At 38.9% G+C, this 240,460-nt stretch overlaps 6 protein-coding genes across 16 annotated transcripts; 1 reads left to right on the forward strand and 5 right to left on the reverse strand.

Annotated features, from left to right (window-relative positions):
• Positions 1 to 1,886: 1,886 nt before the first annotated feature.
• Positions 1,887 to 29,276, reverse strand: pkp1 (plakophilin 1). Its single transcript, XM_012954362.3, has 15 exons — positions 29,187 to 29,276; positions 20,276 to 20,495; positions 17,935 to 18,035; positions 15,052 to 15,527; positions 14,018 to 14,165; positions 11,074 to 11,281; positions 10,280 to 10,457; positions 8,805 to 8,919; positions 8,499 to 8,657; positions 6,322 to 6,498; positions 6,044 to 6,197; positions 5,765 to 5,951; positions 4,805 to 4,889; positions 4,294 to 4,391; positions 1,887 to 2,124 (listed from the first exon to the last, which is right to left on the reverse strand). Exons 2-14 carry the CDS (start codon positions 20,472 to 20,474, stop codon positions 4,317 to 4,319), a joined length of 2,262 nt encoding a protein of 753 aa, XP_012809816.1. The 5' UTR covers positions 20,475 to 20,495; positions 29,187 to 29,276; the 3' UTR covers positions 1,887 to 2,124; positions 4,294 to 4,316.
• A 23,472-nt stretch (positions 29,277 to 52,748) lies between these two features.
• Positions 52,749 to 136,478, forward strand: cacna1s (calcium channel, voltage-dependent, L type, alpha 1S subunit). The gene is made up of 42 exons (XM_031896822.1): positions 52,749 to 52,989; positions 59,461 to 59,654; positions 61,912 to 62,017; positions 67,409 to 67,548; positions 71,228 to 71,361; positions 71,649 to 71,801; positions 72,187 to 72,386; positions 73,872 to 73,975; positions 84,968 to 85,116; positions 85,816 to 85,897; positions 88,660 to 88,820; positions 91,166 to 91,391; positions 91,772 to 91,979; positions 92,726 to 92,846; positions 93,323 to 93,437; positions 99,505 to 99,598; positions 99,752 to 99,821; positions 100,538 to 100,670; positions 104,502 to 104,631; positions 106,482 to 106,541; positions 106,808 to 106,914; positions 108,186 to 108,273; positions 108,375 to 108,482; positions 109,908 to 109,960; positions 111,371 to 111,517; positions 111,891 to 112,092; positions 112,822 to 112,980; positions 113,645 to 113,755; positions 115,690 to 115,773; positions 121,837 to 121,989; positions 122,073 to 122,138; positions 122,706 to 122,797; positions 123,003 to 123,162; positions 123,250 to 123,377; positions 124,418 to 124,514; positions 126,203 to 126,305; positions 126,412 to 126,513; positions 126,658 to 126,782; positions 128,044 to 128,172; positions 130,121 to 130,320; positions 134,776 to 134,866; positions 136,123 to 136,478. Exons 2-42 carry the CDS (start codon positions 59,503 to 59,505, stop codon positions 136,147 to 136,149), a joined length of 5,070 nt encoding a protein of 1,689 aa, XP_031752682.1. The 5' UTR covers positions 52,749 to 52,989; positions 59,461 to 59,502; the 3' UTR covers positions 136,150 to 136,478.
• Positions 136,479 to 141,785: 5,307 nt separating this feature from the next.
• On the reverse strand, positions 141,786 to 151,017 carry rps10 (ribosomal protein S10). 3 transcript variants are annotated; one of them, XM_012962754.3, is made up of 6 exons: positions 150,909 to 151,017; positions 149,198 to 149,347; positions 146,786 to 146,957; positions 145,683 to 145,760; positions 143,635 to 143,690; positions 141,786 to 141,867 (listed from the first exon to the last, which is right to left on the reverse strand). In XM_012962754.3, the coding sequence occupies exons 2-6, from the start codon at positions 149,345 to 149,347 to the stop codon at positions 141,826 to 141,828; spliced, it is 498 nt and encodes a 165-aa protein (XP_012818208.1). In that variant the 5' UTR covers positions 150,909 to 151,017; the 3' UTR covers positions 141,786 to 141,825. The 3 variants fall into 3 exon arrangements, with proteins under 3 accessions (XP_012818208.1, XP_012818213.1, NP_001016718.1); XM_012962759.1 differs by lacking the exon at positions 150,909 to 151,017 and adding an exon at positions 150,855 to 150,904; NM_001016718.3 differs by lacking the exon at positions 150,909 to 151,017 and having other exon boundaries at positions 141,789 to 141,867; positions 149,198 to 149,349.
• Positions 151,018 to 156,416: 5,399 nt separating this feature from the next.
• On the reverse strand, positions 156,417 to 175,332 carry fance (FA complementation group E). Of its 4 annotated transcripts, none has more exons than XM_031896823.1 (11): positions 175,221 to 175,325; positions 174,754 to 174,877; positions 173,931 to 174,133; positions 172,445 to 172,931; positions 172,231 to 172,347; positions 172,004 to 172,147; positions 166,864 to 166,984; positions 164,374 to 164,449; positions 161,127 to 161,193; positions 156,725 to 156,850; positions 156,417 to 156,648 (listed from the first exon to the last, which is right to left on the reverse strand). In XM_031896823.1, exons 3-11 carry the CDS (start codon positions 174,125 to 174,127, stop codon positions 156,538 to 156,540), a joined length of 1,446 nt encoding a protein of 481 aa, XP_031752683.1. In that variant the 5' UTR covers positions 174,128 to 174,133; positions 174,754 to 174,877; positions 175,221 to 175,325; the 3' UTR covers positions 156,417 to 156,537. The 4 variants fall into 4 exon arrangements, with proteins under 4 accessions (XP_031752683.1, XP_002941449.1, XP_031752684.1 ...); XM_002941403.4 differs by having other exon boundaries at positions 174,742 to 174,877; positions 175,221 to 175,324; XM_031896824.1 differs by lacking the exon at positions 174,754 to 174,877 and having other exon boundaries at positions 175,231 to 175,332.
• A 17,068-nt stretch (positions 175,333 to 192,400) lies between these two features.
• On the reverse strand, positions 192,401 to 202,859 carry mkrn3 (makorin ring finger protein 3; the record flags this gene model as incomplete). Its single annotated transcript, NM_001142112.1, is given in 8 exon segments — positions 192,401 to 192,921; positions 194,353 to 194,491; positions 195,034 to 195,144; positions 197,666 to 197,850; positions 199,212 to 199,330; positions 199,418 to 199,641; positions 202,366 to 202,485; positions 202,813 to 202,859. Coding segments are annotated over 8 exon segments (1,113 nt in total). The 3' UTR covers positions 192,401 to 192,750.
• Positions 202,860 to 222,451: 19,592 nt separating this feature from the next.
• On the reverse strand, positions 222,452 to 239,833 carry ppard (peroxisome proliferator activated receptor delta). 6 transcript variants are annotated; one of them, XM_004910703.4, is made up of 6 exons: positions 239,393 to 239,833; positions 233,221 to 233,366; positions 230,683 to 230,821; positions 224,847 to 225,043; positions 223,338 to 223,788; positions 222,452 to 222,992 (listed from the first exon to the last, which is right to left on the reverse strand). In XM_004910703.4, the coding sequence occupies exons 1-6, from the start codon at positions 239,400 to 239,402 to the stop codon at positions 222,745 to 222,747; spliced, it is 1,191 nt and encodes a 396-aa protein (XP_004910760.1). In that variant the 5' UTR covers positions 239,403 to 239,833; the 3' UTR covers positions 222,452 to 222,744. The 6 variants fall into 6 exon arrangements, with proteins under 6 accessions (XP_004910760.1, XP_002941448.1, XP_031752686.1 ...); XM_002941402.5 differs by having other exon boundaries at positions 233,221 to 233,339; positions 239,393 to 239,832; XM_031896826.1 differs by lacking the exon at positions 239,393 to 239,833 and adding an exon at positions 237,507 to 237,791 and having other exon boundaries at positions 233,221 to 233,339.
• Between the last annotated feature and the right edge of the window lie 627 nt (positions 239,834 to 240,460).

The following is a 240,460-nucleotide window of genomic DNA, read 5'->3' on the forward strand; positions in this document are numbered from 1 at the left end:
ACGCAGTTATATAAAGACACAACATATTAAAGGGTGTTGCAACCCACTACTGATATACAGGATGTCCAGTTGCATTCACTGACGGCATGCAGCAGTTGTATACCATGAGAAAAATGAGTAATAGGTGCTGTATTAACATAAAAGCATACTCATGGGTGTCTGCTCTGAAATCCGCTGTGTGTTCTTCCTTGCCAGCACCCAGAGTTGGCCCAGGTGCAAGGAAGAAGACTGATGCCAGTGTAAGGGCTGATTCTCAGCCTGGGGAAAAATGCAGGCCAAGAATCAGCCTTTTGTGGAGATAGCTTAAAAGTAGTGTTTTAAAAGGGAGTGAAGCAAATAAAACTGCAGTTTTAAAAATGCAGGCACTGAAGATTTTTACAGCAAACCAAGCAGCAGCTAAGCTTGCAGGCATGATAGGATAAGCCTGCAATACAGTCTGCAGGGGCACCACCCTCAATATCATTCCCTCACAGACAGACTTCTCTCCACAATAGAGAACAAGGGAGCGGTTTGATTTTTTGTTATTTTTCCCTCAGTGTTTTTTTCAGGAGTCAGAGATTTGGGGAGGCTTAGCTTTCCTTAGCCTTAATGAAAATCTGCCCATGATTATGAGCCCTCTCTTATACTAAAACAAAATTTACTCCATCTGTATTCTTTGCCATTGCAAAGACCTATCATTTTGGGGTGTTAACCTTATTCTGGTGAAGTCATTTGATAAAGGGACACATCTCAAAATTGTTGACTTTGTGCTATTTAATAAACTACAGCCCCTGACTTTATATAAGCTTTCTATGGGGGAGATTTATTAAGACACGAACGCTCGGAGTGTACTTTAGCCGTTTTTTTCGCGTTTGCGTGACTATTTCGTACGCTTGCGCAAAAAATTCGGAAAAGTTCTGCCACTGTTTACAATCCTTTGGTACGAAAGTTTCGTGACTTTCGGATCGCCAATATGATATTATCGTGACTAATACGATTTTTTCTTAAGCATTTTCGTTTTTTCGATCTTCAGAAATTATCGTATCCAATCCGAATTTTTCCCATTCGAGATTCAAACTCGTGTCTTAATGAATGTGCCCCCATGTGTTGTTGTATTTACTTTATTCAGTGGCTGCTTCTTCCACTGCACAGCACTGAGGAATTCTATAAGAGAGGGATTGGGGTATGTCTGTAATGCACCCACCACAGCAAGCATGATCAGCACTATTTAATTTTAGAAATAAAACACGCATTATTATTTTGAATATATTTAGCTTTAAAAATAAAAAAGTTATTTTGCGGGTTTGTTTATTTTTAGATGATGTATTGTAAGAAAACATATGCCAGTGAGCCCATTCCCTGTGGAAGCAACTATTTTTGTTTTAAATATAAATATGAAATCAAGATTTCATTAAACGCATGCAGTATTTAGCTATAAGACACAAAGCAAACTGTGCATTTATGTAAGACTAAAGTTTGCAATGAAACATGCAGAACATATATATTTTCATAAAAACTGCCTTATACACATTGTAATATATTGCAGATATGGGATCCCTTATTCAGAAACTCTTTACCCAGAAAGCTCTGGATTTCGGGAAGGCCATCTCACATACAGTCTATTTTAAGCAACTAATTCTAATATTTAAAAATGATTGCCTTCTCTGTATATTAAAACAGTACATTGTACTTAAAGGAGAAGGAAAGGCTAATAAAGAGTTAATCTCAAGCTGCAGGCATACCTTCAGTTGTCTCAATAGTGCCCTTAAGTCTCCCCATATTTCTCCCTTTCAGATGATCAGAAGCCAAACAGGAAGAAAAAACACTGTGCTTATGGCTGTATTTACATAGACCTTTCTGATAAAGCTTAAATAGTTTTTACCTTTCTTTCTCCTTTAACCCCAACTAAGCTGCATGAATCCTTATTGGTGGCAAACCAATCCTACTGGGTTTATTTAATGTTTACATGAATTTCAGATATAAGGTATGGAGATCCAAATTATGGAAAGATCCCTTATCCAAAGAAATCCTTGGTCCCAGGCGTTCTGGATAATAGATCCTATACCTGTATCTCAATTTTATCCTCCTCTGCTAAGAATCAAATTCTTGTTGAGTATGGATGAGTTTCTCATACAGGCTTGAATTCTGTAGGAAAGAGAAATGATATTGTTTATCTTGTTCTTTTAATGATAACAAATTATAACTACAACCAAGCCAAAAGAATATGATGTTTTTTTAAGCTTTAAGGCTTGTTTCTGTTTATCAAGACAAAGACAAATTATTTTTGTAAACAAATCATGTTTTTTATTATGTAGCTGTTTATATGTAAAAGAACTAAAATCACTGCATTTTACACAGTTTGTCTGTTATCTACTATGTACTATGCAGATATGTGCCCCATAGTCCAATTTTCATTTGAATGGCTGCCCTATGGCTATACACAAATATTTTAGAAGTCTCCCTAATTTAAACCCATAGATTGGGCTGAGCAAAGGGGTAGTCAAGACATAATGGGGCATGGTGTGCACATAACAGGGCATAGGGTGGTTGTGGTCAGAACTCAAAAGAAGTAATTCACTATAACCCAGGCAGAAGTGCAAGAGCACTAAAGGGTACAAAAACAAAAATCTATTGCTTCCTTATTACTTTTATGTGATTTTAAAGGACACATTTACCAAAGGATGATAGTGACAATTCATTTCAAAGGACTGTGGCGAGATCTTGTTACGTTAACCCTAAAGTTCTGACTTTCTGATTTTCAGTGAGATATGTTGAGTGAAGAGACCGAAATTATTAAGTATTATATGCTAATATCTCGCAAAACACTAAACATAGAAAATTAATGTAATCAGCAAAGTGCTCAGAGAATCATTGTCAGTAAGTGTAGATTAATTTATTTTTTGTGCGTATAGATTCCTTTAGTTTTCTCTAAATAAGAGGTCTTGCAAGAAACCCTTTCAAAATGTGCTTTATAAATATGTGGTGCTTTACTTCTCAGGACAATACAAATATTGAATATCACTGGCTCCTAAGCACTCACTATTATCACAACAAACAGAACAGGAATACCCATACAAAATGACAGGAAGCACTCTACCTGACAATCTCACAATGCAAGTTCTTATTACTTGGTCGGGTAAATGGAAGCAGGTCTGTTCTGGGAACTTTTGTTGGTGAGTCTGGGGAAAGGGACTTGGACATTGGCCCTTGCTAAAATGATAGGTTTAGTTTCTTTTAATAAATGGCCCTATGTCTATTTTAGCCACGGATATTGTGCACGCAACAATGGAATTGCCTACATTGGAGAATGAATACTTTTGTAACAAATCTCAATAAACATTTTGCTTAGAGCTCTGTGATTATTGTACCGATATTTTATAGCAAAGAAATGTTACTTTAAAACTATGACACCATGCTACAGTAGCAGGCTCTCAATCACAGTGTATACCCCCACCACAGGTATGAATAAGTATCCAAATTATGCCAGTAGAAACCCAGACAAGGCAGAACTAGCTGCTGCAAATGTGTTTATTAGCACACACATACATGTATGCGATCTATAATCTGGAAACCCATTATCCAGAAAGCTCAGAATTACAGAAAAACCATCTCCCATAGACATTATAAGCATATAATTTTAATTTTTAAAAACGATTCTCTGTAATAATAAAACAGTACATTGTACTTTATCCCAACTAAGATATAATTAATCCTTATTTGAGGCAATACAATCCTATTGGGTTTATTTAATGTTTAAATAATTTTTTAGCAGACTTAAGTTATGGAAATCCAAGTTACGGAAAGATCCCTTATCCAGAAAACCCCAGGTCCCTAGAATTCTGTATAACAGGTCCCATACCTGTATTACATGTTTCCAGCTCAAGGCCCTTTGTCAAGTGTACACAAGTGTATCAATACTTTCAGACAATTTACATTCATGTAAAATAGAACCTTTGACAATGGCATTTTTTATCCTGCAGAAATGTGTGCCCTAATAGATTTATAAAAGCAATGCCCAAATTTGGGCAGGGAAACTCATTACCAAGAGACATACCAATGTAGGGTTAGATCTTACATTTAGGTGCTCTAGGATAATAAGAAAGGGTTGATTTGCTGAGCAACCTATAGAGCCCAGTTTTAAGACTGAGATATTTCATTATTATTATTATTTGTTATAATAGAGCTCTACAATCGCTTAGGGCAGCATATTAAACTGAAATAAAGCAATTAACCAATGTAATAAGCAAGCCAAGCTGCTGGGACTGCTACTTAAATGGGCAACAATGTTAATCAAAAAAAAAAAAAAAAACTCACCTAAAAGTTTTTGTCAGTATAAATTAAAAGACCCGTGGTATAGTATTCCTGAGGGCAGTGCTTGCTAGGGATCCCATTATACTCTTGTCAAGACCTTGCTGTGAGGAAGAAAAATATAATAAAATAACAACAAGATAACATGAATTGCCTGAGTGTGTTAGTTGGTGTTCTGTTTAAGAAGAAGTATGGAATTTCTATAATTGCTGCTGCTCTGCCTAACAAAAGTAAAGTGACACATTCTGAGGAACATGGAAGCGTGCTTCTGCCAGGCTAAGGACACTGATCTTTAATTAACAAGCAGTTACCTACAATACCTGGGAATACAGAAAATAACTGCACTATAGGGAGAAGGGCACATAAATGAGAAGGACCAATTCACCAGTATAGATATTAAATAATATTTAATTTTAATTAATAGTTTTCTAATGAGATGTAATATACATTTCACTGGAACATTTACGGACATTCCACAAATCACATTTTTATTAACTGACCTGTGTTAATAACGTACCTGTTTAAGAAATCCCTGCAGTTCCCTCTGAGCCCACATGTCTGTCAAGAAGACACGAGCTGCTTCTCCAACCTTAGGAGAGGCTCTGAATGGGAATGAAAAAACAGCTTTAACAGCTCTTCTGTCATGAATACAATTTGTGTGCAACAAATACAATGTGCAATTAATAGTGTGGACTTTTGTTTGACATGGAATCCACCCTTTTTAAATTGTTTTGCAGCAAATAAGCATTTTAGAATATCACTGGTTAGCATGCAACTGGTTAGCATGCATGCTAAATTTGCAATAAACATATGTTAGCTACTAACTCAAGGTCACTAAACACATTTTAATGTTGTATCCATACTGCCATAGGTTGAAGCTATGTATAATTCCATTTAATGGCTTTTTCCATAGTATGATATGTCCCTGTGAGTTTTCACTATCCATGTCTTTTAATTAGTGGAATATTTCAGTACGACTGCTTCTGGGAGAAATCTTAATATAATGTTAATAATGCATTGAGAATCTTTGTTTTTTGCATTTTTGCTTCAGTGCCATAAATATCACACTTGGGGCCAGTGTAGAGTAGTAAATCCAAAATATGTAGCTCTAAATTTCCTTCCAATGATGCAGGGGGTCATTGTCTTAAGGAGGTCATTTATTGCACATCTACATGCCTCTGTAGCCTTTTCTCCCACCATGGCACAATATGAGGAAAAATCTTACTGTGGCTATAGAAGATTTCCTTTATTGGTGATGTTTGCCATCCCTCACCCTTAAAAGACCTCCACACATTCTCCCATCATCCCTTGTACAGGAGTAGGTCTGTTGCCCCTAAATACTTGCCACCTTTAGCCCAGGCCTATGTAAGGTTTCTATATTCTCATCTATGTAATGTTTCAACATCTCTGCATCTTTAATATTTATGTATAATAGCTTGTGTCTCTGTACACAACAGTTTGATTAAATAGAACTTACCCACTTTTACACATGTTGACTAAGTTTCCCAGGAGGTTGCCTGAAATATTTTGTTTGGCTATCTGTGGTTCTGCCATGGCAAGGTTTCTCATTGTGTAACAAGCAGAGGACAGAATATCTTCAGAGTTCATTGTTTTTCCAGAAGACTGAGAGAGGATTCGTGAAACATCAGGAAGAGCCTGGGTAGCTAGGAGAAATATAAATAAGTGAAACATATTAAACAGCAGAATGATAAGAAAGTAAAAATGTTAAATGTTAAAGTGTTGCTATGTATTTTACCCATGGTTTTGTGAAGAGATGGATGACGGGACATGTTGCTGAGTAAAGAGCTTCCTGCCTTCACAACATCAGCATTTCCTGACTGCAAAAGGCGAGTAATTTGGGGAATACCCTTGTCTTTTAACCCAATGATTTGACTCATCCCATTGGACATCTGCAGGCGAAATGAGGACTGACAGTTCAAGCAGTTTCTTACAATTCATTTGCAGCATATTAGTATATTGTTATTATAATATTAAATAACCAACTACTACACATGATTTTCTGAATTCTCTTACCTGCCCTTTGCTGGCTGTAAGATTTTGGAGTGCTCCAGCACAAGCTTCAAGTGTTGAGTCCTTCTTACTCTGTTCCAGTAGAGAAAGGTATGTACGAATAGCACTGGAGTGAGACAGAAGTGCGGCACCCTTAGGGTTAGCATCTTCTTCTGGTAGAGGCAGCTGAAAGTTATTATTCTGCAGGAACAGAAAGTAATAAGACATTAGATCTATAGAAGAAAGAGTGCATTGCAAAAAAACCTCAGTCCTTCATACATAGTCCATTAAGAACTGTGATTCTGGAATGATAACTTTACAAGACTGACAATGTTACCATTGCCTTAAATCTCAGTGCTCTTATAATTGTATGCTAGAGTACACTGGAGCTCATTTACTAGAACAGACTTAGTACCAGAAACCAGTCAGTAGCTAGATTTGATCTGTAGTGCAATGGTGCAATTTGGGGTACATTTGGGGATTTCTGATACATTATAAGGGAATTTTATAAGTAATATTCTTTGCGGTAAACTGTGTGGGCTCCAAAATCCACTTTACTGACAGCATGTGGGATAAGTGTAACATATATAAGAGAATTAGTGAATCAATGTAAAGCACTGTGTAAGTTAGGCGCTATTATCTTAATTTCATATCTTACTGTGTGCATTATGATTCACTGGTGGCCGCTACATAAAAAAATTGATTTAGGTATTGAAAAAACTTGCTTTGCCAAATTTCAACAAAAAGGAAAAGGTAGAATCACTAACCCTGTGATTCTAATCAATTACTTCAGAATCTGGACTTGTGCTACACTTTTTCCAAAAAATAAATTTGCCTGCAGTACTTTTGATAGGCGGAGGTACTGGTGAATAAGGACCTACTGGTGAATAAAACATCCGAAAGTTTATTGCATGATCCCCTTGTATATTTATACAAAGTCATATACAAAGTCATATAATTCTCAAGCATAAACAACCCCAAATTAGCCAGACTTTCCTCTTAACTGAAATTTTCCATTGGATAGAGAACTGACTGAAAGATAGATTAGAGTAATGGTAAATTATATATTTTATAAATGGACCAGTGTTGTTAATGGATAACTGCAGAGTTTTCTCCTTGATCTTTTGCTTTTTCAATTGCTCATTAATGTCCTTGAGGCTAGTATTGAAAGTATTGTCTCAGTTTTTACGGATGACTCTACAACATAAATTATGCAAAACTGCAAGTTCCATGCAGAATGTTGTAGAAGATTTGACTAAACTGGAGAACAAGGTAGCTTATTGGCAAAGGTAGTTCAGTGTTAAATGCAAAGTTATGCACTTGGGTAGATATAACAGAAATCTTAGTTATGCACTAATTGGTAGTGTTTTAGGGGCCTTATTAATTGAGAAGGATTCGGGTTTTTTTGTGGATAACAAACTGTGTAACTATAGGCAGTGTCAGTCAGTAGGTACTTAAGCAAAGTGGAGTCCTACATAAAAAAGCATTAACTTGAGGGATGAAAGCCTAAGTTTGCCTATTTATAGATCCTTCGTAAGACCTCACTTATGCAGTTTAGTTTTGGATCCCAGATCTTAAGAAACAGACGAGATGTGCATATAAAATGCTCTTTTTACTCTGTACAAGTACCTTAAATTACATTATATACAGATGGGCGGGGGCATTTTTTTTTATATAGAAAAGAACAAATTATGTATTAAGCGGTATATTGCTTGTTTGGCTGCTTTCCCTTCCCCATGGCAAAATCATTAGGCGTGTTTAAAAACTCTATTCTCACCCACCCCACCCCAACCAGTCCACACTATGAAGTGGATAGTTAGCCAAACCAATTATAGGCTGGAAATAAAGATCTCTATGATGTTGCAGGAACATGCTAACTAAGCGTTTGAAGGTGGCAGTGCCCTTGTTGCATATGAGGTAAAATTATCACTAAAGAGGAGAGGGAGAACTTTGGAGTAGTGTTGCCAATCCCTTCTGAAAGAGCCAGCCTCAGGAAATTTTAAAGCAGTTGACTTGCCAACTTAAGGGTCAGTTTTCTCAGCAACCATTGATTTTAGATAATGGATACCATAAGTAAAATGGTTGTTTTGTGCCCAGAAATGACTTTAAGAATCATATTACTAAGAATAAACCACCACTTTAAGTTAGGTGAGTATAGGTCTGTGTATTTATATTTTTAGATATGCTAAAAAGATACACACCTGCAGCTTTTCACTCTTGTTGCTGAAGCAGCCAGTAGTGGTCTTATCATTTTGCTGGAGACGATACATTTGCTCATCCAGCTGAGAGTATTTATTTGGTACTTCAGAGTCCAAGTGGTAAGACAGATTGTGTAGGATACAAGCACAATTCTCTACTGACTAGAACAAAAAAAGTGTTATATTAGAAACAAGTATACAGAACGTAAACATAATATGAATATAATAATAAGGCTGGAAATCATTGTGGTACTAAAAAATGTTGATGTGTGGCTTAAGTGTAAACATATATTTGACAAAAAATATTACCTTGTCATCAGGGCATTTATTAGCCAAACATTTTTGAATGTAAAACATCAAAGAGTCCACAAGACCTGGGCAGTTGCGCATAGCTTTGCGACCAACATCGGCAGAGCTTAGGTTCCTGAAAAATTTAGACACAGTAAGGGCATATATATCACTAACTGGCTTTGCCTCCAAGCCTCTTAAGCCTAAGACAATTTATGAATGTGGTACAATATGCAAAATTTGGATACAAATTTAACCAGTGTTTTTTTGTCAGAATTAAAGTATAATAACCAGGCCCGGATATGTGGCAAGGCCACAAAGGCCCGGGCCTAGGGCAGCACAAATTAAGGGGCGGCATGCTGCCCAGCAGTACCTGAAGCTTTTTTAGCATTAGGGACTAGGCATGCAAGAGATTTTCAATATACAGTACATGAGGCCTGTCCCCTGTGCTCCAAGTGCAGGAACAAAGGATGTGCATGTGCGTGATCCTGTGGAAGGAGGCAGTGGGGGCAGGGTGACGTAGGACGCCGGCCTCTGGGCGCCCTCAGGAGAAATCTGGCCCTAATAATAGCAGCTGCCTGCTAAGTTGTGGTACATAGGTTTTTCCCTAAATTTGTGTTTAAATGGCATTACTTCTGACATGTTGCATTAATAATGGCATTAGCATGAGATTTTTTTGGTTAAGATCAGCTGCAGATATTAATACAACCTGCTTAGGGAACACTGAGACTACAATCAAGGCTTAAAGATATTTCCAGGGTTTCTGTGAATCAATGCACACACTTGCACATGATTTATCTAATTGGGCTGAACTGGGCACTTTGGCTCTCTCCACACCATGCAAAGTATGAATGGATTCAAATAGGTTTGTGAATATTGTCAATCACTCGACCCTTACTGAATGCATTTGAGCACTTAGCAACTACACTTGCCAAGGTAATTCCATGGGGTAGTTTGTCTTAAAATAACTTTGAGGATAATATCTTGTAATAATCTAGATTGCAAAAAAATCTATATTATATAGAGCTGCAGAATATGTTGGCGTTCAATCAATACTTTTTAATAAAAGTCATATTAATGTAGAGATTAATATTCTATAAAAAAAATTGTATCTTATTTTTTTTTAATCTGGCAGGCAGGCAGCAGTTTAAAAATCAGTAATTAAGATCAGTAGGAGTGGACCTGAAAAAGAAATATAAGCAAACTAAAAAGAACCATAGCATTAAACCCTTGCTGTCAAGGCATTTTTCGGTTGCTAGGGTCACTGGACCACAACAACCAAAAAGCAGAAAGTTGAAATTGGCAGAAGTAGGATGCTAATAATTCAAAAACCAAACAAATTACATAATGAAGACTAAATTAATTCTAAAGTTTATAAAGGTGAACGTGCTCTTTAAAGGGGAATGTTGAAAGGTATGTAATCTAGACATTATATAATGTATACTTTGTGTTCACAATATAATGTTATATAAAATATTGTAAAATGTAAATTTCACCTTAAACAGCCAGTGGCATTAAAAAAGACTTCGGGATCTAGCATACAATTCTGATTAGACATGGAACGTTCAGACCATCCAGAATATGGAATCACCACACGTTCATTAAGAACAGGAAGAGCTTCTTTAACCAGTTCATCTTTAAGCTGATCCGAAGAAGACAAATTCCACAGCAAGCCTGTAAAGAGTGCATGGTGTTGACATCTATCATCAAGATTTTCATTATATGCTTGGTAAAGAAACTCATCCCTAAAATATGCATCTGGTGTTGCATTTTTTTTTTTGGAGAAAACATAATCATTCCTATGTTATCTTACTTATCCATCATATCTTCCAAAAGGCAGTATTGATATTAGAAAGTTATTGAGGAAAAAGAAAAACAAATGACAACATTTTTGTAAACATGATTTGTTTTAAAATAAAAATGTAAAAAAAAAAATTGGTAAATATATATTTAATTATGGATTAACAGTATTATATGCATTGCTAGTATGATGGTCATGTATATGCTAAATTTAATCTCAGTTTAACATGAAATTTCACCATTTAATTGTCTTTTCTGTCACAGTAGAATACTGCCACATAATTTGGAGCTTAATTATAGAAAACATTTAATTAATCCTCTTTCATATCACTTTAAGAATGGTTTCTATCTTTTGTAAAGTACTATATTTGTTCACGCAGTTTAGTAATGCAAAGCTTTTTTTTCTGACTTGGGTAGAATTACTGTACAATCAAATTATAGTACATTTCAAGGAACGTTTACCCAAGTATTATGACACTTATGTTCTAACCTGTAAGTTGCTTTTGAATATCTGGGTGAGAGGTCCTCTTTAGGAGTGAGACAGCCTCTCTTGTGCCTCCCTTCTGACTTGTTTCAAGTTTATTTGCAGAATTTTTGAAAACTAGATTTCTTAGAGCTCCTGCTGTTGCTTGCTGCACATTTTCATTGGGGCTTTGGAGAAGGTTAATTAGCTTAGATATTCCATTGCTCTGGTAAACCTAAAAATAATTAGGAAGTAATACAAAAATATTATTTTTATAACATTGCCACAGGAACCAGGGCAGACAAAGGCAACATAGATAGTATAACTTTAGGGAGGCCAGCAATATTTTCTGTTATTCAGTATAATATGTGGTCGGGGGGCCATGAGAACAAAAAGACTCATGCTGGATTTAAAACAAAATGTTGTTAAGGCCAATGCCACACAGAGTGGATTCTCGGCCTGTGGATAAATGCATTGCAACAGCACCTTGATGTTTCCACATGGATTGCTCATTTTATACTGTATACAAGCAAATATCTGTTAAACATCAGAGATTTTTAACAATGATCTGATACCAGCAACAGCTGTTATTCATTGCTCAGCACTTTTGCAAGTTGCATAAAATGTTTATTCTCTTTAATTTTCATTATAGTAGCAGGTTTAGACTTATAAGGGGTCTTTATGCTTGTGCCACACATGCAAGTCAGTTTGTGAATATTGTCACAGTTTAACATACGCTCAATACTTTTGCCATGTTAATTGAGGGATAGTTTATCTTTTAGTATCTTTTAGTAATTGAGGGATAGTTTATCTTTTAGTATGATGTCTTTTTTCATTCTTTTTAATTTTCATTATAGTAAGCAGGTTTACACTTATAAATGCTCTTTAGGCTTGTGCCATACATGCATGCTTCCTTGTAAATATTATCAATCACAGACTCAATAGACACAAAGTTAGCTTTCAGTGCTCTGTGACGGTTTAGTGCTTCCTGTGTCTGCACATTCATTTTTTTTTGGCCTGTGTTTATGCTCAGGCTGACAGTCTCATGTGGCACTAGCCGTAAAAAGCAGTGTTGCACTACAGTGCTGGCTGGAAGAATGAATGGTTCATTCACTCCTCATCAGCTTGTTTAGCCTTTAAATCTGACTGATTAGAAGACTTGTACAGAAACCCACTCAGAGATGCTCCAGTGACTTATACTCTGAACTGTTATTTTTTATCTCTCTAAACAACTGAGGGACCAGCTAATCAAGGCTTTCCTTTTAAATGAGACATATTGGATAAATGGAAAACCCCTAATTTTGTAGGCAATTATGAACAATATATGGTGCTGGTTTCACTATAGGGGCTCCTTTATTGGAGCTCCCTATAAATTCTATCAGTTCTCTCAAATGAAGGGTGGGCGTGTCCTAACAGTCCCTGCCAGAAGCACAGCAGGAGGGGGATAGCCAATCACAACCTTACACTCACACAAGCAAAGACAGGCTTCCGTTCCCTATCAGGTCAGCCTAGCTGCTGATTGGTTCCTATCCTATAGTGCAGTGTACTGAGAGCCGCCGGCTCCCCTGCACATCCAGAGAATTCAGCCCGCAGGACGTGGAACAGAGGTGTGGGACTAGTGGGGTTTTGGTGGAATTTCTCAATAAATCATTTCAAAACACAACTTTTTTAAGTACAATCCTTCTATATTTAGAGGAGTATGTCTCCTTTAATAGACCCAATTCTAGTAATATAACTACTGATGCATGGGTCGCTCAGGATGAAATTCAAAAGAGACTTGAACATGTAAAGGTCGAGGACCGAATGGTAATTTTCCCAGACTATTAAATGAGCATAGCTCTGTGATTGCCAAACCTCTTCACGTAATTTTTCAGTATTCATTGAGATCTGGCAAATTATTAATGTGGTTCCGTTATTCAAAAAGGGATCCCGTTCTCAGCCTGAAAACTATAGTTCTGTTAGTCTGACATCAGTGGTAGGAATGCTTTTAAAAGGGGTAATAAGAGATAGGATACTTGAATACATTGAAAATCTCAATACTATAAGTTTGTGCCTGCATGGTTTTATGCATAAAACAGATAAACTAGATAAATTAAATTGCCTTTTATGAGGAGGTGAGTGCAGAAACCTCGACGCTGGGATGGCAGTGGATACCATCTACTTGGACTTTGCTAAAGCATTTGATACAGTACTGCACAGAATCTTATTGATAAAATTGAAGAATATTGACCTAGAAAATAATATTTGTACTTGGATAGAGAACTGGCTGAAGGATATATTACAAAGAGTGGTAAATGGAACATTTTCTAATTGGACCAGTGTTGTTAGTGGAGTACCGCAGGGGTCTGTCCTTGGTCCTTCGCTTTTTAACTTGTTTATTAATGACCTGGAGGTGGGCATAGGAAGTACTGTTTCTATTTTTGCTGACAATAACTAAACTTTACAAAAGTATAAGTTCAATGCAGGATGCTGCCAACTTGCAGAGCGATTGGACAAAATTGAAAAGATGAGCAGCAAAATGGAAAATGAGGATCAATGTTGAAAAGTGCAAAGTACTATGGTAGAAATAATTTAATTGCAAGTTACACACTAAATAGCAGTGTGTTGGGGGTTTCCTTATTTGAAAAGGATCTGAGGATTTTTGTTGATAACAAGTTCTCTAATTCCAGGCAATGCCATTAAGTGGCAAAAAAAGCAAAAAAAAAGGGAGTAAAAACATAATTTTGTCTCTTTATAGGACTCTTGTAAGGCCTCACCTTGAGTATGCAGTGCAGTTTTGGGCTCAACTCCTTATAAAGATATTAATGAGCTGGAGAGAGTGTAGAGACGTGCAACTAAACTGGTACTGACACAGGTTGCAAATTGCTTAGCACATAACCCTTACTCTCGTAAATATCTTTTTTTCACAGTTTTCTGTCATTTCTTCCTGAAATTTCAGCATTCATTACATTTTGAGGTGTGTATGATTTACCAGATTCTTGGCATTCTCATCCTGAAAACATGCATGTTGTATGTAATTAGCTCCTGACATCTGAAATTTGTCATCAGGGTATCCTAGTAGTTCCACTGCTCGATCTAAGGTCATACCCCCTGCATCAAATTCATCTCTTGTATCCATCCTGAGGGAACAAATGAAATATGTTAAATGTATTGTCTGTATGTTGAAATATAGCTTGTGAAAGAACAACAAAAGTGTTGTTAAAAACATTAAGGACAGATAAGTGATCTGTGCAAATATATGCTGAAAAGAAATGCACAATAAATTAATATAAGCAACAGGTATTATTACTGTTATTATTATTATTATAATTCTTAACAGACATTTATATCAACAGATTCAGTGGCACTGTAAAATAGAAGGCTGTATACATCAAACAATTTCTATGTTTGATTATACAGCCGTCTGTATGCATCAAACATAGTCCATGTGTTATACAATGTCCATGTGTTATACAATGCTCAGCCCTGAAACCATTAGGATGTCCTGTGAACTTTATAAAGCAAAGGGCTCTGGCACATTATGATTTTCAGCACTAAATGTATTAGTAATTGAACTCCCCACAACAACTTACTTCCTCTTAGCAAAAAAGAGAATTGTCCTGGGAAACCCCACTGTTGCTGATCAAAATGGACAGTGACCCATAGCCCTAAATGAAATTGGAATTAGACAAGCACCCTTTGCTTACTTTGTATCCTTGCCTGTCTGGTCAAAAGATTGAACTCTAAATGTCAGCTACATAAAAGTTCCATGTTTAACAGTGTCAGTTTCCAAAGCCCAAAGTGACCCACACTGTCCTAGCAGTTGAAATGCAAAGATCCACTGGCAGAAACACAAACACTTAACAGTAATAATACAATGACTAACTCTGTCTAAGGGGTAGAATTAGAATTACCGTAGTCCTTAGAACGGTACATATGTGTAGATGATTGTATAACTTATATTTTGTTTATAAAAATATATTGTTGACATATTCTCACCAGCTACCCCTACAAAAAGTTTCTTACCTGGATGGTACATTTATGGTCCCGTAATTGTCTTGTTTTGGAATATTGAAGTTTTGGAAGTTTGACTCATTTCTTTGTGCATTTGTGTAATAACAGTGCTGCTGCTGTTGCTGCTGCTGCTGCTGTTGCACAGTTGAAAGTGAAGATGGAGTTCGTGCTGGTGTCATGGGCCCTCGCTTCTTCTGCTGAGTGCTGTGGTAACTGTAAAAGCTGGAATTGTGAGCTCTTCCAGGACGTTGTTGCTGGTGGTGTTGGTTCTGCATTTGATTATACTGATTCTGGCGTCTTAGTGTAGCCCTTACATCAGGTCCTGTCAGGTCTGGCTCGCTTCGGCTACTTTTAAGGGTTTGCTTGTAGTCAAAATCACTGCCTGGACTAAGAGGTGACGCATAAGACATGTGGCGGTGCTGACCCCAATTGTCTGCTTGACTATAAGAACTAAACCGTTGCTGGTCTCTTTTCAGAGTTCCATTGTACTGAAAATGCAAAAGGGAAAACCAGATTGAATTTCCAGACATATGAATGAAAAAACAAAATTTTAATATTTCCATGAAAAACTAAAAGAAGATTTACATCCTATGTAGTAAAGAGTGTTTGTGCACAATGCCAACAATATTTCCTCTGGGAGACTATGTTTTCCGTTGTGTACAATTAATATATACTTTGCAGCCACCTTGTGACTCAACTGAGCCAAAAAATGATTGCACTATTTGATGTTTGCGACAGTGTGCAGTGAATGTAAGAAAATGCCTTCATGAAAAAGCAGTTACTTTGCATGAAAATAGTTAACTGCACAATGAACATTACTGCATTGCGGATGCAAATTTTTATCTTACGTTGTGATTTTAAATTCTGTTTACATGTTTTATTAAATAATTCCTTTAGGAGTGTAGTCATCCCTTCATAATATGACCCATCTATTAGCCCCGCAAAGAGCTAGACACTTCCTTACAGTAAAGGTTCCCTTGAGCTAGTGAAGCCCCACTAGTGATGTAACTTACACCCCCCCCAGTGATGAGGGAAGAGGAATTCTATAACCTGAAGCACAAAAATCTGAAATGAATGCCACCTCCTTAATTCATCAGAGTATTTCTGGTTGGGGGATGGAGATATATATTCACATGGCTACCCCTTCCTACCTAGGTAATCCCTCATATAATGATCTCCATCTTATTTAATTTTTGTAAAAATAAAAAATTAGTAGACACCTTTTCAAACTCTCTGGCACATAGCTTAGAATCATAGCCCAATTAGAGGATATTTTGTTTGTCTGCTTTTCTTATGTGTTACACAAAGCAGCACAAAAGGTAAAAGAGGAGCTCATTATGAAGCGTATTATGTGTCTACCATTAGGGATCAGAGTTAGTGACCATCTAGAAGGGATTCATGGGCCCAATTAGACTACTATTTTATTATTATTATAATTAGTAACATTTATTTATAAAGCGCCAACATATTCCGCAACGCTGTACAATAAGTGAGTTTCATACATTGGACATACAGTAACATATAAAGCAATCAATAACTGATACAAGAGGTGAAGAGAGCCCTGCCCAAAAGAGCTTACAATATACAAGGAGAAAGGGTTGAGACACACGGTGTGGGAATGGGCATGACCAGAGTTGTGAGAGGTGTGGCACAGGTTATTGCTTTTAGCAGCACACTGAGGTTATGTTAAACTAGATTAGGGTGAGCTTCTCTAAATAAATGCATTTTTAGAGATCTCTTGAAAGCAGAGAGATTGGGAGAAAGCACAACAGATTGTGGGAGCGAATTCCAGGGAAGGGGGGCAGCCCTTGCAAAGTCTTGAATGCGAGTGTGTGAGGAGGGAATGAGAGAGGAGTTGAGGAGCAGGTCAGTAGAGGAGCGTAACAACCGGGTTGGATGGTACCTAGAGATGAGTTCAGAGATGTAGGGTGGGGCAGAGTTATGAACTGCTTTGAATGTGAGAGTCATTAGCTTGAATTTTATCCTGGATGGTAGAGGAAGCCAGTGCAGAGATTGGCAGAGTGGCACGGCAGAGGAGGAGCGGTTGGAGAGGTGAATGAGCCTGGCAGTAGTATTCATTATGGACTGGAGAGGGGACAGTCTTTGGAAGGGAAGGCCAATTAATAGGGAGTTTACAGTAGTCCATGCAAGATATTATAAGAGAGTGAATAAGAATTTTGGCAGCATCTTGGGTGATAAATGATTGTATTTTGGAAATATTTCTTAGGTAAAAGTGACATTATTTGATAAGTGACTGGATATGAGGAGTGAAGGACAGGGCAGAATCGAGGATTACCCCAAGGCACCGGGCCTGGGGAGATGGGGTGATAGTAGAATTGTTAACCTTTATAGATACCTCAGGAACAATGTGGCCGTTGGATGGGGGAAAGAGAACCAATTCAGTCTTAGAGAGGTTTAATTTAAGGTAACATTGGGACATCCAAGTGGAGATAGTGGACAGGCAGGAAGAGACACAAGTTAGAAGCTCTGGGTTGAGATTAGGAGAGGAAAGATAGATCTGAGCATCATCAGCATAGAGGTGGTACTGAAAGCCAAAAGAATTGATTAATTTGCCAATGAGGATGTATATAGAGACAATAGTAAGGGGCCCAGGACAGAGCCTTGAGGAACCCGGACAGAAAGAGGCAAGGGAGAAGATGATGCTCCATTGTTAGAGACACTGAAGGATCCATCTGAGAGATAAAATTAAAACCAGGATAAGGCAGTGTCACGAAGGCCAAGAGAGTGGAGAGACTGGAGGAGCAGATGGTGATCCACAGTGTCAAAAGCAGCTGAGAGATCGAGAAGTATTAGTAGCGAGTAGTGATTTTTGGCTTTAGCTAAACTATTTAGTTAAATTTGTGCCTCATGTTGTGGCACCTCATTTAGGATTACCTGATATCCTATTGAGTTAGCACTCTGATATTTGGAATATTGATTAGCATTATTGTTGTAGTTCATGTTGTTATAATCTGCCACTGTTTCATACATTGAACCTGAAATGAAGAAAAATGAAGTCAAAAGTACTGCAGTTTAATTTTTACCAGTTAGTAAAAAGCAAAAAACTCAGGAAAAAAAAGGTAAGGAGAATAGTGATTATAGTATGACTAATCAATGTCAATTAACCAATCAGTCTGCATTCTGTATCTCTACAGTCATTGCCTCTTAGGTTCCTGATTGATGTTACAATACCTTTGTACGAATATAGCACTCTTTATTAATGCAACAGAGAAGAGTTAAGAAAAAGGCATGCAAACAATGATGTTTGTACCATCTTTGCAATGTTGCACTACAATGATGGTACAAACATCCCACATATAAACTACACAAATTGTTGGAATTGGACTTTCAATGTGGGCAGAGTCTGGCAATGCTGTAGCATGTTGCACTGGGAGGCTGATCAGTAGTTAGAAATCTCATCAAACTTATTTTTATTGTAATAAAGTTGCATTTGCTGCATGCTTTAAACACTTTGGTGTACACTCTACTAAGAAACTGCGAAATATGGCATCCATTTGATGATGTAAATTTGCATTCATTATAAGCTTCACTGCCACCAAGTGGCTGTAATACTGTCTGTAGGAGGGGTTTGAACTTCTGCAGTACACCATGTTGGAACAGTCCGATGGATATTTCCAAACCAAATAACCAAAATAGGAAACACAAAACCATATTTAGTTTAACTATGGAAGCTTTTTTATCCTTTGTGTTTTTTTAATTAAGATTTTGTTTTTGGAATTTCTAGAACTATCTGACTTTTGATGTGTTCATTGACTCCAGCAAACAAATAGCATATTTGAACTGAAAGAAACACAATCATAATAAAAAAAAGCAAACAATTAAAAAGCACAAAAGAATGAAGACCAGTTAAAAATCCCGGGATAGTGAACCTTTTCTATAATGAAGAAACTTTCTAGGGTACAATGTGGGAGGCTTGGCATATGTGCATTAAAAAACACACACAAAATGTAATTTTCCCTTTTTTGCCAACCCTGTGTAAAAATCAGCAGTTAAACCCAATGTGTGCATAAACAATGATTTAGTTACATGTCACCAGGAGGGGGGCAGGCCAAAAAGCAAAGCCCTTTAAGGAGAAATCATAGGGCCATTGTACAGTAGGGTTAATTTAATATTACCAGTGCATAGGTCTAGTGCATAAATAGGCCTTTTTATATGGCATTTCAATGGCTAATAATAATAATGGTAACATTATACAAAAATAGATGATTTACAAACTGTAAGGCAGGGAGCAAAGTGCAAAAAACAGGTGCAGATCACTGTGTTTTTGGGTTTTTTTTTTTTTTTTGCATTTTGCACCTTGCCTCAAAGTGAGCTACCACAGATGTGCACAATACCTGAGTTTCTGTGATGAATGCTAGCAGAGATGCAGGTGGTGTAGGCACTCAGGTGTTCCCCATGTGTACCCCTAGCTTGTGCATCATTCACATGCTCAAGTTAAGAAGAAGCAGTTGTATTCAGCAAAAAGTACAAGGAGCCAACTGGGCCCAAATTCCCTGCCACGCACTAAGGGGAGAGATTTTGTGACAGTGGTACATAATTGAACCCATTTGAATGCAAGATTATTGTTGCAAAGAAAGTTAATGTTCATAAAAAGGGATTTGCTTAACTATTCAAATTTAATTCTTTGTATTTATAAATCATTTGCTATTGTGCAGGATACTAAAGGCTGCTAAAAAGGCTTGGACTGCTGCGCTTGATGAATTGTTGTCTTGATTTTTTAACATGAAACAGGACCTTGTGAGCTTAGGGTAATAATAATAAGAGTGTATATGTGTGCAATATACATATATGAAGCAGTAAACTAGCCTTGGCTGAAAAAAACATTAAAAAGAAGGACATTACCAGGTGTACAATATAGCTCCTACATTAATAAAAATATGTATATTTTGTATATGGATGTGGAAAGAAAATGTTATCATCTTATTTTTAATAAGGTGACAGAAAACTGATATGGTACCAGTTTTTAAAAATGGATACGATCAAAACTATTGATACTGGGAAAACAATTAAAAGTCTAAAGATAATATTATTAGGTTTTAAAATGTACAGTCTAATTGTTTTCTTATTGCACCTATAATTCCCTTTTCTGTCCCTTTTACCTTCAATAAGTCTTTGTTATTATTACCTAACATGTTTAGCTGTTATTTATTGCCAACATATTTTACAGCACTTTACAGAGATTATATATGTCCACATTTGTTACTTATTAACTTACTTTTGTAACCTGGACTTGAAGTTGAACTCCTCGACTTATGCCTTTTAACAGTCATCATGACTTGTTCCTTGACGCGCTGATCCCCAGACACACCACCACGCAGACATTTGTCTGAAGGAACAGCCAGCGAGGACTCATTTGGCCACAGAAAGACTTCTGATGCGAGAGCAGTTTTCAATGGTGACGGTGAAGCCAGCATTGTGGAAGCGTTATCTTCGTGCTTATGAATAAGGAGTTATATTTTTCTAGTAAATTTACTGAAGAAATAATAACACTTAAAGACAATATGGATGTGATGCTCCTCTTTGCAATGTACGTTCCTACTCCTGTTCTAATGCTGTTCACAAGTGTGGAGATAGTACAGGTTTAGGAAGGCGTCTTCCAGACACACCTTAGTGCTGACTAAAGCCAAGCAAGACACACCTTAGCTGGAGATTAACCTTTCCATTGCCAGTGCACTAAATCCAAAAAGCGTATATGCTGTCAGTTAAAATTCTTATTAAAACTGAATGGATTCATTTTTGGAGTTTAGCCCAGATATAAATGGAGATGTTACAAAATTACAGATCCATATTCTATTCTTGTGACTTCTCCTCACAGTAATAAAGTGGAATCTCTTGCAGGCAGATAATTGTGATTATGCAACAAGTGTTAACATGTTATTATTTGAAACATATTGCTTGGCTTCTTGTAAAGATAAGATTCACGCTCACAGACACATGTATGAGTAGTGGTTTTGTCATTCAGGCAGACATAATCACACACCCATCAAACACATCATAAAACATAATCCTCCTTCTTCCAGTTTTGCAGGGTATTAAATCAGAAAGATGAGCATAGGGAAATTGATCAAGGTCTACAGGAATAAGATACATAAGAAAAAGACTGATTTATCTGTTCCGGTTTGTTATCAAAGTACTTCTAATTTATTCAGACACCTACCATATCATAGTGATTTCATTAATTTCAGTCATCTCACTGCAAGATGTAGATTTACCATGGCAATGCTGCTAACTTGCAGACTTGCTGGGAATGACAACCACATTCTTTGTATCTTTTATGTATGGTCATAGAGTGTACACAAATATATTGCATGTATACTTATTATTCAGTATTTGTCCTGTTCACACAGTTTTTAAAATATATTCTAAACATTTAAATATTTTTTCTACAAGGCCTACAATCAGGGCCGGATTTCTCTTCGGTGCGCCCCGAGGCCGCCCCTGTGGGAGTCCCCCATGCGCATGCGCGAACGCGCACCCCAGTGCGCATGCGCAAACGCGCCCCCAGTGCGCATGCGCAAAGCGCCAGCTCCCCATTGCGCAAAGCGCCAGCGCATGCGCGAACGCTCTTTTTAACTCCCATACGGAGCAGTGGGGAGAGGTCCCGACTGCTCCGTATGGGAGCAAAATTAAAAAATGTTCTTGCGGCGGGGCGGCATGCCGCCCCTAAACTTCTGCCGCCCTAGGCCCGGGCCTTTGTGGCCTCTCCACAAATCCGGGCCTGCCTACAATAAAGTAGAAGAAACACTGACTGTGATGACTGTGAATACAAAAAACATTTTTTCCTCTTTTTGCAAGCAACTTTTAATTACTGTAATCATTCTTGTGATCATATCTATTTTCTTTTTACAGCAAAAAACAAGATTTGGCAGACCCACTTGTTAACAGCAATTTACAGATATCAGTGAATGATTAGGCATACAATATAAAGAATGCATTGGTTTCCTGTTAGATCCCCTGTGTAGAGATTGAGGCCTTTGTCAAAAATTAGAACAGACAAAGATGTCATAAATAGGGTAATGTAATAAATTAACAGACTTAATAAAAACTCAAATGAAATTAAGAATTAAAATGTGTATTTTTTAAAATGTAATAAAGCTTATCTCCTAATTCAGTTCCAGGTTTCCCCATATGAGCCATGTTCAGTTGCACGAGAAAACATTTTATGGTTCACATGAAAACTTATGGGCGAGATTGAATTTAAGAAGAAAAAAAGCTAGTATAAATAAATCTAAAGCAACTGGACTTGTTAAGTAATCATTGAAGACGTTTCACTACTCATCTGAGCAGCTTCTTCAGTTCAACTGACTGGTATGGGAAGTCCTCAGCATATGTACTCTTTCACTAATCCAATCACAATGGCACTTTGTAACTCTTCAGAAAGATGACATCTGAAACTCACAGAGGTGTGAATGCTGTGGAATTACTTTGAAAGGATTACCAAAGTCTCATGCAACTCTCCAAAACAGGTGTTACTTGTTAGAGATACAGATACAGGGGTACAGATGTTAGAACAGATGTTAGAACAGCATTGTATGTAGCAGACAGATGGTGTCGAAGTCCCCCGCCTCTGTTTAGGGATGGTTTCTCCACTTTAACATGAATGGCCTCTTTTACACCTCTTTCAAACCAGCGGTCTTCTTTGTCCAAAATTTGAACGTTGCTATTTTCAAAGGAGTGTCCCTTGTCTTTTAGGTGTAGAAGTCCTGGCCTGAAGTGTTCGCCCTCCTATGCTGAGCCATTCAGAGAGCAGTTGCTTTGTCTGGTCTGTGTATTCCTCGCTACACTGGACTGTGTATACAACATAGCTTTGTTTTTCCTTTGGTGTTGGATCCTTTGGGTGTACAAGTTTTTGTCTCAGTGTGTTGCAAGGTTTGAAAAACACAGGGATGTGGTGTTTGTTGAAAATCCTCCTGAGTTTCTCTGACACTCCTGCTACATATGGGATGACTATATTGCGCCTTCTCTCTGCCTCAGGACGGTTATTCCTTTTGGTGTTCCTGTTGGGCTTAGTTGCTGTTGTTTTAACAAAGGCCCAGTCTGGGTAGCCACAAGATTTCAGTGCCCCTCTGATATGTTTGCGTTCCTTGTCCTTGGACTCTGTATCGGTTGTCATACTTTCTGCTCTGTGGTGTAGAGTTCTAATGACACCCAGTTTATGTTCCAGAGGATGGTGGGAATCGAGCAACAGATATTGATCCGTATGAGTGGGTTTCCTGTATACTTCTGTTTTCAAGTTACCCCCCTCTTGGATGGATATCAAACAGTCCAAAAATCAAGTTTGTTCTCATGGACATCCTCCCTCGTGAACTTGATGTTATTGTCCACTGAGTTAATGTGTTCTGAAAAGGCATTCATGCAACTCTAACAAGTAACACTTGTTTTGAAGAGTTGCATGATACTTTGGTAATCCTTTCAAAGTAACCCCACAGTATTCACACCTCTATGAGTTTCAGATGTCACCTTTCTGAAGAGTTACAAAGTGCCATTGTGATTGGATTAGTGGAAGAGTATATATGCTGAGGACTTCCCATACCAGTCAGTTGAACTGAAGAAGCTTCTCGGATGAGTAGTGAAACGTCTTCAATGATTACTAAACAAGTCCAGTTGCTTTAGATTTATTTATACTAGCTATACCATGACCTGGATGAATGAAAATCTTCATAGTCATAAGAAGAAAAAAAACTTTTCTCCTAATTCAGTTCCAGTTTTTCTCAAATAATTAACAGAGTTTCCTTGTGATAAACAGTAAGATAATTCATTCTCATTTATTTTCTTCTAGCTTTATGGGAAGATCTGGAATTAAATTAGGAGATAAGCATTCTAATCAAATTGAATCTGACCCTTTGCTTCATTCAAGACCTGCAGGTACGAAAGGGACTGAACTGTTTCCCCAATTCAATCAAATTTTCTTTATAGGCCTTTATTGACCAATTTCACTCCAAGAATTTGACTTCTTGTTTGCACAAATTTGTCTTTTAGTTTGTGCAGATTTTTTATTTTTACAAAGCTTTTCTTATATTTCTGCATAGATATCAAAAAGGAATATAAAAAATGTTGGAAAACGTAATCAGTTCAGCAAACTGACAAAAAAGATAAGGCTAATGTTAAAAAAGTAAAATTGCCATAAATATGCACATAAACTGTAGTCACTATTAAGCTTCCTGTTTCAAAAATAAGTTTTGAAATGTATTTCTTACTGTTTTGGAGCAAGTGCAGTGAGCAAAGTGCAATCGCCATCTTTTCCCCACAATGCACCATTTTCCCAAAGAATTCCAGCATCATCGTGGATGCCAATGGCGATTCTCTTAAAACAACACAGTGACTGCCAAAATCTATGAAACTGGCAATGCACACTAATCTTTTGGTGAACAGTGCCAATTGATGCAGGGCGCTGAGGGAATCCTGGAACATTGCTTGGTCCAGAAATAGCGGTAGCTCCAGGTTTGCTCTACATCAATAGGTGCAGCATAATCTGATTTGGAATAGAAGGCAGAAAGGACTAAGCAGCGACAAGTGAAACTATACGGAGTGCATTTTGGTACAAGTACTTTTACCTTTATTGAAAGTGGTTTTATGTGCAACTGACTGTAGGGAAAAGTGCAAGTTGCCCACTGTGCTTGCTGATGCAAATGAGCCCTAAAATATAACACATTTATCAGTCTTCTTTAACCTAATATATTTTCTGCATCAAACAGCTCAGCCATGCTGTTTGAAAATGTAAAATATCAATTTGCTTATCAATCCCAGAATTATTATTTGTCAAATGGGAAGAATCAGTTACCAACAGTCACTGATTAATTAGCTGAAAAACTGTAAAAATATAAACCAATTCAATACAGTTTATTTGATTTATTATCAAAGTGACTGTTCCCAATTGAAGAGCATCAATCATTAAAAATAAAAAGTAAAGGGGCTGTGCAAAATGCTGACATTTTAAATATAACTAGCTGTAACTCCAGCCCACGTACTCCACTGCCACTCAACATTATAAAATGGTAATAATTTCAGAAAAGCTTATATAGCATTAACATTGATATCATGCAACTGTGCTGGATGAACTAATTGCAGCAACAGACTGGCAGACCTTTTCTTCTATAGTGTACTAATGTGCAGCCTGTCTATCAAGGTGAAAACAGTGTTATGCAGTAGAGACAGGAAAAAGGGTTTATCTAAAAACACTTTGTGCATTCTAATGGGCGTGTAGTAGTAGTGATGGTAAAGGATTTTAATAATAATTAGCCTATCCCCAATACCACAGAAAAATGCAAATTGCAGAAGTGATTAGAGAATAATGTCCTTCAATGTTTTTGTGCCCACCATATACTATGTTTTCCAGAAGTCCTACATTCTGTAGCCCCTCTCTCTAGGTGTGAATGTAAGAGAAAAATTGGTAAAAGTTGTTTGAGAAAGATTTTATTTGTGCTGAAAGGAGCTCAGTCAACTAACAGATGCATTCAAGCTGACCTTCGGATTAAAGTACAACATCTCTTTGTTAACTGAAAAAGAACTTTCAAACAAAACAACACACCTATATATATACTCTGTGAATGGCACCATAAAGTCAGGAGGCTACCAAGGCATTCTAGAGAACAATATTAAACTCCTTCACAGATCAGGAATCTTAAACAGGAAAATGACACGAAGCATGAGAGGCAGATGGTAGAAGACATGTAGGTATTTTGTCAAAACTCTCAGGTAGACAGGTGTGTATACAGTATATAGCTCATTTATGTTTATAGGATGCACTTTGTCAATGTAATTTTTTACAGATCTAAAAGTGTATAGTAACATAGCAGTATAGTAGGTGATGTGAAAAAGACACACAGGGACAATCCAACTTTCTGGATAAACTTTGTACTAACAGCTAATTTTGTTTGTAAGTTTATATTTTGTTACTTTCTATGATAGATTACTCATGCCACACAAAGCTGATTTAAAGTAGCCATACACATAAAGATCTTTAAAAGATTATTTGGTATCAAATGACCAAGCTTATCGTAAAACAATTGTATAAAAGTATAATTTGTCCATCAACAAAAACAACCATTTCATGTGATATTGTCAAGCTGAAGCCCAAACTGAAAAAACATGCTCATTCCCTTCAGTGCATTTGGAGTGAGAAAAAACCTTGTGCATCGGAAAAAAAATTCTTTTGGTAGCAGCAAACAATGCCTGTCTATGTTTCACAAATTTTTGGCAAAGCAAGTGATTCTCTGATCAGTAACAATGCATGCTGTATTGTACAGTTTTATCTTTTTCCGTTTTTGGTTTGTAAAACATTTTAAAAAAAATAAAAAGTTAAAAAAATATATTTGTGGTTCCTTTTTCTATTGGGCCTCTATATAAATGTACTGCTGTAATTTCCAAATAGTAAAGAGATCAAAATCTGTCCACCCCATCAAAGGACTAATTTGATCATTTAAAGATGAAAATTTTTCAACCTGCCCAATCAGTTTTCTGATTGAAAAGATCGCCAGATGTATGATTTTTGATGCACACAGTCCTTACCATAATTCAACTTTTTTGTCACATCGTACTGAAACTGATTGTTAAATAAAGAACAAGTGTTAAGTGTATGGCCAGCTTTACTTATATGAGTAGTGAAAGCATGTTTGATAATATGTGTGGGTTCAATGCAATGGATCCGAAAAACCAGTTACAGTTCTGATTATTCTTTACTTTAATGATCTTTAAGATTTAATCCTGTGCTCAACCCACTTATGATGGATTTGTTGCTTATGCACACTGATGATGTTTGTATGAACTGTAGCTATAAGTGCATAATTATATACATGGCAAGCCTGGGTATTTTACACCTGAAATTCTAATATATATATGTAATTATATGAATATTCCTACAATTTTTTTTAGGAACTGACTATTGAGTATATATTACACAGAGGGTAGGGAACAGAGGATGAATGTAAAGGGGGTTCAACATAATTTTTTTCATCATAATTTTGCCCTTGAAAAGAGAAATAACGGCACCTTGGAATGCTAAAATACAAAAGGGAAATTTATGTAGTGCAAAAAACAAAGAAAAAATGTGTTTTTTGTGGTGCTTGCATATACTTCTAAAGAAACAGCATGTGCTTGTCAAATGATTCAAACAGTTGCTTACATGGCTACTTTGTGGCTACATTATTAGGTAATGTACAGTTTCCTTGGATTGAGCAGTTTTGGCACAATCATTCAATCTGCAGATGTTGCTGTGATTCCAGGAACAATTTCCATGCTTGTTCACAGTTCCTTGTAACATGTTTTAAGAAAAACCACAGCACACTGATGGAAAACAAACCACAGGCCTTACTGATTTTAGATGTTGTCCAAAAATATACCCTATCATTACAGCCAGACATGGTTTAACTCCAGAGGCTGGGATTGGGAGATATTTATGCAGTACTTTAAATGTTGTTTTGGGAATATTTATTGAAGAATCATAGCTTTTTATTTCTACTTAGCACAGGACTGAAAGTCTCCTGATCAGTAAATGCTGGAGTGAAATAAAAACTGAATATACGGCCAGTAGAGTAGGTTGAGTTACATATTTGTGGATGTTTATGTGTCAAATGCTCTACATAGCAGCAGAAGCTACTGTTACTAGTGATAAACAAATATTTTCCATTTAGGTTGGCCGAAAAAATCACAAACTTTAAAAAATTTGCGAAACTGTAAAAAAATTCATGAAACGCTAAAAAATGACGCACTTCAAAATATGTTTTGATGCGCTGTATTTCTTTGGCATGCAAGACAAATTTTTTGAAAATTTTTCGCCAGACATGGATTTGCAGTGAATTTGCATGTTTCACCATTGGCAGGTTTTTTTTTGCAAAACGGGCACAAAATTTTGCCACGCAACAAAACAAAGTTGTGCGCATAAAAAAAAAATTGCCACAAGTCCATGCCTGCAAAAAATTTTTGCTCATCACTAATTGTTCCTATTGAAACATATTAGGGATTCATCCTGTCCAGGCTGGATATTGATCATATTGAAAAGGTTTATGTGAGACTTGCCAACCACACACAAAAGGGGTAATGTAATAATAGGTGCAAAGTTTGCTGCAGGTTTAATCACCTATAGCAACCACTCAGCAAGTAGCATTTACTGGTCACCTTTAAAGGCAAATATTTTATTAGTTTCCATAGGGTATTGCACCTGGGCACATGTTCTTAAATTAAAAGAGGTACAATTTTAACAGATAATGGGGTTTGTTATTTAAATTGAAAATATATTTAAACCAAATATTATGATAAAATTACCAGTCAATTTCTAAGGTGAAAAAGGCCTTCATAAATGAAAGATATTTCACTTCATAAACATCAGGAGATATTTACTTAGTGGAGGGAAGTGCAAAAATATACACAGTCCACTATGTTTTCTGCATTTTGTGCCCTGCCCTGCATATGAAGCCCCCTATGCCTGCATTCAGTAGCCATGTATTCATGAGGGGCAGATGGTAGAATTCAAGATGGGCAGATGGCATTTCGACATGCAAGTTAGGGTGTTGCAGAAGAGCTGAGCTGCACTGCACCTTGTCCAGGTTTTTTAAACAGGGTATGATGCAGGCAAAATGGATGTTTAAATGAGCTTTAAGATGCTGGGGTCTCGGTAAATGACCCCAATAATTTTGTCTAAAAGGGAAACTACAACAAAAATTAAAATTTACCTCATGGAAATAAGAAACTTTCTAAAGTGATCAGTAACAAATTCTGTACCATTTCTGGAGTAAACAAATTACTCTTCACTATGCTCAACTCAGCAATCTGTATCTCTGTATGCAGGAATTGGAGTCAGATTTTCATTGACGGTTAAATCAAATACAATAAAATTTGCTCCATTTGCATAGACAGTGTACTAATGTATTAATTTGTTTTATTAGTATTAATTAATAAGTATTAATACTAACTGTCTTGCACAATAACTGATTCCAACACAAAGCTGTATGTGTAAAAACAGGTTACTGAAAGGGGGATAGTAAGTTGTTATTTCAGAAATTATACAGAATTTTTTATTGATTATATATAGAAAGTTTTTTTTATTTCTGTTAGTTTAAGCATACATTACATTTTCATAACCAGACAATGTTATTTCATTAAATGCATTTTAATGGACTAAGAATCCTCACCTTTGCCCATAGCCTTGCTTCAGCTTCGTCCTTTATTTAATCATCCCTGGATTTTCATATGCTTGAACTTTAGCTGAACATCTGGGCTGCAACACAGTCATTGTGATTACAGATGATTCTGCTGTAATAATATTAGACATTAGTGATGAGCAAATTTTTTCACCAGCCATGGATTTGCAGCGAATTTCCGCATTTCGCCATTGACAAATAGTTTTTTTGTGAAACTTCTGTGAAAATTCGCCATGGAAAAATGTGTCAGGCATCAAAAGAAAGTCGCAGTCACATCAAATTGGGCGCGGCCACTTAAAAAATGGGTGACAAAAAAATCGTGTGACAAATGTGTTTGTCGCCGTTTCACAAATTTCCTTGCCATTTCACAAATTTTAAGGCGAAGGGAAGAGGCTGTATAGGTATAGGCTGTATAGGTCTTTGTTTTCAGTAACTAATACAACCGAAATTCCAATTTGTGCACATTTTTTCAAGATTAATCTGATATATTAAGATGATATTAAGATATATATCAGTTGCTCGTACCTCCACTTTACCATATCCCTAAAAAAGAACCATAAACCTAAATGTTGTCTCCTTCTATTGAATGTTCTACCAAATCATGAAAGTTTATTAACTAATTGGAATGGATGCCCTTGTGGCTGTGGGAAGAACATACTAGTAAATAAAGCATTGAAAAAGATTATTATGCCCTTATCTATTAAATATAGTTATCATATCCCCCCTTAAAGGAGAATGCAAGTCAAAATTTAAAAAGCATACTGCCCAATAGTCCTCCTATTGTTTAGTAAAAACGCCACACTTTTGACTCACCTAATCAAATATTTACTCAGTCACACTGACTTCACATTTTCTAGAACAGGCAGCCATCTCTAAAAAGGTATTCTCCCTTCCTTTCCCTCCTTGCTTAATACTGCACATGTATTTCATACCCTCCCCCCCTCCCCTCTGCCAGATCCGCTTCGGATTGGCTGGTGGGCACGTGTAGCTCAGAACAGGAGACAGGATCAAGTTACACACATGCTCAGAGAATAGGAAGGCTGCCGCTGGCAGCCTACAGGAAGGACAGAGAGATTTCAGTGATGTCACTGTAGTCTTCACACTGCTGTAGGCTGCCAGCACCATATCTCAGAGAAGCAAGCAGGGATCTGGGAATTTAGATATGCAGTAAGTACTTAAAAAGAATGCATTTAGACTTACTTTTAATTTATATTAACCTTTCATTGTCCTTTAAGAACCTAATCTTTAGCATAATCAACCCCCAGCTTGGTCTTGCTTCATAACTTTCCATGCTCTTTACAAGCTTAGTTGCTCTTCTTTGGAGACCAGTTGGCATATTCTAAGTGGGACCTTACCAGTGCTCTGTAAATGGAAGAATGATTTTCTCCTCCCGCAAATTTATGTGCCCTTGCAGCTGCTTACTGGCATTGCTTGCTAAGAAGAAATGTATCTACAATGAAAATCCAGGATTTGGAAAGGCTTAAAAGGGAACAATTAAAATACATTTTGAGAAAAAGGCATATCACTTGTCATTTTGAACCATAATGATTATCAACGTAGGTCATTCATAAACCCAAATGCAGTGTACAAAGTGCAATTTTGGACAAAATTTGTTTCCCTATAATTCCAGTGTAATTGCAACTATGCTTCCAGTTGCATCCAATACATAAAAATGCGCTCTGTGTGCAGTTTTATCAAAAATAGATTTGAATGAATGCCCTCATGTCTGCTGCAAGGACCTACGGGTGAATGAAGCATAAATAGATAAACATATTATCATCTCTGAACCTACAAATACAGTTCCAAGGCTCAGTTGACCAAAAGGTAACAATTTAGGTCTGCCACAACTATATGGTAATTAAAACAAACAAAGTGAACTCAAATTATCTGCAGGTCTAAATTCTATTAGATCCCTGTTTGTTATGGCAATTTCGAAAAGGGCAATCTGACTTGTGACAGTGTGGTTAGGAAAAAATTTAAAAGAAAGGATACATTTGAGGTGTGTGATGTGGACAGCATCACAAACCAGATCCTCTGCGAACCTACCTACCATAGCTAATTTCCCCAAAAAACTAAGTGCACAGACAGTCAGCATGTCACAGCCTCCAAACCACCAATCTGAGAATGGCCTGAAAATGGTAGCACTGATGCTTGTAATCTCAATTTCTGGCGAGAGTTACCGGACAATGCACTGAACAGTACTTTCTCACAGAGGGAAATGGTGACAGTATTCATTTTTGATGCTACGTTTAGCAAGAAAAAATGTCTTGCTGGCAAAATGCCAGAGATTGTTTTATTTGCCATTGCCCTTAAGGAATTTTCACATTACAAAAAAAAAGACAAAGATGTAGTTCATGTCAGAGCATTTAATCATAGGTTTGAAAGCACACTCTATGCTTCTTATTAAAAAGTGGCAGCAGTTCATCCCAAACACCCCAGAAAACTGTGGGCAAAAAAGAACATTCTACCAAAAAGCAATTATACATATATATATATATATTGCAAAACTAACTCGTAGGGGCCAATTTACTATGGTACAAATCCGAATCACGAAATCCGATCATTTCAGATGATCAAAAATGTGGTGAAAATTCTGTTCAGTTGAATACGAAAATTCCATACTTACGATCCGAAAGTTCCGTATTGAAACTATCGTATCCGTATTGGCGATCTGAAAGTCACAACATTTTTGTTGCCCAACAATCATAACTGGCGCGAAATCCTTTCTGACTTCAGTGCATGATTTGGGAAGCTTTCCATAGGACTCAGTGGCACTTTGCAAAGTATGAAAAAGTTGCGGAAATTAACAAAAAAGTCGCGGAAAATACGCACAGTTCTAAAAGTTAGAAAAAATACAAATTTTTTCTATTTGTAACCAATCGTACATGATAAATGGGCCCCATAGTGTGTAAGCATTTGTTTTTTTATGGTGAAGGTAGACATGGGGGTAAAGAGGTGAAATAAATATGTGCAATGGAGACTTTGGATTAAAGTAGAAGAAAGCTTTAAAGGAGAAGGTAAGGAATTTTGGCATTTTAATGCCAATAGATTAGCCACATCAGTGCCACCTAGTATACTATATTTAATCAATAGAAAGCCTTACCATACCTGACTAAACAGCCCTAGAAGCTCCATCTGTTTGCTTAAGATAGCAGCTGCCATTTTAGCTTGGTCTCAGTAGCTTCCCTGCTGCAACTCTAGCTGCTGGTAGCTCAGATCACACATTCTGATGGGAGGGGAGTGAATTCTTAGGAATTCTTATGGAGGGGGAGCAGCAGAGAGCTGCACAGACTCCGGCCGGGGAATTAAAGATTATTCTGAGGAGGAAGTCTGATACTGAAGAACATGTTTACACAAAGGAAGACAGGAAATCCTGTGTGGACACAGTGCAGCTTTTCTGTGAGGGCTTATGGATGTATTTACATAGACCTTTCTGAAAAAGCTTACTTTGTTTTTACCTTTCCTTCTCTTTTAAAGATTAGCATCTCAGTGTATATTTATGTTACATATTGCCAAAAGGTATGATCATCAACCTGGTGTGACAAAATTATTAAATTCTACTTAAAGGAGAACTATACCCCGCGGGCTATAAAAGCCCCCTTTACTAGCACTGTGATGAGCAAATCTGTCCCGTTTTGCTTCGTCAAAACATTTGCAAATCTATGAAAAAATTAATGAAATGGTGAAAATTACATGTGTCAAAAAAAATTGCGTGTGCATAATTTCGTTGACACAAATGGTAAAAAAAATTGTCAGATTTTTTTTTTGCCGTGCACAACAATTTTTTTTTACGTGCGCGACTAAAAAAAGGACATTCTTTTGAGGACAGTAACGTGCATATTATGGACCGAGAGGACAGATGGTTTGAAAGAGATATGAAAGAGGCCATTTACGCCAGCCTGGAAAATACATCCCTGAACAGATGAGGGGGCCTGTGACACCGCTTGTCATCAACATCAACATACAATGCCGTTTTGACATCCTTACCCCGGCGGTTTCACAACAGTTCACACTTCCAGTCATGTACTTTGAAGGATTAACACCTGCATCAATGAGAATCATGGTACCATTGTGACTGGATCATTCCTTCTTACACCTGTCAGTTTCAGCCAACACATAACTGAAGAAGGCACTTGGATGAGTGGTGAAACGTTTTCAAGAAAAAAACATCAGAAAAGTCCAGTTGTTTTAGACTTAATTCTACTATATCATGAATTGCTACCTCATGTCTTCATTGTCATTGTTCTGCTCCATGACTAAGGCCTTCTTGATAAATAGTTACATAGGGTTAAAAAAAAGTCCATCATGTTTTACCCTTTCAAGTAAACCCAGCACACACAAACCTTTACTGACCTATCTATAAACTCAAATACATAATATATATACAGGTATAGGACCCATTATCCAGAATGCTCGGGACCAAGGGTATTCCGGATAAGGGGTCTTTCTGTAATTTAGATCTCCATACCTTAAGTCTACTAAAAAATCAATAAAGCATTAATTAAACCCAATAGGATTGTTTTGCATCCATTAAGGATTAATTATATCTTAGTTGGGATCAATTACAACGTGCAGTTTTATTACTATAGAGAAAAAGGAAATCAGTTTTAAAATTCTGAATTATTTGGTTAAAATGGAGTCTATGGGAGATGGCCTTTCCGTAATTCGGAGCTTTCTGGATAATGGGTTTCCGGATAAGGGATCCCATACCTGTACCAACATTAATACTAACTGTAGATTTTAGTATCACAATAGCCTTGGATACTATGCTTATTCAAGAAATCATCCAAGCCCTCTTAAAGGCATTAATAGGATCTGTCATCGCAACATCACTAGGAAGGGCATTCCACAACCTCACTGCCCTCACCGTGCAGCTAGAGCTGCAGCAGGGACGTTACTGAGACTGAGCTAAAATGGCAGCTGCTATCTTAAGCAAAGAGTGAGAGAGAAACAGAGACAGAGCTTCCACTGTTGCCTTTATAGGGAGAATATATCCATGTAACCAGCTTCCTCATCACACCCATCTAACAGCACAGGCCATAGTTGTAGTATTAAAAGCTGTTCATTTCCTTACACACACGCCCTTCTCTGCTACATCCTACAGCCTTCTATGGTCCGGCTTTAGTCTCTTGTATAAACAATAGTGATGAGTCTGTCTCGTTTCCCTTCGCCATGAAATTTGCAAAATGGCAATAAAATTTGTGAAACGGCAATAATGTTTATGAAACAGCAAAAAATTGGGGTTTTTTTGTTGCCCACGTCTTTTTTGTCGCTCGCGTCTTTTTTTTTGTCGACCACACTTTTTTTTATGCAAACGCGCCCTTTTTTACGGGACCCTGTCTGGATTTTCCCACAAGGAATTTTCACGGAAGTTTTGACAGACCATCATCTGTCATGTAAAAAGCACCCCGAACATTTCATTAATCTTCATGGTCCATAAAAGGGAAACAAAGATCATCATCTTTAAAGATACTGTAAGATACTGTAAATGCTCAATATTTTGCAAAATATTTACACCACTGAAATGGTTACATTTTAGGAAACAGAAACAGCTTATGCTTTTAATGACATCTGTTAGCCAGCTAACTTTTCTTCCACAATGATTCCCGAGACAATAAGAGGCAGATTAATCAAAATGTGAGTTTAGAGCTTAATACATAAAAACTCACCCATGTTCTATTCATTCCTATTTATCAATTGGTGAAAGTTAGGAGAAAACTATTCCAAAACTTCTTTTAGTTTTCTGTTTCAGTGTATCCCAGACATACCTCACTAACCTTAATTCATATTTATAAGTTCAGCATCTATGAAAAGATTACCTAAGCATTTTAACCCCAAAGCCACAGACTAATAGGACTACTGATTCTAAAAAAAAATCTAAATCTTGCTCATTGTACTGCGGACTTTTACCACCAAGGAAGGCCTAATTCACTGGGGTTACTAAAAGACTGACACTACTCTGGAAAATTGTCTAAAGTGCTGGGCCTTTATCAAGCTCCTCTTCGACTGTTCAGTTTTGGTCTCCAGTGCTCAAATGGGACATTATTAAGAGGGCATCTAAGATGGTAAACTGAAAGTCTCAGTTTTGAAGAAAAGACTGGGCAAGTTGGGATTGTTTACACTGAAGAAGAGGCGCTTAAGATGGGATATGATAACTATATTTAAATATATAAGAGCATCATATAATAACTTCTCTAATGCTTTATTTACCAGTAGGTCCTTCCAACTGACACAGGGGCACCCATTCCGTTTAGAAGGAAGGAGGTTCCATTTAAATACTCGGAAAGGATTTTTTACTGTGAGGTTTACTGTGAAGTTGTGGAATTTGTCCTTGAACCAGTTGTACTGGCAGATACATTAGATAATTTCAAAAAGGTTGGATGGCTTTTTAGCAAGTGAGGGAATACAGGGTTTTGGGAGATAGCTCTTAGTGAAAGTTGACCCATGGACTGGATTCAGGAAGGATTTTTTCCTCTCTGCGGCAAATAAAAGGCTTCAGGTGGGGTTTTTTGCCTTCCTCTAGATCAACAAGCAGTTAGGCAGGTTATACATAGGCATTAAGGTTGAACTTCATGGACGTATGTCTTTTACCAACCTAACTTAAATGTTACTATGGCCAATAGAGCAAAATTCTTCCAATAGAGCCTACTTTTTCTTAAAGGATGCCTGAAAGAGAAAGAATGCAGCTCATTTATAGAAAGTTTCCTAGGCTGGAACCTTTTTTTTTTCCAAAATGAGCACCTGCCTGGGAAAAAAATTCAGCAATTTACTTCACTGCGTGGGTTTCACTACATTTCCTTGTCCTTTAAGCCTATTTAAGCCTATTCGGAGCTGTCTAAGTGAGAGCAAGAACTATACAAACAAAAGATGTCCAAAAATATTTAACTCATGCAGGCCACCTACAGACCAACAATGACAAGATAATTTTATACACAAGAACCTATTATTATTTTTATACTTGAAGAGATGGGACAGTATACAATTTCCATCAAACCCAAGAAACTCATTTATTTCTCCAATCCCTAACAGCACAGGAAGTAGGGGAAGAAGGGGAATGCTACATTGAAAAAGGGATCCTTCTCACTGATTCCTTCTCACTGATTGCTCCCATTAAACCACTGCAGTGGCAGTTTCTGCACCAGCTAAAACGTGAGTGACATCCTTTTCTATTTTGCACATGTTATGTTTACAACCCGGAAGCCATGGTCTTCAGGGATGTGCACTCACAGTTAAGAAATCCATTGACTTTATTTTGGAGGACACAATTGATTCTTCTTTTTGCACAGGAAGTAGAAAATAAAGGAAAAGGTTCAGTGCAATTAGAAAATGATTATCACCACTGACCTTTATTTAGGACCAACACATTAAAACAGCACTATACACATTGGTCATCATTCGTATCAGTAATAAATATCCATTAAAGGTAAGCATTATTGTAATTATTCTCCATTAAAAAATAAAGTTAGCACTGAACCTCCAACAAGTCATAATAAAACCTGACAACATTTTTTAACAATTTTTACTTACCCTACAGGATGAAAGCAGTGAACAGGAGCCCAGCAACAGTGGCTGGAACCTAAAAGTGGTTAGAAGATCCAAGAATTTAGCAATCCACTGTATAGTAGTGGAACATATAAATACCATCTGGCTATATATATATATATATATATATATATATATATATATATATATATATATATATATATATATATCCTGTAGCCCAAGTATCCTACAGTGAAATGGACAGATCTCCCTATTTATTAGAGCCTAGCCACAGCATAATCCAAACAGTCCCAGACCAGTATTCCTCTATAATGAAAAGTACAATTTCTCTTTCTTTAATAGTTTTTTGCCACATAATAATCCAAGCAGTTCCAGACCTAGCATCATGTCTGTCAGTAAACTGTGATTATCCTCCAGTCTCTGTGAAGCAGAATAAGAAAATAAATATTTCTTCTCTTACATCTGCCCCTCTCTCAGATCCTACAGCAGTAGTAAAACTTTCTCCAGTTCCAAGCTGCAAATATATTCATTGCAGAAGGGTAAATGAATCCTTAGCCCTACACCTGCCCATGTAAACAGCATTAATTTTTATGGTTCCTCTATCATACATCCTAGCCCTGCAATTGTGTCTCAATCCCCTGTTGCAGCTTTACCCTACTCAAGGTGCATTATATAATGAAAAAGGATCTACCCTTTTATAGATCCTTAGCTTTCCTCAGCCCTTACAGTAGAAGTTTCTCCAGCAACATACTTGCATTTTGTACAAGTCCCTCAAAACCAACACTGTGCCCTTCTCAAGATAAGTCACCATGTTTTCACTTGCCTTTCTCCATGCCACACTCCCTTCATCATCATTATCATATTCATTTATTAAATAGATTAAAATCTATGTAAACATTTGGTGACATAATAGATACTACTCCTGTAGTGCTGTTTAATGCACTTTTATATTTTTTTTGCTTTTTCATGCCAATTAATAATTATGTAGGATTCTGCAGCTACCAGTTCAGCATGTTACCTCTGCTTTGATACCACAGTCACTTTGTGTAGAATGAGGGTGCCCAGGTGCAGATGAAATGTTTTACAACCACAAATGCATGTCATAAGACAGCACCATTATTAACTTGCACATTCAGTATATTAATTATGTCACATTCTTTAAACATTCTGCTGTCACATTTATTTGCAAGAGCATCTGTGCAAATTTTAACAAATCGGGCACAATTCAATCTGGTGCATCACTCCCAGCATAATTAAACTGTAATTATGGGCAAATTGCTTCATTGTTGGGAAAAACATTATGACCTCTAAAATTTGCACTTTCCACACTTCATTAGCATTCATAAATAAGCCCTAATATGTCAACGAGGGTGAGGGGTAAATCAATACATAATATGACCCAGAAGGTATAGAAGGGAGAATGTAATTTGGACGGCACAACATTGTGCCTGTATTGCATTGCCAGAGTAGCAGAGGGTGGGGTGTGGTGACTCATATGGGTGTTGCAGTTTTCTGAGTATGAGAATCTTTTAGTAACACAGGTATCTACATGTCTGCCTTTGTTAAATAATAAAAATGCTGATTCTCTGAAAACACTAGGTACAAAGCACATCTTTTATTGCAGATGTTTAAGAAAAAACAAATTGTGCCAGAGAGATATTCATAGTTGCTCCAATACTTTAAACAGTACATACCAAAGATGCTCACAAGGTGTGCATTATAAGGTTACCATCAAGAAAGTTCTGCTTCATGGCAAATGATGTAATAATCACTCCACTTCTTTCCTCTGAGTCTGTTCCCATAGGAAAGCAGGTTAATGCTGATTTTGGTAAAAACTTTTTTTTGTTTGTGAGGATAAGGAGAGATATTAATGCATGTACTGCTATTCAATTAAACTCATTACAGCACTTGGGATCCTGGACCTGCAGCAGGGCATAGAGGAAAAGAGTCATAACGGCTTGGGCATTGTGGCAGGAAGGGAAGTAATATGCAATGTACAGGGTAGAGCTAGCTCAGGATGGGGAAGTATCCAACTGTTTCTACAATGATTGTAACCAGAGACTATTGTAGCCTATTGTAGCTGCCCAGTTCAAAAGACACCCTTCTGGGGTCCTGGAACTTTCCACTGCAATACCAACAGGAAACCTAAAAACTTTAATGAACCAACTACTATGATGAGGTATAAGTAAATAATGATTACACAAAAAAAAATAACAGGATCAGACAAAGCATCTGGACAGGCAGTAAGGAGCATAGTTAATGGTGCGGAGTCAAAACAATAGAATGCCAGAGAATTAGTTTGGCAGTTACATCGGTAATCAGCGTAATCTTTGTACCGGTCTTCACCTAAGGATTTTTGGGGGGCCCCATGATTTTCTGCTATTATACCAACAAAGAACCTACTAACTTTAATGAACCAAGTACTTTGATGAGGTACAGACTAGTGTTAGGCAGGAGACAATAAACATTTACATTAAACAAAATTGAATTGAAAACATGACTATGTACTGTATGTATGTGGGGATCTATTTTGTACACATATAGTTATATAACCTAATTTCCCCAAATAGCACTCACAATGCTTAGTGATGTGTAATCATTGTGAAGTTTTTTTAGGACCTCAGCAGACTTTACAATGAGTGCATGTTGCTGAGTCTTGTGAGTCTCATTTGGAGATGTTTGGTTATATGAACAAAAAAGTCAAGCTGGAACAGTAATAACAGGAGCTAGCTTGGACAAAGAGAGAAATGAAAATGGTGAATTTAAACCCACAATAGTGCCAAAGTGTAAGGAAATTATGCACTAGCATCCAATTACAGAAAAAGCACAAATTATACAATGCATGCCCCCCTACTAAGATGGAGGCTCTGCCACAAGGAAACCTGGAATGGAGAAAGAACATCTAGAGGTACTTGCTTGCTAAATGAAAGGAGAATGTGTCTGGGGACTGGAGCGATGAAAAGTAGGAAGTTACATGGGTTTCCCTTCATGTATAACACCCACCCTCTGCTTCTCATAACATCTTGAAAATTAGTTTGCAAGGTTAAATGTTTTTGTGGTTTAGTGGTTTGTATTCTCTGTCACAGCTTGCAGGGGAATGCTTGACAGTGGTTTGATTCATACAGCTAAAAACCTACAAGTGGATAAGGGCTTCTGGTCCAAGCTGGTGTCCAGAATTGTTTCCTGTCTTCACTTGCCCACTTAATCCATGTTGGGTGGTGGGCAGGCAGGTAGTCATGATACCTTGATTGTTAAATGTTATACCTCTAAAACTGGTGTTATCAAAATGTTTAATAGGATGCACACTCTTAAAAGGCAAATAAGTGAGTGGGTGGTCTTGAAAGCAGCAATGAAAGGGTCACAAACAATTCCCAAAACAAGTTTCACATACCTGGTTTGCAGGCTTATTACAAGGTATAGTTATATCCCTTTGAGACTAGGACATTTTAGACACCATTTATTTCAGTTATTTAACTTTCTGGTACTTATAGTATATGCACAGAAAATGTGGTATAATACTTTAAAGACACATGTATTAACAAGGAATTATATGGGTTAATTAAAAAAATGACTAAAACTTTGAACCTGCTAAGCCAGTACTGCTGCAGTGAGAAACTGCTAATCACATGGGTGTGTGGAGGAACGCTGGGACTCACCCTAAAACCAGACGCTTACATAAGCGTTTTGATGTATACCTAAGCACTCATATAATCTGGTGTGTACATGGTCAGAGAAAAAGAAGATTCCTAAATTTTGTAACCAGAAATGTTCTTCTAAAAAAAGGCAAAGTATTGATTTAATGCATTGTATTATTATCATAGTATATTGGAGAGTAGGATCTATCCCCAAATGTGCGCTTGCCAGAAACAAATCCTATTAGCATTAACAAGCAGCTGGGAGTGGCGGGTGAAGCAGTATTAGGTAGGTACAGAATGCAAACAATAAGAGTGACCACACCCAACACATCTTCTCCCAAACTATCCTTGATCTCATTTATCATAGATTAGTCATTATAACATATTTTACCATAAAGGTAAATATGTGGGATATCATTAAACTGAACAGTGTGAGAATACATATTAAGAGGTCTGTAAGAAAAGTAAAGGAATATTATCATATGTCCTTTTTTAAAATGTTTACTTTTTTAGCTTGGGGGTACTTTGTGTCCAATACATAATATGCCAAACCCCCTTTGAACACCAGTCCTCTTTTGTTGATACATGGCAAGTCTATTTTGGCAGAGAACTCCCTATCACATCCATTTTACAGAGATATTTCTCTGCAAACTGGTGCAATGTACAGCATGACCTGTACATTTTAGGCAGGTAGACAGGCAAGCAAGCAGTTATAGAGACACATAGTCCCAGATTTAATAAAATTACCTGTTTTAAAGGTGACATGGTAAGGGCCCCATGGCTACTGGCAAGTGGGAGTTTGTGCCTGCCACAGCTCTCCAAGAAAAACATTTGAAATAGTTTCCCATTCACTTGAAAAGGAACTTTGCAGACAAGGAACAGTGACAGACAAAGTGTCCTATGTGACAGAGATTAATTTTCCTATTTATTTGCTAATGTTAAACAAATTATATTTATCTCCTGCATTGACCCCTCACCCTTCAGTCATTTTCTATTTACTTACTAGTCCTGAACCTGTATTACCTCTATCAGAGAGCTTGTAAGACATTGGTTTTCTTGGCTTGGTATTATGATTTGCATTATATACGTCATTTAAATATATATCATTTTATACACTGTACATGGGTGAATGTGTAACTATAGGACCACATTCCCAGGAAGTATTCTAAGGAAAACCAGTAAAATTATCAGTATGAAAGGTATTCCCCCTGAATGGTAATTACTTTTTCTCTTTGCAATGGCAGCCATAATTAAAACAAGAAGCTCACTAAACAGGGTGTGAATAACAGGCTAGTTGAGGGCTACCTATGTATCCCAGTGTGACCATATGGTTACATACTCATTTAAGGTTGACGCGAGTGGTGATATACTTATATAAAAGTTACCACTGCACAGTTAGGGGACTGCATGAGCTGAAAAGACCGGAGTGATGACTGTACAGATAACAGAACCAGGAGTTTATCTAGAGAAAAAAATACTTCCATATTCCATTCACGTTATTTCATTGGTGATAACTATGTTGTAGACTACATAATGAATAGTTACCTCTTAGCAACTTAAAGGAGTAGTTCACCTTTGAGTTAAAGGAACAGTAACACTAAAAAATGAAAGAGCTTTAAAGTAATAAAAATATAATGCACTGTTGCCCTGCACTGGTAAAACTGGTGTGTTTGCTACAGTAACACTACTATAATTTATATGATAAGCTGCTGTGTAGCCACGGGGGCAGCCATTCAAGCTGGAAAAAAGGAGAAAAGGCACAGGTTACATAGCAGATAACGGATAAGTTCTGTAGAATACAATAGTGTTTTATCTGTTATCTGCTATGTGCCTGTGCCTTTTCTCTTTTGAATGGCTGCCTCCATGGCTACACAGCATCTTATTTATATAAATTATAGTAGCCTTTCTGAAATAAACACACAACTTTTACCAGTGCAGGGCAGCAGCACATTATATTTTAGTTACTTTTATACACTTTCATTTTTTGGTGTTACTGTTCCTTTAACTTCTATTATTTTAGAACATGGTCAGTTCTTATCAACTTTTCAATTGGTTTTAATTTTTTATAGGTTTTTTTGCCTTTCTCTTCTGACTCTTAGCATGCAAATGGGGGGTCATTGACCCCCGCAGCCAACAAAAATACTGGTCTGTGAAGGTACAATTTTATTACTGTTACTTTGTATTGCTGATCTTTCTTTTGGATCCTAGTAACCAAATAGCTTCTGAAATTCACAACTGCAAAGCTGCTGAACAAAAAGATAAATAATTAAAAAACTGCAAATGATAAAAAAATTAAGACCAACTGCAAATTGTCTAAGAATATCACTCTCTGTATAATACTAAAAGTTTATTTTTTAAGCGAACAACCAACCCATTTAACTTAAGTTTAGTGGGCCATACAGCCTCATTTTGCCACTTATACTTACTGGCACGCCAGTATTCCTAGGGTCTGCTTTCTCTCTATATTTACACCTGTTATTCCTTTAGATTTTAATAATGTGTTACAATAAACAATTGGTTTATTTAATACTCATAGCGTTGTAGCTAAGACTAAGGGGCACATTTACTAATCCACAAACGTCCGAAAAGCGTCCGAATGCGTTTTTTTCGTAATGATCAGTATTTTGCGACTTTTTCGAGCGCTCAATACGCTCAATTCGCGAAAGTCGTAATGGCTATGAAAAAGTCGTGACAATTCACGAAAGTCGTAATGGCTATGAAAAAGTCGCGACAATTCACGTAAGTCATAATGGATATAAAAAAGTCATGACAATTCATGAAATTTGTAATGGCTATGAAAAAGTCGCGACAATTCGCGCAAGTCGTAACGGCTACGAAAAAGTTGCGACGGTGACGAAAAAATTGCAAAAAATGCGAAAAAGTCACAAAATGTTCGTCTCCAATCCGATTTTTTCCCATTCGGGATTCTGATTCGTGGATTAGTAAATCAGCTCCTAAATTTGTTTCATCTATATATAAATTGCCATCTAAAGGACAGCTCCAGTACTGCTTGGCACATGAATTAACATATAACCACATTTAACTAGATTTGTATGATAACTCCCAAACAGTTTACAAAACACTACCCTTTACTGTCCAAAAGCACTGTCAATTCCAATCCTCTATACAAAAAAAAAAAAAAAAAAAGCATAGTGTCACCAATATAGCATATTTCCAAATAGGCAATAATGTTCAAATGCTGTCACTTGTGTGAAGAAAGGAACATATTAGATATACAGGGCCAAAACTGTTAGCATTTTAAAACAATTAATTAGCAATTAAGGCCTAAGCAAGCAAACCATTAAAAATGTGTATATAGGATAATAAATTAAATGATATGTGAAAAACTATTTAATCTTACATACCTGTATCAGCAAATAAATATAGCACTATGACCATGTCATTATCAGTCCCCTCACTGAGGGGCTGTATCAACGTAAAAATGACTACTCATATTGCAAAGAAATGTAGTAAGGAGAATGTATAAGCATACCAAGGTAAATGGTGGGTCCAACGGCACAATCCCCCCCCACATCTTTAGCATAGGGAATAAACAGAAATAGTGTATGACAAGCTGGCACTGGCTTTGACTCTGATAAGTAGAGGACTATAAGCAGCTGGTTGTTTTATATTAAGTCCAATTAATTTTACATTTTAAGATAATCACAAAAAAAGTCTTGTTTGTGCCTCCCGGTGACACTTAATCATAGGGGTATAGATTCATAGGAGTAGAGGGTAAACTTTCTCCTGTTTAAAGCACTAGTAAGCAGGGCTGGGACTAGGAGTTGGTAGAGTAAGCAGCTGCCTAGGGTGCAACAGAATGGGGCACAAACTGGGGAGAGTCAGTAACTTAGTCGCCAAAGTGGTGGACATGATTGTGTGCGTGAACAGTGGCTGAGCTATGACTGAGCTATGAGTGATCATCAGTGGTGGCATGGGTGGGTATGTGAGGCCTTGGCTGTACTGGCGGAGGTGGAATGGCTGTGTACCAGGTCTTAGTCGCCAGCAAAACTTACCTTGACATGCTACTTGTAAAGCCTCAGTGCAATGGAGTTTCGGTCTCAAGTGTGCAAAAGGGATATTTTTGGGGAGGGGTCTAGGGGAGTAGGGGGTTCATGGGTGATCAGTGATGTTCTCAGAATCCCCAACATACCATTTCAAAAGTGTTGTGGGTCACCAAAAACATAATTGGGGGCATAGATACCAGATATTAGGCATACACATTTTTTTGGGTAAAATAGCAATATATAGTTCAAAATTCTATCATAGCTGTGTTATTGTGAAGAATGGTGCTCTAAAAATAGGTCTCTTTCTTTGTTATTCTTGCATCCCCCTTTTTCCTCTTAAGGCAACTTCCGCGATTTCAGTGAAATCGCACCGCCGTGTACAGGTCCTTTTCAAAAAATTAGCATATTGTGATAAAGTTCATTATTTTCTGTAATGTACTGATAAACATTAGACTTTCATATATTTTAGATTCATTACACACAACTGAAGTAGTTCAAGCCTTTTCTTGTTTTAATATTGATGATTGTGGCATACAGCTCATGAAAACCCAAAATTCCTATCTCAAAAAATTAGCATATCATGAAAAGGTTCTCTAAACGAGCTATTAACCTAATCATCTGAATCAACAAATTAACTCTAAAAACCTGCAAAAGATTCCTGAGGCTTTTAAAAACTCCCAGCCTGGTTCATTACTCAAAACCGCAATCATGGGTAAGACTGCCGACCTGACTGCTGTCCAGAAGGCCATCATTGACACCCTCAAGCAAGAGGGTAAGACACAAAAAGAAATTTCTGAACAAATAGGCTGTTCCCAGAGTGCTGTATCAAGGCACCTCAGTGGGAAGTCTGTGGGAAGGAAAAAGTGTGGCAGAAAACGCTGCACAACGAGAAGAGGTGACTGGGCCCTGAGGAAGATTGTGGAGAAGGACCGATTCCTGACCTTGGGGGACCTGCGGAAGCAGTGGACTGAGTCTGGAGTAGAAACATCCAGAGCCACCGTGTACAGGCGTGTGCAGGAAATGGGCTACAGGTGCTGCATTCCCCAGGTCAAGCCACTTTTGAACCAGAAACAGCGGCAGAAGCGCCTGACCTGGGCTACAGAGAAGCAGCACTGGACTGTTGCTCAGTGGTCCAAAGTATGTCATTCGGAAATCAAGGTGCCAGAGTCTGGAGGAAGACTGGGGAGAGGGAAATGCCAAAATGCCTGAAGTCCAGTGTCAAGTACCCACAGTCAGTGATGGTCTGGGGTGCCATGTCAGCTGCTGGTGTTGGTCCACTGTGTTTTATCAAGGGCAGGGTCAATGCAGCTAGCTATCAGGAGATTTTGGAGCACTTCATGCTTCCATCTGCTGAAAAGCTTTATGGAGATGAAGATTTCATTTTTCAGCATGACCTGGCACCTGCTCACAGTGCCAAAACCACTGGTAAATGGTTTACTGACCATGGTATTACTGTGCTCAATTGGCCTGCCAACTCTCCTGACCTGAACCCCATAGAGAATCTGTGGGATATTGTGAAGAGAAAGTTGAGAGACACAAGACCCAACACTCTGGATGAGCTTAAGGCCGCTATTGAAGCATCCTGGGCCTCCATAACACCTGAGCAGTGCCACAAGCTGATTGCCTCCATGCCACGCCACATTGAAGCAGTCATTTCTGCAAAAGGATTCCCGACCAAGTATTGAGTGCATAACTGAACATAATTATTTGAAGGTTGACTTTTTTTGTATTAAAAACACTTTTCTTTTATTGGGCGGATGAAATATGCTAATTTTTTGAGATAGGAATTTTGGGTTTTCATGAGCTGTATGCCACAATCATCAATATTAAAACAAGAAAAGGCTTGAACTACTTCAGTTGTGTGTAATGAATCTAAAATATATGAAAGTCTAATGTTTATCAGTACATTACAGAAAATAATGAACTTTATCACAATATGCTAATTTTTTGAAAAGGACCTGTATACCATCCCACCGGCGATTTACATTTTTGCCGGTGGGATGGCATTTCAGGGAGATTAGTTGGCACTCTCTGTGTGCCAGAGCCATAAATGTTTGTAGTACCCTGAAGGACAAAGCCACTAAATCATTCTCACTATTTTAAGGTAGTCTTAGCCTAATGTCACATGTAGGGTGTGTTGTATAACATTAGTATATCACCACCACCACATTTTAACTGCTGCACTTCTATTATTAAAGGTTCTCAAGGTCATTGTGTTGTTTTGGCTATATGTCTTGAACTCAGCACACAGAGACACAGATCTTTTTACTTCCTTGTTCCCCAGAATTACTTTCCACCTCCATGCCCATGTGCTAGGTGAAGTGATATCATGACATCTTCCTTTTTTTTTTTTAACAAGCAAACATATTAAACAAAACAGTTATGTGCATTCACTCTTCTATACTGTAAGTCTCTGTGGCTTCTTTACAATTCTCTCACTTGAGATTCCAACTGGAGATGTGTGGGTCTCTAAACTCTTTAAGGTTTCTTTCAGATGTAACACCAATCTGGTGTTGTTCTTCTCCTCTTTGTATGTTCTTGACTCAAATCATCAAACCATCTCGCCATTGGTTCACTTAAGTCCTTTTCTAGAGTTTTGCTTAAGAATCTTCTGTTATTTCTGTTTTTCTGCCCATCAAGTGTCTGTACAATGTAAAGGTGCCCATACACGGGCCGATTCTAGCTGCAGATATCGGGCCCTTAGACCAATTTGGCAGCTAATCGGCCTGTGTATGGGCACTACTGACGGGCCTGCCCGACCGATATCTGGCCTGAAATCGGGCAGATATTGGTCGGGCAGGTTAAAAAATCTAGTTGGATCGGTGACCACATCGGCTAGTTCCTGTAAAGGTATAGCCATTTGATCAAAATATTGTCATTTTCCTTTTTTCTTTTTCAGATTCTACATTTGCAGAAGTTGTTTTAGAGTAGAAGAGATGTGGGGGTGTTTACAATCTTGTTCTTATCCATCTGCCCATCAATAACTGAGCTGGGGATACTCCAATTTCATTCACTGGTGTGTTTCTCCAGTTCATAAGAGACAGAAAAGGGTCTTTTTCATTTACTTGGCTTTTTTTAGTATCGATTTAACAGTCTGTATGCCCTTTTCTGCTAATCCATTGGACTGTGGATGATGTGGGCTTGATGTTGTATGACAAAACTCCCATAATTCTGCACAAAGTTGGAATTTGTTTGAAGTAGGGTGTCAAGCTCAATCATATAAGGGGGCTGAAGTCGCGGGCCAAATGTTTTATTAATATACTTAGTAAGATACTAAGGGGTATATTTATCACAATGTGTAAAAAATGGAGTAAGACATTACCGGTGATGTTGCTCATAGCAGCCAATAGATGCTTTGCTACTGTTGAAATCTGATTACTGATCGGATGCCTTGGGCAACATTACTGGTAATGCTTCACTCCACTTTTTACACAGCATGATAAATATACCCTCTAGTCTTAGTTACTATGTGAGGAAAATGGAAATTGATCAGGCTGGATGGTCAGACACACTTACCAAGGGCCACATAAAACAGCCAGGTGGGCTGGATTTGGCCCCAGGGCCTTGTGTTTGACATATATGCTCTACAGCAGGGGTCCCCAACCTTTCTTACTCGTGAGCCACAGTCAAATGTAAAAAGACTTGGAGAGCAACACAAGCATAATAATGGAGGAGCCAAATAAGGGCTAATACTGGCTATTATGTAGCCTCTGTACAGACTATCAGCTTACAGGGGGCTTTATTTGGTAGTACATCTTGTTTCTATACAACCAAAATTTGCCCAAAAGCCAGGAATTAAAGAATAAACACCTGCTTTGAGGCCACTGGGAGCAACATCCAAGGGGTTGGTGAGCAACATGTTGCTCACGAGCCACTGGTTGGGGATCACTGCTCTACAGCATGCACTTTCATGGATCTGCACATTCTTACAAAATGATTTGGTTTCTTACAGTTATAACAAAGTTTACAATAACCTGGATAGTTCTGGGCTCAGTTCCACATCTTTTGCAAAAGAACTTGTGCTGCATTTTAGTTTCACTTTTAGTTTGCTTGTTGCTGTGCAAGTTGCCTTGTTTTGCAGTGTCCACATTCTTGCTCTCCTGCATAAGGGCCTGTGTGTTCTTATCATCCTGCATAGATTTTAACTGCATCTTTATAGTTTCTGCTGCCATACAACTGAACTGATTTATCTCTCATATGTGGTATTCTTTTTTGGATTGCAGTATTCCTCAAACTTCTTCATAATATCCTGCAAATCCAGTTTATCCTCTTCAGTGGCAAATGTGAATGTATTATATACTTCCAGTGCATCTTCCCCAGCAACATGAAAAAGGGAGAGGACTGTACCTGAACTGGTTTACTTGTTTCTCCTGTGGCAGCAAGGTATAGTTCAAAGCACTGATGAAACCTTCTCCAGTTTTCCTTGTAAAATATCAAGACCTGTAGGTGGTTTAATATTATCCATCTTCAGTTTTTGCTCTGCAGGTGCAAGTCTGACACCATGTGGCTATATGTCTTGAAATCAGCACACAAGAGACACAAATCTGTTCAATACGGTTTACTCTCTCACTTCCTTGTTCCCCGGAACTACTTTCCACCTCCATATCCATGTGCTAGGTGAAGTGATATCATGACAATCATCATCTTACCAAAGCTTTGTGTTGGCAGGACAATATGCCCAATGAACTTTAAGATCAAAAAGCACAGAATCAATATACTGTAATTAATTGTACACCCACTATAAATACAGGCACTTCAGTGTTATGAGGCACACTGCCGGGATTGTGTCCCTTGTTTCAGCAGGGCTAAGCTATAGCATATTGATGTAGGTTGTGTTAAGGCTGCACATATTTTGCAGAGGAAAGCCTTTTAAAGGGCCTAATAATGCCACACACTGTACCCAGTTGTCTCCTCTGTCATAAAAAAGTCACCACAACACCCTCTCAAACAAGGGGGATGCCAGAGACTCCGAGACTGAAGAAGGATGAACATTGTTTTATTCAGATGGTGCTAGACAGAGAGACTTTCATCCTCTCTGGATCCCTGTTGACCACAAGATGGCAGTGTCACTAAGGAGGTGGGGGGGGCACAGGCATCAGCACCAGGGGGGTGGTAAACTGTTGTTATATTCATTTACCAGAGACTGTTTAGTTTATATAAAGCCTCCTTCCTGCAAATACTTGTTTTAATACCCAGTACAGTCATACATAGATTAAATATTCTAGAGAAATAACAGCAGATAGAAAGATGCGGAAAGAAGGAGAAAATAGCTAGAGGTAATAGGGTAAATGTAAGTGATGCTAAAAAGAAGAATGGGAGAAAGGTGACAGGGTGGCCAAGGATGTGAGATAAGTGGAAATGCATACCAATAGGAGCAGATGTTCATCTTCTGGCAAACCACACAAAACGTAAGCACTGAAGTTCTTTCACACTGGGCAATTTAAGTGGTCTAGGTACTCTGGTTTTTCCTAAAGATTTCTCCAGCCAGTATCTTTTGTAACAGCTTTTTTTATCTCTTGGCATAAGGTTTGGGGAATGTTATGCATAAAAGAGAGCTAGTGTGCTGGAAACATTTATTTTGTTAATAAACAAGGCATGCAGCAGAATTCTGTACATGATGTACCTTTGAAATTCCGTTTGAATATATTTGCTATATCATTTTGATGAAAACCTGGTGAAAATGTACCAAAAGATCTATTTTATATATACTGCTGACTTGTGTATTTAGGCTGGGGAGGCAATCCCTGTAGTAATGGGGGAACAATGGGGCTGCAATCATAACTGCATTGCTATAGCAACACAGTCCTAATTGAGTCTATTGCATCACTCTTTTTGGAACTAATGGAAGAATAATTGCTGCTTCTGCTTTGAGGCGGCCACCTTAACCTGTGCCCCCACTACATTCCTCTGAACAAAGTACTTCATGTGGGGCCAGAGCAAACAACTCAACTACTATTTGGTTAGTAGGTATCATCCACACCTGCAAGCTCCAATTTTTAACCTGGAATGATTGCTTGGGGATTTAACTACAATTCTGACCAGTCTGGCAGTTAGGTAACTTAGATAATGACTATGGGGTCATCCAACCCCTGGTGAGTACCCATCCCCTTAAGTTTAAGATGTTTTTGCATGATTGGGCAAGGAAAAGAGGATATGCATTAGGCGCAGTGGTTAAAAAATTGGGCCTGAAGTTCTCAGGTACATATGACAGGCCAAGCTGCATTGATGTCTAGGCTAGCTTATCTAACTGTACAGAAATCCTAGGGCCTATCACACACTAGTGTATCTCCACTAGAGTATTTCAGACATCAAGAACTAATGATATCCCCCATGCCTTTGGTACGAATGAAAGCAGCTTGCCATCAATCATGGTAGGCACTTTTTAGCCTGAAAATGCTATAATGCTATATATAAGGCTATCCAGCATTTCACCAGCAGAGAAATGTAACATGTGCCATAAACCTAAGGGTAGGCCCTGACATTTTTCCGTATATAATATATATATATATACAGAAAAATGTCACATATATAGTGGTGAAATGTAAAATGCTGTCAGTCCCACAATTTTTAAGCCCAAACTTTGTCCCCAAACTTTGCAGAGTTAGTCACTGGGGGACTGCAGTTCAAAAAAATTCAGATTTCATTCAATGAATTTTATTGGATTAAATGTAAAATACTGTAATTCTTTAATTATTAATCCTAGGGTCCCTAAACTTTGCAGTCACTAATTTGCACAGTTTGTCACTGGGTTACTTTCACTCAAGGTTAGAAAATGTGGGCACACCCTCCAATTACTTACTGACTTTTATTGGTTTAAATTTAAACTGCTGCCATTCTTTAACTATTAAATGCTAGGGTTCATAAACTTTGCAGTCACTGATTTGAGTTAGTCACTGGGTAACTGCAGTTCCAGGTTAGAAAAAGTGAGCAGAGCCCCCAACCACCAACCCCTTTCAGTGGAGAAAATTAAATTACTGACACTATTAAACCAGGGTCCCCAAACTTTGCACAGTTGTTTTTACTATATATCTGTGGTCCAAGGTTAGAAAAAATGGGTGGAGCCAACAAAAGTTAATCAGATTTCATTCAGTGACTTCACGTTTTTTAAACCAACATGAAGTTTGTTCTCAAACTTCCCTTTGTAGTTCATCATGGCTTTTTTTTTCCAACCCAAAATCATTTGCCACTTGAATTTGTCATCGGCTTTACCTGATTTTGCAGTCTGATGTAGTGTAAAATAATATCCATACAGTTAATCAGACAGGATTAAAAAATTTTGTTGTAAAACTATGAAATAGATCAGTGGATGGGAGGAACAGATTATCATAGTAAAGCAAACATTTGCTGCACATAGTTTTATTTTTAAGGGTTGAGTTAAATGGAGAAGTAAACAAAGTAATTGTTTAATATATGTATGATCTTGCAGCCAACATGACAAAGACAAAAGTCTCCTCACATATTGTTAACCATGAAAGAATGAATTATTTGTTAAAATGATCGGTTAGCCGATAAGATTGTTTGTACGGTGGCAACAAGATCAGCCCGTGTATAGCCAGCTTTGGGTTATGATATGGTTGTATGATATGGTTTTACAGATAAGTGATCTTTCTGTAATTTGGATCACCACACCAGGACTGCTGAAATTGAATTATTATTTAATTGAACATTATATAAACCCAATAGGATTATATGGATTCATGCATCTTAGTAAGGATGAAGTACAAAATACTGTTTTCCAAAAGTATTTTTAAACATTAGAATTATTTGCTTAGAATGTGATCTATGGAAGATGGCCTTCCCATAATTTAGAGCTTTTTTTCATAAAAGGTTTCTGGATAACAGATCTCATACTATGTTGTTATGTTACTTGAAATTTTCCCATCAACTTTAATGGATTATGCAAGGTCTGAAGTGGTGTAAAATAACAGCGACAAATCCGGCATTTGGGCTGCGTAAAATAAAACACACACCTTGATAATTTCAACATTTATTTTACACCCCATTTTTCTGGCATTAATTATTTTACACCGCATGATAAATAGGCCTTAAATGTATTATTCCCAAGTCCTGACATTGTTGTCCTTTAATAGGGGGCAATATTATCTACAAAATACTTCATATATTTAAAGAAGAGAATTATTGTGCTGTACATTTAGTTAGTTTGCCTATGATCTGTATTGAGCTACAATATCATGCTTATAAATCAAAACACATTGGACTAAACAAATGCTGAGGCAAATAAAACTTGTATACGCTCACAAATTACTTTTAATTATACTGTTAAGATGTTACTTGGTTTAGTTCCCTTACCTCCCCCACAGAGAGGGAATCTGAGCTGTGCAGCTGTCGCAAAGACATTTTTTTTTTCAAAGTTCTAAATTTAATCGGAAGCCTAACTCTCATCTGATGCCACTCCACACCAGCAAGACCTAGGAACAACAATGAGCCTCCCCTTCATACAACAAATTTCCTAATAACACTGCTTATATCTGATTCTAACATATGGCTGCTTTTCTAAAGACCCACACTTAATATGCACTGTGACCGAAAAAGTGGACTTACTTTATGCTGATTTGAATTTTTGAATACAGAGGGATTATATCTTTAAGAGAATTCCAAGGGGTGAGCGCTAAGAAGTAAGACTGTAAGGTATGTATGAACATGCTAAATAAATTAATGTCTGAAGAAAGTATTTCTTATACTGATTTTATAGCTTGAATAATCATTAATTAATTATACAATAAGTTGAAACTCATGGTCAGGATGAAGGGTAGTTTTATTGTATACCCTTTCATTTTGGAAGTTTTAAATGTTTGTTAAATGTTGGGTTAACTTGGACTAGATACAGCCCTTAGTCACACAATAACTATATAGGACAAGATCTTTACTGTGGGCATTTATTTTTCTACATACCAGCACAAATAATACATTAGATAGCACACATTGAGTGTAAAGTCAGTACAATATGCAGTAAACCACCTATCATCAAGATATATACTGTATCAAAAGGCAAATGGCCCAAAAAGCAATTAGAGGGCACAATGACTGCAACATACCTTACACAAATCGTGTGTTCTAGTTACCATTCCCATAATAGCTACAGATACATGTAGCAAGCACACCAAAAAAAGCCAACTATGTGTTATTCTGGTCGCTTGCTAAAAGAATTATGCACTTTAAGTGACATTAAATACAGGATTACAGTATATGTACCACACTTATAGATAGGTAATTTGCATTGTATAAAACTCTTCAAACACTTTTCCTCAAATCCCTGGAAATTATACTGTCTACAAATTTGGTACTAAGATAAGTAGTGGGATAACTAGGATAGCTATTTATTATTTGTTTTTTAATTTGATGCGCTTCCATCAACGTTTTCGTGCACTTATCATGATGCCCCAAAACTTAATAATTACAAAAATAGTAGTTGAGGCTGGAAAAATGGCTAATTTCATCTTTGGAATGTATGTATGTATGATTAAGGCTAATAACGTAAAACAAAGTTTATTTCTGCTGGCAGAGAAATGCCTGAAAGGACTTATGCCACTCCCCACCGAGCAAAATGGAAGTTGCCCACAAAGGTGTAATCAGGACTGGATTTGTGGCAAGACCACAAAGGCCCAGGCCAAGGGCAGCACAAATTTAGGGGCGGCATGCCACCCAAGCCGCAATGAAACTTTGCTCACATACGGAGCACTGGAGACCAGAAACGCATCCTCTCCCCACTCCATATGTGAGCTAAGTGGGTGCGCATGCGCATGAGAAGGAAGGGGGGTGGGTGGGCGGAGAAAGGGGGCGGCCTTTGGGTGCCGGGTTATCAAATCTGGCCCTCGGTATAATCAGTTTTCATCCCAAATTCACATTTTCAGATCTTTAACCACCTGTACAAGCAGTGTACCTGGCAGTTTCCATCAGACTCAATGGAGAATCAGGTTAATGATTTCAGGTGTTTCCCACAAAAAAAAATACACTGGTGGTGAAACCACCTTGTCTGACATTAACCTAAATATTTGAGTAAGGCCAAAGTGTGCCTAGCTATAATAAAGAACTTGAGGAAGAGAACCCGATACCTAAGCACTCCAAGAACATGTCTCAAATAGTACAGTTTCTAATTTTACAGTGAATAAATTTTCTAATTGAAAAATTAATTTGTTTACTCTTTTTTTGTAAATAATGTGAACTTGCTGAAGATCCCATTGTTCAGTCTGGGAGACTGTACAGTGCAGAGATTTAAAAATAAACATCTGTGCTCAGTGTTAACTGAGTAGGCCTGTAGCCCGACATATGTAGCCCTTAGTATCCTATGCTAATCAGTGACTGAAGGGATGGTATGTGAACAATTTTAACCATTTTCCCTTTTTTAGATACACTCACTTGTGAGATTACCCTCTTTAAAAAAGACTTGTTTACCTTCCAACAGGGCTGGCATCAGTAACTTTAAGGGCTGTGGTACACGGGGAGAGTAGTCGCTGCGCGACAAATCTCCCTTGTCGTGGGCAACTATTCTCCCGAATGTAAATCGCTGGTGGGATGGCATACGCGGTGCGGCGATTTGCCGAAATCACCAAAGTTGCTGCGTTTACATTTCAGCCGGATGGCACTTCGGGGAGATTAGTCGCCCGCAACAAGTGAGATTTGTCGCACGGCAACTAATCTCCCTGTGTGCCACGGCCCTAAAAGTTTTTTATCTGGGCCCCCTGTCAACACAAGTAAATAATACCAAAATATTAGGCCATACTGCTAGTTACATAGGGCTGAAAAAAGACCATCAAGTTCAACCCTTCCAAGTAAACCCAGCACCCACAAACCTATACTGACCTATCTATACACTCACATACATAAACTATATATACCAACATCAATTCTAACTGTAGATTGTATATCACAATAGCCTTGGATACAATGCTTGTTCAAGAACTCATCCAAGCCCCTCTTAAAGGGACACGAAACGCTGCTTCATTTGAAAGTCCCATTCTTCTAATCTAAAAAGGTGGCCTCTGAGCGCTGATCGTTTTTATGCGAAAAAAGAAAATCCCCTATCTGTCTATAATTCCCCCTAATGTACTTGTACAGAGTAATCATGTCCCCTCCAAAGTGCTTTTTTTTCTAGAGAAAACAACCCAATTTTGACAGTCTAACCTCATAGTTTAAATCTTCCATCCCCTTTACCAGTTTAGTTGCATGTCTCTGCACTCTCTCCAGCTCATTAATATCCTTCTTACGGTCTGGAGCCCAAAACTGCACTGCATATTCAAGGTGAGGTCTTACCAGAGTACTTTGCTTTAGTAGCCACAGAATGACACTGCCTGGAAATAGGCAAGTGTGCTACACAAACAATTTAATGCAAACCCCCAAATCATTTTACTGAATAGCAGGATGTAACTATAAAGGGGCCCATGAATTTTAAGGGGATGGATAATCAGCAGCAATATACTGTATGTTTATAGAATATGTGATTTTTTGTTCCCAAATGATTTAGCTGTAGGGCCCAATAATTAATCGTTCCACTGCTGCAAATTTAATGTAGGAGATAGCTCATATCATTTAGTAAATACATATTATGATGTCACTCTATAGTGATGTAACATCTATTTGGTTATAAACTAGTTAAAACCCAGGCTAGTGTGGTTTAGAGCATGGGGTACATGCGACTCTCTTAGACAGGATGGGGCTTCGCTATATGGAAGAGACCATGCGGAGCAAGTGTGTAGTGGAACTACAACTCACTGTAGCTGTGTGCAGTGCAGTTTAGCAAAGATGGATGCCAGAAGGTTCTTGCAGTTGAACTATAGACAACAAGAGAGGATGCACACCGGTTTATCCCACCTCTTTTGGGAGTCTGGGCAGGGTAAATGCACCTGGTCAGCTTGGCACCCCTTTGGAAGCAGTCAGGATAGATACCTCAGTCCTCAGGTTGATAACCCATAGCTTGAGAGTCCTACAGCCAACTGTGGAACAGGGTTGAGATACTGCCTGTCTCCTATGTCTAAAACTGTGGCCCTATGCTGAGGCAACATTGCCTGTATGGAAGGGTACTTCCTTTCCTACTTTCCTGGTTGGAGCTAAGCTGCTCTTGCTTCCTACCCTCTCTATTTCTTACAAGAGTAACTATCTAATTGGTCTTCATTCCCGGGGTCCCTGTCCCCAACTTCTCTAGAGTATAGGATGGGTACTCTAGGGCAAATGGCTTTACTGGGGCCTATTCTGATCAAAGGCTCAGTGAAGCTGTTCCTTGAGATTCAGAAGGCAGCCAAAGAGGAAGCCACACCCTCCTGCTAAACACTATATGAGTTTGCAAGGGGTGTGATCAACCAAAATAACTAATAGGTATAAGTGCATAACTTTAAACTGATAAATGGGTCTTTGCAGAAATGAGGAAGTGGTAGGGTTTAAAGCCATAGAGGCAGATTAACCCTATGAGTCCCTAGAGTAAGCAGCTCATATTAATATTAAATAGCTAATAATTCAGTCGATTCAATGGGGGATCAGCAGAGTTTTCCCTAAATTTAAACCACGCTCCTGAATGCCCATCACACTACTCTGCCTTGTAATTGCTTGACACAGAAGTTGTAATATAGTATGTTAAGGTGGCCATACATGGGGAGATTCCAGCTGCCGATTTTAGTCTTTCAAACCGTTTCAGCAGCTTATCTGCCCATGTGTACCCCCAACAGGAATACCCGATCGTCAGAGCCTATGCCCGCTGTTGTAATTCGATCATTTGGTCCTAGGGCGAAACAATCAAATAAGCCCAATATCGCCCACCTTTAGGTGGGCATATCAGGAGATGATCTGCTCGTTTGGCCAGGTCTTCCCCTGTTTGGCCACCTTAAGCCCCTATGAAAGTTACATACGTTTCGTAGAAAAGTCACACAAGTTTTTATGGAAGTTTTTAATATATGTTAAACATATGTGGCCAAGCCTTCCTTCAGTACAGAATTTGACCAAGACAACATCCCCCCCCCCCCGGCTTTCCCCCAGGGGTGGGGGGAGGGTATACCACTGCAAATTGCTCACCTATATTATATTTTATACTGTATATCAGGACCAGCAATCAGTGAATTCTGGATCTGTGTAGGGGCTGCTGTTAAGATGCCATAGTCACTATTTAGTTGGCTGGGGGGGGCTGTGTAAATGCTAGTGCCTATTTTAAGTTCCAGTCTGGACCTGCTGCATACAGCACGTGCGAATGCGTCCATTTCAGCAGACATAATTACGGCGCCAAATTTCTGTGAAAGACAGTCAACTATAGGAAAAAAATATGATGACAGTCTAGAATGACACACTCACAGACTTAAGCAAGTCCTGTGAGTGTGGCATTTCTAAACTGTTTCTTTGCCAATACTGCACCCAGGCTGCAATATTTCTTCTAAACGAGAGTGCCTGCCTGCTCCTACTGAAGTATATATATATATGTATATATATATATATATATCTCCACAACTGTGTGCTGCATGTGTGTTAGGAAGGGTGTGGGTAGTTGATTAGTACATGAGCCAAAGTCCATGGCTTAGTACACTGGCTAAGGGTTAATTTCTTAAACTGAAAATACTGCTGAAAATGGCAAAAAAGGGAAACTGCCTCTTTAGCGCATGGTACATTTGATTATAGGACTATTCCAGGCAGGTACAGTCAGGGCCAATTTGCGAATTAGATCGTCATGAACCCCTTTCCTGACAGCTCCCCATCCACTCTTGAATTTTGAAAACAAAAGAATTCTTGAAACTTAGGACTAAATTGAGGCTAGGCTTCATTATAATGCATAGTTGCAGTCTTAACTGTTACATGATAGTATATTCATTTAGAAATATTATTGTATAGGTTATAGCTAAACTCATAATTGGGCTGGAACTTTTGTTTACACATGCTCTAGATTAACAATTGATACATGTATGTAACCAAGGCTTCCATTTGCTTTTATTTTGTTTTTATTGTTATTGTTTTAGTTAAAGTAGCAGGTGTTTGTGTGTTGTTTATGTAAGAACAAGATAAGAGAACTTGTACATGCACACACCCCACCCCCTGTTATTTACAAGACTGTGGGTGGGCCTAGACCCAAAATCTCCCTCTGTTACTATTTCTGTATATGCAAACAACTGTTTTAGCTGTGTAAACAGAAGTACAAAAGATAGATGAGGACAGGCTGAAAGTAAGAACAGTGTGCATATATATATATATATATATATATATATGTGTGTGTGTGTGTGTATATGCAGGAACCAATTATCCAATAGAGTACATAATAAGCAAAATAAATAAAATAAAAATTATTTCCTTTTTTCTGTTTTGAAGAGCAGAAATCTGTGGCATGTGCTCAGCTTAAGAGGGGTGGGGGAATGAAACGCAGATGTACCTCGCCTACCCTATACCTTGTGCATCAGTTAGAGGTGCATGGTATAGAATGGCAGGACCCAAAGCCGCACTGGAGCTGTGTCCTTACATGGCTGAGCTGTGCCTTCTGACACTGCTCTTTGCACGGAGGGGTTGAGTAAATGATCTCTGTTTGTCTTTTTTTACATAACCCCATCAATGCACATTGGTACTACATGTAAGAAAATTAATTGTTAATGCATGGTCTCACACAAGAGGCCCACAGCCCCAGAGACACACACATTTGTGAGCACATATACAGTAATTTTTTACTGTGCAGATCAAGGCTGACATGCTTAGCAGTGACACTGGCAGACTATCTGGTCTCATTTTTGCTGAAATTCCAGTGATTAATCCAAATCTTTGTGGTGAGTCCAACTGGCCTATATGATGTTTTCCATATATTGGCATCAACGCATAAAATGCCCCTGTGTTAGAGCCATAATTGACAGCTTTTTCTTCACACTAGTAATTGATGGATTATTCAAATGTTGTAACCTACTCTTATCTGCCTTTGCCAGAATAACTTCTTTTATAATTAAGCACTTATTGTCTTTATTTAAAAGTGCTGTTTGAACTCTATTATATTTTACATATTGCATTTGAAAGACTCTGACCTAAAAACACAGGTATAGACGTATAGTCTAGAGCAGTTATGATAAACCTTGTGTGCCTGTAGCAGCAAATATAGATTTGCCCCTAACATTTGGCGCTGTTTTAACTATTTCTAATTCCTGTACATTTTAGGTGGAACTTTTGGAGACAACAGGCATAAGGACTAAGAAATAAATGCTTCCAAGTGGCACCACAATGGAGGAAGGAACTCAGAAGAAAAAAAAGAAGCCGCTAGTGCCACCTTCTCCACGCCCCCCTCGTTCACTTTTCTGCCTTGGACTGCAAAACCCATTCAGGAAAAGCTGCATAAATATTGTTGAATGGAAGTATCCTTTACAGTGTTGTGGTGTGAAAATAGAATATTATACCAAACTTCAAATTGAAACCCCTGTATGGTGTCACAAAATTATGCAAATCAAGCCAAATTAAAAAGGCATTCTTTATTGCCAGCATTTAAGTGGTTAAAAAAAATACCCATAACCCAAAAAAACTTAAGCAGCACTATAGAAAGGGAGGGGCCCCTCCAAATGTGTAAATTATTCTCTATATGACACATATATCTAGCACAATCAATTTCATAACTTATATCAATAGTATAGATTTCTAATGTCAAATGGATAATAGTATATATTCAATACTGTGCTGGGATTCCCCACACCAGTGGCGTAGCGAGGGGGGTGCCAAGGGGGCCATGGCCCCGGGCGGCGTATCAGAAAGGGCGGCAATCACCATGATATTTAACGTACCCCCAACAGACCATCGGCGGCGGCTCCTTCTCTCTTACAGGCAACAGGCGCTTTTATAAGGTTGCGCCCGTGCGTATGACGTCACACGTCAGCGACGAGGCGCAACCTTATAGAAGCGCCTGTTGCCTGTAAGAGAGAAGGAGCCGCCGCCGATGGTCTGTTGGGGGTATGTACTATGGGGGAAATTGGGGGCACTGTGTGGGGGCTACTGTCTATGGGGAAATTGGGGCACTTTCCATGGGGGGGGCCAGGTCTTTGTGGGGTATTGTGTATGGGGGCACTTCCTATTGGGGGCACTGTGTATGGGGCAATTGGGGCTCTGTGTATGAGGGCACTTTCTATTGGGGGGCAAGGTCTTTGGGGGGTATTGTCTATGGGGACACTGTGTATGGGGCAATTGGGGCACTGTGTATGGGGGCACTTCCTATTGGGGGCACTTTGTATGGGGCAATTGGGGGCACTGTTTATGGGGGCACTGTGTATGGGGGCACTTTCTATTGGGGGAACTTTTTAAGAATAACTAAATAGAGGGGCGGCAAATTTCCGGTCGGCCCCAGGCGACGAAAGCCCACGCTACGCCACTGCCCCACACTTTCATAAGAACTTGTTATGCCACAAGGATTAGAATTCAATTGTAAATCCATCCATACGATCCTCTCATTTGGAGAATTCTCAGTTGCAAGTCAGTCGATCCAGCATACTTGTGAAAGCTTCATGTATGCTTAAAAAGAAGACCAACAGCAATATTCCCTTTTTTTCAACAAACAATGTAAGGGGGTTTTGATAAGGCTGATGCCACACCAGGCGTAGGGCTGATTTTTTCGGCAAGCGGAAAAACGCTTGCCGAAAATTCAGCCCTACGCCTGCTACTTGTGCCTGCACCCGAATGAATGGGATACGCTCGGGTGCAGGCACATGTAGCCGATATACGCACGAAAACGCGAGACTTTGCATTCTCTCGCGTTTTCATGCGTATATCGGCTACATGTGCCTGCACCCGAGCGTATCCCATTCATTCGGGTGCAGGCACAAGTAGCAGGCGCAGGGCTGAATTTTCGGCAAGCGTTTTTCCGCTTGCCGAAAAAAATCAGCCCTACGCCTGGTGTGGCATCAGCCTAAAAGGCACTTTGCTCCTATGCAATTTGTGTGTAGCACCTGTGGGCCCATTCAGCCTTTAATGTAGGATTTGCAAGTGCAAATTGCAGAGCACAAGAACTCAGCGGAACCCTAGAATTACACAACTGTACAGTTCTGTTTAAATTAATACCTGTTACCGTTATTACATTATTGCTAAATTACATTTAAATCTACATTATTGTCTAAAGAAGAGTGCACATGCAGTTCCATCAATCATCCTGTCACTTTTAAGCAGCAAGAGACAGCTGCCTGCTCTGACTTGCTGCAGCAGCACATACTAGTTTTGAAGTTCTCAGGATTCCTCATCAGTTTCCTAATAAACCAAAGACAGGGTCTCCTAATTGTGAACCCTTTAAGGAGAAAAGGCTGCACTGAGTTGTTGGATGCACCACACATAACATTAATTAAAGTGACACGTTCCTATAAAAATCCATTTGTCAGTATTATTGTTGGAACGTGTCAGTATTATTGTCAGAGTTTAGGCATTTACATGCTTTAAATTCTCCCATGCCACCCCCAGCCCAGTGGTACCTGCAGTTTAGGAAGGGGACAGAGAACTGCCAAAACTTCAGTGTTTCCTCTAATCAAGCTGGTCTGGGGCCATTGCAATTCTTTCATAGGCCCTGCCATTATAAAACATAGACTTGTTTAACATTATTTAAAGTTGTATCCCAGATCCTTTCTTAACTTCTGAATACAGACCATTTGAGATGATCATTCTGTTGACCATATTTGCTAACTGCATCGCACTAGCCATCTACCTGCCCATGCCAGAGGATGACACCAACTCAGTTAACACAATCCTGGTAAGAAATATTAAAGAATGCATATTTAGTTCTGTCTGTTGTTTCTAGCAATTGACATTAAAGGACACCTGGCACACTAAAATTGTTTCCACCACCCCATTAATTTAGAAGTAAACACCTCCAAACATAAAAATAGCTCTGATGCATATAGCTCATACCTCCCAACTATCCCGATATTCGTGGGACAGTCCCTCTTTTGACAGCTCAACCCGCAGTCCCAGATTCTTACTGAAAAGTCCCTCATTTTCCTTTGATCTCCTGCACTGAATGCTAAAAAAGATACAAATTTAATTAAAAAGTAGCTGTTGGCAGAGAGCCCAGAAATCTTAACAAGAGTCACCTGCACTTATTTAATTAAATAAGTGGGCTTATGGCAGAGAACCCAGAAAGGTAAAAAGCCCCACCTGCACTGAGATACAAGTGTAACTAATAAGCTAAACAGGTCTATTGGGGAAACTGAGACTTGCAGCTTAAAGGGCAATTTCAGCTTTTTTAACAAAACTGTTAGAACACATAAAATAAGACCCCAAAACCCCCAGAAATGTGTTCAAACTTTAAATAACCAGTCAAATGGTAGTGGTATTTAGGGGGTGTCGTTGCAAAAATGGGCATGGTCAAAAATTTTCGCCACGCTGCACGCACCATTTCTTTTTGTCCCTCTTTCCATTTTCAAAATGTTGGGAGGTATGTATAGCTACCAGCACTAGGCAGCCTTGCAATGCATATTTCAAATAATTATCAGGCTGGATTTACCTGCGGACACTTGCACCCTGCTCCCCCCACGCAGTCACACTCTTCCCCAACCCCTCCCCCACGTGTTTGCTCCTCAGTGCTTGTACCACCTCCTGTACCGATTGGCTGAACTGAGGCTGTCAGAAATCTCCTGTTCAGTCCCCAGTGCAGATCTGGCCAGCTGGCGACATGCTGCCCTAGGCCCAGGCTTTTGTGGCCTGCCCACGAGTCCGAGTCTGATAATTATTTAAAGGGTATTTACACACAGTTATTTTTTTAGGCATTTGAGATGAAGATTTAAATGCACTTAAATGTGTGTGCCAGTCAATGACATTTTATTCTGCCTTTTGTACCCACAAGAATTCATATTCTTTTTAGCTTTTTAGCACAGTTTAGCATTTAACATAGAATACTGCATTTATGTGTTTAAAGGAACAGTAACACCAAAAAATGAAAGCGTATAAAAGTAACTAAAATATAATGTGCTGCTGCCCTGCACTGGTAAAAATTGTGTTTTTACTTCAGAAAGTCTACTATAATTTATATAAATAAGCTGCTATGTAGCCATGGGGGCAGCCATTCAAAGGCACAGGTTACATAGCAGATAACAGATAAAACACTATTGTATTCTACAGAACTTATCTGTTATCTGTTATGTAACCTGTGCCTTTTCTCCTTTTTTCCAGCTTGAATGGCTGCCCCCGTGGCTACATAGCAGCTTATTATATAAATTATAGTAGACTTTCTGAAGTAAACACACAACTTTTACCAGTGCAGGGCAGCAGCACATTATATTTTAGTTACTTTTATACGCTTTCATTTTTTGGTGTTACTGTTCCTTTAATGTGCTTTCAGAATATATCCAAGTAGTCAAATGCACATTAAATTCCCAAAATGAAAATACTCGGGTTTAAAAAAAAGCTCATCCTCGTATATATTTATATATATTTTTATATATATATATATATATATATATATATATATATATATATATATATATATATATATATATATCAAGGGGTGTCTTCATATGCACATTTTTGTATATAGAAGATTCTAAGCACTATTAAAAGGGCTATCTAGTATTAGGTAATGCAGGAATAAAGTCACATAATAAGGGCCAGTACAGTCAGACAGTGAGCATGTCCAGGTAAGAGAGTATAATAGCAAGTTTGCGGAGCCCACTTCTGTGCCACCATTCCCTACGCTTGCTGTTACCTATGTTTAAAGGGGCACTAAGCCCAAAGCATGTGCTCCAGTGATAACAGAGGTTCAAATATAGACATATCTGTTTTTATAGGCTCAGGGGAAACAGGTTCCTTATGCTCTAGATGTTTTAGTCAGTGAAGTACTATGGTGGGATTCCCAGTAGCCTTACAATAGGAGCCCAGAATCTGATCTGAACTGGTTCGGCTGAACAGTAAAATTTCAAAAGGAATTGCAGTCTTAGTCAAATGTTCTGCTTACATTTATTTCTCTGAAACTCTGATATTTTTAAAATTTTCTTGGTACAGGCTAGTATAAAGGAAAGTAGTTTAGCCATGTAATATGTATGTATGCATATGTTTATGTAGCTTTACTCATCATACAGTAATGTACATTTTCACAGTACATTTTAAGTAGACAGACAAAAACTAAAATTTGAATAAACAATTTTGAATAAAAAGGTTATACAACTTACGTAAAAGATAAAATCCAAAAAGAAAGGGCGCTAAACCAAAGTGTGTATAATCAACAGGAGCTTTAGTACAGTTGATCAGTACAGGTATGGGACCCATTATCCAGAATGCTCGGGACCTGGGGGTTTCCGGATAAAGGGTCTTTCTGTAATTCAGATCTCCTACCTAAAGTCTGCTAAAAACATTATTTAAACAGTAATTAAACCCAGTAGGATTGTTTTGCCTCCAATAAGGATTAATTATATCTTAGATGGGATCAAGTACAAGGTACTGTTTTATTATTACAGAGAAAAAGGACATTTTTAAAAATGTGAATTATTTGATTAAATTGGAGTCTTTGGGAGATGGCCTTTCCGTAATTTGGAACTTTCTCAATAATGGGTTTTCAAATAAGGGGTCCGATACCTGTAGTTAAATCCAAAGTAGTGTTGCCACCTCCTCAATACTGCTGGTCAAGCCAGTAGATTCCGTGAACAATCAAAAGAAAAGAGAGAAACACACTTCCTTAGTGTAAAATCAATGATAAATATTTATTGAATAAAAAATATTGCCTTTACAAAAGTAGTTCAATCAGCATCTTAAATAGTACAGTCCAGATTAGTGGCCCAACACATTTCTTCTTGATTTGGACTTTATCAGGGGCATAAATGTTTAGATTTCAGAATGCATTTATATACTAAGACAAAAGATCGTATTGGCTTGATAAAAGGAAATATGCACATCTGCATAGCATTGGACGACAGATCTAGTTCAGATAAAAATGAATGTGACATCCAAGCAGCTGGTCCAATTATTACTGTCTTAATATCCTGCACAGATTGAAGAAAAAGAGGCACATACAGGAGCAAGTTATTATAAGTAAATAGGGATGCACTGAATCCATTATATTTGGGTTCGTCCGAACCCCAAATCCTTTGGGAATGATTCGCCTGAATACCAAGCCAAATCTGAATCCTAATTTGCATGGAAATTTAACTTACATTTTTTTTACTTCCGTGTTCATATAACCAAAAGTCACGTGATTTTAAGGATTCGGTTCAGCCAGACACTTAGGGGCCCATTCACCAAGTCCGAAAAAGTTGTGGAATTTTAATGAAATTATCATGAACATTATGAAATGTTCTATAAGTTGGAAAAAATACGAATTTATCTCATAAATACTTGTGAGTTTAGTAAATGGGCCCCTTAGTTTCGGCTGAATCTGAATCCTGCTGGAAAAAGGCTGCATCTTTGCCGAATACTGAAGCGAATACTGGATTCGGTGCATCCCTATAATTAAATACAACCATCTTATGGCTGGTCATTTTCCTTCAACTCTTCCAAGCATTTTACAAAATTATAATATTAATGTCAAAATAAGACACACTGTGCCTGGCTATTTGTACTGGCCTTCTTCAGATGTGTATAATTACACAGTACTGCTGCTCTCAACCCTTACTACTTAGTAGCAGCTACTTGTCATGGCAACTAAACAGCAGAAAATACCCTGCCATTGACAATACTAACAATTGCCTGTGCACATAAAGACAATTAGAAGTAGCTGCTAGTGATGGGGGAAACAATTTCCCAGGCATGGATTCAGAGCGAATTTTGCACTTCTGCTTACACAAGAGTGAAGTAAGAGCTTGCCACAGTTTAGGTGAAATTCTGCTACTCTCATTCTGTCACATGTCATTCATTTCTATAGTATTTTTTAAGGAATATTTATTAAAGGGTGAATGTTCACTTTCACTCATGGCTAAATACTCTAAATTTAACTCTAGTGGACTGGGGTGAGCTCTAATTTCACTCTTTAATAAATATAATCCATGAAGTTTACTTATCTATTATTCTACCTCTTGAAAGTAAGCAATGGGATAACTTTAATATGGTGCTGAAAAATATCTCAGCACTAACCCTATGTCATACATATTTACACTATTTCTGCTTTATATGACTCATTCTCATCTTATGCAACCCTAGTATTTATAGTGTGACCAAGTCATTTAAGTCACCTGTAACTGGCAGCCTACTCCTGGTAGTACTTTCATTCTTGTTCGACTCTCTGTTTCCTTACAGTAGAATTACCAAAAATACCATTAGCGGACATTAAATCATGTTAATAGAACTCTGCATAATTCTGCATACCTTAGTAGAAGTTATGACTATTATCCTTGAAGTCCATGTTATTCAAAAATGTATGCCCTCATTATGCTACTAATTACAAGTGCTACCTGCATTACATGTTCCACTTACCTATCCATACTTAATTTGTAGTCTGCTTTAAACACAAATAAAGCACTTTTGGTGTGCATCTACATACCTGGGTACCGAGCGCATACAATTACGCCTGTCTAATCTGCGCAGTATTTTTTTTCGCTACTTCAATTATAGGGTTTAGTGACTGTGACTTATTCCAGAGCTAGCATACTAAAATCTGGCCAAATAGATTCTACTACAATAAAGTCACTCCCACTTGCTGCATTTTAGCCTCTTGTACCCACTCACTTGATGATCTTCTGCTGCATTCCTTTTCAAGCCCTACTGAAATATCGTTTCATATTTTACTTTGGGCAGAAAGTTATTGGTACCTTTACTTTTCTTTGGTGACTGCTTGGCAAGCCAGTGCTCACAAGCAGTAAGGGCTTTGTTAGCCTACACCTGCCCTTCATGAACATTCGTTTAAAATATGTGTAAGGAGTTATCACAGAAAATTTTTTTTTTTGCATACTTGTCCAATCCTATCATTTCCTCATGCTATCATTTATTAATAATGAACTTAGTGGACCATAGCTGAGTTTACTTATAAATGTGCCAGTATTTCATTGACCCACTTTAGGTTTTAGTGACATCAGTATTACATCCTACAAAATGTATCAGTATTTATATTGATAATTTGGTTAATTTGGCCGCTAGTGCTGTTAGCCAGGACACTGTGACTAACATCAACAATATCATGTATTTTTAGTTTTAATATTATTTAATTTGTGTCTCACTTCAGGAAAAGATTGAATATATCTTCCTTTTTATATTCACCATTGAAGCAGCTCTAAAGATAGTAGCATATGGGTTTATTCTACATTCTGATGCATACCTACGCAATTGCTGGAATATCTTGGACTTCACCATTGTCTCTGTTGGGTAAGGAATTCTCAATCTTGATGTTTTCTTAGTTTTTCCACTGGTAGGCAATTGAAGGAAAAAATATACCCCTCTTTCTGACATGAGCTCATTCAGTTAGGTTTATGTAAAGAAAAGATATATAAACATCTGAACTCTTTTTACAGACATATCTAATTTCACAATTGAAAGGAAATCATGTTTGCTGGGACTAGTTACTCCATTTCCCCCATGTTCCATTGTTAAGTGATAGATTATGGGACAATTGGTGGTGCATATATTCTTTGTAAAGCAGAAGGACTTCAAATCCCAGAATCCATTGCTTCACAATGAAACATGGTGAGGGGGGTGAGGTTACTTTACACTGTATGCTCAGATAGTGTGTTTGCACCTTTTTTACATAAGCCCCAATAATTAGCTCATGCCAAAAAGAGAGGATATATTTCCCCTAATTAATTTACTATGACATGTGTACTTGATGACAATCGCTGTAATAGACAGAAAAATAAAAAAAATAAGCAAAATAAACAAGCAGCTATGACAATACATGGAAAGAAATTGGCCACAACAGTACACACCTAAATTTTAGAGGTGTATTTACCAAGAGATGCATATTTTAGCATTATTGCTCAAAATGGGGTTTAAAGTACATTAAATAATATTATAAACCTGTTAGGTAGCTGGTTTAATCTAGCATCTTGTCTAAACAATATTTTGAATGCCAAATAGCATAAGTTTTCAGCAGCTGGGTCTTTAATTCTGTTAAACTATGAACTCCCCAAAAAATTATTTATGCACTTTTAGGATTAAAGCCAAATTGGTAGATTTAGAATGAGCCTCAAATATTTATTTTACAGTAATGTAGTAATCAAAAGGTCAGGTTTCACTGCTTTCGTGCAATATTCCCTTCAATTCCTTCTCGGCTATTTGCATAAGAAAATTATTTTGTGCATACTTGTGCATTAAACTTGTGTGCCCATTTTTAAAAATGAGGTAGGGTCTTCTTTTTTTTTTATCCTTCATGTTGGCATCATTCAAACATTTATTATGCTGGTTTGAAAAATCCTGAAACATACTGTTTTTCGACTTCAGCTTGTTCTTCCACTTCTTAATCTTCTTTTTCTTATTCTTAGCACCCCCCAGTTTCTAAGTGCTTCTCATCCTACAGTTTAAGGGGTACAACAACCACACTTCTTTGTGCTATAGCGGAGCAGGTTGCTTGTGCTTTTCTGAGCGATCCCGCCCTCCATCTTTTTGTGGTGCCGCTCCAAACACCCCAATTTTTCCACTGACTTTGGGGTAAAAAAAGTAGGGAAATCCACCAAAAGCCAATCAGATTTCACCAATTGAATTTCATTGAGACTAGTCACTGAGTTAGTCACTGGTGGACTGCAGTACAAGGTTAGTAAAAGTGGGCACCAAAAGCCAATAAGATTTCATTCAGTAACGTCACATGTTTTTCAAACCAACAAGTTTCCCTTCTCAAACTTCCCTTTCTAGTTCAAAAGTGTTAGCTTACCTGACAGTAGTTAAAAGTTTAGAACAGATTCCTGAAATTTAAGGTCATATTCTAACCAAAGTAAAAATATATAAAAGTAGACATGCTGATGTATCTAATATGTTTTAAACTTTTTAAACTGTGCGCGTGACATCACTTCCTCAACTTGAGGGACGTGTTTAGGTATGGTGCCTAGGGTTGCACCGGACCTAAATACGGACTTGTTTACAATCTTTTAACCTAAATACAGCCCTGCTTACAAATCATAAAATAAATACCTTATACTTCATCATAGCTAAGCTTCATAAATCTCTATTGGATATATATATGTTTTAGCAATTTTAAGGTATGGTGATCCAAATTACAGAAAGATCCTTTAATAAGAATCCAGTATTCTGGATAATATACCTATGGCAGGAAAGTGGATGTGATTACTTGACTTTTTAAAACGTCACAGCGACTAGTTGCTGCTTGTGTCTTCATCCTCAAGTTACAATCTTTGCAGTTCCTTACAGGTAAATGTTAGGTAAGGTTAAAAAAAACAGTATCTTCATCAACAATGTTTATTTGAATATGATCATACAAATTAACACATGCTGACAAGTATGGGATACATCAGTGCTGTCCAACTTCTGTGGTGCCGTGGGCCGGAATTTCTCTAGAATACATAGTGGAGGGCTGCTAATGGAAGCCAGTTTTGACTACTCCCCTTTTTTAAACCACACCCACTTCAAACCACACCCATGTAATCACAATGGTGGTAGTGCAGCAAAAACCCAAATGCTTGGTCCTCACTGCATTCATTCATATGTGAAAGAATTAGATTATGTCATATTAAGACACACCCTTAAATCCATATGCCTCTTCCTCCCCTGTGGATACCACAGCAACCCCCAGCACGTATTTACACACCTTAGGCTATTTCCAACTGACCAAGCACCTGGAACTGCATTTGATGTTAGTTACCTAGTTAAAGTGGACCTGTCACCCAGACATAAAAAGCTGTATAATAAAAGTCCTTTTCAAATTAAACATGAAACCCACATTCATTTTTATATTAACACATCCAAACCCATTATAAAGGCAATTAAAAATCCCAGCTGTCAATTATATATTGCTTGCCCTGCCTCTATGCCTTAGGCATAGAGGCAGAGAACTCACTTAAGACTAATGCCAGACGAGGGCGGATATTTTCGACAAGCAGAAAAGCGCTTGCTGAAAATACCGCCCTACGCCTTCCTACATGTGCCTGCACCCGAATGAATGAAATATGCTCGGGTGCAGGCACATGTAGGCGAAATACGCATAAAAAGGCAAGACTCACTACATGTGCATGCACCCGAGCATATTCCATTCATTTGGTGCAGGCACAAGTAGGAGGCATAGGGCGGAATTTTCGGCAAGCGCTTTTCCGCTTACCGAAAATATCCGCCCTACGCCTCATCTGGCATTAGCCTATAGAGCAAGCACCACTGAAGTCCCAGTGGTTCTATTTAAACTGTCTGTTCAGGTGCAACTAATCAAACCCCACCCACCTCATTTTAGTTGGGATCAATTACAAGATACTGCTTTATTACAACAGAGAAAAAGGAAATCAGTTTTAAAATTCTGAATTATTTGATTAAAATGGAGTCTATGGGAGACAGGCTTTCCATAATTCTGAGCTTTCTGGATAACAGGTTTCCGGATAAGGGGTCCGATACCTGTACAGTGAACATATTTGCCCTGCCCATGTTTATAGTTATAAAGCTGGACAAGACTGTGCAAACTTTTATTTGCAGTGCAAATGTGCTAAGGTTTTTTAAATATGGCATAATCGCAATTTGCAAGTATTTACAAACACACCCTGTGTCCGTATTATGCCACAACTTTTGTGGCATAACAACTATTCGCTAAACAGATTTCGCAATTGTGAATTTATTCGCAAATTAAAAATTGTGCTATATTAGTGTAGAACAAATGCAGTGGCCATGCTCACACAAAGCTCAGTCTTATTTGCAAGCTATTTGCAAATTTTTATGCATTGTGCATTTCACAGCAATCTGCAGAAAAGGGAAAGAGGGCACAGCAGTGTAAAATGTAAATGTTTATTGGAAAACGTGTGCACAAAGCAAAGCGACCTTATGCAAGAATAATAAGCGCTGCATGGACTTTATAAATGACCCCCAGTGACTTTCTGTTTATATACTTCTCTGTTAACAGACTTTTCACAATTGTCCTGGAACAAATCAATAAGGTTCAGGGTGTAACAGCACCAGGAGGAACTGGCTTTAATGTTAAAGCCCTGAGAGCTTTCCGTGTTCTTAGGCCTCTTCGTTTGGTGTCTGGAGTGCCAAGTAAGTATTCCAAAGCACTTGGGGTGTTATGAGTAGTAATAAATAATTTATAATAGATACTTTTTAAAATAACTTGTGTTATTATTGTGTGTAACTGTCGATACTGTTTTGGTACTGTTATAATAATAGATAGTGGGTTGGCATTATGATACATCAGTCAAATGATATATAACATATTTTACATTCAGCATTTTGCTGCAATTATTTGCATATTAATGCCCAGTCCTGCTGCACTTACTTGAAGATAATTTATTTTTCATGCATTCTAATACTTGCTTCTTTTGCAGGTCTTCAAGTAGTGCTGAATTCTATAATTAAAGCAATGGTTCCATTACTCCACATTGCTTTGCTCGTCCTTTTCATGATCATAATATATGCTATTGTTGGAAAAGAACTTTTCTCTGGGAAGATGCACAAAACTTGTTATTACAAAGCAACAGGTGAGAATACTATAACTATACGGCTTACTGAAATTGACTTACTCTAAATGGCACCCTAAACTTACGCATACCTATTTTTAGGGTGCCATTTACTAACCGTCAGATTTTTTTTTCCAGTTTGGATTTTTAGTACTAAAAGTTGTGACTTTTTCGTGATTTACTATGTGTCCAAACGGCTAAAAACCCTAATCTGACATTTAGACTTATAAAAAAGCACAATATACTGTATGAAACAAAGTTTATAAAATAAATATTTCTATTAATTACAACATTGCTGAGCACAGTTTGTATTTGAGTGTGTATTTACACACTCAAATACTTTACTTTTGGGATCTAGTCATAAATATGCAGTTCTTTAAATTACTTATATGCTGTCTGTTTTTAGATGTAATTGCCACAGTTGAGAAACCCTCCCCATGCAGCACAACAGGTCAGGGTCGCCAGTGCGCAATAAATGGGAGTGAATGCAGAGGCTGGTGGCCAGGACCTAACAATGGCATTACACACTTTGACAATTTCGGTTTTGCCATGCTGACTGTATATCAGTGCATCACCATGGAGGGATGGACAGAGGTGCTCTACTGGGTGAGTGGTCATATAGATTGTGTTTTATAAAGTCTACAATATTTATACTTTGTTAAAATCATTTGGTATGTGTTAGGTTTACTGTTGTCAACTGCCTTTTTTATTTATTGTGAAAGCAATCACCCTAACCTCGTAGCGCAGAGGTGATGTAAATTAGGCTAGTTTTTCAAGTGCTAGTTCACCTTTACAAAATGTATTGGTTTTAAATAGTATACTACAAAAACTATTTCTACTACTAGGGATGCACCAAATTCAGAATTCAGTTCAGGATTCAGCCAAGATTCAGCCTTTATCGGCAGGATTTGGCCGAATCCACGCTCCTGGCCAAACTGAATCCTAAAAATCATGTCACTTTTTCTCATGTAAACCTAAAAAGGATTTGGATTCGGTTCGGTATTCAGCCAAATCAGAAAAAAGTGAATTCTGTGCATTCCTAACTACTACTATCCAATTGCTTTCTATTTGGTTTTTTGAATATTTCTCGGAACTTCGCACTAAAAAAAATTGTTTCTCTTCCCCCCTCTAATGTTTTCCAAAAGCAACCTGCCTAGCAAGCCTGGCTGCCATATCTCTAAACTATTTAAAAAACAAGAAAAAGGCTAGCCACCATTATTGAATGGAAATGAGCGTTTACTCCATGCGCATTTTTAATAGATTTAGCATATTATATACATATCCTTCTCTGATAGAACAGCATCCAACACACTTCTAACCCTCACTAAATAATTCCCTGTTGCCACCGATTCTGGCAATGATTTTTAAGTTATATGTATATGTATTCACACCAAATTTCCGCATTTCGCATTTCGGAAAAATTTGCCAAGTGAGGAACAAGTTGCGGTTGCATTAAAACAAAGTTGCATCACAGTTTTGCGGATTTTACAGCGAAGCGAACCAGGACAGATTAGCTTATCACTAATAAGGAGAATTACAGACGTTTGTTGAAGATTTCAGCATTGTTGACATCAGAATGAGTTCAGAAATCAGTTGCATTTCTAAAGGTGCTCAGATGTCCACCTAGTGGTAGACATGAAAATACATTGAGTAGGAGAAACAATAGCATATCTGAAAGCAGTTCTATTGTGTAGTGCTGGCTCCTTCTGAGATGGCTGCCTACACATCAATATTACAGCTTAAAAAATACATTTGTTGGTTCAAGAATAACATTCTATATGGTAGAGTTAATTATTTGCAATGTAAACACTGTAATTCAGAAATAAAACATACACCATTTATGTGGGATATCTAACATAATAGCCAGAACATAACCTTCTTCTTTGCATCTCTAACCTATTAGTCAGTCAGCAACTAGAAGGGCTTCCTGGGACAATAAATGTTCAGATTGTTTTTTATCTTGACATGCATGTTCAATATCAATTAAAGGAGTATTAATGTAAGATTCAATAGCTTTGTTTATATGTCAGTAGTTCTACTATGATCCCTGTGGCCTCAGAAACTTGAAACTTTTTCACATACCTTTTTTAGGTCAATGATGCTATTGGCAATGAATGGCCCTGGATTTACTTTGTAAGTCTTATCCTACTTGGATCGTTCTTCGTACTCAATCTAGTTTTGGGTGTCCTGAGCGGGTAAGAATTAACATTGCTAGTATTTGATACCTTATACACCCTTTATTAATATTTGTCTATGAGGAAGAATCTACTACGTGTCATCATCATACAAATTAAGATGATTTTGATGCATCCATTTTAAATCCATTTTAAATTAAATTTTATTTATATTAAATAAATGTTGTCATGGGTGGATTTTCATTAAGGTCTGGGGAGGCTAAGCCTCGCCCAACATGCCTGACACATAAAAAAGAATAAAAAAACAAAACTTACAGCCTGTAGCATGTCCTGGAAGATTTCATATTACTGAGCCATTGGTGTTTCCACTGGGGGGTGCTGTGGGGTTTGCTCATACCTTTCTCCTAGGAACATCAGGTCATGGCAGTAGGAGACACCCCCAACACCTGATGCTTTATGGTCAGGAAGGCCCAAACTGATTTGTGAGAAGTACCTGTACAATTACCAGCATTTTAATTTGGGAGAACAGAGGCACAGAAACTCAAGCAGTTGTTGGTGGAAATCAGCTGATACAGAAGACTAGCAGTCAGCATCCTAGTATATTCTTTAATGGTGTTACCCACAAAAGTCAGAGCCCCTGTGCAGAAATTTGTGATTTTTGCTGTCATCTTTTTACATAGATACCGGTAATCTCAACCTTGCTAAATCTCCTCTCTCCATATTCAGCTCCTTCAGTCTCGTAACAGAGTCTGAAGTTTCTCAGCTTCTGCGATCCTCTTCAATTCCTCTCTGGCTTCTGGTACTTTTCCCTCTCTCTTCAAACAAGCATGTGTCAAACCTATTCTTAAAAAGGCTACGCTGAACCCGTCCTGCCTTTCTAACTACCGTCCCGTCTCTCTCCTGCCCCTAGCCTCTAAACTCCTGGAACGTCTTGTCTTTTCTCGTGTCGCTAACTTTCTCTGCACCCATAATCTGCTGGACCCTATGCAGTCTGGTTTTTGGCCACTGAGATGGCCTTATGTAGAGTGGCTAATGATCTCCAGACTGCCAAGGCCAAAGAACGCTACTCGGTCCACATTCTCCTAGACCTTTCCTCTGCTTTTGATACTGTCAACCATTCTGTCCTTATGCAAATTCCCTATTCTCTGGGTATCCGGGATCAAGCAGCATTCTGGTTCTCTTCCTATCACTCTAACCGCTCTTTCTCTGTTGCTCTTGGTAACAAATCCTCTACCCCCGTTCCGATTAGTGTGGGGGTGCCTCAGGGCTCTGTGCTTGGTCCTTTACTGTTCTCTCTGTACACTCTCTCTTTAGGAGACCTTATTTCTTCTTTTGGTCTTAAATATCACTTATATGCAGATGACATCCAGATATATTTAGACACCCCTGCACTAACCACTGATGTTCAAACCCAGATTGGTAACTGCCTCCTGGGGAATCTCCTCCTGGATGAACCGACGCCAGCTCAAACTTAACCTAGCTAAAACAGAGCTCATGGTCTTCCTACCCAAACCTGGCCCTCCTCCTCCTTTCACCATTACTATTGATGGCATGACCATCAACCCTGTAAATTCTACATGCTGCCTTGGGGTTATCTTTGATCAGTCACTCTCCTTCTCCAACCATATCAATAATACTGCCAAAACCTGCCATTTTTCCTCCGCAATATTGCCAAGATACGCCCCTTTCTTTCACAAGTAACAGCTAAAACACTAATACATGCCCTTATCCTTTCCCACTTAGATTACTGCAATCTCCTACTAACCGGCCTCCCAGACTCCCACCTCTCTCCCCTGCAATCAATTTTAAACTCTGCTGCCAGGATCCTCCTGCTTTCTCCGAAGAGGGAACCTGTTCAGACTCACATAAGCTCTCTTGCATGGTTGCCTGTTAAGCAAAGGATAACTTACAGAATCCTTCTGCTAACATTCAAAGCCCTTCACTCCTCTGCTCCTCACTACATTTCTTCACTGGTCTCCCTGCATGTTCCTGATCGCCCCCTCCGCTCCTCTCAGAGCCTCCGTCTTTTTACACCATCCACACCCACTGCGCTCTCTCATCTTAAACCTTTCTATCTTGCTGCTCCTTACCTTACTATCACACAACTATAAAATGCATAATACATTTTCTGATTTTACATTTTTTCAGATTTTTTTCCAGATCTTTTCTGGTCACCTGAAAAAACAAAATAGGGGGTCTACTGTATTATAATTATGCTGTACAGCGAGTGTTCCAATTTTTAATTTGTTTGGCCATACAGTATATTAAAAACTACAGTACTCTGTTAACCAGTGGTGCAAATAACAAAAACCAGTACAAAAGTAACATAGTAAGTTAGGTTGAAAAAAGGACACACGTCAGCCTTAATACCTATATATAACCTGCCTAACTGCTAGTTGATCCAGAGGAAGGCAAAAAAACCCCATCTGAAGCCTTTCTAATTTGCCGCAAAAAAAAATCCTTCCTAACTCCAATCGGACCAGTCCCTGGATCAACTTGTACTTAAAGCTATCTTCTATAACCCTGTATTCCCTCAGTTGCTAAAAATCCATCCAACCCCTTCTTGAAGCTATATAATGTATCAGTACAGTTGATTCAGGGAGAGAATGCCGCAATTTCACAGCTCTCACAGTACAAAATCCTTTCTGAATACTTAGACAGAACCTCCCTTCTTCTAATCAGAATGGGTGCCCTCATATCAGTGGGAAGGATCTATTGGTAAATAAAGCATTAGAGAGGTTATTATATGATACCCTTATATATTTATACATAGTTATCATATCACCCCTTAAGCACCTCTTCTCCAGTAGGGATGTAGCGAACTGTTCGCCGGCGAACTAATTCGCGCGAATATCGGGTGTTCGCAAGTCCGCAAATTCGCGAACTTTTGGCGATGTTCGCCATTTGGGTTCGCCTTAGCTGGCGCCAAATTTTGACCTCTCACCCCAGACCAGCAGATACATGTCAGGCAATCAGGCAGCTCTCCCTCCTGGGCCACCCCACCCCCCCCTTGGACCACTCCCTTCCATATATAAACCGAAGCCCAGCAGCCATTTTACATTCTGCCTGTGTGTGCTTGAAGAGATAGTGTAGGGAGAGAAGCTGTGATTGATTTCAGGGAGAGTTTAAGTAGGATTTCTGGCTAGTAATCTACTACTGCTCTGTATTTGTGTGGGGATAGGAGCTGTGCATTCATTTCAGGGAGAGTTTAAGTAGGATTTCTGGCAAGTAATCTACTTTCTACTGCTCTGTATTTGTGTGGGGATAGGAGCTGTGCATTCATTTCAGGGAGAGTTTAAGTAGGATTTCTGGCTAGTAATCTACTTTCTACTGCTCTGTATTTGTGTGGGTATAGGAGCTGTGCATTCATTTCAGGGAGAGTTTAAGTAGGATTTCTGGCTAGTAATCTACTTTCTACTGCTCTGTATTTGTGTGGGGATAGGAGCTATGCATTCATTTCAGGGAGAGTTTAAGTAGGATTTCTGGCAAGTAATCTACTTTCTACTGCTCTGTATTTGTGTGGGGATAGGAGCTGTGCATTCATTTCAGGGAGAGTTTAAGTAGGATTTCTGGCTAGTAATCTACTTTCTACTGCTCTGTATTTGTGTGGGGATAGGAGCTGTGCATTCATTTCAGGGAGAGTTTAAGTAGGATTTCTGGCTAGTAATCTACTTTCTACTGCTCTGTATTTGTGTGGGGATAGGAGCTGTGCATTCATTTCAGGGAGAGTTTAAGTAGGATTTCTGGCAAGTAATCTACTTTCTACTGCTCTGTATTTTTTGTCTAAATAACAATTTGTCTAAATAACAATAATAATTCCGTGTCCAGAAACATCACTTGAGTGACGGTTTTCCACCAGCAATAATATATTCCGTATCCACTACTGTATACGTTGCCCTTGCAGGCCTTGTTGCCCGGTGTCTGCAACCAAGTGCCACCTAGCTGTGTGAGCTTTTTCACAATCTGTCTAAATTACAATAATAATTCCGTGTCCAGAAACATCACTTGAGTGACGGTTTTCCACCAGCAATAATATATTCCGTATCCACTACTGTATACGTTGCCCTTGCAGGCCTTGTTGCCCGGTGTCTGCAACCAAGTGCCACCTAGCTGTGTGAGCTTTTTCACAATCTGTCTAAATTACAATAATAATTCCGTGTCCAGAAACATCACTTGAGTGACGGTTTTCCACCAGCAATAATATATTCCGTATCCACTACTGTATACGTTGCCCTTGCAGGCCTTGTTGCCCGGTGTCTGCAACCAAGTGCCACCTAGCTGTGTGAGCTTTTTCACAATCTGTCTAAATTACAATAATAATTCCGTGTCCAGAAACATCACTTGAGTGACGGTTTTCCACCAGCAATAATATATTCCGTATCCACTACTGTATACGTTGCCCTTGCAGGCCTTGTTGCCCGGTGTCTGCAACCAAGTGCCACCTAGCTGTGTGAGCTTTTTCACAATCTGTCTAAATTACAATAATAATTCCGTGTCCAGAAACATCACTTGAGTGACGGTTTTCCACCAGCAATAAAATATTCCGTATCCACTACTGTATACGTTGCCCTTGCAGGCCTTGTTGCCCGGTGTCTGCAACCAAGTGCCACCTAGCTGTGTGATCTTTTTCACAATTTGTCTAAATAACAATAATAATTCCGTGTCCAGAAACATCACTTGAGTGACGGTTTTCCACCAGCAATAAAATATTCCGTATCCACTGCTGTATACGTTGCCCTTGCAGGCCTTGTTGCCCGGTGTCTGCAACCAAGTGCCACCTAGCTGTGTGAGCTTTTTCACAATTTGTCTAAATAACAATAATAATTCCGTGTCCAGAAACATCACTTGAGTGACGGTTTTCCACCAGCAATAAAATATTCCGTATCCACTACTGTATACGTTGCCCTTGCAGGCCTTGTTGCCCGGTGTCTGCAACCAAGTGCCACCTAGCTGTGTGAGCTTTTTCACAATTTGTCTAAATAACAATAATAATTCCGTGTCCAGAAACATCACTTGAGTGACGGTTTTCCACCAGCAATAAAATATTCCGTATCCACTACTGTATACGTTGCCCTTGCAGGCCTTGTTGCCCGGTGTCTGCAACCAAGTGCCACCTAGCTGTGTGATCTTTTTCACAATTTGTCTAAATAACAATAATAATTCCGTGTCCAGAAACATCACTTGAGTGACGGTTTTCCACCAGCAACAAAATATTCCGTATCCACTACTGTATACGTTGCCCTTGCAGGCCTTGTTGCCCGGTGTCTGCAACCAAGTGCCACCTAGCTGTGTGAGCTTTTTCACAATCTGTCTAAATTACAATAATAATTCCGTGTCCAGAAACATCACTTGAGTGACGGTTTTCCACCAGCAATAAAATATTCCGTATCCACTACTGTATACGTTGCCCTTGCAGGCCTTGTTGCCCGGTGTCTGCAACCAAGTGCCACCTAGCTGTGTGATCTTTTTCACAATTTGTCTAAATAACAATAATAATTCCGTGTCCAGAAACATCACCCAAGTTGTTGTTGTTTTGTAAAAATAAAAAAAATGCCAGGCAAAGGCAGGCCGCCACGCAGAGGCACTAGGGGCCGTGCTGCTATGATATCCTGTGGCCCTAGGAAATTGCCCAGTTTTCCGAAGGCACTTACCCTGAACTCCCAAAATGCTGAAGAGGTAGTTGACTGGCTTACACAGCACACCCCATCCTCTACTGTTTCTAACTTTGCCACAACATCCTCATCCTCCTTTGCTATGGGCACCCCACATACCACTTCCTCCACCACCGCCGCCCCTTCTTCACTGGAATCAGAGGAGTTATTTACTCATGAGTTTGTTGAACTGAGTGATGCGCAACCATTATTGCCAGAAGAAGATGAAGGAGATGCGGACGTTACACCAGATATCATAATTCAGGCAGGCAACACAACAGAGATGGACATAAGGTGTGATGATGATGAGGTCCCCGCTGCTGCTGTCTTCTGTGAGCTGTCAGAAGAAATTGATGCATCTGAGGAGAATGATGATGAGGAGAGTGATATTTTGTGGGTGCCCACAAGAAGAGAGCAAGAGGAGGATAGTTCAGATGGAGAGACGGAAAGTCAGAGAGGCAGGAGGAGATTAAGACTTAGAAGAAGCAGGGACAGCTCCTAGGGAACAGTAGGGCAACAACATGAATCGGCACCTGTGGTCAGCCAGCCAACGCACCCGCCAACTTCTACTGTTACTGCTAGAAAGCCCACATCAAAAGGCTCAGCAGTGTGGCATTTTTTTAATGTGTGTGCCTCTGACAAAAGCGCTGTAATTTGCAATGAGTGCAGTCAGAAACTGAGTCTTGGGAAGCCCAACACCCACTTAGGTACAACTGCTATGCGAAGGCACATGAACGCCAAACACAAAGCACTATGGGAGCAACACCTCAAAGGCAGCAGCCAAACGCTAAGCCACCCTCCTTCTGCTCCAGCATCTTACTGCTCTACCTCTGCTGTCCTTGACCCGTCTCAACCACCCTCCACTCCGCCTTCCAGTTCCTGCTCATCTGCCCCCAGCCAAGTTTCTGTGAGGGCCATGTTTGAGCGTAAGAAACCAATGCCTCCGAGTCATCCCCTTGCCCGGCGTCTGACAGCTGGATTGTCTGCACTCTTAGCCCGCCAGCTTTTACCATACCAGCTGGTGGACTCTGAGGCTTTCCACCAATTTGTAGCAATTGGGACACCGCAGTGGAAGGTACCCAGCCGCAATTTTTTTTCACAGAAGGGAATACCACACCTGTACCAGCATGTGCAGAGCCAAATCACCGCATCTCTGTCATTTAGTGTTGGGGCAAAGGTCCATATGACTACTGACACATGGTCCTCCAAGCATGGTCAGGGCAGGTATGTCACCTACACTGCCCACTGGGTGAACCTGGTGATGGCTGGGAAGCAGGGAATGCGTGGTTCAACAACAGTGGAGTTGGTGTCACCGCCACGGGTTGCATGCGGGTCTGCCACCACCTCTACTCCTCCTTTGCTCTCTAACTCGTCTTCTAACTCGTCTTCTAAGTCGTCTTCTAAGTCGTCTTCTAAGTCGTCTTCTAACTTGACTTCTTCCTCGGCTTCTTCCTCCTCTGCTGCTGTGTCCTCCTCCACACCTGTGCACCCCCAGCTCCACATAGGCTATTCGACGTGCCAGGTACGCCGTTGTCATGCTGTCTTGGGCATGACGTGCCTGGAAAGTAGAAACCATACCGGATCTGTACTCCTGTCATCTCTGCACTCACAGGCCGATCGGTGGCTGACCCCACACCAACTGAAAATTGGAAAAGTGGTGTGTGACAACGGAAGCAATCTGTTGGCAGCACTGAGACTGGGCAATTTAACACATGTGCCCTGCATGGCACATGTTTTAAATTTGATAGTCCAACGGTTTGTCTCGAAGTACCCAGGATTGCAGGACATTCTCAGGCAGTCCAGGAAGGTGTCTGGCCATTTCAGACGTTCCTACACAGCCATGGCACGCCTTGCTGACATTCAGCGGCGGCACAACTTGCCAGTCAGGCGTTTAATTTGCGACAGCCAGACTCGCTGGAATTCAACGCTCCTCATGTTTGAACGTCTGCTGCAACAACAAAGAGCCATCAATGAATACCTATTTGAACTGGGTGGTAGGACTGGATCTGCAGAGCTGGGGATTTTTTTCCCCCGTTACTGGGTGCTTATGCGCGACGCCTGCAGGCTGATGCGCCCTTTTGACGAGGTCACAAATATGGTTAGTCGCACTGAAGGCACCATCAGCGACCTAATACCCTTTGCTTTTTTTCTTGAGCGTGCCGTGCGACGAGTGACAGATGACGCTGTAGACCAGCGTGACCAAGAGCCTGATTTCTGGGCGGAATCACCAGAACGTTCCCAGGCACCTGCTGCAACGCAGGGAGAGGTGTCAGAAGCGGAGTCAGAGGAGGAAGGTGGCTTTGTGGAGGCAGAAGACCAACAGGAGCAGGCTTCCCAGGGGGCTTGTGGTCACCTTTTGTGGAGCCCTGGTCTTGTACGTGGCTGGGGGGAGGAGACGGTGGTGGATGAGGACGTAGTCCTTGATAACGAGGAAGGGGAGATGGATACCTCTGCATCCAACCTTGTGAGAATGGGGTCTTTCATTCTGTCATGCCTGTTGAAGGACCCCCGTATCAAGAGGCTTAAGGAGAAGGACCTGTACTGGGTGGCAACGCTACTAGACCCTCGTTACAAGCATAAAGTGGCAGAAATGTTACCAACGTACCACAAGTCCGAAAGGATGCTGCATTTCCAAACCAGCCTGCAAAACATGTTGTACAATTCTTTTAAGGGTGATGTCACTCCACATTCCAGGGGCAGAGGTGCCGGTAATCCTCCCACGAGCACACCTGCAAGGACAATGCACTTTGGCCACTCTGTAACGTCAGACATGCAAAGTTTTTTCAGTCCAAGGCAGCGCCAGGACCCTTCTGGATCCACCCTCAGAGAACGCCTCGACCGGCAGGTAGCGGACTACCTGGCATTAACTGCAGATATTGACACTCTGAGGAGCGATGAACCCCTGGACTACTGGGTGCGCAGGCTTGATCTGTGGCCAGAGCTGTCACAATTTGCCATAAATCTGTTGTCTTGCCCTGCCTCAAGTGTCCTCTCAGAAAGGACCTTTAGTGCAGCAGGAGGGATTGTAACTGAGAAGAGAACTCGCCTAGGTCACAAAAGTGTTGATTACCTGACCTTTATTAAAATGAATGAGGCATGGATCTCGGAGGGTTACTGCACGCCAGAAGACTTGTTCTGACTGCCCATGCAGCTGTCCTTCTCTGCACGCCGCTTGACACCACACACAGCTGTCCTTTAGCGTCCTCCTCCACCACCGTACAAACTAGGGTGCAAATCCTACTGGCTTAATTGTAAGCCAAACTTTTTGGACAGGTAAATCCTGAATTTTTCTCTCTTCTACTCTTCTGTGCTTGTCACCCTATCTGAGTTCTTTGAAAGGGTTTGGCTGGGGCATGGTTATGATACCATCTAGCTTTGATGTTTTTAATGTCTTCTGTGCTTGTCACCCTATATGAGTTCTTTGAAAGGGTTTGGCTGGGGCATGGTTATGATACCATCTAGCTTTGATGTTTTTAATGTCTTCTGTGCTTGTCACCCTATCTGAGTTCTTTGAAAGGGTTTGGCTGGGGCATGGTTATGATACCATCTAGCTTTGATGTTTTTAATGTCTTCTGTGCTTGTTGTCACCCTATCTGAGTTCTTTGAAAGGGTTTGGCTGGGGCATGGTTATTATACCATCTAGCTTTGATGTTTTTAATGTCTTCTGTGCTTGTCACCCTATATGAGTTCTTTGAAAGGGTTTGGCTGGGGCATGGTTATGATACCATCTAGCTTTAATGTTTTTAATGTCTTCTGTGCTTGTCACCCTATCTGAGTTCTTTGAAAGGGTTTGGCTGGGGCATGGTTATGATACCATCTAGCTTTGATGTTTTTAATGTCTTCTGTGCTTGTTGTCACCCTATCTGAGTTCTTTGAAAGGGTTTGGCTGGGGCATGGTTATTATACCATCTAGCTTTGATGTTTTTAATGTCTTCTGTGCTTGTCACCCTATATGAGTTCTTTGAAAGGGTTTGGCTGGGGCATGGTTATGATACCATCTAGCTTTGATGTTTTTAATGTCTTCTGTGCTTGTCACCCTATCTGAGTTCTTTGAAAGGGTTTGGCTGGGGCATGGTTATGATACCATCTAGCTTTGATGTTTTTAATGTCTTCTGTGCTTGTTGTCACCCTATCTGAGTTCTTTGAAAGGGTTTGGCTGGGGCATGGTTATTATACCATCTAGCTTTGATGTTTTTAATGTCTTCTGTGCTTGTTGTCACCCTATCTTAGTTCTTTGAAAGGGTTTGCCTGGGGCATGGTTATGATACCATCTATCTGAGATATTTTTTCTGTCCTCTGTGCTTCAGTGGCTGCAACAAAAAAACCATAATTTTTTAGGAATGTACACATTCCTGATTTTTCAGGGTTCTGCAACTGCGGCAAAATCGTATCTTTTATGGTCACCACAGGTGATCGAAAAGGTAGGACAAACCTGGGCCCACACTGCAGAATCAGTGTTTTTTGGTTCACGTTACTCTACATTGAATTACCTCTGCCTGACCATGCACGTGCGCACAAGCACGGTGACTGCTAAACACACCACTACAGAAATATTCCCACCGACGGGACGAACGTCCTGGAGGTGACAAGCAACTAGTAAAAACTAATATTCGCACACTTGACAGTATCATTAAAGCTTTTTGCGTTTTTTTTCGTTGCAGTAAATGCGGCGTTTTGTCTTTGCGTGTGAACCGGCCGTAACCTTTACACGACTTGATTGGAATGTAGATGCCGGACTTTTTAAAGCAGTTTATTACATAAGTTTAGGAATGTAGTGTGATTTCTGCCCTTTACAGCACAAAACGCAACGCTGTGTCAACAACGTATTTTTCAGAGAAATTTTTGCCATTGATGCCCCTCCTGCATGCCACTGTCCAGGTCATGGCACCCTTTAAACAACTTTAAAATCAGTTTTCTGGCCAGAGATGGCTTTTCTAGGTCTTAAAGTTCGCCTTCCCATTGAAGTCTATGGGGTTCGCAAAGTTCGCGAACGTTCGCACTTTCTGACGAAAGTTCGCGAACGGGTTCGCGAACATTTTTTTTCAGGTTCGCTACATCCCTATTCTCCAGTGCAAACAACCCCAACTTGGCCAGTCTTTACCAGCTTAGTTGCCCTTCGCTGTACCCTCTCTAACTGAATAATATCCCATTTGAGCAGTAGAGACCAAAACTGCAAGGCATATTCTTCCTTCAGAAGTGGCACCTATATTGGCAAAATACAAAGTGTTTATCCCATATTGGCTCTTGATTTCTAATTTTTATGTTACGCTACACTTATGAATACAGTTTCTATTTGTGTTTTTTATTTTCAACATTTCATTTGTGAAATTTGGTATTTGTTATTTCACATTTTGATGCTGTTTTGGCATCCTTAAAATATGCATTTTTTTAAACATCCTAGAGAGTTCACCAAGGAGCGTGAAAAAGCAAAATCACGGGGTGCTTTCCAGAAGTTGAGAGAACAACAGGCAATGGATGAGGATCTGCGGGGTTATTTGGACTGGATCACACATGCTGAAGTCATGGACCCAGACATGGAACAAGGAGATGGTAAGGAGGTACTCAGAAAGATCAAATCATTTATTTTAGTCTCTTGCTCATTTCTAAGAGTCACAGGGGAAAAGGGGCTGTAAATCTGAATAATGTGTTAATGTGTAACAATATTAATCATTATTTACATTGCATCGGAGTACTAAAAAAAGCCAATATGGAATGTTGATCTGTAAAGGTATGGAGCTGCCAAATTTCAGTTAGCCTGTAGGACAGGCTCAGCTAAGGGCATGATACCAAGTGATTGTCGACTAGCCTTTAGCCTAAGGTTCAGTTACCCTCAGTGATACTTACCTACAGAGGTAATTGGTATGTTATCGCATACATATGGACTTTTTGTGCTCATAGAGTGCATCTTTTCAACCTATTGGAAAAGGCCCAGCTGAGGGCAACCCTCTATAATATTACTGGTGCTTTCAGTTATATACTGGCCTCTTTCTTTTATAGCCAATGTAACTACCTTTAACGAGTCTTATTACTAATAAAACGTATCTTTTATCGCAGGGTTTTCCATACTTAATACCTCTGCCCTATAAACTTAACTCTTTAATTCTCTAACCTCTTACTGAGGGACTTGGTGTGGCTTATGCTTTCTGACAATCTATCTTATTTGGGATTGTTATTTGTTTTTACATCAAACTCTCCCTAAACCTGAACCAGATTTCACTTTTTTTCTTTTCCTTTTCTCTCCTCTGTTAGGATTTTCACAATTAGAAGAAGGTTGCTCAGAGACAGAAAGTCTCTATGAATTGGAGGGAATAAACAAGTTTATAAGCTTCTTGTAAGTGATTCTTAAAGAGATGTATTGAAATAGTACTGATAATGTGGGAAATCTGCCACCTTTGGCATGTGTATACAATGCTAATATATAGTGGTACAGAAAATTAAAATTGATAAAAGTCTATCTACTTTGTTATGTGAAAGGGAAATTCAATTTTCAGTAAATGTTTGATAAACTACCTCATTAATCATTAATTCAACCAATAGATGGGGCATGAGGTTTTGGCTTAAAAAATAGAACAGAAATGGTTGTCATTTAAAATGATATTTAACCGTTACCGCTATAAATGTATACTTTGGTTAGAAAATATGTACCGTTTCTTTAAAAAGTGAAAAATGTTCTGCAGCTCAGTTCACCACTCATCTGCTCTCCCTCTGGAAATGGCTTGCAGAAATCCATTGATGACCAGCCAGCCAGTGAGTAACGATCAGCGCTACTCCGCACTGCAAGGGGCAGGAAAGCAGAGCAGGGTTGCTTCTTACTGAGGTTAGCCACCATATACCAACATACAATAACTCCACTCTGCTTCCCTGCCCTTGGGAATGCAGAGCAGTGCTGACTGATTCACACTACTCCAGAGGGCTGACTCTGGCCTGCCATCCAGCCATCAAAGGATTTCTACAAGCTGCTTCCAGAGGGAGAGCAGACGAATGGTGAATTGAGCTGCAGAAGATCATTCTTCATAAAGAAACAATACATATTGTCTAACAAACGTATAATGCAAATATGCTTCTTTTTAGGTGGAGAAGCAGTGCAATTTTATTTTTGCCTTTACATCCCATTTAAGGTAAAAGGGAAACATTTACTGATATGCATATGCCAGTTTAATAAGATTCTGTAACAGGTCACTTATGATATTAATTATCTATTGGTTATTTATTTGTCTGAATTATTCAGAACTATGTGGCTTTGATATAAAAATGTAAATAGGAATGAAGAGGAAAGCATTTAAAATTATTATTATTATTAACATTTATTTATAAAGCGCCAACATATTTCGAAGCACTGTACAATAAGTGGGTTTCATACATTGGACATACAGAGTAACATATAAAGCAATCAATAACCGATACAAGAGGTGAAGAGGACCCTGCCCAAAAGAGCTTACAATCTACAAGGAGAAAGGGTTGAGACACAAGGTGTGGGAATGGGCATGACCAGAGTTGTGAGAGGTGTGGCACAGGGTATTGCTAAACTAGATTAGGGTAAGCTTCTCTGAATAAATGTGTTTTTAGAGATCTCTTGAAGGCAGAGAGATTGGGAGAAAGTCTGATAGTTTGTGGGAGCGAATTCCAGAGAAGGGAGGCAGCCCTTGCAAAGTCTTGAATGCGAGCGTGTGAGGAGGAAATGAGAGAGGAGTTGAGGAGCACGTCAGTAGAGGAGCGTAACAAGCGGGTTGGATGGTACCTAGAGATAAGTTCAGAGATGTAGGGTGGGGCAGAGTTATGAACTGCTTTAAATGTGAGAGTCATTAGTTTGAATTTTATCCTGGATGGTAGGGGAAGCCAGTGCAGGGATTGGCAGAGTGGCACGGCAGAGGAGGAGCGGTTGGAGAGGTGTATGAGCCTGGCAGCAGTATTCATTATGGACTGGAGAGGGGACAGTCTTTGGAGGGGAAGGCCAATTAATAGGGAGTTACAGTAGTCCAGGCGAGATATTAAACCAAAACAAAAGTGCTGTTGCTGCAAACTGGACATGATGAGAAGTGTGTGGTTGGGTAGGCGGGGGCAAAAAACAGGAAGAAACTTTAAATGTAAAAACTGCTTATATTGAGAAATGTGATCTGAACTTCAAACCACAGACCTGATGATGTAAGTAGGAGATTGGACTGTGGAGTTTTAGTAGGTTTAATCTACTTGGTATTTTTCCACAGCTGCATAAACCTTTTAATTTTTTTAAACTACGGCTTAGCAGGGCACTGTTACCATGAGGCGAGTTTCTCAACTGGCCTCAGGTCAGAAGCACCCCCAAAGTTACCACGGGCAGCAAAAAGCCTCTCCTGGTAACTTTAAGAGTGCAATGGTAATAAACATAGCAGTAACAAATCAGCAGCAGGATGGGCCAGAAAGATATTTTCCTGAATTAAATGTGGTATATGTTCAAAGAACATATATTCAGAGAGTCATTTACCGTGAAGTTTTGGTCTCCAGTGCATAAAAGGCATATAAATGTAATAAATAATAAAGTAAGCAGTAAAAAATAAAATAAAGTCCAAAGAAGAGCAACTACACTTGAAAAGGTTATGTAAGTTGAGATTGTTTACACTGGAGAAAAGGCACTTAAGGGGGGGGGGGCGTATCATAACTATGTAATAACATATATCTGATACGCTATGTACCAGTAAACCCTTCCAGAGGGCACAAAGGGCATCCATGCAGATTAGAAAAAGGAGGTTGCATGTTGTAAGTTCAAAATTGATCCAGGGATAGGTCCGATTGCCCTCTTGGAATCAGTAAGGATTTTTGTCTACATCTGAGGGGAACTGGAGGCGTTCAGACTTTAGGATTTTCACCTTTCTCTGGATCAGCTAGCAGGTAGACAGCTTTTAGTCTGCAAAAAAGTGGATGGACATGTGTCTTCTTTTAACCTCATCCACTATGTTTATTTGTAAGCAAATAAAAAAAAAAATTTCTGATTCTGAATTCCAACACATAATTTTATGTGTTGTATTTTTATTGAAACAAACAAACTAATTTAAAGTATCTGCTGTGTACTGTAATATATATATATATACACATCATTTAATTTTGTTATATCTGTAGGAAACAGTGGCGTCATTGGCACCGGCTCCTGCGCAGGAAGTGTCGTGATCTTGTAAAATCCAGATTTTTCTATTGGTTTGTTATCCTTATCATTCTATTTAACACCATTACCATAGCAACAGAGCATCATAACCAGCCAGAATGGCTGACTAAAGCCCAAGGTAAGCAATGTCATATACAGGTTTTATATATTATGCTCTTTCCATCTATCATTCTATGCTCTCAGCAGAGGTATATGTTGCAGGTTACATAGCCATGTTGCATAGTTTGCATAATTGCATAATTGAAGATAAGTATTTAAAAGTTACAGGCTTTCAAAACAAAAATCAATAAAAAAGGCTAGGAAACCATCTAGGGATCATTTACAAATGCACCCACAAGTACATATTTCTGAAATGGACACAATGGAGTGTGCATATTGAATCAATTGTTAATTGTGTTTAAACATGTGTCTGCACTTGTACATGGTTGTCAGTGCCCGTCTCTTCTGATAAATGTCATGCAACTGCACTTATTGAAACTGGGGAACCCTTGATCTACTGGCACACAGGGCCTAGTGGTAGCTCCAGGGTTCCAGATAAGGATTACCACATGCACATCCAGGCCTCTGCACCATATGCTTGGTGCATATCAATCAGAATTAGGGCTACTAGCACACAAAGGTGATCCCAAGTGGGACTAGCCCCTAACTTTTTATTATGCCAAAACATGCACTAGACATATGTCTAGTGAATTAAATGCAAATTATCTTTTCAATGCAAGCTCGGGAAGTAAAAATGGTAACCCTACTTGCATCTGATTTAAGTCAAAGCACAATTCAGACAAAGCACAAGGACAATGCATAGATGCCATTTATGCTAAAATTATGGAAACAACAATTACAGGTAAATAAAACATGGTAGTTTGTGTCTGAAACTGCACAACTTCTTTTGTTGCTCAAAATTGGAGAAACGATTCCAGGGAGTATTCTCTTGTGTGAAATGCAGGTAGGTTTTCCTTTTGAAATCTAAGTTGCAAAATCTTAAGGGGCAGCTTGCAACTGGTAAGAGTTCCCATTGCAAAAAACAGAAAAGTGGCTCTGCAGTTTACCATATGCTGCTTTTTTGCTGCCTCTGCTACCTTGTCCCACACCTGTGGCAAAGTTCTGACAATAGCAGCCTTGAGTGCATTTCATGATCTACTTACATATATACCAGTTAATGTAATACTGACACATTCCTATTATGATAAGAATCTCATTACAGGTATGGGGCCTATTATTCAGAAGGCTGGGGAGCTGGGGTTTTCTGGATAAGGGGTCTTTACATAATTTGGATCTCCATACCTTAAGTCTGCTTAAAGATAATTTAAACCCAATAATATTGTTTTGCCACCAGTAAGGATTAATTATATCTTAGTTGGTATTAGAGTCTATATAGAATATAGCCTTCCTGTAATTCAGAGCTTTTTGGATATCAGGTTTCCATATAACAGATCCCATACTTGTATAACAAACAATGCAGAACTATGCCCAGGGGCGTTTTGGCCTAGGGGATGCCACCCCCACTTGACCCTCTGCACTTAGTTTTTTTGCTTCGGAGGAGGGTGAAGGGGGCTGTATCGCTAGTACAGAGAGTGCTATTTAAAAGAGAGTGATTTACAAAAAAATTTTGGCTCTTGAAGATTCCAGGAGCAGCCTTTTGCCACCCCTGGTAACTTTAGAGGTGCTGCCACCTGAGGTGAGTTTCTCAGTTTGCCTCATTGCAGAAAGCAGCCTTGACTGTGCCACTACCCAAAGCCTTCCCCAGTCCAGCTGCACTTACCCCATCCCAACAGGCCTAATAAGGGAGAACCTGCTGTTAGTAAGGCTAGTGGTGCAATACTTTCATAGGCTGGAATACTGCTTACAGTGATTCTAAAAGGTGGGTCACAGTGTTCGTTACAGGGCCCACTTTTATTTACTCTGTTCATTAATGCTTCAGAAGAGGGCCTTGAAAACAATGTATAGTGCAGTGTAAGCATTGTCAAGTGCAGTAAGGACAATAAAGATATTGTCCTTTAAGAACAGATTCTTTAAACAGTGGTGTGAACAGGGTACCCCCCTTACATAAGATCATATATATTTATCTTTGGAGTCAGAATTAGGGAAATGTTGGTGTAAATTTTACATTAGCATTACACTAGACAAGCATTCAAATTATTACCCATTACTGAGATAGCAACTAAGCTATTAAATGGTATGGCAGATTTCATTTATGAAGAAAGTCTGGCCAAGGTGGAATTGTTTACACTGGAGAAGAGAGGCTTAAGGGGAATGTAATGATTATGTAAAGATATAAGGGCTTCATTTAATAACTCTCTGATATCATTAGCTAGAAATTATTTGGGCGAAATGTTTAATATAATTGGCATATGCCTGTTTTTAAACTATTGTGCATATATGTAAAATTTATCAATATCATTTAACTTGTTTAATGGAGGATTGCTTAACTTACTTCCCAAATCTGCTATTTTTATCTACTTCCAGATATCGCAAATCAAGTACTTTTGGCAATGTTCACTTTAGAAATGGTACTGAAGATATATGCATTGGGCTTCCAGTCATATTTTATGTCACTATTTAATCGGTTTGACTGCTTTGTGGTATGTACTGGTATTCTAGAGATTTTGCTGGTCTCCAGCAACATTATGTCTCCTCTTGGAATATCAGTCCTCCGTTGTATTCGATTACTGAGGATCTTCAAGATCACACGGTAAGAAGACATTAATGACAATGCAAAACACTGAAAACATTTACACATAGAGGGATATTTATTAATAAGCACAGTTGAGATTTTGCACCAAATTGTGCAAATTTGTGGCAAAAAAATCCAACTATAAATATTAATAAATCTCCCTCCTAGTGGGTAATTTTTATTAAATGCACAAGGGGGGGTGCTATTTTGTTGAGCACCAGCAGTGAATAAAATCACATACTTTTACCAGCATTTACTTTTTCTAGCACTTCTCTTCTGTAAACAACATAAACAAAAAGATTACCTCGATCACATGATGTCTAGTTATTGGCTCATATTTTACATAGAGAGGAGAAAGTTACATGAAATCTAATGTATGCTGACAACTTGTGTTCTAGGTACTGGACATCCTTAAATAATCTGGTGGCTTCTCTTCTCAACTCTGTTCGTTCTATTGCTTCTCTCCTCCTTCTGCTTTTCCTCTTCATGATCATCTTTGCTCTGCTTGGAATGCAGATGTTTGGTGGCAAGTTTGACTTTGAGGATACAGAGATTCGCAGGAGTACATTTGATAACTTTCCACAGTCGCTGATCACTGTCTTCCAGGTGACTCCAGAATAAAGGAGGAGAATACAAAAGGGACTTTTGCTTGATTTACTGTGCTCTTAGATTATCAGCTGACTTAATTTATTCATAAACAATTTAGGCATCTTTCTCTTACATCTTTCCCTTTTACTTTTCTGCTTTTTTTTTATGCTCCACATGCGCCAACAACTCCCTAGCAGTTGTTGAACTGCAATAATAAAGCAGATAAATTCCTTAAAACCCTAGCTATCAGGTGCCAGGAGGCATTAATTTAAGGAGAATTAAACTACCTTTAGGCTGCATCCAGAAGCCTTCTATTTTTTTGCAGATTTACTGTGACCTGCTTCAGGATAATTTGAAATTAAAACTTGCCTATGATCTTAACTGGACATGCTTCTGGTCAGGGATCACTGGGGATAATACAACAAGCATAACATGATTACTATTTGTTTTTAGTATTATGCAAAAAATAGGGGAAACATATAAACTGGTCTAATCATAATCATTTATATATATATATATATATATATATATATATATATATATATATATATATATAAATTTAGTTACAAAAAAAATTGGATCAGATGGCCCTGCTCATAAGTCTTATATTGAATATACAGTAAGTGTATATATTTACATTTTTAGGAGCAATGCTGTTGCTAAATTATAGTGCCAAACACCAACAACATTTCTTTTGTAACTGTGTCCCTAAAATAATGTCTGTCTTTAATGATTTTTTATGTATTTTTTTGTTGTTATTTTAGATATTGACTGGGGAGGACTGGAACTCTGTCATGTATAATGGAATAATGGCCTATGGTGGTCCTACTTTCCCTGGAATGTTTGTCTGCATCTATTTCATTATCTTGTTCGTTTGTGGGAATTGTATCCTTTCAATAAGAGTGCTAAACCTTCTCTGTATTTTGTCTCTAGCTAATCTTTCTTAAGGTGTTCTTTAAAACCCCTATCTCAAGTTATTATTTGATAAACTATGCAGTATAGTATAAAAAAATACATTTATTGCAGTGTTGTTCAGTGCTTTTATTTATGGACAAATTTACTAACCTCTATATTTTTTTTTGCAATTTGTGATTTTGTTGTCAATATTTTGCATTATAAATGTAAGGATACTAAGTGGCAGATTTATCAAAATGTGAGATCACAGCTCACCGCAGAAAAATTCACCCACTTTCTAGTCATTCCTAGGAGATTTTAAGAAGGTAATTTATAAATGGTCGAAAGTTCACTATTTGATAAATACCCTTCAAAAAATTATTTAATTACATTCTGTCTTTATTACTAAAATTTCTATGAATTGGATTCACACGGCCTTTGGGTACTACATCCTTAACTTTATATAGATATTTTGCTGAATGTGTTTCTTGCTATTGCAGTTGATAATTTAGCAGAGGCAGAGAATCTCACATCCGCTCAAAAAGCGAAGGCTGAGGAACGCAAGAGGAAAAAGTTAGCTCGGTAAGTAGACTCCTTAAAAAACTGCTACCCTATTTAAAGGAAAACTATACCCCCCAAACAACGTAGGTCTCTATAAAAATATATATCATAAACAAGCTGATATGTAAACCCCTGCGTCATCTAAATAAACCAGATTCATGAATACTGACATTTTAAGAATTAAGGCCCGCTTTCTGGGATCATAGGATTCACAGTGCACACAAACAAGCCAAGGCACACACACATGCTAGGTCACATCAGCCAATTAATGGACAGAGTTCTGCCTTTTGCTTCCACACTTCTTCCTGTTACAGTTAGAGCTGCATTATTTCTGGTCATGTGATCTCTGAGGGAGCCCACAGCCCATCACTAAATGGTGGTTCAACGGAAAGGATGTAAAAGGGCAATATTTACTGATATATATTTCAGTTTGATGAGATTCTTTAATAGGTTACTTAACATAATATGAACTATATGTTGGTTAAGTATTCATAGTATATGTGTAGTTTTTCTATAACAACATTTGGTATGGTGTAAAGGAGCACTATCATCAGTTGCTATCTGTTGCTATATCTCAGACAAACTGTGCAGCAGTGATTTTATATGCTTGCATCATAGGCAGAGGGTGACTTTTTTTGTTTGGGGAGGCTAAAGATGGGCCATACATAGACTGACCTAAAGCTAAGGTGGTGGATTCGCTGCTGGTGTAAAAAATAGACCTCCCAACTACCTCTTGCGGTTCCTTCTGACAGTAATACTGTTCAAAAGTGTGGGTGGGAGTGCTTTTTTTATCCTAAAATGCTTAGGATGCATACCTCCCAACATTTGAAAAATGAAAAGAGGGACAAAAAGATTTGGCGCACGCAGCGCCACGCCCCAATTACCACACCCCATTTAAAAAAAATACTCCTTTTATATAGATGAAATGGCGGGATCAGATGCAAATGTGCTATACCCTCATACTGTACTACCTAAGGAAAACAATATAGCAACTCCTACATATAAAATACAAATATAGAGAGAAGGCAGTCAGTTATAAGTGAGTTATAACTACGTACCAGTTTTGCCCCCCCATACACAGTGCCCCCATACACAGTGCCCCCATACAGAGTACCCCCTAGACAGTACCCCCCATAGAAAGTGTCCCAAAGACAGTACCCCCCATAGAAAGTGCCCCCATAGACAGTAACCCCCTTAGAAAGTGCCCCATAGATAGTACCCCCATAGACAGTACCCCCCATAGACAGTACACCCCATAGAAAGTGCCCCAAAGACAGTACCCCCCATAGACAGGGCCCCCCATAGAAAGTGCCCCCATAGACAGTACACTCCATAGAAAGAACTATCCAGCACAGCGGGATGCGCTGGCTGGAGCCGGACGTTCCGGCTTCTTCTGCTGCTTTGCTTGTTATGCCTCTCCTTGTGCAGCGGTGACAGGCCCTTTTATAAGGTTGTGCCCCGTGCGTAATGACGTCACACGTACGCATGGGGTGCAACCTTATAAAAGGGCCTGTCGCGCTGCGCAAGGAGAGGCATAACAAGCAAAGCAGCAGAAGAAGCCGGAACGTCCGGCTCCAGCCAGCGCATCCCGCTGTGCTGGATAGTTCAATAAATGTCCCGCAATGCGGGACATTCATGGAACTATCCGGGACAGTGGGATGCGCTATAAAAACCGTGACTGTCCTGCGAAAAGCGGGACAGTTGGGGGGTATGAGGATGTAAAAGTTTTTATACATGCACTTCTGTGAGGGGTTCTCCATTGATTAGTGTTTGTGATCAGTAAGCTTAAATATGTTTTAGTTAGTTTTATAGCTAGAAAGGCAGTGGGTACTGACATTCCAGGCACATTAAATACAGAGAAATGCATCCCATAATTACAAAATAAATATTTTGTATACATAAAAACTCACCCATAAACTCACTCACACATCTATTCATTCCTATGGGATCTATCAAATTGTGAACTCTTTCATTCATTCATAAATTAGATTCTAAAAAACCCATAGGAATGAAGTTTTTATTAAGCACTAAACTCACATTTTGATAAATCTGCCCCTTAGGACTTAGCCTTTTTTGTTCCTCTAGGGGCAGATTTACTAAAGCTCTAACTTTTAAAAAAAAAAAATTGAAAATTAAAAAAAAAAAAAAAAATATCCAAGAATGTCTGACATTTACTAAGGGGCTGATTTACTAACCCACGAATCCGACCCGAATTGGAAAAGTTCCGACTTGAAAACGAACATTTTGCGACTTTTTCGTATGTTTTGCGATTTTTTTCGGATTCTGTACGAATTTTTCGTTACCAATACGATTTTTGCGTAAAAACGCGAGTTTTTCGTATCCATTACGAAATTTGCGTAAAAAGTTGCGCATTTTTCGTAGCGTTAAAACTTACGCGAAAAATGCGCAACTTTTCGCGTAAGTTTTAACGCTACGAAAAATGCGCAACTTTTTACGCAACTTTCGTAATGGATAGGAAAACTCGCGTTTTTACTCAAAAATCGTATTGGTAACGAAAAATTCGTAAAGAATCCGAAAAAATCGCAAAACATGCGAAAAAATCGCAAAATACCGATCATTACGAAAAAAACGCAATCGGACTCCATTCGACCCGTTCGTGGGTAAGTAAATCAGCCCCTAAGAGTCTGAACTCGAAAAGTATGAAAGGTTGGGAAAGTACTGCTTTTTAGAATTTTTGCACCAAAACCTCTACTTTTTAGAACTGTCGCACAAAAAAAAAACAGCAAAAAATATAAAGACCTTTGAAGTAAAGAAGGATCCTCCAGGGACATCTGCCATTGACTTCTACATGATCTCGACAAGTTTTAGCTGGCAAATTGTCAGATTTGGATTTTTAGCAGTTGTGTCGCATAGTAAATCTGGAAAAAGTTGTGCCTTTTTTCAGCGGATCTTTCAGATCGTAAAAAAAATCCAACCGTTAATAAATGGGCCCCTAAGTGTAGCGGATGCCAGAACTAGGCAGGTGAGCGCTGAGCAAGAGACAAACGAGAGAAAGATGTGAAAGAAAATGTAAAACCCATGAACATTTTAAATGAATGTTTAATGTGTTATTTGTAAATGTTATTGCCTTTGAAAGCAATATCTTTTTGACTTTTACATGAACTGCACAACTGGTTCTGGTTTTCCAGTGTACAAGAAGTCAGCTGATTTACAGGCCTGGAAAAAAACTGGCTACAATGCAAATATTTTGCAATAACTTAAAGGGATTGTTTAGAAATTGCAACTGGTCTTAATTTTTTTTGTATTGAACTATGTAGCTGTTTTGTTCCTCGGTTTTCAAGTTTTTCAGCAGCTGTCTGGTTTCTAGGGCCCAATTTATCCTAGCAACCAGGCATTGATTTATATAAGGAACTAGAATATGAATAAGGAAGACCCTTGCTGCCAGGGTCAGTGACCCCCATTCGAAAGTTTGCAGAAGAGCAATGCAAATAGTAGAAACTATAAAAATTCACATTTAACATTTGTAATAATAATTTGTAGCAATATTATGTCCTACAAAGTATTACCATACTATTTTAATGTATTCTTTCATTCATAAAATTGTACAATAGTGATTTTTTGCAGTAAATGCATTTCTTATCGTACTGGCCTCTGTGCTGTAAATAACGCAACTGGTGGGTCATTACTTATGAGCAAAACTTGAAAATTCCCTGGACACTTTGTTGCAAGGTCTTTTCCCCCATAATGGAACGGTGATAAATCAGGGCATAGGGCCTGATTCACTAAAGGGCGATAAAACGTGCGCTATTTTTATTGTGCGCTAAAATTTTTACCGCGTCTTAATTTTGGAGATTTTTCGCACGATTCACTATAAGCATACTCGCGCTTTTTTAGCGCGAAATTGCATGCGTTATTTAACTCGCGAAAAGACTATTTCAATGCGGTATTTGCCGGTACATGCGCTAAATTACGCGAATAATATGAATGGTAGCATAGAAATAGTGTATAAAAATTGTTGCCGCATATAAATGATGTATATAAATATTAGCCACATATAAATGGTAGCATATAAATGGTATCATATAAATAGTAGATGCTTATAAATAGTAGCCACTAGTGATGAGCAAATGTGTTCTGGTTATCTTTAGTGAAAAATTAGGAAATCTTTTGAAAGATCCACGAAACGGCAAAAATATTGTGCGGGCAAAAAAATTGTTGCTGTGACTATTATTTTTTGACGCTTGTATAAATTTTTGGATGTGCGGTGAATTTTTGCGTGGCAAATTTTTTCATGCGTTTTGCTATTGGCGGAATGTTTTGAGAAACCCATGAAAAAATCCGCCGCGAAAAAAATTCAACACACGTCCAAAAATTTGCTGCAAATCCATGCCTGGCGAAACATTTCATCACTTGTAGCCAAATAGAAATAGTCGCGCAAATCAACGCACGCCATGTTAGCCATACACGCCAATACTTGCAGAAAATTACTGTATTAAAAATGAACATTTCGCTGCAAACTGGCGGCTGCGTCACTCTAGGGGAAACACATACTTGAATAAATAACACTGTAACTCCATATTTTATTGCAAAAAATCATTTACTGTACTTTTGTATAATTTTTCGCCTGCCTGTAGTAGGTGTTAATTTTCGCATAGCCGAATGCGATATTTAGCGCGCAAAAGTTATAGTGAATCATGTGATCGTATTCTTTTCAGCGCGGAAATTAACGCAAAACGGTAAAACTAGTGCGAGAAATAACCCATGCGAAAATGGCGATTTTTCGCACGCGATAATACTATGGTGAATCGCGCGCAAATTATTTTGCGTTTTTTAACGTGAAAAAGCGTGCGATAATTTTTATCGCCCTTTAGTGAATCAGGCCCATAGTGTGTTACACGTGCCATATATGACATACTTAATGTCCATGGTGAAAACAATGTATTTGTGCTATCAGCATCCATTTTTATAGAACTTGGCTGCTTTTATAGTTAGCTGCAGGCTTTTTCACAAGGACAAGCTATACTTTATTGATGATGTTGCGGCTGTTTTAGCAGGAAAGTTAGAAAACTGAAATAGATTTATAAGGTAAAATGCTCTAGACTTTACATTTTAAATAAAGGAGAGATGTGAGCAATACTGTGGAAGATATGTTATATTTAATTTAATACAAAAAAGTACCCCGCACTCACAGGACTTATAAGAAAATAAACAATTTTTATTGGTCAAAAAACTAACGTTAGTTTTTTGACCAATAAAAATTGTTTATTTTCTTATAAGTCCTGTGAGTGCGGGGTACTTTTTTGTATTATCTCTATCATAATTCTGCACCCAGGCATCCTTACTTCTGATACGTGAGTGCCTGATCCTCTTGGACTTATATTTAATTTAGATATGTTTGAATTTCCTTGGGTAGAACTTTAGGTAGATTGCAATACAGCAGGCAAGGTACCACGTGGGCTAATGGTTGATTAAATGGGTTAAGCACCTGCAAGATTATTGGTGTGTGTAGCTACTATTTTAAACTATAAATCTTCAGCATAGCAACTGACATGCAAATAGAGATTACCTACAAAAGAGACACATTTTAAGGGCTCTGGCACACGGGGGAGATTAGTCGCCCGCGATAAAACTCCCTGTTCGCGGGTGACTAATCTCCCCGAGTTGCCTACCCCTGCCATCCCACCGGCGAACATGTAAGTCGCCGGCGGGATGGCAGACGCGGCGGGGCAATTTCAGGGAATCGCCGAAAAAGACTCGCCAGTCTTTTTCGGCGATTTGCACGAAATCGCGCCGCCGCGTCTGCCATCCCGCCGGCGACTTACATGTTCGCCGGTGGGATGGCAGGGGTAGGCAACTCGGGGAGATTAGTCGCCCGCGAACAGGGAGTTTTATCGCGGGCGACTAATCTCCCCCGTGTGCCAGAGCCCTAAAAGTGTGTTGTGGAGAGTTGTCTCTTTTTACAGTAGTAGTAGTAATTTGATATATGTGAAAATTATCTATTTTGTCTAGGTAAAGTAGTAAAATAGGCGTGTCTGCTTCCACATAGAATTCCCTTTTATTTTTCATTTTCGTTCTTATGACTGTAAGAATTTCCCTATATCCTAATGAGATATTTATTTTATTTTAGTGCTCATCCTGACAAATCAGAAGAAGAAAAGTTGTTACTGGCAAAGAAACTAGAAATGAAAGCAAAAGGTGAAGGTATACCCACTACAGCCAAGGTAACTAGACTTTAAAGTGGTGTAAGATTAGAGTATTGACACAATTAGAGAACATGTAGTGGGAAATAGACCATTAGCCATGCAACTTTTTAGGACTGAAATGATCAAAATATTGCAACATATCCTAATTTATATTCTTATTCCTGTTTACAGCTAAAGATAGATGAATTTGAGTCTAATGTTAATGAAATAAAGGATCCATATCCATCTGCAGACTTCCCAGGTGAGATGTAGCAAGAATGTTGCATGTAAAACTTGGTTCCTGTGTAAAATGCATAATGAAACAAGAGAAATCTTAATAAATCAGTTGAAAGTGAGTGTAGGACTGGCCAGATCCATGGTGATGTTGACGTAGTTGGGCAGCTTAAATATATTGCAATATATGGACAAACAATCCCTGCTTTGTTTAAAGTGGAGGGCATTTCTTGGAAGTTTAATGCACAGGATTTCTTCATGTACTATATATATTGATAATGGGTGAGTGGAGAGGACCTTTTGTATTTGTTTGTATGAATTTTGCACCCCGCCTAATTATGATTTAAAATTTAAAATTCTCTTTTTTGCTACACTCGCTACTAGACTTCAATCAACACCAAATATTGAACAATTCTTGTCGACAGTAACTTTAAAAAATGCCTTTGTTTCAATATACTGTAGGGTATAAGCAACAACTTACACAGCAGCAGTCCAAATTCAGGCCCTTCATCGCTTAGCTATTTTAACTACTACATGTGCAGTTTATGCTTGTTGTTTAGTGCCATCTTGTGGTTACATCAAACAGTAACCACCATATTTACATATAAAATATATTTATAATGACATGCACTTTCACCTTACTAGATTTGTGAAGAGTACCTACTTTGTATTGTCTGTGAAAAGGAACAAAAAAATAGTAAAATAATACTCTTATTCACTGCAACCTCTCTAATGCCCTTTTAGGTGATGATGAAGAAGAGGAACCAGAAATTCCTATCAGTCCTCGACCACGGCCCTTGGCAGAGCTTCAACTGAAAGAGAAGGCAGTGCCCATGCCTGATGCTAGTTCTTTTTTTATCTTTGGCCCCACTAACAAGTAAGGAAATACACTTGAATCATTTTTAAACTATGAGACAGATTTATTATCAATAGATTAATGGCTTATACATGGGCTAGCATTGGCCAAGCTGATCAGGGTTAAAGAAAATCCTATTATTGGAAGACCCAATTATCTGATTTTAGTAGTTTTAGAGGTTTTTGAAACCTCAAAATATTTCATTTTCACTAAAACCACATGTCTAGTTATTTTTTAAAAGATTTGAATTGAAAAATCACAGAGGAATGAAATGCAGAAAGAATGATTTTTTTTTTCAAAAGAGTAATAAAAAAAACACAAATACAAGAGTATTGTAGAAATAAAACCTATATTGGCTAAGAATAAAAATACGTTGCAAGCTTTTGGAGCTCTAAGGCCCCTTCATCAGGCAAAATACAAATGAAAGCTGGAATGGCACAATATATATATACTGTTAGATCAGAGAGAAGTGTTCACAAGCAATAAATTAGGAAGTTACAGATAGAGATAACTTGTGAAGATAATAAAAGTAAAAAATGTCTATTAGGATGGGTTGTAAATAGTCCAGGGGTATGGATTCAGTCAGGTCACACAGTGTGACATGAAACCTGACCCCAAATTAAGGCCCTGTCTTAATGTGTTGAATAACTCCAAACATTTGAATTCATAGATCTTCCTTTCTCGTTCAGTTTCAGAGTTCCCCTTTAGAATTAACACCTTCATGTCCTGAAGCCTGTGGTCCTGATTGCAGAAGTGTTGTCCCATTGGTGTATCACACTCTTTGGTCTTGATCTTACGTGTATGCCTGTGATGATTCATCCTTGTGCGTAGTTTTTGCCCTGTTTCTGCAATGTAAATTCCTCCTGTAGGGCACTTAGTACAAATGATCATGTACACCACATTGGAGGAAGCACATGAATAGCAGTCCCGAATAGTGTAGACTTTTTGTGTATTCGGTATTGCAATTTGTTCTTTGCACAGGATATATTTACAAGTTTCACATCTTTTGCTGTTGCAGGGAAATGTACCTGCTTTAGTTGTTTGGGGAAGAGCACTTCTAACAATCATTTTCCTCAGACTGGGAGGTTGTCTATAGGACAGAATAGGTAGTTCACGGAATATCTCCTTTAGTCTGGTATCTGTATCTGTATGGACCCAGGTCCCTGGGTATTTTTCTTAAAATGTTCAGCAGTGGGTTGTAGGTGACTACAATAGGTACCCTGTTGATTTCTATTTTTTGTTTGTATTCCAAGAGTGTGTCTCTGGGTGTTTAAGTTGCTCTGTGGATTTGATCATCAGTCACCTGCGGATGGCAGCCCTGATTAACAAAAGTTTTCCATAAGGAATGGAGATATTTATTTCTTTTATCAGGGTTTGAGCAAATCCAGTTGTACCTCAGAGCCTGGCTAAAAACAATTGATTTTTTAATGTGATGTGGATGGAAACTGTCCCACCTAAGATACACTGGATGGCCTGTTGGTTTTTGGTATAAGGATGTTTGTATGATTCCATTTTTTATGTATATAGTATGGTGGTATCCAGAAAATTGATGTGTGAAGAGGAATGGTTAAGGATAAGGTTAATCATGGGATGAAATTGGTTGAATCTTAGGTGTAATGTCAATAGTTTTCTTTTCTTATTCTGTCCATATTATAAGTATGTCATCTATACACCGTAAATAGGTCAAAGGCCTGGTGTTGCAGGAAGCCAGGAAAGTTTCTTCTAACTGGGCCATAAACAAGTTTGCATGCTGAGGTGCCATTTTGCTTCCCATAGCACTTCCCATCAGTTGGAGGAATATGGCATTTCCCAATGAAAAGTAGTTGTGTGTTAGTATAAATCTGATTAGTTGTACAGTTGGCATTGTGGGCATATGACATTTTTCAAGGAAATATTGGCAGGCCGCAATACCATCTTCATGTGGGATGTTGGTATAAAGAGACTCCACATCCATAGTAGCTAGGATGGTGCCTTCTGGAAGTGGACCTATGGTAACCAGTTTGTTTAAAAGTTCAGTGATGTCCTGTATGAAACTGGGTGTTTTCGCAACAAAATGTTTTCTACCCACCCAGATATGCCCTTTGTTAATGTTCCAATACCAGAGATGATGGGTCGTCCTGGGTTCCCTTCCTTATGTATTTTGGGTAACATGTAAAAGGTACCAATTCTGGGGTTCACTGGCATCAAATCCATTAAGTGTGTCTGTTGGGGTGAGAGGCCACTGATGACTTGTTTAAGTTCCTTTGTATGTTTTGGATCTACTTCCAGCCTTCTATAATATGTAGTGTTAGACAATTGTCTATTGGCTTCTTTTATGTAATCGGTAGTGTCCATTATTACCACAGAACCCCCTTTATCAGCTGGTTTAATTATCAAGTCTTTGTTGTTTTTTAAAGCCCATATAGCATTTTTCTCCTGGATACTGATTTTCTACATCAACTTCCTCTGCTTGGCCAGTATATTAGATATAACTAGTTATTTCCTGGTTGTGGGGTCCAGTTGTTATTCTTTTTTGTTTTGATTCAATGATTCTCCGGGTTGTTCTCTGGTGTTATATTTGGCCTATTATAGAAGAATTCTTTGAGTCGTAATCTCTGGAAAAATTTCTCCATGTCACTACAGAGCACTGTTTTATCAAGGCTTTTTGTAGGGCAGAATGTCAGTCCTTTTGAGAGTATTTTGAGTTCCACTGTACTAGGTTTATATTTGGAGAGGTTAATCAAGGAGAAGTCACTGCATATTTTGTTCCCTTGGTGGGTCCAGAGTCAACTGCCTTTAGTTATATTGTTTCAGTGCCAGTTTGATGCTGTCTGCAATTGGTCCATATAGTTTACCATTCAATAGATTTTATTTAACACATTAAAACAGGGCCGGGCCTTAATTTGGGGTCAAGTTTCACACTAGGAGACCTAACTGAATAGACCCCTGGACTATTTACAACCCATCCTATTAGACATTACTTTTATTATCTTCACAAGTTATCTCTATCTGTAACTTCCTAATTTATTGCTTGTGAACACTTCTCTCTGATCTAACAGTATATATGTTGTGCCATTACAGCTTTCATTTGTATTTTGCCTGACGAAGGAGCCTTAGAGCTCTGAAAGCTTGCAATGTATTTTTATTGTTAGCCAATATAGGTATAATTTCTACAATACAATCTTGTATTTGTATTTTTATTATTATTTTTGATATTGGAACTACAGTTTTTGTTTTGTTATTTGTTTTGACGAAGGAGCCTTAGATCTCCGAAAGCTTGCAATGTATTTTTATTGTTAGCCAATATAGGTATAATTTCTACAATACAATCTTGTATTTGTATTTTTAGTATTATTTTTGACATTGGTACTACAGTTTTTGTTTTGTTATTTGTTTTCAAAATAATTTTTGGGTACTTGCAAATGAAAGAAAAACCTGAAAACCTCTAAAACCATAAATAAAATAAAAGATTGTTACAGTTTGCCTAGGATAGCTCCCATTTACTTTTACATGAGCAAAACAGCTTTTAGACGGAGTTGTTTTGATTTTTTTTTTCTTTTTGGTTTTTTCACTTAATAAATTACACATTTTTTGAGTTTTCATGTAATTGGTAAACCCATGATTTTTAGCACAAAAAAACACAATTTGTGAAAATGAAAAAAAATTTAAAAAAATGTTAGTAAATGGACCCCTTAGCAGCTGAGCAAATGACCGTATAATCACTGAAACAGGACACTGGACAGCCTGTTTGACATGTATTAATTATTGATTTTTAATAGAAAGACATAGTATAATGTCTGACAAATGTTGAAAAGTAACTAAGATATAGGACAGAATTCCATGTATGTATTTATACTATTTATTTATCTTCAGGTTCCGGGTTCTTTGTCACCGCATTGTTAATGCCACGACTTTTACAAATTTTATCCTGCTGTTCATTCTGCTTAGCAGCATCTCCTTGGCTGCTGAGGATCCAATTGAGCCAGAGTCATTTCGCAATCAGGTGACTACATAAGCACATGTAAAAAATGTTGTGAGTAGGATACCTGAATAAGTTTCTTACTTATTTCTTTAAATTTTATTAAATTTCTTACTTTTCTTACTAAAAATGCAGAGCAGTGCAGCCGTGTACCTCGCCGACATCTTCTTACTGACTGAAGACACTTCGGGTCTCCCCGTCAATATGAACCTGTTTGCACATGCGCAGTTGGATGTAGCAGGAAATCCACTTCAACTGCACATGTTCAAGCAGGTTAGGTGTCAGCGGTGAGACCAGAAGAGTCTTCAGTCAGTAAGAAGATGCCGACGAGGTACGCGGCTGCGCTTCTCTGCATTTTTAGCTAGCGGTTATCGATAGGGATAGAGTGTAAACTTAAAAACTATGCGATAAGAGAAAGTTTAAGGAGGGTCTAGGCAATGATAGTTAAGGGTGCTTTTTGTGACCAGTGGTATAGTTCTCCTTCATTACAATCAGGGGAGGGTGGGGAGCACCATTGCTTTATATTAGGTCTGGTTTAGGGGGGCCCACGAGGGCTGGGCCCACCATTTTTTTTTTCAGTCAGACCTGTCTAACCTACTGCCCCCTGTACTTTGTACCACTTAGTGCTCTTGCACTTGTGTGCAGGGGACTGGTAAATTATCCCTCTTTTGTCTCACATTCCTTCTCCTTTTAGATTGTAAGCTCCTCATTTGGGTAATGCATCTTTACCTATGTTTTTTTTGTATGTAATCCGTATGTTTAATTTACACACCTATTTATTGTACAGAAATAAAAAATATAGTTACATAGTTACATAGGGTTGAAAAAAGACCATTGTCCATCAAGTTCAACCCATCTGAGTAAACCCAGCACACAACCTATACTAACCAATCTATACACTCACATACATAAACTATATATATACAACCAGTAATACTAACTGTAGATATTAGTATCACAATAGCCTTGGATATTCTGCTTGTTCAAAAACTCATCCAGGCCCCTCTTAAAGGCATTAACAGAGTCTGCCATTACCACATCACTAGGAAGGGCATTCCACAGCCTCACTGCCCTCACCGTGAAAAACCACCTACGCTGCTTCAAATGGAAGCTCCGTTCCTCTAATCTATAGGGGTGACCTCTGGTGTGTTGATTGTTTTTATGGGAAAAAAGAACATCCCCCAACTGCCTATAATCCCCTCTAATGTACTTGTACAGAGTAATCATGTCCCCTCGCAAGCGCCTCTTTTCCAGAGAAAACAACCCCAACCTCGACAGTCTAACCTCATAGCTTAAATCTTCCATCCCCTTTACCAGTTTAGTTGCACGTCTCTGCACTCTCTCCAGCTCATTAATATCCTTCTTAAGGACTGGAGCCCAAAACTGCACTGCATACTCAAGGTGAGGCCTTACCAGGGACCTATAAAGCGGCAAAAATATGTTCTCATCCCTTGAGTCAATGCCCTTTTTTATACAAGACAGCACTTTATTTGCTGTAGTAGCCACAGAATGACACTGCCTGGAATTGGACAACTTGTGATCTACAAAAACCCCTAGATCCTTCTCCATTAAGGATACCCCCAACACACTACCATTCAGTAGATAGTTCGCGTTTATATTATTACTACCAAAGTGCATAACTTTGCACTTGTCAACATTGAACCTCATTTTCCAGTTTGCTGCCCAGTTTTCCAATTTTGTCATATGACATTTATATGACATTTAATAAGTATGTGTTTTATTATTGTTTTAGTTATTAGTAGTAGTAGTAATAATAATAATAACAGTATGTGTGTGAGATACTGAAACAAATTATAACTATGGATTACTCATATGAACTTGTTTGATGACTTTTTTAAATTCTGTTTTTTTAGATCCTTGCTTATTTTGATTATGTTTTCACTGCCATTTTTACAACTGAAATTGCTTTGAAGGTGAGAATTCTAACAATATATTTAATCAAAAGTGCTTGTTTTATTCTATCATTTATTTCTTTATAATTCTCTGCATTTATTTCTATTCTATGGAACAAACAGTGGGCCCTATTTATAAAGCATTAAAGTAATATCTTTTTACTACTAAGCTTTGCCGGTTGCCAATGTTACAATAAGCCTTTTATAAAGATTCAAATGTTGTTAGTTCAGCTTCAGCACTAATACATTGGCTTCTTTATCGTTCTTTCCAATGTTTCCTTTCTCAGATGACTACATATGGTGCATTTCTTCATAAAGGCTCATTCTGCAGAAATTATTTTAACATTCTTGATCTTCTGGTAGTTGCCGTTTCTCTTGTCTCTTTTGGTATCCAGTAAGTTTTCACCTAATTTTTTTACCATTGTCAATGTCCATCATGAGAACAAATAAAGTTAGTTTAAAAGTTTGCAAAAGTAGACCATAAATAAATCTGTTATCTGCATGCTTAATTTAATTTCCCATTGCAAATATGTTCTAAATATGATGCCCCTACAGAAACTTAATAGCAGTAATCACTAGAGGTCATTTACATTGCAGAAGGCGGTATGCAAAGTGCTGCAATTGCCTTTTTTGTAGAAACAAAATGAGTTGTTGCCATGGAAAATATTTAAATGTTTAATTTACAAAGTGGTTTTAAAGCCGGCACTTTGGCCCCTTTATAGCTAGTTGACAGCTTGCCTGTCTGTGTATGGCCCCTCCAGGACACATATCTAGACTAAATCTGCCAGATATCTAACGGGCAGGTTTAAAAATCCCATCAGGTGAAAACCGCATCAGCACACTTATGTGATCCTTTCACAAAAGCCTGCATTTGACCCGAATGCTGACCATACTAGGCAAATATACACTTTTTTGGCAACTTTTGCTTGAATAGCAACATATTTCAGTACTAATATAAAAAAGGAAAAAGAGTACTCCACAGACATTAAACTTTGCATAGTTTATACATAGTTTAGTGCAAATCATATATATCTTATATCTCATCTCAGGATTCTTTGTAATGCTCTAGTTTTAAAGCCCTTATAGCCCTATTTTCAAAACACAAACATGGCTGAAAAGGAGATGCCTCACTGCAAAGAACAGAAGAGGGTGACAAATTGTATAATTAGTGATGAGTAGTGATGAGCAAATCTGTCCCATTTCGCTTTACCATAAAATTCACGAGATGGCGAAAATTTAGAGAAACACATTTGTGGCGGGATTTATTTTTTTTTTGTTGCCCGCGACTTCTTTTGTCCCTCATTGTCCCTTATCATCACCACTAGCGATGAGCAAATCTACAGGAAGCATATTGAAGTCAATGGGTGGGGGGGGGGGGCCTGCAGCAACTTTTTTTGTGTGGTAACTTTTTCCATGCAAAATACAATGGTGTCTTTGGGCATTTTATGTTGCAGTTTCACAAAAATATTCACTAATGGTGAAATGCAGAATTGTGCTGAAAATCCATATCTGGCAGAAAAGTTTGCTCATCACTAATAATTTGTTCTATAAAAACCTAATGTTGCAATTTTTATTAGTTGTTAGTATACTCTTCATTTCCTAGTTAGAATTAACAGTCCACTTCCACATATTGTTTCTTAACTGTTGTTTCTATTTTATTCTTAGATCAAGTGCTATCTCTGTAGTGAAAATTCTGAGGGTTCTCAGAGTTTTGCGCCCTCTCAGAGCAATAAACCGTGCCAAGGGTCTAAAGGTTAACAAATGGGTTTTCTTTATATATTCATTACACACATATACTTTTCCATACATTAAATCAATTTTATTTGATGTGTTTTTCTCTTTCTCTTTCTGCAGCATGTGGTTCAGTGTGTTTTTGTAGCTATAAAAACCATTGGAAACATTGTTCTTGTGACCACCCTTCTACAGTTCATGTTCTCTTGTATTGGAGTGCAACTATTTAAGGTAAAAGGACGGTGGCGCGTAACTTTTCATATGGAGAAGGGTGGGAAAGACAATAGTGTGTTCCAAATCAGTTTAAATGTAAAAAGTTTCAGTTTTCGAAGGAAAGTCACTTGAATTATGTACAACTATAACACATCTGGATAGCAGGCTTTAAGGCTCACCCACCATCAATACCTGTGGGTACAGGTGCTTAAGCTCCAAAATGTTTCCCCCATGAATACAATGCTACCTGCATTCAGCACTCCTGTATACATGACAGACAGAGGTAGGTAGGGGTCCTCCCTCTCACTTAGTAGCTACCCTATAAGTGTCCCTAACTAATTAAAACACAAAAGTTAGGAAGCAGCATCTGAAACAGAGTGTAGTGTAGGGCAATGCAGTGGCCTGGTACTTTTTAGCAGCATGATTTTTTGGGCCCATACTGTTTAACATTCATTAATTGTCCACCATCCACAGTCAGGTGAGTGGCTAATGTGCTGGATGTGTACACTTACTTCATTCATGGTATTGCTATATTATGGTAGTGTCAACTTTCTAGCATAGGCATCTCTCTACCTGCTTGTACCCCTAAACCTCCATACCTCCCTCCATATACCTTTATATGCCCATACAGACCACCTCAGCATCTATTTTCTAATTATAAGAAATCTTAGTTTTCTACCAAATGTTTTACCAAAATCCAAATATATCACAGAAACCGATCTACTTTACTACTTGTAAGGTACTACTACTTTGCCCCCACCAAATAGGCTTACAGGCATATACAGTAATTCCCCATATTTTACCTTTTTACCACTCTTAAGCTTTCTTCCAGTGTTGTGGTTTCCATTTTTAAATCCATTTTTGGAGTATAATTTTAAATATTTGTTAACCTGATTTCTTTTTTGCAACATTTGTTACATTGCTTGCAGAAATTTATCATATCCCTGTGTCTAATTTTAACATACATTCAATTTCAATGTTCAATTTTTACAAAGTAATTAAATGATATATTTATTCAAACATATTGATGTATCAATTTATCAGAAGGTGTTTGTATGCTTTGACTTATCAAAGTGGTACTTCACCTTAAAATTAACTACTACAAATTAGACAATGATATTTTAAGACAATCAACAATGGTCTTTATTTTTATGTTTTTTTTATAATTTAAAGGAACACCAAAAAAATCAAAGTGTCTTAAAGTAATTAAATATGTAGTGTTGCCCTGCACTGGTAAATGTTGTGTGTATTATAGTTTATATAAACAAGCTGCTGTGTAGCCACGGAGGCAGCTGAAATAAGGCTTATAGGGTTAAATAGCAGATAACCATTGGTTTTAATGGATTTCTTTACTAAATATTAGAACTAAGAAAAAGCTGGTCATTTCCATTTAGCATAACGCTATGATCACTTTGCATACTGATTTTCGGTGTCAACTTTTAGGGCAAGTTTTACAGCTGCACAGACACCACCAAAATGACAGAGGAAGAATGCAGGTATGGTTGTTATATCCATATTTTAACATGAAATATAATTTCTTAACTTAGAGATGTCTAGAAAAAGACTTTATGTTGATTAAGTAACATTTTAGAGAAGGTTGAAAAAAGACACTTTCATCAAGATAGTCATAGATTCTATAGTTTGTATTCCATTGTATTTCAACAGTCTTGGACTTACAAAGTCTAACTTCAGTCTAAGCAAAAAAAACATTTTCCCTCATTGAGGTTAAGGTTGTAGACCATTAGCCTGTAAAACAACTAATAAAGAATTGCACCGTGTTTCCTCAGAAAGAGTGCGTGTATGAGTAGTGACGAAACTAACTATACAGCAGACCCTGTGGTCATGGGGGGGCTGGGCGACAGGGGGGCCCGGACAGCATTGTCTGCTTTATAGCAGTCCCTCATTCCCTGTCCCTCTCCTACCTTCATTCTTTAGATACCACCTTGGCACGTTGCGGCCAAGTAGGGGTAATGCAAGCAGGCCAGGAGGGGGGGTGGGAGAGTGGAGACTAGTTGTGCCGGGCCTCATTAGAAGATTTGTTTGCAGGGGGCATTGCACGACCAAGTTATGCCACTCTGTATGAGGATGTCATCCAGGTAGATTGTTACAACACAGATTCCTTAAATGTATGGCTTGCTAAGCAAGATACATTTGTAAATAACCTACAGATAGTCCAGGTTTGAGAGAAATTCTAACCCACAATATTAATTAGTCTGTATGGCTTGAGATAACCAGGTGTCCACCATTGGAACTTTGAGAATCTGAATGTGAATATGAAAAGCAGCCTAACAGAAGATATCTTTCTGTCCAGATAGTATCTGCTGTATATGCTGATAGTATCTGCATGTATCAAGTCCAGTACCATTAGATTTGTTCCAGTCTTGGTGACATAAAATGGAACATGTTATAAAATAAACCTTTTATATAGTGTACAGAAACATTGGAAATATAACATTGGCAATTATATTGTGGCAGAGTTTACATCTGCATTATGCCATCCTTCCCCACAGAATGAATATGAATATTATCAAGTACATGGGCAGACTGTTCTTAATTATGAACAATTGTCTCCAATATGGAATAATCTGGTACCATTATTCTGTATGACCCACTTCCAGTGGTTGTCTGACCTAAACAGTGCTTTGGGCAAGCACCCAGTAGGGTTTGGCTTCTCACCATAATGCTAAAACAGTAGTGTTATTGTGCTGTTAATAAAATAATAATGTTTTATATGGCAAAGTATTGAAACAGTTGCAAGAAGCATCAAAGTGGCACTGTTGTGTTTTTGGTTTTTTTTATCCTACCTTGCAAATGGCAAGTGTCTGTAAGCATATAGGTGATCCTCCTTATTGCATAATAAGCATACATGCCAAATCAACCCCTTTTTTACTCCTTGTGTTTTTTAGGGGGTATTTTATTGTGGCAAAGGATGGGGACTCAACTCAAATTCAGCTAAGAGAGAGAATTTGGACTCACAGTGACTTCCACTTTGATAATGTCCTCTCTGGCATGATGTCTCTCTTTACAATCTCTACCTTTGAGGGCTGGCCTCAGTACGTATTAAACATATCTAAAATAATAAGAATAAAACATTTACCTGTGTTATTGTAAGCTTAAAAAAAATCTTAATGTTAGATAAAGTTATTCATAACTGTGGAATTAAGAATTAAGAAGTTGTTATGTTATTTAATTAAACCTAAGTAAATTGAGGAATGGAACCTATGTATGGTTTCATTTTATGTCTTTCTAATTTGCTATTCTGTGCTTAACCATGAGTACTTTATTTTTTTTCTTTTTGCTCTGCCTAAGTTTGCCTTATTTTAGTATGAAGGAACATTTATATTATGTGACATTCACAAGTCAATAATACTAATTACTCTAAGACTATGTGCAAATACTTACTGTGTGTCTCTTGTGTATATATAGGTTGCTGTATAGAGCAATAGATTCACATTCGGAGGATATGGGGCCTATCTACAATTATCGCATTGAGATTGCCGTCTTCTTCATTATCTACATAATCCTTATAGCTTTTTTTATGATGAACATCTTTGTGGGGTTTGTTATTGTCACTTTCCAGGAACAGGGGGAGCAAGAGTACAAAAACTGTGAGCTTGACAAGAACCAGGTAAGCACCTTGTTCACTGTGGCTTTATGTGTTACCATATGTTTTTTGTTTTTTTTTTTAAAGTGATTATATATCAATAATTTATATACTGTTGATAAAGATTTATCACTAAATGTTTGTGTTGGTGATAATGAAACCATACATTTCCATAATCATAAAGTATTTAGATTTCAATAAAGGGGATTATAATCTAAACCTGGCAATTATAATTTAAGGCACTACCTTCCTGCATACATTTTTAATTTCAGCCACATATGAATCCACTTTTTGCTTGCATGATTGGTAATCAATTTGCCTGTATTGTAGCATTACCTTTTCCAATATTCTCTGATAAGTATAATAAAAAGGCTTGTTTGAGGTTAGTTGGTGGCAAAGTTATCAATATCATAATAGTTGATGTCAGGATAACAATTCCTTGCTAGCTGTAATATGCAACAACTTGACACTGGGCAATAACTTGATCAATTCTCAGTTACTGCAAACATTCAAATTTTAATACATTTTAATAAACTATAGGATTTGACAGAATCTGAACCCTGTAAAAAGTGCTGGGACTGGCCAAATCTCAAACCAAATCCTTGATTCTGTGCATCTCTACTTAGAATTAAATTTTTTTCATTATGCCAAAAATTGTTTTGGTGTGGAAAATATACATTAATTAGTTTTATATAGTAACTTTTTTTGTATTGCTATAAAAGTCATTTCAGTTTTCTATTACTGTACCCACAGAGGCAATGTGTACAGTATGCTTTAAAGGCACGTCCTCTACGACGATACATACCAAAGAATCAACACCAGTATAAGATCTGGTACCTTGTTACCTCCTCATACTTTGAATATCTGATGTTTGCACTTATCATGCTGAATACAATCAGTCTTGGAATGCAGGTAATGCAAAAGTTTTGTTTGAATGTGCAATTAAAAAAATGCGTAGATTTTTTAGTTATCTGACCTAAATTTTCTAACCTGCCCGATCAACTAAACAACAACAAAAATTATCTGGAATATTATTTGGAGCCCACACATCGTCTGAATAATAGTCCCAATATTTTTTTTGTATTCAAGAAAGTTTTTATTGATGTAGATGAGCAAAGAAAATAGTCCCAATAATTTTCGTACGATTTTCGGACCATGTGTGGGCTCCAAATTATAGTCCCGATAATTTTCGCCATCCTTTAGTCGATCGGCTTTCATACAATTTTTTTAAACCATGTGTGGACTCCGATTAATAGTCCCAATAATTTTCACTGACGTTTAGTCGAGTTAGAAAATTTTGAACGGATAACGATAAAACCTGCACATGTATTATATATCTGACAATATCCTTGGGGGACCTACAGTGTATATCCAGGAAGTCACTTTCATACAATTGGTGTCTTCTCTGTCGATTAAACATGTATTATTAGCCTTCACATATATTCAACATATCACAGGTTTATCACAAGCCAGTCAGCCTTCCATTAAGTTTTGCATGTATGTGTGTGTGTGAAAACCATTAAGAAAACTCACACAGATATGAGTAGACCAATCTTTACCTCTTCTTTTTTCCCAGCACTATGGGCAGACAGCAGAGTTCAGTCACCTGTCTGATATCCTTAACGTGGCATTCACTGGAATCTTCACTGTGGAAATGGTACTTAAATTGGCAGCATTTAAAGCCAAAGTAAGTATGTGCTCTAGTATCTAAACAAAATTGTTTAGAGAAGGGAAGTTTCTTGGCACTTTGGTTCAGAAAACAAGAACTACAAAATATAGCTACTCTTCTAAAAGAATTTCCTCATAATAGTAACATAATGCTTCTCAAGATTCCCGCAGTAGGATTATTTCATATACATTCACACAGCTGCCACACCTAGTCCCTAGGTTTAAAGCCTTAAGGTACAACAGGCACCACTATTAGCCCTTGCATTAAGCTGAGGGCACACTGGACATTTTAGCAGTCACTGTAATTAATTTGGCCGAAAACAAAAGTGGTGAAATGCTTCTATCTGCATGTCACCACTTCCCATTGTCACTGTTTCCCATTTATTGCAAATATGCTAACTAAAGCAGACTTAATAACTGACTGACTGACAACTTCACAATGGCCTGACTTTCTCTGAGAGAAAATGTTGCTTAAAGGGGACCTGTCACCCTAAGACATAACTCCAAATTATTATCTATATTGTTAGTTAAGCAAAATAAACTTTACTTACACCATAAAAAATATAAATCTTGTTTCCTTCCGTCTTGGTATTACTCAATCAAAGCAAGCAGGCAGGCACCATTTTATGGACACTGTTATGAAGACACACTTTGTATCATGCCAAAATCTTGTTTATGCCCCAGAATGGAGGACCAGATGCCCATGCCCATGTACTGGCTACACAATTAGATGATGAGGAGGGAGGGGAAAGTGAGATGTGCAGTGACATCTAGGAAGTGCTGAATGGAAAGCTAAAGTTATTGTCTGCCCCGCCTCTATGCCTAAGGCATAGAGGTGGGGCAAGCAATATATGATTGACAGCTAGGGTTTTTAAATGCCTTTATAATGGGTTTGGATGTGTTAATATAAAAATGAATTTGGGTTTCATGTTTAATTTAAAAAGGACTTTTATTATACAGCTTTTTATGTCTGGGTGACAGGTCCACTTTAAGGCAACAGCAACTACAGTAATTTATAGTAATGAAATTATAATGTAGTTTTGCCCTTCACTGGTACAATTGGTGTATTTGCTACAGAAACACTACTATAGTTTATTTAAACAAGGTGCTGTGTAGCTATGGGGGCAGCAATTTAAAGCTGAAAGGGAGAAAATGCACCACAGATAACAGATAAGTTCTGTTGTATACAATGGAATTCTACACAGCTTATTTATTAGGTATGCTCTGCTTGAATGACTGCACCCATGGCTACACAGCAGTCTTTTTAAATGAACTAAATGGTCATTTTCAGTACAGTAATTTTCCGAAAGTAATGGCATGTATGGTTACCATGGCGTGCGTTTTTTCGCATGCGGCAAATATTTGTACGCGGTGGTTGATTAGCACTTGTTCCGTCAAATACCGCACAAAAATAGTTTTTGCGACTAAAATAACGCAAGCAGCATCGCGCGTAAATTAACGCAAGTATGCTTTTAGTGAATAGTGCGTTAAGATGCGAAAAATTAGACGCAATAAAAATTTTAACGCACGCTATAAATAACGCACGTTTTATCGACCTTTAGTGAATCAACCCTATAATGTGTTACTAATATTGCACAACTTGCAATTGCACATAGTTTACAAGAACGGTGCCAAATTCTGCATCAAAAAGTGATCCAGATAACCAACAGTGGTTAGAGTTGCAGCAGATTGGGTAGTTAGGGTTGCTAAGAGCCACTTTCTATTTTTGGAATTGTTCCAAACAAAAGTCTACCAATTAATACCCTTGACCAAACCTGCACCTATTTATGTAAGAAATCCAGCATTCTGGAATATATGTTTTGTTTCTAAGATTTCCATGTATTGTAATAACAATAGCATTTCAATAAATTTTTATATATCTAACATGTATTTAATTTTAATACTTTATATGACTTTAATTTCTTAACTATGTTTTGTTTTCGTGTTTTCTAGGGGTACTTTGGAGATCCATGGAATGTTTTTGATTTTTTGATTGTTATTGGGAGTATAATTGATGTCATCCTCAGTGAGATAGATGTGAGTTGACAAACTTGTTGCATGAACCATCTTTCTCAGTAATTTTAAGGTGTATGATATGTTATAAACTGCAATTTATTTTCAAAACTTCAAAACCAAAATCTAGTACAATATTTGGTAATTATGTGTGTGGAATGGCAGCTCGGTGTGTTCAGCTGATCTGATGATAAAAGGAGGCTGAGCTACAGACAGACCCTGCCTGTGCATCTGTGCGTCTTTGTCAAAGTGAGTCCAGATACGCAGAGCACACATAAACCATCTCCCTATGCCAGGTGTAGAAGTTTTCAGTTAGCTGGCTCAAGGTAGAAAATAAAGCTGGGCTACATACAGTAGATGTATAATGCACTATTACATACTGGGGTCCTTGCCTATCTTTGCTATAACTTTACACTGTTTGGAAGTTTAATATTGGGCACATAACTGTGGCATTTTTACTTACTAAATAGCAGTGTCAGTATTAAAACCTGGAGGTTTTAATTCATGTACCCAATATGATTCTGCTCTTGATACTATATAATTAATGTTTACCCCTCTTTAATCAAAAATCATATGGCTCACGCCCTCAGAAAGTTACAATTGTCAAAACTGTATTTTTCTAAAAATGTGGAAAAACACTAGTGTAGACTTTAACACATACATGAGCACTTCTGTCATGTCCTGTGAACCTGTGATATAAATTCCCTGCAACAACATAAAGAAACACTTGCATATCATACGGGAAACAAAGATCTAAAATGCTGTCTATATGATGATTTACAGGATATGAAAACTTTAAATAATATGTTAGCCCTTAGTTGCTTTAATTAAAATAAATAGAATATCAAGAAGGTACTGATGCAATAAATGTAAAACAAAAGGGCTCCTAAACAAGGATATGGGATTGCATATATGTAACATGAAAAAAGGTATTGGTACTAGTATTTCAGCACATATTAAAAAAAAATGTGACCCAATTGTTTTAACTTAATTTGTGGGGATAAGCCATAAGAATTAGAATGAAAATTCTTATAGCTTCAGATAGAAACATCAAATAGAAAACTAGAAAGGAAAGTTTGAGGACAAACTTCATGTTGGTTTGAAAACGTGAAGTCATTGAATGAAATCTGATCTGTTATTGGCTGGCAGGTGTTGACTCCACCCACTTTTTCTACCTTTGGATTACAGTTATATAGTAAAAACCACTGTGCAAAGTTTGGGGAACCTTTAATAGTGTCTGAATGGTAGCAATTTAAATTTCCCCACTGAAAGTCAATGAGTGACATCTGCGGTTGGTGGCCCCTCCCACTTTTTCTAACCTGGAACTGCAGTTACCCAGTGACTAACCCTGCAATGTTTAGGGACCCTAGGATTAATAGTTAAAGAATGGCAGCAGTTTAAATTTAAACCAATAAAAGTCAATAGGTAAATTGTAATTGGTGTAAATTGTAATTGGTGGTTGTTGGGTGTGCCCACTTTTTCTAACCTTGAGTCGAAGTCACCCAGTGACAAACAGTGGAAACCCTGGCATAAATAGTGTGAGAATGACAGCATTTTAAATTTAAACCAATGACATTCAATGGATGAGATCTGATTGGATGTTAGTGGCCCAACCCACTTTGCCTATTTTTGAACTGCAGTCCACCAGTGACCAGCTTTGCAAAGTTTGGGGACTTTTTCTAACTTTGAACCACAAATACCCAGTGACTAACTTTGGAAAGTTTAACAACACTGTAATTAATACTTAAATTGCATCAGTTTAAATATAAACCAATGAAATTTAATTGGTAGAAACAGACTGTGTGTTGGTGGCTCCACCAACTTTTCCTAACCTTTATGCTTAGTCCCCGAGTGACAAACTATGAAAACTTTGGGGACACTGGCATTAAACGTGTGAGAATGGCAGCAGTTAAAATTTCCCCATTAAAATCAATGAAATAAATCTGATTGGCCGTCTGTTGTTCCATCCACTTTTTTATTATTGTCACCCAGTGACTAGCTTTTGGGACCCTGGTGTAAATAGTATAAGAATGGTAGCATTTTAAATTTCAACCAAAAAAATGTAATAGATGATGGCTCCGCCCATTTTTTTAAACCTAAAAATGCAGTCCCCTATAAAGAGATGGGTACCCTGGTATTAATACTGTGAGAATGGCAGTAGGTTGAATTTCCCCACTGAAAGTCAACAGGTAAAATCTGATTGGCTGTTGGTGGTACCACCCACTTTTTCTAACCTTGAACTGCAGTTACATGGTGACTAAATCTGCAAAGTTTGGGAACCTTAGTATTAATATTTAAAGAAAGTCTATAGGTGAAATCTGATTGGCTGTTGGTTGCCCCACCCACTTTTTCAAAAAGCTGTATGTGTGGCAGCAGTTTACATTTCCCCATTAAAGTCAATTGGTGAAATTTGATTGGCTGTTCTTGGCTCCACCCACTTCAAGTCATCCAACAATTGTCGCTGTTTCGTTTGGAGTGACCCCGTGATTATGATACTCAAGTTTGGGGAATGTAGCTTCAAAGCTGTAAGAGTGGCAGCAATTTGAAAATCTTCCCTGTCAAAGTCAACGGAAAAATTGGGGTCTTCCAAGCGGCGCCACAAAAAGACGGGGGTTGGGATCGCTTAGAAAAGCACAAGCAATCAGCTTCGCTATAAGACAAAGAAGTGTGGAGAGTTCGGGTGTTGTACCCCTAAACTGTAGGAGGAGAAGCATTTAGAAAATGGGGGGCGCTAAGAATAATAAGAAGAAGAAGAACAAAAAGCGGAAGAATGATTAAGCTGGAGAACAGTATGTTGGGTTTTTCAACCCAAAGACATGTTACTAAGGCTGCCAGAAGTTCAGTCACAGATACCATTAAAGAATAAGTAAACCTTTTTTTTTATCAGTAAAATGACTCCAGAATTACTTACCTTTGTTCCAGCATTCTCTCTGACCTGGTTCCTCAGTTAGAAGTTGATAATTTTTCTTTGCTTCCTTGTGCAGAGTGAAGCCTCGCCACCAGTTCCTGTTCAGGTCTCTCATAAAAAAAAAAACCTGCTAATGCACAAATTGGCTCCTGCTGCCTCCAGGCATGCCCAGAAGGCTCTCCAGGTCGACTACAGGTAGTCGAATTGAAGAGAGAACTGAACAGGAAGTGGGGGTGGGGCTTCACTCTGCACAAGGAAGCAAATAAAATCAATCAACTTCTAACTGAGGAACCAGGTCAGAGAGAATGCTGGGACAAAGGTAGGTAATTCTGAAGGCTGTTTAGAGTAATTTTACTAATAGAGAAAAAAAAAAGGTTTACTTATTCTTTAAGCATGATAATGGCAGGCTTGTGTTGTTAAGCTCAACTTACCAGTAAGTGTTTCACCTGACCATATATAAGTTTTTCAATTTCTGTAAAATTCACATTCACATTCATTAATAGTTGCACAGGACAGCTCGAGTATGGCCAAACTGAAAGAAGCTAATTTGTTGCATTGATTGCAGCCCATTTTGGTGCAAAACTGAAAAACTGAAAAACTGAATGAGGGAAAGAGTTATGTTGCAGTAGCCATTTATAATTTTTACACTGTGCATTAACACCACTGTCCCTGTTTTGTCAAAGTGTTGACACTGTGTGTTTTTGTCTACTATAATTTGGCATTTCTAGTACAGGTATGGAACCTGTTATCCATAATTCTCGGGACCTGAGGTTTTTCCACCCACACTGGATCTTCATACATTAAGTATACTAAAAAATCAATTCAACATGAATTAAACCTGGTAGCATTATTTTACTTACAATAAGCACTAATTATATCTTAGTTGGGATCAAGTGTAAGGTATTGATTTACTATTACAGAGAAAAGGAAACCATTTTTTAAATTTTGAATTATTTGGTTTAAATGGAGTCTGTGGAAGATGGCCTTTCCATAATCGGAGCTTTCTGGATAACAGGTTTTCAGATGATGGGTCCCTTACCTGTATTGCCATGATGCTGGCCTTGCATCTTAGACTATAACTGACATTACATGTGTCTTACCATGATACCTGCCCAGTGTGGTTTACAAAGTTCTATACATTTCAAATCAGCATTTAGTATAGCAACATGAAATATATGTTTAGAGCAGCGTTTTTCAACCGCTGAGATGTTGCCTGGTGTGCCGTAGGCAGGGCCGCAATTTTTACTTTCAAAGAGGGCCCAGCGATGCTACAGTTTTTCTTAGTAGCTCGGGCCCCCTTTAATAAAATCAGGGCCCTGTCATTGGTTGCGCCCCGTGTGTACGAGTGATGTCAGTACGCACGGGGCGCAACGTTATAAAAGGGCCTGTGTGCGGTCGCGTGTAGGCAGAAGTGCAGAGGCGACGCGCGTGAGGGGAAGATGCTGCTGAAGCCGCCGAAGAGCAGAAGTAAAATGCTGCTGGGCACCAATGTATTAGGGGGGGCCACGGGGCACACTGACTTATGGGGGCACTGCTGCTGGGCACCAATGTACTAGGGGGGCTGGCTCTTGGCACCAATGTACTGGGGGGCACTGCTGCTGGGCACCAATGTACTAGGGGGGCACTGCTGCTGGGCACCAGTGTACTAGGGGGGCACTGCTCTTGGCACCAATGTACTAGGGGGGCACTGCTGCTGGGCACAGAGTTAAATTTTTTAACATTTTCTAATGGTGGTGTGCCTCGTGATTTTTTTCATGAAACAAGTGTGCCTTTTCCCAAAAAAGGTTGAAAAACACTGGTTTAGAGGACTAACGGTGAGAAATTGAAAAGTCATAGCCTGGGTGCCAATGCTCCTTGACTGGCTCTACAAAATTGCCTTTTATGAGAAAAGTTAGAACTTTGAATTGAGGTGGATGTAATTTAGTACATGTAGATTTTGGCAAAACATTTGATGCAGTGCCACATAGAATGTCAACTGATTACATTAAACAATATTGGTCTTGAATATAGTATAATTATACTTGGATTGAAAACTAGTTAACAGGTTATAGAGTGGAGATAACATTTTAGATTTGGATCAGTCATGTTAGTGAAGTACCTAAGGAATTCTTGGTCCATTAGCTTTTCATTTATTCATAAATGGCTTGTGGCAAGCTGTAAGTCTCTATGTTTGTTAATGCCTCTACAGTAAGTTTCCCCTTTGCAGAGACTTTAAATAATATGGAGAACTGGTCAAATAAGGTTAAACAATGAAAAATTTCAAAGCATGCAATGAGCAAAGAAACTCATGAAGGCAAGTTATATGAAATTAAATGAAATGGTATTGCGTTGAGTGGCCTCCTTATTTAAGAATAATTTGAATAATTTGGATTATGGATAACAGGATCTAGGAACTCTAGATAATATTAGTATTTAAATCTATTTGAGTACTCTTTTGTTTAAAAACTTGAAGGATATGTTTGTCCAACCCAAATGAATTATATAAGTGACTGACCCAAACAGTATTTTGTAGCTTGAGACCATCTTAGGGGCATATGAGTATGCATTATAAAAAAAATGCTTTACAAGTGTAAGTGGAAAGGGTTTTTTGGGGGTTTTTTTTAAAGTTACTTAGTTCATTTCAAACAAAGTAACCTTTCCTTTTATAAGAAGATACATTGAAGAAAGGGGAATGATATGATAGAAGCAAGAAGAATTTAGGAGCAATGAAATGTAATGGCAGATTCTGTTAATAACTTTAAAAGGGGCCTTGATGAGTTATTGAACAATCATAATATACAAGGCTATTGTGATACTAATATCTACAGTTAGTATTAGTGGTTGTATATATAGTTTGTGTATGTGAGTGTATAGATAGGCAAGTATAGGGTTGTGTGTGCTGGGTTTACTTGGAAGGTTTGAACTTGATAGACTGGTCTTTTTTTCAATCCTATGTAACTATGTCACTATATGAAATAATGAAAGGTATATATAAAAAGATAAAAAGCAATGAAAGGATCAGAGAAGATGAACAAAAAACAATATTTTTTGGCCAGCACACATTTTCAGGTTTCCTAGTAGGCTGCAAGCACTTTCTATAAATTTTGTCATTTTGAGTTCTTTCTATAGATTATTGTCATGTTGAGTTCCGCAGGATCTCTGTATATGTCTCCTTTATTTACTTTAGTCTTCCTTTTCAGACACCAGAACCAGTAGTAACTCCAGGCTCTGAAGATACTTCTCGAATTTCCATCACATTTTTTAGGTTGTTTCGTGTAATGCGCCTTGTGAAGCTTCTAAGCCGTGGAGAGGGAGTCAGAACTCTACTCTGGACTTTTATTAAATCCTTTCAGGTAACACATTTTACTGTAAGAAACAAAATAATAATATTGACTACTTATATTCATTCTTAATGATCCCATCATTTTCTTTCCAGGCACTTCCATATGTGGCACTGCTCATAGTAATGCTATTTTTTATCTACGCTGTCATTGGAATGCAGGTTAGTATGTTACACATGGTGGGGAAGCACAGTATAGATATTCATTACACTATTGGCTGCACTATACACTATATAGTGCACTGTATACTATTGGCTACTCTTCAGTCTGTTTAACTATTTAAACACTACTGTTATTTTGTTCCTGGCTTAGCAGAGGATTTTTTTTCTTTTGTTTTTGTCTGTTCATGTTTCTAGTGAAGACTCATACCACAGCATATAAAACAGACCAATTCTGGCTGAAAATACAAGGCTATTGATATAAATATGAGTAGTCTTATTACAACAGTAATCCAGGGATTGGTCCATTTGTGGTTTTGGCAAAATAAATGAATTTTTTTTTACACTTTCTGGGGACAAAATGGAAACTTCTTTATCTGGGATATTAACCTTCCTGTGTCCTTTTTTAAATCTCCCCTCTTATTGCGTAAGGACAGCACCTCTGTCCATCTTCTTAGTCAATGTTAAAAAGCAAGTATTTTAATATATATGTCCTTTATTAATCCATGCCTATTACATAATTACATAATAAGTACATTATTTTTCATACATATCTTCTTGCTTTTTTAGGTTTTTGGTAAAATTGCCATGGTTGATGGAACGCAAATAAATCGCAACAACAACTTTCAGACTTTCCCTCAGGCTGTACTAGTGCTCTTTAGGTAATATATGTGTATAGTATGACACTGATAAAAATAGAAAAAAAGAAGATCCAAAGTTAGCAATTGGGAAAGTTGGGATTTTCACTAGAAATATCATGGAAGGCTTTGATATTGATTTGCATGTTTTGCATTTCCAAGTAGAAATGCAGTTTATTTATCTGATGAAAAAATACTGCGGATTTAAGTTTGTAACATTTCTGTTTAGGTGTGCAACTGGGGAGGCCTGGCAGGAAATTCTTCTGGCCTGTTCTTATGGAAAGCTGTGTGATCCAAAGTCTGATTTCCTGCCTGGTGAGGAATACACATGTGGGACCAGCTTTGCATACTTCTATTTCATTAGTTTCTACATGCTTTGTGCTTTCTTGGTAAGAGAGTTTCTAGAAGAACTAGTCTGCATTTTCATTTTATTGTTCTGTTCTTTAATAACTAGCTGTTATGTCATATTTCTACAGATCATCAACCTCTTTGTCGCTGTGATCATGGATAATTTTGACTACCTGACCCGTGATTGGTCTATTCTGGGGCCACACCATTTGGATGAGTTTAAAAGGATCTGGGCAGAGTATGACCCTGAAGCCAAGTAGGTGTATTGCTTTGCAAGAAAGAGATAGGATCATATTGGTGCAGAGTTCCAAATTCAGTGTTCACAGCACACTAGCTCAGTTATCCAGCAGTACACATGCAGAATGTCCCTCTTGTCCCACTCTCAGTAGCATAAATGCTGAACCCCCATTATAGAGGATGTTTACACCCAGCAGAAGGACTGCAAATTTCCTGGTATCCCCACATTAGAAATCCATCAGGACCGACAGCAAACACCATATATGTTATTAGAACAATATGCCTACTTACATGTTCTCTTTTATTTTCCACTGGTCATTATTCTGTTCTCTTGACTTTTCATCTATCTGTCTATTAAACACAACCCAGTTTTAGCTATGCCTTTTACCTCCACTCTTCACAACATATTTTTTTTCTTTTTCCTCTTTGCCTGTCTGTTCTCCTTCCCCCTTTTCTGCTTTTCAAAATTTTATACATGTAACTATTTGCAAAACTTACATTAATTAAATTAGTATTATATTTAGCATGTCTAGTCACTAGGAAAAAATTTATTTTGTAAGGTAATGCTATTAAAACAGCAGGTATAGGATGCTTGCATTTTATTCGAGTTGTAGGTTCAGCTCACTTGATCATTATGAATACTTTCTCAGAGCAAGCAAAGTGACTGATCTGGTTAAACCAGCAGATTACTCAGTCACAAAAAGCAGGACAAATCACACAGTAATTTCTGAATTCTGCACTAGCCAGTGGTGGTGTGCACCCCCTAACAGTCATAATCATTTCAACCCTGTGCAATTGGTGTTCCCAGGGCATTTAAACCCTTCCCCCAAAAAAATGTAGTTAGCGAACAGCCCCTTTGAAATATTCAAATATCTGCCAGTCCGGTTGTTAAAAGAGTCATAAGGCTGGGGCATCCCTTAAATCCCTTAAACTGGCGGCCCATGAGCAACAAAAAGACCCAAAAGAGTTTGGTCTGAAAACAATAAGGAAAGCAATATAATTTGAGAAACCAGATATGCAAATATGATATTTTAAAATTAATAAAGTTAATCTCTACAGGGGGCGAATCAAGCACCTTGATGTAGTTACACTCCTTCGACGAATTCAACCTCCTCTTGGTTTTGGAAAGTTCTGTCCTCATCGTGTAGCTTGTAAGGTAAAATATCTGTTATATTGGCTACAGAAATATATTATTATTATTACTATTATATATATACAGGTCCTTTTCAAAAAATTAGCATATTGTGATAAAGTTCATTATTTTCTGTAATGTACTGATAAACATTAGACTTTCATATATTTTAGATTCATTACACACAACTGAAGTAGTTCAAGCCTTTTCTTGTTTTAATATTGATGATTGTGGCATACAGCTCATGAAAACCCAAAATTCCTATCTCAAAAAATTAGCATATTTCATCCGCCCAATAAAAGAAAAGTGTTTTTAATACAAAAAAAGTCAACCTTCAAATAATTATGTTCAGTTATGCACTCAATACTTGGTCGGGAATCCTTTTGCAGAAATGACTGCTTCAATGTGGCGTGGCATGGAGGCAATCAGCTTGTGGCACTGCTCAGGTGTTATGGAGGCCCAGGATGCTTCAATAGCGGCCTTAAGCTCATCCAGAGTGTTGGGTCTTGTGTCTCTCAACTTTCTCTTCACAATATCCCACAGATTCTCTATGGGGTTCAGGTCAGGAGAGTTGGCAGGCCAATTGAGCACAGTAATACCATGGTCAGTAAACCATTTACCAGTGGTTTTGGCACTGTGAGCAGGTGCCAGGTCATGCTGAAAAATGAAATCTTCATCTCCATAAAGCTTTTCAGCAGATGGAAGCATGAAGTGCTCCAAAATCTCCTGATAGCTAGCTGCATTGACCCTAGCCTTGATAAAACACAGTGGACCAACACCAGCAGCTGACATGGCACCCCAGACCATCACTGACTGTGGGTACTTGACACTGGACTTCAGGCATTTTGGCATTTCCCTCTCCCCAGTCTTCCTCCAGACTCTGGCACCTTGATTTCCGAATGACATACTTTGGACCACTGAGCAACAGTCCAGTGCTGCTTCTCTGTAGCCCAGGTCAGGCGCTTCTGCCGCTGTTTCTGGTTCAAAAGTGGCTTGACCTGGGGAATGCAGCACCTGTAGCCCATTTCCTGCACACGCCTGTACACGGTGGCTCTGGATGTTTCTACTCCAGACTCAGTCCACTGCTTCCGCAGGTCCCCCAAGGTCAGGAATCGGTCCTTCTCCACAATCTTCCTCAGGGCCCAGTCACCTCTTCTCGTTGTGCAGCGTTTTCTGCCACACTTTTTCCTTCCCACAGACTTCCCACTGAGGTGCCTTGATACAGCACTCTGGGAACAGCCTATTTGTTCAGAAATTTCTTTTTGTGTCTTACCCTCTTGCTTGAGGGTGTCAATGATGGCCTTCTGGACAGCAGTCAGGTCGGCAGTCTTACCCATGATTGCGGTTTTGAGTAATGAACCAGGCTGGGAGTTTTTAAAAGCCTCAGGAATCTTTTGCAGGTTTTTAGAGTTAATTTGTTGATTCAGATGATTAGGTTAATAGCTCGTTTAGAGAACCTTTTCATGATATGCTAATTTTTTGAGATAGGAATTTTGGGTTTTCATGAGCTGTATGCCACAATCATCAATATTAAAACAAGAAAAGGCTTGAACTACTTCAGTTGTGTGTAATGAATCTAAAATATATGAAAGTCTAATGTTTATCAGTACATTACAGAAAATAATGAACTTTATCACAATATGCTAATTTTTTGAAAAGGACCTGTATATACTGTTTGATATCTTTCTCTAACGCTAATTCTTTATCTACAGAGATTGGTCAGTATGAATATGCCTTTAAACAGTGATGGGACAGTAACCTTCAATGCTACTTTGTTTTCCCTTGTGAGAACAGCTTTAAAAATCAAGACTGAAGGTTTGTGTGTGTTTCACCCCTACCCTATCTATTGTTTTCACATGTTGATCATGTAAACAAATCAAAATCTATACTTACACTCCTTATACTTTGGTTGCCATACCAGGTAATTTTGAACAAAGCAATGAAGAGTTGAGAATGATAATTAAGAAAATTTGGAAAAGGACGAGCATGAAATTGCTAGACCAGGTTATACCACCAATTGGAGGTAAGTGCAGAGATTATGTTACAGCTGGTTTCCCTAATATTGTATACGAAACAAACTTATTAGAATGTACATTATATGAAACTGTTTATTGTACTTGGTTTTATAATTACTCATTCTTTTCTCTACTGGGTTTTTTACTAACAGATGATGAGGTGACAGTGGGAAAGTTTTATGCAATTTTCCTCATCCAAGAACATTTTAGGAAGTTTAAAAAACGTCAAGAAGAGTATTATGGTTACCGGCCAAAGAAAAATAATGTGGAAATCCAGGTAATTTCATTCTAATCTCCTCCATAAAATTATCTTTTCGCTGTTATCTGATATCCCTGATCCCTGATATCCCAAGCTGGTGCTCCTATTCACCAAAAAAGTGCACTGGCCCAGAGTACTACTGCAGGAGTGTCACATTAACAACTTCTTCTTCTTTGTTGGGGTTCAGATGCTTATGCACAGTAGAGCGAAAATCCAAACTTAGTAGCAAAAAGCTGGCTTTTCACTCTACTGTATATGCACACTAGCTGAGGTACCAATAGAAGATTCAACAAGAGTTAAAAAAAAAATCTGTTCTCATTTAAGGCTAGTTTTGGCTTTGGTATTGTACTCTAGACCCACAAAGATTCCGTAATGGTTCCTGCCAGACTCGGGTGGGTTGGTGTAATGTTAATTAGACATTCTTTAGTACCCTCTCAGGTCCATCAGATGGATTGGACCAAATCACAAATTTTCTCAGCACATTACCTATATTTACTAATTTATTAACAGGAGTATAATGCATTTGAACATACTTGTTTTTAACACATGTCTCTTTAAAATATTAAGAATGATGAAGCACAGTTAAGTAATCAGAACTAATTTCTAAGTAACAACAGAAGAGAACGTATATAGATATTTATATGAGATATTTATAATGATCACTAAATATTGCCTAAATGGAATTTATATAGCAAATATTTGTATCAAAATAGCCTCAGATTTATTCAGATGGGTACAAACAGACAAGAATATTTGTTTATGCTGCTAGAAGATATAGTAATGCATGAAGATAGGTGTTAGACAAGCATTTATGCTACAGACACAAAGAGGGCCATTAACTAACCATCACATTTTTTTTTAGTTTTAGTACTAGTACTTAGATTTTAGTATTTAAGTCACAGAAAAAAAAGTTGGGACTTTTTCGAGATTTACTGTCCAAATCCAACAATCCCCCTTTCCTGGAGAATTCTTTTTTTGCTTCGAAACTTCTGAGGTTTCTCAATTTTTACACTGGATTTTTATGCGACGTTGCAGTTCAGAAATTCAGATTTTTCTAGACTTTTATGTGATTTTTCCCGTGCTGACTTTTTTGATTTTATAGTAAATGTAAGACATTAATGGAAATGTTTGTTTGAATTTTAAAATTAAAAAAACCTTAAAGGTTGGAGTTTTAATAAATCAACCCCAAAGTGAATGCTTGCCTCATACAAAGTAAAAAAGTATTTATTGCATCTTTAGAATATTAAAAATGATAATAACAGAGAAATATGTATTTCAGGCTGGGTTGCGTACTGTGGAAGAGGAGGTGGAGCCAGAAATGCAACGAGCCATCTCTGGTGACTTAACAGCTGAAGAGGAGCTGGAGAGAGCCATGGTAGAAGCGGCAATTGAGGAAGGCATATATCGGGTAAACAACAAATAATGAAAGAAAAACCAATTATGTATATATATATATATATGTGTAAATAAAGTCACCAAGGCCATGACCACATAAAAGCACAAAGCCAAAGATCATGCAACTCTTAGGATACTTCTAATATCCTGATATTTTAAAACAGGGGGTACATAACTTATTATAATACAAGTCAAAAAATATTGAAAATGGGGAGCACCTTCCATTGATCCAGAGAAAAAACATGAAAATAAAATAAAGCACAAATAAATTGTGCTGTGCCAGATTAGTAAAGTTAAAATTGACATTAAAAATCACGGTTTAGGCAAGGACCAACTGAAAGCCAACCTAGTGAATCAACAGTTAACAAGCTACCTATATACTATTAACATAGTTGCTAATATAACAAATTTCTTCTTAGGTATCAAATTATTATCCTATATTGCCAGCCCATATCACAAGTTAAGTTCAAATTACAAATGTCCCACGGGAGCACTTGGCGCTCTGATCCACGTGTGCTACTCACGAGCCAACTCCCAGATCGCCCCAAACATCAAGTAGAAAAAATATATATAGCGGAGCACCACAGAGTAAAAATCAAAAGCAGATGCTTCTGAGGAAGTGGCGGGATGCCACGAAACGCGTAAAGCGTAGGTCCTTGTTGTACACCTTTTTAGATGACCTAATAAAGACTGTTTTTGATTTTTAATCAGTAGTGCTCCGCTATATATATTTTTTCCACAAGTTAAGTTTGCCTGGGGCCACTCTGCCCATATCACAAATTAAGTTCACCTGTGGCATCAACACCCTTCCACGAAATTCCACCCAATTTCCACCCCCACTCCCAGCACCCAATCACCCCTCAATTCAGCATTGTAAAGTCCTGCCTAACTGCAACTAAAAAGAGACTAATTATAAAACATGTTTCAATTAGTCATGTAAAAGAAATTACATCACTAAGCATAAATTATAACTGATGACATCACTAACCACTGTTTCTAAAGATAAAATTGAGAGGATATTTATGACTCTTGTGTTTATAATGAGTTCCATGATCAAAATAAAGGCACAAGGCCATAGGCCGAGTGCTTTAATACCGGTCATGGAACTCAGAGGTGACTTCTACTACTTAATGCCCCTAGGTCAGCCCATATTTTGTCAAATTTAGTATATAAGGCTCAGCTGAACACAAAAAGACTGGGTGAATCTTTGTTTAGAAGATAAAGGATTGTATTTTAATTAAAATGACCTTAATAGCACAGTGTAAATGTTGTGCATGGTGATTTTCAACCCTTCCAATTGTATGGGGAAAATGCACTTTTTAATTTTCTCAGAGAAGAGAAATGTTATCAATTACTTTAGCAATAGTGTACTTATGACTTATACAATATATAAGATGCCTTGTAAAAGTACTCCTGACATATTTAGGTAAACTTTGGTGGAGTTAGACATGATATAATTATACTCCATAATTACATATCATGACCTCAAGGTGACATTAGGGGTCATTTACAAAGTAGAATGCTGTGTACAAAATGCAAAAAGGACTGCATTTGGTCATTATTTTGCACTTTGCACATTGTGTTCTGCTGTTTAGTAATTGCCCCAGGTCTGCATTAGTCAGCACTATATTGGTGAAAAGTAGCAGAGGGAAGGCATGGAAGGGCCTCCCCTAACCTTTTATAGCTTGCATGTCATTCAGTTGCACAACTTAAAAAATGGCAGGAGGTGCAGGCAACAATGGAAGGTAAACAACAGGGCTGGCCTGTGCCCCTGACTCTGCTTTCTGCAGTGAGCTCTGATTTTTTCAAACTGCAGCATTCCCCAGGGTGCAAGCATTTGTTTAGTAAGCACTAAGGGCATTCTCTTGGGCCCATTAGTATTCTATTACATGCATCCTGGTGATCAGTAAATTACCATTATTGTTCAATAAAAGTTAATAATACTTTCATTGCATTTGCAGAGGACAGGAGGACTTTTTGGCCAAGAAGAAAATTTCCCAGAACCTGTAAGCCCTGTTCACACTACTATCACAAGTCAGCGGCCATTGCGTTTTTCTGAAGCTGGAAGTGAGGATCTAGAGTCCCCCGTTTTTCTTCCAGACCCTGTGTTTTTTCCACCCCCACGGCGAAACCGCAATACCAACAACAGTACATTATCAAGGTAAGTCATTTTTATAGTTTGCAATGAACAGCTAACAAGGTGCACTGGGGGAATGGGGCAAGCAGAGTCAATTCAAATCTGCATAAGGCACTAAAAAAAGATTGGCCAGAACACACCAGGTCAATCACAGAAAGCTAAACCAGATACGTAGAGATTATAATGCAACCATCAACTATAGGAAGCAAAAAATCTCTATCTGAAGCAAGTAAAAAACCCGTATGAATCTTCTTCTTTATTTGCCTCAGAGGGATCCCTGGATTATTTTATAATATCAATTACTTTCTGTATCCCTGTATTTATTTACTCTTGGTAAAAAAACATCCATCTCTTTAAGTTATCTAATGTATATTATAGGTATATACTAGTGTTTTAAGACAGCCCTGACTGCATTCCATCACTAAATCATAAGCTCCAGTAATATCATTTTGTTGTCTCTTGTTCCGGAGGCATTGTTTAGCTATGTGTCCAAGTTAATTGCACTGCCAACACATTGGTCTAGCAGTTATGTGGCCATTCTGTCCTGTTGGTGATGGTGAAGGAACTGAAATAGTGTAAAGAAGTAAAGAGTAATTCTTCTGGTGAACCCTTAATATACCATGCCCTCAGCCACTTGAGTTTAATATCACTTAAGTTGATGGGGCATGCACTGGGGGCATTACTTATTATTTATTATTACTTATTTAGAGGAAGCAGGGAGAGTATAGAAATCATTTCTGAAAGAGCTTGTTATAAGACCAGCACATTGTTATAAGCATTAACATTAGCACTGCTGTCTGTTTTTAGAAGGGTTAGTAAGATATTTATACCAACCATAATTGCTCTGTTATCTTGTAGAAGTAAATTTAGACTGGTAAAAAACTCTCAGCTTACTTATCGGGTAAAACCTTAAAGGAGTTGGGCAGGGATATGAGAGAGTTTGAGTTCTGTTGCTTTTATGTACTAGGTATAATTGAGTGATCTCAGAATCATTCACAAACCTTGAGAACCCATAGGCTCTTTTTTGACAAACATAAGAACAAAGGAAAAGGTAAAATGTTACCCTCTCGATTACCGGAGACTGAAAATAACAGGGGCAGCAGAACAATTCACTTTTTGAATGAAAAGGATAAACTATTAAAACAAATACCATATGAACACAAACACCACTCTTTAGTTAACATCATGGGTTATCGAACAATTCTAGTTTACTGCTATGCTTAGAGGAATTATAGAGGTATTATACCGGCATAATATAAAAATACCTTTGTTCATTATTTCCTCTATGGCAAACTCTAGGGCAAACTGCAGGTAGTAAAAAAAACAGTGTATGTATTTGCAAAAATTTAAAAAATTTATATAGGGCTGCCATAATATGCATAATAACATGTATTAGAATTTGGCTTGGCTTATTTAGCATATAAATCTCTTTTCACAAATATAGCTGGAGTAATGGTGCCATGAATTGTGGGTGCTATTGATGATGCAGTTTGACTTGGTTCCTGAAAGAAATCAGAAATCAACCAGTAGGTTGATGAATATATGACAAGTCTATAGTCATTTATTTGGTCTGGGGTCTATTAGAATTCCAAGAAGACATGATGACCCCAGTAGTCTTCACCTGACAGGGACCTACTGCCTTAGCACCAGAATTTGAGGTTCCTGGCAGTGGACCAGGGAAAGGGTTTTTTTTTTTAAAAAAATGTAAAACTCATGTTAGATGAGTCTCTTCGCAGTGGGGTACTGGAATCCCATCAGGCCAACCTTTTTCCTCTCACTGCAATCTGTGGATAGGAAGACTTTATGCAGTCCTTCTCAACACAGCTGGAGGGTGCTGGCATTGTGTCATTTGACAATAACTTAATCCTGGCTGGCTACCTGCCCTAATCCCCCTTACTCAAACCTTGGACTATCTTGGGGTATCGAGTGGAGTCTCACTCCATAAACAGGCTACCTACCTTGGTGCAATTGGAAATTTTTTTTTACACCAGCACACCCTTACCTACCTTGGTGCCCCTTTCCTCAAGTCCTGGACTCTCTTGAGGTATCTATGGTACATTTGCTATTGGTTGGATGTTGAAGCAGCACTCTTGAGCCTGTCTGTCCTGTAATCAGGCCAACTGCTTGCCTAAATGATTTGACAGTCCTCTGCCCTGACTTCGACTGAGACCATTCCCATACTTATGCACATTCATATCAGCCACATGGTTAAGACAAAAAACAGATACCTGAAGTAACCCTCTGGGATCAGACTGCTGCACAATGCATCCTGTCCTTGAGGGACAAAGGGAGGGATAAAAACAGCCAAGGAAATTTACTATCAGTCTAGATGGGTGACATCTGCGATCTCAAACTGTTATGGAAATTCAGATACCGTACGCCATTTGGGGTAGAAGAAGTTTATTTGACATGTATGTGGGTTCTGAGCAAAGTCAAGAGTCAGAACAACAGAACAAAGACACCACAGGGTTTTTTATAAACTATGTGACATAGGAGCATACTACATAAGAACTTATGCGTATAGGCATTAGCAGTTTACCACGGTAAGCCCATAGAGATATACAGTGGATATAAAAAGTCTACACATAAAAAAGTCTACACAAAATGTCAGGTTCCTGTGCTGTACAAAAATGAGACGAAGATAAATCATTTCAGAACTTTTTCCACCTTTAATGTGACCTATAAACTGTACCACTCAATTGAAAAACAAACTGAAATCTTTTAGGTGGAGGGAAGAAAACCAAAAAAACTAAAATAATGTGGTTGCATAAGTGTGCACACCCTTTTCTAACTGGGGATGTAGCTGTGTTCAGAATTAAGCAATCGCATTCAAAATCATGTTAAATAGGAGTCAGCATACACCTGCCATCATTTAAAGTGCCTCTGATTAACCCCAAATAAAGTTCAGCTGCTCTAGTTGGTCTTTCCTGATATTTTTTTAGTCGCATCCCACAGCAAAAGCCATGGTCCACAGAGAGCATCCAAAGCATCAGAGGGATCTCATTGTTAAAGGATATCAGTCAGGAGAAGGGTACAAAAGAATTTCAAAGGCATTAGATATACCATGGAACACAGTGAAGACAGTCATCATCAAGTGGAGAAAATATGGCACAACAGTGACATTACCAAGAACTGGACGTCCCTCCAAAATTGATGACAAGAAGAAAACTAGTCAGGGAGGCTACCAAGAGGCCTACAGCAACATTAAAGGAGCTGCAGGAATATCTGGCAAGTACTGGCTGTGTGGTACATGTGACAACAATCTCCCGTATTCTTCATATGTCTGGGCTATGGGGTAGAGTGGCAAGACAATAGCCTTTTCTTACGGAGAAAAATATCCAAACCAGGCTACATTTTGCAAAAACACATCTGAAGTCTCCCAAAAGCATGTGGGAAAAGGTGTTATGGTCTGATGAAACCAAGGTTGAACTTTTTGGCAATAATTCCAAAAAATATGTTTGGTGCAAAAACAATACTGCACATCACCAAAAGAACACCATACCCACAGTGAAGCATGGTGGTGGGCATCATGCTTTGGGGCTGTTTTTCTACAGCTGGAACCAGTCAATATTGGCACAAAACCTTCAGGCTTCTGCTAGAAAGCTGAACATGAGGAGGAACTTCATCTTTCAGCATGACAACGACCCAAAGCATAAATCCAAATCAACAAAGGAATGGCTTCACCAGAAGAAGATTAAAGTTTTGGAATGGCCCAGCCAGAGCCCAGACGTGAATCCAATTCAAAATCTGTGGGGTGATCTGAAGAGGGCTGTGCACAGGAGATGCCCTCGCAATCTGACAGATTTGGAGTGTTTCTGCAAAGAAGAGTTAGAGTTTAGGTTTTTTGGTTTTTTTCCCTCCACCTAAAAGATTTCAGTTTGTTTTTCAACTGAGTGGTACAGTTTATAAGTCACATTAAGGGTGGAAAAAGTTCTAAAATGATTTATCTTTGTCTCATTTTTGTACAGCACAGGAACCTGACATTTTATCAGGGGTGTGTAGACTTTTTATATCCACTGTATTTTCACAGCACAGAAAAACAAAAACTGCTCTTAGAGCCAAACAGGTGGCTGTGCCCTCATGACCACGGTAATCATAACCAAGGCTAGCTTGAGAACAGAATCCATCCAATTCAGGGGGGGCTGTGGGTAAATCTGCACTCACAGAATTTATTCATTATCACCATTTGAAACTGAATTAACTTATGTGAATCTCTGTTGTAGAAGGATGTAATTATTTTTGATAATTACATCAATTGCAGCTATGGCAAAAAAAATATATTGTGCTTTAAAACACTTATTTATACTGATAGTTCCCAGGTTGTAGTGGTGGGACTAAATGAACTAGAGAAGTTTAACTCATATATTATGGTGATTTTACCATATGCAATCCAACATTTTTACACTATTTTCATAAAATAATTCAGAGTTTCAGGATTAGTGGGAATGGATAATAAAAGTACTGCTGCTCTATTTATAGGGGACTGGGAGAGAGGCTCACTACTCCAGAAGAAGACCTGAAGCAAAACATTTCAGAACAATGGGATGCCTCTACTAATGCAAGCCAAGAGGTAACAGAAAATCTCTTTTATTTTGTATTATGAAGAAGTGCTGGACTTTTCTTTCTATAAGCTCCATTTTTTAATGACATGCTCTGCAGTTTTCATGTTATCTTTTTTCAGCATGCAAAACATTTATGCATTATTAATATTCAAACTCATGAGTAAATTAAATGTTATGTACAGTATATTGCAACACCTTTTTTATAGCCATAAGGCAGCAGCTAGTTTACTAACATAGTCACAACTGTGCACCGCCTAAGAAATAAGAGTGTGTGATTGGGATGTGGCCAGGCATGCCAAAATCTCCTGAAATTCAGGAAAATTGACATCTCTGCCAGCGAGTCCTATTATGACAGGCATTTTTCATTTTTTATAGATTTGCCTTTTCTCTGTAACTAGTAGGTATGAGAGTGAAACCCAACGTGCTTCCTTTTTACTGCTGAACACACACCATCCATAGTGTGAGCCAATATAAAACTCAATGTAGAAACAAAGCAGTAGTGTCATCATCTCCCGCAGCTAGTAGACCCAAGACACAATAGTTTATATATACAGACAAACACTTATATACAGCTACTTTGTATGCTGTTAGAAGAAATGATGTAAGACTTTGCTTGGGTATAAATAGTAAAGGCCTTTTTACTTTTACTTAGAGTTGCACACAAGACAGTAATCCAGACTACTCTGGTTTCTCTGTAATTACTACAGTGATAAGTTGTTGCACTGCTATTAAGGCAGTAGCATACTACTTCTATGGTTAAATAAAATGACATTAAATATTGTCAAAACGAGTAATTTAAAAAAATAAGGCTTTAATCAAAACTGATTATAGTTGAAATGATTTATGGTAAGTCTACCTGGCAGGCCATGGGCAGACATCCTTTTTGATCCTTTCTGAGATTATCTCACTAACAGAATAGTGGGAAAAAAATTGCAATTAATTTAGCCCTGCAAACTGATTCATTTTAATGGTCAGGCCTCTTTAAGGTAAGATTCATTCATACCAGGCTGTTTCTCAAAAATATTGCTCCTATTTATGAATCCCAGAATAGAATGTCTTCCACTGATTTAAAAATGCAGATTCTAAAATGAGAAAAAAATTGTGAAGGCAGCTCTCTTGTGCTCACCAAAAGAAGCTTTAGCTGATATTTGTGTTTGCACCCTTAGTTTGCATGTAAATCCATGGGCACATGGGAACCTTTTACAAATACAAAATCTTGCTTTTGGTTGAACTTGTAAACTGAAAGTAAACTTTTCTTCCACAGGACCTAAGTGATCACTTCTCCTTGTGAGTGAGAAAGAAGATGCTTGAATATGCTAAAACACAAGATCAAATGATTATTTGGATGTCAGGCCAACTATTGATTCTCAGGTATTAGCAACTCAGGAGATTATCATGAGCACAGATGAGAATAGTGGAAGAATCATATATAAAACTAAATGAATTAGCCATAATTGATATGGATGGCTATTTAACCTTGTGATCACCTGCTTTATTCTGCTCAAGATCCAATATTGAACATTTTGCACCCATAAAACATATGGATCATTGTTGTTAGAAGGTAAAAGCAGAATTTGCCCATAAAATGAATCTCTCAATAAAGTATTTTCTGTTAAGATATTTTGATTTATTTTCTGGTTCACCTGTACATCTCATGAGAAAAAAATGTCAGACATCAATTTAACACATCGATAGTAGAGTGCCTGAAATCCCTGTAATTAGTAGATTTTAAAATATTGAAGTGCCAGCAGAATTTTGCACTGTTTTCTAAGCATTGCATGTTCTCTGCAAAGCTGTGCTTAAGATTTTTCATTGGCTGTATAATCAGTACAAATATCCCAGGTAACTGCATATTTTTGAAAAGTGCACATTCAGCATCATCTCACCACATATCCCAAACACAGGCAGCATTCTACATAGTAACATAGTAAAAATAAAAAAGACGTATGTCCATCATGTTCAACCATAATACCTGCCTAACTGCTAGTTGATCCAGAGGAAGACAAAAAACCCCATCTGAAACCTCTCTAATTTGCCGAGGAGGGGAAAACAATTCCTTCCTGACTCCAAGATGGCAATCGGACCAGTCCTTGGATCAACTTGTACTAAGAGCTATCTCCCATAACCCTGTATTCCCTCACTTGCTAAAAAGCCATCCAGTCCCTTCTTAAAGTTATATAATGTATCAGCCAGCACGACTGATTCGGGGAGGGAATTCCACAACTTCACAGCTCTCACAGTAAAAAATCCTTTCGGAATATTTAAACGGAACCTCCCTTCTTCTAAACGGAGTGGGGCCCTCGTGTCTAATAAAGCATTAGAGAGGTTATTATATGATCCCCTTATATATTTATACATAGTTATCATGTCACCTCTTAAGCACCTCTTCTCCAAGGTAAACAGACCCAACTTGGCCAGTCTTTCTTTATAAATGAGATTTTCCATACCTTTTACCAGCTTAGTTGCCCTTCTCTGGACCCTCTCTAATTCAATAATGTCCCGTTTGAGCACTGGAGACCAAAACTGAACAGCATATTCTAGATGGAGTCTTACCAGTGCTCTGTAAAGGGGAAGAATAACACCCTCCTCCCATAAATCTATGCCCCTTTTAATACAGCTCAAAACCTTGTTTGCCCTTGCAGCTGCTGCCTGGCATTGCTTGCTACAACAAAGTTTATTATCTACAAGGACTCCAAGGTCCTTCTACTTATGGATTTGCCTAGTCTAGTCCCATGAAGGGTATAAGTGGCTTGCATATTTTTACAACCTTACATTAATCCACATCAAATCTCATCTGCCACTTAGCTGCCCAGATTGCCAGTTGGTCAAGATCCTGCTGCAAGGATGCCACATCCTGGATAGAATTGATTGGGCTGCAGAGATTTGTGTCATCTGCAAACACTGATACATTGGTTATAATACCCTCCCCTAAGTAAATCATGAACAAGTTAAACAAAATTGGACCCAGTACAGAACCCCGAGGGACCCCACTGAGAACCTTACTCCAAGTAGAGAATGTATCACCAAACATCCTCTGTACCTGATCTTGTAGCCAGTTTTCTATCCATGTGCAAACGAATTCACTAAGACCAATAGACCTTAGTTTAGAAAGCCGTTTGTGGGGAAGGTATCCAAATAGATTACATCTACTGCACCCCCACTGTCCAGCTTCTTACTAACCTCATCATAAAAAGCAATTGGTCTGATATGACCTGTCCTTTATAAAGCTATGCTGATTACTGTTCATAATGCCATTCTCCAGTACATAATTTTGTATGTGATCCCTTAACAAGCCTTCAAATAACTTTCCCACCATGGATGTCAAACTTACAGTCCTATAATTGCCAGGCTGAGATCTTACTCCCTTTTTAAATATAGTAATGACACCATACTTGATGAAAGCGAGTTTGAGAATATCAGAAAGAGGCCACTGTAAATCTGACCCTAGCTCTCGCAGTACCCAAGGGTGTATTCCATCTGGCCAAGGTGCCTTATTCCCATTTATCTTGTGTAACCCTTTAAGCACCATATCCTGTGTCAACCACTGTGTAGTTGGAGCTGAGGCAACAGTGAAGCTAATGGGTGGGACTTGGCCCACTGGCTCCTCTACTGTATACACAGAAGAAAAGAACTGGTTAAGCACATCTGCCTTTTCTGTATCCGCTGTATCCATATTGTTACTATAATTCAATGGAGCCACACCCTCAACCTGCATCTTTTTACTATTAATATACTTAAAAAACTTTTTGGGGTTAGTCTTGGCCTCTGCCGCAATGCGCTGCTCATTTTCTATCTTTGCCTCCAGATTGCTGTTTTACAACACTTGTTATAGTGTTTATATTCATTAAACGCAGCTACTGTCCCCTCTGACTTATATTTCTTAAAAGCTTTCCTTTTTTTCCCTATTAACTTCTTTACCTCAGAGTTAAGCCACATAGGGTGATTCTTAACACTTCTACTTTTTCTTATTAATGGAATAAATTGAGAACAGAAATGATTTAATATCATTTTAAATGATAACCATTTCTGCTGTGTTTTTATCAGAAAACATAATTCCCCAATCTATGCCCTGAAGCACTGCCCTTAAGGAGTTAAAATTTGCCTTCCTAAAATTCAGTGTCTTTGTTGCCCTTGTGTAAATTTTTTTTCCTGCACCAAACATCAAATTAAATAACATTATGATCACTATTACCCAGGGGTTCAACCACTTGCCCATTTGCTATACGTTCTGGGTCATTAGAGAACACTAGATCCAATATAGCATGGTTCCTGGTTGGCTCCTCAACAACCTGTGACAAAGTTGTCATGCAGCAAGTTTATAAACTTGTTCCCATTTACTGTCTTGGCAGTACTATGGCTCCAGTCAATATCAGGATAATTAAGGCTGATGCCACATGTGGCGTTTTTACGCTGCATATTTTCCCAGCCTAAAAACGCTGCACAAGCCACACAAGCCCCTGACTATGGCGTTTTTCAGCCTATTACTGGTGACGTAGCAAATCCCGTTTCCATGGTGCTAATAGTGCGAAATAGTAAAACACGCAGCGTATTTCCGCTAGGTCTGGCAGCTGCCGTTGCGTATACATAGGCATAGGTTGCTGTGCAAATAACGGCGTATTTCGGCAAACGCTTGAAAAATCCGTGGTAAGGCGTTTTCTAGCGTATTTATGCATTGTGTGGTTTCCTTCGAGTCTTTTCAAGTTATTTCTATGGATGATATTGTGCGTTTTTCAGCCACCGAGAGAATTAGAAAATACGCAGCGTAAAAATGCCACATGTGGCATCAGCCTTAAATCCCCCATTATTATCACTTGCCCCAAACTAGCAGCCTTTTCTATTTGCAACAGGAGCTGAGCCTCCTCCTCCTCACTTACATTAGGGGGTCTATAGCATACCCCTACAATTAATTTGGTAGATTATCTGTGAGCTCAACCCATAAGGATTCAGCTGTTACCCGCAACAAATGTTGCCTTTTAATTTGGGTTGATCCTATCGATATGTGATTCAAGTTTAATCAATGAGTGAAATATTATTTGCTGGTGTTGGCTCCTCTCGCTTTGAGTCATCCAACAAATGTCGCTGTTTCATTTGGTGTGACCCCATGATTATATGTTATTCAACTTTGGGGAGTGCAGCTTTAAAGCTGTAAGAGGGGCAGCAGTTTGAAAATCTTCCCAGTCAATGGAAAAATTGTGTGCTTGGAGCAGTGCCACAAAAAGACTCATGCTTTGGAAAAAATGCTTAAAAAAAAAAAACTTTTAGGAAAGCATAAGCAACCTGCTATAGGATGAATAAATGTGTAGAGTTTGAGTGTTGTACCCCTAAAACCATAGGAGGACTAGCATTTAGAAAATGGGCCTGGGTGCTCCAAAAGCTTGTAATTTTTATTTACTCTAGTAAGTAAATAAAAGGTATCGCCTAACCTTACATTTCTTATAGAAACAGACAAATCTGAGCTCAATCAGAGCCACTTTAATTGATGTCAGGTGTATACAAACTACTATTCAATTCTGAATGCAGCCACATCCTTAATTTTTAAAGGTTGCACACACTAATGCAACTAGGTTTTTGTATTTCTTTTTTTTACACTAAAAAGTCCTTTTATATAGATGACAATTTTGCAATAAGGGTGATATAAGTGCTGAAATTATTTCTCTGGGTCTTTTTTTTTATAATACAAATACCTGCCATTTTGCAGGGGGTTACACACTTTTTATATCTACTGTACAGTAGGTATTAAAGAAGTTGACATTTAAAACACAAGTTTAGTATGCACAAGGTATATTTTGGCATTTGGACCTCTAATGTCAAGGGAGATAAGATGCTAATAAATACAACCTCGCCTAATAACTATTACAAATCTATTAGCCATTTTTGACAATGACAGCAAGTAGACCCTGATGTCACAGTGGTTGCGTTTACCTTGCAATAGCAAAAAATGCTTTGGCAAATTCTAAATAAAGGCATATTGACCTAAAAACACGATTTCACTGACAAATCATCATCAAAAATGTTTGAGGCCGGCATTTTAAGAATGGTCTATTGTTGGTTATTACAGTAATTTATACAATGTAATAGTTCTGAACCTCATTTTACTTTGCTACCTAATTTAAACAAATACTATTTCAACTTTAAAGAGATACTGGCACCAGAAATTAGACTTTTTTTTTTACATCTATAACTTCGTATTTGCGTGCTATTTATAATTTTGACTAAAAAGCATAATGCTGATCACCCATGTTCCTATATGAGGGGGTGGCCATATTTGTGCAGTAGGAGTACGTCAGTACGTCATTAGAAGCTATACCTTGACAGGCTGAGAGGGTACAGTCAGGTTTAGGAACTTCAAGTAACAATTACAAAAGCCGACCTATTAATGAAAAATTATCAACATGACCTATAGGTAACTTTTAATGTACATGAATATTTTGAAGAGACGTTTTTAAGTGTCAGAATCACTTTAAATAAATTAGTGCCTGTATAACTGAGGATGTGGGGGTTACTGCCAAAGATGGTATATTTTGTAGCTTTTTATTCAAAGCATGCGAGTCGAACACTGTTAAAGTATCTTCATTAATAAAAATAGTACTGACTTAAAGGCTGAACTTGCTGAAAAAGCTATAAATAAAATGCCATTATTTTTAACAAAACCAAGGGGCACATTCATGAAAGCACAATTTTTTTTTTTTTCAGAAAAAAAACTTTCTAATTTATAGAATTTCATAATGACCACGATATCATTAAAATTACACAACTTTTTCGTGCTTTCCGTTAACATTCATGAAAAAGTTGTATTTTTCGCAAAGACTATGACCATTACAGAATTCTGTTCACAAGAGGAGTCAATAGACAATTACTGTCTGCTTCAAACCTACTCACAGCATAACTCAACTTGGTAAAATAAAAAAAAATAAAAGGAAACAGTCATGATGGTGTCAAAGTTTTTATTATTAAATGATAATGCAGATCACTGGGGTGGCTGCCCGCGACCACGTCCAAATCCTCCTCTCTGCAAAAACAGAAAAAAAAGGGTATAAAACTGGTGATAAATCAATTCTAAAAGGACTACCAATGTGTAGTCTAAAACCCCTCCTGATTTTTCCTTTTTAACCTCGTCTTAACCTGCACATCATGGGCTACACTTTGTACATACTAAACAGCCTATATTGGAGCCTTACACACCTCCCTTAAACTGGGGATAAGCAGCTAGGGGAAGAAGAAAGAAGATTAAAGGACATGTAAACCCCACACAAATTTAATAATTGAACAGCCTCTTTGAAATCTTTCAATACCTGCCACTCTGGTTGTCCAGAGGTTAATAGTAAGGCTGCAGCATTCCCTTAATCACTTAAATTTCCTTCTCCTCCTGTAACCCACTTAGCCCCCTCCCTCAGGAATTTACTTTGGCTGTTGGCTCCTGGGCATGCTCAGTTCTTCTCCGCTCACATTAGAAACACACCCTCCAGTCTAGCAGCCAATGAAGAGATGGTATTGCTGGTTCCCATAGAAACTCTAGCAGTCTGCTTCAATTTTTTTCTCCTAACTTTCTCTCCTGAACTCCGCTTAATCATTACAGTGCTCAAACAAAGCAAACTTTTTATCAAAGACAGTTCTACCTGGGTGAGCCTGCATTCTTGATGAAATTTATGCTGAAAAAGGGTTTTTGTGTGTATGCTGTTTTCAGATTTAAATGTTACTGATGGTGTATCAGAAAATATGGCCACCAGGTAAGAGCTGCTATTTTTTTTTTAGGAAAATGTGATGGTTCTGGCAAACGGGGGGGGTATATGTAGTACAAATAATGCTATTTGGTTGAGGGAGACGTGCTCAATTGATATACATTGTAGGAAAATGTAGGCTTTATATGTCCTTTAAGACTAATGTCTAACAGGGAGATTAGTCGCCCATGGTTAATCCTGCTACTGCGGGTGACAAATCTCCCGAAATGCCTTTCCACCAGTAACAAAGTGAACTGCCAAAGACAAGGAATACACGTTGCTCTGTTTTGCTGAAGTCACCTGAAGTTTCCTCCTGCAGGCAACTTCACGTGACTTCGGAAAATGATGCAACACGTATGCCTTTCCATCGGCAATTCACTATTGCCAGTGCAAAGGCATTTTGGCAAGATTAGTCGTCCATGGTAGCAGAAATTAACTGTGGGCAACTAATCTACCCCTGGCCATGAGCCGTGGGCAACTAATCTACCCCTGGCCATGAGCCTAAAGCTACAACACCACACATCATAAAGCATAAGCAACATAATGGAGAGCACGAAAATCCTTTCGAACACAAATGCCTTCAAGAGCAATTACTTTTCACTACACATTAAATATTTTAATGGCTGCCCATGCAATTTCTAGCCAATATGCTTTCCTCCATTCTTAGTTTTTATCATCTTAGGTTAGTTTACTTTGTGCCTTAACTGTATGGTTCAAACTGTTCTGCCTTCAAGGTGCACCCACAGAAGTTGCTTATGCTGGAGGCAGGGTATCAAATAAGCTTTTATAATGACTAGGAGTGTGCCTAACTTTTGGCACCCCCCCCCCCCAAAGTTCATTCATTAACCTTTAAGACAGAGTAGCCAAAGAACATATCTTCTCAGCATATTGAACTAGCCCTCAGCTTTGTAAAAACAAGCAGAAGCTTAACCAGATTGCAAATGTTTTTCTTACAAACATTGCAAAACATCCACATGGGATATATATCAGGTGGTCAAGAGGATATGATTAAGCTAAAAGAGTTACATCATAAATCAGAAAATGTTTTAGTTTCTTACAAATTGGAATTCTGTTGCTGCTCCAGCTCCAGCCTCTGCCTTCTTGTCTGCACCAGCTGCAGGAGAGCATTTAGATAAAAACACAGAAAATTAGTTCTGCACCTTGAATATCAGCAAATTCATTGGTAAAGGAGATAATCACGTAAAAAAGTAAAAGAGAAATCAGTAAATAAAGGCTATTCACTGTTTATATTGTACAATTTTCACACAATTAAAACGTGTATGGCCGCTTGTGCTTCAGGTACTGCCTGGGAACATGGTTAACATGATTAGTAAGCACAAACAAACCGCACTCATGACTTGTATTAAGCAAAACAAATGGTGTTCAATGTTTCGGCTTAGACTCAAGCCGCCTTCAGGACATTTTTGCTTTATACAAGTCCTGTGAGTGCGGATGCTGGTACTCAGCCTATGGATGGTAACTGGCAGATATTTTATCAGCCTCACCAGTCAAAAAAAATTTTTTTTTTTTTTTAAAAAGTGCTATATGCCAATGTTATTATAGCGAAGAAATATTAAATTCCCACCCCAAAAAAATATTGGCAACCGTCTTAACTGAATGAACACTTACTAACACACAAATATGGCAGCCCCCTCAAGGAACATGAACATCAGAATGTAAAAGCACCAGGAAGTACTTTTATGGCAAAACTATAAAGTTTGTGCAAAGACAATGTTATGAAATATTTTAAAAAGTTTAATTTTAGGTGTCAGAATCTCTTTAAAGGAGAAGGAAAGGCTAAGACACTTGGGGGTGCCAAAATGTTAGGCACCCCCAAGTGACTTAGATCGCTTAACTTGTACCCTGGGCTGGTGCCCCTGTTAGGAGAAAAAAAGCACCAGCCCAGGGTACCTGTAGGAAGCGCTTCCTTCTTCCTTTTTCTTCTGCCGGCGCAATCCGTGGGCCGGCGCATGCGCAGTAGAGTGAAAAGCCGACTTTCTTGTTTAAGTTCGGCTTTTCACTCTACTGCGCATGCGTGCGCAAGCGAATAGGAAGTAGGAAGCACTCGCTGCTACCCCGGGCTGGTGCTGTTCTCTCTGTACAGGGGCACCAGCCCGGGGTAAAAGGTAAGCGATCTAAGTCACTTGGGGGTGCCTAACATTTCGGCACACCCAAGTGACTTAGCCTTTCCTTCTCCTTTAAGGCTTGTGGCACTCAGGGAGATTATTGCTGGTGGTAAGGGATTCAACGCAAAAGTGAATCTCAGGTGCGAAGGCATAGGTGGCGCTTTTTCCCCCCCCAGAGTATGCCTTCCCACCAGCGATTCACTTTATTGCTGGCGGGAAGACATTTAGGGGAGATTTGCTGCTTGCTAGATTTAACTGCGGGCGACAGATCTCCCCATCTGTCACGAAAACTGAAGGCCAAACACCAATAAATGGCAGCCCCATCCACATTATCATCACACCACTCTAGATCAGTGATGTCCAACTGGTTCAGTACATCATAACACTACATGCTTAAAGCCAAATTTTATTACAATGCTATGCAAAAAGCTCAGTGAAGAGCTACAGCAGTCTGGGGCCATAGAATCTAAAAAAAAAACAAAAAAACACAAACTAAAAGTGATAATTTACTGGTAATATAAAAGAAGAAATGCCATTTTTTTGTGGAGGAAAGTACAATTGTCTAAACCAATTATGCACTAACAGTAAATGTACTGCTCTTAAGTGATTCTATTCTACAGTGATCTGTGGTTATAGTAATGCTGTCACGTTTACTTACCACAAAGACATAACTTCCCTTGCAGAAACAAAACATCCAAAACTATCCCAAGCAACAAACTACACATTTTATATGCAGTCCAATAATGTGAGCATGCTAAAGCAATACACAATGTTCCATGCTGCATAGAGACCTGGGTCTCTGTATGTATACATGTAATATGTTGTGTTTTATATACACAACATTTCCATTAAAAAAATACAAATAAAAGGAAAGGATTAAGCTCTAAAGATCTTAACATGTACATTACTGCCTAATAAAATAGAAATGTGTACATTTAGCCTGTTAAGCTTTCCCAAAGAGTAATTTAGGTCATACTTACGTGGAACTGCACTACGCCTATATGTGTCTCTGTCTGTCTCACCACGAGATAGTCTAGCTGGGCGCTCTCCTTCCAGACCTTGAAGTATAAATATGGAAAAGTACTAGGTTAATGGATTCGTGTATATGGGCATTCATCATAGTCTACCAAAGTGTAGAACCTTTTTCTCATGGAACCAAAAATGTCTGGAAGTGACCCATTAATTTATTTAGAATTACGTCCACACCTTTAAAAATGACCAATATCTGTTTATGGAAGAAACTTGTTTGTATTTAAGTGTTGCCCATTCTAAACTGCATGGGAACCCAATTCTTGGTCCCAACCCATAGATTAAGGATTAATGTCCTCCCATGTTGTTCATAAACTTGATGCTAGTTAAAGGAACAGTAACACCAAAAAATGAAAGTGTATAAAAGTAACTAAAATATAATGTACTGTTGCCCTGCACTGGTAAATGTTGTGTGTTTACTTAAGAAAGTCTACTATAATTTATATAAATAAGCTGCTATGTAGCCATGGGGGCAGCCATTCAAAGGAGAAAAGGCACAGGCACATAGCAGATAACAGATAAAACACTATTGTATTCTACAGAACTTATCTGCTATCTGCTATGTAACCTGTGCCTTTTCTCCTTTTTTCCAGCTTGAATGGCTGCCCCCGTGGCTACACAGCAGCTTATTATATAAATTATAGTAGTGTTACTGTAGCAAACACTCCAGTTTTACCAGGGCAGGGCAACAGTGCATTATATTTTTATTACTTTAAAGCTCTTTCATTTTTTGGTGTTACTGTTCCTTTAAGTTGTAAGAGACATCACACATTTGGATTTAACAGTACTGGTGTAAGTTTCTTTTTCCTGTCCACTGAACTCTCTCCGACTCACACCCCCTAAGAAACGAATCCATGTAAAATACTTTGACTCTCTTTAGTTAGATTATAGCTAGTTTTTAACTTGGAATAGGTTGGCATCCTTAATTGCACAATAATCACTGTATGAGAACCAATCATCTTTATACAGCTCTAAATACTATTTTTTTCTCCCAGATGAAACCTTAAATGAGTGAATTGGATTCTGATAAAGTATTTGTTGCATTTTTTCTTACCCTTGGGCCTAGGTCTGCCAGTTTCTGGACGACTTCTGCGCAGTGTTGCAGGGACGATCTCTGGGGGAAGATGCAGGAAGTCCCGCAAGTACTGGATACCTTCATTGGTTAGATACCAGTAGAAGTGACGCCAGGCAAACTGCTCCTTTACATACCCACGTGATTTCAGGGACTGCATGTAGATAATATTACAAATAAATTAAGTACTTTATATGCATTTAAATGATATTTATATAGCGCCATCAATTTACGCAGAGCTTTACAGAATAGAGGGGTACAAACAGTTAACATGTACATATAAACAATTCACAAAAATGGTTTGCAGTTACATTTGGATGAGGATCGGAGACACAAAAAGGGGAGGGCTGAGACACAAGGTCAGGGTAACTAGCATGGCGTTAAGAGTTCATGTAGGTGTGTAAAGTGACTGTGCGGTGTGAGAGGTGAAAACCAGTGGTTAGTGAATGTTTGAGGGAAGATTAGGGGTGCTCAGTAGGTAATCCCATTTCTGAGGGTTTACGTTATAGGCTTGAGTGAAAAGGTGAGTTTTAAGAGACCGTTTAAAGGCTTGGAGAGTCTGGCAGTGCCTAATGGAACGAGGAAGAGCGTTCCAGAGGATGGTTGCAGCGCATCCTGGATGCGAGAGTGAGAGGAGGTGATGAGTGAGGAGGAGAGAAGGTCATGTGTAGAGCAAAGGTTACGTCTGGGGGTGTACTTGGGGATTAGGGTGGTTAAATAGAGTGGTGCGGCACCAGTGAGTGCTTTGAAGGTGAGTACAAGAATCTTGAACTGAATCCTGTACGTGACAGGTAGCCAGTGCAAGGATTGGCAGAGAGGGGCAGCACATGTGGAGCTGGAGGAGAGGTGTACGAGTCTGGCAGCACAATTCATGCTGGATTGGAGTGGGGTCAGTTTAGACAGGGGAAGCCCACAGAGCAGTGAGTTGCAGTAGTCTAAGTGAGATATGACAAGGGCATGGATGAGAATTTTGGCAGTCTCATGAGTGAGGAAAGGTTGTATGCGTGCAATGTTTTTGAGGTGAAACCGACAGGATTTAGAGAGTGTTTGAATGTGGGGAGTAAAAGCAGAATCAAATGTGACTCCTAGACAGCGAGCTTGTGGAACTGGGGTTATATTAATATTTTCCATGCAGACAGTGATGTCAGCCAGGGAAACAGAGTTGGAGGGTAGGAAGATGACCAGCTCAGTTTTGTTAATGTTGATTTTTAGGTGGCAAGATGACATGAATGCAGAAATTGCAGTTAGTCGGAGACATGAGCTAGGAGCGAGGGCAGGTCTGGGGAAGAGAGGTAGATTTCGGTATCGTCTGAATATAAATGATAGTGAAATAACAAAGGAGCTGATTAGTTGGCCTAGACCAGTGGTGTAGATTGAAAATAGAAGGGGTCCAAGAACAGAGCCTTGAGGTGCCCCAACTGAGAGAGGCTGAGGAGTGGAGGTGGAGGCCGAATGGGAGACACTGAAGGAACGGTTGGAAAGATAGGAGGAGATCCAAGATAGAGCCTTATCTTAAATCCCCAGTGAGGATAGAATATGGAGCAAGAGAGAATGCTTGACAGTGTCAAAAGCTGCAGAAGGGTCAAGCAGGATTAAGGGCTCTGGCACACATGGAGATTAGTTGCCTTGAGAAGAAACTTCCGCGAGCGTATGCCATCCCACCAGCGACTTACATTTTCGCTGGTGGGATGGCATTTTATCTATGAAATAGTTAGCAAAGTCCTCAGGAGTGATAGAGGAGGTGGCAAGTAGGTTGGGTTGGTGGATGTAGAAGGGAGTTGAAAGTGTTGACCAGTTGTTTGGGGTTGTAAGATTGTGTGGATAGGAGAGTGGCGAAGTACAACTGCTTTGCAGAGGACAAAGCATCCCTGTAGTTGTGTAATGCATTTTTGTAGTGGTCGAAAATAGTCCTGGAGTTGTTTTTTTCTCCAGCGGCGTTCTAGCCTGCAGGACTGCCTTTGGAGTTGTTTTGTGTGCTTAGTGTGCCAGGATTGTCTGTTGGTGCAATGTGGGTAGTGTGTGGAGAGGGGATGGTGATGTTAACATACACCAATAAAAATAGTGTATTTGCTTGTAAACACTACAGCAATTTAAATAAGCTACTGTATGAAATTTTCATACATAAGTATTTCATAAGCTGCCATTCGGGATGACACTGGGCTAGGTGGCTCAATATATAGTCTGATCTAATCAGATAAAATGTGTAGAATTCAAGGGGTCAAATGCCATTTACAACAATGACAGCCTCTTGTATAGAAAGGAGTACAGTATGTGTTTGTATATCTGTGTACAGTTATTACAAGTGGTAATAAAATAAAGTTTTTTCTGGGGAATCTCATGAAAAAGTTGATCCTGATGGACAGTTGTTTTTAGTAATAAGTAGAAATGTGTTACCTGCATTGCCTTCATTACATGAAGGTTAGGAACATTCTTGTCAGCCAGCTCTGGATGTTTGGGCATGTGAACATCCTTTTTAGCCACCATTACTCCCTCTTTGAAGAGAAGCTCATAGATAGCAATGCGGTCCTTCTTTGGCATCAACATCTATGGGATGAACAATTTTAGAGGAGAATGCAAACATGGCTATAGATTCAATATCCTTTACTGCACAAAAATAACTGAGCTGTAAACAAATGTACTATGGAGAGGTTGCTATTTAAATTTTGTGTAGATATATAGGCACATCTACCAGGAAAAAAAAAAAAAAGTTATCCGTACCACTAAAACAGCAATCAATGAACTCCTTTAGTGTACAATATACACCACCACCTACTGAATGGCTTGCCTCTCTTTTGTAATGTTATTTAAGAAGTCATTCAGATAACATTTAAAATTTGAGATTTTATTACTAATGTGCGTCAGATTTTAAATTCACATTATACAAATATACAGACAACATCTGGCTCCATTAATATTTTAAAGGGTGAGAAGCATTAATCTTATTTCCTGTCTTTTCTCTCAAACAGTGATGATCTAGATGGCTGTGTGGGTCTGGTTTAGCAAACCTCCAAACTGGCACACCAGATCACCAGGGAGTTTTTTTAATGCCCACAGCCTACCTGACTACCTCTGCTGGGTACCAAAGAATACCAATTAGGGGATCAGGGCTTTTCCACACAAAGCCTGATTGCTTTGCGGGTATTCTGAAAGTTCTTATGCTGGGGTACAACTGTACCATGTGCTTTCATAACATACAATTATGCGGAGAAGCATCATGGTAAATAATTAAAATACTAGTGCTCATAAGTCTTCACAACTAAGAACACTGGCACAAATCTGCTCAAGGCTTTTAAGTTTAGTATGGTTTTCACTTGATGATTTTTTAGTAAACTTAAAGCATGGAGATCCAAACTACAGAAAGATCACTTATCCGGAAGACCCCAGGTCCCAAGCATTCTGGATAACAGATCCCATACCTGTACTAGTTTTCCTCACTGCATGTCTTTTATAAGGATACGGTTCTCAGCAGTGCATTTACTTACACACAGACTATATAGGGCAGGTATACTACTACTACTACATACACTCTTATGATCTTTGCCACAGACCCTAAACGCAAAAAGTTTTGGTGGTGGAAATTTGAACATATATTGTAAAAAAAAAAAAAAAAAAAAATCCCATTATGAGCATCTAACTCACAGGGTAGTTTATCCAATTAGTTTTGAAAATGGAAATAAAAGACGAGCAAAACTTGGGCTACGCTTTAAACCCCCCTACTATTTTGTTAGGACCGAATGGTTAATAAGACAAACGGCACTACTTTTTCTAGGTACAGGCGGCATATCTCTGACCTTTCTAAATTCCTGATAAAACCAATGAAATGCAACTCTGAAAAGCGACCCTGCAACACCATGAAACATAAGTTATGCAAAACGCATAACACCATAAACCACCTTATTTAATATAGACAGAGCTGCGGCCCAGCGGCCCGAATTCTGTATAGACATTACTCCTTCAATATCATCATAAAAGCTCCGCCATCCGACAATATTCTGCTTATCCGTTGCTTTTACACGCAGTTCACCGATATTAAATTCGCTAGCGAATGTACCTTGACAGATATCACGGATTAATAAAAGATTACACTTCTCCTCATCCCACTCACCTCTACGGCTTGTACGGCGGCCCGAGCAGGAAAAGAAAGAGCATGCGCAGAATCGTCACGTTGTCCAGGATCAATTAGGACCCCGGTACATCTGTTCACTGCAATGCCTGTTAAGTCAGCACGATAATTGCTTTTATATCGTTCGTTATCAATAGGTAAAAAAATATGTTTGTTTTCGCATATAATTAATAAAAATAGACACAATGTTGCTGTTCGTTTAAAGGAAAGATCGAGTTTGGCTTATTTCTTTAAAAGTTTCTATTGCATGACTTCAACTGTTTAGAATACAACAATTAAAACCATCATAGCTGGTTCTTCCCAAATGCTTGTGTTGACAAGCTATTAACATTTTAAGCCATTTTTAGCAGTAAGCCCTGTTTGAAAGTTGGAAAGAAGCAGAGTAGCAAGGCGAATAAAAAAAAAGTATCAAAAAAATAATCAAAACCAATTGCTAAAAATAGGACATTCTATAATATACTAATAGTGGAGGTTCTGAAGTATCTAATAGGATAAGGGGAGGGTGTTTGAGAGGATGAGTGCAGTATAGGGTTGCTACTTGGCCAGTAAAAATAAAGCTTTTTTAAAGTTTTAATAGGAAATATAATAATAGCAAATATTTTTTTCCAGAAAAGTTGGCAACCCTAGTGCAGCATCTGAAAAGATTTGGATACATGAGAAATAATGAGTAAGGAGGAGAAAGGAAGGTTGCATGTACAGGGTTGGGCTGGGGGGTGCTGTCTGGAGCTGTAAATGGTTTATACAGTATGTCTGGTGGTGCAACATTGTTTACTTCTTTGCAAGTGCATGTTCAGATCTTGAAGTGGACCCTGTTTGACAGGTATTCAACGCAGGGACTGGCAGAGAGGGGTAGCCCTTGTGGAGTGGGAGAGAAGTCTGTGGGGCACATTTATCAAAGTACGAATTTTGGACATTAAAAAGTACGTTTACGAAAAATTTGGATTAAATTGTCGTGCTTTGATGAAAATATTGTGGTATGATCCAAAAGTTACACAATTTTCGTATCCGAACAATCATAAAAACCGCAAAAACATTTCTGACTTTGAACCCTCAGTGCATGATTTTGGAAGCCTCTCATAGGACTCAGTGGCACTCTGCAGCTCCAACCTGGCCCAAGGAAAGTCACAATACTGAAGCTTGAATGAATCCGAAACTTTCGTACTCGTTGAGACAAATACGATTTTGGCCCATGTACAGCCACCTTTACTAAGAACAGTGATTAGAGGGAGATGGGAATGACTAATGATGGCCATAAATGGGCACATTTAAGCTGCCCATTCGAGTCCTTTAGACCAGTGCTGTCCAACTGGTGGCCCGTGACCCCCCTCTGTGTGGCCCCCCACCTGTCTGGCTGCTTTGATGGCTTACCTTTGTGTAAGCTTTAAATGGTATCAGTACTGAGATTAACTGGCCCCATGCACGGTTCTCACCTCAGATTCAGGCTGTAATCCCTCTGTATTGTTTAAAAATGTAATCCCCTGTACTGTTCACACCTTCTAATCTCTGCATTGTTTACCCCCTGCAGTGTTCACACCTCAGGCTCAGGCTGTAATCACCCATATTGTTCTCCTGTTCAGACCTCAGACATTGTATGTACTGCCTGGTCTATGCTGCCTGTGTGTAGGCAGCATAGGGTAGGCAGAGTATGGCACATAGGCAGCATAGGGCAGGGATGGTATGGCACACACAGGCAGGGTAGGGCAGGCAGAGTATGGCACACACACGCACCATAGGGCAGGGAGGGTATGGCACACACAGGCAGGGTAGGGCAGGCAAAGCATGGCACACACAGGCAGCATAGGGCTGGCAGAGCATGGCACACACAGGCAGGGTAGGGCAGGCAGAGTGCTGCCTGTGTGTGCCATACTCTGCCTACCCTATGATGCCTGTGTGTGCCATACTCTGCCCTATGCTGCCTCTGTGTGCCATACTCTGCCTACCCTATGCTGCCTGTGGGAGGTGAACCTGGCAGGGGTTTGTTTTTGGGAGTTTGTTAGCAATTGGAAATAGCGATGAAATGGTCCCCAAGGTGTGTAATTATATGTTGGGGGTTGCTGTGCTATCTACAGGGGAGGAGGAGGCATATGGATTTAATGGTACGTCTTAATATGACATAATATCATTCTTTCACGTATGAATGATGGTGTGAGTGAGGAAGAAGCATTTGGGTTTTTGCTGCACTACCACCATAGTGATAAAATGGGTGTGGTTTGAAGTGGGTGTGGTTTAAAGGGGGAGTGGTCAAAACTGGCTTCCATTAGCGGCCCTCCACGATGTATGTGAGAGAAATTCCAGCACCGCAGAACTTGGACAGCACTGCTTTAGACTGATTTGGCAGCTTATCTGCCCATACATGAAAACTGGCCAGGTGTTGATTGGGCCGGTTTGATTTTCCCATGAGATTGGGGGCCACATTGGCTCATTGATGTGGTCCTCGATCATAGGATCAACTTGAACTAAGAGATTTTTTTCAATAACCCCTTCTTGAAGTGATCTAGTGTATCTGCCAGAATTACACAACTTTGAAGCTCTAATGTATTGGTACAGAGTAATCATGTCCCTTCACAAGCTCCTTTTTTCCTGAGAAAACAACCCCAACCTTGACAGTCTATCCTCATAGTTTAAATCTTCCATCCCCAGTATAGTTGCACGTCTCTGCACTCTGTCCAGCTCATTAATATCCTTCTTAAGGACTGGAGCCCAAAACCCCAAGACAGCACTTTATTTTCTTTAGTAGCCACAAAATGACACTGCCTGGAATTAGACAACTTGTTATCTAAAAAACTCCCCAGATCCTGCTCAATTAATGTTACCCCCAACACACTACCATTTAGTATATAACTCACGTTATTTTCTTTGCACTTGTTAACATTGAACCTCATTTTCCATTTTGCTGCCCAGTTTTCCAATTTTGTCAAATCCGCTCTCCCACCCTTGTTAACCCCAAAAATAATTTTTTGCCTAATAAAAGAAAACGTAATTCTAAGCAACTTTGCAATACACATTCATTACATATTTGTAATAGTTTTCTAACTGCTATTAAAAGCAGTGTTTGTCTGTCCTTTCTATTCTCTGCCCTGGCGGGTCTGGAATTTGATACAATGTAACAAACGGCAGCAGATTTTACAGACCTGTATTGCTGGAGGAGAATGGCACTTGTAACATTGTTTAAAGAAGAAGAAAGGGTTAAAAATGTGCCCCCCTCCCCCATACATAGATAGGCCTCATGCCCCTGTAGCTGACTGCTACATTTTTTTACCTTTTCTGCAAGTACTTTCAGAGCACTCACCGTTCGTTCTAATCGCTCTTTATCGTCTATTGCGGCCACCATGTTGGATATTTAAATTAGTCCAACATGGCGCCACTTAACTAAATGCGCATGCATGACTCCAGTGTCAGACTGGCCCACCAGGATACCAGGAAAACTCCCGATGGGCCCAGGATGGGCCCTCCTGCTCACCCAACCAGAAGAAATGGAGGAAAGGATAGATAACAGTATGTAAAAAGAAATAAAGGGATTAAAGAAAGTGAGTGAACAGAGAAGGGGAGAGTGGGCCTAAGGTTGAAGGTTTCCTGGTGGGCCCTTGGCACCCCAGTCCGACACTGCATGAATCTTCTCCCTCCCCTAGACGCGAGCGCAACCTACTCTACTGTGCGCGCTCATAGTGGGAGGGTCACTGGTGCGGTGGGAGGGCGAGCGCTCCTGCTTGTGAGATTGTGTCATTAGAACTCTACAACACAGGAAAGTGTGACAACCCATACAGAGTCCAAGGACAAGGAATACAAACATCTCAGAGAAACATGTCATCTGAAAGCTTGTGGCTACTCAGTGTCAGGAACTATGGGGAATTGAACGCTGGACTTTGTGCTAGACTTTGTGCTAGACTGCAAGTGCACTTGCTTACTGAGACACAGGAGGCTCTTTAAGCTACGTGGGGTCAGTTGCCCTTATCTACATCCAACATCTTTGCCTGTTTCCCTTCATACTCCACCCATTTTGTGTATCACATGCTGGGCCGCCATCATGGGGGCACAGTGGGGACAGTTGTCCCGGGCCCGGACAATCCTCGCTCTTTAAAGGGGGCCCGGCCGTGATACAGTTTTTTTTAGCTTGGTCTGCCTTTAAAGAATTACGGGCCCTGATTGGTTGCGCCCTGTGTGTGATGTCAGTACGCACGGGGCGCAAGCGTATAAAAGTGTGGGACACATCGGGGAGCCAGGGGACAGACGCAGTCGAAGGACTGAGAAAGCACAAGGTCGCTGGAGGATGGAGCTGGGGGGAGCCATGGGAAGCTGTAGGTCACTGGGGGTGGGAAATGAAAGATGCTGGTGGGAGGATGCTGGGGGGCAGCTGCAGGATGCTGGGGAGTGGAGCTGGAGGATGCTGGGTGGAATACTGAGGGGGGGAGCTGGAGGATGCTGAGGGGCAGCTGGAGGACATAGGAGGGAGCGGTGGAAGCAGTGGGGAGTCGGCCATAGCATGAGGACACTGGGGGAGGAACAGCAATGTTTTAGGGGGCTCTGGGTTGGCACCAATGCAAAATGGCGGCCTTGACAGACTGCAAATACTGTAAAGTTAAAAGGCAATTTTGGGGAGAAGTTTGCATTATTTTAAAAAATAAAGTTGGCGATTTGCTACAGGCAAGGGGGCTCTACAATATATTAGGGCCTATAGTAGAAGCCTTTCCTTGCTCTTTAATTCCGGCCCTGCCTGTTTTCCATGTTAAAAAATAAATATCAAAAACCAAAATTTTCATTACAATAGGCAAAACATATGTTTGGCAGAAGTGCTGTTCTTTGTACAAGGGAATATTTCCCTTTAACTCATGGACTGGGAAGTCATATTGTCCAAAACTCACATTCCAGCTCCCTGCCTCAGGGCAACGGCACACACAGTTAATTCTGGGTGTAATTCCTACACGAAAGCAGAGCTATAGGGTCTCCTGGAACATGCTCTAGAGCCATAATAAAGGTATTTCTAATTAGACTCTTTAAGGGTTATATAATAAACCTCACTAAGTTTGCCCAGGAACAGTAACCCATAGCAACCAATCAGCAGGTAGCAATTACTGGTCACCTGTTTAAAAGCAAAAATCTTATTAGTTGCTATGAGTTACTGCTTCTGGGGCACACTTAGGGGCCGATTTACTAATCCACGCACGGACCGAAAGCGTCAGAACGCGTTTTTTCATAATGATCGGTATTTTTGCGACATTTTCGTCGCCGTTCCGACTTTATCATATATTTTCCGCTACTTTTTCGTCGCCGTCACGAAAAATCGGATTGGTTTTTCCGCCGTTTACAATTGCTCAATACGAAAAAATCGCAATCCGATTTTTTCCCATTCGGGATTCGAATTCGTGGATTAGTAAATGTGCCCCTTAGTGTCTTTTATTACATATGGGGGATTGTTGATGCTTGCTTGTCTTCACCAAACCATCTTTCGCACTTTTGTTTATAATTGAGCAACAGAATAAACCACAAGAAATATTTGTTTTTCAAATAACTTAAAACCAGGTGACTTTATTTATTATAACATAATAAAACCAAAGTATATAATTATCACAGGTACACATGAAAGGAACAATAGGTTATCTACCATAAGAATGAGTCAGGTTCTACTTTCTTGCAATCTATTAAAAGCGCCTTGCAAGGACTTTTTCAGGAAGGTTTGGTTACAATTAATTGCATTAGTTAAGGGTCCAAGATGAGAAGGCAGAATCTGAAAAAAAAAAATTCTAAAGTTACAACAAAGGTACATTTACATTGATATAAAAGATCAGTTAAACTTTTCTTACCAGACTTTGATTTTTTCTCATGATGGTCATCAGTAATTTGGAGAACTGCACAGATTTACAGCAGTTATCAGCAGACTGACATAATGAAGTAAGGAGGAGTTCAAACTCGGAACAAGAGATGACTCCCTTTGAGTAAAAAGGAAATATAAGTTGGCAAAATTATATATTAATATGTGCACATAAGAGGCTATTGGACATTCTCCAATTCAGGTGCCTTTACTTATATAATTTTAACATGGAAAAAACATATCAATCAATATTTCTTTTTATTACTTAGTTACAAAACAAAAAGGAAGTTTTTACAGTAATAAAGGTCAGAGCGTATGCGTTTTATGTTTGCAGTCTTGTACTGGTATGGGATCCCTTATTCAGAAACCGGTAATCCAGAAAGTTCCGAATTACAGTCATCTCCCATAGACTCACTTTTAATCAAATAATTCAGATATTTAAGAATGATTTGCTTTTTTTATATATTGCTGGTTCATCTGCTCTCCCTTTTGTGTGAAAGAATCAGTAGGCGTGTTTACAAAAAATCCTCTCACCCTCCCCACCCTGAGCTTCCTAACGTCCCTCCCTAATCTGCTGCCCTAATTTCTCAGTGATTTACTGATGCCGAGTCCCTCCCTTAATGCTCTCTATTGGCTTAATAAACCAAAACAGCCAATAGGCCGATTATTAAAATCTATAAACATAAGTTGGTGCATTCTCATGAAGCTCTTGAAGCAGAAAGTGCCCTCGCTGTGTGTGATGTAATCACACTTGAAGGGGGGGGGGGGAGAAGCTTGTAGTAGTGTCGCCGATCCTGTTGCAGAGAGCTAGCCTGAGAATATTTTAATGTGCACTCAGGTATTAGAAGTCAGTTTGTTCAACAACCGTTCATTTTAAATAATGGATGTCAATTAGTAATATTGTTTGGTGCCCAGAAATAACAATGATTTTTTCCTCTGCACTCCCCATCAGTGTACATCTAATGCAAATCAAGAAAGATGAAAACTGCTGACATAATATAATTATAATAATATTGTGATCTACACAATAAAGGTGTCTGCAGGTTAAAGAACCGCATGGTGTCAGCAGTTTTCATCTTTCTTGATTTGAACAATGCAATAAAATCAGAGATGTTTAAAAATAAATATTACCACCTGCTTTGCATTTGTCATAGAGAATGGTTTCTGACCTATAAACAAAATGTAATAAAAGACAATACTAGATAAACACAAAACACATTATTATTGCATTTATATATCGGACCTTGTATGGCCACCTTAAAAGTTCCTAACCAAAGCTAGACCTCAGCAAACACGGTAGTGATTTAAGTGCTTCCACCTGCCTCAAACGTACAGCCACTTCAACGCCACATATAACCAACATAGCTTTATCAAAAAGCCGCTCTTAAAAGGACTTTGCCAACTTTAACCAGCAACAAATAGACCTTCTGAAAAGGAACACACAGCCTTTCTTTAACACTACAGAAAAGGCTTTATCTGCCAAGCACGTATCACATATGCACTTTACAGATCAAGCTTCTCTCTCTGCACCACTGACATTTGGCAACATTTTTAGAAATGACAGCAAAACTGCTAAGTTTAGGAAAGTTTGTTTTTTTGTTAGTTTGGTATAGAAAGATGTCCTTACCAATGTTTGATTTGTCCGAATGTGTACTTTCCAAAAATATATGTTTTTCTGGGGGTCTCTGTACAGTTAGGGGGTGTTACGGCACAAAAAATGCAGTCAGGGGCTCTGTTTGCAAAAGCTGAGTTGGCAGGTGAAAAAAATCATATGCACTACTTTTATTTGGGATCCATACATAACCACATACTTTGGTAAATCTATGCATATTGTACATCAGACTGTTCAGTAGACCTTTGGTGATCATATTTAGGGTGATTTGCCATTGTAAAAAATTGTGTGAGATAAATGCGGCAAATTGCAACATTTTTAGGTGATTTTCAGAAATGTCATCAAAACTGCTAAGTTTAGGAATTTTATTTTTTTTTATTGTTTGGTGTAGAAAGGTGTCTTTTCGCACGTTTGATTTGTCAGAATGTGTACTTTCCAAAAATATTAGGTTTTCTGGGGTTCTCTCTACTGTTAGAGATCTAACAGTAGAGATACTGTTAGGGTCTTAAGTCACATTATACGCAGTCTGGGGGCTCTGTTTGTGAAACTGAGTTGGCAGAATAGAAAATTCACATGCATTACTTTCATTTGGGGTATGTACATAACCACATACTTAGGTAAATCTATGCATATTGGGCATCAGACTGTTTAGTAGACCTCTGGCGTTCATATTTATGGTGATTTGCCATTGTATGTAAAATATTGTTTGAGATAAATTCGGCAAATTGCAACATTTTTAGGTGATTTTCAGAAATGACATAAAAAACGCTAACTTTAGGAAAGCTTTGCAGTTTGGTACTTTGGTGTAAAAACACATCTTTACCCATTTTTGATTTAACTGCCCATGTGTTTATGAATTAGGTAAATGTAAGCCATGAAATTAGTCTGCACCAGGTATATTTTGGGATCTGTAAGTGCCACATACTTCAGTAAACCTATGTATATTGGACATCTGTTTGGTAGACCTCTGGTGTTCATATTTAGGATGTTTTATATAGTTACCTAATAATCTGTGAGAGAAAAGATGGTGCAAAGGAATGTGTACTTACCAAAAATATATGGTTTTCTAGGGTGAATGTACTTTTTTATACCCCGCATAAAATACAGTAAATGTGTTGATTTTGCTGTAACTGAAATGACAGAAATGATACACTGTACGTATGGGGGTATTTTATAGGGTCCCTACATGTCACATACTTAGGTAAACCTATGCACATTGGGCATCAAACTGTTCAGTGGACCCCTGGGGTACATAGTTTTATCTTTGAGGTGATTTTTGTAAATCTCAAAATCACCAATTTTAGAAAAGCTTTGCGGCTTAGTACTTTGGAGTAGAATGACAAGGGTACCTATTTTAGATTTGAAGGAATGTGAACGTTCCAAAAATGTATGGTTTTCTAGGGTAAACTTCCTTTTTTGTGGCTTTACCCCCCATAAAATGCAGTAAATGTGTTGATTTTGTGGTAACTTAAATGACAGAAATGATACACCATATGTGGGCATTTTCATTTTGGGGCCCCTACATGCCACATACTTAGGTAAACCTATGCAGATTGGGTATCAAACTGTTTAGTGGACCCCTGACATTCATATTTAGGGTGTTTTATCTTGGTACCTAATGATATGTGGGAGATAAGAAGTTGTAGAGAGGAAACTTAACTAAAATAAAAGATTTAAAATACATTTAGGAAAGCATTGCAACTTGGTAATTTGGAGTAGAAAGACAGTTATGCCTATTCTGGATTCATCAGAATCAGTTCTTTCCAAAAATGTATAACCTACTCTAAGTGGAATATTTGGCCTTGAAATCTAAATTATGCAGATTTCTGGAGCAGTGCTTTGGAAAGTTAGTTGTGTACTGCTGGGACTTTTTGACCTATACAAGTGAGAATCTCTATACATATTTGGTATTGGCGCAATCAAGAGACATTGAACTTTCCAAATCAGTTGTATTTTCGTGCATAAAATAAATAATGTTTCTGATATATGTGTTTATATTATGAAAATATTACTTTTCTTAATTTTAAGACATTTAGAAGCCTATATCTTGTTACAGAAGTGGAAATACACAAAAATTCTAGCAAATTTTTTTAGCTTAGGTTGTCCCCGAAAAAAAACCATATATTGTTTTCCCAAGGAAACTAAAAGTACCCTTTAGGAAAAGCCCCTAAAGTGAAAAAGCACAAAATGTGATGGCCTTCCCCCAGCTACTCCAAAAAGTTCAAAGAATCCTTAATCCATCTGACAGATAGATGCTCTCAGGACATACATTCCCTCCCAAGATGCTCCAAGCACACTGTTCACGTATCCCCAAACAATCCACTGATACTACTACGATGAAAGTAGATTTAAAACTATTTTCCAAAATTCTGGGCATTAGCCTAAGGACCTATTTATTATGCTGTGTAAAATAAAATTTGCCGAAAAAACGCTGTAAAAAGCTGTGTACAATGGAGAAGTTCGCCATCCAAAAGCTAAATTAAGCACGGCTAAGCCTGGCGAATTTTGTTGCCATTTATATATATATTTAGTGATTTACAAGGGCACAAAACTTGCAGCACACTGATGTCACTATAGTGAATTCTGAGAAAAGTCTGAATTGTTGTACATAAATATGGTTTACAAATAAATGAGCCTCTTGTGGTCTTAGTATTTTCTGCAAATTAAAAATGCATGTACAGTAAATTTGGTGAAAAACAATATAAACAATAAAAATACATTCTGAAAACAAAACAGGAAAAAACCTTGCACCTTATAGTTAGTCTAGCATATATAGACTAACCTGTTTCTCCAGAAGTGTGTACAATACACTGAGCGATCCCTCACATAATGGCACTTTAAGAATAGGACTGCAGGAAGACAACATGTTAATCTATAATCATAAATACTTGTTAAAGACATTAACAGGGGACTGGGGAAGAGAAAAGAATTAGGCTATGGACAGATGTCCCCATGGCCACACAGCAGCTTATTTTTATTAGGGTGATGGCACATGTGGACTTATCGCATCAATAATGTAAATTGCCAGTAGGAAAACATACACATTGCTTTTGTTTTTTGAAGCAGCACAAAATTTCCTCACGAGACAACTCTCGGCTACTTCAGAAAAACAAAGTGGAACGTATGTTTTTCCCATGGCGATTTACAGCAGTAGAGCAGATTTATCATAGGCAACTTTTGTGTGCCATAGCCCTAAACTGTAATAGTGATACTGAAGCAAATGTACTGAAAGGTAATTTTTCATTATAGTAAACATTATATTTAAATTATAATAAAAGAAAACTTTATTCTAAGCAGTAGAGCAGGAATGGACTACCTGTGACATTGCAAAGCCCCGCCCACCCTTTGCATATTCACTACACTTTAAGCAGCTCTGCTGTGTTAGTGTAGTCCAGTGCTGTCCAACTGGCAGCCCGCGGGCCGCATGCGGCCCGCGACCCCCCTCTGTGTGGCCCCCCACCTGTCTGGCTGCTTTGATGGCTTACCTTTGAGTAAGCATTAAATGGTATCAGTACTGAGATTAACTGGCCCCCTGCATGGTTCTCACCTCAGATTCAGGCTGTAATCCCTCTGTATTGTTTAAATATGTAATCCCCTGTGTTTTTCACACCTTTTAGTTTCTGCATTGTTCCCCCCTGCAGTGTTCCCACCTCAGGCTCAGGCTGTATCACTCCCATTGTTCACTTCTTCACACCTCAGACATAAGTACTGTAGGCAGAGTATGGCACATACAGCCAGCATAGGGCAGGTAGAGTATGGCACACACAGGCAGCATAGGTCAGGGAGGGTATGGCACACACAGGCAGCATAGGTCAGGGAGGGTATGGCACACACAGGAAGGGTAGGGCAGGCAGAGTATGGCACACACAGGAAGGGTAGGGCAAGCAGAGTATGGCACACACAGTCAGGGTAGGGCAGGCATAGTATGGCACACACAGTCAGGGTAGGGCAGGCAGAGTATGGCACACACAGTCAGGATAGGGCAGGCAGAGTATGGCACACACAGTCAGGGTAGGGCAGGCAGAGTATGGCACACACAGTCAGGGTAGGGCAGGCAGAGTATGGCACACACAGTCAGGGTAGGGCAGGCATAGTATGGCACACACAGTCAGGATAGGGCAGGCAGAGTATGGCACACACAGTCAGGGTAGGGCAGGCAGAGTATGGCACACACAGTCAGGGTAGGGCAGGCAGAGTATGGCACACACAGTCAGGGTAGGGCAGGCAGAGTATGGCACACACAGTCAGGGTAGGGCAAGCAGAGTATGGCACACACAGTCAGGGTAGGGCAGGCAGAGTATGGCACACACAGTCAGGGTAGGGCAGCTATAGCATGGCACACACAGTCAGGGTAGGGAAGGCAGAGTTTGGCGCACACACAGTCAGGGTAGGGCAGGCAGAATATGGCACACACAGGAAGGGTAGGGAAGGCAGAGTATGGCACACACAGTCAGGGTAGGGCAGGCAGAGTATGGCACACACAGACAGCATAGGACAGGCAGAGTGCTGCCTGTGTGTGCCATACTCTGCTTGCCCTATGCTGCTTGTGGGAGGTGAACCTGGCAGGGGTTTGTTGTGGGAGTTTGTTAGCAGTTGGAAATAGCCATTAAATGGTCCCAAAGGTGTGTAATTATGTACTGGGGGTTGCTCTGCTATCCACAGGGGAGGAGGAGGCATATGGAATTTAAGGGTATATCTTAATATGACATAATTCTTTCACATATGAATGATGGTTGATATCCCCACAGTAAGAACCAAGCATTTGGGATTTTGCTGTGCTACCACCATTGTGATAAAATAGGTGTGGTTTGAAGTGGGTGTGGTTTCAAAAAGGGGAGTGGTCAAACTGGCTTCCATTACTGGCCCTCCACCATGTATGCTAGAGAAATTCCGGCCCTCGGCACCGTAGAAGTTGGACAGCACTGGTGTAGTCTATTAGGGCTGGTGGCTCACAGCCACATACTGAAGAGTCTAAACCTGGAAGTTTGCAAAAGGTCTGGGTAGAGCACAGTTTTCAAGCAGTTATGAACATATTTGAACCCAAAGGTATTAAAATAAAAGCACTTACTTCTATTTTACATTATTTTACATGGTTTAGTGCATTGTAAGAATTTATGGTATATGTCCCCTTTAAAAAGTAACAACCAGGAGTTCAGCAAATGCTGCTTTCTATAGCAATTACATTTCCAAATAACTTTTAAAGCACTAATAATTTTTAATAAATTAATATTGTAAAGTTGCTTAGAATTATGTTTTATTTTATTACGCACAAATTTATTTTTGGGGTTAACGTCCTTTAAATGCACACAAAACTAAACCAAATACTGTTGCATTTACCATACGTGGTCATAAAAAACTGGGGGGGGGAGGGTGGTGTGGCAGAAAATTGCTTGTTGAAAATAGCGCCATACACCTCCTACCTGTGCCTGCACCCGAATTAATGAAATACGTTCGGGTGCAGGCACATGTAGCCGATATCCGCCAAAAAATGCAAGACTTCATATCTTCGGCTGATATAGATTACATGTGCCTGCAACTGAGCGTATTTCATTCATTCGGGTGCAGACACAGGTAGGAGGGGTATGGCGCTATTTTCAGCAAGTGATTTTCTGCCACACCACCCTCCCCCCCCCCCCCCATGCCATGTCTGGCATGAGCCTTAGGTCTTCCTATCTGCATTCATAGTTCAGAAACATGCACAATTGAGTCCAGAGATTATGTACCCCTCTATTTTAAAATTTAAGTATATTAAAAGTCACCTCTGAGACCCAAAACCTATTTAAGAACAGCAAACAGCCTGCCTGCTGTCCTGCAACAAAGAGCTTTTATATGGTCATTAAACTCTGTTGTGCCATTTATGCTTTATCACTTATATATTAATTACATAAGGAAAAATAGTTAACCCTATAAAACAAAGTAGCGTCTCTATAAATTTTAAATAAATAATGTATATTATAAACATGTATAAAAAATATATTTTAAACAACAGTGTCAAACAAAAATTCTTAATCCATGTAACAAGTACTTACCCAAAGCAGAGAGAAAGCTGTTCAGGTTGCAGACACTCAGTTATCATTCGACAAAGAAAGTCTGTTTGTAAAGCACCTAAGACAAACATTTGCTTTAGACATTAAATAAACTCTCTAGACAAAGTAATTTTCAAACCATCATAACACCTCAATGTTCTAACTTTTTGATGCATCTGTGGCATCTCCTATCTTAAAAGGATTCTGTCATGATTTTTATGGTACAGTTTTTATTGCTAAATTAATTGATTCTACCATTTATATTTTATTCTTGAAGCAATAAATTTAATTTTTGTTAGCTTTAATATTAATGTGTAGGCAGCCATCTCAGGTCACTGTGTCTGATCCTGAGCTTTCAGAAAGAGCCAGCACTTCACAATGGAATTGCTTTTAGATAAGCTATTGTATCTCCAACTCAGTTACCAATTTAACTGAAGGAGTCATGACTTGGGTGAGCCGAATCTGGATATTTACTATTGGCAGGGTAGTATTTTTAACAATGCAGGTATCAGGGAGCTGCTGTCTTGTTACCTTACCACTGTTCTGTTGATAGGCTTCTGGGGAAGGGGGGTATGGATGGGGGGTATGGGGGGGAGCACTATTAACTGATGCATTTTGTTAAAAAAATAAAACAAGTTTTCCCGTGAAAGAATCCCTTTAAACACAAACTTAACCAAATGCTAACTCAGCATCATCCTTCAGTCTCAAGAGCTCTGCAAAAAAAGCAGTCAGTGTAAAGATGTACTGTATATACAGTTAAAGATCTGCTTGTTTGGCAACCTCTTCCCTGTGCATTCTTTTTTTAGAGAAGACTATATAAATATTATATATAGCATATTTCAAGCTTGTAAACATGATGCCTTCATAGACCAGCCTGGTCAGGTCCAACAGTGGCTCAATCATACAGTACTATATATTTACCCTTTAACTGGCAATACATACATACAAACCATACATGCTGGTAGAAATATAATCTATCTGCCAAGCACGTACCCCATATGTTTTTGGGTAGATAAAAGTTTCTCTCTGCAGAGGCGGCATGTGCCATCTCTGCAGAGTCAGGAGTGATAACTGCCCCATGGGCAACGAGCCAGGGGGGCTGTCATGTCAGTTCTGCCATGTGATTGCCGCAGGGCTGAACTCCAAGCAGACACGATCGTGTCTGCTGCTTCTCCTGCTGCCTACTCCTCTCTGCCCACTCACTTCCTGCTGTGCAGCATTCTGCAGAGATGGACCCTCCAGGACCTCCCAGGCAATCCCTGCATCCCTTCTCAAGAATAGGAAAGTGGCATTTATTTGCACAGTTACACATATACTTTTACACACACATGCTTTTAGATGTCTGCACACATGAATACACATACTTTTTTTACTTATTCATTTTTACCCTTTTTGTTGTTGTTGTTATTCCCCTAAAAACTGTTATTTTGGCAGCGAGACAAAAATATTTTGTTGATTTGCACAATTTTTGTGGTTTTATTGCATTTTTATCCCTGCATTATGGTTCCTGGTCTGCTTTTAGCATAGCTTTGCCATTTGTTACTTTGGTGTAGGAAGACATCTTTACCTATTTTGAATGTGTACTTTCCAAAAATTTGTTTTTTTTTTTTGCGGGTCCCTGTACAGTTGGGGGATCTTACAGCACATAAGATGCTGTAAGGGAGCTCTGTTTGCAAAAGCTGAGTTGGCTGGCAAGAAAATTCATATGGACTATTTTCATTTTGGGGTCTGCACATACCGCACACTTTGATATCTATGCATGCTGGGTATCAAACTGCCAGTAGGCCTCTGGCTTCATATTTGGGGTGATTTGCCTTTGTATATAAGAAATTATGTGAGATAAATGTGTCAGATTGCAGCATTTTTAAGTGATTTTTAGAAATGCCATAAAAACCGCTAACATAAGCTTTGCAGATTGGTGTAGAAAGGCATCTTTAACCATGTTGAATTCATCAGAATATGTACATTCCAAAAATATATGTTTTTATGGGTCGCTGTACAGTAAGGAGGGTCTTACAACACATAATACGCAATCCGGGGTCTTATTTACAGAAGCTGGGTTGGCAGGTGAGAAAAGTCATGTGCACTAATTTTTGCCGATTGGTAGCTTGGGGTAGAAATAAATATTTAGCCATTTTGATTTTGTCTAAATGTGTACTTTTTAGGAAAGCTTTGCAGCTTGGTACATTGGAGTAGAAAGACGTGTACCCATATTGAATTTCGGGAAATATATACTTTCTGAAAATATATGGCTTTCTGGGGTGAGCATACTTTTTTGTAGCTTTATCCCACATAAAATGATGTAAATGTGTTGATTTTCAAGGACACGGATATGACAGAAAAGTTAGTTTATAAGGGTTCTCCTTGGGGCCCATAAATGCCACATACTTAGGTAAACCTATGCTTACTGGGCATCAAACTGTTCAGTACAATACAGTGCTACATTCTATCTTTGAGCTTGATATATATCTTATCAGTTTTAACCCTATTTACCTGTGTCTGCCTGTAGCAGTGGCTCAATAAGCATGTTGCATGCTGATCGAGCGTATTTCATGCAGAACATTGACAGAGCAGCCAAGAGAGGTCGAGGTGCTGGAAATGTAAGGGACAGTACCTAGAAATAAAGAAATAAGAGATAAATGGATAAAGCATTAATGATGTTTATAGTGACTACAGTAAATAATCACTTGGATTTCTGTAACACTGCCAGTTGAACAATTATTATCCATATATAACAAATTTAAATCAACCTATTAGAAATATTTACAGAAATTAGGCATAGGAGTAGAATAATGTGAAGATAGTAGGACCTACCTGAGAGGTCATAGAGCTAGTATCTGGAACAGCTCATTGAGGTTTCTATAAGAAACCCTTGGCCTAGAAAAAAATTCCCTACTAGTTTAGCATCCCCTGGGCCGGATTGGCCCACAATACCTGTGCCTAAAAAAGCAGCTACTTGTCACAGGGGGGCTTTTTTCTGTGCATATCTGACCAGTTTTAAGCAGATTCCTTGGTCCTTCAGATCATCTTGACTTCAATATTTTCCCTTATCTTTTCATTTTATAGGACATTTATTGACATTTATTAGCAAGCAGGAAGCATTAAAGGGACAGTGACATCAAAGTTTTTAAAGTTTTTACAGTGTTTTAAAGTAATTAAAATATAATGGTCACCCAGTGCACTTTACTTCTTGGTCTGCCTGTAAAAGAAATGCGGATGCCATCACAATTGTTGATCTAGGGACTTGTCCATCTTTGAGTCAAGGAATAATTAATTTCCCCATCTGAGGCAAATTAGAGTGATTTCAGATGAGTTTTTTTACCTTGCTTTGGATAAGCCTGTTGTTAGGCAGGTTTCATTAAGACAAAATGGTTGAACCCTATGGACGTGTGTCTTGTCAACCTAAATTACTATGGGTTAAAGGACATGTAAACCCCCAACACAAAATCAAAAATCATTGAACAGCTTCTTTGAAATCTTTAAATACCAGCCACTCCAGTTGTTCAAAGGTTAAAGGCTGCAGCATCCCCATAACAACTTAGGACTCCTTCTCCTCCTCAGTTGCCCCCTCCCTCAGGAATTTACTTTGGCTGTTGGCTACTGAGCAAGCTCAGTTATTCTTAACCTTCTTAACCTTCTCTTTTGAACTCAGCTTAACCATTACAGTGCTCAATCAAAGCAGAACTTTAAATCAAAGTAAGTTCTGCCTGTGTAAGCCTGCATTCTTCATTGCTTGAACTTTACAGGGCACATATGCTGTTTGCAGTTGTAAATGTCACTGATAATGTATTAGAGGGAAAATGGCCACCAGATGAAAGCTGCTATTTGATAGCGCTGGCAAAAATGCAGTATTATGCCATCTGGGTGAGAGATATGTAGGAAAATGTAGGCTTTACATTTAAATTGCAAATATCAGAGAATTTACTTAGCTTTGGAACTGACATGGAGTAATCCTTTAATGGGGAACTGTAAGGAGTCTGTACATCTGCAGAACCCTTATAGAGAGGACAGCTGGGGATCGCAAATGGTTGTTTGTGCATGTTTTCCAAACTGTTCAGTAGACCACTAGTGTTCATATTTAGGGTGATTTGCCATTGTATGCAAAAAAATTGTGTGGGATAAATGCAGCAAATTGCAACATTTTTAGGTGTGGTACCCATTTTAGATTTGGGGAATGTGTACTTTCCAAAAATATGTGGTTTTCTGGGGTGACTGAACTTTTTTATAGCTTTCCCCCATATAAAATGCAGTAAATGTGATGATTTTGCAATAGTTTAAATGACAGAAATGATAGATTGTATGGGGTACCTTCACCTTGGGGCCCTTACATGCCACATACTTTTACATACATAAATGTATGCACATTGGGCATCAAACTTTTCACTGGACCCCTGGGGTACATAATTAGGATGTTTTATCTTGGTACCTAATAGTATGTGAGAGTTTTTTCGGAAACTTTGTTTTTGTGGCTATACTTGGAAACAGTATAAGGGTAGTCTAGCTTTCCCAGATATTAACCAGTACCAACAAGCTGTAATATTGGAATAGATTATGCAAAAGTTTCTACCGAAAGGCCAAAAATAATGGTTAGACCTGGATATCCAATTTTTGTGTGCATGGTCTGGAAGAAATTAGCAGACACCAATCCAATATTAGAAACAACCAAATCTGCATTACATCTATCATCTAAAGTAAAAGAACTTAACTCATTAGTTCCAGTTAGTTACTGCTTTACCACTTACAAGCATTTAAATGCATTACTAACTTGAATCTAACCAATTGGAGGAATATTGGACTTACTGAATTACAAGAGTTGTTAACAAATTATCAGTTAAAATCTTTCTTGGAGCTCCAAAATGAATTTTTATATTCTATCAAACAAGTGACTTTAATCGCTTACCTTGTACCCCGGGCTGGTGCCCCTGTTAGGAGAAAACAGCACCAGCCCGGGGTACCTGTAGCGAGCGCTTGCTCCTTCCTACTCGCTCTGCTGCTGTTTGTCCGGGACAGGCGCATGCGCAGTAGAGTGAAAAGCCAACTTCTCTGTTAAAGATCGGCTTTTCACAGAAAGAAGGAAGCGCTGCAGGTACCCCAGGCTGTTGCTGTTCTCTCATAACAGGGGCACCAGCCCGGGGTAAAAGGTAGGCTATTGAAGTCACTTGGAGGTGCCTAACATTTTGGCACCCCCAAGTGACTTTGACCTTTCTTCTCCTTTAAGAAAGGCAATCTACCCCTGTGTTACAAAGTGCTATTAGACAGTGATAAGACTTTATCCAAAAAATTACCAGAATGTTGGAAATGGACAGCAAAAATTCCAACAGCCACACAGCGGAAGCATTTACAGGCCTGTAAATTTATTACTTGGAACTGTCACAAACTGATCTACAGATCAGTATTATATACCAGAAGGACTACATAAAATTTTCTCTACAACATCAGAGCCGTTCTGTAGAGATTGCAAGTGCTACAGGCGCCTTATCACGTTTGGTGGCATTGTGAAATCATAAAACTCATTTAGCTACAAATCAATACTCTCATTTTTAATGTGACTGGTATCATTTTAACTTTGTCACACTTTTAAGAGAGATTTTTACTGTTGTTCCCCAGGAATTAACATCACCAGAAACTGGAATATGCACACCCAGCATGTCTTTCACAAATGCTTGCTGAACTGGACCAGAACTGCTGATGGAATTCATAACAGGAGCAATAACTCGTAGGGTGCTTCATGGAATAGATACATATATATCACAATAACCTCTATTTATTAGAGATATAGGGCCCGATTCACTAAAGTCCGAAATAAGGAGTGCTATTTATAGCATGCGTTAAAAATCTTATCACTTCTTATTTTTCACTCGATTCACTAAAAGGACACTTGTCATAATTAAGAAGCGATGTTCTTGGCGTTATTTATCTTACGATGACATATTTTCAAGCAATATATTACGCAGCGCACAAGATATTACGCAGCGCGCGATATTTTACGCAGAGCGCAATATATTACGCAGAGCGCAATATATTACGCACGTAACCATTACTTTCTGAAAACCACCATTTCCCTGAAAACTGGAGGATGCATCACTCTAGGGCCAACATATACTTGAAAAAATACGACTGCAAACTCCATGTTGTGTTGCCAATAGCTCACGAACCGCAATTTTCTTTAAGTACCGCCTGCCCCAAGTAGGGTTAATATTCACACAGATTAACACAATATTTTGCACGTTTAACGCTTCATATGTGTTTGTGAATAATGCGTTAGTACTATTTCTATTCGCTAATTAACGCAATGCATTTTTTTTGTGCATGCGATATGCGGATTAACACATGCGAAATGACTTTGATGAATCGGTACTTAATTATCGCATGCTTTTTAATGAAAAAAACTATGCGATAAGTGTTATTGACCTTTAGTGAATCGGCCCCTATAACGCTTATCGCATAGTTTTTTTCATTAAAACATGTCATCGTAAGATAAATAACGCCAAGAACATCGCTTCTTAATTATGACAAGTTTCCTTTTAGTGAATCGAGCGAAAAATAAGAAGTGATAAGATTTTTAACGCATGCTATAAATAGCACTCCTTATTTCGGACTTTAGTGAATCGGGCCCATAATGTTGTTCACACTAGCCTACCTACTGAAAAATCTTTTGGAAAGTTTATATTCTAGTGTGCACTATCAATTGTATGTCAAGCTTCCTATCTACCTCGCCTAACCTAATCTATATTTTTCTCTCCTTCTTTCTGCCCCTGCAGTTATTATGTTGGGTTGAAAAACCCAACATACTGTTCTTCGACTTCAGCTTATTCTTCTGCTTTTTCTTCTTCTTAGCGCCCCCATTTTCTATATGCTACTCCTCCTACAGTTTTAGGGGTACAACACCAAAACTCTCCACACTTCTTCCCCCCATAGCGGAGCAGGTTGCTTGTGCTTTTCTAAGCGATTATCAGAATGTAAAGTTAGAACATAGAAACTTATATTTCAGGGTTGATTTTTTTAAATTATTCTGAAGCAGAATGCACTAGTTTTTATGCTTGATTTAATGTGAGTCTGAATAGATTACTAATTGCTTGTGTATTGCAAATGTAGTAAAGTTTATATATACTGTACACTGTGTGTAAGTCAATTAGCTCACGGAACTGAGAGCAGAACATTTGCTGTAAAGCTGTCCAAACACAGGCATATTGTGTGTCCCTTGTATGCACACTAATGGCCTATCTGACTAATATCTGATTAATTCTGATGCAGAATGCACTAGTTTCTATGCTTGATTTTCCCCTGTACGGTGCCCACTAATGGCCTGCCTGACCAATTTCTCGTTAATAATCAGACATCAATAGGACAGATTTGAAAATCTAGTCAGGGAGAATCGCATCAGCATGCTGATGCAGTCCTCTCCTGACGAATCTCAACAGGTCGTCTATATGATCTGATCATTGGCCAAGAGGTCAAATAATCAGATCAGCCTGTTTTGGCCAACAGCATGGATGGCCATGTGTATCATTTCTAGCCTAATAATTTATTGAGCAGTAGTTATCCAATAAGACTTCAGTTTATAAATCCACGATGAGTAAAAAACTGTTTTTGATAACATTAAGTGCTTCTCACAAAATAACCATGTAATTACCTTTTTCCTAAAAAGGAGGTTGGCCAACACTGAAGATTGGGAAAAACTAAGATCTGGAGACAGAGAATGCAGATGACAACAGAACTGCAACAAAGACTGTGGGGATAGTTGTTCGACACCCAGAGAGCACAGAATAGACTGCAGCTGTAAATATAAAAATGGAATAGAATAGTAAATATACAAAAAGTAAAGTAAAATAATGAATTTTCATATTTCTTATTTAATACCTGCTCTGAGCTGCAAGACTCACATAACTCCTTTAGATCAACATGAAATGTATCACTCCATGACTGCAAGGATTCCCCTTCAACATGGAACAGCTCTCTAAGTCTGGTCATGTGAAGCTGAGAAAAAAAAAAAACTTTGTAACAACTGAGACCAACCTTTATTTTATACTGTAATTTAGTCTCAGAAATGAGATATTAAATGCATAACAATTACCTTAAAGGTCTCAGGTATCTCCAATGTCCTTTCTACTTTAGTTGGGGTTTGCTTGTGACATGCAGTGCTTAGTGTTTCATCCTCAGTAGTAAGCCTTTTAAAACACAGCTTTTTAATACGAGGGCCTTCCTCTTTTCTCTTAAGAGGGCTTTCATCAAAGTCTTCTGTCCACTTACGTTTTGTAGTTTTAGCATCTTGTTTCAGCCAACCTAGTTTTGAATGTTCATTCCCAAAATGGCACAGTTCACTGCAGACTGACTGTAACTGTTTCATTACTTGTGGGCTAGAAGGTGATTTCTGGATCTCAGTTTCTGCCACCAGCTCCCTACTAAGGGTAAGCAGCCAAGCATCCAAGGACCCTTCCTGTCGATTGAGAGCTTTTACCAAGAGACTGATACTTTTAGGTGGCACTAATGAAATGGAAAGATTCAAAAATCTGAAGAGGTTTCTTTGCAAATGGACAGTGAGAAAAAGGAGTGCTGGCTTTCTGCAAAGAAAAACAATAAATAATGGTCATATGATGGACGTGGAAGTAAATACACAAAATTAGTCAGCAAGCAAAAACATATAGGTTTGCCCTTTTTAGTTTGTGTAAAATCCACCCCCATACAAAATCACATGCAATCTATATCCAACTAAGGCTATTTCCATCATTACAAATTATTGTGGGGCTTTCAAAAGTCTGTTTGGTATACTGCACTGGCTATGCGCATTTCTAATTGCTTACATAGTTCAATGTGTATTCGCTGAACTCTGAAAAATGCAGGATAATCATCACACATCAAATATCTGAGTGTTCATTTTAACTGCCACAATAAACTGTGATACTATTACTGAAGTCCACAATCTAAGTTTCCTATCACACAAATATATACTATGATCAATTTTATCAGAAGCCACTTAACCTTCCTTTAATGTTTTTTGGAGTGTGGGAGGAACCCCACAAAAGCATAGAATGAACATACAAATGCAAAGTGAGTTAGAACTGCCACTATGTGCCAGGTCCTTTCTAGTGAGAGGTGCGCATCACATGAAAAAGCAGGACTACATTTTTACAAAAAAGTTTTTGGACTTGGCAAAACCCTTCCTATTGATATCACAAAAGAAAGGGCCAAAGGATTAACACAAATGCCACCAACCCCCTTTGCTACCTGTGAATTACATCTTCACTTCTCTTGGGCCCCACTCTGCTACACGGCCCCTGACTTGTGTACCCCCTGTCCACGCTGATGGCAGCCCTGCCTCTGGATATTATACCAACCCCACATCACTAAAACCCAAATATACCTACAACGAACTTTACTGGCCATTAGTTGTTTACATTTTAATCACTGCACCTGACTCTAAATAAACTGACTATATATCCATTTTTTGACAACATAGTTGACACCTTGGCTAGCCATAATGTGACCCTCAAAATTGTGCAGATGTTTCTAAATTTCTATCCCCCGGTGAACAAAACTTCACTCTAATTATATTGTCTTACAAAGTTAGTTTTCCATCTAAGCCTTCAGATGTGGGTATTTCTGAGCACAGCATCTTCGTCATTTTTTCCCAGAAGAATGGTCCATAGAAATTCTGCAAACTCCCCACAGCAGTCATAGCATCTAGAGACCCTGAATCAAGTACCCGCAAAAAATGTTGAACGTCTTCTTCACAATTTGACACTGGAGTACATTCCATTTAGTCCTGTAAAGGAAGCACACATTTCACATAGCCTTTCTAGAAAAAGATGAAACTAGCAAAGATAGTTTCTGTTGGGCAATGGTATTTTATTTCAATGAAAATATTCTATAATATACTTATATTTCCATTATAATAATAAAACAAATTTAACAACTATAAGGATTATTCCCTCCCCACACACACACACACACACACATACAGACATGTACAAAATATACAAATATTATACAGACAAGTATTTGATATCTGTTAAAAAAAACACCTGCTTATATTTTTAATCCTTCTTAATCCAAGTTTCTGACAGGTCCATTTGATCTTAGTCTTTTTACCTGCCAGGCAGCATCCAGCCCTTACTGCCCATTATTACCCAGGAGTTAGCAATTTGCAAAGATATGCAGACCAGTATGAAATAGAGGAGAGTTGAAGAACTCATTGCAATTCACACTGTTGACCAGTTCCCCAAATCCTGTTACATAAAGAATGTGATAACTTTTTCTGGTCACTGATGGGGTTTTTTACCTTTTCTCACATAAAACACAAGATTATATTCCCCTAAGCATGCTATACTAGTTTTCACAGTGATTTAGCTGAATGTGCAGTTTAAAACTCACCATAACACCTACAATTCTCTGTAAGGTATCTGAGAAAAATTTCTTGTGGGAGGCGTGTTCATCCAGTATGCAGAGTGAGTCACATGGGGCATCCTGACGTCAGAGACTTAGCTTTTCCTTACTATGCCCTCATTGGCTATCAGAATAAACATTTTTATTGGAACGTCACTCGCTGCTTCGTTTTTTTTTTTTTTTTTCCTAAATAAACTTTATTCAAACTCCAGCGTAGTTTACCTGATTTCAGTGTTCATCTGCATGAATAAAGTACTGTACCAGTGTTATATAAATAATTTATGCTCCCCTAACCCCCCTCCCCCACCAGCTTTTGTGGCAGAAGATCTTTCTCTACATGATCGTGTAGCTCACTTGAACAAATGGTGTCACTTTGCCCCCCCCTCCCTCTCTGCCCCCCAGGGCAGCAGCTCAAATATCAGCGCTCCTGCAATTTAAAAATAAGGAGAGAGCTTAATTTTATTTACCAAGGCTCACATCAGTAGGCAAAAACACAGCTGAAGCACCAGTGTTCTGATCCGTAGCAAACTGGAAGTCTCTGATCAGGAATAGCCTGTTTACGGCCTGTAAACCTAACCAACCAATAGGAGGAAAGGCATGCAAAATAGGAGCTATGTGGACACGCACAGTAGTTTTTGAATCTCCTACTACCAGTACTAAGCGTTATGCTGAGATTCAATGTGCTGATACAGTCCTGTGTAAAAAGGGGTTGGTGTACCCCTCCCCTGGTGCCTCTACTAACACCTGCCCCATAAAGAAATTTTAACTTCACAGGTAATTTCCTCAAAAATAGAAGATTTTTACAGATTTTTTTTAAAAGAGATGCCAATAAATATTTTCTTGAAATACTCTAATATGCTCTGATAACTGCAGTTATGGGAAGGTGAACAACTCCTTTAAGGGGTCTGTTTGGTGGACCAACCAGTCAACCAATATCACAAAAATCTGCGGTTAAAAGATTTTGATCAGGCGCCATTGAAGGCACCCAAACAAAATCTACGTTCAGGGCTGAATCAGCAGAAGGAGGTAGAATTCCTATTGTTTCTACCTCCATATCAGACTGTTCAGCCCTGAACGTCTGTAGAGGGTGGAAACGATCTTCGAAAGATTGAAAAGTGCTACATGTATGGCCACCTTTATTACGTTGGGTTGAAAAACCCAACATAATGTTCTTCAACTTCAGCTTATTCTTCCGCTTTTTCTTCTTCTTAGCACCCCCTGTTTTCTAAACGCTCCTTCTACAGTTTTAGGGGTACAACACCCAAACTCTCCACACTTCTTTGCCCTATAGCGGAGCAGGTTGCTTGTGGTTTTCTAAGTGATCCTGCTCCCCGTCTTTTTGTGGCACCACTCCAAACACCCCAATTTTCCCATTGATTTTGACGGAAGATTTTCAAACTGCTGCCACACTTACAGCTTTTAAGCTACACCCCCAAACTTGAATTACATAATCATGGGGTCACCCAAATGAAACAGCGACATTTGTTGGATGACCCCAAAGTGGGAGGGGCCAACAACAGCCAATTCAATTTCAACCATTGACTTTTATGGGAAAATTGAAACTGCTGCCAATCTTACTGCTTTGAGGCTACACTCCCCAAACTTGAATCACATAGTCATGGGCTCAGCCTGAATGAAAATATGATGGTTGTTGGATGCCCAAAAGTGGGAGGAACTGCGAACATACAATCAGATTTTACCTATTGACTTGGCGGACATTCAACCTGCTGCCATTCTCACAGTAATAACACCGGGGTCCCCAAACTTTGCAGGGTTAGGCACCAGGTAACTGCAGTTCAAGGTTAGAAAAAGTGGGCGGAGCCACCAACAGCCAATCAGATTTCACCTATTGAATTTTATTGGTTTGATGCCAGGGTTCCCAAACTTTGCACAGTTTGTCACTGGGTGACTATGTACTCAAGGTTAGAAAAAGTGGGTGGGGCCACCAAAAGCCATATTTCTTTTATTTTTTTCAGTGGGGAAATTTTAACTGCTGCCATTCTCACATGTTTAAAGGAGACATACCATCGTTTTTAACTTTATACTAAAATGTAGCTGGCACTATATATATATATTGTATTTAATATGACAGGCTGACAAGGGCGGGGCTATTGTGCTAATGGACAAAGCGTATTATCGCTCTGAACTCTTAGGGCAACTCTCTGAACAAACAACTTACCGTAACTTAACCAAAGACCCGACTCTCGAGTATGGACACAGACTGGGTTCTTTACTCCGCTTAGGACTTGACAGTGGTTGGCTGGACATACCCACCTATGAATTTTTGTATAATCAAAATCCCCGGGTTTTCCCTAAAATCCATAAGTCCCTTGACAATCCTCCTGGCAGACCCATCATTTCAGCCACCGATTCACTGTGCCAACCGGTGGCCACGTACCTTGACCATTTCTTACAGCCTTTGGTGAGGGCTATGGATTCGTATTTACAGGACAGCACACACCTTATCTCCCTATTGCGTGACCTGTCTGTCCCCAATGACTGTTTACTAGTCTCCATGGATGTACACCATTATCCCCCATGATGCTGGCATTGATGCTATTTGTGCCTCCCTCTGTGAGTTTGGCCATACCAGTCCTCCCATTGACTATCTTTGCAGTCTTCTTGACTTTGTTTTGACGCACAATTACTTTCTGTTTGAGAACAAGTTTTTCCTACAGATCTCTGGCACGGTGATGGGTTCCAATGTCGCACCCTCATTTGCCAACCTGTTCATGCAGCAATATGAACGGCTGAACATTTTTCCCAGACTTGGTCATTCTATATTAGTCTACAAAAGCTACATCGATGATTGCATTTAATCTGGCGTGACTCTCAAAATGATCTCTCTGACTTTGTGGGCTACCTTAATAATCTACCCAGTCCGGTTAGGTTTACAGCAGAATGGAACAGTGACCATATACATTTCCTTGATCTAGAAATTTTCAGATGTGGTGAGACTTTAGGCACCACCTTATTCCGCAAACCCACTGATCGTAACACCATTTTGCATGCACACTCACACCATCCTAGTTCTACCTCAAGGGGAAGTCCTGTATTCCCAATTCCTGCGAGTGATTAGAAACAACTCGGATCGTTTGAAGGCTGTTGCCCAGGTATGACCTTATGGCCCCTCACCAGTTTGCTTTCAATATCCTCACATTCTTTAGACACATTGGTGCACTTTTTACTTTGATGTTCATTTTTCTTTTCCTTATTAGTTATGTATTTTGTTATATGTTTGTCATTGCAGTTCTTATGCTTCCGCCTGTGTGGCTTTGCCACGCTTCCCTTGTTTTGTACTACCAATACGTCCTATGTCGCAGTCTGTTTTTCTTGGGGAGAGACATGTTTTTGATTTACCGATATTTTGATCACACAGCCCTATAACAGAAGGCGGGTACTGTTTACCCTTTACCATATGTCTAATGGAGCCGTATCCTCTCGTATGTCTCACTAGCGTCATTGACATTTTTTGTCTCCAGCGTGTTAAGTTTTTGCTCTCCATTGTTGACTTTCCCACATAGTATGATTTTGCTGCTTAATTTTAATTTGTAAGTTTTATTTTTTATTTTTGTTCATAGTAGTTTTTTGCTTTTTTCTTATTTTCCACATGGCCACCTACATTGTCACATCCTTGCCAATTGGATACCACAACTTTCTATAGACATCATCCGCAGAATACCATGAGTGCCTGAGTATGGCAGTGGTTGGAATGGTGTCCGTAGGGCTGCAAAGGGCACCAAAAATGGTGTAACCTAATACCTTGAACGGTATGGAATCTCATAAGCAGCGCCGGTGGTGACACATGGGACGACCCTGAGTGCCTGCAATGGTGCAGGCTAAGCACACACCTTTACAATTGAGCACATGCAGTGATACGAGTATTGCTGTTTTTGGTATTATACATGCCTGAAACAGTATAACTGGATACTCATTGCTGTGTAATCGTTATTACTGGTGCCACTTATGGTTCAAACCAGTACCCAGCATGGTGCTAAGCAGGCTCTTTCTTTATATGTGTATCATTTTATTGTTTCTTTATTTGGTTCCCACATGGCAAGCCTCCTGAGCTGAGCTTGGTTGTCCCATTTTTGTATTTCCCTAAACCAGCGATACACTCTTTACGATTTTTTCCCTGTATGGCCACAGCTTGTGCCAGTTGCTACTTTAACTTGATTCCCTGGCGTTTAAGCGACCTACACTGTATATTTTCAGCCAGCCACTGCTACTATTGCTAGCTATGTCACTACAATTTACAAGCCTCTTTTACTGATGTATAATTTTCGGCTACATGTTATACTTTGTGTTTTCTCCATGTTAGCACTATTGCCTTTTTCTGTATGTATCGGCACAGGTTGTTTACTTGGGTTACCATGGTTACCACTATTCCTTTTGGTGCCTTTTTGTAGTGGTGGGGTATTTTAAGGGGGTGAGTTTACACTGTCTTTTGGTTTGTCCCTGAGGAAGAGCACAGTTGGTGCTCGAAACGTTGGATTTTTTCACTAAATAAAAAGATTTTTTGTTTTCTAACAAAGTCCCTGTGTGTGCGGCTCACTGTCTTGCTTTATATATATATTGTTATATGGTTCATTTACTTGATCAGGTTCTGAAATTGAAACAGCAGCTATGAGGGGGTTTTTTTACATGCAACTCCCTGTAACTTGTACTTTTACACCTAAGCTGGGTTTTTTTGGTATTTTCTCCTGTAACAACTTCCTGCAACCAATCCTACAGTGTCTCTGCCCATCAGTATTATGTTCTGCAATCGCTATCAGAGTTTTTTACACACAACTCCCTGTAACTTGTACATTTACACATAAGAATTATGTGCCACAACCAACAACTCCAAAAGTAAAGATCAGGCAGCAGCACAGGACAGCTATGTGCAGACTGATAACATATACACAGGCAAGGGGGGTGGGAGGGGTTTCCCTGCTACAGCAGAGTAAAGCCTGTCAGTCAGTGCTGTGACCATTTCCTGTGGGAGAGTGAAGAGACACTCCCATCTCTCATTTCAGCTTAGCTTCAGAAGAGTGAAGATCTCTCTGCAGCTCTGATATAAAAATGCTTTTAGCAGGTAAAATTAAAATTCAAATTGTTTTTTTTTCTGCAAGATTCCATGTATTGAAGAAAGATGAATCATATAACTGAATATGAAGGTGATATGAAATGTCTCCTTTAATGTCAGGGTCCCCAAACTTTGCACAGTTTGCCACTGCTGCCATTCTTTAAAGGAGACATATACAATAATTTTTCACTTTATCTTAAAAAGCAGCTTACACAGTAAAATTGAATACAATAAAGTTTATTTTCTACCTACTCTTCAAGAAGGCTGTTAAATCCTTGCTGAAACGCTGAAGCCCCTCCCATCCACAGGGCTTCCGGCCAGAAGAAAGTCTCTGTCTTCAGCTAGGGCCGCCGGCCCTAGCTTCTTTCCCATAGAGACGCTGCAGCCACTGAGAGAGGAGTGGGCGTGAGATGTGGGCGGGGACTTTGGTGACATAATTTCCCCGCCCACGTCAGTCACGCTGGGGTCCTGCACTCTTGTGCTGCTCCCGGCCCGCCCAGCCCTCCTGAAAAGCTATTCACTTCCCTGGCAGCGTCTGTGACTCATCCTGCTAAGTCTGCAAGCATCTTCACTCTCTTTATTGAAAAATAATATTTTTCCAAATAAAAAAATAAAAAGTTTTTCATACTAAAGGAGTCAAATCTGTTTATTCTATAGACTGTACCTAATGAAAAGAAATGTTTTTTTTTTTTACATGCAACTCCCTGCAACTTGTACTTTGATACCTAAACTGCCTGTTTTTTGGTATTTTCTCCTGCAACAACTCCCTGCAACTTGTACTTTGATACCTAAACTGCCTGTTTTTTGGTATTTTCTCCTGCAACAACTCCCTGCAACTTGTACTTTGATACCTAAACTGGCTGTTTTTTTGTATTTTCTCCTGCAACAACTCCCTGCAACTTGTACTTTGATACCTTAACTGGGTTTTTTTGGTATTTTCTCCTGCAACAACTCCCTGCAACTTGTACTTTGATACCTAAACTGGGTTTTTTTTGCATTTTCTCCTGCAACAACTCCCTGCAACTTGTAAAGATCAGGCAATAGCACAGGACAGCTATGTGCAGACTGGTAACAGATACACAGGCAGGGGGGTGGGAGGGGTTTCCCTGCTACAGCAGAGTTCAGCCTGTCAGTCAGTGCTGTGACCATTTCCTGTGGGAGAGTGAAGAGACACTCCCATCTCTCATTTCAGTTTAGCTTCAGAGGAGTGAAGATCTCTCTGCAGCTCTGATATAAAAACGATTTTAGCAGGTAAAATGCATTCAAATCGTTTTTCTTCTGCAAGATTACATAGATTGAAGAAAGATGAATCATATAACTGAATATGAAGGTGATATGAAATGTCTCCTTTAAATATTAATACTAAGGTACCCAAACTTTGCAGAGCTAGTCACCAGGTAACTGCAGTTCAGAGTTAGACCAGGGTCACTAGGGGACTGCATTTTTAGGTTTTAAAAGATGGGTGGGAGCCACCAACAGCCAATCAGATTTCACATATTGATTTTTTCTTTTTTGGTTTAAATTTAAAATGCTGCCTTTCTCACACTATTTATGTCAGGGTTCCCAAACTTTGCACAGTCAGCCACTGGCTGACTACATATTCAGGGTTAGAACAAGTGGGCAGAGCCACCAACAGCCAATCCATTTCCACCCATTAAATTTCATTGGTTTATATTTAAACTAATGCCAATATTTAAGTATTAATTCCAGGGTTGTTGAACTTTCCAGAGTTAGTCACTGGGTATTTGCTGTTCAAAGTTAGAAAAAAGAGGGCGGAGCCACCAACAGCCAGTCGCATTTCACCTATTTACTTTCAATGGCAAAGTGTAAAATGCTGTCAGTCTCTCAGTTTGTATGCCCCAAACTTTGCAAAGTTGGTCACTGGGGGACTGCAGTTCAAAAATAGGAAAAGTGGGTTGGGTCACTAACAGCCAATTAGATTTCATCCATTGAATTTTATTGGTTTAAATTTAAAATGCTGTCATTCTCCCACTATTTATGCCAAGGTGCCCACTTTTTGTCATTGGGTGACTTCGACTCAGGGTTAGAAAAAGTGGGCACACCCACTAACCACCAATCACAATTTACCTATTGACTTTTATTGGTTTAAATTTAAACAGCTGCCGTTTTTTAACTATTAATCCTAGGGTCCCTAAACTTTGCAGAGTTAGTCACTAGGTAACTGCAGTTCCAGGTTAGAAAAAGGAGGCAGAGCCACCAACCGCCAATCAGCTGTCACTCATTGACTTTCAGTGGGGAAATTTAAATTGCTGCCATTCAGACACTATTAAAACCAGGGTCCCCAAACTTTGCACAGTGGTTTTTACTATACAACTGTGGGTCCAAGGTTAGGAAAAAGTGGGCGGAGCCAACAACAGATCAGATTTTGTTCAGTCACTTCACGGTTTTCAACCCAACATGAAGTTTGTTCTCAAACTTCCCTTTCTAGTTCTGGAATGCAATTTGCTTCACGCTGTATTGGTATATTACAGTATTAATTAAGTATTAATTTTTTTATGTTTGCTAACAGTATTAAGCACCTTATGGGCATCCGATTTTCAAGTCCTTAAAGTAGATAAAGAAAACCTATTTTAACAAATGAAACAAAAATGATTATTTTCGTGTATTTATTGAAAAAAATTATCCAATAACATATCTACATGTGGCAAAAATAAGGGAATCCTTTGGAAAATAATATAATTTATTGGTGAAATCAGAGTCTGGTGTTTTCAGTCAATAGAATGACAAACAGAGACCCTGTTTTATTTAAAGAATGGAGATCCAGCAAAGCCTGATCACACATACAACACATATGTGGTGTGTATCATGGCTCGAACAAAGGTGTCTGAGGACCTCAGAAAAAGAGATATGGATGCCCATTAAGCTGGAAAAGGTTACCAGACTACCTCTAAAGAGTTTGGACTCCACCAATCAATAGTCAGACAGATTGTGTACAAATGGAGGAAATTCAAGATCGTTGTTACCCTACCCAGAAGTGGTCAACCATCAAAGATATGTGATTGGCTGTTGGTGGCTCCACCCACTGCTTCTAACTTTGAACCGCAAAAATTCAGTGGCTAACTTTGCAAAGCTTAACAACATTAGAATTAACACTTAAATAATGGCATCAGTTTAAATATAAACCAATGAAATTTAATGGATTGGCTGTTCATATCTCCGCCCACTTTTCCTAACCTTTAAACTTTGTCCCCCAGTGACCAGCTGTGAAATGTTAGGGGACACTGACATTAAACATGTGAGAATGGCAGCAGTTAAAATTTCCCCACTGAAATCAATTAAAGAAATGTGATTGCTCCGCCCACTATTTAAAAAACTTGAATATGTAGTCACCCAGTGACTGACTGCAATGTTTGGGAACCCTGGTGAAATCTGATTGACTGTTTGCGGCTCTGCCCACTTTTTCTAACCACAATTATCTGGTGCATAACTCTGCAAAGTTTGGGGACCACGGCGTTATTACTGTGAGAATGGCAGCAGGTTGAATTTCCCCCATTGAAAGTCAATAGGTAAAATCTGATTGGCTGTTCACAGCTTCGCCCACTTTTGGGCATCCAACAATCATATTTTCATTCAGGCTGACCCCATGACTATGTGATTCAAGTTTTAGTGAGTTCAGCCTCAAAGCTGTAAGATTGGCAGCAGTTTCAATTTCCCCATTAAAGTCAATGGGTGAAATTTGATTGGCCCCTCCCACTTTGGGTCATCCAACAAATGTTGCTGCTTCATTTGGGTGACACCATGATTCTGTTAATCAAGTTTGCAGAGTGTAGTTTCAAAGCTGTAAGAGTGTCAGCAGTTTGAAAATCTTCCCTGTGAAAGTCAATGGGAAAATTGGTGTGTTCGGAGCGGTGCCACAAAAAGACGGGGGCGGGATCGCTTAGAAAAGCACAAGCAACCTGCTCCGCTATAGGACGAAGAAGTGTGGAGAGTTTGGGTGTTGTACCCCTAAAACTGTAGGAGGAGTAGCATTAAAAAGTGGGGAGCGCTAAGAATAATAATAAGAAAAAGCGGAAGAATAAGCTGAAGTTGAAGAACAGTATATTGGGGTTTTTTGAAACCACCATAATAAGTGCACTAAGATATGGTGTGGAGAAAACGAATATAGAATGAAAACGAAAATTAGAGTTGAGGTCAAGTTCAACTGCTTTTCCGATTGGTTAAGTGTAATTGCAATAACCTGCCAAATTTGTTTGTACTTACCGCCATATTTACCATGCAACAAAGATGGAATAAATGAATAAGTGCACTAAAAAGTTATTTAGGTTGGCATTTGTGTACAACTTTACACTGCAGGCATATCTACAGTATTGAAATAAAAAGGACTCGGCATACACACCTTGTTTTCTGCCTGACTAACAAACACAGCGCTGTTCTGTTCTACTTCCCTGTGTCTCTCGTAGCTCAGTTCTAGAAATAAACCTAAACAGCAACAGTGGCATGCAGGTTACAGAGCGGGTAAGGAAGGAACAGGCATTTGTTGGCTAAATAACTAAAGAGGCTATTGAGAAGGTGCTATGGATCGTCTACAATTATTTTTGATTTTTAAAGGAGAAGAAAAGGGTTAAAAGTGCGACTCCCCCCCCCATAACTAGAAAGGCCTCATGTCCCTGTAGCTGATCGCTACCTTTTTTTTACCTGGATAGCCTGTATATTGCCTGCACTCTCTGATTTTCATAAATGCTATATTTCTTCAATTGCGCATGCGCTTACTGAGGAGCTGGTCTTAGTCTTGGTGCAGGAGTGAGGCATTATGGGAATCTTCTTTTACACAGCTCAGCTTTTTTACTTCCTGTTTGGCTTCTGATCATCTGAACTGGCAAATTTGGGGAGACTTAAGTGCACAATTGAGATAACTGAAGGTGTGAGATTAACTCTTTACTAGCCTTTCCTTCTTCTCTAATTTTTTGAAAAAACACTGCATGTGAAACACCCTGTGAAAGACCAATTTTTTATGTTGTAGGCATACTCGTAAATACAACTGATACGCGCAACTATGTGCCACTTGTGTAGACAGTATTTCCAAAATGCTTTAAAGCGGCCAGAAGCAGAGGAGCAGTGCCACTCGTATATAGGTATGCAGCCTCTCCACTCTGAACTCGCACACAACACTTGTTCACTGCTTGCACTGACACAGTCTGTCTTATCCTAGATGCCAGCAGCCACTGCAGTGTGTCTAGATCAGGGGTGGCCTGACTTTTTCACTCCGCGGTAATGCGGGGAATGCAGAAGTGCGGCGTAAATGCGTACGTACGCGTCACACATTCGCGCAAGCACTTCCACATCCCCGGCTTCATCACGGTCCACCAGTGATCCACGGGGGATTGACTGGCGGACCGCGATCCACGTATTGGCCACCCCTGGTCTAGATGCATGCATAAAATGGCATGTTCCAATGATGTTGTGTGTTCCTTTTCTGTGAGTTCTAAAATTTGCAGACAATCCCTAACTTCGCACATTCTCGCCCAGCCCCTCTAGCTATTTAGCGAATATGAACAGAGAACTTGATGCTAACATTAAAGGAGATATATCCTATAAAAATTATGAATGTACCAGTGAATTATACTCTAGATATAGAAGGATTGTGCTTAAAAAAAGTTGTGTGTAAAAAAGCTGTGATTGGTACTCCCCTTCCTACTGTGCTTTTGGCTGGGACCATTAGGACACGCTCACCCTTCATTTGAAACAGGGACAGAGAACTGATAGGATCTATAGGGAGTTCCAATACAGGGGCCATTTTTACAGATAGGATTAATTTTTAGCACAAAGTGAAACCAGCACCATATATTATTCATAATTGCCTACAAAAGTAGGGGTTTTCCCATATATCCAATATCCTTTAAAGAGCAGCTAGAAATGCAGGGAAGCAAACAGAGCTGTGTGCATTAGTCTGGTGTCAGCTGATTTTATTAAATTGATTTAATATTTCAGTAGAGTACACAAACCGCAGTGCCTGGCAATTATAGGCCTGTAAGTTTGACATACGTGGTGGACAAGTTATTTGAAGGCTTGTTAAGGGATCACATACAAAATTATGTACGCTGTTGGTATTAATGTATTCTACTGTACAGCGCTGTGTACATAAGTAGCGCTTTATAAATAAAGATATACATACATACATGTACTGGAGAATGACATCATGAGCCGTAATCAGCATGGCTTTATAAAGGACAGGTCATGTCAGACCAATTTAATTGCTTTTTATGATGAGGTGAGTAAGAAGCTGGACAGTGGGGATGCAGTAGATATAATCTATTTGGATGTAAGGTCATGCACCTGGAATGTAACGGTCAAAAAAGGTAACAGTTGGATTACACTCATCAACCTCATCCCCATTACCTTGTGGGGTTCCACAGGGCTCAATCTTATGACCAACACTATTTGCCATATATACATGCTGCCTCTCGGAAATATTATCAAGCACCATGGCCTTTACTACCATTGCTCTGGAGATGATACCCAACTGTACCCCTCCTTTAAACCAGACAATAGGGATTCAGTATCCACAATCAAACAGTGCTTAGCTGATCTGCAAGTGTGGATGAACCTGAACTGGCTTAAACTAAACCCAGACAAGACAAAAGTACTTGTAATTGGAGGGCAAAAGCTGATAACAAGATAGCAGGGAGCACAGCCACAGGATTTAAAACTTTGTTTGTCAGAGCGTGTACTCCTGGGTGTGATTCTAGGTAGTGATCTCTCCCTCAAACATCAGGTGTCAGCTACCATAAGATCAGCATTCTTACATCTTATGAACATTGCAAGAATAAAACATCTGTTTCCAGCAGAGAACATGCAAATATTAATCCATGCTTTTGTATCCTCAAGACTGGATTACTGCAATGCCCTGTATTATGGTCTTCCAGAAAAAGATCTTCAGTGATTACAGTTGGTACAAAATGTACTTACCCACCAAAGCCAAATAACACCAATTCTATGCTCCCTACACTAGCTTTCAATAACACGTAAATGGAGGATTCTGTTCAAAATTGGCCTTCTTGCCTTTAAATATCTTATTTGGAAGAACTCCTGATTCCTCATGTTTCCACCCATCCCTTTGTTCTTCAGACTCAGGAATACTTGAATACAATAAGAAGCATCTCTTCAATCCGTAATGTATTAAGCGCTTTGAGTTCCACAGGAGAAAAGTGCTATAAAATATAGTGTCACATGGAACTACTTGTCGCAAATACAAAATGCCAAAAAAATACCATGCCATTGGCAATATTGAAAATTCTTTCTGCTAAAACACACAGAGACAATTATCAGTATTGTCTATTTTGTAGCTGCAATAAGAAGCTTTGTGTGTCATTGCCATGAGTCTGTGGTGACCTAATTCAGGGGAGACAGACAAGAGCAAGAGGAATACTTTTTAACTGTCTGTACCCAGTAATGTGTTTTACAGTTTAATTATCTTTGGTAAGCGCGCAACCATTAATCTAAACCACTTAATCCTTTTATAGATTGTGACAAAAAATATTCATTTATTAGGCTTTTAAAATAAAAGGAAGGGTTTAGCACCCTGGCAGCACTTGCCAGTCAGGACAAAAGTTCAGAGTAATAAAACTTGGTAGGTCTTACTAAGCAGGGTTCCTTTAACCCTTTACCTGCCAAGAACGTAGGTACTACGTTCATGAAGAAAAAGGCTTTGCCTACCAAGAACATATTACCTACGTTCTTCAAAGTAAAGGCTTTCTCTCTGCACTGGCAGCATTTGCTGGCAGTGCAGAGAGTCAGATGTGTCCCCAACCCCCTCGGAATTGAGCCAAGGGGGCTGCCAAGACTTGTAACAGCAGATACTATCTTTCAAGTGTCTGCTGTTAGTGCTTGCTTCCCCAGTCCCCCAGCGGCGACCAACCCACTTCCTGCTTGCTAGATTCAATGATCCAAGGACCCTCATCACTGCCAAGGACCCTCCTGCACACAGAAATGGTGGCATTTTTTTTTTATCCATATACATAAATTTACACACACATGCATGCATTTACAAACACACACAATACATCTTTTATTAACTGTAGCTTTCCTATTAGGGTGTTTTCATTTGGGGACCCCTACATTCCACATACTTTGGTAAATCTATGCACATTGGGCATCAAACTGTTCAGTGAATCACTGGCATTCATATTTAGGATGATTTATCTGGTTGCTTTTATGACCTGTAGGAGATATAATGCTGTACAATGGAAGATTTTAAGCAATTATTCCAAAATTTAGCAAATGTTATAAAAACTGATAATTTTAGGAAAGCATAGCAACTTGGCAGTTTGGCGTAGACAATTTTACCTATTCTAGATTCATCAGCATCTTTTCTTTCCAGAAATGTATATCCCCAAATCTCCACAGCCAGCGACTGCTTTAAAATGCAAAAAAACATCCAATGAGAATCCCAACTGATATGTGTAGATCTGGTTCAATGTTCTTTCTTCCTTCAATTGGAGTTAGAAGTATTAAACAATAAACAAATCTGACCTTTATCCCCATGTTTAATTCCACTGTCATAAAATAAAAAAATTAAAAAAAAAGATATTATCTCTATATGTAAAATAACAATAAGATACCTGTAAATGCTGAGAATCAGAATTTTTATTGGTCAGTTCTCTTGCATTTAATGTTTTTGGGTCATAGAATGTGGTATTGGCACATTCAGGAGACATGGGACTTTAAAATCAGTTGTATTTTAATGTTTATATTATGGAAATGTGTTTTTTATTTAATTTTTTAGACATTTAGAAGCCTATATGTTGTTACAGAAGTAGAATTGCACAACAATTTCAGAATATATTGAAAGCTTAGGTTGTTCTGAAAAAAACATTATAGTGTTTTCCTGGGTCAACTAAAAGTCCCGGCCAAGGAAAAGCCCGAAAGTGAAAGAGAGCAAAATGTTCAAAAACTGTGGCAATAAAAGTACCAGAAACGCCAAATGGGCTGGCAGTGAAAGTGGGCAGATGGAGAAGTTAAACACACTATGGTTCTCTGCTGCTCTGTTTTAGTATTGTTGCTATTGTGGCAAGTAAAGGACTGGTGAAAAGCTGTATTGGTGAATGTAAGTAAAATGTTGTGTTTATCTGTACAATCTGTCATTCTCGTGTTTATTCATCACTATGAAGAATGGCTGACAAGTAGGGAATGTTTAAGTATTTCTGGGGGATATGATATAAGAAAAATAGCCAGGGACCTGCAGCCCAAGCTCCATACAGATACTAGACTAAAGGATATATTCCCTGAACTACCTCTTCTGTCCTATTGACAACCTCCCAGTCTGTGGAAAATGATTGTTAGAAGTGCTCTTCCCCAAACAACTAAAGCAGGTAGATTTCCCTGCAACAGCAACAGACGTGAGACTTGCAAATACAGTACATCCTGTGCAAAGATCAAACTGCAATACCTAATACACAAAAAGTCTACAACATTCGGGACTGCTATTCATGTGCTTCATGTGGTGTTCATGATCATATGTACTAAGTGCCCTACAGGAGGAATGTACATTGGAGAAACAGGGCAAAACTACACACAAGGATGAACCATCACAGACATAAGATCAAGACCAACACATGTGATACACCAGTGGGACAACACTTCTGCGATCAGGACCACAGGCTACAGGACATGAAGGTGTTAATTCTAAAAGGGAACTTTGGAACTGAACTAGAAAGGAAGATCTATGAATTCTAATGTATGGAGTTATTTAATGCATTAAGACCGCCTTAATTTGGGGTCAGGTTTCATGTCACACTATCTGACCTGACTGAATCCAGAGCCCTGGCCTATTTACAACCCACCCTAATAAACAATTACTTTTACTATCTTCACAAGTGATCTCTATCTAAGTTCCTAATTTATTGCTTGAGAACACTTCTCTCTGATCTAACAGTATAAATGTTGTGCCATTCCAGCTTTCATTTGTATTTTGCCTGACGAAGGAGCCTTAGAGCTCCGAAAGCTTGCAATGTATTTATGTTAGCCAATATAGGTGTCATTTCTACAATACTCGTGTTTGGTTTTTTTTTTATTATTCTTGACACTGCCTAACATGGTAATACAGTTTTTGTTTTGGGGGATATGGTAACTATGAATGAAGTCTAAAATGAAGTCATGATGTTTTATTCACCAGTAGATCCTTGTAGCAGACCAGAACATCCACTAAGTGGCAAGTTTACTGACATTGGAGCTAAATATCACTGGTAATGTTTCCCATAGCAATCACATTTGAACTTACAAGGAAAAAAATAAAAGCAAATACCTGATCACTGGCAATATTCTATCAACATAACCAGTGTTAATAAACACAGTCGCTGATTGTTGCTACAAGTTTCTACCCACAGGCAAATTTGTCCAGTGTTAACAAATGCAGGAGTGCTGCTGACATTAGGCTGATGCCACACGCGGCGTAGGGCTGATTTTTTCGGCTAGTGGAAAAACGCTTGCCGAAAATTCAGCCCTACATCCGCTACTTGTGCCTGCACCTGAATGAATGAGATACGCTCGGGTGCAGGCACATGTAGCCGATATACGCATGAAAACGCGAGAGAACGCAAAGTCTCGCGTTTTCATGCGTATATCGGCTACATGTGCCTGCACCAGAGCGTATTCCATTCATTCGTGTGCAGGCATAAGTAGCAGGCGTAGGGCTGAATTTTCGGCAAGCGTTTTTCCGCTTGCCGAAAAAATCAGCCCTACGCCGCGCGTGGCATCAGCCTTAGGTTGGTTAAGTTGTAAACGTATTGAGATCAGTAATCAGGGCACCTGCACTGCTAAAAATGCTCCCTCTGAGAATAGCACTTAATAGTATGTATATCTTTATTTATAAAGTGCTACTTATGTACGCAGCGCTGTACAGTAGTAAGAAGCCAAGTCTGCCTTTAGTTACATTGAGTAGGAAAAACAATTGCTTATGTCAAAACAGTGTGTAGTACTCAGTCCTTCTGAAAGCTCAATCAGGTACAGTGCACAGAGATAGCGGCCTACCCGTGTAATATAGTAATAGAAAAGCTACCATAAAAACATGACAAAATCCCTTAAAATAGGCAGAATGACATTTTAACACATCCTATTTATGGGGTTATTTGGCAAGTGTTTTTAGGTACATTGTGCCTTTAATATTTGAATCTGATACAGATGACATGTGTGATTAAAGGGGAAGGAAAGGCTAAGTCACTTGGGGGTGCTAAAATGTTAAGCACCCCCAAGTGACTTGAATCGCTTACCTTGTACTCCGGGGGCTGGTGCCAGTTAGGAGAAAACCACACCAGCCCGGGGCACCTGGGGCGATGTGCTTCCTCCTTTGCTAAGCCTTGACTGAGAGTCAGGTGCATGTGCAGTAGAGTGAAAAAGGCGACTTCTGTTAAAGTTCGGCTTTTCACTCTACTGCGCATGTGGGCACGGTGGAGGAAGCCATCGCTGCTACCCTGGTGCTGTTCTCTCCGTACAGGGGCACCAGCCTGGGGTAAAAGGTAAGTGATTCAAGTCACTTGGGGTGCTTAACATTTTGGCACCCCCAAGTGACTTAGGTTTCCTCCTTTAAACTATGGGTCCACGCAGCCAAGTTAGGACGGACAAGCTACTGTTTAGAATATAAACATTACACTTTCTCCAACAAACTTTTGCTTAAAATAGACTTCCTGTAGTTTGCTGCCTTTTGGATGTCAGGATCCTGGATAAGGGCAGTGACACACAGGGAGATTAGTTGTGCCAAATCTCAGTTGTTGTGGGCAACTAGTCTCCCCACCGGCTAGAATGTAAATTGCCGGTGGGATGGTATATGCAGTACCATGATTTGCCAAAGTCACCTTGAGAGAGAAAAAAAAAAAAAACAAAAAAAAACTTTGGCATATCATGGTGCCGTGTATGCCACCCTACAGGCAATTTACATTCTAGCCAGTGGGATGGCATTGCGGGGAGATTTATCACGGCACATCTAATCTCCCTGTGTGTCACTGCCTTAAAAGGAGTCCAAACCTGCACTACTATTTTATATCTACATATCCAGTCTCTCACCATGAAGAAATTCCTGGACAGTGATGCCAGATCTGCTAACCCCGCTCAATTTAACAGAGATACTAGCTCTCCTTCGGAATCAAAATTAGCAGGTATAAAAGGAAATTTAAACCTACTAAAACATTACTCTAAGCAATAGTGTCCACAGAAAGCCAACAGCAGAATCGCCTCCTGTGAAGGATGACCCAAATAAAGCTAAACATTGAAGTAAATTATTCCTCTGGCAATACTCAAATCCTCCTCTATCTGCAAGGTTAGTAATTTACCACAACTTTTAGCTTTATTTGGGTCATCCCAAAGGATGAGGAGAATGATTTGAGTATTGTCAGAGGAATAATCCAACTGGTGGATAATGGACAAGTTTAGGCATAACTTGTTAGTCAGGGGCATGGTCATGGATGCATTGGTCACTCTGCATATTGGGACTCACTGGGGAGGAAAGCCTAGTAATTCCTAGCAGTGACAACCTTCTTTCTAGTGCAAGAAATTGTACAAGGTACTAACACGTTATGCTATTCGTACAGAGGTTTGTGTCCAAGAAAGGTTTCAGTATACAAAAGTCAGTTCTAAACAATCTTTATTTAATTTACAATACTTATATCCCCCACAAAGGATGGGAAAAGCTAAAATTTTTACTGCCACCAACAATACATCTTGTATATATATTAAAGGCTGTGCCATGCTAGAACAGAAAGATGAAGATAAGCGTTCTGTACTAACAAAGGTTTAGTCTAGTAATGCCCTGTCAAGTTAACCTGTCACTGCAAACAGATTTCAGATGGTTTAATCTGACAAAGCTATACCAAACACCATTCAATAAAAGCTTTAAAAAAAAGGGACCTGGTCCACGTTACTTTTAAAGGTTATACAAGGGTTGTTTATTCCCCCCCCCCCTTTATTATTATTTTTTTTTTTTATTCTGAGTCACTTCCTTCACCCCACAGAATTTCAACTTCCTCAGAAAAACCTAAGCCTAGCTCAAAGTTATCCTCAATTAGAGCAAGTGTGAGAGCACAATGGAGCAGATCAATGTCCTCATCATCTGTGAAATCTTCATCAAACATTCCAACCAGGTGTGAATAGGTCTGTAAAATAAAAATAAAATTAGCCAATATTATGTCTATTCCTAAACACCCCCCCCCCCCCAAACATACCAATGTTATGAGCCAACAGGATCATGTCATTACCAACATGTCACTAGCATTATTTGTTGTATGAGTAGAGTGTACAAGTGGAACTGAAGCCTCATTTGGCCTACCATCACAGATGGTATTAGGTTGTGTATGCAGTTAACTAATGGGATCAAAGGCTAGTGGAATGGTTCAACCTTCCCGATATACTCATGACCACCCATGGCCAACAGGCTGACAAAAATGGCTACCATGTGTAGTAGTTTAAATAAAAATGTATTTATATTAAAGAGGTAACTTGATAACGAGTCATTCTATACACCATTTAAACTTAAAGGCTGACATTCAGAGAGCAGTTTGACCAAGGAAAGTTGTGGGGGCACAAAATTTTTTTTTTTTTTTTTTTTAAACAGAATTGTAATTTTAGAAAAAAGTTTTAAATTCATTTATAAAGGGAATTTATATTTTGCCATCTTTACTCACAATTGCATGTCTGACTTGTTAGAGGGTACATGGTAACATAGGATTTTGGAGAATACAAAATGCCAGTTTGAATTTGCTATAGCGAGTATTATTTAATCTGAAATTTTTCACACCAAATGTCTGAAATGTAGTTTTAGATAATTGATCTGACTATTTCTACATTTATATATACTCTAGATATTGTGTCTAACTAAATATATATTTGTTTAACCTATTAATTATATTAACATTTATTATTTACACACTTGTGTCTATTTATGTATACTAGTTTAACCCATGCATTACCGATATATTTGCCTTAACACATGTGCATTTGTTTTATATAGGCCTGTTTCTATGTGCCTGATTTTCAATTAACCATCCAAGTTGTTGATTGGTTAATTACATTTACATCAGCTAATTACTTTTGAAAGACGATTGGCTCTTTATGTCTTAAATACTCTATGTATGTCCATTTTCATTTAGCCTATGATTAAGTACCGTGAGGTACGAAACGCATTAGGCTCTCTGTATCATGTGTTAGCTTAATAAAAGTTCTGTGATTTTACTTCAATCTCTCGTGAACAAGCGCTATTCTTCACTGACAATACCAGAGTGCCTGCCTTTTTTCTATGTTTGTGATTTATCCATGTTGGCTCCCTCTAGCTGAAGGTCTGGGGCATGAGCACCTGGGCCCATCTATACTAAGGGTGATATTTTTGTGACTTCTATAAGCATGTGTTTCCTTTTAGTGGCATTTGATTTACCAGTTTGAATTTGTGCAGTGTTAGTCAGTACTACGATACAGTTTAATGAAAATTAAACAGGGCTATACCTTCAAGATAGGACATATATTTGATGGGTAAGTGTTACAAATCAAGTTTTAAGCTAAAGTTTATACTAGTGGTCCCTATTTATAATCACCAAAGCAGAGGCACTCCGTCTTCTTTGCTCACGTCTCTTCCTTTGCTGATGCCTAGATGGTATTTCATGGAGGTAAATGCATTCTGATTTAAAGGGACAATGCCCATTCCCACGAATAAAAAAGCGGCAGCGGATTTTACTAAGAAAAGAACACATTTACACACCAAGGCTAAGTAAAAGTGCAAAGGAAGTACAACCTATATGACCAAGTTAGCTACTAACATGTTAATTAATGCACATTACCTTGTTCCTATTATCTATACAAGTGTGTACACAAAAAAAAAAAAAATATATAAGTTTAAGTTTAGTTTAACAGATTTAAGGGCTGCAACCTTCCTGCATGGTAGCAGTTCTTGGGATTAGAGTTTCATGACCAAGGGGTTGGTCCCACAGGGCTTAATACTCCCCTGCCTTTTAAGGGAAACTAGACCACCAGTTGCACAAGTTGGCACATGGGGAGATTTGCCCCACCATGGGTGACTAAATCAGGGAGATCAGTTGCCTGCAGTAGCAGAGACATTCCTACTGCTAACCACCTGTAATAAAGGGGGTGAACCTTTATTATTAATTGACAGACGTCATTGCTTTATATTTAATGGTTTTGCAAATGCAACTTAAAAATTAAGTCTTATAGGGAATATCCCCCCTCAATTCCATAAAAAAAAAAAGTTTAACTTTTACCTGGTCTTTGCTTTAAAGGTTTCTATAAGTTTCGCCTTTTCAGCCGAGTCTCCAACCCAATATTTGTTGGGGATAAAATAGCTGGACTTTATTCGGCACTGGGGACAGCCCCTGTAGTGTAAAAGTTTAGGGAATTTCAATTTATCATTTTACTACTAAGTTATACTGTACATTAAGGATTAATCCTTAAAAAATCCACCACCATTTAAAAGACATTTAAACCCCACACAAAAATGTAGTCAGTGAACAGCCTCTTTGAAATCTTTCAATACTTGCCACACTGGTTGTCCAGAGGTTAAGGGCTGTGACACAGAAGGAGATTAGTCGCACTGTGATAAATCTCCCCCCAATACCATCCCACCGGCTATAATGTAAACTGCCAGTGGGATGGCATATGTGGTGCCGTGATTTTCTGAAGTTGCCTTGAGGAAATTTCAGCAAATCGCAGCGCCGTGTATGCTGTAGGCTGCAACATCTCCTTAATCACTTAGATTTCCTTCTCCTCCTGTTACCCACTCTGCCCCCCCTCCCAGTTGTTTTAAACTCTGATAACTAAACATGTCCCCAGTCTAGCAGCCAGTAAAAGATGGCATTGCTGGTTCCCATAGAAACTCAGCTTTAGCCATCTGCTTCAAATGTTTCTCCTGAGCTCAGCTTTACCATTAGTGCTCAAAGCAGAACTTTATCAAAAAAGACAGTTCTGCCTGTGTTAACCTGAATTCTTGACAAAATGTATGCTGAATAAGGGTCTGTGTGTATGCAGTTTGCAAATTTAAGTGAATCCGATTATGTATCAGGAAAAATGGCCACCGGGTGAAAGTTGCCATTTGCTTTAGGAAAATGTGATGGTGCTGGCAAGCAGAGGGGATATATGCAGTACAAATGCCATTTGGGTGGGGGGGGGGGAAGGACATGCCCAACTGAGATTGTAGGCTTTACATGTCCTTTAAAACATTCTTGAACCAATAAATATTTTCCAAAGAGCTGGCACTTCACAGTGAAACTACTTTCAGATAAGCTCCTAGGAGAAGTAATGGCTTGTGTTACTATTAAGTGCTATAATCACTACTAGGTGGGACATGGAAACTTTTTCCTAGCAACACAGGTGTTAAAGGAACAGTAACACCAAAAAATGAAAGCTTTAAAGTAATAAACATATAATGCACTGTTGCCCTGCACTGGTAAAACTGGTGTGTTTGCTACAGTAGCACTACTATAATTTATATAATAAGCTGCTGTGTAGCCATGGGGGCAGCCATTCAAGCTGGAAAAAAGGAGAAAAGGCAAAGGTTACATAGCAGATAACAGATAAAACACTATTCTGTATTCTACAGAACTTCTGTTATCTGCTATGTGCCTGTGCCTTTTCTCCTTTGAATGGCTGCCTCCATGGCTACATAGCAGCTTATTTATGTAAATTATAGTAGATTTTCTGAAGTAAACACACAACTTTTACCAGTGCAGGGCAGCAGCACATTATATTTTAGTTACTTTTATACACTTTCATTTTTTGGTGTTACCGTTCCTTTAAGCAGTCATCTTGCTACCTGATCATTGTTCTGCAGGAGTCTAGCCCCAAATTTCAAAATTAAATGAATCCAGTTTGGAGTTTAAGCAGCTATTTGGTTGCTAGGGTCAAAGTTACCTTAGCAATAAGGCTGTAGTTTGGATCAGAGACTGTTATATGAATAGGAGAGGGCCTGAATAGAAAGAAAGTTACAAAAACTTAAGGGCAATGAGAAAGTTGTTGCGATATGTGGAATTTCGGCATGAATTCTTGCAAGCTGAAGTGAGTTTGGCACTGCTATAAATTTAGCAGATTTGGCACACCTGCCAGTGTCACATGTAGTTCATATAATATGTTATTGGCCATAATTATATTTAATACATTCCTAAACTGCTAACAAATTATATGAACTACAGGAATCAATTTCCACCCCTCCCCTTATAATAATTCTTAATTCGCTAACACATTTATCTTTTTTTTTTTTATCCCTAGTGCAATCACTAGTATTCACTGCTCATCTTAAACACATTAACCTTACAATGTTGATATTTGCCAATACTGGTGAACGGATGACAGAAGTACTCGCACTTTAGCTTTTTCTTCCATAGCTCACTTTCAGTGTATCGCACCTTTGTAAACAGACAACTTAAGAAAAGCGTTTGCTCTTTTTAAAAGAATTTAAATGCAGGGTTCTGCAAAAGCAGAAGGGAAACGAAAGGCAAAATCACTTGGGGGTGCCAAAATGTTAGGCACCCCCAAGTGACTTGAACCGCTTACCTCGTACCCCGGGCTGGTGCCCCTGTTGGGAGAAAACAGCACCAGCCCGGGGTACCTGGAGCGGATCGCTTCCTTCTGCAGTAGAGTGAAAAGCCGACTTTAAATGTTTAAGTTCGGCTTTTCACTCTACTGCGCATGCGCGCACAGCGAATCAGGAAGGCAGCTACCCCAGGCTGGTGCTGTTCCCTCCTCACAGGGGCACCAGCCCGGGGTAAAAGGTAGGTGGTCAAAGTCACTTGGGGGTGCCTAACATTTTGGCACCCCCAAGTGACTGACTTTCTTTTTCCTTTTACGGATTTATTTTGTGACACTTTAACCACACACAGTATACTTTGCACTAGAACTCACTTGATAACCTCATTCTGGAAGTCTCTTGTTTTCCGCCAGCGTTTGATACAACCAACACAATAAGCGTGACTACAGTTTGGCAATATCCCAAACACTCGTTCAGCTACCTGCTTTTCATACACCTTATCCATGCAAATCCCACAAACCACATCCCGACTACGTTCATATTGTAGATCTGAAGTACACTGTAAAAGGAGAAATGGTCGGGAGTCAAAAGGTTATTCTAAGGCAGACTTATTCCACTTTAAAGTCTAAGGAAAGTCAAAACCTATTAAAGGAACAGTAACACCAAAAAATTAAAGTGTATAAAAGTAACTAAAACATAATGTGCTGCTGCCCTGCACTGGTAAAAGTTGTGTTTACTTCAGAAAGTCTACTATAATGTATATAAATAAGCTGCTATGTAGCCATAGAGGCAGCCATTCAAAGGGGAAAAGGCACAGGCACATAGCAGATAACAGAAGTTCTGTAGAATACAATAGTGTTTTATCTGTTATCTGCTATGTAACCTGTGCCTTTTCTCCTTTTTTCCCAGCTTGAATGGCTGCCCCCGTGGCTACACAACAGCTTATTATATAAACTATAGTAGTGTTACTGTAGCAAACACACCAGTTTTACCAGCGCATTATATTTATTACTTTAAAGCTCTTTCATTTTTTGGTGTTACTGTTCCTTTAAGCACACTATTAAACAGTACTACTACTATTGCTGTATAAAAATGCTATATTTCTGGCTTGCCTAATGAAAGATTTACAGAGATACACATACTAGAACCTACATACTTGTTTCAGTAAACGGCGCCGCCATCTTGTCCAGCATGTGAAGTTGTGGAATTCCCTCCCCGAATCAGTTGTGCTGGCCGATACATTATATAACTTTAAGAAGGGGCTGGATAGATTCTCAGCAAGGGAGGGAATACAGGGTTATGGGAGATAGCTCTTAGTACAAGTTGATCCAGGGACTGGTCCGATTGCCATCTTGGAATCAGGAAGGAATTTTTTCCCCCTCTACAGCAAATTAGAGAGGCTTCAGATGGGGTTTTTTTGCCTTCCTCTGGATCAACTAGTAGTTAGGCAGGTTATATATAGGCATTATGGTTGAACGTGATGGATATACGTCTTTTTTCAACCCAACTTACTATGTTACTATGTATGTCTGTATGGGCTGAAAAGCACAAGCCAGCCCCCCTTCGATTCCTGCTCCTGCCACAAAGCCTCCGCCGCTCCTGCATGTCAGTTCAGTCGCTGCATTGCCATGGCAACCAGACGCTCCTGCTGTGTGCGCATGTGCCGCTTACATTAACAAGTCGCCAAGTCTGGGAAGGAGCGATGCATTATGGGAATCTACACTGCTCAGCGTTTTTTTTTCCCCGTTTGGCTTCTGATCAGGTGAAGTATGGGGAGACTTAAAGGCACTATTGAGACAACTGAAGCTATGCCTGCAGCTTGAGATTAACTATTAGCCTTGCCTTCTCCTTTAAGCCATTTTCATTCAGTTCAGATTTATTTTAACTTTGGAGTGTAGTATTTGGAGCAGTTATTTTTACCTTTTGAGAATTCAAGTTTTTTAGAGAAGTGGTGCTTTTTATTCCTTCACAGCGTTTCACTAAAGTGCTTATGGAGGCCTCATGCTGAAGTGTAGGGCTGGATACAGATCTTATAAGTCCTAGAAGAAAAACATTTTTATCCTGCCCATTCAGTAATAAATAAACAGTTTCTAGACTATGCACAGAATTACCTGGTATTACTATACCTGAATGTCTAGGAATGAACTCCGCAGCAAGAGCCCAGTTCTCCCTACCTGAAGGGGGCAAAGTTTCCTTATGCTCCACAGACAGTTTTAAGGGAGGAACTGAGGGCTCTGATCCTCGACGTGCTTCATTATGCTCAGGAACATGAGGTAAAATACAAGGTTCTGAGACCCTACGTCCAGTCAGGTAGTGAGGAGGGTGAGGTGGCCGCAGTACATGCTGGTAGCTGGGATGTGGACATAAAAAAAATGATATTCTATATACACACACACACACACAGGTATTTGGATAAGCAGTTGGCACATGACTACTCACCCAGTGGGGGGGGGGGGGGGGTTTAAAAAGTGTGCCAATACAACAGATTTTTTTTTAGACTGACTAAGAGCAATCAAAACCAACAGCAGTATAAAAGTTAACACTCCAGAAATATACTTTAGGTTGCAAGGCCCAAACAATGCCTCCCCACTGAATCAAGCCATACAGCAATACAAATACATATATCTAACATGCCTTTTACACAAACAGACTGGTTCGGGGGGGTGGGCCTGTGGAAGTCACATTCCTCAGCAACAATACCAATTGTTTGCTTTACTAAGAACCAGACCCTTTTAAAAAAGGAGGAGAGAGTCATTGTGGCATTTTACTGCCAATAGATTAGCCACAATAGTGCAAGCTAGAAAGCTATGTTTATTCAGCAGAAAGCTACCCAAGTAAACAGGCCTAGAAGCTCACTCTGTTTAAGATAGCAGCTGCCATTTTAGCTTGTTCTCCATAGCTTCCTTGTTGCAGCTCTAGCTGGTGACGGCATAGCACAGATGCATACATTCTGATGGGAAGGTGAAAGAATTCTTACCAATTCCTATAGGAGTGGGGGGCAGGGAAGAGAGGAGGCTGCAGACACTACTGCCAGGAATAAAAGATTTTTTTGGGAGGGAGAAAATACCAAAGAACATGTATACAAAAGACAAGAAATCCTGTGTTTCTTTTAATAGAGGACTTCATGCAGCTTTTCTGCTACTGCTTATTTAGACCTTTCTGATAAAGCTTACTTAGTTTTAACAGTTAGGGCAGAGTAATCCACACAAAACGAAATTTAAACTCAAGATTCTGTGCTCTTTAGGGCATCAAGGTAGTAGCCAGTCCTCGCAAATAAGGAATTGTACATCTTTTTGAACAAACTGCACACCTACAAGGCAACTGCTTGTCCAACAAAACAGAATTTTACCCCCCAAACACCGGTTTCTTGGTGTTTGTCACTCAAAACAGCCGTTTGCTCATTCTCTGACTTCATACCTGGGCAGCCCTCTGTGCTACTTCATAGAGGATTTTGGAGGTGGATGGGAATACCTTCATTCTATGACTTTACCCAGTAATCATGCTACAATATACGATACCCTTGACTGGGTGCTCCACAACACTCAGAGCTGGACTGAAACCATTTCAACAAAGAAGTTTTAGGTAAGTTCCAGATTCTAAATAAACTGTACAGCTCTTTAAGCCACGCCAGTTACAGATGCATAAAATCAAGCATACAGCCATGCAATCTCATTATACAAGCACTTGCAGTTGAATTGTTTGTACTGCAGAGCTCAGAAACCTCATTGTGGCAGTCATGATTGTCATCTCACTATCCCAACGAATGCCTGACAAATTTCTGCCTTATATGACCATGATCAGCCACGGTGTATTTACTGTGAAGGGACATCTAAAAACCATCAGCTCAATCATGAAGCAGTAGGCAACACACGGCTCAGTCCCAAGCTGCCTCTGAAAGTAGGGTCAGCACAAGAACTTTGTAAGTAGCTATATAATTAAGTTTCAAATTACAAGATGCACATGGGCCCAAGACAATCAAAAGTGTTAAGCACACCACTGGACTATGGAGCAATGCAGAGAGAAAGTTTCTTTATGCAGAATGGTAATGTACAATTCTCCAGTGACATTAAAAATATTGGTGTAGTATTGATTTTGACCATTACTAAAACAGTCAGTATTACTACAGCAATCCAGTGCAATAGAATGGACATTCAGAGGAAACATTCATCTCTAATGAAGCAAGTTTCTTGCAACAGGTGAACACTGACAATATCCAGGGCTGATACATATTGTACTTAGCTGGGACCCACTGTAGACCAAAGATATTATGGTACTCTGGCAGACCACTGCTACACACAACATTATATTTTTTAACAGTTTAGACACTGTTTCTGGCAGCCCAACATTATGCACGCATTCAATTATATGCTATGCATTGTTGAGAGACATGCCATCAAGCAAATTTAGAAGTCCTCTTTAATTATCTGGCTTCTACATTACTGGCGATTAGTAAAGTTGGCCATGCATGTTAAGATCCTTTTACAGATATTCCCACCTTGAGGTTGGGCAGATCCAATCATTTGGCCAGCTTTAGTTCAGGGACATCAATGGGAAATATTTTCTATAGACCAGTCACCTGCAACCCCCTTTGCAGCTTCCACCAAGATAGGTTTGAACAAAGGCTAGGTTGGTAGTGCTTTATTGTACAGTTTGCATTTTGGTCTTTCCTACTAAAGGTATTCCTCTATTTGAAATTCTCAAAACCTGGGGCTTTCCAGGATGCATGCAAGGAGTCTGTTAAAAAACAAAGTTAAACTCTGTAGTATTATTTTGCCATTTGAATTCATGCAGTTTTTCATCAATGTACTTTATTACAGAGAATAAATATATTTTAAAATCATAATTATTTGCTTACAATTGGTTCCATGACATGGCCCTTCCATACGTTAGAATTTCATTGATCTCTTATTTACAATAAGCTCGGCAACTCTTCCCCAAACCCCTCAAACTATTTAATTTCTCTTTAGTTTCCTGGCTTTATTTCATTATCTGGCGTTCCTTGGGCATTTTTCACACATCTTTGTGTTAAATCTACAGCTTATAACAGAAAAACGGAGAACACATTAATGACTACCTGCACTTTTCGCCATAGACACAGAAGCCATTCTGGAAGTGTCTGCAGATCTGAGCGAACTTTCTTTCGTGGGAAAATCGGCAGTTTTCACCCCATCTGCAGGAGCCCCGGTTAAAAGCTCTGAAAGCGCATAACGAATTAACACAATTAACACAGCTCCACTTACAGCAATAACCGAAACCCTGCTAACAACGAAGGGGTTCCAGCTAAAGTCTCACTAGAAACACAGCAACACGTTAACAAATCAAAGTGCACGTGTGCCACTTATATTTTAGGACTGAGGAGCAAATCCAAACGGCTGAGGCTGAATGGAACAGCATAATTATCCGGAATTAGCGGAAACTTAACAAATACATTTAAAACCTTTATTCACCCATGCAATGACCTTTGCCAAAGCACAAATTCAAAGCCCATACTTACATTTCATAGCCGGTCAGTACTACTCACCTACAACGAACCTTTGTATTAACCTCTCTTCCAGCTGCTGCCATAATTCCCAGCTATAATTGGGTAACCTGAGGGGGAGTTTATATACATTAGTGAATTGGGCTTCCGCCCCCAAACGCAAGCTGATCCAATCAGACCTATTTGAAGCCGGAGCACTAGATAAGGTAAGGACGCATATTAAATGAAAGGCAGGATATCGCTAAAGACCAAAAACATCCTAGGGCTTATTTATGTCCACAACCGCAGTGAGTTGCATGTTAAAGGGGTGGTTCAGTTTTAACTAAATTTTTAGTATGTAATAGAATGGCTAATTCTAAGCAACATTTCAATTGGCCTTTATTATTATTTTTATTTTATAGTTTTTCAGCTATTTGCCTTCTTCTAAAAGTGGCCATACACAGGCAGATTTCTCAAACAGGCTCGATTTTTTGTCGGATGGGGACTCCATCGGCTTGTTAATGTGGCCCTCACTCCTACTTTTCCTATCCACTTCACTGGGCCAAATAGCACATTAGCACAATAGTGCACCTAGGGTGGGCATATTGGGGGGGGGGGGGAATGATTTGTTAGTTTGGTGACCTTGCTACAGTTTTGTCTGTCATTGTTACATTTACAACAACAACAACAAAACATTTGTAAAGCGCTTTTCTCCCGTGGGACCCAAAGCGTGTTAGCTTGTCTCAGATCAGTACATATCTATGTGTGCAGAGGAAAAGTTATGTGGACATAAATGCCAGGCTAAACAGGTGGCTTTAATAGCTTAGATTTCTATTCAGCTCCTCTCCTATTCATATTCCTGTCTCTCATTCAAACTACTCCATGGCTGCTAAGGTAATTTAGACCCTAGCAACCATATAAATACAGAAACTCCAAACTGGATAGCTGCTGAACAAAAATTGAAGTAATTAAAAAAGTACAAATAAAAAAATGAAGACCAATTGCAAACTGTTTCAGAATATTACTCTCTACATCATAGTGAAAGTTAAGTGAACCCCTTTAAACCTCTTCAGGGCAAAAAGTAGGGGTAGCCAGCTGCCTAGGGCTCAGCTGTGGGGGGTGCAGTTAGGGGTAAAAATTAATCTTCCTGCCCGCCTGGGGGGGGGGGGAGCAACCAGGAGAGATCCACAGTGGGGAGGTCACCATTGCTACTACCGCCAGTGATCTAAGCTTTGATACGGCAGCAGCCAGGACTGGAACTAGGGGTAGGTATGTGCACATGCTTAGGCACTATGCTGGGGAGGGGGAGGTGTGCTAGGCACTGTGTGCCCTCCTCTCCTCACTGCCAGCCCATTATTGTCTTTGCACATAGCGCTTATCCTGGCACATGACTCTCACCCCCCATCTCACTGTCAGATTCAATCCAAATAACCTGGAGAGTACACATGTTCCTCAGTGCATCAGTGTAATTTATTGAGATATCACCGCACTACATGTTTCGAGAATACCATTCGTCAGTCAATCTGGCCCTCTAAGCAAACAACTAGAAAAAATGATTACACACCATTGGTCTATTCTACAAAAAGATTCAACACTGGGTAGACTTTGTAAGTCACCACCATTGTTTTCGTACAAAAGGGGCAGTCAGATTTACTGAGAACTGAAAAACGAACCCGTTTCCTTGGCCCTCCAAAATATGGGACTTTTCCCTGCTTAGGGTGCAGTAACTGTAACTCTATTATTAAAGGTGATTCCATTACACATCCTTACAAGGGCCATAAAATACCTATCAGGGGGTACCATACTTGCAACTCTGAGTCTGTGGTATATGGATTAAAATGCCCATGCGGGAAAATGTATATAGGTCAAACTGCTAGACCAGTCAAAACACGAATACGGGAACACAAATACTCTATAACAGCATATGATCCTGAGAAAAAGAAAACACAGACACCCGTGGGAACACATTTTTATTTGCATAAACACAGCCCGGCCTCATTACGTTGGTTAGTCTTAGAAGACGTGGCCGTCCAAAGAGAGGGGGAGACAGAACACATCTACTATTGCAAAATGAGGCAAAATGATACATATAATGGGAACCCTTGAACCACTGGGTATGAATGAAGCCTTGAGCCTCAAATGCTTTTTATAATGCTATACTTTTTACTTACAGGTTATAAAGCTAAGAACTTCTATTTTGATGGACTCCTATTCATGTGAAAAGAGCAAATGTTCTCTCAATTTACTGTCTGGTAGGAAACTGCCTTTTCTACATTTGTAGCTAATCTGTATACAATGTATCTGTATATTGCTACTAAGGTGCCATTTAAAGGTAGGCCACTAGATGGCAGTACACTTTCTTTTCATGATAATCTATACACCTGGCCACACTATGGAGCTGGTGGAACTTGTTGGTGTTCAGTAGGCCTTATGTGTTCCTATTTGGGGTGATTTGCCTTTGTACGCAAGAAATTTTGTGAGATAAATGCAGAAAATTGCAAAATTTTTAGGCAATTTTCTGAAATGTCATAAAAATCAATAACTTTAGGAAAGCTTTGCAGATTGGTACTTTGGTGTAGAAAGGACTCTTTACCCATGTTGGATTTTTCAGAATGTGTACTTTCCAAAACTATATGGTTTTCTGGGTTTTTCTGTATAGTTATGGGGTCTTACAGCACATAATACGCTGTCAGGGGACTCCGTATGCAAAAGCTGAGTTGGCAGGCGAGAAATCCATATGCGCTATTTTCATTTTGGGGTCAGTACAAACAACAGACTTTGGTATATCTATGCATATTGGGCATTAAACTGTTCAGTAGACCTTATGTGTTCCTATTTGGGGTGATTTGCCTTTGTACGCAAGAAATTGTGTGAGATAAATGCGGCAAATTGCAACATTTTTGGGCGATTTTCTGAAATGTCATAAAAATCAACAAACTTAGGAAAGCTTTGCGTCTTGGTACGTAGGAGTAAAATGAAATGTGTACCCATTATAGATTCAGAGAAATGTGTACTTTCCAAAAATATATGGCTTTCTCGGGTGAGTGTACTTTTTTGTAGCATTATCCCACATAAAGGATGTAAATGTGTTTGCAGGAGATGAAATGACAGATCATATGGGGGTATGATCCCATTGGTACCCCTACATGCCACATATTTAGGTAAACCTATACATATTTGTTCAGTGGACCCCTGGGGTTCAGTGGGTGTTTTATCTTGGTACCTAATGATATGTGGGAGATAAGATGCTGCAAAGTGGAAGCTTTGAGGGGATTTTTGGAAATGTCATCAAAATTGCTAACTTTAGAAAAGCTTTGCGGATTGGTTCTTTGGATTAGAAAGACATTAGATTCGGGGGAATGTGTACTTTACAAAAATATATGACTTTCTGGGGTGACCATACTTTTTACTAGCTATATCCCACATATAATGATGTAAATGTATTGATTTTGCTGGAGCTGAAATGACAGAAATGATAGATTATATGGGGGTATGTTCACATTGAGGCCCCTACATGCCACATACATAGGTAAACCTATACATATTGTGCATCAAACTGTTCAGTGGACCCCTGGCATTTATATATGGGGTGTTTTATTTGGTTACTTTATGACCTATAGGAGATAAGATAATATAGACTGGAAGCTTTGAATCGATTTTTTAAAAATTTCGCAAATTTTGATTAAAACGACTTGATAGTTTGGAGTAGACAGACAGTTGGGCCTATTCTGGGTTCCCCAGAATCTGTTCTTTCCAAAAATGTACAATTTTCTGGGATAAACCTTCTGTTAGTGGAATTTTTGGCCTTGAAATCTAAAGTATGCAGCTTTCTGAAGCAGTGCTTTGGAAATTTGGTAGTGTACTGCTGGGAGTTTTTGACCTATACAAGTGAGAAATCTCCATAAAACTATATATATTTGGTATTGGCACGTTCAGGAGACATGGGACTTTCCAAATCAGTTGTATTTTCGTGCATAAAATAATTTTTGTTTCTGGTATGTGTGTTTATATTATGGAAAATTTGATTATTTTTTTTTTATTTTTTTTTCATTTTTAGACATTTAGAAGCCTAATTCTTGTTACAGAATTGGAATTACACAAAAATTCTACCATATTTTGAAAGCATAGGTTGTCCTGAAAAAAACGATATATTGTTTTCCTGGGTGAACTAAAATTCTGAGAATTCACAGTAATAACACCAGGGTCCCCAAACTTTTCACAGTTGGTCAATAGGGGACTGCAGGTTTAGATTTAAAAAGTGGGCAGAGCTACCAATCAGATTTTATTGACTTTTAATGGGGAAATTCAACCTGATGCCATTCTCACAGTATTAACCCCAGGGACCTATTGAATTTTATTGGTTTGATGCCAGGGTTTCCAAACTTTGCACAGTCAGTCACTGGGTGACTTCGTACTCAAGGTTAGAAAAAGTGAGTGGGGCTGCCAAAAACCAATCACATTTCTTTCATTGTTTTCGGTGGGGAAATTATAACTGCTGCCATTCTCACATGTTTAATGTCAGGGTCCCCAAACTTTGCACAGTTTGTCACTGGGTGACGATGTTCCAAGTTTAGAAAATCAAATTTCACATATGTTTATATTTAAATTGCTGCCATTCTTTAAATATTAATACTAAGGACCCCCAACTTTGCAGAGCTAGTCACCAGGTAACTGCGGTTCAGAGTTAGAAAAAGTGGGTGGGGCCACCAACAGCCAATCAGATTTTAACTTGATTTTCAGTGAGGACATTTAGCCTGCTGCCATTCTCACAGTATTAACACCAGGGTCTCTAGGGGACTTCATTTTAAGGTTTTAAAAAGTGGGTGGAGCCACCAACATCCAATCAGATTTTAACTTGATTTTCAATGGGGAAATTCAACCTGCTGCCATTCTCACAGTATTAACACTAGGGTCACTAGGGGACTGCATTTTTAGGTGGGTGGAGCCACCAACAGCCAATCAGGCTTCACCTATTGAATTTTTTTGGTTTAAATATAAAATGCTGCTTTTCTCACACTATTTATGATCTGTATGTTCCCAAACTTTGCACAGTCAGTCACTGGCTGACTACATATTCAGGGTTAGAACAAGTGGGCGGAGCCACCAACAGTCAATCAATTTCCACCCATTAAATTTCATTGGTTTATATTTAAACTGATGCCATTATTTAAGTATTAATTCCACAGTTGTTAAACTTTCCAGAGTTAGTCACTGGGTATTTACCATTCAAAGTTAGAAAAAAGTGGGTGGAGCCACCAACAGCCAATCACATTTCACCTATTTACTTTCAATGGTGAAGTGTAAAATCCCCAAACTTTGCAAAGTTGGTCACTGGGGGACTGCAGTTCAAAAATAGGAAAAGTGGGTTGGGTCACTAACGGCCAATCAGATTTTATCCATTGAATTTTATTGGTTTAAATTTAAAATGCTGTAATTCTCACATTTTTTATGCCAGGGTGCCCACTGTTTGTCACTGGGTGACTTTGACTCAAGGTTAGAAAAAGTGGGCACACCCACCAACTACCAATCACAATTTACCTATTGACTTTTGTTGGTTTAAATTTAAACTGCTGCCGTTCTTTAACTATTAATCCTAGGGTCCCTAAACTTTGCAGAGTTAGTCACTGGGTAACTGCAGTTCCAGGTTAGAAAAAGGGGGCGGGGCCACCAACCGCCAATCAGATGTCACTCGTTGACTTTCAGTGGGGAAATTTAAAGGAGAAGGAAAGGCAAAAAAAAAAAAAAAAGGCCAAAATGTTAGGCACCCCCAAGTGACTTGAATCTCATACCTTTTACCCCGGGCTGGTGCCCCTGTATGGAGAGAACAGCACCAGCCCGGGGTACCTGCAGCACTTCCTTCTTCCTGTAGCGCTCGCGCGCATGCGCAGTAGAGTGAAAAGCCGACCTTTTACAGAGAAGTCAGCTTCTCACTCTACTGCGCATGTTCCTATTGTGTTAGTTTTAGCGAAACGCAGGCGGAAGGAGGAAGCGCATTTCTCCAGGTACCCCGGGCTGGTGCTGTTTTCTCCTAACAGGGGCACCAGCCCGGGGTACGAGGTAAGCGATTAAAGTCATTTGGGGGTGCTTAATAAGGGACTTTTCATAAAGAATCCAGGACTGTGGGCTGAGCTGTCAAAATCAGGACTGTTCTGCGAAAATGGGGACAGTTGGGAGGTATTCTCCATTGCTTTGCTACATTTTATTTTCAACATTTACTCCTACTCTTACTTACTTTACTCTTTATAAATAAAGATATACATACATACATACATACATATATACAAATAAGCCCTTTTTTAAACAACACAGTCATCAACAGCAAATATGGATCAGCAGAATTGGGTTTATTTTATACTTCAGTATGTAGATTGATGCTCTTTGGTTTTTATCTCAGAGTACAATTTTTTTTATCTTCTTCTTGAAAGTGATAACTGTGATTACACTGTGGGACAGATAATTAGATCAGTCCAGTATGGCCACCTCAGTGTCTGGGCAAATTTTACAATATTTACTAGTGTTACTAGCCATACACACCCTCCAGAATGACTCGCCAATGCCCTCCCAACATGCACAGCAAAAACTTTACCCCAAGGGGTGTAGGCTCAGGTGTACCCTCCACACCCCTGATAGTTATGCCAATGACAATATCTAATTTTGCCCACCCCTATTACCATAAAAACTACACAGGGGCTACTATGCCTTCTGTAATTTTCTACAGGCCAGTGCATAATAAGACCACTCAGAATTACACACTGTTTGCAAGGACCCCTTGTACAATTCCAAAAGCATATGGAGAATATTAAGGTGGGAAGAACACAGTTTAGCTGAAAGCCTTATCTTACCAGAATGCCAATCAGTGGTTGGATTGTGATGTTTAAAGTTTTTTAAACCAAGGATAACTGCCTGACATTGTAAACAACTGTCATTATGATACAATGTCAACAAAAGACATTTTGTAAAAAAGTATGGCTTTAAAATAATAATACTGTTTTTATATTTACTAACCAATTCTATGTTGACGAAATGTCTTTTGTTGACATTGTATTGTGCTGGCAATTGTTTTAAATTGTCAGGGGTGTTCTGCCCAGTGCTGCTTAGCCCCGCTCTGCTCCGGCTTGCCTTTTTTTATTTTACTTATGTTCCACATTTCCATGTCCCTATAGTGCTTCAGTATAGGTATGGGATCTATCATCAAGAATCCTCAGGACCTGGGGTTTTCTGGATAAGGGATCTTAAATATCGTAACTTAAAAATCGTAGGATTGTTTTGCATCCAATAAGGATTAACTATATCTTAGTTAGTATCAACACAAGGTACTGTTTTATTATCGCAGAGAAAAGGAAATTATTTTTTCAAATTTCAATTATTTGCTTATGGAGTCTATGGGAGATGGCCTTTCTGTAATTTGGAGCTTAAAGGACATGTAAACCCCACACACAAAAATCTAATCAGTGAACGGCCTCTTTGAAATCTTTCAATACCTGCCACACTGGTTGTCCAGAGGTTAATAGTAAGGCTGCAGCATCCCCTTAATCACTTAAATGTACTTCTCCTCCTGTAACCCACTCAGCCCCCTCCCTCAGGAATTTGCTTTGGCTGTTGGCTTGTGGGCATGCTCAGTTGTTCTAAGCTCAGATACTAAACATGCCCTCCAGTCTAGCAGCCAGTGAAAAGATGGCATTGCTGGTTCCCATAGAAACTCAGCTCCAACTGTCTGCTTCACCTTTTTTCTCCTAACCTCCTCTCCTGAGCTCAGCTTAAACAAAGCAGAACTTTTATCAAAAACAGTTCTGCATGTGTGAGCCTGCATTCTTGATGAAACGTATCCTGAATAAAGGTCTTTGTGCTTTTATGCTGTTTACAGATTTAAGTGTATCTGATTATGTATCAGAGGAAAAATGGGCACTGGCAGAAAGCTCCTATTTGCTTTAGGAAAATGTGATGGTGCTGGCAAGCAGAATGGATATATGCACTACAAATGATGCCATTTGGGTGGGGAAGAGGTGCCCAACTGATATACATTGTAGGCAAATGTAGGCTTTACATGTCCTTTAATGGGTTTCTGGATAACAGATCCCATACCCGTACTATTTAGGATACCCTAAAACATTTTATTTTTTTCTTGTTTATTTTTATTTCTTTTAAAGTATTAAATGATAATGACAACACTCAAACAACTTGACCCAAACATTTGGCTCCCATGGTTACTCAAAAGTTGGTTACTCAATAGTGATAAAAACAAAGTGATAAAAACTTATAACCTGTGGGGGATGTCACATGATGCATTCATGAGCAGAACTGCAAACACATCGCTCCGGCCCGGCTCGAGGATAAAGCACCCAAAGCTCCCATTACTCACTTCTCTTAAGCACTCAATTTGCAGCAAATACTACAAAATACCCAGAGACACACTCTTGGAACTGCTATTCATGTGCTTCCTCCAATGTGGTGTACATGATCATATGTACTAAGTGCCCTACAGGAGGAATGTACATTGGAGAAACTACACACAAGGATGAACCATCACAGACATAAGATCAAGACCAAAGCGTGTTATACACCAGTGGGACAGCGCTTCTGCAATCAGGACTGTGTCCCACTGGTGTATCACACGCTTTGGTCTTGATCTTATGTCTGTGATGGTTCAGGACATGAAGGTGTTAATTCTTCAGTACATGAAGGTGTTAATTCTAAAAGGGAACTTTGAAATTGAACAGAAAGGAAGATGTATGGAGTTATTCAACACATTAAGACAGGGCCTTAATTTGGGGTCAGGTTTCATGTCACACTGTGTGACCTGACTGAATCCAGACCCCTGGACTATTTACAACCCATCCTAATGTTTAGGGCTCTGGCACACTGGGAGACTAGTCACCTCGTGAGGCATTTTCGGCGATTTACATTTTCGCCAGTGGGATGGCAACTCGGGGAGATTAGTCGCCCGTAAACAGGGAGATTTGTCGCGGGCGACTAATCTCCCCGTGTGCCAGAGCCCTTACAGGGTAACCCTTTTGAAATAAAAAATAACAAAAATGGTATAAAGGTGATACCTTTATTGGCTAAGATAATCATAGCAAGCTTTCAGAACATTTTAGTTCCTTTTTCAAGCTGACTACAAAGAAGCTGTGGTGCTCTCTGATATATATATATATATATATATATATATATATACAACATTCAGCTCATAGATCAACTAACCAGACAAAGGAATATCTGTGTGGAAGGTGTTAACAAAGTCATATAAAAGGGGGACTGTAAGGGACAAACAGATAAGGTACAAGATAATGTGGATCAAAGTATCTTGATATAAATTAGGGTTACTGAAGTGTGAAGTAAAAGGAATTCCATGTGATTAACAAGGCCCAGGTTCAGTCCCTTCTCCAGAGAGTTGAAAGTTTTCATTAATTTGTACTCCCATACCTTCCTTTCTTTCTCTGTTTTAAAGTTCCCCATAAGGACCAAGATTCTTAAATTGTTTATTGAGTGGTGAGGGCTGTTAAAATGGTTCCCTACTGGTGTGTCCAGTTTTTAATTTGTTATAGTAAAGCGGTGGTGTGTATTTCTCTTTCTCAGGCTTTGACCAGTCCTCCTGTTGGGCACCTAGTACATTGTATTAAGTACACCACGTTGGAAGAAGAACAGTTGTGCTGGCCATGGATGTTGTATTCCTCTAATGTGTCTGGAATCTGTATTTTGTCTGAATTACAGATGTGTGGGCAGGTTTTGCATTGTTTTTTGCCACAGGGATAAGTTTCATTTTTGTTGGGTTGTATCAAGGCACTTCTTGTTATTAGTCTTTTTAGATATGGGGGCTGCCTGAATGCCAAATGTGGTGGGTCTGGGAATATGTTTTGGAGCCTCTCATCCTTTTGAAGTATACACTATAGATCCTTGGCTATTTTTCTGAGGGTCTTCAGTTGGGGATTGTATGTGACCACTAGAGGAATTCGATTTGTTTTTGTTTTTTGTTTGTATTGCAGAAGTTGGCTTCTGGGAATCCTGGTGGGTAAGGATGTTTTGATCCACAATCCTTGGGTTGTACCCCCTGTTAATGAAGTCTGCTTTGAGTGTTTTTAGGTGGTGGTCCCTTTCAGTAGTGTCAGAACATATCTGATTATTTCGTAGAGCCTGGCTGTGGATGATGGAGTGTTTAGTGTGGTCAGGGTGAAAGCTATCATACATTAGATAAGATGGTTTATCCGTTGGCTTTCGATATATGGTGGTTTGTAAACTATTTTCCTTGATTTGAATGATTGTATCTAGAAAGTGAATGTGAGTAGGGGAGTAGTTCAGTTGTTAATTGATAGTTGGGTGAGATAGAGTCATGAAATTCTTTGTGAAACTGAAACAAGAACTCATTCAGTCATTCAGTGAATGAGTACAGTGCACTAAGGTGCCCAACAGGAGGACTGTATATAGGAGAGACTGGTCAAAGCCTGAGAAAGAGAAATACGCACCACCGCTTTACTATAGCAAATAAAAAACTGGACACACCAGTAGGGAACCATTTTAACAGCCCTCACCACTCCATAAACAATTTAAGAATCTTGGTCCTTCTCAATTCAAAATTTAAAAGAGCACTAGCTCTTAACCATGTGTACAAATCCAAACCTGACATTGTGTTACTGCAAGAGACCCACCTTACAGGACAGAAACTGTTAGCATTGAAAAGGTTCTGGGTTGGACATATGTACCACGCCCCATTCTCAACATATTCTAGGGGTGTTTCTATTTTAATTAAGAAAACACTGATATTTGAGCTATTACAGCTACACACTGACTTCTACGGCCGGTACATCATAATACACTGTAAAATTAACAATCAAACTGTGATTCTGGTCAATGTTTATATCCCACCCCCGTTTGCCATAGAGGTTCTGCAACTAATCTCCCAGAAAATTACAGCTCTCCCACCTGACCCAATATGCCTATTAGGAGACTTCAATGCCACTGTCCACCCTACGATGGATAGAACATCTGGAGTAGATCCAGCGACCCCACAGCTAACGAGATGGATGGAGGCCATGGGTCTATGTGACCTTTGGAGAGACCGTCATCCAACTGATAGACAGTTCTCCTGCTACTCTGCAGGTCATGCCGCACTGTCAAGAATAGACCTGGCACTTGGCTCAGTAGACTTTGCCCAATTAGTCCACAAGGTTGCCTACCTGCCCCGAGCACTCTCAGATCACTCCCCACTATGGCTAGAAATCCAACTAGGACCACCCCAAGGCCAGCGACTGTGGCGACTATCCCCGCTATGGCTCACAAACCAAACGGTGGCTGATGCCTGTACAAAAGAATTTGGGGACTACTGGGAGGTCAATAACAACACAGCATCCCCGCTAGTTGTGTGGGACACAGCAAAGGCGGTGGCTAGAGGTACCCTTATTACAACAATACACGCAACAAGGGAATCAAAAAAGATAGAGATTAAAGCTGCAGAAGAGGAACTATTTAAGGCAGAACAGGCCCATTGTCATGCTAAATCCAAAGACACTCAGGACTCATTATCTAAGGCCCAAAGAGACCTAGACCTTCTGCTAGCAGATAGCACTAGGAAAAAATTACTATACTCTAAACAACGGGGGTTTGACCTGGGCGATAAGAATAGTAAGACTCTGGCATACATGGCAAAGCTGACTGACCCAATTACAGTAATTCCAGGCATTAGAACCCCAACCCAAGAAATAGTCACAGATCCCATAGCTATGGCTAGCATGTTTGCAGAATACTTTAAAGAGATTTACTCCTCGCAAACCTGTATCTCTGGGACTAACTTAGAACAATTCCTGGGATCCGCTGAACTCCCCCAATTGTCACCGGCAGAGGTAAAACTCCTAGACAATCCACTCACTAAAGCGGAAATTGACGCAGTTATTGCGGACCTCCCGGCAAACAAAACCCCTGGCCCAGACGGACTTCCGGCTGCCTGGTATAGATTACTGACTGATCAAATTACCCCCAAGCTCCTTGAAATGTACACATATGCATCACAAACAGAGGAACTCCCCTCCTCATGCTACAACGCAATCATCACACTAATACTCAAGGATGGGAAAGACCCATACTCATGTGACTCCTACAGACCTATCTCTTTAATCAATACTGACACAAAAATACTTGCAAAAGTACTAGCAAACAGACTCATAAAAGTAATCACATCTCTCATCCATCCTGACCAGACAGGCTTTATGCTGCATAAGACCACATCTATCAACCTCAGGCGACTATACACACACATTCAACTCGCACACCAACGTCAAACTGCTGGGGCAGTAGTCTCACTAGATATAACCAAGGCGTTTGACTCTGTCAGTTGGCAATACCTGTGGCAGGTGTTGGAGAAACTAGGATGCGGCCCTAGGTTTATCTCATGGGTTAAGCTGTTATATAAGAAGCCCGTAGCGCAAGTCAGGGTCAATAACACACTATCTAAAGTATTTGAGTTAAAAAGAGGTACCAGGCAGGGATGCCCCCTGTCTCCCCTTCTATTTGCACTGGCCATTGAACCTCTGGCAGAAAAAATAAGGCAAACTCCCATGGTCAAAGGAATTAAGATTGGTAAGCTAGAGGAGAAAGTGGCACTGTATGCAGACGATGTACTACTCTTCCTTGCAGATACTAATCTCTCATTACGAACCATACTAGAAATACTGGAGAAATTTGGTAGGCTAAGTGGTCTATGGATAAACAAAACTAAATCCATAATTTTTCCACTGGGGAGTCAAGCTACAGGAGATAATTCTCCCGCGCTTACACTAGTATCCAGATTCCGCTACCTTGGCATCATAGTCACAACAGACCCAACACTGTACACTAACGAGAATCTAGAGCCCATCCTAGCAAAATTCAAATCAGTAACTCCTCATTGGAACAAACTACCGTTGACGCTATGGGGAAGAGTGAACCTCTTTAAAATGCTATACCTGCCCAAATTCTTATACCCACTGTGGAACTCACCGGTGTATATAACCAACCAGTTTTTTAAAAAACTAAACAGTGAATTAATTTCTTTCATTTGGGCCAACAAAGCCCCAAGAATATCATGGCTCACACTTACTGCTCCAAAAGAAAAAGGGGGGCTTGCTCTACCCCACATACAAAATTACTATTTTGCAGCCCAACTATCCTATATACATAACTGGTTTAACCCTGACCGCAGTAACTCATTAACTGCACTACATGCGGCAATTATGGGCTCCCTAGAGGCCATACGCAACCTGCCATATAGACGACAGGCTGACCTTCCCCCTTTACCCGAGGTACTCACCACTCCTAGAAAAGTCTGGGTAAAGTTACAAGCTAAGGTCCGTACTCCTCTTTCTCAGTTATCAGGCAAAGCGCCTCTATGGAGGAACTCAAATCTACCACACCTGAGAAATCTAGTTGACTTCCAATATTGGCCACAGTTAGGAATCAGACACCTAGACGACCTACTGTTTGAAAATTGTTTTGTGTCAATAGAACAACTGAAAGTCAAACTGAATGTGCCCAATATTCAGTTTTTCCGTTACTTCCAACTGAGGCATGCTTTTCATTCCCAGTTTGGGACCTACCAACTCGTACCCACATTACTGTCATGGGAAACTAGACTCTGGGCATCAGACCCTACCAAACTAGTTTCCCAGCTGTATAGCATAATCCAGACCTCACACCCAGCCCCATTTGACAAGGCCAAACGCAAATGGCTGGCAAGCGTACCATCCCTGGATGAGGACCAATGGGATGAAACAACCGATAGCTTATACGACTTCCTAATATCACTTAGAGATAGAATGATCCAGTTTAAGATGATTCACCAAATATATATTACCCCTCTGAAACTTAAGGCCATGGGGAAATTAGAAAAATCCAAATGTGCGAAATGTAATATGGCAGAAGTAGGATTCCTCCACTTGATCTGGGATTGTCCCAAAGTACTAATGTATTGGACAGAAGTCACCCATTATATAGAGGAACACTTGTCTCTTCCTGGCATCAGGTCCCCCGAAGTATGTTTGTTAGGAATAATAGATGAATTAGTACCCCTTCAAAAATCCAGAGCATTACTACGCTCCCTTGTGTTCTATGCAAAAAAGGTAGTAATAATGAAGTGGATGAGCCCCATTCCTCCCACAATCCAACAATGGATAGAACTAATAAATGGAACACTACCGCTGATCAAACTGACATATAATGCCCGGGGCGCACCTGGGAAATTCGAAAAAATATGGGAACCCTGGCTAGATGCCAACCCTAATATCTCTCTATTGGATGATTAATCCACAAATAACCCCTGGTGTACCTTGACAAGTTGATACCACATGGAGTCTTATTTCAAAATTGTCACCAAATACGTAATGCAAATAACTGTACTCAACAATGATGTAAGTGCCAATTTACTTTATTGTACCTGTTTTTCTTTTCTTGTTTATTTTTGTTTGTTTAAAAATGCAAAATAAAAACCTTTTAAAAAAAGAATCTTGGTCCTTAAGGAAAACTTTAAAACAGAGAATGAAAGGAAGGTATGGAAGTACAAATTAATGAAAACTTTCAACTCTCTGGAGAAGGGACTGAACCTGGGCCTTGGATTTATGGCAAATTATATAGATTAAGAACTGCCTGCACCCAGCCAGAAATACAAACATCTGTAGAGACACTGGGTCAGTTAATCAGATGGAATTCCTTTTACTTCACACTTCAGTAACCCTAATTTATATCAAGCCACTTTGATCCACATTATCTTGTACCTTATCTGTTTGTCCCTTGCAGTGCCCCTATTACATGACTTTGTTAACACCTTCCACACAGATATTCCTTTGTCTGGTTATCTATGAGCTGAACGTTGTATATATATGTGGGAGAGCACCACAGCTTCATTGTAATCAGCTTGAAAAAGAAACTAAGGGCTCTGGCACACGGGGGAGATTAGTCGCCCGCGATTAACTCCCTTTTCGCGGGCGACTAATCTCCCAGAGTTGCCTACCCCTGCCATCCCACCGGCGAACATGTAAGTCGCCGGCGGGATGGCAGACGCGGCGGGGCGATTTCTGGAAATCGCCGAAAAAGACTCGCGAGTCTTTTTCGGCGATTTGCGCGAAATCGCGCCGCCGCATGTGCCATCCCGCCGGCGACTTACATGTTCGCCGGTGGGATGGCAGGGGTAGGCAACTCGGGGAGATTAGTCGCCCGCGAACAGGGAGTTTTATCGCGGGCGACTAATCTCCCCCGTGTGCCAGAGCCCTAAAATGTTCTGAAACTTGCTATGATTATCTTAATTAGCCAATAAAGGTATCACCTTTATACCACTTTTGTTATTTTTTATTTCAAAAGGGTTACCCTGTAAAATTTTGACTGGCTGGCACGGTACATCACCTTTTCCTGCAACCCATCCTAATAAAGCTTAATTACTTTTATTATCTTCACAAGTTATCTCTATCTGTAACTTCCTAATTTATTGCTTGAGAACACTTCTCTCTGATTTAACAGTATATATGTGTGCCATTCCAGTTTTCATTTGTATTTTGCCTGACCAAGGGGCCTTAAGCTGGCCATACACGTGGCGATCTAACGATGTTTCATGCGACCATCGGTCGCACGAAACATCGTCAGATCCGCCACACACAGTCAGGGCTGAAACAGCAGATAAGGAGGTAGAAACAATAGGATTTCTACCTCCTTCTGCCGATTCAGCCCTGACGGCAGATTTTGGTCAGGCGCCTTCTATGGCGCCCGATCAAAATTATCTAACCTGGCCGATCGGCGAGTCGTCCGATATCAGTAGCTTCCTGCGATATCGGTCGACTAGCCGACATGCCATACACGCACCGAATATCGTACGAAATGAGGTTTCGTACGATAGTATCGGTGCGTGTATGGCCAGCTTTAGAGCTCCGATAGCTTTCAATGTATTTTTATTGTTAGCCAATATAGATATAATTTCTACAATACTCTTGTATTTGTGTGTGTTTTTTTTATCAGCAAATACTAGAGAGGCATGACCAAAACCGGCAAGACCAAACAATTTAAAAGGCAGATTTTTGTTAAACAAGAATTCCAACTCCTTTTTGTTTTATATCAGCAGTATATATATCAAATTGTGTGTCTGCACAAAACATGTAAATACCTATGAGAAAGGAACCATGATATGAAGTTAATAGGGAAAATATTTGCGAAATGGATTAATACATTTCTTCATATATTACTTAATCAGGACTAGGTAGGCTTTGTGCCCTTTAGGGCTCTGGCACACGGGGAGATTAGTCGCCCGCGACAAATCTCCCTGTTCGTGGGTGACTAATCTCCCCGAAATGCCATCCCACCGGCGAAAATGTAAACCGCCGGTGGGATGGCATACGCGGTGGCGCGATTTCAGTGAAATCGTGGAAGTTGCCTTGAGAGGAAACTTCCGCGATTTCACTGAAATCCTCAAATATGCTTTGGTTAGATACGGCTTTCCTCTAAGATTTAACAGGGCACTAGACAGGGATGCCTCCAGTCTCTAACTCTTTTTGTTTTAGCAATTGCATTTCTAGTGATATTGTTAAACAATAATATTTGTGGTATAGCGATAGCTTAACAAGAATATAAGTATTGATTTACTGATGATTTACTACTTACCCTCTCAAGGCCGGTGGTCTCTCTACCAAACCTCTTTAAAGGTTAAGTAAATTTTTAGTATGTTTTAAAATGGCTAATTCTAAGCAACTTTTTAATCAGCCTTCATACAGCTGCAAAACTGTGTGTTATTATTTTCCTAGTGGAATTCCCCTGAGGTGTGCTCCTCAGTGTCCACTAGGTGGAGGCACTGCGCTGTAAATCCCAGTTCCCAGTATCCTTATGCAGGAAAAATTCAGCAAGTAAATACAGCCCAGATAAGTAAGTATAACACAATTTCTGCAGAGTTTGCCAAGAAAGGATTACATAAATCTTAACAATACGGCATAATTTGCTATATGGCACTCTATTTGTACAAAACCTAATTGGATTTCCAAACACCACACTTTGGCACCTTTGTTTAATAATTCCGATTTTCCACCAGACCAAGAGCATAAACAGTTGCAATGGTGGCTAGATAAGGGGCGCACACATATACACCATTATATACTACATGATAAAATGATTAGGTGGACAGTTATGCAGGATAGATATGATGTTCCAACTAAAAACTCTGTAGGTATAATCAAATATGTCACTTGTCACATACAGGAGAGATCCCCCTTCTCTCCATACACTTTTTTTGAAGCACTTTATCTTCATCGCCCCCTTATGAAATGATCTCTTAGTTTTCTTTATCAGCAAAGTACTTGCAATCAATCTATTACCTAATATTTATAAAAGACTGGAATACTCTGTAACCCTTGTTTGTTAAAGACACTGTTCATTATAAATGAATGTAATGTGCTGTGTAACTTGCAGGTTTTAAATAAATAAATGATGATCATCATGGTCCCAACCCACGCTAGTTAACAGGGATAATTTAAAATGCCCCAGACACATTTGTTGCAGTTTAGGCACGCAAAATTGCAAAAGTGTAAAGTGTGCCATCTGAATGTTAGTTAGGGGGCAGGTACACCCTTTATGCAAATAGCACATGCAGCATTGTATTCTGGGGGGTGTTGCACATACTGAACTTGTTTGTTTAATTAACCATAAATAGTTGTGTTAGTATGCCATTAGGAACTTGTCAGTGTTGGTGCTGTCAGTTCCAGTTCCACTGCAACCATAAAGATACAATGGATACAATGTTTTAAAGTTCTTTTGTTACTCTTGATCAATAACCCTTGTAATTAATTGGGGATAATATTGAAGGTATTCCATGGGTGAAAATGGTGTCCCTGCCTATGACTCTCCATTTACTTATTGCAGGCATATTTGGGGGGCTTACCTGATACCACAGGCTGGTGCTATTGTTAACAGAAAACTGCACTTGCCTGGGGTCCTTCTTTATGAGCATTATGGTGTTATCTTCCACTTCTTCTTTCTTCTGTTGGCCCAGGCCTGTACATGTGCAGTAGAGCTTTTTTTGCTTAAAGTTTGTCTTTCACTGTACTGCACATGGTCAACCACTGAGAAAAAGTTTATGTGGTTATTGTACAGAAGTGTTTCTGCTAACAGGAGCACTGGCTCGAGATATCAGGTAAGCAATTATAATCCTTCTCCTTTAACATTTGAAATAAGACATAGAGATACAAGAATATTGCCCCACTTGAGTGGTCAGTTAAGTGTGATGAAGGAACACACCCCCAAATATTGCTAATGTCAGTCTGATGACTGACACTGTTATACCAAAGGAGCACAATTATTTTGTGTACCAGCAATGTTTTGATTCCTGTTTAAACTATTAGGTACTTTTCAATGAGGAGTATCTAGACCTAGGGTATCCCTGCAAATAGTCATGCTTGTTACTTTAGACCTGATTTCATTTTTTTGTAATCAAATATTTATAAAGATCTAGTGCCCTACATATACTCATCAGTCAATGGTTAACAGCAAACTAGGCATTACTCAGCTTGTGTAGAAATTCAGGCTGAGAAAAGACAACTAAGCTGTCCCCATAAAGCCAACAAAAGCTTTAATATGACCTGAAACATTGTAGCCCCTCATCTAGGTTGTATCAGGAGCATTCATATCTGATAGCTGCTCCTCAATTTTTTTCCAATAAAGAGCACAGTATACCTTGTGCACCAGACACCTTGTTGAACAAAGTACAAATAAAGATGTATGCCTATAAGTTATTGTTTATCTCTTCTTAAAATCTAGGTCAGATGTAAGCTGATTGTTTTCATCATCATTGGTTGTTAGTGAAGTGCTATAAACTGTATCACAGCCTGTTCCGTTGCTTGGATACACAAGCACTTGTAATATATAAGAGGAAAACAGGAGAAAATCATTTTAAGAATGAAACAGGAGTGGGAAAAGAAATGGAGAGCAAAAGATATAAGGGCACCCAGGAGCAAAATAGAAAAGAAAAAGAATGGAAGGAAGGAAGCAAAAGGCAAGGTCAAATGAGAAATGGATCTGGGCAGGAAAATAGGGGATGATGACACATTATAGAAAAGGAAAAAAGAATGTAACAGCAGTGCAGAGAGAAACATCATCAAAATTAGTTGTTTTCTCCCTTCTAACAACTGAGGAGAGCACCAGCCCTGGAGCTTTTAGGCTTAACAATTAGCTCTTTCATGGTCAGGTACTGGTGTCTCAAGTTGGCAAAAAAAAAAAAAATGCCCAGTGTTTTATCAACCAAAAAAAAAAAGCAAAGCTGAAAAGAAAAGAAGCAGGAAAGGTTAGATATAAGACAGATATAAATTAGAAGAAAAACTGATACTAGAAAAAAGGGTAGAAAAGCACATGAGGAGATCAAAAAGTAACCCCCTCTTTCTTCAATGCAATGTAGACATCTGTGTGTACATACCCAGTAGAATACAGAACATTTTTGTATTCAACAAGAACTGTAAATAATCCGACTGATGAAGATATTTTAATCAACCATGAATATTAGATTTGCCCAATAGTTTAATTTGCATAACTACTGTTAACTATAAATATAGGGTATACATGTAAGAAGTCTGAGCACAGTTCCTTAGTGGCCATGACCAACTGAACTGCAGAGGTGAATCAGAGTGTCTTGAGTCTTTTCTCTAAATGAGGATAATTGGCATATTTATAGGTATAAACCTGGTTGTATTTCACAAGAAATAAAAATAAGACACCGCAGTCATTAAGGATATGTCTTCATGCTTTTATATAAGCATACACAAAGTATACATGTTACCATGGAGAGGCTTACAAGGCTGTATCCTTTACAAAAAAAAAATTAAGTTTATTTTATAGAAGTGACTAAGTTAGTGTTAAACTCAAATGCAAATCTGATGTTATTGAGAAAAGTAGTTACTAAACATTAAGACTATTGTTTATAAAATAAAATAATATATAGGTAAACTGAATATCATTAGTGGACATATAAAGCTTTAAAGGAATAATGCCTTTTATAAGGTTCTTGTTTAAACATCATCAATACATGTCTCTGTAAATCTCTTGCAGTAATGGGTGCAGAGCAGCGCTGGATTCTGTTCGTTTTATACTCTGAACAAGCTCTGCATGTTCAGTCACTAACTGACGCAAGTCAGCCATCTTGTGCAGAAGTTTAGGAAACAGAAAAGGAGCATCTGTGTGAGATGTCTTGAGATGACGTCTGAGAGCACCTAGAATACCCTCCTGGATGTCCTCTACCTGTGAGGGATTAATGAGGCCTGGACGATCTGATGGGAGAGAAAAAAAATGGTGAAAAAGAAAATGAGGAAAAGTGAGAGAAGGTGACTAATACTTAAGAATGGTAGATTAAAGTGGTTATGGAGAATGGTAGTGTTAATCATCCCTTGCCATTTTTAGAACTATAGAAATAATGGGGAAACTTAAAAACAACTGATGCCAAAAAAAAGAAAAGTAAATTATGATATGTTAAGAGAATCAAGGTTGGCAAGTAATAAATGTAGAAGGAATCAAATCACATTAATCAAAGAAGACAAATGCTGAAAACAAAGGATATATATAGGAAAAGAAAACTGGAAAAGGTATTAAATGTATAAAAAATGGGAGCTTCTAACCACCGCATAGGATGATGGATGCCACAAAAAGTGCCAGATCACTGTCATTTAGTTCCAGTGCATTGAACTTGGAGGCAAAGTGGAACTTGGGCTCCATGATATGACAAAATGGCTGACGAAGGCTGCGCAGGAACTCACGGGTAACAAAGCCACGCCCCCCAGCAACTAGCAGCCCATCTTTGTTCATAAGGGATGCCAGCATGCAAAAGATAGCCTCATGGACTCCATATTTTAGAAGTGTGACCTGGTCATTGAGGTAGAGTGTGCTGAAGCCAGGAACACTTTTGGCAAAGTCAGTAAGTGCACGAACAGTCTCCACAGAAGTGCATTGGCAACGATAAAATACATGAACTCCGATCTCTGTCCCTGTAAGGTCTTGGGTGGGCAGCTGCTCCCACACGGTCCCTTGCTCTGCTTGCCATAGAGTATCCATGTCGTGTATGACAAAGGGCTGAGGAGAAGAAGGAGATTCATTTAAAACAGTATACAAAACTACACTTGAAACTTGCAGTACACAATATAATGGGATCATTAGAGTGAATTTTAGATGATTACAAAGTTCTGTGGTGTGTTGCATTGGAAGCTTAATGCAAACAACATGTATTAATTAAAGAAGCCTAATACAATTTAAAGGAACACGATACCCCCAAACAATGTAGATCTCTATAAACTATATCACAAAAAACAGCTTATATGCTAAACCCTACTACAGCTAAATAAAGCATTTTCATAAAAATATAATTTTTTAGTAGTATGAGCCACTGGGTAATTCTACATAGAAAATTGCCATATTTAAGTACTAATGGCTGCCTCCTAAAATCATACGATTCATAGACAAGCCAAGGGCACACATACATATTAGGTCACATCAGCCAGTTACTGGACAGAGTTCTGTCTTTTGCTCCCATAGCATTATTTCCAGATGTGCTCTCTGAGGGAGCACACAGACCACCACAAAATGGTATATACTGATATATATTCCAATTTGGTAACATTCTTCAATAGGTCACTAAATTTGATATAAACTAGAACTAAACTAAAATAAATAAAATCTGTTGTATATCTGTTGGATAAGTATTCATTCTGGGGGTTTAGTTTTTCTTTAAAAACTGTATACTCATTTGTTAAAGACCTATGACATTCTGAATGACTGGAACAATGGTCTCACTTGGTACATTGCATTTTCACTGTCAACTCCACCTGGATACTTTCTGACTAAAACAATCATATAAATGTATCATGGTTATGTTCACCAATACTGAAGATGAATATCACCAGTGATGTTGCTTATAGCAACCAATCAGAGTTTTGCTTTTGTTTTCTAAAGCTCCCCATACATGTGAAAATCCACTCAATTGGTTCAGGCCAATTTTCACCAAGATATTGGTCAGGCAGACCTTTCAATTGGCACCACACACAGGCCTTTTATCGCCAACTTTCAGGTGACTTTTCAAACCAATATTTATCCCCAGCATAAGTATCAGTCATTAAAATTATTCTCCGTCTCACCGTGATAGTGCTTCTGCCAGTCAGGATGTCCCGTGCTCTCTTCTTGGTCATGGTAAAAGTGTTCATGTAGGAAGAGTGGATAAGCTGTGACAGAGCATCCAAGTCAGACACTGGAGAATCAGGGGCAGCTGAATCCGTTACTGGTGCCTGCACTAGCTTCCTCTTCTCTGACTCTGGCATGCGCCCAAACCTGATTGCTACAAGAACATTATGGAAATGCATTAATGTGCCACATTCAGCACAGTTAACAGAAAAACATTAGTATCTTGGAGAAATTCTGTAACTAACTTAAAGGGGTGGTTCACCTTTAAGTTAACCTTTAGTATGTTCGAAAATGGCCTGTTCCTAGCAACTTTGCAATTGGTCTTCATTATTAATTATTTTTTATAGTATTTGAATTATTTGCCATCTACTTCTGACTCTTTCCAGCTTTCAAATGGAGGTCACTGACCCTGACAGTCAAAAACTATTGCTCTGTGATGCTACAATTTTATTGTTACTTTTTAATACCTATTTTTTATGCAGGCCCTCTTATTCATATTCCCATCTCCTGTTTAAACAACTGCCTAGTTGCTAGGGTAAGTAAGATAGCTGCTAAAATACCTTACTGGAGAGCAGGGAGAGACCAGGCAGGATGTGTCTGTGAAGGCTTTGTACCTGCACCACATTAAACAGCAACCATCAGTGTAAAAATACTGCATCAACTTCACAAGATTAGCATCACAATACTAAGCACTAACATTCCAACTCCACTGATGGCACCACTGTCAACAAAAAGAAACAGCAGCTACAAACTCCACTGATGTTTCAGCGACACTCTATAGAAAGCTCACAGATGCCATCTTTGCCAACTTGCACAGAACAGGAACTAGAGACATACATAACACCGTCCACCACAGAAACACAGGCCGCACTCCAGACAGTACAGGTTCAAATTAAAATGAAACTTACAGCAGTGATCACCGAATTCACACACCAAATCAGAAAATTAGGCGACAGGGACAAGCATGAACACTGCATGGACTTATTTGCTGTAGCCCTGCAGGAGGATCAAAAACAGCTCACCCTTCACCAAAACCAATTCCTTACAGCTAGAAAATAAAGTTGAGGACTTGGAAAACCGATAAGGGAGAAGTAATTTGTAAGTAACAGGAGTTCCATAATTAGTATCAGACCTCTCAGGGATATTACATCATTTACTCCCTGACTAATCATGATATTTGCATATTGAAAGAAAATATAGAGCCCTGGATCGCCCGTGCAACCCTTATCTACCTAGGGACATTTTGCTAAAATTACTCAATGTGGGAATGAGAGATCTAGCCCTACGAGCAGCCCGCATGACCACTAAAGACCCATACAATATGCAGCTGAATGCGGACATTACACCTACAACTCCTAAAATGGTGTTAAATGAAACCCATCACTGCATTACTTATACAACACAAGTTAAATGCAAATGGGGTTTGCCATTTTTGCTTCTATTTCCCTGGAAAGGCCAGAACCACATAATTCACACACCCAAAGCAAGCCTGGCAATACTAACCCCGCCTGGAATGGACCACGGTCACATTTAACAACATGTTTTAGCAGATGCATTTCTCAGTATTGTCTATGGCAGGGTATTTTCTGGCATTTAGTAGCCATGACAAGTAGCTGCTACTATATAGCTCCATGTGTCTTTGCCTTTCTGATCTAATGTTGACAGTACTGGATCTACAGACCCCCTTGCCTATTTTCCCCACATGGAGCTTGAATGAGAGCTTTCAAGCTGATCCAGATTGCATTAAATACATTTCACTGGAACTAAAACGCTTCTTCCAAGAAAACTCCAAGCCTGAAACATCTCCAGCTTGGGTATGGGTAGTGCACAAAGCATATATCAGGGGCTGTTTGATCTAGTTTACATCTAGAAAAAAGAAAGAAAGGTTACACAGGATACACAGTCCCTCCTTTCGTCTGAACCCACAGCCCTTGAGCAAACCAACAGACTATTCCCCACAGCCCAAACTAAGGACAAATTTTATTTATATGCAAAAAGCCAGATAGTATGCTGGCAAATCTACTAAAATCTCACAACAGGCAAACACAATACACAAAATCAGACAACTAGATGGACATATTTCCTCCAGTCAGGAGATGCTACCATAATCCATAAGAACCAAAAAAGACTGGTCCCAACAGGGCTGTGGAGTCGGAGTCGAGGAGTCGGAGGCAATTTTGGTTACCTGGAGTTGGAGTCTGAGTCGGCAAAAAATGAACCGACTCCTACTAAATTTAAATGGGAATAAAAAAAAAAAAAATAAAGCAAGTTTAAATGTCCCAATTCACAAACAGTCATAATTAATTACTTCTCTGCTATAAGAATAAAGCCCAATGCACACAGTGCATAAACAAACACGTTAAATGACCATGAAGCATGCTTTTCATTGACAGTATGAATGTATAAAATACATTAGCATATTAAAAACAGAGGAGTCGGAGAATTTATCTACCAACTCCACAGCTCTGGGTCCCAATCCAGGAAGCGATTTTAACTGTACGTTGTCGACAATCACTGCTACAACCCACAATGTTTCAGAGGCTGCTCAGATACTGGAACTATGCTACATATATGATGTAAGGTTGTTTCAGAATTTTGGGACTCATTTGTCTTCTCTCAAAGATTTTCCATACAAAATTTCCCAAAACTCCCCATAGTATTACTAGGAAAGAAACCTTAAAAGTATACTAACTTATGCAAACCTTGGCAATCCCTGCTGATCCCTTACATGAAATTCCCAGAGTTTTTGCCAGCACAGGAGCCTTAAATAATTAATGCCCTAAACACAGCAAACATAATTAATATTGGCTCATTATTAAAATACTGTCCAATGAAGAACTCACAAAAGACCCCAAGAGAAAGCACGTCTCTCAATTTCTGTACCTCCAACTCAGGCATTATGCCCTCAGGCATATATACAACACAATATTGGCTCATTATTAAAATACTGTCCAATGAAGAACTCACCAAAGACCCCAAGAGAAAGCACGTCTCTCAATTTCTGTACCTCCAACTCAGGCATTATGCCCTCAGGCTCTTCCCAAGTGGGACTGTCCCAAATCTACATGCCTTAATAGAAGCCAGCAGTATGAGAATAACCCAGAGGTGCTTAATCAGTAGATTTTACACAATACTGAACACAGTAGATGTACAAAAAAAACACATATATACATGGTGAAATGGGCACAATTACTCGACACTCCCATTGACTCTGATACATGGGAACACATATGGAACAATGTTAAAAAGGAATTTATTTATAAGATTCTTTTCGGATGTTATCATACACCACTCATTCTGTCCCGGCTCCCAGTCTGCTGGAGATGCGGGACTAAAGTGGGCACTTTGCTTCAAATGTTTTGGTCCTGCCCAAAATTGACTCAATTTTGGGATACTGTTCATAATTGGTTAAGAAGAGTAAAGTTTATAGATGTTCTTTGGGGCCCACTTATCTGCATCCTGGGAAATGAAGTGCCCAACGTGCAAAACGCGACCCAGCATTTAATAAATAGTATCCTAACTGCAGCTAGAGGGGCAATAGCAAAATACGCCCCCTACTGAATTAGACTTTCTGCAGAGAATTAGATATATACGTAGAATGGACTACCTTAGTGCTCTTAAACATGATATCATAGGGAACTTCAATAAAATATGGTCAAACTTGGAATATGCCTAAGATCATATTAAGGGGAAGTGAACCATACATAATATGACCTGAGAATGGTGTGATTTTCTGACTATTGCTTTACTTGCTTTCAATACTCATAATATCACCTTTGCTATTTCCTAACTTTCTTTTCTCTTCTTTTGCACTAAACTTTTTTTGGCTTCTGTATTTCTCTATATATAATTAAAATTGGATAAAAAAAAAAGTATACTAACTTAGCTCATCTGATCCAACATATATTTTGGCAGTGAGGCTTATTAAAAGGGTGGTTCACCTTTAAGTAAACTTTTAGTAGGTTTGTGACTTATTTGCCTTCTTAGGAATATGGATCTGAACCAATCAGCAAGAAGCTGACTCATAGTCTAACTAACTAAGCATGTACACTTGGTTTGGGTCTCGGTGCAGGAGTGAGGCATTATGGAAACTTTCTTTACACAGCTCAGCATTTTTTCTTCCTGTTTGGCTTCTGATCATCTGAACAGGTAAAATATGGGGAGACTTAAGGGCACTATAAGGTATGCCTGCAGCTTAAGATTAACTCTTTATTAGCCCTTCCTTTTCCTTTAAGGAAAAAAAAGCAGCCAGAGCATTAAAAAATATACAACTACAATGTAATAATAACAACAAGAATTACGATATTAATTTAATATGTGGAATACTTAAAAAAAAGTTAACATATAACAAATATATTGCTATTTTTGTTTTCAAGTTTAAAATGGACTTTTTAGATGATGTATACAATGCAACAATTTGCAGCTAGAAAGACATATTTATTACAATTTTACTTTAATTAAAAATTAGAGAAAGGTATAAGAATAAATGATAAGAATAAAAGGAGAAGGAAAGTCATTTTGGCATTTTACTGGAAATAGATTCGCCACATTGGTGCCACCTAGAATGCTATATTTATTCTGCAGAAAGCTTTACTATACCTGAGTAAAGAGCCCTAGAAGCTCCCTCTGTTTGTTTAGCTGCCATTTTAGCTTGGCCGTCCTAGCTTCCTGCTGCAGCTCTAGAGGCTGGTAGCTCAGATTACACATTCCAAAGGAGAAAGTAAGTTTTATGAATTCTTAAGGGAGGGGGGAGCAGGAGATTGCTACGCAGGCTCTGGCCCCAGGAATTACGGATTTTTCTGAGCGAGTAAGTCTGATAACCAAAGAACATGTTTACAAAAAAGGAGAAAAAAAACTCTGTGTTTCTTTTGATAGAAGAAGCTTTTCTGTGAGTGCTTATGGCTGTATTTACATAGACCTTTCTGATAAAGCTTACTTCGTTTTCCTTCTCCTTTACATATCTACTGTTGCAACATTTAAATGATACTGACACTGTCCTATCAAAATTAACATGGATATGTCCTAGGCAAGGCCAAGTAATGCTTTAAAGGAATTCATGATTTTTATGGTGTACTTTTTATTTCTAAATTACACTGTTTACATAGCAAATAATTCACGCTACAATTTAAAATGTTATTCTTGAACCAACAAATTTGGCTGTAATATTTGTGTGTAGGCAGCCATCTCAGTGCATTGTGCCTGAGTCTGAGCTTTCAAAGGAGAAAGCACTACACATTAGAACTGCTTTCAGATAATCTATTGTTTCTCCTACTTTCATGTAACTGGAGGAGTCCCAAGCCGGATTTGGATTTCTTACTAGAGTGCTCTTCTGATATCTACTGGGAGCTGCTATCTTGCTACCTTCACATTGTTCTGCTGATCAGCTACTGGGGGGGGGGGGGGGTATATTACTCCAACTTGCAGCTCAGCAGTAAAGTGTGAATAAAGTTTATCACAGCATAGGTCAAATGGCAGTAGCACCCTGGGAAATGCAAAACATGGCTATCCCTAAATAAATAGAAATGTTATTCCCTTAACATTTCTATTTATTTTGATAACTGTCCGTATCACCTTAACTTTCAGTTTGGAATACAGCAGAATGGAAGACATCTTTATTAATAAATCACAAAAAAAATAATCAGCCAGATTACTACTTTCTACAAAGTTATAATAGTTGATTCCCATTCATAATTTGGTATCCCGCATTTAATGACTAAATATTAAAATTATAATGCATCTTGTGGTTACCCCACATTTTTTTTGTTGCATCCATACTTGGTTATCCTATCTCACCATTGTGGGACATGCCAAGGCTCAAACACTTGTTGAATCGGCAGTACTGACATTTGTTCCGATTTTTCTTTTGGATCTTACAGTTGCGGTCACAATTTTCATACTGCAGTCTCATCCGTATGGTGCGACGAAAGAATCCCTGTTAAGTTAAAAAATGGAATATATTGATAAAACATTTCTGCTTGATTTATTATTGCCATGAGTTGTTGTCAAGCAAGTCTCTTAGGGAAAAATAGAATAGGTGTAGAAAGAGTTAAGGTGGCCATACAGGGGCCGATTCCAGCTGCCCATATCGGTCCCATAGAACGATTGGCAGATTATCGGCCCATGTATGGACACTAACAACAGGCCTGCCCGACCAACATCTGGCCTGAAATCGGCCAGATCTTGATCGGGCAGGTTGACGCGGTCCCCGAACCAACGGACGCCTATACCGATCATTCTAATTCAATCGTTTAGCCCCAGGGCCAAACGACAAAATTAGCCCGATATCACCAACCCATTGGTAGGGTTATTAGGAGAAGATCCGCTCACTTGGCGACCTCGCCAAGCGAGTGGATTTTAGCGTGTATGGCCATCTTTATCACACAATCAGGCAGACACCAGTATACAATAATTTAGTGTTTATTTGCTTTAACATGTAAGTCTCTTAAGGTGGCTATACATGGGCCAATTTTAGCTGCCAATATCGGTCCTTTATGGGCACCACCGAAAAATATTTGGCCTAAAATTGGGCAGATCTCGATCGGGCACTTTGGTTTCTCCATTGAATCGGGGACCACATCAGCTTGTTGATACGGTCCCCCAACCAACGGTGCCTATGCCTGTCGTTTTAATCAGATTGTTTGGCCCTAGGGCCTGATATCGCCCACCTATAGGCACATAAGCTGCCAAATTGGTCTTAAGGACCCGAATCGGCAGCTGAATATGCCCCTGTATGGCCACCTTAACCCTGAAACAAAGACAACGGTTAGGGAAATTAATGGAATCATACTGAGCTCATTGCCCTCCTGCAAAGCCTTCAATTACTAGAACATGTACATTGCATTTTGCTTGAGACCAAACACTTTATTTCAATTATAGGGGCCATTTATGTCTAAAAGGGCCTGTACACTGAAATTTGTCTGAAGTTGCAATACCATCACTCAGATAGGAGGCAATAGTTCACAAAGCAATTTTTCATAAAGGACAAGGGTTGTGGTCATTCCTGGGGGTGCCAACATGTTTTTTATATACGCCTTATATGCATAATCCCAGAAGGGTAATCTGGGTCATCTTTCATTTTTATCAGCGCTAGAGGCACTTATAAAGTGTATAAAGTCACAACAAGGCCTGTTAATCATGGTCACCAAAGGATTACAGATGCTTTCTGTCCTTACTGGCACCCATATTCATTTCCTTGTGTTGTTACTCATTGTGTCTCCCTCAACTATTAGAGCTAAAGAAAAAAGGAGATTTTGATCAGATCATGCAACACCACACAAGAGCACAAACATTTTGTAGGATCCTACAAAAGCTTATCCCCACAGTCAGGTTAGATGGTGTCATTTATAGGGATGCACCAAATCCAGGATTCGGTTCAGGATTCAGCCAAGATTTTGGCATTTTTTCATCAGGGTTCAGATTTGGCTGAATCCGTGCTTCTGGCCGAACCGAATCTGAATCCTTAAAATCCCAATATTTTTTGTCACATAAACATGGTTGTCTTTCACCCCTCCTTAACATAATTTGCATTTGCAAATTAGGAGTTGGATTCGGTTCGGTATTTGGACTAAACTTTTGCGAAAAATTTGGGGTTTGGCCTAATCCTAAAATAGTAGATTTGTTCATGCATCTACATGTGTCAATGTATTTCAATACAGATGCAGCTTGCAGCCTTCCCCTGTGACAGACATGTTGTGGCGAATGACAAAGCTTCTATGTACAGTAGTTTATCCCCAATTTTTCTATCAGTCCCATTATTTTTTAACCCATGTAAATATACCCGACTTGTAGAGTACAATCTGTCGATCCAACACTATCCTACAAAATTTCCTGTGTAGTTTAACTCTGCCAACAATCAAAGACCACACCATGCTGGTGTTTGTAAAGGTTTTTTTTTCAAATACAAAAGACCCTTCTTCTCCATGCTAGCAACTTGCAATCTGCATGTACACAATGTAACCAGTGTACTTTGTAATTGATTTTCCACACCTAAGAGGCCTCCTGTCATCCCTATAATTACAAGGCCTGAACCTCCTATAGATACAGGACTGAATGCAGCCTAAATAATATACCTAAAAGAAAATGTCAACTTTCAGTTCAGTAAAATCCAGTTATTAAGCTATGAGAAGAAATGCACTAAACATGTTTGCGCAGTTCATATGGAATGCATTTTTTTTTTACTTATCTTGCACTTTATTAAAATGCAATACATGAAACTTATTTGCTGACAAAATGACAGATTCCCCATACTTTTAAACCCATAAAATGTTTTTTAAGGTTGTGTTATATACTTTATTTTATATGTTCCCTGCGATTCATTTTTTTCTACAGTACCTTGCAACCCTCACATGCATGCACCCCATAATGAAACCCTGATGCTCTGTCTCCACAGATCTTGCAGTTGACTCTCTGTGATGTCTCCTGATGCTCCTGAGGTGTAGAAAGTTGCTCACCTAAGAATGGAGAATGAGGTGGGATTTCTAGTTTTGAAACAAGGAAATAGTGCAAAAATAATTGTTAAAAGAGCAACCAGTAAACTTTCATCAGACAAATAGAATAATGAAATCAAATATCTGTTGTTAAGCGTTAATGGACTAATGTAAATATCCCCTGTATTAATGAATGAGCCCTAGTAGGTCAAAAATACAAACACGCATTATACCCCTCTTTTCCTGCAATCACTTTGCATAGAAATCTATTGGAATTGTGGTCTACAAAGCACACAGTTGTGACAGACCTACACCAAAAATGCTGAAGCAATAATTTTGTGAGTGGTGGTCCCTCTGCCATCACTTTGTATAATAATAGCACATAGCAATGAAAAACAAAGCTATGGCAGAAATGCTGAAACAAGCATTTCTGAGTAAATATTTGCCTCTCACCAATATATGTACTTCAGTAAGGCAAGTTTCACCAAAGCATGTATCTTTTTTTAGCCTACATTACTATGTGTGATTTCTGCGGATTTAGCAGAGGTGGTCAAGCTCCCAGGGTTATATAACAGACATAGAAATTCTTGTACAGGTATAGGACCTGTTATCAAGAATGCTTGGGACCAAGGGTAATTTGGATCTTTATACCTTAAGTCTTCTAAAAAAATCAATAAAACATTAAACCCAATAGGATTATTTTGCATCCAGCAAGAATTAACTATATCTTAGTTGGGATCAAATACAAAAGCACAGTTTTATTTTTACAGAGAAAAAGGAATCAATTTTAAAAATCTGAATTATTTGATTAAAATGGAGTCTATGGGAGACAGGCTTTCCGTAATTCTGAGCTTTCCAGATATCAGGTTTCCGGATAATGGATCCCATACATGTATTATCATTTACTAATAAAGCACACGTATATGGTAAAACATTTATCAGTCATCACAAACAAGGTAGTAAGTAATTTGCTTGAATGGGCATACCCTCTTGTAAAAGTGTTCACGTTTTATCACGTTTTGGAATAGATAGTGAACTAGGTATTATGTAAAAAGGTAAGGTCCCCATGGGACTCAAAGCACTTTACATTGTACTTGTCATGTGTGGATTATCTAACTGGATTAGAGTTGTAAGTAGTGTGAAACAGTGTAAGGGCCTCATATTTTATTGTTTTATCAACAACCTGCAAGTACTGTATCTGCATTAGCCGGTGACACAAAATTATGCAGATCTGCATCTATGGTTGGAGCTACTCCATGTTTAGTACTTGTTAGATACTAACGCATTGATTACTGTTAAAAATACTTTCACAGCAACATTGCATATTTACCTAAAACTAATAACACCACCGCAAATGCAATGTGCTGAAATGTTTCTAGTGTAACTACATTGCTTAATTATACCACCATACAATTTTAATGGGTAGTATGGCCACAAAGCAATAATGTATGTGCATGGGTATGATGTATCTACTGAGATGGGTAAGATGTATCTAATGAGATGCCCAAACGGGTGCTGTAGCAGAATAACTTTTAGAAAAAAACACATTGCCCGTCTTGATAAATTGTCTTATTTTTAAAGATTCATAGAAGTGTAATTACACAATTAATGCAAAGATAGTACACTAAAATGTTTCAGTTTGTCAGTATTATTCAAGTACACATTTAAGAAAAACGATATATATATATTATATATATATATATATATATATATACAGTGGTGTGAAAAACTATTTGCCCCCTTCCTGATTTCTTATTCTTTTGCATGTTTGTCACACAAAATGTTTCTGATCATCAAACACATTTAACTATTAGTCAAAGATAACACAAGTAAACACAAAATGCAGTTTTTAAATGAGGGTTTTTATTATTTAGGGAGAAAGAAAATCCAAACCTACATGGCCCTGTGTGAAAAAGTAATTGCCCCCTGAACCTAATAACTGGTTGGGCCACCCTTAGCAGCAATAACTGCAATCAAGCGTTTGCGATAACTTGCAACAAGTCTTTTACAGCGCTCTGGAGGAATTTTGGCCCACTCATCTTTGCAGAATTGTTGTAATTCAGCTTTATTTGAGGGTTTTCTAGCATGAACCGCCTTTTTAAGGTCATGCCACAACATCTCAATAGGATTCAGGTCAGGACTTTGACTAGGCCACTCCAAAGTCTTCATTTTGTTTTTCTTCAGCCATTCAGAGGTGGATTTGCTGGTGTGTTTTGGGTCATTGTCCTGCTGCAGCACCCAAGATCGCTTCAGCTTGAGTTGACGAACAGATGGCCGGACATTCTCCTTCAGGATTTTTTGGTAGACAGTAGAATTCATGGTTCCATCTATCACAGCAAGCCTTCCAGGTCCTGAAGCAGCAAAACAACCCCAGACCATCACACTACCACCACCATATTTTACTATTGGTATGATGTTCTTTTTCTGAAATGCTGTGTTACTTTTACGCCAGATGTAACGGGACACGCACCTTCCAAAAAGTTCAACTTTTGTCTCGTCGGTCCACAAGGTATTTTCTCAAAAGTCTTGGCAATCATTGAGATGTTTTTTAGCAAAATTGAGATGAGCCATAATGTTCTTTTTGCTTAAAAGTGGTTTGCGCCTTGGAAATCTGCCATGCAGGCCGTTTTTGCCCAGTCTCTTTCTTATGGTGGAGTCGTGAACACTGACCTTAATTGAGGCAAGTGAGGCCTGCAGTTCTTTAGATATTGTCCTGGGGTCTTTTGTGGCCCCTCGGATGAGTTGTCTCTGCGCTCTTGGGGTAATTTTGGTCGGCCGGCCACTCCTGGGAAGGTTCACCACTGTTCCATGTTTTTGCCATTTGTGGATAATGGCTCTCACTGTGGTTCGCTGGAGTCCCAAAGCTTTAGAAATGGCTTTATAACCTTTACCAGACTGATAGATCTCAATTACTTTTGTTCTCATTTGTTCCTGAATTTCTTTGGATCTTGGCATGATGTCTAGCTTTTGAGGTGCTTTTGGTCTACTTCTCTGTGTCAGGTAGCTCCTATTTAAGTGATTTCTTGATTGAAACAGGTGTGGCAGTAATCAGGCCTGGGGGTGACTACAGAAATTGATATTGAAATTGAAAATTGAAATTGATAAACCACAGTTAAGTTATTTTTTAACAAGGGGGGCAATCACTTTTTCACACAGGGCCATGTAGATTTGGAGTTTTTTTTCTCCCTTAATAACGTAAACCTTCATTTAAAAACTGCATTTTGTGTTCAATTATGTTATCTTTGACTAATAGTTAACGGTTTTTGATGATCAGAAACATTTTGTGTGACAAACATGCAAAAGAATAAGAAATCAGGAAGGGGGCAAATAGTTTTTCACACCACTGTATATATATATATATATATATACATATACAGCAGCATTATGAGCAGCACTCACAGGAATTGGCGCAAAGTGATGAGTAGTGATGAGCGAATCTCGTTTCACTTTGCCATAAAATTTGCAAAACGCATTTGTCGCACAATATTTTCTTTTTGATGCCCGCATCTTTTTTGTCACCTGTGCTTTTTTTGACGTGACCACTACTTTTTTTTTTACACGACCGCGCCCAATTTGACACGCGACAAAAAACATTACTGCGCGCTGAATTTTTCCGCTGCAAATTTTCTCTGAAGTTTCGCACAACAATGGCGAAATGCAGAAGCTGCTGCAAATCCATGCCTGCCGGAAAAAAACGCTCATCACTAGTGTTGAGTAAGTAAAGTAAAGCGAGTAAGTAAAATTAAACTTTTTGGTTCCTAACTGGAACCTTCATCAGAGTCCCAGAACAGTGAGTAAATATAAACAATAGATTAGCTCTAGAAACCTTGAGGAAGGTTCCAGTTAGAAACCAAAACCTTGGTAAATAAAACCTTCAATTTACTTATAATGCTGCTATTTGTTGACTTATACTGTGCAGACACCCAGGTAGTGTTGTGATCTATTGGTGTACTACCTTACCACAACTATTATATACATATATATATATATATATATATATACACACATATAGCTTTTTATGTCTGGGTGACAGGTCACCTTTAAAGAAGGTTGTGTCAGCAGTGGTTCTCTCCACAGCAGTCAGAATGCAATTTATACCATAGTTCTTAGCATGTGCAAAACTAATAAAATATCAAGTGGACCTATAAAGATATCCAATGTAACTGCATTGTTGTATAATACATTTCCAACCTTGTACTGAAATCATGTATTATATATAGTGATGAGTGGTATGGATTCGCTTCAAAATTCCACATTTCGCCATTGGTGAATTTTCTCACGAACCTTCTGCAAAAAATTGACACAACAAAAAAAAGTTGCAGTCGTGTAAAAAAAACAAAAAAACATTGAGCATTGCGCAGTATCCACATTTCGTGAAATTTTTCTGTTTTACCAAATTTTAAGCAGGAGACATCACCTTGGTGTCCACTGTAAAGAATTACTTTAGGACTATATTGTATAGTCTACTACACAAAGTGATTATATAGAAAAAAAAAAAAGCATGCCTGCGCGTGATGCAACTTGTGCATCACTGTGGACTTCCCCCCCCCCCCCCCCACCTATGCTGCTGGAATTAGGAAACTGGGAGCAGTTTAATTTACTATATAGGCATTTGAGGGCTGCCGCCCTAGGCAAATACCGGTGCCTAGCCTATAATTAGGTGCATGAAATGAGTAAGGCCCTCTATGTATAATTGAGTGTAACAAATAAAACTTTTAACCTAAATTCAGTATTTTCCACCTTCGTTTGGTGGTGATCTGGAACAGTACTATCCATTTCTTTTGTGGAAATTCCTTAAATTGGCTCCTATTGCTGAAGGTCTGGGGCTTGAGCACCTGGACCCTGCCGGTGGGATGGCAGACGCGGCGGGGCGATTTCGGGAAATCGCGCCGCTGCGTCTGCCATCCCGCCGGCGACTTACATGTTCGCCGGTGGTATGGCAGGGGAAGGCAACTCGGGGAGATTAGTCGCCCGCGAACAGGGAGTTTTGCCGCAGGCGACTAATCTCCCCGTGTTCCAGAGCCCTTAATGGATGTTCACAAATAACATATTGCGATTTAAGTTTGTACAGGCCGGTGAGGGCTTATATTGGTAAATACTCCTGATTGCAGACACTTAAACATAGTCGAAGTTAATAAGCAAGATAATTTTCTTATCCTGGCCTTAAGACTACATTGTACACTAACACAAACAGATAACACAGTTATGCTTAAATCTGACATGTTATTCTGTAGCACTTTATAGAGATTGTTTATTTATTGTTGCATCAGTCATAATATATGAGAAATTGTTCATCTTTTACATCAATCATTATATATGGTTAGTCACAATATTTGTTCCCCAAATTACATGAAATCAGTTCATATCTCTATTTTTGGCTGTTTTTTTTAATTACATTTATCCTATCTGTGTCTAAAATCATACTGAGCTCCAGATACTCAAAATCAAAGACTTATGCTCACCAAAAGTCACATGACCTGCTTCCTTTTTTATGCCTCTGACAACTTTCAATATATTTTTTATTAATAAAAATGATATATGGCATGCCGTGAATGGAAGACATATTGCACTATTGCCAATTTTTGTGTGAGACATTAGTTAGACTAAATAGTAAGCTAGACTAAATAGTATACACATATAAAAAATATATAAAACATATATAAAAACTAAATAAAAAACACTAGACTAAATAGCAAGCCTCCTTGGATATTATTTGTACATATTGGTTACTATTAAATAGACTATGTCCTTTACAAAGACAAGAAAAAGGCTCCATATAAAAGTCAGTAAATACAAATTCCCAGCATGTTACAGGTTTTGCAATTTCTGCTAATGCACATAAACATTTGTTGGCATGTGTTTGCCAGTTGCATGTATTAATCACATGTATTTGTTCGGTTTATAAACATGAATTCTCCCTAATAATAACGAACCCCCACAACTTAACTAATCTTTTCTAGTTCAGTAAACAGCATAAACACACACAACATGAAATTGTTCCGCATACAAAAAGATATACAATAAATACATAGGCTGTAAGTCTCCCCTTTTAAGAAAATTGTGTATTGATTGTTTACCTTCTTTCATCTGTGTGCGATGTGACGTGAAACTGTTTAGTGCTTTAAATGATTAGCCCTGTTACCCCTCCTTCCTGCGATGCTACTTCCTGTGTATAGAATCACGTCACAGTTGGTGATAGGAATGTGTGTGGGGGAAGCATACAGCCTTCCTGCATTCCTTTCCGTGTTCTTATTGTAAGCAGCTTATATTCAAGTAAACATGCATTCTTTCCATAGGTGTCGGGGGCGAGTTTTCCCTTCAAGCAGGGCAGGAACCAGGTCTCTATAATGGTATTTAAGATCTTAGGAACTGCTGATTCTCTGCCTCTCTTTGTAAAAGTGCTGGTCTCTCTGGCAGCTGTAGTCTGATACTTCCTACTTTGTTTCTTTTGTGTTAGAAAGTGAGCCACAGCCTGGTCACATGATGCTGTGTGAAACAGAGCGTACGTGTTAACAAATGGTTCTGCTTCAGTGTTAGTAAGAGTGGATAAATCTGGTTGTGTGTGTGAGACAGAGACAAAGTGTCTGTAACCCTTTCTTGGCACTGATATCCAGGGCCACACTGGGGCGCAAACAGGAGAAATCCCAAGCCTCCGCTAAGTGGGAGATTTGCAGGGTTTGGAAAGTTTAAGTGCCTCCACCCAGGGCTAAACCATGTATTAGTGGGCAAAAACTCCCTGGGAACTGCAACAGCAGTGATTAATATACCAAATGCAATGGAAATAAACCACACATTGATAGATATGAAATAAATTGTAATATATATGCAAGATGCAATGAAATGAAAACAATGAATAACAGTTTCACATAACACATGTAATATTTGACACTATTCCCCTTTGTGTAAGAATATGTCCCTTGTCACTTTAAGAACCTTGAGTGTGCACAGGTTAACTCCTTGTATGAAGGTAGGGGTAACAGAGTTATGTGTTGCAACACCAGATTGTAGCACCCCGGGGTGTGTAACTGTAAAACCTCACCAACTCCTGGTGGCAGTAAAAGGGGAATAGATCCTGTTGGGCAGAGCAGATGCAGGGAAGCAGTCTGGCAGCTTTAATCCTCACTGAGCTTGAGATGCTGGAGTAG

Source organism: Xenopus tropicalis, chromosome 2 (assembly GCF_000004195.4).
Source record: "Xenopus tropicalis strain Nigerian chromosome 2, UCB_Xtro_10.0, whole genome shotgun sequence".
Classification (NCBI taxonomy): domain Eukaryota; kingdom Metazoa; phylum Chordata; class Amphibia; order Anura; family Pipidae; genus Xenopus; species Xenopus tropicalis.

What these genes read in the sequence shown, in the direction of transcription:
- pkp1 (XM_012954362.3), bottom strand. Translation starts at nt 20,474, where the DNA reads ATGCTGGCTTCACCGTCACCATTGAAAACTGCTCTCGCATCAGAAGTC. An exon ending in ACCATAAATGTACCATCCAG is followed by an intron (nt 14,166 to 15,051) that starts GTAAGAAACTTT and finishes TTGTTCCCTCAG; the next exon opens with GATGGATACAAGAGATGAAT. An exon ending in TTACAGCCAGCAAAGGGCAG is followed by an intron (nt 6,198 to 6,321) that starts GTAAGAGAATTC and finishes TTTCGCCTGCAG; the next exon opens with ATGTCCAATGGGATGAGTCA.
- cacna1s (XM_031896822.1), top strand. Translation starts at nt 59,503, where the DNA reads ATGCTTCCAAGTGGCACCACAATGGAGGAAGGAACTCAGAAGAAAAAA. An exon ending in AACAAGTTTATAAGCTTCTT is followed by an intron (nt 85,898 to 88,659) that starts GTAAGTGATTCT and finishes TTATATCTGTAG; the next exon opens with GAAACAGTGGCGTCATTGGC. An exon ending in TTGGAGTGCAACTATTTAAG is followed by an intron (nt 108,483 to 109,907) that starts GTAAAAGGACGG and finishes GTCAACTTTTAG; the next exon opens with GGCAAGTTTTACAGCTGCAC.
- rps10 (XM_012962754.3), bottom strand. Translation starts at nt 149,347, where the DNA reads ATGTTGATGCCAAAGAAGGACCGCATTGCTATCTATGAGCTTCTCTTC. An exon ending in ATGTAATGAAGGCAATGCAG is followed by an intron (nt 146,958 to 149,197) that starts GTAACACATTTC and finishes ATCTACATGCAG; the next exon opens with TCCCTGAAATCACGTGGGTA. An exon ending in TAGGCGTAGTGCAGTTCCAC is followed by an intron (nt 143,691 to 145,682) that starts GTAAGTATGACC and finishes GCTCTCCTGCAG; the next exon opens with CTGGTGCAGACAAGAAGGCA.
- fance (XM_031896824.1), bottom strand. Translation starts at nt 174,127, where the DNA reads ATGGAATGTACTCCAGTGTCAAATTGTGAAGAAGACGTTCAACATTTT. An exon ending in CAGCTTTCTCTCTGCTTTGG is followed by an intron (nt 161,194 to 164,373) that starts GTAAGTACTTGT and finishes GTCTTCCTGCAG; the next exon opens with TCCTATTCTTAAAGTGCCAT. An exon ending in TGAGAAAAAATCAAAGTCTG is followed by an intron (nt 156,649 to 156,724) that starts GTAAGAAAAGTT and finishes TTTTTTTTTCAG; the next exon opens with ATTCTGCCTTCTCATCTTGG.
- ppard (XM_031896825.1), bottom strand. An exon ending in CCTTGGCATGTCCCACAATG is followed by an intron (nt 225,044 to 230,682) that starts GTGAGATAGGAT and finishes ATGTTCTTGTAG; the next exon opens with CAATCAGGTTTGGGCGCATG. An exon ending in CTGGCAGAAGCACTATCACG is followed by an intron (nt 223,789 to 224,846) that starts GTGAGACGGAGA and finishes TCTTCTCCTCAG; the next exon opens with CCCTTTGTCATACACGACAT.